Raw genomic sequence first — 288,358 nt, 5'->3', positions numbered from 1 at the left:
CTCAAGACATACCCCAATCTGTCTGATTTGCTCACGAAAGTGCGCCGCATCTGTGCGCATTTCAGGAAGTCCAGCACAGATGCTGCCACTCTCAGGGCAGCGCAGCGCCGCCTCCAACTGCCCGCTCACCGACTGTTGTGCGACGTGCCCACGAGGTGGAATTCAACACTGACCATGTTATCCAGAGTTTACCAGCAGCGCCGAGCGACTGTAGACTGCCAGATGTCAACTTCCACCAGAACTGGTAGTCAGGTCAGTCAGCTTCCTCAAGTCTACAATGAGGAGTGGACGTGGATGTCTGATATCTGTCAGGTGCTGAGTAACTTTGAGGAGTCAACACAGATGGTCAGTGGCGATGCCGCCATCATCAGCCTCACCATCCCGCTGCTTGGCCTGTTGAAAAACTCTCTGGTCAGCATGAAGTCGGAAGCTTTGCGCTCCTCACAAGAGACGGGGGAAGAAGATTCCCTTGTTGATAGCCAAAGCACCCTTAGGTCTGTTTCTCAGCGCATATCGGAGGAGGTGGAGGTGGAGGAGGATGAGGAGGAAGAGGAGGAGAATGCTGGCGAGACACAAGAGGGGACCATTGTTGAGTCCTTCACTGTTGAGCGTGTATGGGCAGAAGAAGAGGAGTTGGAGGAGTTGGAGGAGGAGGAAATGGACAGTCAGGCCAGTGAGGGGAGTGAATTCTTACGCGCTGGTACTCTGGCGCATATGGCAGATTTCATGCTAGGCTGCCTATCCCGTGACCCTCGCGTTCAAAGAATTTATTCCAGCACCGATTACTGGGTGTTCACTCTCCTGGACCCACGGTACAAGCAAAATCTTTCGACTCTCATCCCTGGAGAGGAAAGGAGTGTGAGAATGCATGAATACCAGCAGGCCCTGGTGCACAAGCTGAAACAGTATTTCCCTTCTGACAGCGCTAGCGGCAGAGTGCGTAGTTCTGCGGGACAAGTAGCGAGGGAGAGTAGGCGAGCAGGCAGCTTGTCCAGCACTGGCAAGGGTACGCTTTACAAGGCTTTTGCCAGCTTTATGTCACCCCAGCAAGACACTGTCACCTGTCCCCAGACTCGGCAGAGTAGGGCTGATCTTTACAGAAAGATGGTGAGGGAGTACGTAGCTGACCATACCATCGTCCTAAATGATCACACAGCTCCCTACAACTACTGGGTTTCAAAGCTGGACATGTGGCACGAACTGGCGCTGTACGCCTTGGAGGTTCTTGCCTGCCCTGCCGCTAGCGTCTTGTCCGAGCGGGTTTTCAGTGCAGCTGGTGGCATCATCACCGATAAGCGTACACGCCTGTCGACTGACAGCGCTGACAGGCTGACGCTTATCAAGATGAATAAAGCCTGGATTTCTCCTAATTTCCAATCTCCACCAGGTGAAGGAAGCTCAACCTGAATAATTTATCCACTCCTCCTCCTCCTCATTTTCCTCCTTCTCCTCCTCTTTGTACAGTAAAGCAGAGGAAACTGGCTATTTTTTGACAGGGCCCACTGGCTCTAGCTATAGTACTTTATGCATTTAATTTTTATGGAGGGCCACCGACCCGGTCCTCTGTTTTAAACAATTTTTGGGAGTGCCACATACAGGCACTCAATCTATTCCATTTTTCTGGAGGGCCACCTACCTGCTCCTCTGGTTTGAAAACTTTTTTGGACTGCCACATACAGGCACTCAATCTATTCAATTTTTCTGGAGGGCCACCTACCTGCTCCTCTGGTTTGAAAACTTTTTTGGACTGCCACATACAGGCACTCAATCTATTCCATTTTTCTGGAGGGCCACCTACCTGCTCCTCTGGTTTGAAAACTTTTTTGGACTGCCACATACAGGCACTCAATCTATTCCATTTTTCTGGAGGGCCACCTACCTGCTCCTCTGGTTTGAAAACTTTTTTGGACTGCCACATACAGGCACTCAATCTATTCAATTTTTCTGGAGGGCCACCTACCTGCTCCTCTGGTTTGAAAACTTTTTTGGACTGCCACATACAGGCACTCAATCTATTCCATTTTTCTGGAGGGCCACCTACCTGCTCCTCTGGTTTGAAAACTTTTTTGGACTGCCACATACAGGCACTCAATCTATTCCATTTTTCTGGAGGGCCACCTACCTGCTCCTCTGGTTTGAAAACTTTTTTGGACTGCCACATACAGGCACTCAATCTATTCAATTTTTCTGGAGGGCCACCTACCTGCTCCTCTGGTTTGAAAACTTTTTTGGACTGCCACATACAGGCACTATCCAAATTGAATTGTCTCCATAGCAGCCTCCACACGTTGTCTCCATTGCTACCTCCAAAAGTCGTCCATATAGCTGCCTCCATACATCGTCCCTTTATCAAACGAGGTGTGTCAGGCCGAAATTTGGGTTGTTTTCATGGATTCCACATCAAAGTTGTTAACTTTGTCGCCACCCTGCTGTGTTATCCACAAAATACACTGGCAAACTTTTACCATTTACGGATATTATTTCAGCGCTTCTTGCGCATCTGTTTACATTCCCATCTCCCGCCATATCCTAAACTTATAAGAACGCTACTACACTTGATCTTATACAAAAGGTTCTTAGAAGTGCTGTTTGGGGAGTAGCCTAGAGACAGGGGCTTGGTGGATTGGCGAAAGCTCGCCTGGCAGCGGAGCGCCAGCTCCATGCCAAGAACCAACTAACATAGTTTTAACTGCAGCACCTTTAATCTACTACTAGTTCACTGCCTCCATACATGGCCGCCTTATCAAACGTGCTGTGTCAGGCAGAATTTTGGGTTGTTTTCATGGCTTCCACAACAAACTTGTTAACTTTGTCGCCACCCTGCTGTGTAATCCTCAAAATATACTGGCAAACTTTTACCATTTACGGATATTATTTCAGCGCTTCTTGCGCATCTGTTTACATTCCCCTCACCCGCCATATTCCAAACTTATAAGAACGCTACTACACTTAACTTGGTGCAGGCTGGGACCGAGTCTGACCCTGGGGCTGGTCATATACTGCCGACGCAGAGGATTGCGGGGCCTACCTCGGTCCAGGTGTTTCAGGCCTACTATGCCTCCTCCTCCTCCCACCCCTCCTCCACCTCCTCCTCCTCCGAATTACCATCCGTGGGCATGGCGCCATCAGTCGGTAGCTCTAGGCACAGCAGCAGTGCCGTCGCTAAGCGAGAGCAGGCGGTGCTCAAACTGCTGAGCCTAGGTGATAAAAGGCACACCGCCCAAGAGCTATTACAGGGCATTCCACATCAAACTTGTTAACTTTGTCGCCACCGTGCTGTGTAAGCCACAAAATATACTGGAAAACTTTTTTCATTTACGGATATTATTTCAGCGCTTCTTGCGCAGATGTTTACATTCCCCTCACCCGCCATATCCCAAACTTATAAGAACGCTACTACACTTGATCTTATACAAAAGGTTATTAGAAGTGCTGTTTGGGGAGTAGCCTAGAGACAGGGGCTTGGATTGGCGAAAGCTCGCCTGGCAGCGGAGCGCCAGCTCCATGCCAAGATCCAACTAGCATAGTTTTAACTGCAGCACCTTTAATCTACTACTAGTTCACTGCCTCCATACAGTATGTTTTTGAGTGTGGGAGGAAACCGGAGGACCCGGAGGAAACCTGCGGGTCTACAGGTTCCATTGGTATTAATAGTGCCTGGAGGCCCTCTGGCTCATTTGCATCATTTGTAAAGACTGTTTTTTTTTTTAAAAAACAAGGGCATAAGAAGCTAAAAGAAGAGCAGATCCTGTCACACACCAGTATGTAAACCGCCGCATTTAAAAAAGGAAATTGTGTTGCGGAGCTTGCACTCACCTTCATCCAGGATAGGATCGTGAACTTCAGTGCATTTCAGGGAACTTCAGCGCAGCAGCGCCACCTGGTGGATGTCGGAGGAACTACCTTGATAAATCCCGGCCGGACCCGAATCCAGCGCAGAGAACGCGCCGCTGGATCGCGAACGGACCGGGTAAGTAAACCTGCCCCAATGAATCAGTATGTAACAAACAATAATGTAACAAGAATGTCCAAAAATTCGATTTGATTGGGATCTGATTTCCAGGTTAATTTTAGGTTAACATTATTGTAATTCAAAGAACCTAAGAATTCATCCAGTTCCAATTTAGTGAAGGGATTTTATGAGAACTTGCATTTTTAGCAAGTTTTTCGGGTATTGTTTTTACGGCGCTCACCCAACGGGTCCAATAATGTTTCTGAGTTATTGTACAGATTGTTACGGACGCGGTGATTTCAAATAGTTATTTTTGGTGATTTTGTGTTTTTTTTTTACTTTAGTAGATATGTATAGGGAATGTTTGTGTTTAGTGGACTTTAACTTTATTTAATTAATTCTTTTTATTAAAAGTGATTTTATTAAGTATTTCTAACTTTTTTCTTTACTTTTACTTTACTTTTACATGTTGGCTTGAACAAGCAATGCTCTGTTTGCTTGTTCAACCTCTTCTTCACCTAATACAGTGTAATACAGATGTATAACACTGTATTATGTAACACACTGAGTATACAGGACCCAGCTCCCAGAAGAAGCCGAAAGTGGAGGATCAGATGACCACGGCAAGGGGTTAATGCCAGCAATTGGAGGAAACTCCATTTGCGGGTGCAAGAGAAGGGTGCCAGCTGTAACATACAGCTGGCACCCGATGCTTCTGGTACCGACTCCGCCGGCTTCCTCCTGGTGATTGGCCATCTTGTAGACCCCTCCCCGCGCTGATCTCCGAGCGCAGCACCGCAGACACAGAGCGGAGAGCCATACCATTACCCAGCTCGCTGAGACATCTGGCTGCTGGGCGGTTTGCGGTGGGTAGCATGTGCTGCCATTTTGAAGCTTGCCATGAGGTCTGCGACGACAACGTGGAGGAGACCGGGTGAGCCGTGGAGAGGGAGACACCACTACCGGGTGAGCCAAAGCCCACATTCTTTTCCTTGCACAGGATTGTGTTATCACACTGTTATCAATCTTCATTCACAGCATTTAAAAATAAAAGCAGGTAAAGTAAAGAGATTGTGGAACGGCACCGTGTGAAAGGCGGGTGCAGATCTTCACATAGGGCACGACATGGCCCTAAACTGTAGACAAAGATGAAGAGGATGAAGCAGCACTCCAATTTAGATGAAAAAAGTGAAGATTTACTCCACCATAAGAGCGACGTTTCGCCTTATCTATAAAGGCATTCTCAAGCATCATAAAAAAAAAAAATAAAAGCATTTTTATTAAATAACAATACTTCACACTAGCATCCCATATCGTCCTAGTACTATTCTGCTATCTCCATTGTAACCCAGATCCTGGCATCACATACTGCCCTAGAAGCATTCTGGTATCTTCACTGTTGCTTGGATCCTAGCATCACATACTGCCTTAGAAGTACTCTGTTATTTTCACTGTTACTCGGATCCTTCCATCACATACTGCACTAGTATTATTCTGCCATCGTCACTGTTACTCGGATCACATATTGCCCTGGAATTATCCCGTTATGTAGGACGATCATTTTTTTTCTCTTCACCGGCTGTATTCTGTTACATCGGCTCCCAAGTCTAGCCCTCCCCTTTCTGTTACATCTTTGCCTAATACCGGGGTATGGAAAAATACCTACTTCCTCTATAGTCCAACATGCCCAACAAACCATTACAATCCACCTCTCAAAGAGGACTTAAAGTCACAGAGAAAGACCAAAAACAGATCCACAAAAGTACACAATCTAGAGGCACCACTAGTACACGCCTTCAGAATCAAGCACCGTGCTCTCCTCTCCGGACAACATCACCCCACCAAATCTGTCACCTGCATGAGAGGCACCCTCATCACCGGAATCCACAATGGACAGGGCAGCAGCGGTTGCTCAAAAAGTCTCTCGGGTCCTGATGCCTTTTATAGACAAGAGACTGGAAGTTCTCCACACTTCCATAAACAACGCCTTAACGCAAATCACCCACAACACACAGCGCATAGGAGAGCTAGAAACCAGAGTAGCGGCCACAGAAATGTTGGTCACTGTGTTGGAACAATCCGTGCAACAAAGAATCACAATGGAGGAGTCTCTACAAAACAAGCTGGAAGACCTGGAAAACAGGGGCCGTAGAAATAATGTGCGGTTTGTGGGTATTCCAGAATCAGTCACCGGAGATACCTTGAAGCACTCACTGAAGCCCTCCAAATGGACTGCCCTCAAGACCCTATGTCCATTGAACGGGTACATCGTATAGGACCCCCGAGAGATAATGGAGGAGGGCGTCCTAGACCAGTGAGTGCCAACTATCTTCATTGGGCTTTGAAGGAAAAAATTCTCAAGGCCTACAGAAGCAGGGCACAGCTCACAATCCAAGGGCAGCGCATCCTCTTACTTCAGGACTTCTCTGCTCTGGTAACACAGCGTAGAAAACAGTTCGTAGAAGTCTGCAGCTACCTACATGAACAGGGCACAAGATTCCAACTGTCCAACACAAAGGGCGCACCTTGATGTTTGAAGATCAAGAGGAAGCTAAACGTCATTTCAACATAGGCGCTGTAGACCATAGCGAAGATCTGTGGAGCCTGCTTTTGATTACTTATGTTTCTAGTTGTTTTTTATTTTTGTGTGACACTCGCTCATCATTCTTGTTGTTATTGCAGATCCCCGGGGGGAGGGGTCTACTGATCCGCCGCCTCGTTCGCCTGAGCCAGAATATACACTCACCGGCCAACTGCTCGCTACACTTCCTACACTTCCAAATCTAGAGGAGTGGCGAACCTGTTTAAAAAAGGACTTACTTATGATGTCTTGGATGTTACATCTGATGATCAGGGATGCTGATTGAAGGTACCCATCATCACATACTAAACATATATGCCCCAAATCAATCCAACACTGACTTTTTTCTCAAATTGATTGAAATGATGCTGGAGATGGATACACAAAATCTGGTAGTGGCAGAAGATTTCAACGCAGTGACTGACCCCTCACTTGACCGCTCCTCACCTGACAGTAAACCGACATCTTCCTCTAGATCAGTGGTGGCGAACCTATGGCACGGGTGCCAGAGGTGGCACTCAGAGCCCTTTCTGTGGGCACCCAGGACATCATCAGAGAGGACTCCAGGTATCTTCCTGCAGTCCCAGACAGCCCAGGGCTTGCTGTGCTCAGTGCTATTTTAAAGTGACAGTGCTATCTGGGACTACTGGAGGAGAGGGAAGCTGCGGACAGATCTGGATTATCATTGTAGCTCCTGCTTTGGCCCCCGACAATTCTTCCTGTTTATGGGACCCTGGAGGGAAGCTACAATGATCATCCAAATTTCTTCTATTTTCTGCTTTATTGGTGTCCTCAGTGTGCTGATATGAATGAGAGTTGTGACAGAGCAGGTAGTATAAACCACTAATTAAATTTCTGTGTTGGCACTTTGCGATAAAAAAGTGGGTCTTGGTTGTAGTTTGGGCACTTGGTCTCTAAAAGGTTCGCCATTGCTGCTCTAGATCGTTATCACACCTAATGGAACAAGTCTCACTATGTGATGTCTGGCACACGACACTGATAAGGAATATACATGTTTTTCAGCTGTACACAACACCTTTTCCCGTATAGATCTGTTCCTGTTACCCATCACTCTGATGGATTCCCGCCACTCGGTGGACATTCACCATTTCAGACCAAACTCTGATCACACTGACTCTAACACTGTTACCAGAACACACCGAGTCCTACAGTTGGAAGATTTCCGTACCTTCCTCAAACTCAATTGGGCAACTTACCTAGATGACCACTTGGAATGCTCTGATGACCCAGCTTTACTGTGGGCAGAATCAAAAACAGTCATGAGGGGCTTATGTAGCGCACAAATGCAAAGTAGCACTGGAGAAATTTGAAATTCTCCACAGCTCCTTGTTGCAGGCACAACAGACATATGCCACTATCACAACACCACAATATAAACAGGCCTACATGGACGCTAAGGGGCTGCTGGACACCTATGTCCAAGGACAGGCACACTGGAGTGTTGGGCGAACACAAAACAGATACTATAGGGGAAGTAATCGTATGGGCAGACTTCTGGGGTCTTTGACCAAACCCTGGAGAACTACCAAACCCATTTTTTGTCTGCGAGTCCCAATTTCAGGCCAGCAAGTCACAAGTCCTGATGCCTTTGCCACGCTTCCAGGAGATGTACCTCCAGCTGTGGCATCGCTCCTACATCACTTCAACTAGAGGGTTTCATATGGGTATATATGACACAACAGCATGCTGGAGATGTCATGAGGAAGGAGCCGGTCTTTATCACTGTATGTGGGCAAGCTCAGTCATCCAACCTTTCTGGCACACATTTATCACCTTCACAACTAAATATCTTACAAATTATGTCCCTAGAGACCGCTGTAGACGATCTTTGGGTATGTAGATACAGAAACACAACGTTGTACCAGAGGGTGTCAGAGATTACTGACAGCAGTTGCAGCAGCGGGTTGTAAAAGCATCCTCCAAACCTGGCTCAGCCCCACAGCTTCCCCTCTCAGGATGTTTCTAGACAAGCTCACGTATATAATGCGTATGGACTGGATAGAAGCCTCCCTGAGTAGGGAAAAGCGAGTACAGTCCCTTTTCACCATTTGGGAAAGTTTTATCAGTGTGCTGTCACCAGAGATGAGGCCAGATATTAGAAATTGCTGTATTCCAGGGTGGCCCATAAACTCTGGGACCTCAGGGGCATAATTATTTGGGGCAACCTTCTGCTGGGATCAGCAGAAGAACCAGGCACTTCTTCCGCAGAAGTCTTTCTCGTGGGGGAGTCTGCCAGGTCGCTGGAAGATGAGGGGGATCAGATGTAAAATGGGCCATCGTTCAATTTCAGAGGACAGCATGCTATACGCCTCCAACGGAGTGTAGGTTTTTTGCAAGGGTGTAACTAGGAGAGGCAGGGCACCCATACCAGACTTTTGAATGGGGAACATACCCCCCCTCAGAAAATATACATATAGGTACACTCAGGCATTTATACACTCTTACACACTTACACCCAATTATACACTCATGAACACTCATTTATGCACTGATAGATACATTTATACACTTATACACATCTGTCCCAGTAGCTGTTGAAAATTTTGCGGAAGTAGACGACAGGAAATAAGATGAGACATACTTCTTCTTCCTGCTGTCTCCTCCTTTGACACTTATCTCAGCTGCTAGCTCAGGTGTGTACTGTGGAAGATGTGCATGGTTATATACATATTGTGCTGTACAATGTGCATCATAATATGTATATTATGGTGCACATCCTAAATTTTTTTGAAAAACTTGGCTTATACTCGAGTATATGACGTGCATCTAACTATACTGTGCACCTAATAGATGGCGTACAGTTAAAAAAAAGGTTAGCAACTGCATGCCGCACCTAATAATAGAAATAATTTTTATTTATATAGCCATCAAATTCAGCAGCGTTTTACAAATCATAGGGGACATATACAAATAAAATACTACATTACAGAGTAATATGAAAAAAAAAGTGAGGGCCCTGCTCGCAAGAGATTACAGGCTCTTAAATGGCGCACCGGAAAGAATTATACCAGGTGCAAAAGAAATACACCTATGTGTACCGTGCAAAAAGGCTACAAATGCACCTAACTAGTGATCATGCTTCAAACAAAACATCTAGCCATGGAATAAACCACCAATTTTTCATTTTATTTCTGGAGTGCTGACGCTTCTTGGGTTTATGTTGTACTGATCTAGATTTTCTTTGTTGAGTAACTAGGGTACCTAACTACCACAACTAAAAGAACAGTGCAGTGCTACTCACAGAGTGTGCTGTGAAGAGCGCCCAGCGTAAATAGCGCTATCACAGCTCACTAAAAAATGCAAAAATCTAAGTGCACTGCCAGGGCCAGATTAAGGGTGGTGGGGATTCTGTCTCCACTCCAGCAATTATAGTCCTGTACCAGGTCTTCAAAGAGACCAACACATGAAAAACAGCTTCCAGTGGGATCTAATGCACATTCTGGTTATATATATATATATATATATATATATATATATATATATATATATATACAGGCAGTCCCCGGGTTACGCACAAGATAGGGACCGGAGGGTTGTACTTAAGTTGAATTTGTATGTAAGTCGGGTTGCTGGTAACTAAGGATGCATTAGCTGGTGCAATCTCATGCTTTCTTAGTTACCTGGCTGGTAACTAAGGAAGCGTGAGATCGCACCAGCGAACGCTTCCTTAGTTACCTGTGCCCCCCGATACTGCTGGCAATTACTTTATATAATAATAATACTTTATTATCCCAAACGGGAACTATCGGCAACTGATTGCGATCCCGGTCACCTCCATGGCCGCTCTAGCCATTCGCTCGCTCCGCCCAAGATCCCTGTCACCTCATGGCCCGCCCAATGAGGAGGCGCTGCACTCCAAGCAGAGCTATTGAAACTCGGAAGTGGACTGCACATGCGCGGGGTGCCGAGTGCATATGTACGGGTTGTCCGCAACTCGTAAATCGGGGACTGCCTGTATATATATATATATATATATATATATATATATATACACACTCTGTCACCAACACCCTCCCACCTACCCCCCAAAACATACATATATATACAGCAGCCCCTAGAAATACTAGATATATACAGCATGTATTCCCCCAGGAATACACTGCATCAACATGTATATATAAACACTGTCACCAACCCACCCCCGAATACGTAGCTTAATACATAGCCCCCCGCTTTTCCATATTTAAAAGTCTACCGGATACCGCCTGGAACGGGAAGTCGGTCTAGGACCAAAACACATAGTGAGTGATTCAGGCAACCAAGCGTCCGCCTAAATCGCCCACACTTAGTGGGCACCCATTTAATGGCAAAATAGTGGGGCCCCCTATAATGCGGCCCTGTGTGCTAAAAATGCACCTAGCTAATAATCAGGATACCTAACTACCAATACAGGGAATACTGTCCCTATGTCCCTAAAGCTTACACAGCACACTGAAAATTGTGTTTGGGTACAGAAGGGACAGGTGGATGATAGGAGTAAAGGATGACAGAGTGATCATGCAGGGAATGCAGAGGGATCAGATAGGAAGATGGGAGTAGTAGTGTCCCACAGTAGAAATGTGCTCCTCTCTCCAGTGACACCAAAGTAAAATAGTGACGGTGGAGAGTGGGAATACACTAAAATAATGTTTTAATGTAAATTTGCTGCAATTGTGCAGTCAAATTTGATTGACCACTCACAGTGATCACTGGGACAGGACCCCTCTGATTGCTCAGCTCATGTTGTCAGCAGTTTCTTCTGCTTCCGCCAATAAGTTTTATTGTAATATCACCACGTCAGCCAACATAGTGATATCTGATGTAAGTAGTGCGTCTTATTTTCAGGATGTCACATTACACAGATATATGAAGAAAGTGCGCTTAAAAGAGTAGGTTACACCACGCATGTGGATCGTACTGACCCAATGAATGAAGTAGACATGTCATTTGGGGCGCATAGTGAAAGCCGTAAAATCCAAGCCCAAAAGAAATGACGCAAATGTGTTTTTTCATCAGTTTTACTGCATTCAGAATTTTTTTCCCGCTTTCCAGTATACGCCATACAATATAAAATACCACCACTATGAAGTACAATTTTTTTACGCAGAAAACAAGCCCAGATTTTTGAAGGTGGGGAGTGAAAGATAAAGAAGCAAAAACGAAAAAGGGCTTGGTCCTTAAGCGGTTAATGATGTTGTTACAGGAAAGCAAAAGTGAATGATGTACAGTTGCATTGTGTGGACAAGATTTCAAAACATTATCCAGATCAGATATATCTAGGCCAGATTCGGAGTCATGTGCCAAACACGTTCTGCATGAACCTGAAGGGTCTCAGACCATTGCATTACGTGTTATAGGGCATATAAATGAAAAAAGCTCCTTCATCAGGGTGGCACAGTAGGATTTAAGTAGACTTGACATTCTAGATACATCCTGACACCACACCTAGACTGTAAAACAACACATTCAACTTTTTATACTTTCTCTTCTTGATGCCTCATCTATCTCTTTTAGCAAACAATAGGATTGCACAAGCATGGTCTTGGAATACTGCCAGGGGAGGAGCCAGGTGCTTATAAATGGAGGAGCAACCATAGTACAGCGTGACCAGAAACCAGCTCACTTCAGGGAACAAGGTATCCGACACCTTCTGCTTCTTGCATTATTTTTTACGATTGAAGATACATGTATTTTAATGATTTTCTATGATAAATATTAGTACCCTGTTAATGTGAGGCAATGGGAATAATGGAGTTTAGATCACTATGTAGTTAGGAAAACAATTATACAGATTGACTGAAAGATCCTTTTAACAAAAATAACAAATATAATCAGTGTCAGAATAGAGATCCTACGGTCTATTAGTTAATTTTTTTCATTTGTTACTGATTGTATCTGCTCTGCAGACTGGCTATTGACTTGGAGTAGATCTGGTAGCCAGGGATAAATCCTTGCAGTGGCAAATGCTGCAAGAAAAAAGTTTAGTCCAGCAAAGGAAAACATTGGCTGATGTTTGGACCCAGATATCATGTCAATTAGATTGGTGTATATAATCATAAACTAGTTAGCTTGTTGAAAAATTAATCTCGTTTATTACATCTTCTTAGGCTGGTTCAGATATTAAATGCTGCCTAAGTACAGGGAATGTACGGTGCTGGAGGTCATTTCAAGAGAGATCCAAGAAAAAAATAGCAAGCAGGTCTATACCCAACAGATATACAGACATTTACTAAAGTGCCTGTAGAGCAGGGGTATATATGAGGGCTAAAGAGCAAATGACAAAGAGCAATAAAAATAGACCTGCATGCTGTGCTTAATATACATATATATTTGCAATATGTCTGTATATTCCCACAAATACATGTTTCTTATACAGTATGTATTCAGGATAACAAATTAACACATTCTCTAATTCACTGTTATGAACCAAAAATGCAGCATTTTATCTGTCTATTCTATCAGTCCTGGTGTACACAATTTCAGTTGCTTCTAGGGGTCGGGCCCCCATCTTGGATTTTGCCGTGCTTGCTGAGTTTCTGTGTCTTTTTGCTCTGTGCCTGTAACCACGCCCCAAGCACGGAGCACAGAGACACACCTATTTACTTCCTGCCAGATCATTGTGAGCAGGGAGGAACTGTAAACTACATACAACAAGTTATCCAGGTGAAGGGGGAGGCAGGCACATATCTGTGAGAACAGAGGTGTAGCAGAGCTGATAGTGTGTAATAGGAATCTCATGGATCTCATGCATCTCTCATATGTTTCATCTCTGTCTTTCTATGTGTCAGTACAATGTCAGAAGCCAGATGAAAGTGTATATACACCTTGTACCCTGATAATCTAACCACATTGTCACCCCACAGAACTAGATGGATTATAAAATATATATAGATTTTACAATTGTCAAGTAAGGGGTTATAATGATCTATAATGAGAATTTTCTTTCATGGGAAAACCCCTTTAAGTGGGTAATGAGTAAAAAGTTTAGAAACAAATGCTTTTTACCCCATCAAGACACCATACAGCTGATCGTCAAGGATAATTTCTCCTATTGATGGAAGATCAATGAATAAATCCTTGAATGCTCCTCTAGGCGCTGTCCAGCATTTGAAAAATATGGCCTATTTCCAAAAACACCACCTCTTGGATCTGGCAGCAGTATAATTTACAGTCTGAAGGCAAATCTGCCATGGATTTTGTAAGACAGCAACAATGTTTTTCAAATAGGGAACAACTACTTTAACCCCTTAAAACAAAAAGACGTTCCTGAACGTCCTGTAGTGGAGGCGGAGTATGAAGCGGGCTCACAGGCTGAGCCCTCTTCATACTTCCCGGGTGTTTTCTGCACAATGGAGCAAACACCCGTCACTAACACCTATCTACCTAGCACCGATCGCGACTGTTAACCCTTATCTTGGCTCATCTAGCCATGGAATAAACCACCAATTTTTCATTTTATTTCTGGAGTGCTGCCTCATTGTGGACCAGGAATCATATGCAGCCTCTCTTGATTGGGTTTATGTTGTACTGCTCTAGATTTTTCGTTGTTTAGTAACTAGGGTACCTAACTACCACTACAAAAAGTACAGTGCAGTGCTATTCACACAGTACGCTGTAAAGTGTGCCCAGCGTAAATAGCGCTATCACAGCTCACTAAAAAATGCAAAAACCTTTGTGCACACAGTTTCATACACCAAAGTATGAAAAAATTATTAGCGCCAGAAGAGGGAAAAATTAAGAATTTGTTTTTTGGACAGGAGGTTGCAATATTTGTAAATGTACGAAAACATTATAAAACATATACAAATATGGCATCTCCCTGATCATACTGACCCAAAGAATAAAGTAGACATGTCATTTGGGGCGGTCAGTGAAAGCCGTTAAATACAAGCCCACAAGAAAACGTTGCAAATGTGTTTTTTCATCAATTTCACTGCATTCCCAATTTTTTTCCCGCTTCCCGGTACACAGCATGGAATATTAAATATTGTCTATGAATTGCAATTTGGTTATGCAGAAAACAACCCCATACACAGCTCTTTACATGGAAAAATAAAAAAGTTAGAGATTTTTGAAGGTGGGGAGTGAAAAATGAAAAGGCACAACTGAAAAAGGGCCTGGACATTAATGGGTTAATGACCTGTCCCTCTTCTCCTGTGTACATAACTATATGGGGGCTTGTTTTCTGCATAACAAATCATACTTTCTAGTGTCAGTATTTTATGCCTTGTACTGGAAAGCTGGGAAGAAAACACATTTGCTCCATTTTATTGTGTGCTCTGTATTTATGGCTTTTACAGTGCTTCAAATGACACTTCCTCTTCATTCTTTGGGTTGTATGATAATGGAGGTACCAAATTTATATAGGTTTTAATATGTTTTTTAAAAATCTTTTGTACAAAGAAATTCTTCATTTCATCATATTCTGTTTCAAATAACATTTTCATACCTTAGTGCATGAAGCTGGATAAGGCGAAACCTTTTGTTCACTTTTTATCAAAATTTTTATGAGCTTCAAAATGGCAAAAAAAGGACAATTGCCCATGTTTTTGGCTGGGTTTACCGATGGGAATAATTGTTTTTATACTTTGATAGACTAGGCAATTTGGCCCAGTTTGTTTTTTCCTATTTAAGTTTTATGTAAAGGGTCAATTTAAATTTTTATGTTTTTATTTATTTATTTTTTTAAACTTTAAAATTTAAAACTTAAAATTTAGTTTTACACTTTTTAGGCCCCATCAGCTACTTCTGCCTAGGAGGCCTGATCTCTTCTTTCATATACTGTATTGCAGTATATGGCAGCTTTACTACAGATCTCTATGTCTCGCTGAAAATACCAGACCTGACCATATTGAGTTGGGTTGAGTAGAGGCTTATTATTTTATCTTATCTCCTCGAACTTGCAGAACAATCCATTTTTGAACCATTTGTACTTTCTTTGCAGATGGACATATATACATCAAACAATCAATTCGCTGTAGATGTTTTAAGACAGATCTGTGGAACTGATGTGGGACAAAATGTTGTTTTTGCTCCTTTGAGCATAATGACTGCCCTTTCAATGGTATATCTCGGAGCAAGAGGTAATACTGCTGCAGAGATGGGAAAGGTGAGTTATAAAACTGTCCATGTGTCTCCGTTAAATTATTTAAATACAGAAAAATAAAGCATACAGCAGTGTTTAAAATTGCGTTTTATGTGTTACATACAGAACCATTGATTTCATTTGGATGTCTTGCATTCAAGGTCTGTTTAAACACTGCATAAATTTTGCTTTCTTGTGTATGAAGGAATGTTGAAGAAATTGTGTACCAATAACTCCAGACTAAGGACCAGCACATGTAATTCATTTTTCTTCAAATGATTATTAGTTTTTTCCAAACAGCAGTTTTACACCAAAATGTGGAAATGTATGCGGCTTAAAGGGGTATTCCCACGCAGACAGGTTTCTTAAAGGAGTATTCTCATCTGGGCATTCACATTCAGTTTGATTAATCTGCCATATATACACATTTCTTCAATTAGATGTTATTAAAAAAAATTATCCTGTGTGAAGATAATTTTCCATAGATGTAGTGATATGGTACCTTAGAAACTAGATAGCTTCCTCGGATACGGCCACCTCTGCGGAAGGGATTGCACAAATAAACAAAGTTTTTGTATATGAAATATCTGACAATTACTACATGTCCCACAGCCGTCCTGTAGTAATGATCACTGAAGCCAGGTGGTCAGGCAGGGCTCAATAGTACATGTCTGGCCACTGCTGCCTAAATGTGATGTGGTCGTAACCGAGGAATCCATCTCGTTTCCAAGGGACAACATGGCTATGTTTATGGGAAATTATCTTCACACAGAAACATTTTTTTTAATAACATCCAATTGAAGAAATGTTTATATATGGAAGATTAATGAAACTGAATGTGAATGCCGAGACGAGAATACCCCTTTAAATATTTCTTAAATATACTAAGGATAACAAAATAACACATTCTTTAATTCACTATTTTTAACAAAAATGCAGCATTTCACAGATATAATTCCAACCTGTCTCTATCAGTCCTGCTGTACACAATTTCAGTTGCCCCTAGACACGACCCTGTAACTTCTGACTTAGGGTCGGACAGCCACTTGGATTTTTATGTGACAGCATGCAGATGAGATTTCTGTCTCTCTCTGCTCTGACCCTGTCACAGTGCCTTCCTCTGCTACTCCCAAACCTTGGTCCACCTTTAGGTATTTCAGTGAAACTTGCCCTGTCTCTTTAAGATCATCAATGCCAACAGCTGATGTATATATAAACGGGTATAGTGATGCAGAATCGGACAGACTGAGCCACTGGTATAACCTAGGCCTGTCTCCTCTAAGATTATCATATAAATGAAAGCAGGTTCTCCCTCTGTCTGATCACATTTCATTCTGAATCTAAACTCTGTGATCCACAGATTTAGCATGTTTTCCTCTTGATTGTGTTAAAGACTAAACATAAAGTCTGAATACAATTGCTCCTGCCCCATTGATTCTAGGAATAAATAGATTGGGGGTATTTACTATGCATTGTCCTTATCTACCCGTTTTCTGTCAGACAAGGCATGTAAAAAGCTGCATTTCAGATATTGTTTTAAGGTTGTCTATCCCACACCCAACTTTTTCTGAAAGTGGGCGTGGTGGAAGTGGGATGGTAGCGGCGTGGACCCATTGTATTTGTCAGGAACATTCAGGAACATTTTTAGGTATTCTTGTCTGTGATGTAGTCTGATTCTTTAAAAATCTTAAGACCTTAAAAAAATAACCGTCATTTCATATGATTTTTGAGATTGTGTGTTGGGGAGTGTTCTGAACATTTTCTAATATACAGGCAGTCTCCGGGTTACGTACAAGATAGGTTCTGTAGGTTTGTTCTTAAGTTGAGTTTGTATGTAAGTCAGAACTGTATATTTTACAATTGTAGCCCCAGCAAAAAAATTTTTGGTCTCTTTGACAATTGGATTTTAAAAATGTTGGGTTGTCATAAGAACCAGGATTAACAATGAAGCTTAATTACAGACACCTCTAATAACTTATAGCTATTTATTGTAGCCTAAGGCAAAAGTAAAGTAAATTACCAAGATCCAGAGGTCCGTTTGTAACTAGGGGTCGTATGTAAGTGGGGTGTTCTTAAGTAGGGGAGCGCCTGTACTTCATTAAGAAATTCAGCTTAGTTTGTACAGTAACAGGCTGCAGGTCTCTCTCTCCTCTTCTGTTTGTTACACAGCTGTGAGTGTTAACCCTTTCTGCTCTCTTCGGTCTGCAGTATACTATGTGCATTATTTTAACAGTATGCTATGAGTATTATCAAGCTGAAAGTGAAGGTTAATCCTTCCTCTTCAGAGCGGTTTAACCAAATACAGAGATCAGCCTATGCTGTTCTCTTACAGTTGTGTGTTACACAGTGGTGCACATTTACTAAGGGTCCACGGAACAAATTTACGACAGGTTTCCCGAATGTTTTCGTTTTGCGCCGCATTTAACTGGGCTTTTTGGCGCACGCGATGGGATTTTGATGCATCGTGACGGCTTTCACACAACACAAATCGAGGGGCGGGACTTCGGACCATCCAACGGATTCGGACAACGCACGGGATTTAACATCTCAAATTGTGTCGAATTTACACCAGGAAGAAGAAGATGAACTCCGGCGGACCTGAGTGGGGAAGCTATACATGCAGGATCACGGGCGCACGATCTTGGTGAATCGCGGCGGACTTCATCTTCATCGGACAGTCCGGATTGGGGATCGCGACAGGAGCGGGTAAGTAAATGTGCCCCAGTGTGTAAACTGACATGTGGTTAAACCTCGCTATCTAAGGAAAAGATAAATAATTGCTTATCAAATTGAGAAAATAATACTGAGGTAGTCAAATATATCTGAAGCAGGGTGCTTCCATTAACCCCTTCCCGCACCCTGAACTAATTCTACGTCATAGAATGCAGGTAGTTCTCGTACCTTGACACAGTACACGGTAGCCGGGATCCCGCAATAACAGCCGGGATCGCGACTATCGCGATCCAGTCTGTTTAGCCCTACGGATGCCGGGTCATAGTGACAGCGGCGTCTATAGTGCATTGGCGCGACCATCAGCAATCTCTTTGCAGGGCACGAAGGTGCTGATCGTTGTCATGGCAACCCTGAGGTCCGATAAGGACCCAGGACTGCCTATAGTAGCAGCCTATTAGGATTGTGCTGACTATGTAATATGCTGCAATACATTAGCATTGTAGGATATTACAATGAACAAGTGATCAAATTATCACTTGTTCATGTCCCACACTGGAACAAAATAAAACAGTAAAAAAAAAAAATTTTGGAAAAAGAATAAAAATCCCCTGAAATCCAATCCCATGCAATAATCAAATAAAACATAAAAAATGTCTGTAACAACCCGTCCACATTGAGGGGTGTAGTTTCTAAAATGGCATATTTTATGGGGTTTTACTGCTATTTAGGCCTCTCAAAGTCACTTAAAGTTGAGCAGGTGCCTAAATAAGGGTTTAGGCAATTTTCATAAAAATGAGAAAAATTGCACCCACAATTCTGTATATCCTAACAACCTAAAAATGAGAAAGGATGCATAAAACCCTATGCTAGTTATGAAGTTACTTTGGTGCTTTGACTATTTGTCTGAAAAGTAAAAAAAAATTTGAAATTTGAAAATGAATAATTTTTAGAATTCTTTGCCAAATTTTTTTTCATAAAATTCAAAATTTTTCTATTACTTTGAAGTACAATGTGTAACAAGAAAAACAATCCCAAATTACCCTGTATATGTTATAGCATTACAAAGTTATAACCTCCTATAATGACATTGGGGAAATCAGGCCTGGTCCTTAGGTCCTAAAATGGCTTAGAAACAAAGGGGTTAATTAACCTTTACTTCTGGTTATTAAAATTTCGCATAGGCATCACATACAAACAAAAATGTGCATTAAAAAGTCTGTGTACACATACACCTGTGCACGGTTAAAAAGGATTGGTCTTACCGCAGCCTCGGAGAGCCACATGGTCAGGAGTCTCAGAGAGAGGGTGTTTGCCAGGGAACTCTGTCTCTGTCCCTTCTTATTTGTGCCCTTACAACCCCAATGACTCTTGCCCTTACAAGGACAGTACCCAGAATCTGTCACTGTAGGTGGCCAGAATCTGTCGCAAATATACCTACGCTCCCTATGTGTTTTGTCAATATGTTGACGATATGTTGGGATTTAGCGGTATAACTTCCTCAGCCCTTCAGCTTCACAGAGGGCTAAGATATTAGTGGTCCACACTAATGGCTGGTGACCAGCATTGTAGTTCCCCTGATCTATCAAACATGGGGGAACAAATTAATATCGGGCTTCATCTAGTTTAGCTAGACATCGGGGTGATTTACTGCTCACCACACTGATATTTAAACCCCTTAGGCTCCACCTCCAGATTTCCCATTGAGATCACATGGTGTTGCAACATTTCTACTTCCGGTCACGTGACTTGTCCCCCCTTCAGTATAGTCACCTGACTATACACATACATCCGGGGTGGGGGTGGGGGTGAAAGACAGCAAATAACAGACTCCTGACCAAGTGGCTCTACGAGGCTGTGGTAGGACCAATCCTTTTTTACCGTGCACAGGTGTTAAACCTCCCTGTCCTCTTAAGAAAAGACTGTGGAAAACTGTAAATTTTCTCTTTATTGATGGTGGACAGGAAAAGTTGAAACTATAGGATAAATAACATGACTTACAGACATAGAACCTACCGCTGTGCTTTACACCCACCCCCTTACCTTCTTCTTCACCAAAGAAGAATAAGGTTTGACAAAGCGTTATCAGCGTGAAACAGCCTATTACCTATTAGACCTTGGCGTCCTCACTTGTTTGGTCTTTGAACACTCAATAAAGAAATTCTTCCCCAAACAATAAGACTGCACAAGGATTGGGAGAAAGGCCACAGCGGCCTGTATTTATTAACAAACAATAGTTAACTCACATAACACATTTCCTCAAGCAATATTAAATTGCAATACAATACATATAAAATACAATTGTGAAGCAATTACAATAATTCCCTGAAGAGATTCTCGAAGGCAAACTCCTAATCTTGCAATTGACCTGCCAATCTCAAAATTCTTAGTCTCGCTTTGCTCTGTAGCCATACTTGCGCCAAACCGGGGGCACCCATTTGAGATGCTAATCCACCCTGGGCTCCTTGCCCACAAGGCTTTTCCATTTTCCACTTAAAAGAGGTGACTGGACAGCCCCATGCTGCCAAATCACCCCTTCCTGATCTCTTTTACCCCAGATAACCCCCCTCCCCCGCACACTCCCGCCGACAAGTAAAATTAAGCCTTGACTATCTAAAGGGCGGGCGGGAAAATTGCCTCCTGCTCTAACTGCTCCAGCTTACAGACTGCCACCATGGGGACTATTTATAAAATACACATTACTAGCCTACCCCCTGTAAGTGACTTTAATTCCCCCCCGTTCTGAACTTCATTTAACCCAAACTTGACCAGCAGTGCTCTTATGCTCTACTGCAATGTCTGTTGCATTGTATTACACTCCCATTCATTTCTGAATATATCATTTCAGAATATATCAAATTATATTGTACATGGGATACAAAATCTGTCATTCACAACATGAGGTAATATTTCAATCATGGTAAAGGCATACAATGTAGGTCAGCATATACATGGATAATGGTCCTCACCAACTATGCTGCTTATAATGAACTTGAGGTACAAAACAAGTAGTGGAAGTGGCTAAACCACCAGTAGATTGTGCTGTTACCAACCATACAATATAGCCTCCACACAGGATATGTACATGCTGGAATAGGAATCTGGAAGGGGAGGGAGTTGCTTGATTTAATAAGAAAAAACTGCAGAATATGTTAATGAAGTGTATTAGAAAAATGTTCACCACATCCCCCAACTCACAATGTTAAAAATTATCTCAAATAACGTTAACACTTGAAATTATGCTCTGTGTCAGGTGGCCTTCAAGGTGGCAAAGGAGGTGTGGAAAAGTTATTTGTATATTTTGTATATTTCCCAGAATCCCCTAGTGGAGCACAGTTCCCACATGTCTGTAATGTCATCTTAACCCTTTAAGCCACCATGATGTTGAGTAGCATCATTGCAAGCTTGTATTTCGGCAAGAATAGGGATTGCATAGACTCAGAAAAAGAGCCTGTGTGATCCGCCCAGGAGGCCAGCTGTATGTGCCCAGCACCCGGGATCACGATAGTCAGGACTCACTCACCTCTCCTCCCTGCGATCGACCCCAAAGCCCGGGTGCAGAGCATGGGGTTGACGATCGTCTCCACAGCAGCCCTGGGGTCAAATGAAGGAGCCCAGAGCTGCCTTACTTAGCTTACTCGGACCCAGCAGTGCAGATGTCTATGCATTTGTGTGTGTCTGTGTATCTGTAGTATCTCCATGTGTATCTGGTGTATGCGTATGTTCTGTATGTGTGTTTATACAAATTATTGTATATATGATGTCTATAATCCGTATGTATATGATATATGTATGTATATGGAGTATGAGTTTATATGGTGTATTTATACTGTATGTATGTGTATTTATGGTGTGTATATACTCTATGTGTAAGATTATTCTGTGTATATACTATATGTTTATAATGTATACATACTATACAAAATGTGTGTATATGATATGTATATACGGTATGTGTGTATTTGTGTGCACGTGTGTGTTTATGGGGGTCATTTATCATGCTCAAGCATATGATAGCCTTGCCACCCCTCTGGTGCAGCTAGAGGTGCGGTGTTTTATTTAGGACCTGGCCTAAACACACACACACACACACAATCCTCTGTGTGCTGGTGCTCTTTATATCTCCCATGCTTCACTTGTCATCGCCCTGCCCCGCCACAGGGACGGGAACGCCTTGCTCCAGACCACCCCCCTGCAGCTGTGCCCCTCTTAGCGCACCAATGCTGTGGAGGTGGGGGAAAGGGGAAAATAATTGCAAGTGCTTGAAATATGCTATCATTTGCAATTATTTCAGGGCTTTTTACGCCAGAACCCTTGATAAATAAGCCCCTATGAGTTTGTATATATGAGTTTGTGTGTGTGTGTGTAAATATATATATATCAGAAAAGAAAGTCCACAGCAGCACAATGTCAAAAAACAAGGGGGTTGCAAAGACTCAAGAGTCCTGGTTGGGAACTCACATGCATATATCTACCAAAAAATGAGGCAGCACCCCAGTTTTCAAAGGTGAAGATAGGAAAGGTTTAATCCAAAACCAGTGACGTTTCGGTGTCACGAAACGTTGCTGGTTTTGGATTAAACCCTTCCTATTTTCACTTTTGAAAATTGGAGTGCTGTCTCATTTTTTGGTAGATATATGTACATGAATATGTGAGTATGAGTTTATATGTGTGTGTGTAAGAGTGCATTAATGTTTGTGTAAGTGTATAAATGTGTTGATTTTACAAATATGTATATTTTTTGAAGGGGAAGGGGGGCCCCATGTAGAATTCTGCTATGGGGCCCAGCTTCTCCTAGTTATGGTCCTGTTTGAGCGGTTAGACTAACTGAATGATAAGCTTAACATTTAGAAATAAGAAAATTGCAAATATTTCAAAAATGGCACCACATTTAAATGTTTTTGATAAATAAGTGCAAAAAACTAGAATATAGCATTATTGTAAAATACAACATGTCATGAAAAAAACTGTCTGAAAATAAGCTTGGTAAGATAAGGCGTTCCAAAGTAATATCTGACATATGGCAGATTAGAAAAATTGTGCTGTGTCCTATGGGTGAAATTGAGCTGTGTCCTTAAGGGGTTAATTGACAAAGTGTTTGTAAGGAGAACTCTTAATCACTGACACCAGTACAACCTGCTCAGGTGTCCACTGTCCATCTCAGTTCAGCTGTCAAACTGTGAGATAACTCCCAGTATAGTGAAATCCAGATCCATGTATGGATGTGTAAGGGTAAAAATTATGTTTTTAGATTTGTCAAGTTCATCTCTTCCCATCAGTAATGCCTAATTTTTCCCAGTTATGCATCAAAACAATTATTCACATTTGTATAATGGCCAGATGTGGAATATAACACCCCTAAAACAACTAATAAATGTTTATAACAGCACAAGAAAGTTATTCAACAGTGTTATAAGATAAAATATCTTATCAGTTATGGCTGATAACGCAAAGCAGATAAACTTGAAAAGTAGAGGTATTCTAGTTACCTTATTCAACCCCTGTTGTAGGTGTAATTATTACAGTTCCTAATCAGGTATGTTATTATTTCAGGCACTTCATTTTAGTGATGTCAAGGAAGTCCATTCAAGTTGCAAAAATCTTTTGAATGACCTAGTAACAATTGAAGGCGATTATGTACTGATGAATGTCAACAAGTTATTTGGGGAGAAGACTTTTCGATTCCTACCAGTAAGAATGTCTATTAATATTTCATAATCATATCTATATTTATATTTCTATGTTGTCTACATATGGGCACCTGAATGAATAACTGTTGCTCTAATAGATTAATCAATATCATAACAATAGTCATATTGTTGCATAAATTTAATTATACATGTGTCATGTTACAGTAAAATAGAGTCAGCTAGAATTAACACTTTTCTGGGACTGGGAAAAAAACTGAAATGTTGATATAATTTCTAATTTATTAAACAAGAAAAACTGAAATTTCACAAGGTCATAAGTTGTCAGATGTTTTGTTCTGTCTTCAGTAGAAGCATCCTTTTGACCTAGCACAGCCATGAGCAATGCTATATCTTCATATGGGCGCCCATATGAAGATGTCCATTGGATCTGGAAAATGTCAGTGGGGCCGCCACTGCTGCAATCATTTTACACACATCCGTCCCCACTCACCTGATACCTGTACCTTGCTGCCAGAACTTTTATGGATGTGGGCACCTTTGGCGCAATGGAAGAGGAGGAGTCTGTGCCGCACACCATGGGAACGGGGGAAGATAAGTATAGTTTTATTATTGCCGCAATAAAACCCTACTGAATAAATAAGCCTGGGGGCTATAGATGCTATATACTAGGGGACTGGAGCTATATACTGGGGGTCTGGAGCTATATACTGGGGGACTGGAGCTATATACTGGAGGGTCTTGAGCTATATACAAGGGGTCTGGAGCTTTAAACTGGTTGGCTAGAGGAGATGCTATATATTTGGAGGGCTGGAGCTTTAAACTGGGGTGCTGGAGAAATATACTGGGAGACCTGGATATAGTATATACTTGGTGGGGGATATAGTATATACTGGGGGCACTGGAGATTTGTACTGAGGGCTGGATATAGTATATACTGGGGGCTGGATATTGCATATACTGGGGGGTGTCACAATCTCAGGGGAATAGTCAGTGGACTCCCTGGACCACCGCGGGAGATAACAACCAAGTCTAAGTGAACTCCTGGTCTTTGCCAGAGCCCGCCGCAAAGCGGGATGGTCTTGCTGTGGCGAGGAGTCACCAGGTCGCTCCACGGGTGCGACCAGGCCTGCGGCGGTGGCCAAGGTAGGGACACGGGGAGCATGGGAAGGCAGGACCACAAATGGCAGGCAGGACTTCGGATGGCAGGCAGGACCTCGGATGGCAGGCAGGACCTCGGATGGCTACTGGATTACTGGACCGCCACAGGACACAGGAACACGGGAACAGAACGGAACACAGGAACACCACGGAACACGGGAACACCACGGAACACGGGAGTCACAGAATCCACGGAGGTGTCTGGAAATGCTCGGGAACACGGAGGGCTTTCTCTTCAGTAACAGGACATGAAGATCCGGCAGGGGATTCTGGGAGTCGCCAGGCTATATAGCCAAGCCGGGAATGCCAGCGCCAATAAGGAGGACGCTGGCCCTTTAAATTCTGAAGAGTCGCGGGGGCGTGTGCGGCCTCGTCTGCAAGCGGGAGCGGGACCGGAGCCAGGGACTAGAGCCTTCAGGAGCTGGGACATGCAAGTATGGAGGAGCGGGGCAGCGGCAGGTGAGCACGGGTGCACCTGCGATCCACAACATGGATCGCGGGGTCACCCATGACAGGGGGGCTGCAGATATATAGTGGAAGCTGAATATATAATAGACTGGGGGACTGTAGTTATATACTGGGGGGGGCTGGCTAAGATAATTAGGGGTGTTGCATATAAATAACTGCATAAGAGAATATTGAATATCATACCAAATTGATTTATAGAAGGTGATTTATTGTAACTGAAAGCCCTCAGGTCTGCATTCATAATTTGCCCATTAGGCCACGCCAAATAATGCACACAAAAAAAAAACAATAGTTAAGGTATAAATAATATACAGGTGGTCCCCTACTTAAGAACACCAGACTTACAGACGACCCCTAGTTACAAGCGGACCTCTGGATGTTGGTAATTTACTGTACTGTAGTCTCAGGCTACAATAAACAGCTATAACAGTTATTAAATGTGTCTGTAATGAAACTTTATTATTAATCCTGGTTTTTATGACAATCAAACATTTTTAACCCCTTTCCGCACCTTGACGTGATTCTACGTCATAGGATGTGGGTCGTTCCTGCACCTTGACGAAGAATCACGTCATGGCGATCGCCCAGCCCAGAAGCTGAGCCCGGCCAATCGCCGCAGGATCCCGGCAGTAACAGCCGGGATCCCGACTATCGCGATCCCGACTGTTTAACCCTATAGACGCCGCGGTCATAGTGACCGCGGTGTCTATGGTGCATCGGTGCGAAGATGCAGGGGACGGAGGTGCCGACCGTTACCATGGCAACCCAGAGTTCCGATAAGGACCTCAGGGCTCCCTACAGTAGCTGCCTGCTAGGATCGTGCATTGTGCACGATCTAACAGTGCAGCTGTCAGCCTATGCAAAATGACAAGTCCAATCCTGGGTCAGCGGGAGGTCCAGGCAGAGTGAACAACGGGAACTCAGGAGCAGAAACACACGGGACCGGGAACGCAGGATACACGGGAACACACAGGAACGCAGGAATATTGCTGGGGAGCTTTTTCTAAGGCTCAGAGGCACAAAGATCCGGCAGGGGATACAGGAAGGGGCTGGAATTATAAAGTGGAGGTGTTCAGACAGCGCACCAATCAGCGGTGCACTGGCCTATCACGTACGGGCACGGCAGTCCGAGGAGAAGCCTACGCCAGGATGGGTAAGTCCAGCGCTGCAGAGGGAGCAGGGGCGCGCGGAAGAACACGACAGTAACTGACATAAGAAGATTTCCGTACATTAAAAACTATAATACTAATGGCTTTTGAAATGTAGAAAGTGAAAAACAGAAACATAAAAACAGAACAGGTTCAACATATCCCAAGACCAATTAGCATAACTATTGTGAGATAGGATGTTCAATAGAGAAAATCTTTCCATATATGGTGTAGTTGGACATATGAGAGTAATAAAATGGGGTTCCTTCTCTTAACCCATTGAAAAGGATTGTTTGAAAAGCTGCAATTCATTACTGGGGATTTCAGAAGCCTCATCTGGCTTCATATGAATGCACTTTAACTACAAACACAATGCAGTAAAACTTGACTAAAAGACCACCTTTTGAGAAAACCACTTTTCAATCTGCTTTTGGATGGTTTTAGAGGCATTTGTATTTATGCTGGTATGTTTTGTAAGTATCTATTTTAAGTCCAACAGATGTCTTCTCTCTAAAATGTCATCAATTTATTATTATTGAATGGTACCCATTGTGGGTTTCATCAACAATTCTCATATTTTTTTCACTCTGCAGTGATACTATATATGTAAAAGTAAATCTATTGGCTCCAGCTTTTTCCCCTCTCACATTCTAATAATTTATCCTTTGACGTCCTCCAACTCTTTTTTTGCAACTTTTTGTGGCAATTTTGAGCCTTTTATTAGACCTAAGACCTTCAAAATTTGCCATTATCTAGTTTTTTGCACTCTTCTCTGAGTTTTCACATGGTGCCAGATGTTTTGAAAAAAGTTGCAAATCAATACCTGCTTTTGCAAGGTTAAGAACAGTTGTTTGCAACTTTTTAGGCCTCATTTAGGCCTGTTTCTGGTGAGCCAATATGAAAAAGGAACCCAACCTGCAGAATATATAGTAATATTCACATACTTTTTATTCTCTGTTAGGTTCACTCCGGGTTTTAGCTTTTAAATATTGATGTAAAATATTGACATAATAATGCTGTATGAAATTGCTTACACTTAGATCACAGCTGCATTTGATGCAGGTGCTTTTAAAAAGCACAAACTAATAAAGTCCTATACACTGCACTGCACCCCTATACAGTCACTTTTCTCTTTGGGAACTGTTGGTCTCTATTACAAAATTATATATGCAAAGCCCTCTTGTTAGGTTAGTGTGGTTGATTTTAATTCCAAAACACAGACCCACCTGAGGATCCTCTAGTACTCTGATTTGCCAGTCCAACCCTGTCTTGAATCTCAGTCTATGAAAGTCTCCAGCTCACATTACAATATTATCAACTTTTTACCAGGTTGTCTGTTTATTTTTGCTGGACGTTGTTATGTACACTACTTCTTACTCTCATCATCTCTTTTGTCAGACATTTTTAAATGACACCAGGAATTTATATGATGCTAGTTTGGAACAACTGGATTTTTTGAATGACCCAGAAACATCAAGGAAATATATTAATGAGTGGATTACTCAACAGACTCGAGGTGTGTAACATTTAACTCATACCATTGAGATAGCTAATATTTATTTATTCTGCAAGGATGATTAACTCAAATCCTTGACATTGTACCTTCTGTAACATAAAAATAAAAATATTAAGTACAAACCGGTTTATTTTCAATTCTATAGATTCCAATTACATATTTTAAATGGGACTTTCAAGTTTAGGTACATAAATGGTTTTGCTATGAAAGAGTTTTGATTTTCTGAGATACAGTATATATCTAGAAAACTAGGAGTTTTACAATACTAAGCATTTATCTCCAATTCACAGTATAAGGAATTAGTGTCATTTGCATCTGAGCAGGGCATCTGCATAATGGGCTACCACAATCCCCCCTTATCTGCTATGAAGTGCAAAATGCTAGGCCTAAAGTCCCTTAGCATTGTATAGAGTGCAGGACAAGTGTTTCATTAACATTTCAGCCTTGCAGGACAGCTACGAGGAGGGTGCAGTTACCCATTTTTTCAGTTGAAGGAATTTTAGGATCAGACATTTAATTGCCTGCTCCCTTCCATTTGTACATGATAAAAAAATTGGCTGTTTGCATCTATCACTAGGGGGAGCTCACTGCATATTACTGTATACAGCTGCTATACAACGCAACTGGTGCGTCGACTATTTAAAACGTTACTTTTAATGGTATGCATGTTTAAAATGATGCAAAGAATGCTGTACTCTGATTTATGATAAGCACAAGTTATACCTACAAAGGTAAACCAAGAACAAAGAATCAGGACAAATATTGTATCCTCAAATTGCCCTTAAGAAAAATTCTGTATTGACTAATTTAACTAATAAAAGGTCTTGTCTGGCAGGATTGTGTGGCACTGTATTCCTTATGTGTCCATTCATGAGTAATATCTGGTTTCCCCCGTCTGAAAAAATTTTATCACCCAGATTTTAGTCAAAAAGGTATGTGATGAAAAATTATGCCAGTTAGAGGGAAATAGGGCATATTAGTCATAGGGTCGTGGAGGGACTTGAGTTACTGTCCCTAATGAACCCTATATGCAATGGACTACAGTGACCCTATTAGCATCAACTCAGGGCCACAGCCCTAAACAGCTGCCACCCAGTGTTATGTAAGCTCCCTGTGATACAAAAAGTCGCTTTAGGTCCCTACATGAGATGTTTTGCCTCCACAAAGGCTTATTGGGGAAAATAGCATGTGACCTGCAAAAAAAAACAAAATAACAAATACGTCTATCAGACTGAACACCCCATCTGAAATATCAAATGTGCAACAAGTGCTAATATAAAAGGAGCAACCCCCACTGACACCATACTAACATGGGAAACGTGCTTAACAACGGCAAATCACTGGCATCCACCAATCTAAAGAAAAGAAACGCACTTGTAGCGGACCTTGTCAAATACACTGCAATACAGAGTGCTCAATGGAGTAACAATCATAAAGTCCAATCTTACCATAAGAATGTAGCAGTGGCCACTTTGTGTTTGTCACTCTATTGAGCACTGTGTAGTGCAGTGTATTTGACTGCAATATACAATATGAGGTTGAGGGAAATTGAAGGTAAGAGTATTTGTCCTGATTATTACTTTTTAAATGATTGTTGCTGGTTTACCTTTGTAGGCACAACCTAGGCTGGTTATAAATCAGAGCACAGTACAGGCGGTCCCTTACTTAAGGACACACGACTTACAGACAACCCATAGTTACAGACAGACCCCTGTGACCTCTGGTGAAGCTCTCTGGATATTACTATAGTCCCAGATTGCTATAATCAGCTGTAAGGTGTCTGTAATGAAGCTTTATTGATAATCCATGGTCCCATTACAGCAAAAAATGTGTAAACTACAATTGTCACTGGGGCCAAAAATTTTTTTGTCTGGAACTACAATTATAAAACATACAGTTTCGACTTACATACAAATTCAACTTAAGAACAAACCTCCGGACCCTATCTTGTACGTAACCCGGGGACTTACTGTATTCTTTGCATAGTTTTAAACATTTATACCATGAAAACTTAAGTTTTACACACAGTTTGTAATCAATACACAAACAGATTGTATTGATTTGCTATAGAACTCAATAGGAACTGATGGAAAAAAAACATGTGCAATGAGCTTTTCCTAGTGACAGCTGCAGGGAAATTATTGTACTGTTCTGAAGCAGGTCAGTTCTAGGACCCCCTTCTCCATGTCAATTGAATTGGCTCCTTTGAAGGAAGGGAGGCCAAGAGCAGACTTTAATAATAATAACTTATTGGAGGGTGTGCCTAGCCGTAACAACTCCCTTTCCTTTCAATAATAATCTTAACTTTATACTTTATAAGTGTCTTTAGTAGGTAAATCTTTTAATCAAGGAATAAATGGAAGGCTACTTGATTTCAGAATGTTCAAAAGGTGCTAAAGTATTACTATCAAATCTATTTCTTTACAGCAAAAATTCAAGAATTGTTACCCGATCAATCAATTTCTGAAAACACTGTATTAGTACTTGCAAACACACTGTATTTTTCTGCCAACTGGACTAAACCATTCAATCAAAAGAAGACATCTAAGGCTCCCTTCACAAGAATGTCGGTATGTACTATTTGCTGCATCCAGTCTTTGTAAAGCAATGGTTGAAAACTAAATATCGAAGTACATCTGGACATGAAGGCTACGTGTCCATAAAGGTTATGTAAGGATATACTGTATTCTGAAATAACCGCTCACACTATTTTTTTTTATTTATACAAGACTTTAGGAGATTTATATCTGAAATAAAAGAAAATGATTCCCAACACCTGTTTGGAGTATCATAGCTCCATAAAACAATATATAGAACTATGCAGTGCTGATACAATGGGGCTCATTTACTAAGGGCCCGTGGAGCGCATTTTTCTCGGGTTTCCCGACGATTTCTGTTTTGCGCCACATTTAACTGGGGTTTTTGGCGCAGGCGGGGGGTGGGCCGTCGGACAACCTGACGGATTCGGACTACGCGCGGGATTTAACATTTCGAATTGTGTTGCAAGACACGAACATACAAGCACCGGGAAGAAGAAGGTGAACTTCGGCAGACCACTGCGGGGAAGCGACGGATGCAGGAACTCGGGTGCACAATCTACGTGAATCGCGCTGGACCATCCGAATTGGGGATCGCGACAGGACCAGGTAAGTAAATTTGCCCCAATATGTTATAGTATTTTTAACTCAATAGCTGAAGGAACATTGATTTCCTTCTTATAATGGATGCCAAAGTAATCAATTATATCTGTGATTTTAGGACACCAATGCAATTGAATTTTTTTCTTACATGCTACAAAATATGTGTTAAGAATACACATTTGAATTCATTACTGTATATATTATAATCCATCCTGAGCTATTGATGTCACTATTTTTTTATGAGGCAAGGCTGTTTGCTCGTTCCCAGGACAGCATAGATTAGTTTGCATGTCATGAACTGAAATCGGGCAGCACGGTGTTAGCATTACAGCCTTGCAGTGCTGGGGATCTGGGTTCATGTCCCAGGGTCAACATCTGCAAAGAGTTTGTGTGTGAGCACCATTGGGGACAGGAACTGATTTGGCGAGCTCTGTGGAACGCTGCGGATTCTGTGTGTGCTATATAGTATTAATTATTAATTATATTAATTACAACACTCTGCTTATTATACCCTCTACTGTCACTTAGGTGGAACAGACAGCTTGGGTCCAGTAGAGAGCCAAAAATAAAGATATTCATTGCTTGGGAATGGTGGGAATGTCCAAGCACACAAGAATAAAATAAAAAATTTGTATCACAGAAAACTTGATAAGTAATGAAATAAAGATTGGGGTAAATTGAAATTAGTTGTTAAAGCTGTTTGTTATGGAAAAAAATAATCAGGTTGTTTCCTTGTCCATAAATATTTTCCAGAATGATCAAGTAATGGTAAATATGATGCAAATCACAAGTTACTTCAATGTGAAATATATTGAGAACCCTGGCATAAAAGTATTGGTGCTTCCATATGGGGTGTCACAAGATTTCACCATGGTTATACTTCTTCCTGATGATAATTCTGTGATGAAACAAGTAAGTAACAAAATAGTCAAAATTCTTAATTTTTTTTTTCACAAAACATGGCAGCAACTGGCCAAAATCCCTCTCTGGGTGCATCACAGCAAGAGAGAAGGGGAGATTTGACTGATTGCATTGTTGTCAACATTGGAGCACATTTACTAAGGGCTTTGCGTCAGTTTTATGATGGACTTTGCACATTCTTTTTAACCCCTTAAGGACCAGGCCCTTTTTCGTTTTTGTGTTATAGTTCAATCTATAGTTCAATCTATAACTTTTTGATTTTTCCATGTAGAGAGCTGTGTGATGGCTTGTTTTCTGCGTAACAAATTGCACTTCATAGTGATGTTATTTATTTTTCTATGCCATATACTAGAAGTGGGAAAAAATTCTGAATGCAGCAAAAATGGTGAAAAAACGCATTTGCGCCGTATTCTTGTGGGCTTGGATTTCACGTCTTTCCCTGTGCGCCCTAAAAGACAGGTCTACTTTATTCTTTGGGTCATTACGATCACAGGGATACCAAATTTGTATAGGTTTTATAATGTTTTCATACATTTACAAAAATTAAAACCTCCTGTACAAAAAAAAATTCTTCATTTTGCCGTCTTCATGCGCTAATAACTTTTCATACTTTGGTGTATGGAGCTGTGGGTGGTGTCATTTCTTGCGACTTTTGATGACATTTTCAATTATATTATTTTTAGGATTGTACGACCCCTTGATCACTTTTTATAGAATTTTTTTGCCATTTGTGACTTTGGGTGCGTTTTTCTGTTACGGGGTTAAACGCATTATTATACCGTTATTATATTTTGATAGATGGGGCATTTTTGGACCCGGCAATACCTAATGTGTTTATGATTTTTACTGTTTATTTATATTTATATCATTTCTAGGGAAAGGGGGGCGATTTGAATTTTTATTTTTTTTTAATATAATTTTTAATTTTTAATTTTTTTTTTTTTTAATTTTTTACTATTTTTCAGACTCCCTAGGGTACTTTAACCCTAGGTTGTCTGATTGATCCAACCAGGGCCGGATTAAGGTTGGTGGGGGCCCCTGGGCGCAAAATCTGGTGGAGGCCCCCACTGAGTGCAGCGTGCATACACGTCCTCCTGCTCACTATTCACTATCCCCGCAGTAACACCGCTACATACAGCCGCCTCGCCCCCAGTAACACAGCTACATACAGCCGCCTCGCTCCCAGTAACACAGCTACATACAGCCGCCTCGCTCCCAGTAACACAGCTACATACAGCCGCCTCGCTCCCAGTAACACAGCTACATACAGCCGCCTCGCTCCCAGTAACACAGCTACATACAGCCGCCTCGCTCCCAGTAACACAGCTACATACAGCCGCCTCGCTCCCAGAAACACAGCTACATACAGCCGCATCGCTCCCAGTAACACAGCTACATACAGCCGCCTCGTCCCCAGTAACACAGATACATACAGCCGCCTCGTCCCCAGTAACACAGATACATACAGCCGCCTCGTCCCCAGTAACACAGCTACATACAGCCGCCTCGTCCCCAGTAACACAGCTACATACAGCCGCCTCGTCCCCAGTAACACAGCTACATACAGCCGCCTCGTCCCCAGTAACACAGCTACATATAGCCGCCTCACCCCCAGTAACACAGCTACATACAGCCATCTCATCCCCAGTAACACAGCTACATACAGCCATCTCATCCCCAGTAACACAGCTACATACAGCCGCCTCACCCCCAGTAACACAGCTACATACAGCCACCTCGCTCCTAGTAACACAGCTACATACAGCCACCTCATCCCCAGTAACACAGCCACATACAGCCGCCTCGCTCCCAGTAACACAGCTACGTACAGCTGCCTCGCTCCCAGTAACACAGCTACGTACAGCCGCCTCACTCCCAGTAACACATCTATAGACAGCCGCCTCACCCCCAGTAACACATCGTATCTACCTTCACCCCTACCAGATATGCAGTCCCATTTAACATACACCTCAGCCCATACCAGACATGCAGTCCGCAGTTTATACAATTACACACATTTATACACTGATATATACACACTAGAGATGAGCGAACATGCTCGTCCGAGCTTGATGCTCGGTCGAGCATTAGGGTACTCGAAACTGCTCGTTACTCGGACGAATACTTCGCCCGCTCGAGAAAATGGCAGCTCCCGCCGTTTTGCTTTTTGGCGGCCAGAAACAGAGCCAATCACAAGCCAGGAGACTCTGCACTCCACCCAGCATGACGTGGTACCCTTACACGTCGATAGCAGTGGTTGGCTGGCCAGATCAGGTGACCCTGGGATAGACTAGCCGCTGGCCGCGCTGCTCGGATCATTCTGTCTCTGGATGCCGCTAGGGAGAGAGCTGCTGCTGCTCAGGGAAAGCGTTAGGGTGTTCTATTAGCTTACTGTTAGGCAGGAGTGATTCTCAAAGAACCCAACAGCCCTTCTTAGGGCTACAATAACGTTCTACTTTTTTTATTTTAATTTGCATCTTTTACCATTTTGTGAGGAATTAGCAGGGGGACTTGCTACCGTTGTGTTTAGCTCTTAGTGGCACACATATCCATAGCAAAGACCGAAGTGGGAAAATTCAGTAGGGGTTGGATTTCTATTAGGCAATAACTCAGTGTCATCTCATCTGGCATAGTAGTGTGCTTCCTTTGATACTTGGCTAGAAAATAGCCATAGGAGAATACAAACAGCTTCTTGAAGCCTACAGTAGCGTTCTATATATTTGATTTCTGGTTGATCTGCTGGTGGCTGTAGTTTCTGCAGTGCATGTACTTGCCAATTCTGAGCAATTTGTAGTGAGACTTGCGACCGCTGTGTTCTGCGCTTAGTGGCGCACATATCCATAGCAAAGGCCGAAGTGGGAAAATTCAGTAGGGGTTGGATTTCTATTAGGCAATAACTCAGTGTCATCTCATCTGGCATAGTAGTGTGCTTCCTTTGATACTTGGCTAGAAAATAGCCATAGGAGAATACAAACAGCTTCTTGAAGCCTACAGTAGCGTTCTATATATTTGATTTCTGGTTGATCTGCTGGTGGCTGTAGTTTCTGCAGTGCATGTACTTGCCAATTCTGAGCAATTTGTAGTGAGACTTGCGACCGCTGTGTTCTGCGCTTAGTGGCGCACATATCCATAGCAAAGGCCGAAGTGGCAAAATTCAGTAGGGGTTGGATTTCTATTAGGCAATAACTCAGTGTCATCTCATCTGGCATAGTAGTGTGCTTCCTTTGATACTTGGCTAGAAAATAGCCATAGGAGAATACAAACAGCTTCTTGAAGCCTACAGTAGCGTTCTATATATTAGATTTCTGGTTGATCTGCTGGTGGCTGTAGTTTCTGCAGTGCATGTACTTGCCAATTCTGAGCAATTTGTAGTGAGACTTGCGACCGCTGTGTTCTGCGCTTAGTGGCGCACATATCCATAGCAAAGGCCGAAGTGGCAAAATTCAGTAGGGGTTGGATTTCTATTAGGCAATAACTCAGTGTCATCTCATCTGGCATAGTAGTGTGCTTCCTTTGATACTTGGCTAGAAAATAGCCATAGGAGAATACAAACAGCTTCTTGAAGCCTACAGTAGCGTTCTATATATTTGATTTCTGGTTGATCTGCTGGTGGCTGTAGTTTCTGCAGTGCATGTACTTGCCAATTCTGAGCAATTTGTAGTGAGACTTGCGACCGCTGTGTTCTGCGCTTAGTGGCGCACATATCCATAGCAAAGGCCGAAGTGGCAAAATTCAGTAGGGGTTGGATTTCTATTAGGCAATAACTCAGTGTCATCTCATCTGGCATAGTAGTGTGCTTCCTTTGATACTTGGCTAGAAAATAGCCATAGGAGAATACAAACAGCTTCTTGAAGCCTACAGTAGCGTTCTATATATTTGATTTCTGGTTGATCTGCTGGTGGCTGTAGTTTCTGCAGTGCATGTACTTGCCAATTCTGAGCAATTTGTAGTGAGACTTGCGACCGCTGTGTTCTGCGCTTAGTGGCGCACATATCCATAGCAAAGGCCGAAGTGGCAAAATTCAGTAGGGGTTGGATTTCTATTAGGCAATAACTCAGTGTCATCTCATCTGGCATAGTAGTGTGCTTCCTTTGATACTTGGCTAGAAAATAGCCATAGGAGAATACAAACAGCTTCTTGAAGCCTACAGTAGCGTTCTATATATTTGATTTCTGGTTGATCTGCTGGTGGCTGTAGTTTCTGCAGTGCATGTACTTGCCAATTCTGAGCAATTTGTAGTGAGACTTGCGACCGCTGTGTTCTGCGCTTAGTGGCGCACATATCCATAGCAAAGGCCGAAGTGGCAAAATTCAGTAGGGGTTGGATTTCTATTAGGCAATAACTCAGTGTCATCTCATCTGGCATAGTAGTGTGCTTCCTTTGATACTTGGCTAGAAAATAGCCATAGGAGAATACAAACAGCTTCTTGAAGCCTACAGTAGCGTTCTATATATTTGATTTCTGGTTGATCTGCTGGTGGCTGTAGTTTCTGCAGTGCATGTACTTGCCAATTCTGAGCAATTTGTAGTGAGACTTGCGACCGCTGTGTTCTGCGCTTAGTGGCGCACATATCCATAGCAAAGGCCGAAGTGGCAAAATTCAGTAGGGGTTGGATTTCTATTAGGCAATAACTCAGTGTCATCTCATCTGGCATAGTAGTGTGCTTCCTTTGATACTTGGCTAGAAAATAGCCATAGGAGAATACAAACAGCTTCTTGAAGCCTACAGTAGCGTTCTATATATTTGATTTCTGGTTGATCTGCTGGTGGCTGTAGTTTCTGCAGTGCATGTACTTGCCAATTCTGAGCAATTTGTAGTGAGACTTGCGACCGCTGTGTTCTGCGCTTAGTGGCGCACATATCCATAGCAAAGGCCGAAGTGGCAAAATTCAGTAGGGGTTGGATTTCTATTAGGCAATAACTCAGTGTCATCTCATCTGGCATAGTAGTGTGCTTCCTTTGATACTTGGCTAGAAAATAGCCATAGGAGAATACAAACAGCTTCTTGAAGCCTACAGTAGCGTTCTATATATTAGATTTCTGGTTGATCTGCTGGTGGCTGTAGTTTCTGCAGTGCATGTACTTGCCAATTCTGAGCAATTTGTAGTGAGACTTGCGACCGCTGTGTTCTGCGCTTAGTGGCGCACATATCCATAGCAAAGGCCGAAGTGGCAAAATTCAGTAGGGGTTGGATTTCTATTAGGCAATAACTCAGTGTCATCTCATCTGGCATAGTAGTGTGCTTCCTTTGATACTTGGCTAGAAAATAGCCATAGCAATAGGATAGGATTGTTTGGTTTTAAAAACTCAAAAAAAAACAAAAAACACACAAAAAAAAAAAAACACAAAAAAACACCAAAAAAAACAAAAAGAAGTAAAAAAAAAAAAAAAGTTATAACTCTCATTTTAAAAATGTTTAACCCGAGGGCTAGGGGTAGAGGACGAGGGCGGGGACGTGGGCGTCCAACTACTGCAGGGGTCAGAGGCCGTGGTCCTGGGCGGGGTGAGACACCACCTGCTGATGAGGGAGCAGGGGAACGCCGCAGAGCTACACTCCCTAGGTTCATGTCTGAAGTTACTGGGACTCGTGGTAGAGCACTGTTGAGGCCAGAACAGTGCGAACAGGTGATGTCGTGGATTGCTGACAATGCTTCGAGCAATTTGTCCACCACCAGTCAGTCTTCCACGCAGTCCACCCATGTCACCGAAATCCCCACTCCTCCAGCTCCTGCACCTCAGCCTCCTCCCCCCCAGTCTGCCCCCTCCCAGGAAAATTTGGCATTTGAACCGGCATACTCTGAGGAACTGTTTTCTGGACCCTTCCCACAGTCACAAACCACTTGTCCGGTTGCTGCTGAGCAATTTTCCGATGCCCAGGTTTTCCACCAGTCACAGTCTGTGGGTGATGATGACCTTCTTGACGTAGTGGAAGTGTGTAAAGAGGTGTCCGACGATGAGGAGACACGGTTGTCAGACAGTGGGGAAGTTGTTGTCAGGGCAGGAAGTCCGAGGGGGGAGCAGACTGAGGGATCGGAGGATGATGAGGTGACAGACCCAAGCTGGGTTGAGAGGCCGGGTGAACACAGTGCTTCTGAGACGGAGGAGAGTCCTCGACCTGAACAGGTTGGAAGAGGCAGTGGTGGGGCCAGACGGAGAGGCAGGGCCAGAGCTGGTGCATCAGCGCCACTGTCAACTAGTGAAGCTCCCGTGGTGAGGGCTCTTGCGGCGAGGGCTAGATCTTCAGAAGTGTGGAGGTTCTTTAAGGAAACACCGGATGACCGACGGACTGTGGTGTGCAACATTTGCCAAACCAGGCTCAGCAGGGGTTCCACCACTACTAGCTTAACTACCACCAGTATGCGCAGGCATATGAATGCTAAGCACCCCACTCAGTGGCAACAAGCCCGTTCACCTCCGGCCGTGCACACCACTGCTCCTTCCCCTGTGTCAGCTGCTAGTCAGCCCCCTGCCCAGGACCCTGGCACAAAAACCCCATCGTCGCCTCCACGATCCTCCACAGCATCCACCAGCGTTCAGCTCTCCATACCCCAGACGCTGGAGCGGAAACGCAAATATAGTGCAACCCACCCGCACGCCCAAGCCCTTAATGTGCACATCTCCAGATTGCTTAGCCTGGAGATGCTGCCCTATAGGCTAGTAGAGACCGAGGCCTTTCGCAACCTCATGGCGGCGGCCGCCCCTCGGTATTCGGTCCCCAGCCGCCACTACTTTTCCCGATGTGCCGTCCCAGCCCTGCACCAGCACGTGTCAGACAACATCATCCGTGCCCTGACCAACGCCGTTTCTGACAAGGTCCACCTGACCACGGACACGTGGACGAGTGCTGCCGGGCAGGGCCACTATATATCGCTGACGGCACATTGGGTTAACTTGGTGGAGGCTGGGACCGAGTCTGACCCTGGGGCTGCTCATATACTGCCGACGCCGAGGATTGCGGGGCCTACCTCGGTCCAGGTGTTTCAGGCCTACTATGCCTCCTCCTCCTCCCACCCCTCCTCCACCTCCTCCTCCGAACTACCATCCGTGGGCACGGCGCCATCAGTCGGTAGCTCTAGGCACAGCAGCAGTGCCGTCGCTAAGCGACAGCAGGCGGTGCTCAAACTGCTGAGCCTAGGCGACAAAAGGCACACCGCCCAAGAGCTATTACAGGGCATCACGGCGCAGACTGATCTGTGGCTGGCACCGCTGAACCTCAAGCCGGGAATGGTTGTGTGTGACAACGGCCGTAACCTGGTGGCGGCTCTGCAACTCGGCAGACTGACACATGTGCCATGCCTGGCCCATGTGTTAAATCTGATAGTGCAGCGTTTCCTCAAGACATACCCCAATCTGTCTGATTTGCTCACGAAGGTGCGCCGCATCTGTGCGCATTTCAGGAAGTCCAGCCCAGATGCTGCCACTCTCAGGGCAGCGCAGCGCCGCCTCCAACTGCCCGCTCACCGACTGTTGTGCGACGTGCCCACGAGGTGGAATTCAACACTGACCATGTTATCCAGAGTTTACCAGCAGCGCAGAGCGATTGTAGACTGCCAGATGTCAACTTCCACCAGAACTGGTAGTCAGGTCAGTCAGCTTCCTCAAGTCTACAATGAGGAGTGGACGTGGATGTCTGATATCTGTCAGGTGCTGAGTAACTTTGAGGAGTCAACACAGATGGTCAGTGGCGATGCCGCCATCATCAGCCTCACCATCCCGCTGCTTGGCCTGTTGAAAAACTCTCTGGTCAGCATGAAGTCGGAAGCTTTGCGCTCGTCACAAGAGACGGGGGAAGAATATTCCCTTGTTGATAGCCAAAGCACCCTGAGGTCTGTTTCTCAGCGCATATCGGAGGAGGTGGAGGTGGAGGAGGATGAGGAGGAAGAGGAGGAGAATGTTGGCGAGACACAAGAGGGGACCATTGTTGAGTCCTTCACTGTTCAGCGTGTATGGGCAGAAGAAGAGGAGTTGGAGGAGTTGGAGGAGGAGGAAATGGACAGTCAGGCCAGTGAGGGGAGTGAATTCTTACGCGTTGGTACTCTGGCGCATATGGCAGATTTCATGCTAGGCTGCCTATCCCGTGACCCTCGCGTTCAAAGAATTTATTCCAGCACCGATTACTGGGTGTTCACTCTCCTGGACCCACGGTACAAGCAAAATCTTCCCACTCTCATCCCTGGAGAGGAAAGGAGTGTGAGAATGCATGAATACCAGCAGGCCCTGGTGCACAAGCTGAAACAGTATTTCCCTTCTGACAGCGCTAGCGGCAGAGTGCGTAGTTCTGCGGGACAAGTAGCGAGGGAGAGTAGGCGAGCAGGCAGCTTGTCCAGCACTGGCAAGGGTACGCTTTACAAGGCTTTTGCCAGCTTTATGTCACCCCAGCAAGACACTGTCACCTGTCCCCAGTCTCGGCAGAGTAGGGCTGATCTTTACAGAAAGATGGTGAGGGAGTACGTAGCTGACCATACCATCGTCCTAAATGATCACACAGCTCCCTACAACTACTGGGTTTCAAAGCTGGACATGTGGCACGAACTGGCGCTGTACGCCTTGGAGGTTCTTGCCTGCCCTGCCGCTAGCGTCTTGTCCGAGCGGGTTTTCAGTGCAGCTGGTGGCATCATCACCGATAAGCGTACACGCCTGTCGACTGACAGCGCTGACAGGCTGACGCTTATTAAAATGAATAAAGGCTGGATTTCTCAGAATTTCCAATCTCCACCAGGTGAAGGAAGCTCAACCTGAATAATTGATCCACTCCTCCTCCTCCTCCTCATTTTCCTCCTTCTCCTCCTCTTTGTACAGTAAAGCAGAGGAAACTGGCTATTTTTTGACAGGGCCCACTGGCTCTTGCTATAGTACTTCATGCATTTAATTTTTCTGGAGGGCCACCTACCCGGTCCTCTGTTTGAAACAATTTTTGTGAGTGCCACATACAGGCACTCAATCTATTCCATTTTTCTGGAGGGCCACCTACCCGGTCCTCTGTTTTAAAAAATTTTTGGGACTGCCACATACAGGCACTCAATCTATTCCATTTTACTGCAGGGCCACCTACCTGCTCCTCTGGTTTGAACAATTTTTGGGACTGCCACATACAGGCACTCAATCTATTCCATTTTACTGGAGGGCCACCTACCTGCTCCTCTGGTTTGAAACATTTTTGGGACTGCCACATACAGGCACTCAATCTATTCCATTTTACTGCAGGGCCACCTACCTGCTCCTCTGGTTTGAACAATTTTTGGGACTGCCACATACAGGCACTCAATCTATTCCATTTTACTGCAGGGCCACCTACCTGCTCCTCTGGTTTGAAACATTTTTGGGACTGCCACATACAGGCACTCAATCTATTCCATTTTACTGCAGGGCCACCTACCTGCTCCTCTGGTTTGAACAATTTTTGGGACTGCCACATACAGGCACTCAATCTATTCCATTTTACTGCAGGGCCACCTACCTGCTCCTCTGGTTTGAACAATTTTTGGGACTGCCACATACAGGCACTCAATCTATTCCATTTTACTGGAGGGCCACCTACCTGCTCCTCTGGTTTGAAACATTTTTGGGACTGCCACATACAGGCACTCAATCTATCCCATTTTACTGGAGGGCCACCTACCTGCTCCTCTGGTTTGAAACATTTTTGGGACTGCCACATACAGGCACTCAATCTATTCCATTTTACTGCAGGGCCACCTACCTGCTCCTCTGGTTTGAACAATTTTTGGGACTGCCACATACAGGCACTCAATCTATTCCATTTTACTGCAGGGCCACCTACCTGCTCCTCTGGTTTGAACAATTTTTGGGACTGCCACATACAGGCACTCAATCTATTCCATTTTACTGGAGGGCCACCTACCTGCTCCTCTGGTTTGAAACATTTTTGGGACTGCCACATACAGGCACTCAATCTATCCCATTTTACTGGAGGGCCACCTACCTGCTCCTCTGGTTTGAAAAATGTTTGGGACTGCCACATACAGGCACTATCCAAATTAAATTGTCTCCATAGCAGCCTCCACACGTTGTCTCCATTGCTACCTCCAAAAGTCGTCCATATAGCTGCCTCCATACATCGTCCCTTTATCAAACGAGGTGTGTCAGGCAGAAATTTGGGTTGTTTTCATGGATTCCACATCAAAGTTGTTAACTTTGTCGCCACCCTGCTGTGTTATCCACAAAATATACTGGCAAACTTTTACCATTTAGGGATATTATTTCAGCGCTTCTTGCGCATCTGTTTACATTCCCCTCACCCGGCATATCCTAAACTTATAAGAACGCTACTACACTTGATCTTATACAAAAGGTTCTTAGAAGTGCTGTTTGGGGAGTAGCCTAGAGACAGGGGCTTGGATTGGCGAAAGCTCGCCTGGCAGCGGAACGCCAGCTCCATGCGCATCATGCGCTTCTTGCGCATCTGTTTACATTCCCCTCACCCGCCATATCCCAAACTTATGAGAACGCTACTACACTTAACTTGGTGCAGGCTGGGACCGAGTCTGACCCTGGGGCTGGTCATATACTGCCGACGCAGAGAATTGCGGGGCCTACCTCGGTCCAGGTCTCAAAGGCCTACTATACCTCCTCCCACCCCTCCTCCACCTCCTCCTCCTCCGAATTACCATCCGTGGGCATGGCGCCATCAGTCGGTAGCTCTAGGCACAGCAGCAGTGCCGTCGCTAAGCGACAGCAGGCGGTGCTGAAACTGCTGAGCCTAGGCGATAAAAGGCACACCGCCCAAGAGCTATTACAGGGCATTCCACATCAAAGTTGTTAACTTTGTCGCCACCCTGCTGTGTAATCCCCAAAATATACTTGCAAACTTTTACCATTTAGGGATATTATTTCAGCGCTTCTTGCGCATCTGTTTACATTCCCCTCACCCGGCATATCCTAAACTTATAAGAACGCTACTACACTTGATCTTATACAAAAGGTTCTTAGAAGTGCTGTTTGGGGAGTAGCCTAGAGACAGGGGCTTGGATTGGCGAAAGCTCGCCTGGCAGCGGAACGCCAGCTCCATGCGCATCATGCGCTTCTTGCGCATCTGTTTACATTCCCCTCACCCGCCATATCCCAAACTTATAAGAACGCTACTACACTTAACTTGGTGCAGGCTGGGACCGAGTCTGACCCTGGGGCTGGTCATATACTGCCGACGCAGAGAATTGCGGGGCCTACCTCGGTCCAGGTCTCAAAGGCCTACTATACCTCCTCCCACCCCTCCTCCACCTCCTCCTCCTCCGAATTACCATCCGTGGGCATGGCGCCATCAGTCGGTAGCTCTAGGCACAGCAGCAGTGCCGTCGCTAAGCGACAGCAGGCGGTGCTGAAACTGCTGAGCCTAGGCGATAAAAGGCACACCGCCCAAGAGCTATTACAGGGCATTCCACATCAAAGTTGTTAACTTTGTCGCCACCCTGCTGTGTAATCCCCAAAATATACTTGCAAACTTTTACCATTTAGGGATATTATTTCAGCGCTTCTTGCGCATCTGTTTACATTCCCCTCACCCGGCATATCCTAAACTTATAAGAACGCTACTACACTTGATCTTATACAAAAGGTTCTTAGAAGTGCTGTTTGGGGAGTAGCCTATAGACAGGGGCTTGGATTGGCGAAAGCTCGCCTGGCAGCGGAGCGCCAGCTCCATGCCAAGATCCAACTAACATAGTTTTAACTGCAGCACCTTTAATCTACTACTAGTTCACTGCCTCCATACATCGTCCCCTTATCAAACGAGCTGTGTCAGGCAGAATTTTGGGTTGTTTTCATGGCTTCCATGTTAACTTTGTCGCCACCCTGCTGTGTAATCCACAAAATATACTGGCAAACTTTTATCATGTACCGATATTATTTGAGCGCTTCTTGCTCACCTCCTTTGGTTCCTCTCTGCCACCCATTGGTTTGAAGCCTGAGTCCATTTAGGGTATGTCGCCATGACACTCTCTAGCCTGCTGCCGCTGCCTCTGCATGCCGTCCCCTATAGTGTCAGGGTCAATTATTGGATGTTTTAGATGCTATCTAGCTTCATTCTGTCACTCTGTCATGGCCATGCTGTTGCCCATAATTTTGGCATAATGGTGCGATTATGCAGCCTCAGAGGCATCCATGCATGCTGCCCCTGCTGTTTCCTGTCCATTTCCGTGGTGTTTCCATCCTTTTCTGAGGTTCCCAGGTGTTTGGCCAAGCTTCCCTGTGCAGAGCCTTGGTCCCCTTGAAAAATGCTCGAGTCTCCCATTGACTTCAATGGGGTTCGTTATTCGAGACGAGCACTCGAGCATCGGGAAAAGTTCGTCTCGAATAACGAGTACCCGAGCATTTTAGTGTTCGCTCATCTCTAATACACACCTTTATATACACACAAAGTTCTACACTCATATGCTTGCATATATATACAAGTATACACACACATTTATGTATACATATACATTTATACACTAATACAGAGTATACACAAACTCATACAGTATATATACACATCACACATATGGCATACACACACACACATCATATACACACATGCTGCATATACATACAGCAAATACAGACACATTCAGTATATACAGCATTTTCACACACATATGGGAAATACACACACACACATTCAGTATACAGAACATATACATACATACCATATACACAGCATATAAACATACATCATATATACTTATATGCATATATATATGCATATATTTAAATGTGCACATATATATGCATATATTTAAATGTGCACATATATATGCTTATACAAATATATGCGTGTATAAATACAGTAGATGCATATATACACAGTATTTACATATATAGACAGTAGATGCATATATACACAGTATATAAATATATAGACAGTAGATGCATATATACACAGTATATAAATATATAGACAGTAGATGCATATATACACAGTATATAAATATATACACTTTATATACACAGTATATAAATATATACACTTTATATACACAGTAGATGCATATATACACAGATACACAGTATATACATATATACACAGATACACAGTATATACATATATACACAGATACACAGTATATACATATATACACTAGAGATGAGCGAACATACTCGTCCGAGCTTGATGCTCGTTCGAGCATTAGCGTACTCGAAACTGCTCGTTGCTCGGACGAATACTTCGCCCGCTCGAGAAAATGGCATCTCCCGCCGTTTTGCTTTTTTGCGGCCAGAAACAGAGCCAATCACAAGCCAAGAGACTCTGCACTCCACCCAGCATGACGTGGTACCCTTACACGTCGATAGCAGTGGTTGGCTGGCCAGATCAGGTGACCCTGGAATAGACTAGCCCCTGCCTGCGCTGCTCGGATCATTCTGTGTCTGGATGCCGCTAGGGAGAGAGCTGCTGCTGGTCAGGGAAAGCGTTAGGGTGTTCTATTAGAATAGTGTTAGGCAGGAGTGATTCTACAAGAACCCAACAGCCCTTCTTAGGGCTACAATAACGTTATACTTTTTTTTTGTTGTTTGCTTGTGGCTGGGTTTGCTGGCATTAGTAGTGCAGCTAGTACCATACTGTGAGGAATTTGCTGGGAGACCTGCGACCGTTGTGTTTAGCTCTTAGTGACACGTATATCCACCTCCAACACCGAAGTGGGACAATTTATTAGGGGTTTGAGTAGAATTAGGCAGAGTCTGCTGATTTTTTTTTTTTTTTACCTTTATTTCATTTTATAGCTCAAACTCCTCTTGCAAAGCAGTGTGCTCTCATTGTAGGCTACAAAATAGCCATAGGAGAACCCCAACGGCTTACTTAGGCCTACAATAGCGTTGTATTTTCCTTTTTTTTGTTTGCTTGTGGCTGGGCTTGCTGGCACTAGTAGTGCAGCTAGTACCATACTGTGAGGAATTTGCTGGGAGACCTGCGACCGTTGTGTTTAGCTCTTAGTGACACGCATATCCACCTCAAACACCGAAGTGGGACAATTTATTAGGGGTTTGAGTAGAATTAGGCAGAGTCTGCTGATTTTTTTTTTTTTTTTACCTTTATTTCATTTTATAGCTCAAACTCCTCTTGCAAAGCACAAAATCCAGTTGTGTGCTGTCAGTGTAGGTTAGAAACTAGCCATAGCAATAGGATAGCATCGTTTTGTTAAAAAAAATAAAAAACTAAAAAAAAAATAAACACAAATTTTTTTTTTTTTCAAGTTTACACTTTAATTTGGAAAATGTTTAACCCGAGAGCTAGGGGTAGAGGACGAGGGCGTGGACGTGGGCGTCCAACTACTGCAGGGGTCAGAGGCCGTGTTCCTGGGCGGGGTGAGACACCACCTGCTGATGGGGGAGCAGGGGAACGCCGCAGAGGTACACTCCCTAGGTTCATCATGTCTCAAGTTATTGGGACTCGTGGTAGAGCACTGTTGAGGCCAGAACAGTGCGAAGAGGTGATGTCGTGGATTGCGGACAATGCTTCTAGCCATTTGTCCACCAGTCAGTCTTCCACGCAATCCACCCATGTCACCGAAATCGGCACTCCTCCAGCTCCTCCACCTCAGCCTCCTTCCCCCCAGTCTGCCCCCTCCCAGCAAAATTTGGCATTTGAACCGGCATACTCTGAGGAACTGTTTTCTGGACCCTTCCCACAGTCACAAACCACTTGTCCTGCTGCTGCTGAGCTATTTTCCGATGCCCAGGTTTTCCACCAGTCGCAGTCTGTGGGTGATGATGACATTATTGACGTAGTGGAAGAAGTGTGTAAAGAGGTGTCGGACGATGAGGAGACACGGTTGTCAGACAATGGTGAAGTTGTTGTCAGGGCAGGAAGTCCGAGGGGGGAGCAGACTGAGGGATCGGAGGATGATGAGGTGACAGACCCAAGCTGGGTTGATAGGCCGGGTGAACACAGTGCTTCTAAGACGGAGGCGAGTCCTATAGCAGAACAGGTTGGAAGAGGCAGTGGTGGGGCCAGACGGAGAGGCAGGGCCAGAGCTGGTGCATCAGCGCCAAATGTTGCCCGTAGTCAAGCTCCCGTGGCGAGGGCTAGATTTTCAGAAGTCTGGAGGTTCTTTAAAGAAACACCGGATGACCGACGGACTGTGGTGTGCAACCTTTGCCAAACCAGGATCATCAGGGGTTCCACCACTACTAGCTTAACTACCACCAGTATGCGCAGGCATCTGAATGCTAAACACCCCACTCAATGGCACCAAGCCCGTTCACCTCCGGCCGGGCACACCACTGCTCCTTCCCCTGTGTTATCTGCTAGTCAGCCCCCTGCCCAGGACCCCGGCCCAAACACCTCCCGTGCGAAAACCCCATCTTCGCCTCCACGATCCTCCACAGCATCCACCAGCCTTCAGCTCTCCATACCCAGACGCTGGAGCGCAAAAGGAGGTATAGCGCAACCCACCCACACGCCCAAGCCCTCAACGTCCACATCTCCAAGTTGCTTAGCCTGGAGATGCTGCCCTATAGGCTGGTAGAGACCGAGGCCTTTCGAAACCTCATGGCGGCGGCCGCCCCTCGGTATTCGGTCCCCAGCCGCCACTACTTTTCCTGATGTGCCGTCCCAGCCCTGCACAAGCACGTGTCAGAGAACATCCTCCGTGCCCTGACCAACGCCGTTTCTGACAAGGTCCACCTGACCACGGACACGTGGATGAGTGCTGCCGGGCAGGGCCACTATATATCGCTGACGGCACATTGGGTTAACTTGGTGGAGGCTGGGACCGAGTCTGACCCTGGGGCTGGTCATATACTGCCGACGCCGAGGATTGCGGGGCCTACCTCGGTCCAGGTCTCAAAGGCCTACTATGCCTCCTCCTCCTCCCACCCCTCCTCCACCTTCTCCTCTGAATTACCATCCGTGGGCATGGCTCCATCAGTCGGTAGCTCTAGGCACAGCAGCAGTGCCATCGCTAAGCGACAGCAGGCGGTGCTCAAACTGCTGAGCCTAGGCGATAAAAGGCACACCGCCCAAGAGTTATTACAGGGCATCACGGCGCAGACTGATCTGTGGCTGGCACCGCTGAACCTGAAGCCAGGCATGGTTGTGTGTGACAACGGCCGTAACCTGGTGGCAGCTCTGCAACTCGGCAGACGGACACATGTGCCATGCCTGGCCCATGTGTTAAATCTCATAGTTCAGCGTTTCCTCAAGACATACCCCAATCTGTCTGATTTGCTCACGAAGGTGCGCCGCATCTGTGCGCAGTTCAGGAAGTCCAGCACAGATGCTGCCACTCTCAGGGCAGCGCAGCGCCGCCTCCAACTGCCCGCTCACCGACTGTTGTGCGACGTGCCCACGAGGTGGAATTCAACACTGACCATGTTATCCAGAGTTTACCAGCAGCGCAGAGCGATTGTAGACTGCCAGATGTCAACTTCCACCAGAACTGGTAGTCAGGTCAGTCAGCTTCCTCAAGTCTACAATGAGGAGTGGACGTGGATGTCTGATATCTGTCAGGTGCTGAGTAACTTTGAGGAGTCAACACAGATGGTCAGTGGTGATGCCGCCATCATCAGCCTCACCATCCCGCTGCTTGGCCTGTTGAAAACTCTCTGGTCAGCATGAAATCGGAAGCTTTGCGCTTGTCACAAGAGACGGGGGAAGAAGATTCCCTTGTTGATAGCCAAAGCACCCTTAGGTCTGTTTCTCAGCGCATATTGGAGGAGGTGGAGGTGGAGGAGGAGGAAGAGGAGGAGAATGTTGGCGAGACAGAAGAGGGGACCATTGTTCAGTCCTTCACTGTTCAGCGTGTATGGGCAGAAGAAGAGGAGTTGGAGGAGGAGGAAATGGACAGTCAGGCCAGTGAGGGGAGTGAATTCTTGCGCGTTGGGACTCTGGCGCATATGGCAGATTTCATGCTAAGCTGCCTATCCCGTGACCCTCGCGTTCAAAGAATTTATTCCAGCACTGATTACTGGCTATTCACTCTCCTGGACCCACGGTACAAGCAAAATCTTTCCACTCTCATCCCTGGAGAGGAAAGGAGTGTGAGAATGCATGAATACCAGCAGGCCCTGGTGCACAAGCTGAAACAGTATTTCCCTTCTGACAGCGCTAGCGGCAGAGGGCGTACTTCTGCGGGACAAGTAGCGAGGGAGAGTAGGCGACCAGGCAGCTTGTCCAGCACTGGCAGGGGTACGCTTTACAAGGCCTTTGCCAGTTTTATGTCACCCCAGCAAGACACTGTCACCTGTCCCCAGTCTCGGCAGAGTAGGGCTGATCTTTACAGAAAGATGGTGAGGGAGTACGTAGCTGACCATACCATCGTCCTAAATGATCACACAGCTCCCTACAACTACTGGGTTTCAAAGCTGGACATGTGGCACATGTGGCTGTACGCCTTGGAGGTTCTTGCCTGCCCTGCCGCTAGCGTGTTGTCCGAGCGGGTTTTCAGTGCAGCTGGTGGCATCATCACCGATAAGCGTACACGCCTGTCGACTGACAGCGCTGACAGGCTGACGCTTATCAAGATGAATAAAGCCTGGATTTCTCCGCATTTCCATTCTCCACCAGGTGAAAGAAGCTGAACCTGAATAATGTATGCACTCCTCCTCCTCATTGTCCTCCTTCTCCTCCTCTTTGTACACTAAAGCAGAGGAAACTGGCAATTTTTTTGCCAGGGCCAACTGGCTCTGGCTATAGTACTCTATGTATTTAATTTTTCTGGAGGGCCAACTACCCTGTCCTCTGTTTTAAACAATTTTTGGGAGTGCCACATACAGGCACTCAATCTATGTAATTTTTCTGGAGGACCAGCTACCTGCTCCTCTGGTTTGAAAACTTTTTTGGACTGCCACATACAGGCACTCAATTTATTTAATCTTTTTGGAGGACCAGCTACCTGCTCCTCTGGTTTGAAAACTTTTTTGGACTGCCACATACAGGCACTCAATTTATTTAATTTTTCTGGAGGACCACCTACCTGCTCCTCTGGTTTGAAAACTTTTTTGGACTGCCACATACAGGCACTATCCAAATTACATTGTCTCCATAGCAGCCTCCACACGTCGTCTTTTTAGCTGCCTTCACACGTTGTCTCCATTGCTACCTCCACACGTCATCGCCATAGCTGCCTCCAAAAGTAGTCCATATAGCTGCCTCCATACATGGTCCCCTTATCAAACGAGCTGTGTCAGGTAGAATTTTGGGTTGTTTTCATGGCTTCCACATCAAACTTGTTAACTTTGTCGCCACCCTGCTGTGTAATCCACAAAATATACTGGCAAACTTTTATCATTTACCAATATTATTTCAGCGCTTCTTGCGCATCTGTTTACATTCCCCTCACCCGCCATATCCTAAACTTATAAGAACGCTACTACACTTGATCTTATACAAAAGGTTCTTAAAAGTGCTGTTTGGGGAGTAGCCTAGAGACAGGGGCTTTGATTGGCGAAAGCTCGCCTGGCAGCGGAGCGCCAGCTCCATCCCAAGATCCAACTAACATAGTTTTAACTGCAGCACCTTTAATCTACTACTAGTTCACTGCCTCCATACATGGTCCCCTTATCAAACGAGCTGTGTCAGGCAGAATTTTGGATTGTTTTCATGGCTTCCTCATCAAACTTGTTAACTTTGTCGCCACCCTGCTGTGTAATCCACAAAATATACTGGCAAACTTTTATCATTTACCGATATTATTTGAGTGCTTCTTGCTCACCTCCTTTGGTTCCTCTCTGCCACCCATTGGTTTTAAGCCTGAGTCCATTTGGGGTATGTTGCCAAGACACTCTCTAGCCTGCTGCTGCTGCCGCTGCCTCTGCATGCCGTCCCCTATAGTGTCAGGGTCAATTATTGGATGTTTTAGATGCTATCTAGCTTCATTCTGTCACTCTGTCATGGCCATGCTGTTGCCCATAGTTTTGGCATAATGGTGCGATTAAGCAGCCTCAGAGGCATCCATGCATGCTGCCCCTGCTGTTTCCTGTCCATTTCCGTGGTGTTTCCATCCTTTTCTGAGGTTCCCAGGTGCTTGGCCAAGCTTCCCTGTGCAGATCCTTGGTCCCCTTGAAAAATGCTCGAGTCTCCCATTGACTTCAATGGGGCTCGTTATTCGAGACGAGCACTCGAGCATCAGGAAAAGTTTGTCTCGAATAACGAGTACCCGAGCATTTTAGTGCTCGCTCATCTCTAATATACACAGATACACAGTATATACATATATACACAGATACACAGTATATACATATATACACAGATACACAGTATATACATATATACACAAATACACAGTATATACACATATACACAGATACACAGTATATTCATATATACACAGATACACAGTATATACATATATACACAGATACACAGTATATACACATATACACTTTAGATACACAGTATATACATATATACACTTTAGATACACAGTATATACATATATACACTTTAGATACACAGTATATACATATATACACACAATATACATCATATATACACACAGATAAATAAATATGTAATGTATACTTACCCTTTTAGGGTGTTCGGCTGTCCTGTCAGGAGGGTGTTCGGGTGGGGGGAGCTGAGGACGGCTGCTTGTTCCAGCTGGCATCGGGGGCCTTGCGAAGGATGACTGCTTGTTCGGGGGGGGGGGGGGAGGGAGGGGAGGGTGGAACGGAGGGCGGCTTCGTGACCCGGCGGGGGGGGGGGTCTTCAGGGCCCTGGACCATTGTCAACTGCATGTTCCACGCCGGGGGGATTGTTCCCGCGGGGGGTGGGGGTGTGTAGTTGGCGCGGGGAGCGGAGGACGGCTGAATGTTCTGGCAGGGAGGAGTGGGAGATGAGGAGGATGACTGCCTGTTCGGGCAGGAGGGGGGGGTGGCGGCGGGGGGATGCAAGGTAAGGCTGCGGGATGGGCGGCCAGGGGGTAGACGGCTTGGCCATGCAGCTGAAGGGCGGGGAGGCAGTAACTTGTGCCGGGGGCGGACAGGTGGGCGGGCAAGCCATGCAAGGGGATATCCGTGGAGGTGGTGACGTGTGCCGAGGGCGGACGACTAAGGGAGGCGGCGGCTGAGTAGTCAGGGACCGGGGCACGCGATCTGGTGGGGGCCCCCTAGGGGGGCAAGATGGTGGGGGCCCCGGGGCTTGAGCCCCGGGAGCCCCGCCTATAATCCGGCCCTGGATCCAACCATATACTGCCATACTACAGTATGGCAGTATATGGGGATTTTGCACACCATCTATAACAATGTGCAGATCGCACATTGTAATAGATAGCCTAAAACATGATAGCCTCGGATCTTTGTGTGATCCGATGCTGTCATGGCAACGGATCGCTGCTCCCGATGACACCACGGGGAGCGGCGTTCGGAGCCAAGATGGCGGACCCATGATCGGTGCAAGCACCCAGTGAGTATGAAGAGGGCTCAGCCCGTGAGCCCTCTGCATACTACCCCATGCGCAATAAAACATACAGGTACGTCTTATTGCGCTATGGGGTTAATAACTCTTTATATGTATAGCGCCTACATACAAGTATTTCAGAAGTGTCCGCGCCACTGTTGTGTTGCACGTGACCCTTTTGTGGCACAGCTGCGCTAACCTCCATGTGACACAAATTAGGGGGCATTCCTGTGCTGAGTCGGACAAAGCGCCGTATTTAACATGCAAAGTCTGTCACACACCCTATGTTAACCCTTAACGATTTTGATTGAACTTCAAACATACAAGCTTTGTATGTACCAGATATATACTATGATGAACTTTGACCAATGTTTTAAAGCCATGCATTTCCTGTCAGGTTGATTTGCGACCCTAAATCAACTACAGGTCCTTATGGGCCTATGGTTTGGGGCCCCAAATCAACCTTTTTGAAGTTTTTACATAGAAAAGAATTTTAAAAATAAACTTAAATACTTAACTAGATGGGAGTCCGATGAGGCACATCAGACTCACATCAGAAGATCCGCACCGGGATCTCGCGATGAGGAAAGTGAATCCCACCTTCACTGGTCATGTGCCGTACCTACTTTGCTTGTCCAGTGAATCCAGGCACCAAGGAATCGAGGGACCAGGGTTAGTATAAAGTTTTTTTTTTCACCTCCAAAAATCATACAGAGCAATTTGGGACACTACACCACTGGTCCATAAAAACCTGTGGGTGGTTTAGTTTCCCAAATCACCCTGACAGTTTCCCTTTAAGAATTACTTATAGATTGGTAAGGATACATTAAAATGGTATTCTGCAATAAGAGATGGGATACAAGGAGCCTGTATACTGTCCCTCGGCTCTCTGTGTCCATCACTAACTCAGTTTTAAGATGTATGACAAAAGATTGAGTCATTTAGATGATTTAACCACTTATTTTTCATGCAGGTAGAAAAAGAGATTTCATTAGAAAAATTGAACAAATGGATGAGCAATTCAGGAATGAAGATGATGAACATATTGGTGCGTCTGCCAAAGTTCAGAGTAGAGAAAAGCTTCTCCATGAAAAACATCCTTTCTTCCTTGGGAATTTTGGATGCGTTCAGTCAGACCAAGGCAAACTTTTCAGGAATGACCAAGCAGAGTGATGTGTTTTTGTCTGAGGTTCATCACAAGACTTTCCTGGAGATTAATGAAAAAGGAACTGAGGCTGCCAGTACTACAGCATCAGTTATGTCTGTGCGAAGCTTTCCTGCAGACGAATTCAAAGCAGATCGTCCCTTCTACTATTTTATAAAACACAAGTCCGGCTGTATAGTGCTATGTGGAGTAGTGTATAACCCCTAAGAAAGATGTAAGATGTTTATCATATTCATGGTATCTCTGTATTCTGTAATGTATATAATTTATTAATATATATTTTTACTCAAATAAAACACTGCCTTTACATTTTTGTTTTAATTTACCAGCAAGACTCATAGACCCAAGGGCAAAATTTTAGTTTGGGACACGAATGCAAAGCTTTTTTTATACTTTACAGTGGGTTCACATGACCCGTTGATGTAGGACTAGCAGTCAGGTTCATTGCTTGAGTCCTACAAATTGGGAGCAGATGCCATAAAATCTATATTAATTAAGAATATAGCATATTCAAAAAACCTGTTTTCTAACAAGGTGGCAACAGCCACTCTCTATACCTCTCAACCATCCCTGCTTCTGTGGGACAGTCCCGGTCTTTGGGCTATGTCCAGCCGTCATGGGCGGCTGGGAGATTGCCCCAGGTTCCCCTTGTCTACCCCGCATTGTCCCACCTCCTGGTCCCCTGCATTAGAGCTGCAGAGCATCGGAACCAGGAGGAGGCGGGATCAGGCCCTGCTACCTCCGTTGCATGAGTCATGTTAGGAGGTAGCTCTGGCCCTCAGCTGGCTCTGCGCCCTCCATGAGTCAGTTGGAGCCCTGGAGAAGAGAGAGCGATTGTGGGGGAATGACATAAGGTAAGAAACAGGGTTTTTTTGTTTAATAACAGGGGACCACCATAAGAGGAGGATGGAGGCCAGGAGGAGGATAGAGGACAGGAGGAGGCTTGAGGTGGAGGGACAGGAGAAGACTGGAGGACAGGGGGGCTGGAGGACAAGAGGAGGAGGCTGGAGAACAGGGGCCACAGGAGGAGGCTGGAGGCCAGAGGGTGTGGAGGCTGGAGGACAGGGGACCACAATAAGAGAAGGACGGAGGCGAGGATGAGGATAGAGGACAGGGGCCTGGAGGACAGGAGGAGGCAGTTGGACAGGAGCAGCAGGCTGGGGGACAGGAGGAGGATAGAGAACAGGGGGGTTGGAGGACAGGGACGGCTGAAGGACAGGAGGAGAATGCTGGAGGACAGGAGGAGGCTGGGGGACAGAAGGAGAATGCTGGTGGAGGAGGAGACTGGAGGACAGGAGGAGGATACAGAACAGGGGGTGGAGGATAAGTGGAGGCTGGGGGAATGGAGGAGGCTGGAAGACAGGAGGATGCTGGAGCAGGCTGGGGAACAGGAGGAGGTTGTTGGATGAGGCTGGGGGACAGGAGGATAGAGAACAGGGGGTGGAGGTCAGGGGGACTTCAGGACAAGAGGAGGTTGGGGGACAGGAGGAGGAGGTTGGAGGACTGGAGGATAGTGGAGGTGGCTGTAAGTTCAGGAGGAGGATGTTGGAGGGCAGAAGGAGGCTGAAGGACAGGAGGATGGAGCCGGCTGTGGGACAGGAGGAGGATGCTTGAGGAGAAGGATGCTGAAGGAGGCTGGGGGACAGGAGAAGGAGGCGGCTGGAGGACAGGAGACGGCTGGAGGACAGGAGCCACAGGAGGAGGCTGGAGGACTGGAGGCTACAGGATAAGGAGGCTGGAGGACATGAGGAGGCTGGAGGACAAAGGGGCTACAGGAGGGTCTTGAGGACAGGAGACCACAAAAGAATGTTGGAGGACAGCAGGCCACAGAAGAAGGTTGGAGGAAAGCAGACCACAGAAGAAGGTTGGAGGACAGGAGGACGCTAGGGGACAGGAGGATGGTTGACAGGAGGCCACAGTAGATGGATGGAGGAGAGGGGGCCACAGGAGGAGGCTGGAGGACATGAGACCACAGATGAAGGCTGGAGGACAGTAGGCCACAGAATGAGGCTGGAGGACAGGAGGACGCTGGAGGTCAGGAGAGCACAGAAGGAGGATGGAGGACAGGAGGCCACAGTAGATGATTGGAGGAGAGGAGCTACAGAATGGAGGCTGGAGGACAGAAGGACACAGTATGAGGAGGATAGAGAACAGGGACCACACCATGTGAGAAAGGGTAGGGGTATGAGTACAGATAGATACAGAATATAGATAGATAGTAATTTTGAAATACAGGCGGCTGAAAACAAAGGCTAGTACATCGGGGTTATCCCATTTCACTCCTAGAAAAAGCCCTTACTAGAGCACGGGACACCCCCACAGATAGGCATACATTGGGTCGAAAAAATAGATACAGCAGATACAATAGCCATCAACAGGACAGGAGTAAGGAGCACATGGCTTTTTCTTTTAGATTTAGCCCTCACGAGCAGGCCGGTCGTAACGCTATCCATAAGAATTGGAAGATCCTAGAACAAGATGAGCAACTGACTGACATTGCAAAACACAGACCATTGATCAACTTCAGACGTAGCCCATCCATCCGAACACACTTAGTGTCAAGTGGTTTTTCCACGGACAACTCCAACTGGCTCCAGAAGTGCATCCCTATAGAAAATTTTAAATGTGGGTCTTGTAATTTCTGTCGGTTTAATTTACAGAAGGATATGATTAAGTTAGGGGGAGTAAATCATAAAGTTAATTCATTTATTAACTGTCGGACCTCTTTTGTTGTGTACACCATCCTTTGTCCATGCAACTTTTTCTACATTGGCAAGACTATCAGAACCCTTTTTACCAGGTTTCTGGAGCACTACAATTCTATCAATACCGGCAAGGGTTGTCCCCGCCTCATTAACCATGTCAGAGAAAGCCATAATGGCGATCCCGAAGTGTTAAGGTTCGCTGGTCTTGCCAAGGTAGAAGTCGATCCCCATGGGGGAGACCGACCAAAAAATTTGTTACGCCTGGAAGCCAGATTAATAATGAGATACAATGCTTTGGGGAACATGGGACTTAATGACAGAAATTACCTCAGCGTCTTTCTTTGAGGAGATTTACCTCCACTATATCTGTGCTCTATTGACTGTATGTTTGTAACAGGAGTTTCACTATCCACTATCGCCCTGTTGATCTACATTGTCTTTCATGTATACTTACGCTGCAGTGTCAAATTGTACTGTTTATCATTGCCAAGACAACGTGTCCTCGGAGCAGATATATGACATCAGCTCTTGTTCTTGCGTTGTCTGAGGCTTGAGAAAGCGCTTAGCGCGCAAAACGGCCCGTCGCCTAGCCGTGGCGTGCATCCCCCCTGCCCTGGATTTGTCTTCATAATAAAGTTTTCGCTTTTATCCCGGTGAGTGCCACTCTACCTTTCTACTCTTCATGTGATGAGTACAGATAGTATTATGTGTAAATTTGGGGAGATAAATAAAAGTGGAAAACCAAATGTAAAGGGAGGATATAAAAAAGAGGCGTTTATATGTTTTAGATGTTGCAGAGTTGCATGAGGGGGTATTATACGGGTCATTGGGGGGGTGGGGGGGTGGAAAATGGGCGTGGTTTAGAAAAAGGTGGAGGAGCTTTTTATCCCTCTTTCCATTGGCCAAAATTCAGAGGTATATTTTTATATTCATAGCTTAGATACTGTAGCTCAGCTTTATTTAAAGGAAACCTACCATTTCAGATCGTCGGTGTAAGCTGTAAACACCGAGCACCAGCTCAGGGTGAGCTGGTGCCGGTGCTTAGTTTCGTTAGTGTTATAAACTGCGGTATCGTGGTTTTAACACTTTTTAAACTTTATAGCAGAAGCCGCTTCGGCGCTGCGCGCGACCGTGCGCGCGCAACGCCTGCGGCATTTCCTATGTAGGCGCGCGCACACAGCGCCGAAGCAGTTTCTGCTATAAAGTTTAAAAAGTGTTAAAACCGCGATACCGCGGTTTATAACACTAACGAAACTAAGCACCGGCACCAGCTCAGTTTCGGTGTTTACAGCTTACACTGACGATCTGAAATGGTAGGTTTCCTTTAAAGGAAATCTACCACCAAAATCAAGCATGATAACCAGATACAGGTACTGATAGATACAGGCATTGTGACTGTGGTAATTTTTCTATGTTTGGCATGCATGGCCTCCTTCCTTCTTAAATACAAATTAAACTTAAAGGGGTATTCTCGTCTAAGCATTCACATTCAGTTTCATTCATCTGCCATAAATAAACATTTCTTCAATTAGATGTTATTAAAAAAATGTTCCTGTGTGAAGATAATTTCTCATAAATGTAGTCATATGGTCCCTTAGAAACAAGACTGTGTCCCTGGATACGGCCACCTCTGCAGGAGTGATTGCACAAAGAAAGAAAAAGTCTTTGTATATGAAATGTCCTTGAGTTACTGTAGGTCCTGCAACTATCCTGTGGTACTGAACGCTGAAGCCAGGTGGTCAGGCAGGACTCAATAATGTATGTCTGGCCATTGCGGCCAGAGTGTGAGGTGGTCGTAACCGAGAAAGCCATCTAGTTTCTAAGGGACCATATGACTACATTTATGAGAAATTATCTTCACACAGGAACATTTTTTTAAATAACATCCAATTGAAGAAATGTTCATATATGGCAGATTAATGAAACTGAATGTGAATGCCCAGATGAGAATACCCCTTTAAGAACAAACCTACAGAACCTATCTTGTACGTACCTTCCTGTAAGTGGGAACTGTATGCTTTATAATTGTAACCCCAGTCAATTTTTTTGGGTCTGTCACAATTGGATTTTAAAAATGTTGGGTTGTCATAAGAACCAGGATTAACAATAAAGCTTCATTGTAGACACATTTGGTAATTGTTACAGCTGTTTATTGTAGCCTAGGGCTAAGGTACAGTAAATTAAAGGACACCTGTCATCAGGTCTCTGCCACTAGTCCTGTCACCTCTACCTGTTGGAGCAGCTCACAAGGATCCCATCCCAGCCTTTATCTAGTTATTTCATACATTATTCATTGTAAAATCATCTATTCTTTATCATGTAAATGAGGCTGCTCACATGGTCAGAGGCAGTGATGTCACCCCTGTTCCCCCTCCCCTCTCCTCCCCCTGCTCATGTCTGTGTGTAATGTATAGTAAAGCATGGCTAGTGTGTGTGTTGCACCTGCTGACATGCTGCATCCTCCTAATACACATGTGAGAGACACAGACATCAGCTACACATGAATCTGACATGTTCTGCTGTAACATGGCTGCCTGGAGCTGCTGTATCTCTCCTAAACACACACACATGCACACACAGGCTGCAGGGGGTGCGGCCACCAGCACCAGGAAGCACATCATTTGCATGACAGGTTCTCTTTAAGAAAATCTAGAAGTCCATTTGTAACTAGGGGTCGTCTGTAAGTCGGGTGTTCTTAAGTAGGGGACCGCCTGTATAATAAATATTAGCACAGTCACGGTGCCAAGTGCACTTTATCATGCTTGATTTTGATTACCATATATACTCGAGTATAAGCCTAGTTTTTCAGCACAAAAAAATGTGCTGAAACCCCAAACTTGGCTTATACTCAAGTAAAAAAATATAGGTTTTACCAGGTTTTTGTGGTAAAATTAGGGTCCTCGGCTCATACTTGGGTCGGCTTATACTTGAGTATATACGGTATATATTTTTAAAAAGTCTCAAAAACCTTTTCACTTTTTTACATAAGAAAGTCTTGCCACTTGAACTTAAAAGGCACAAACTATCAGATTTGTCACTTGTCAGCATGTACAAGACCATGCAATGCCAGATTTATGAATTGTGACTTTTTAAAAAGTTACATAATAGTCATATAGCTACTCTGGTCCCTTCTGATGTATAAGTGACATACATACATAATCATAATTTGACTGGCAATATGTCATCACGTTATATGATTCACATTTTCTACATAAACATGCATTATAAGGTCCAGTTTACATATATGCATATAGCTTCTGATGTAACAGGTCAGAGTATGATGCTGGCACCGCCCCCAATGCTCGCTGCGGGAGCTCTTCTGAACAGGTGCAGACTATAGGCAGAGCGCAAGCGTAGAGTGGGAAGAAGTCGCAATTCCACTGTGCCAGGAATAGCGCAAAAAAGAAGAGAAACAGGACTAGCACTACTTAAGTAAATATAGTAAGGGTCAAAGACATACAAGAACAACCAATAATGAACTTAAAAAGAAAAAAGTATGCTATAAGACCCAAAATTGAAATGTAAACCAATTTTATTTGTACCATAGTACACCACAACACAGAAAACATATAAAAACATTTAAAAGTGTGAACAACACACAAATACAATCCAGCAGGAAGACCTAGCATATGATTGCTTGTCATCCCGGCAACCAGAGCTCCCCCTACTGAATGAAGCCTCTCCTAACCGCATAAATGTCAAAAAAATGAAGTAAGAAATGATTGAAATAGGTACAACCAAAACACAGGGACCTAAACAAAGACCTATGTGAAATATTATAGTACTGAAACAACAATCATGCCATGATGCTATCTGTAAAATAAAGTAAAGACGTAATGATTAGAGATGAGCGAGCACTAAAATGCTCGGGTACTCGTTATTCGAGACGAACTTTTCCCGATGCTCGAGTGCTCGTCTTGAAGTCAATGGGAGACTCGAGCATTTTTCAAGGGGACCAAGGCTCTGCACAGGGAAGCTTGGCCAAACACCTGGAAACCTCAGAAAAGGATGGAAACACCACGGAAATGGACAGGAAACAGCAGGGGCAGCATGCATGGATGCCTCTGAGGCTGCTTAATCGCACCATTATGCCAAAATTATGGGCAACAGCATGGCCATGACAGAGTGACCGAATGAGGCTAGATAGCATCTAAAACATCCAATAATTGACCCTGACACTATAGGGGACGGCATGCAGAGGCAGCGGCAGCAGTGGCAGGCTAGAGAGTCTCATGGCGACATACCCTAAATGGACTCAGGTTTCACCAAAGGAGGTGAAATGATTTCCTATGTGAACAAAAGGTTGACGGTATATTTAGTCGATAACACAGCATGGTGGCGACATAGTGACCAAGTTCCATAACGTATCTGGTGAAACACCCGAAAAATGAGCCTGACACAGCTCTTTTGATAAGGGGACGACATGTGGAGGCAGCCATGGAGACGACTTCCATGATTAAGAGCGACAGTATGGGGCATTCATATTGCGCTGCTATGATTGCAACTTCAGGTCTCCAGCATGGCGGCGACAGATGGGCCGAGTTCCACTATGTATCTGGTGAAACACCTGAAAATTCTGCCTGACACAGCTCGTTTGATAAGGGGATGATGTGCTGCATATCCTCTCGTGCTCCAGGGGTATAGAGAGTTGAAATGAGACATTGGTGGACGCTGTGGAGGATCGTGGAGGCAAAATGGACAGGAAACAGCAGGGGCAGCATGCATGGATGCCTCTGAGGCTGCCTAATCTTGGGATGGAGCTGGCGGTCCACTGCCAGGCGAGCTTTCGCCTGTCCAAGCCCCTGTCTCTCGGCTCCTCCCCACCCAAAATGGGCCTGGGGGCCAGAAGCGTTTACTTTGAAAAAATTATAATTTTCAAATCAGGCTGGGTCGTTTGAATATTTCACCTAGGAATAATGGAATAGCATAGTGGTTCTATTTTTAATTGTTTTTACGGAAATGGTTCCATGATTAAGAGCGACAGTATGGGGCATCCATATTGCGCTGCTATGATTGCAACTTCAGGTCTCCAGCATGGCGGCGACAGATGGGCCGAGTTCCACTATGTATCTGGTGAAACACCTGAAAATTCTGCCTGACACAGCTCGTTTGATAAGGGGACCATGTATGGAGGCAGTGAACTAGTAGTAGATTAAAGGTGCTGCAGTTAAAACTATGTTAGTTGGATCTTGAGATGGAGCTGGCGCTCTGCTGCCAGGCGAGCTTTCGCCAATCCAAGCCCCTGTCTCTAGGCTACTCCCCAAACAGCACTTCTAAGAACCTTTTGTATAAGATCAAGTGTAGTAGTGTTCTTATAAGTTTGGGATATGGCGGGTGAGGGGAATGTAAACAGATGCGCAAGAAGCGCTGAAATAATATTGGTAAATGATAGCAGTTTGCCAGTATATTTTGTGGATTACACAGCAGGGTGGCGACAAAGTTAACAAGTTTGATGTGGAATCCATGAAAACAACCCAAAATTCTGCCTGACACAGTTCGTTTGATAAGGGACAATGTATGGAGGCAGCTATAAGGACGACTTTTGGAGGCAGCTATGGCGATGACGTGTGGAGGTAGCAATGGAGACAACGTGTGGAGCCAGCTAAAAAGACGACATGTGGAGGCTGCTATGGAGACAATTTAATTTGGATAGTGCCTGTATCTGGCAGTCCAAAAAAGTTTTCAAACCAGAGGAGCAGGTAGGTGGTCCTCCAGAAAAATTAAATAAATTGAGTGCCTGTATGTGGCAGTCCAAAAAAGTTTTCAAACCAGAGGAGCAGGTAGGTGGTCCTCCAGAAAAATTAAATAGATTGAGTGCCTGTATGTGGCACTCCCAAAAATTGCTTAAAACAGAGGACCGGGTAGGTGGCCCTCCAGAAAAATTAAATACATAGAGTACTATAGCTAGATCCAGTTGGCCCTGGCAAAAAATAGCCAGTTTCCTATGCTTTAGTGTACAAAGAGGAGGAGAAGGAGGACAATGAGGAGGAGGAGTGCATACATTATTCAGGTTCAGCTTCTTTCACCTGGTGGAGAATGAAAATCCGGAGAAATCCAGGCTTTATTCATCTTGATAAGCGTCAGCCTGTCAGCACTGTCAGTCGACAGGCGTGTACGCTTATCGGTGATGATGCCACCAGCTGCACTGAAAACCCGCTCGGACAACACGCTAGCAGCAGGGCAGGCAAGAACCTCCAAGGCGTACAGCGCCAGTTCGTGCCACATGTCCAGCTTTGAAACCCAGTAGTTGTAGGGAGCTGTGTGATCATTTAGGACGATGGTATGGTCAACTACGTACTCCCTCACCATCTTTCTGTAAAGATCAGCCCTACTCTGCCGAGACTGGGGACAGGTGACAGTGTCTTGCTGGGGTGACATAAAACTGGCAAAGGCCTTGTAAAGCGTACCCCTGCCAGTGCTGGAAAAGCTGCCTGCTCGCCTACTCTCCCTCGCTACTTGTCCCGCAGAAGTACGCCCTCTGCCGCTAGCGCTGTCAGAAGGGAAATACTGTTTCAGCTTGTGCATTCTCACACTCCTTTCCTCTCCAGGGATGAGAGTGGAAAGATTTTGCTTGTACCGTGGGTCCAGGAGAGTGAATACCCAGTAATCGGTGCTGGAATAAATTCTTTGAACGCGAGGGTCACAGGATAGGCAGCCTAACATGAAATCTGCCATATGAGTCCCAACGCGCAAGAATTCACTCCCCTCACTGGCCTGACTGCCCATTTCCTCCTCCTCCAACTCCTCTTCTTCTGCCCATACACGCTGAACAGTGAAGGACTGAACAATGGTCCCCTCTTCTGTCTCGCCAACATTCTCCTCCTCTTCCTCCTCATCCTCCTCCACCTCCTCCGATATGCGCTGAGAAACAGACCTAAGGGTGCTTTGGCTATCAACAAGGGAATCTTCTTCCCCCGTCTCTTGTGACGAGCGCAACGCTTCCGACTTCATGCTGACCAGAGAGTTTTTCAACAGGCCAAGCAGCGGGATGGTGAGGCTGATGATGGCGGCATCGCCACTGACCATCTGTGTTGACTCCTCAAAGTTACTCAGCACCTGACAGATATCAGACATCCACGTCCACTCCTCATTGTAGACTTGAGGAAGCTGACTGACCTGACTACCAGTTCTGGTGGAAGTTGACATCTGGCAGTCTACAATCGCTCTGCGCTGCTGGTAAACTCTGGATAACATGGTTAATGTTGAATTCCACCTCGTGGGCACGTCGCACAACAGTCGGTGAGCGGGCAGTTGGAGGCGGCGCTGCGCTACCCTGAGAGTGGCAGCATCTGTGCTGGACTTCCTGAAATGCGCACAGATGCGGCGCACCTTCGTGAGCAAATCAGACAGATTGGGGTATGTCTTGAGGAAACGCTGAACTATGAGATTTAACACATGGGCCAGGCATGGCACATGTGTCAGTCTGCCGAGTTGCAGAGCCGCCACCAGGTTACGGCCGTTGTCACACACAACCATGCCTGGCTTCAGGTTCAGCCACAGATCAGTCTGCGCCGTGATGCCCTGTAATAGCTCTTGGACGGTGTGCCTTTTATCGCCTAGGCTCAGCAGTTTGAGCACCGCCTGCTGTCGCTTAGCGATGGCACTGCTGCTGTGCCTAGAGCTACCGACTGATGGCGCCATGCCCACGGATGGTAATTCGGAGGAGGAGGTGGAGGAGGGGTGGGAGGAGGAGGAGGCATAGTAGGCCTTTGAGACCTGGACAGAGGTAGGCCCCGCAATCCTCGTCGTCGGCAGTATATGACCAGCCCCAGGGTCAGACTCGGTCCCAGCCTCCACTAAGTTAACCCAATGTGCCGTCAGCAATATATAGTGGCCCTGCCCAGCAGCACTCGTCCACGTGTCTGTGGTCAGGTGGACCTTGTCAGAAACGGCGTTGATCAGGGCACGGATGATGTTGTCTGACACGTGCTTGTGCAGGGCTGGGATGGCACATCGGGAAAAGTAGTGGCGGCTGGGGACCGAATACTGAGGGGCGGCCGCCGCCATGAGGTTTCGAAAGGCCTCAGTCTCTACCAGCCTATAGGGCAGCATCTCCAGGCTAAGCAACTTGGAGATGTGGACGTTGAGGGCTTGGGCGTGTGGGTGGGTTGCGCTATACTTCCTTTTGCGCTCCAGCGTCTGGGGTATGGAGAGCTGAACGCTGGTGGATGCTGTGGAGGATCGTGGAGGCGAAGATGGGGTTTTCGCACGGGAGGTGTTTGGGCCGTGGTCCTGGGCAGGGGGCTGACTAGCAGATGACACAGGGGAAGGAGCAGTGGTGTGCTCGGCCGGAGGTGAACGGGCTTGGTGCCATTGAGTGGGGTGTTTAGCATTCATATGCCTGCGCATACTGGTGGTAGTTAAGCTAGTAGTGGTGGAACCCCTGATGATCCTGGTTTAGCAAAGGTTGCACACCACAGTCCGTCGGTCATCCGGTGTTTCTTTAAAGAACCTCCAAACTTCTGAAAATCTAGCCCTCGCCACGGGAGCTTGACTACGGGCAACATTTGGCGCTGATGCACCAGCTCTGGCCCTGCCTCTCCGTTTGGCCCCACCACTGCCTCTTCCAACCTGTTCTGCTATAGGACTCGCCTCCGTCTCAGAAGCACTGTGTTCACCCGGCCTATCAACCCAGCTTGGGTCTGTCACCTCATCATCCTCCGATCCCTCAGTCTGCTCCCCCCTCGGACTTCCTGCCCTGACAACAACTTCACCACTGTCTGACAACCGTGTCTCCTCATCGTCCGACACCTCTTTACACACTTCTTCCACTACGTCAATAATGTCATCATCACCCACAGACTGCGACTGGTGGAAAACCTGGGCATCGGAAAATTGCTCAGCAGCAACCGGACAAGTGGTTTGTGACTGTGGGAAGGGTCCAGAAAACAGTTCCTCAGAGTATGCCGGTTCAAATGCCAAATTTTGCTGGGAGGGGGCAGACTGGGGGGAAGGAGGCTGAGGTGGAGGAGCTGGAGGAGTGCCGATTTCGGTGACATGGGTGGACTGCGTGGAAGACTGACTGGTGGACAAATGGCTAGAAGCATTGTCCGCAATCCACGACATCACCTCTTCGCACTGTTCTGGCCTCAACAGTGCTCTACCACGAGTCCCAGTAACTTGAGACATGATGAACCTAGGGAGTGTAGCTCTGCGGCGTTCCCCTGCTCCCTCATCAGCAGGTGGTGTCTCACCCCGCCCAGGACCACGGCCCTATGACCCCTGCAGTAGTTGGATGCCCACGTCCACGCCCTCGTCCTCTACCCCTAGCCCTCGGGTTAAACATTTTCCAAATTAAAGTGTAAACTTTTAATTTTTTTTTTTTTTGTGTTTATTTTTTTTTATTTTTATTTTTTTTTAACAAAACGATGCTATCCTATTGCTATGGCTAGTTTCTAACCTACACTGACAGCACACAACTGGATTTTGTGCTGTGCCTGATGACTTTGAGCTATAAAATGAAATAAAGGTAAAAATAAAATAAATCAGCAGACTCTTCCTAATTCTAATCAAACCCCTAATAAATTGTCCCACTTCGGTGTTTGAGGTGGATATGCGTGTCACTAAGAGCTAAACACAACGGTCGCAGGTCTCCCAGCAAATTCCTCACAATATGGTACTAGCTGCACTACTAATGCCAGCAAGCCCAGCCACAAGCAAACGAAAAAAAGGAAAATATAACGCTATTGTAGGCCTAAGTAAGCCGTTTGGGTTCTCCTATGGCTATTTTGTAGCCTACACTGAAAGCACACTGCTTTGCAAGATGAGTTTGAGCTATAAAATGAAATGAAGGTAAAAAAAAAATAAATCAGCAGACTCTGCCTAATTCTAATCAAACCCCTAATAAATTGTCCCACTTTGGTGTTTGAGGTGGATATGCGTGTCACTAAGAGCTAAACACAACGGTCGCAGGTCTCCCAGCAAATTCCTCACAATATGGTACTAGCTGCACTACTAGTACCAGCAAGCCCAGCCACAAGCAAACAAAAAAAAGGAAAATATAATGCTATTGTAGGCCTAAGTAAGCCGTTGGGGTTCTCCTATGGCTATTTTGTAGCCTACACTGAAAGCACACTGCTTTGCAAGATGAGTTTGAGCTATAAAATGAAATAAAGGTAAAAAAAAAAATAAATCAGCAGACTCTGCCTAATTCTAATCAAACCCCTAATAAATTGTCCCACTTTGGTGTTTGAGGTGGATATGTGTGTCACTAAGAGCTAAACACAACGGTAGCAAGTCCCCCTGCAAATTCCTCACAATATGGTACTAGCTGCACTACTAGTGCCAGCAAGCCCAGCCACAAGCAAATAAAAAAAAAAATGTATAACGTTATTGTAGCCCTAAGAAGGGCTGTTGGGTTCTTGTAGAATCACTCCTGCCTAACACTATTCTAATAGAACACCCTAACGCTTTCCCTGACCAGCAGCAGCTCTCTCCCTAGCGGCATCCAGACACAGAATGATCCGAGCAGCGCGGGCAGGGGCTAGTCTATTCCAGGGTCACCTGATCTGGCCAGCCAACCACTGCTATCGACGTGTAAGGGTACCACGTCATGCTGGGTGGAGTGCAGAGTCTCCTGGCTTGTGATTGGCTCTGTTTCTGGCCGCCAAAAAGCAAAACGGCGGGAGATGCCATTTTCTCGAGCGGGCGAAGCATTCGTCCGAGCAACGAGCAGTTTCGAGTACGCTAATGCTCCAACGAGCATCAAGCTCGGACGAGTATGTTCGCTCATCTCTAGTAATGATAGGTCAATGAGGGTATCTACCTGTAATGATGAAGATCCATTTTATTTCGATCCGTTTTATTTCTATGCAAGGTTCTGCCTGGTGTACAAATAAGCCCATCAGGTGACTTTTCACATGGGAAAAGTCACTGACTGCAGCTAGTCTGCCGGATGCGGACAGGAACGCTACGCGACAAACTGCTCCCCTGCTGGCCTCACCCCCCTTCATGCCTCTCCACGCTCCCTCCGGTATGGAGATGGCAGAAAGGGGAAAATAATCACAAGTGCTAGCGATACGTTGGCATATGTGATTATTTCAGGACTTCTATGCCAGTATTCTGGCCCAGAAGCCCTGATATATAAGCCCCTATGATGTTTATATATAATGTATGTATGAGTGTGTATATATGTAAGGGTGTATTAAAGGGATTGTCAGAGTTTTGAAAAAAAAAACTATAGGTGGCTGGGAGCGGGCTGCTTAAAACAATAAATATGTACTTACCTTCCGGTGCCCTCCGGTATCCAGCGCTGTTGTCGCTCCATTTCGGGCGCCATGTAAACAAACATGGCCGCCGGAGCAGCGCTGCATTCAGCTTCCGGCCGGACCTGACAACCTTCCGGCCCCCATACACAATGCTGTGTATAGGGACGGATAGGCGTACCCGGCCAAGGCCGGCCGGAAGCTGAATGCGGCACTGTTTGTTTACATGGCGCCCGGACCGGAGCGACAGCAGCACTGGATACCAGAGGGCACCGGAAGGTAAGTACATTTTTATTGTTTTAAGCAGCCCGCTCCCGGCCACCTATAGTTTTTTTTCGGAACTCTCGGACAACCCCTTTAATGTGTGTATGAATGTAGGACTTTGTGTGTGTATAATTGGGTGTATAAATGTGCGTGATTTTACAAATATGTACAGGCAGTCCCCAGGTTACATACAAGATAGGTTCTTTAGGATTGTTCTTAAGTTGAATTTGTAAGTCGGAACTGTATTTTATAATTGTAGCCCCAGCCAAATATGTTTTTGGTATCTGTGACAATTGGATGTTGGATTGTCATGCGAACTAGGATTAACAATAAATTTTAATTCCAGACACGTTTCGTTGGACAGTTCACCTTTTTCGGGGATTACACGGCTTGCTCAGGTATTTAACAAGTCTCTACGCTGGGATTTTGGCGCACACAATCCTTATTTTGGCGCAGCTGCGCTGGCTTCGATGTGGCACAATTTAGGGGGCATGTCGTCCGACTGATTTGGACCGAGGGCAGGATTTAACTTTCAAATTGTGTCGCAAGCCTTAGCACTTACATGCACCAGGAAGAAGAAAGTGAACTGAGCTGGGAAGCGACACATGCAGGGCCGCCGATAGGGCAGTACAACTGGTACTGCCCTATGGGGCCCGGACTCTAAGACACTAGGGGGGGGGGCCCGGCCGGTGGGCCGCAGACTGTGCGGTCTGTGCTGCACACAGCGTCGGACTGGCCCACCGGAGTACCGGAGAATCCTCCGGTGGGCCCTGACGCGTGCCGAGTCCCGGTGCTCCGATGCGGTCGAGTTCCCAACTCTCCCATGACGGCGCGGCCCCCGGAGCTCTCACCTCTGCGCGGCCCCGGCGCTCTCACCCCTGCGCGGCCCCGGCGCTCTCACCCCTGCGCGGCCCCGGCGCTCTCACCCCTGCGCTCTCACGGCCGCGTGGTCCCGTTGCCCGATGCCTGCTTCCTGCTCCTGTGCTCGCCTGCACCTGAGATGGCGCGTTCCCGCGGCTGCTGAACACGGTAAGGTCCTCTGTGTGTGTGTGTATGTCTGTCGGTCGGTACTGGGGTGGGGGTAGGCCCTATTTCTATCCTGGGGTGGGGGGTGAGGGAGGCCCTATTTCTATCCTGGGGTGGGGGGTGAGGGAGGCCCTATTTCTATCCTGGGGTGGGGGGTGAGGGAGGCCCTATTTCTATCCTGGGGTGGGGGAGGCCCTATTTCTATCCTGGGGTGGGGGGTGAGGGAGGCCCTATTTCTATCCTGGGGTGGGGGATGAGGCCCTATTTCTATCCTGGGGTGGGGGATGTGGCCCTATTTCTATCCTGGGGTGGGGGATGAGGCCCTATTTCTATCCTGGGGTGGGGGTAGGCCCTATTTCTATCCTGGGGTGGGGGATGAGGCCCTATTTCTATCCTGGGGTGGGGGATGAGGCCCTATTTCTATCCTGGGGTGGGGGATGAGGCCCTATTTCTATCCTGGGGTGGGGGATGAGGCCCTATTTCTATCCTGGGGTGGGGGATGAGGCCCTTTTTCTATCCTGGGGTGGGGGATGAGGCCCTTTTTCTATCGTGGGGGTGGGGGATGAGGCCCTTTTTCTATCCTGGGGTGGGGGATGAGGCCCTATTTCTATCCTGGGGTGGGGGATGAGGCCCTTTTTCTATCCTGGGGTGGGGGATGAGGCCCTTTTTCTATCGTGGGGGTGGGGGATGAGGCCCTTTTTCTATCCTGGGGTGGGGGATGAGGCCCTATTTCTATCCTGGGGTGGGGGGGGGAGGCCCTGTCTCTATAGTATATAGTCTTTATACAGCGGCAGTACACAGCCATACATGGAGCTACAGTGTGGTACATGAGTATTTTGTCTTTATATATATCCCTTGTTTAAAGGGAATCGAGCACCAGGTGCACAGCATAGTACCTGAAGGTATCATGCTATGCACCTGATGACCCTGACTTCAGCACTGTAAGTTCCATCAAAATGGCCTCTATGATTATCCTTTAATGCTTTTATAAAGAATTATGTTAATTACCAGCTTAGGAGCAGTGGGAGTGCTCCAGTGCACCTAAGGGCTCCTTATGTCACCCAGCGGCCAGTCCTGCGGTGATCCGAAATCCCGATACCTGTGCCTGCTCAGCAGCCTCTGTGAATCAGTGTGCAGGTGCTGGGACTTTAGGTTTCCTTGGGGCATGCAATGAACGCTCCTTCTTTTCCTTCCCATTGGTTCTGAGGAAATATGAAGTCCTGACCCTTATGCAGTGATTCACAGAGGTTGCTGAGCAGGCACAGGTACCAGGACTTCAGATTACCTCAGGACTGGTGGCAGGGTGACGTAAAGAGCCCTTAGGTGCACTGGAGCACCCCCACTGGTAATTAACACAATTCTTTATTAAAACATTAAAAGATAGTGGCGGCCCTAGCAATTGCACTTTATAATGTTATATTTGTTATATGTTGTCTGTTAAACACTTTTATATGTTTACTGTTCACCATGCTTTAGTTTTTGATGCCATATTTGCACTATAATAAATATACTTGACCAAAAGTATGACTCCTATTGGCAATCTACCAGAAGAGTGTGCCTTGTCGTAGCAACAGGCCTCAAACCCTGTTTGTGAAAGGTCACTGCGGGGGGCAGGAGGCTTGTTCGGTTTTGGGGTGTGTTGGGGCCCAGACACTTTTGCTGTATGGGGCCCCGAATTTCCTGATGGCTGCCCTGGACACATGCACAATATCGGGCGCACAATCTTAGTGAATTGCGGCACAGTGCATTATCGTTGGACAATGCACATTCCTTGAACTCTTGGGCTGGTTGGTAAATGTGCCCCATAGAGAACAAAATGACAAAAATAACTGCTTTGGCTAGATATTAAAACATAAAAAAACTTTATAAATTTGGTAACTGTGTGATCGTACTTACCCAATAAACACACCCATAAACTGCAAATTGAAAGAAGTAGATACAAAGCTTGTAAGAAAATAGCACAATTTTTTGTATTGCATTTGCAATTTCTTTCCAGCTTACCAGTACACTTGGTGGAATATTGAATCTTGATGCTAGGAAGTACATTTTCTTGCAGAAAAGAAGACCTCATACAGCGCTGCAAACAGAAAAATAAAAAGTGATGGCTTTTAGAAGAGGGGAGCAAAAAAATGGAAACACAAAACAGTTAAGGGGTTAACAACATTTAGGGATTGAAAACATCTCCATCTTTGCTACTCTATCAACTACATTACAGTATAGTATATTAGTGGGAGAGTGCAATATAGTCATTTGGCCTGGAGTGAACTCTACGTTATTGTTCCACAATCTTCTTCACAAACTTGACCACCATACAAATGATTACATGGTCAGATCAAATGAACAATATAACACATTTCCAAACTTATTGTTATAATAACTGTCATGGAAAATCCACTACACAGATTCCTGTATAAGAGATATCTCTGATTTAATGAGGAGAAAATCAAAAATTTTATGTGCAATAGATTCACAACAAAAAAATAAATGAAAGGTAATAAATTAGTACAAAAGTCCATACATTTTTAAAAAAATCTCACCAATTACAGTTTTTATTGTTCAAAAGTTATAAAAGAAAAAAAAATTCACAATATGGAGGAGTTTGTCCCAAGCTTATATGTGTTTCCATTAAAACTTACACTTTGTGCTTGTTACCAATTACATAGGCTCTTGGGACAAGCCCCTCCCCATTGTAAATTCAAGCGGAATGTGTGAACACTGCTATATAGTCCATGTATTAAAGGTGCTGTCTTGGAAAAAGTAATTGTTGGCACTGGCAGGGGATACAGTTAAAAGAAAAATTAAAGGAATACTTACCTCTCTACTCTCTTTTGTCTTGTTCTTGCAAACAGAATGTTTTGAGGTAAAGTCGTGTTGATGGCATGTGACTGCCACCTATCACTGGCCTCTACAGCATTAGGACTAAATAACACGAGTATTGTTGGTCATAGACCATGCAGTGCCAGTGCTTCATGGACTACACACAGTGCAGAGGATTGGGACATAGTTATATATGATAGAAGAAGTTACTGCTTCCACACAAAACAGCAGCAATGAACTGTAATCATGATGACAGTACAGCATAGTTGACCCATAGGGAAGAAGGGACTCCTTGTATCATATCGCTATGATGCCTCAGAGTCTGGTCCTCTGCACTGTGGTCAGTCTGTGATTCACGGACCGGACCGACCACTATTCTTTATCTCTGAGGCTGCAGTAGTCACATGCCACAGCATGATATCATCACACAGCCTGTGTTTTCAGAGACCTTAACCCCTTAACAACCTGGCCCTTTTTTGTTTTTTTCATTTCCATTTTTCACTACCCACCTTCAAAAATCTATAACTTTTTTTATTTTTACACATAAAGAGCTCTGTGATGGCTTGTTTTCTGCATAACAAATTGCACTCCATAGTGACGGTATTTAATATTCCATGCTGTGTACTGGGAAAAAAATTCCAAATGCAGGGAAAATGGTGAAAAAACGCATTTGCACCATTTTCTTGTGTGCTTGAATTTTACGGCTTTTATGGTGAATGGGGAGCGCTGATCATCACCAAGATCTTTGAAGCCCATCCTTTTGAAGCTAACACCCACGATTGGTGCTGGCCAAAATGCAGCAAAGACTTACTGGCTATGGAAAGGGCTCTGCCCGTGAGCCCTCTCCATGCACCCGCACCCGACACGTTTAACCCGGGAAGGAGTTAAAGGGAACACATCATTGGAAATTGATCTAATAAACCAGTACCAGTATGTCATTAAGAAGCCAAACACATTGCAGATCATGAAAAAGTTGTGTTGCAGTGTCCAGAAAAAGGGAGGCAAATACTGGAGTAGCTACTAACTTGGTACACTCCCAAATTAGTCAGAAAAAAACACACATAAAAGACAATGTTAGTGCTCTACCTCCACAATAAAACGTTAAGATTGAGAATTCCACAGAACGGTCTCACTCAGTTCCTTATAGATCGAAGAAATTCCTCAGTAATTCCTCCTGTCACAGTGTTCAGTGTTCTCCCAGTCTTCCTGGGAGAGACCACGCTACACTCTCGTGCACGGGATCACAGCACCGGCCCTGTATCAGGAAAAAAATTGCAGTTGCAATCATGTTTCTTTCATGACCCAGTGTGGTGTCATCATCCAGAAAAGCAACTTTGAAGTGAAATGTAAATTGGTTGTACAAAGTCAAATAAGCAGAGATTTTAATGCTGATTTTAGTTGATTTTCTGCATAATGCCAACACACTGGACCATGAAAGAAACAAAAACTAGAAGGTGTTACGCTGCTTGACGATATAGCAGTAGAGGTTTATTAGGAGCACTTTTTCTGGCTCCCCCATGTCCCCATAGAGAATAGTGTGTAGATTGCTAGAGAAAAACCCAGAGCCATAAGCAAAGGGGGACATGACTTTGGTATGGGGGGGGACATAGAATACCTGCATTTTTATGTAGTTGTATTGAATTAATAGATGTGGGTCAGCTTTAAGGGGACCAAATACATGCTGTAGGTCTATTAGGGGACATTAGAGTATCTGTGGTAATGTGAGTGGGGCAGTGTGCAGCAGTAGATGTCACTTCCTGTCCTGTATTTCTATTGCTCTCTCACCAGAAGACCATGAAGAAACATGTCCCTCCCTCCAGCCCTGTGCCATTACTACTTTACAATTCTTTAATTATTTTACATATAATTATGTATACTATATTGTACTTTATTTGTTGGATCCTGACATTGTGTATCTTGTACCATGTAATATTGTTTTTAATGCATTATAATGAGAGTAAGTTGGCGTTATCCTTCTAAGCCCAGAAGAAGGAACCCCTCAGCCATGGGTTCTCTAAAGGTGTCTGTAGGATGAATCCCTGGGTGATGGAATGGGAAGCCTGTGGTGGTAATCAGCCGTATCCAGGGATCAGACAGAGGCAACATTGTGCAAATCAACTTACAGTTCTTTATTGAACAGCGGCCAGTGGCCAGAAACGATTAACAGCAGAGAGTTTGCACGCAGCCTGATAGTAGATGTGAGTCCAAGTGATGGAAGCTGCAGTTCTGGGCTTAAGTCTCCGGACTTGCCCTGAGTGTCTGGCAGTAGACCTGAGGCACTAAAAGTTTCTGGGGTAGGTGGCTGTGGCAGCACTGAAAGTGTGCTGCTCACTCTCCTTGGGATAAGTGTCACGGGTGCTCCCGCGATCTCTGTCTCCGATCACGGGTGCACCCGTGCCCCTCAGCGTCCCTCCGATCCACTCACCTCCCCTGATGTCCTCTTGTGCTCCTGCGGCCGGTAATTGGCGCTGGCCTGTTATAAATTTCTGCCTCTTCCTGTGACTCTTGCCGGATCTTCAAGTCTTCCCCATGAAGAGAAAGCTTTCCTGTTATTCCTGCGTTCCTGTTATTCCTGCGTTCCTGTTATTCCTGTGTGCCAGTCCTTTCCTGTTGCCCTGCGTTCCTGTGTGCCAGTCCGTTCCTGTGGTCCTGCGTTCCTGTGTGCCAGTCCGTTCCTGTGGTCCTGCGTGCCAGTCCGTCTCTGTGGTCCTGCGTTCCTGTGTGCCAGCTCCTGCGCTTCCTGACGTGAGTCCTGGTGTCTCCTGTATTACTACCTTGGCAGCCACCGCTGGCTAGTCGCACCTGTGGAACGACCTGGTGGTTACCCGCCGTAGCAAGTCCATCCCGCTTTGCGGCGGGCTCTGGTGAGCACTGGATTCCACTTGGACTCTGGTCCCAGGTCGGCTTGTACCACCTCCCGCGGTGGTCCAGAGGGTCCACAGACTCCCAGTCGTTACAATAAGATCCCAGACTAAGACCATGTGCTCAAACCCAGCAGGGGTTTTTTTTGTACTCCCCCTGGTCAGGTGGTAGCACCTCTCCAATCACACTTCAGCTTTCATAACAGACATATCATTGGATAATTACTTACACCAGTTAACTGTTGCCATGCCAGGCAGTATCTACAGCTGCAACTACATAATATCTCAGTTCTAGAAACTTCCTAGAGGGTTCATGACTCCCCCATATCAGCTTCTGACCTGAAAGGGCGCTATTTGCAACTACCAGCCTGCCTATGCATTGGCATGGGTGTTCCAAAATGCTTTAGAATTGTTAGCTCATTTGTAATACACACAGATGATATCTTTGATTGGAGAAGTTCTCTTTTATTTCCCTCTACAATCATGTAGCCTTGGTAAAACCAGCAGCATTCCTCACCCAGTCTCCCCAACCTAAAAACAGTGTCCAGACTTTATAAACTATCAGTATCAATATACACAAATGGGTGAGATAAAAGGCTCAGTGATAAGTATATGACTATTGCTATGGGCATTGCTATTATAATCAATAAAATTGTGTGTGAGCCTCATTGCATAAGTATCAAATTTACCATGCAACCACTCCCTTACACAGACACCCCTCCACACATGCAATTGTTTGTGCCAAATCAAAAATATGCATCATACTTTATGCAGCTACAGAAAACATGAGAGAAATCCATAATTATTACATCAAGTGACTGCAGGTGATGTTTCCTGGGATAGATTTTTTCTCTCTTAGGTTTAGACCACAATACCGCTTCTTCCAGCATCTTGTCATTTCTGTGGAGTACAACACACCAACATCTAATGTTCTTTACACACATAGTATAATAACTCTCATGTAGCCCTACATTCACACAGCGGTATGCCTGCTCTATCTTTTCCCGGTGTACAGCACGGGCCGCCATTGCCGTCTATGGGGACGTAATACAACAATAACACTTAACTAGACATATATCCAGCTGCCAGGCACACGCTCTTGGCCAGCAGAATATCAGGAGGCACTCCAGCCTTCAGCTCTCCAGGTAGTGCCTCACCTACTGCTTCTGGCCTGCAGTCTAAATCAGGCTCTAACGAGGTCTGTGACCCGCACCTGTGGGCTATACAGAAACCCAGGACCGAAGCCCAGATGGGGTAGGAGTCCCACTACCAGCCTACCCCTACTCCATAATAAGCAGGTCCAGTACGGACATTACAAAGGTGTCTATGCTAGCTAGGCCAACATAGACCAAACAGACTTCTTCTGCTTACCATGTCTGCATTAACCCTTGGGTTACTGCAGACAAATCTAGGGCTTTCACCATGTACTTTTTATCTGCCTGTAGGGCAGATAACGGTTCTCCCACACGACACTTCTCACTTTCTCTTAGTAGATAATTTCTTCCATAGTTCAGGCATGTCTTTTATGTTGCTCATTAATTGTCATGCTGAAAATGCATTTTTTTTAGATTTTAAAATGACAAAATCAATGCACCCCCTGATCACTTGCTCCAGACTACCTGCTGATTTCTACTGGACATTCCTTTGCTTCATCGCCCATCCCTCGCAGTCCATCTGTTTCCCTGGTCATGCATTGTATTAAGTGATGGACAACACAATCATGGGATTTGTAAACAGGCAAAGGAATGTGGGGTAGAAATGACCAGGCAGTCTGGAGGAAGTGATGGGCGTATCTGAAGTGCAGTGTCGGGTGTTGATAATACCCTGGAGCTGGAGCTAGGAGGCGCTATGTTAATGCCCCCAATTCATTTGTATATTTTTAAAAACTGGGGACAACGATATAAAAGACATGGGAAATAGTGCTTTCTACAGTTGGGAATCCTTCATTATTACATTTACATGTCATTAGGATTCATGGATGTCATGTGTGATGTAAAAGGGAATGCTTTACAAGGCAGCTAAGAGGCAATGTTTTCTTTATCCCATACTGCAAATTTTTCCACAATCCCCTAGTGGAGCATCAATGGCTGTAAGTCTCCACATGCTTGAAAAGCAGCCCTAAGTGGAAAAGTCTCCTTGAAGACACCTCTTTAAGAGTCCATGGTAGTTTACATTTGATAAGGGGTATACACACATACCATCATTTTATACATAATGTTTGAGATGGAAATGCTTCTTTACTGACATATTAAAAAATAATAAATGTAAAATATGTATGTGTTGAGAAATGTCATGCTCAGAACATTGTGTATGCTATAAACTTGGCTGAGAATGCACACAAAGTATAATAAGACAAGCAATATAAATAATATGCTTCCAGCTATTCCAGTTGTAAGTAAATCATGTGTTAAGATAATGGGCATTGAACTACTTGCTGTGATAGAGCCAGTTTACACCAGATCTAAAAGTGAAATACATGTTTCTCTAGCTTGTCTAGTTGCAAAATGTTTCAAAATAAAACATGGAAACACCCTTATTGGTTATAATTTTAATAATTCTTGTCCTCCTGCACATTCATAAAAAATAAATTGACCTATTGTTTTAATCATGTATATTTTTCAATTCTTTTTAATGCTCATGTACATATGTGCAATTATTACACTTTGACTTTGCCATGACCACCCACAAGTCCTTACTGTTTAGTGTCCCAAACACCTCTGTATCTGTGCCCATGTGCCATTGGTACAGTGCAAGGGTAATAAAGCCAAGGTGTACGGCACCAGCTTCATTGAAGCACCACATAGGCCCAAGAGCACTAGAGATCTGTTTGATCTACCTAATTAGACTCATCTCTAGGAAAATTGTTTGTTTTCCCTACGAGCCACAGACATAGATGTTGAGACACTAAGGACCAGTGAGTGGTTCAGTGTCCCCTATCTCCCTGACTGGTTCCCTTTAACTTAGGTTCTGATGGCCGAGAATGACCTGTGAGCTTTATTGGCAGAAGTAAGTTGTTTTCTAATTGTGGCAAGAGACTGGCTCTTCCAAAACAATGGGCTTAAACTCCTTATAGAGATTTATAGAATTGTTGAAGAGATTTCTTATATTGTTACAGTGTAACAATTGTACATTGTTACAATATATTGTATCTCTAACTGTGACATTGAAGGTGTCAATCCGCCACAAAGGTCCTAATTTATTGTGTGATTCTTGTGATTTGCAGATGAGCCAGAGACCCAAGGAGGCACTTTCATGAGAGGCACAATTGGATATCAGCTAGGGTGCCTTTAGAATTTTGAAACAAAAGACTGTGCCTACAACATGCTAAATAGCAATGGCTGGTAACTGCCACAAATTCACCCTAATTCTTTTTTCTGTCTGCACTATGAAAGACACACACTGTACCACTACTTAAATCATACAGTCTTTTTGGACTTGACTATTGGCTTCAGATAGCCATCGTAGAAGATTTTACTATCCAGGATTCCGTCAACTAATGAATAAACAAAATGTAAAAGAATAAAGTCCATCCACAATTTTAAATAAAGTAATTTTAGAAAAAAACTTAATCATTTTGGAACAGTAGAACATATTCTTTAACTGTCCTCATTGAAAAACTGTGTTAAGCCCATGTAATATATGTTACATAATTAAGGACACAATGTGCCAGAGAAAGACAGTAGATGATTTGCACACTTTTATGTAAACATACCCATGTATTGCCAATCCCTTTAGAGAACAAGGGTCAGTAGGAGTGGCTAAAGAATTACATTTGTGAATCTAATATTCCCGGGATACATGTTAAGAGACAACATGTAAGTCTAAGATTTTAAATATAATATTTATCATACTTCTTTTTCTATGGTTTTCATGTCTGTTTCAGAACAGAGACTGATTTAAGGGCTTCTTTTCAACGTTAGTTAAATAGTCGATTTCATATCTATTGTTCATTTTCCTTTCTATTTTCTTTAATTTAATCTTATTTTTTTTAAATTGACCTTTGCTATGATTTGATCATTCCTTCTAAAGTAAATCCTGCTATAATGTGATATGAATATAATACACTTTTCATTACAGTCCTCATTCAGTATCACCATAACAGAGTAATATAACATGAGTACAATGTGTTAGCATTGTTAGCATTATCATCGATAATGGGTGATTTAGTATCTTAAGACTTTAGAAAAACAGTTTTGTTGGAGACTGTTGATTTACAGTTATCAATTATGTGGTAAATTTGGCTCATATTTAAATCTCTTATCCTTGAGGAAGTCACAGTAATTGATGAAACAGATTGGATGCCTTCTCCTCTCTGCTTGCCTGTCCACATCCATTAGGGATTGGTATTGTACCTTTTTGTATGACCATATGCCTTGGATTGTTTGATTCTATCTGGTCTTATAGGACTTGGTTTTTAAGGGCAGTAGGGTTTCAGTATTTGGACAAATATCCTCCCAAAACATGAGTTTGATTTTCTTGGTATTGTTGCACTATTTGAAATTATTTTAACTGCTTGTTTTATATTATTAATGAACTTTTTTGTGACACATTCTCTTTGCTTGTTGGATACCTGCAATTGTAGTTTGGATGTGTTGGTTCCTTGATTGTGTTTACTTTGTATATACTTTTTTTGCAACATTTGATTGTTTAATTGTTTATTAACACTAAATATAATGTTTAATCATCACCAATGCAGAAGCATGTTAAAATGTCACATAAATACAAACTTAATATGAAAGTGTAATAAAGATAACATGTAATCAGGATCAAAAAGGCTATATGTGGCACAAACTAATACCAATTAAAGTTTAAACGCAACATGCAAACAATAAATACAGTTCTTTTTATCATAAAATGTAAAACTTACTTTTTGTGCAAAAGTTAAACATAAAAAACTTATATGTATTTGGTATCACTGAATAATTTGAGCATAATACTTACTGTATCGTGAGGGGTAATTATTTTAATGAAATAATTGCTTTGTTATTGAATTTCCTCAAAACAATTAATAAATACTACTAACTAATAGTAGTTTTAGAAATATAGTTCATTCCTCAAAAAGAAGTCCTCATAGGCCTATTATACCAGAAAAATAAGTTATGTCTCTTGGAAGAAGAAGATGCTAGGTCTTTTGGGTCCAAGCAGGTCAGATTGTTTAGGGCTTAAACGTTGTTGTTCGATTAGTTCATTGGTTCAAACACTTAAGAATTTGCAAAACAAACCTATGGTAATTTGTAAAGATGGTTAAATAATTAGAATTTTAAGCAGGCTATTCGTTCTTAGTTTTTCACATACTGTACCATAAAAGGTATTAAGAACCCTTATTTTTTAAGTGAAATGGAAAACAATACAGTTCTGACATTGTATATAATGTTTGGAGTTTATACCCTTCACTTAAGAAAAAACTGAATGTTAATGTTATTCTTGTTATTATTTAATAGGTGGCACTTGACTCAGACCTAGGCCCAGCCACCTAACAGTAGAGAGCACAAGTTTAGACATGTAACTACCCTAAAACTATGACAATTAAAGTGGTCAGTCACTGTAATGTGTGTGTAACTATGGGGGGTAGGATATTAGGTAATTTACAAATATACAACTATTAAAAGTTGTGCACTGCTTTCTTGATATGTGAAGTGAAGCCTCATGTCTTTTACCACAGGAGCCAGACATTCCTGACCACAAAATGGCCACAGTTGGGGGGTCATGAGATCTAAATCTGCCCATGAACAATCGCACTGCCAGTACCTTATGAATCATAAGGTACTGAAAGGGCGATTGTCAATGGGAAGATTTAGATCATGTGAGCCTATCTAGCATATATCTAGAAAGCAGTACAGAACTTTTATAATATGCATATTGGTAACTTGTCTAATATCCTTCCCCCCCACTCTTACACACACAACAAAAAACATGAAGTAAAGAGGCCAACCCCTTCAAGGTCTCTAATGTTAGATGAGTGGTCCTGGAGTAGAGGGAGGTGGCCATTGATTTCTCAGGAATAGTAAGGCCTAGAGTAAGAATTACTGCTGAAAAAGAATCAGAGGCACAAAGCTTATTAAAAGGTGCAAAAAATTAGAGTTAGTGTACTGTAGTGAAAAGTCTACTTTATTTATTCCAAATCTAAATCTTTTCCAGACATTTCTTCACTGCAATTATCCATAATATTTGAGTACCCAATCATCAACTTCATGTTTCATTATTTTAGATTAGACCATGTCTACCCTTGAGGCAGTAGTTTCTGCAAATAACAATTTTACTGTGGCACTAGCAAACAAGATGAGCAGTAATGAGAACATCGTGCTGTGCCCTCTTAGCATGCTTACTGCTCTTGCACTGGTTTGTCTTGGAGCTGTGCGTAAAACGGAGTCCCAAATGAAGAAGGTAAGAACCACAGAAATGTATTATATAAATCTACAAGGAAAATCCCGGCACTTCGAGGTAGGTGAAAATCAAATATTCTTCTTTTATTTAACAAGACATCATAAATCAAGTATAACACGCAAGGAAAACGCGTTTTTTCGGCTCCACCTGAGCCTTCATCAGTTCAGAGAAAAGCTTATAATGTTGCTAACGTCACATGCACTGCATTAAATAAACCCACAGAAGCAGAACTTATGAGTTTTTTATGTAACAGAAGCAAAATGAAATAGACATATTTGTCTAGGGGAGAAAGAAGCAAAAGTAGCTATTTAAATGGCAACATTCTTCTCTACGGACACAAAATAGTTAGAGATGAGCGAACACTAAAATGCTCGGGTACTCGTTATTCGAGACGAACTTTTCCCGATGCTCGAGTGCTCGTCTCGAATAACGAACCCCATTGAAGTCAATGGGAGACTCGAGCATTTTTCAAGGGGACCAAGGCTCTGCACAGGGAAGCTTGGCCAAACACCTGGGAACCTCAGAAAAGGATGGAAACACCACGGAAATGGACAGGAAACAGCAGGGGCAGCATGCATGGATGCCTCTGAGGCTGCTTAATCGCACCATTATGCCGAAATTATGGGCAACAGCATGGCCATGACAGAGTGACAGAATGAAGCTAGATAGCATGTAAAACATCCAATAATTGACCCTGACACTATAGGGGACGGCATGCAGAGGCAGAGGCAGCGGCAGCAGGCTAGAGAGTGGCATGGCGACATACCCTAATTGGACTCAGGCTTCAAACCAATGGGTGTCAGAGAGGAACCAAAGGAGGTGAGCAAGAAGCGCTCAAATAATATCGGTACATGATAAAAGTTTGCCAGTATATTTTGTGGATTACACAGCAGGGTGGCGACAAAGTTAACATGGAAGCCATGAAAACAACCCAAAATTCTGCCTGACACAGCTCGTTTGATAAGGGGACCATGTATGCTTACAGTTCATGCCAGTCGCTGCACTGGCTGCCAGTCTCCTTTCGAATACAGTTTAAAATAATAATAACCCTCATCCATAAAGCTCTGTATAATGCTGCACCCCCCTACCTCTCCTCTCTTATCTCAGTCTATCGCCCAACCCGTGCTCTTAGATCCGCCAGTGATCTTAGATTAACCTCTACCCTAGTGCGGACCTCCCACTCGCGTCTCCAAGACTTCTCTAGAGCTGCACCAATTCTATGGAATGCTCTGCCCTGGACTATCAGACTAATACCTAACCTCCAAAGTTTCAAACGTGCTCTTAAAACCCATTTCTTTAGGCAAGCCTATAACACTCATTAACTGCATGAAGTTTTAACTCTTCTACTAACCCGTCCTGTGTCGTCCTCCCATCTGTTATCCAGCAACCAACAGGCACCAGACTTCTCTGCAGTCCCATTCACCCTGGACCTGGTATATAAGATGACGGCTGAGTGGTTCAAGCGACAGCAATTCCATTTATTATATTTTGTTCTATTCCCTAAGAAGAATGGCTTGACCATTAAATATTCTTTTACCTCGTGTTACCCCATCATCTTCATAAACCGTAAGCTCTGGCGAGCAGGGACCTCACTCCTGTTGTTCCATACAAATGTTGTGCTCTGTTACAATACATTTGTATTTGTTTCCTATGATTTGTAAAGCGCTACGGAATATGATGGCGCTATATAAATAAAGATTATTATTATTATTATTATGGAGGCAGTGAACTAGTAGTAGATTAAAGGTGCTGCAACTATGTTAGTTGGATCTTGGGATGGAGCTGGCGCTCTGCAGCCAGGCGAGCTTTTGCCAATCCAAGCCCCTGTCTCTAGGCTACTCCCCAAACAGCACTTCTAAGAACCTTTTGTATAAGATCAAGTGTAGTAGCGTTCTTATAAGTTTAGGATATGGCGGGTGAGGGGAATGTAAACAGATGCGCAAGAAGCGCTGAAATAATATCCCTAAATGGTAAAAGTTTGCAAGTATATTTTGTGGATTACACAGCAGGGTGGCGACAAAGTTAACAACTTTGATGTGGAATGCCCTGTAATAGCTCTTGGGCGGTGTGCCTTTTATCGCCTAGGCTCAGCAGTTTCAGCACCGCCTGCTGTCGCTTAGCGACGGCACTGCTGCTGTGCCTAGAGCTACCGACTGATGGCGCCATGCCCACGGATGGTAATTCGGAGGAGGAGGAGGTGGAGGAGGGGTGGGAGGAGGTATAGTAGGCCTTTGAGACCTGGACCGAGGTAGGCCCCGCAATTCTCTGCGTCGGCAGTATATGACCAGCCCCAGGGTCAGACTCGGTCCCAGCCTGCACCAAGTTAAGTGTAGTAGCGTTCTTATAAGTTTGGGATATGGCGGGTGAGGGGAATGTAAACAGATGCGCAAGAAGCGCATGATGCGCATGGAGCTGGCGCTCCGCTGCCAGGCGAGCTTTCGCCAATTCAAGCCCCTGTCTCTAGGCTACTCCCCAAACAGCACTTCTAAGAACCTTTTGTATAAGATCAAGTGTAGTAGCGTTCTTATAAGTTTAGGATATGCCGGGTGAGGGGAATGTAAACAGATGCGCAAGAAGCGCTGAAATAATATCCCTAAATGGTAAAAGTTTGCCAGTATATTTTGTGGATAACACAGCAGGGTGGCGACAAAGTTAACAACTTTGATGTGGAATCCATGAAAACAACCCAAATTTCTGCCTGACACACCTCGTTTGATAAAGGGACGATGTATGGAGGCAGCTATATGGACGACTTTTGGAGGTAGCAATGGAGACAACGTGTGGAGGCTGCTATGGAGACAATTTAATTTGGATAGTGCCTGTATGTGGCAGTCCCAAACATTTTTCAAACCAGAGGAGCAGGTAGGTGGCCCTCCAGTAAAATGGAATAGATTGAGTGCCTGTATGTGGCAGTCCCAAAAATGTTTCAAACCAGAGGAGCAGGTAGGTGGCCCTGCAGTAAAATGGAATAGATTGAGTGCCTGTATGTGGCAGTCCCAAAAATTTTTCAAACCAGAGGAGCAGGTAGGTGGCCCTCCAGTAAAATGGAATAGATTGAGTGCCTGTATGTGGCAGTCCCAAAAATGTTTCAAACCAGAGGAGCAGGTAGGTGGCCCTGCAGTAAAATGGAATAGATTGAGTGCCTGTATGTGGCAGTCCCAAAAATTTTTCAAACCAGAGGAGCAGGTAGGTGGCCCTCCAGTAAAATGGAATAGATTGAGTGCCTGTATGTGGCAGTCCCAAAAATGTTTCAAACCAGAGGAGCAGGTAGGTGGCCCTGCAGTAAAATGGAATAGATTGAGTGCCTGTATGTGGCAGTCCCAAAAATTTTTCAAACCAGAGGAGCAGGTAGGTGGCCCTCCAGTAAAATGGAATAGATTGAGTGCCTGTATGTGGCAGTCCCAAAAATGTTTCAAACCAGAGGAGCAGGTAGGTGGCCCTGCAGTAAAATGGAATAGATTGAGTGCCTGTATGTGGCAGTCCCAAAAATTTTTCAAACCAGAGGAGCAGGTAGGTGGCCCTCCAGTAAAATGGAATAGATTGAGTGCCTGTATGTGGCAGTCCCAAAAATGTTTCAAACCAGAGGAGCAGGTAGGTGGCCCTGCAGTAAAATGGAATAGATTGAGTGCCTGTATGTGGCAGTCCCAAAAATTTTTCAAACCAGAGGAGCAGGTAGGTGGCCCTCCAGTAAAATGGAATAGATTGAGTGCCTGCATGTGGCAGTCCCAAAAATGTTTCAAACCAGAGGAGCAGGTAGGTGGCCCTGCAGTAAAATGGAATAGATTGAGTGCCTGTATGTGGCAGTCCCAAAAATTTTTCAAACCAGAGGAGCAGGTAGGTGGCCCTCCAGTAAAATGGAATAGATTGAGTGCCTGTATGTGGCAGTCCCAAAAATGTTTCAAACCAGAGGAGCAGGTAGGTGGCCCTGCAGTAAAATGGAATAGATTGAGTGCCTGTATGTGGCACTCACAAAAATTGTTTCAAACAGAGGACCGGGTAGGTGGCCCTCCAGAAAAATTAAATGCATGAAGTACTATAGCAAGAGCCAGTGGGCCCTGTCAAAAAATAGCCATTTTCCTCTGCTTTACTGTACAAAGAGGAGGAGAAGGAGGAAAATGAGGAGGAGGAGGAGTGGATCAATTATTCAGGTTGAGCTTCCTTCACCTGGTGGAGATTGGAAATTCTGAGAAATCCAGCCTTTATTCATTTTAATAAGCGTCAGCCTGTCAGCGCTGTCAGTCGACAGGCGTGTACGCTTATCGGTGATGATGCCACCAGCTGCACTGAAAACCCGCTCGGACAAGACGCTAGCGGCAGGGCAGGCAAGAACCTCCAAGGCGTACAGCGCCAGTTCGTGCCACATGTCCAGCTTTGAAACCCAGTAGTTGTAGGGAGCTGTGTGATCATTTAGGACGATGGTATGGTCAGCTACGTACTCCCTCACCATCTTTCTGTAAAGATCAGCCCTACTCTGCCGAGACTGGGGACAGGTGACAGTGTCTTGCTGGGGTGACATAAAGCTGGCAAAAGCCTTGTAAAGCGTACCCTTGCCAGTGCTGGACAAGCTGCCTGCTCGCCTACTCTCCCTCGCTACTTGTCCCGCAGAACTACGCACTCTGCCGCTAGCGCTGTCAGAAGGGAAATACTGTTTCAGCTTGTGCACCAGGGCCTGCTGGTATTCATGCATTCTCACACTCCTTTCCTCTGCAGGGATGAGAGTGGAAAGATTTTGCTTGTACCGTGGGTCCAGGAGAGTGAACACCCAGTAATCGGTGCTGGAATAAATTCTTTGAACGCGAGGGTCACGGGATAGGCAGCCTAGCATGAAATCTGCCATATGCGCCAGAGTACCAACGCGTAAGAATTCACTCCCCTCACTGGCCTGACTGTCCATTTCCTCCTCCTCCAACTCCTCCAACTCCTCCTCTTCTGCCCATACACGCTGAACAGTAAAGGACTCAACAATGGTCCCCTCTTGTGTCTCACCAACATTCTCCTCCTCTTCCTCCTCATCCTCCTCCACCTCCACCTCCTCCGATATGCGCTGAGAAACAGACCTGAGGGTGCTTTGGCTATCAACAAGGGAATATTCTTCCCCTGTCTCTTGTGACGAGCGCAAAGCTTCCGACTTCATGCTGACCAGAGAGTTTTTCAACAGGCCAAGCAGCGGGATGGTGAGGCTGATGATGGCGGCATCGCCACTGACCATCTGTGTTGACTCCTCAAAGTTACTCAGCACCTGACAGATATCAGACATCCACGTCCACTCCTCATTGTAGACTTGAGGAAGCTGACTGACCTGACTACCAGTTCTGGTGGAAGTTGACATCTGGCAGTCTACAATCGCTCTGCGCTGCTGGTAAACTCTGGATAACATGGTCAGTGTTGAATTCCACCTCGTGGGCACGTCGCACAACAGTCGGTGAGCGGGCAGTTGGAGGCGGCGCTGCGCTGCCCTGAGAGTGGCAGCATCTGGGCTGGACTTCCTGAAATGCGCACAGATGCGGCGCACCTTCGTGAGCAAATCAGACAGATTGGGGTATGTCTTGAGGAAACGCTGAACTATCAGATTTAACACATGGGCCAGGCATGGCACATGTGTCAGTCTGAGGAGTTGCAGAGCCGCCACCAGGTTACGGCCGTTGTCACACACAACCATTCCCGGCTTGAGGTTCAGCGGTGCCAGCCACAGATCAGTCTGCGCCGTGATGCCCTGTAATAGCTCTTGGGCGGTGTGCCTTTTGTCGCCTAGGCTCAGCAGTTTGAGCACCGCCTGCTGTCGCTTAGCGACGGCACTGCTGCTGTGCCTAGAGCTACCGACTGATGGCGCCGTGCCCACGGATGGTAGTTCGGAGGAGGAGGTGGAGGAGGGGTGGGAGGAGGAGGAGGCATAGTAGGCCTGAAACACCTGGACCGAGGTAGGCCCCGCAATCCTCGGCGTCGGCAGTATATGAGCAGCCCCAGTGTCAGACTCGGTCCCAGCCTCCACCAAGTTAACCCAATGTGCCGTCAGCGATATATAGTGGCCCTGCCCGGCAGCACTCGTCCACGTGTCCGTGGTCAGGTGGACCTTGTCAGAAACGGCGTTGGTCAGGGCACGGATGATGTTGTCTGACACGTGCTGGTGCAGGGTTGGGACGGCACATCGGGAAAAGTAGTGGCGGCTGGGGACCGAATACCGAGGGGCGGCCGCCGCCATGAGGTTGCGAAAGGCCTCGGTCTCTACTAGCCTATAGGGCAGCATCTCCAGGCTAAGCAATCTGGAGATGTGCACATTAAGGGCTTGGGCGTGCGGGTGGGTTGCACTATATTTGCGTTTCCGCTCCAGCGTCTGGGGTATGGAGAGCTGAACGCTGGTGGATGCTGTGGAGGATCGTGGAGGCGACGATGGGGTTTTTGTGGCAGGGTCCTGGGCAGGGGGCTGACTAGCAGCTGACACAGGGGAAGGAGCAGTGGTGTGCACGGCCGGAGGTGAACGGGCTTGTTGCCACTGAGTGGGGTGTTTAGCATTCATATGCCTGCGCATACTGGTGGTAGTTAAGCTAGTAGTGGTGGAACCCCTGCTGAGCCTGGTTTGGCAAATGTTGCACACCACAGTCCGTCGGTCATCCGGTGTTTCCTTAAAGAACCTCCAGACTTCTGAAGATCTAGCCCTCGCCGCAGGAGCCCTCGCCACGGGAGCTTCACTAGTTGACACATTTGGCGCTGATGCACCAGCTCTGGCCCTGCCTCTCCGTCTGGCCCCACCACTGCCTCTTCCAACCTGTTCTGGTCGAGGACTCTCCTCCGTCTCAGAAGCACTGTGTTCACCCGGCCTCTCAACCCAGCTTGGGTCTGTCACCTCATCATCCTCCGATCCCTCAGTCTGCTCCCCCCTCGGACTTCCTGCCCTGACAACAACTTCCCCACTGTCTGACAACCGTGTCTCCTCATCGTCGGACACCTCTTTACACACTTCCACTACGTCAAGAAGGTCATCATCACCCACAGACTGTGACTGTTGGAAAACCTGGGCATCGGAAAATTGCTCAGCAGCAACCGGACAAGTGGTTTGTGACTGTGGGAAGGGTCCAGAAAACAGTTCCTCAGAGTATGCCGGTTCAAATGCCAAATTTTCCTGGGAGGGGGCAGACTGGGGGGGAGGAGGCTGAGGTGCAGGAGCTGGAGGAGTGGCGATTTCGGTGACATGGGTGGACTGCGTGGAAGACTGACTGGTGGTGGACAAATTGCTCGAAGCATTGTCAGCAATCCACGACATCACCTGTTCGCACTGTTCTGGCCTCAACAGTGCTCTACCACGAGTCCCAGTAACTTCAGACATGAACCTAGGGAGTGTAGCTCTGCGGCGTTCCCCTGCTCCCTCATCAGCAGGTGGTGTCTCACCCCGCCCAGGACCACGGCCTCTGACCCCTGCAGTAGTTGGACGCCCACGTCCCCGCCCTCGTCCTCTACCCCTAGCCCTCGGGTTAAACATTTTTAAAATGAGAGTTATAACTTTATTTTTTTTTTTACTTTTTTTTGTTTTTTTTTGTGTTTTTTTTTTTTTTTGTGTTTTTTGTTTTTTTTTGAGTTTTTAAAACCAAACAATGCTATCCTATTGCTATGGCTATTTTCTAGCCAAGTATCAAAGCACACTACTATGCCAGATGAGATGACACTGAGTTAGTGCCTAATTGAAATCCAACCCCTACTAAATTTTCCCACTTCGGTCTTTGCTATGGATATGTGCGTCACTAAGCGCAGAACACAGCGGTCGCAAGTCTCACTACAAATTGCTCAGAATTGGCTAGTACATGCACTGCAGAAAGTACAGCCACCAGCAGATCAACCAGAAATCAAATATATAGAACGCTACTGTATGCGTAAGTAAGCTCTTTGTATTCTCCTATGGCTATTTTCTAGCCAAGTATCAAAGCACACTACTATGCCAGATGAGATGACACTGAGTTAGTGCCTAATTGAAATCCAACCCCTACTAAATTTTCCCACTTCGGTCTTTGCTATGGATATGTGCGTCACTAAGCGCAGAACACAGCGGTCGCAAGTCTCACTACAAATTGCTCAGAATTGGCTAGTACATGCACTGCAGAAAGTACAGCCACCAGCAGATCAACCAGAAATCAAATATATAGAACGCTACTGTATGCGTAAGTAAGCTCTTTGTATTCTCCTATGGCTATTTTCTAGCCAAGTATCAAAGCACACTACTATGCCAGATGAGATGACACTGAGTTAGTGCCTAATTGAAATCCAACCCCTACTAAATTTTCCCACTTCGGTCTTTGCTATGGATATGTGCGTCACTAAGCGCAGAACACAGCGGTCGCAAGTCTCACTACAAATTGCTCAGAATTGGCTAGTACATGCACTGCAGAAAGTACAGCCACCAGCAGATCAACCAGAAATCAAATATATAGAACGCTACTGTATGCGTAAGTAAGCTCTTTGTATTCTCCTATGGCTATTTTCTAGCCAAGTATCAAAGCACACTACTATGCCAGATGAGATGACACTGAGTTAGTGCCTAATTGAAATCCAACCCCTACTAAATTTTCCCACTTCGGTCTTTGCTATGGATATGTGCGTCACTAAGCGCAGAACACAGCGGTCGCAAGTCTCACTACAAATTGCTCAGAATTGGCTAGTACATGCACTGCAGAAAGTACAGCCACCAGCAGATCAACCAGAAATCAAATATATAGAACGCTACTGTATGCGTAAGTAAGCTCTTTGTATTCTCCTATGGCTATTTTCTAGCCAAGTATCAAAGCACACTACTATGCCAGATGAGATGACACTGAGTTAGTGCCTAATTGAAATCCAACCCCTACTAAATTTTCCCACTTCGGTCTTTGCTATGGATATGTGTGCCACTAAGAGCTAAACACAACGGTAGCAAGTCCCCCTGCTAATTCCTCACAAAATGGTACTAGATGCAAATTAAAATAAAAAAAGTAGAACGTTATTGTAGCCCTAAGAAGGGCTGTTGGGTTCTTTGAGAATCACTCCTGCCTAACAGTAAGCTAATAGAACACCCTAACGCTTTCCCTGACCAGCAGCAGCTCTCTCCCTAGCGGCATCCAGACACAGAATGATCCGAGCAGCGCGGGCAGCGGCTAGTCTATCCCAGGGTCACCTGATCTGGCCAGCCAACCACTGCTATCGACGTGTAAGGGTACCACGTCATGCTGGGTGGAGTGCAGAGTCTCCTGGCTTGTGATTGGCTCTGTTTCTGGCCGCCAAAAAGCAAAACGGCGGGAGCTGCCATTTTCTCGAGCGGGCGAAGTATTCGTCCGAGCAACGAGCAGTTTCGAGTACCCTAATGCTCGACCGAGCATCAAGCTCGGACGAGCATGTTCGCTCATCTCTAAAAATAGTGTTATAAGAAGATAAAATTATGTGCTATTGTGACAAATGAGGGGACAATTTCCCCCTGTTGCTTACCACCAATAAGAATAATTGTCTTTTGATCTACATTTTATTTTCATGTGCTGTGTAACATGTCACCTTATAGTCTTCTACATTTAAAGGCAAGCATTGTTGTTGCTTACAGTGTAAGGGATCTTTGTTTAGGTAGACAAGGCTAGCGCTAGATAGCGGCATTTATTTATATCACATAATATTGCAATGCTGTAGGACTACTTTAGGCCAAAATTTTGAAAATAAGGACCAGTTAAGATATACACAGGGTCACAACTGCCACCTGTTAGTAAAAATCCAATTTTTAAAGCCTTGATTTTTTGAGCCTGCCCAATGAATGGAGTACCTGAGCAAATCTCTCTCTATGCAAAGTATACAGGAGAGAACCAGTCTGAGCTTAATTATACATTTCCTATCAGCAAGAGAATAGGTTGGGCGACACTGACAAGCTCAAACATGGCTTTGACTGCTGCTGATGGAAACCAGTAACACAAAGGATGAAGGATCATTTGCACTTTTTCAATAAATGAATTAATATAACCCTGTAGACATTTTTGTATTTCAGTTTTTTTTTGCATTCCTGATTTTTATTAAAGCTCATTTCCTCCAGACTGATGCCCCTATTTAAAAAGATGGGTTGTTGAGGGATCTCTGTGAATGTAGTGTATCTAGACTTTTCAAGCCATTTCATACTCTGCTGCTTATAAGGTTGGAACATAAAGGGAGATTCCTGGGACTAGGGGACAAATCTGTTTATTTAGGTAAGCAATGGGCTTAGTGACAGAAAACACTAAGCCAGGGTCATATATGGGACATCGTCATATTGGGTTAAAGTTACCAGTGGGACTCCCTTCATTTAATATTTTTTATTATGACCTCATAAATGGTTTACAAAGAAGAGTTTCAGTATTTGCACATGTAAATAAGCTCTTTATAGTAATTAATACAGGATATAGTATAATATTAATATTAATATAGTATATTATTACAAAGGGATTAGTGGAAGCTGGAGGAATGGGCGGAGTAATTGTTAACAAAGTTTATGTAGATGATAGTAGTAAAACAACAGCAGAAAAAGACAAGAGTATTGATGGTAAACGTATAGAAAACCTGTCACCAGCACTCCCTCCCCCCCACACACACAAGCCACATACAGTCCCTTAAGATGTCTTTATGCATGTTTCACTGATGCCTCTTTCAAAGGGGTTACAGCTATCATTCTTCTAAAACAGACTTTTCCAGTCACAGAGATGAAGTATGTAATATATAAGCCTCGAAAAAGACACAAGTCCATCAAGTCCAACCTTTAAGAATTAAACAAATGGTTTTTTTTCCCCATAACCCGTGATATTTCTGCTCTCCAGGCCTCTCTTGAACATGTACATAGAGTCGCCATAACAACCTCCTGCGGCAGAGAGTTCCATAGTCTCACTGCTCTTAGAGTAAAGAACCTATGTCTACGGCGATGGTAGAATCGCCTCTCCTCTTGGCATAAAGGATTCCCCCTTGTCCTGGTCACAGGCCTAGGTATAAAAAGATCTTTGGACAGATCCTTGTAATTCCTGTTCAGATATTTGTACATTGTAATGAGGTCTCCCCTCAACTGTCTTTTTTATAGACTGAAAAATCCCAAATTTTGCAATCTGTCATTGTATTCTAGTCCCCCCATTCCTTAATAATCTTTGTTGCACTCCTCTGCACCCGTTATAGTTCTACTATGTCCTTTTTATACAAAACTGTACACAATGTTCAGTGTGTGGTCTTACCATTGATTTGTATAAGGGCAAAACTATGTCCTTATTATGGGAATCTGTTCCTCTCTTATTTGCTTTAGCAGCAGCTGCCTGGCTCTGCTCACTAAAATTTTATCACCCACCAATACCCCCAAGTCTTTTTCAGCTCCAGTTATACCAAGTAATTGACTGTTTAGAACATATTTTTACTTTTTGTTTCAATGGCCCAATTGCATAACCTTGCATTTATCTACATTAAACCTCATCAGCCATTTTTCCGCCCACTCCTTAAGCTTCCACAAACCCCTCTGTAATGCTATACTATTGGCCTCAGTATTAATTACTTTACACAGCTTAGTAGCATCTGAAAATATTGAAACTTGACTCTGTAAACCCACTACAAGGTCATTAATAAAAATATAAAAAATAAGTGGCCCCAATACTGACCCCTGTGGCGCTCCACTGGTAACGTCAACCCAATCTGAGAATGTGCTATTAATGAAGATCCTCTGTTTTCTATCACTAAGCCAATTACTTACCCAAATACTCAGATATTCCCCTAGTCCCAGCAGTCTCATTTTATGTACCAACCTTGTCACTGTGTCAAATGCCTTGGAAAAGTCCAGATATACAACATCCAGAGCCTTCCACAGATCCAGTATGGTACTTACCTCCTTATAGCCAATCAGATGCAGGTTATGTACAGCGAGATATTTTGGGATAGCATTTCTTACAAACCCCTCAAATATTTTCCCCACAACAGAAGTTAGACTCACAGGTCTGTAGTTTCCAGGATCGCTTTTTGATCCTTTTTTGTATATTGGTACCATATTTGCTATGCGACTATTCCTGTGGAACAGAACCAGTCCTCCAGGAATCTTCAAATGTTAAAAATGACGGTCTATCTATCACAGCCCTCTTCCTGGGTTAAACTGTTGACATTCCAAAGAGAATTTTCATCACTCCTCATCATGTCTTCCACCAGGAGATTTTCAAGGGTAAAGACAGACGAGAAGGCGACATTCAGTAGATTGGCCCTTTCCTCATCTCCTTCTACCATGACCCACAGGTTATTCCTCAGAGGGCCCTCATACTCAGTTTTTAGTTTGATTATTTGTATACTTGAAAAATCATTTGGGATTATTTTTGCTCTCCTTGGCAATATTTCTCTCAGTTTCTATTTTTGCAACTTTTATCTGCTTTTTACAAGATTCATTTTTCTCTATAATCCTGTAACACCTCATAGCTACCTTAGGGTTTTAGCACCTTAAACGCCTTATCTTTCTCGCTTATTGCTCATATTACAGTAATTTTTACCCACATTGGATTTTTCTCTTATGCTTTTTCCCATTTTTTTTTTGTGCTTTTGTCTTTGAGAAAATTTATACAGTCTGTGTTTGTGTAGGGGTGAGGAGCATGGAAGATTTATCTTCAAAGAGTGCTTAATAATGTAGCATAGTCAAGTAACACAAAGCTACTACTGCTTTCTTTTACCTTCTCCTCTTTAGGAATTCTCTTCAGCCTAACAGAGGAGAGCATTGGACAAGTAAACAGAGTTGTTAACATTTGTAGTTGAATATTGGCAGATGGATCCTAACTGGCAGCATGGTGGTAGCAGCGAGACCTGTCAATCAGGAACAGGGAGGCAAGACTGTGCAGGGAATAATGAATATGCAGACCTTGCTGTGATTGGACATTTAATTCACATTAGGTGAATTGCATATAAGTTTAAAAACTTATTTTTAATACTGTAGCGAGTGGTCAGACACACATACTGTTTTGGGCACCAATGTACAATGGGAATAGAAAATGGGAAGTCTAGAATATAATGACAGATCACAAAACTTGAGGTTAATCAGCTTAGAAAAAAGACTGCTAAGGTGTGCCCTTACAAATACCTAAATGGACAGGCCATGGATCTTTACAATAGATCTACTTAGACCACCTAGACCAGTGATGGCTAACCTATGGCACTGGTGCCAGAGGTGGCACTCAGAGCCCTTTCTGTGGGCACTCAGGCCATCACCAGAGATGACTCCAGGTATCTTCCTGCAGTCCCAGACAGCCCAGGACTTGTTGTGCACTGAGCTATTTTAAAGTGACAGCTCTAACTGGGACTATTTTCTGCTTTATTGGTGTCCTCAGAGTGCTGGTATCAATGAAAACTGTGACAGAGAAGGGAGTATAAATCACAAATTAAATTTCTATGTTGGCACTTTGCGATAAATAAGCGGGTCTTTGTTGTCGTTTGGGCACTCGGTCTCTAAAAGGTTTGCCATCACTGACCTAGACCAAGGCCAAGAAAAGGGGCATCCTCTAGGCCAGTGGTTCTCAACCTGTGGGTCGCGACCCTGGGCGGGTCGAACGACCAAAACACAGGGGTCGCCTAAAGCCATCGGAGCCACGATTTTATAGCATTTTTAGGCACAAATACAATATTTTTGTACATGATTTGGTGTCACCGCAACATGAGGAACTGTATTGTGGGGTCACAGCATTAGAAAGGTTGAGAACCACTGCTCTAGGCTGTAAGAGCAGTGAGACCAAGGAACTTTGTGTTGCAGGCGGTTATGATGACTGATACTTGTACATGTTCAAGGGGGTCCTGGGCTCACCCGTCCCCCTTGTTCCGCGCCAGCACAGTACCCATGCCACTCACCTGTCCTGGCTACGCAGCTGTGTGCGTGTATCTCCTACTCCTCGACCACACGTGCCGGCTCGCAAAGATTTAAAGGGCCAGCGCAACGCTTATTGGTGCTGCCCATTTCCAAGAAATTGTTAAAAGCTTGCCTCTTCCAGCATTCCATGCTGGATATTCATGCTTATGCCGTTGATAAACCTTGTGTCCCTGCCTCGTGCCTGTGTTCGGATTTCCCGTTGTGTCCCCAGTTCTGTACTAGACTTTGATCCTTTTCTGCCTGCACTGACCTGTTGCTTCGTTTCCAACTCCGATCCCGAGCTGCCTGTCCTGGCCTCCTGCCCGTCCCCGACTCAATCCTGCTTTATGTCTGTGTACCTTGCCTTGGCTGCCACCGCGGACAAAGTCGCACCTGTGAAACGACCTAGCAAGCCCAACCCACTTTGCGGCGGGCTATGGTGAAAACCGGGTGCCACTTAAATTCCGGCTCCAGGTCTCGGCTTACATCGTAGTCTGTGGTGGTCCAGTGGGTCCACTGCCCCTGGAGTCTGACAATGCCCTTCTTAAGAACAAAAATATCACATGTTATGGGAACAAAATAATCTGTTATTGTTGATCCAGGGAGCTATATTGGATCAACACTCTGTGATATACACATTGGACCTGATGGACCTGCGCCTTTTTTTCAAACTGAAAAGTAAGGCACATTGCTCACTGCTGTGCAATTTCTATGCTCGCTTATTTAATAAAATATGTCACCTGCACAAGCCATTTCAAACTGGTATAAGAAGACAAAGAATGGAAATCAGTACATAGGCTATTATACATATTTGGGGAGATAATGTACAATTATGGAGATTGATTGGTACAGTCTGTACAGCTGTAAAAGGGTCCAATCTAGAGATGAGCGAACATACTCGTCCGAGCTTGATGCTCGTTCGAGCATTAGCGTACTCGAAACTGCTCGTTGCTCGGACAAATACTTCGCCCGCTCGAGAAAATGGCATCTCCCGCCGTTTTGCTTTTTGGCGGCCAGAAACAGAGCCAATCACATGCAGGAGACTCTGCACTCCACCCAGCATGTCGTGGTACCCTTACACGTCGATAGCAGTGGTTGGCTGGCCAGATCAGGTGACCCTGGAATAGACTAGCCCCTGCCTGCGCTGCTCGGATCATTCTGTGTCTGGATGCCGCTAGGGAGAGAGCTGCTGCTGGTCAGGGAAAGCGTTAGGCTGTTCGATTAGAATAGTGTTAGGCAGGAGTGATTCTACAAGAACCCAACAGCCCTTCTTAGGGCTACAATAACGTTATACATTTTTTTTTTTATTTGCAGCTAGTACCATATTGTGAGGAATTTGCAGGGGGACTTGCTACCATTGTGTTTAGCTCTTAGTGACACACATATCCACCTCAAACACCAAAGTGGGACAATTTATTAGGGGTTTGATTTCAATTAGGCACAGTCTGCCAGTTTCTTTTTATTTTACGTTTATTTTTTCATAACTCAGCGTCATCTCATCTGGCATAGCAGTGTGCTTTCATACTTGGCTAGAAAATAGCCATAGGAGAATCCAAACGGCTTACTTAGGCCTACAATAGCGTTATATATTTTATTTCTGGTTGATCTGCTGGTGGCTGTCCTTGCTGTAGTGCATCTACTACCATATTGTGAGGAATTTGTAGTGAGACTTGCGACCGTTGTGTTTAGCGCTTAGTGACGCACATATCCATCGCAAAGACCGAAGTGGGACAATTTATTAGGGGTTTGATTTCAATTAGGCACAGTCTGCCAGTTTCTTTTTATTTTACGTTTATTTTTTTAATAACTCAGCGTCATCTCATCTGGCATAGCAGTGTGCTTTCATACTTGGCTAGAAAATAGCCATAGGAGAATCCAAACGGCTTACTTAGGCCTACAATAGCGTTATATATTTTATTTCTGGTTGATCTGCTGGTGGCTGTCCTTGCTGTAGTGCATCTACTACCATATTGTGAGGAATTTGTAGTGAGACTTGCGACCGTTGTGTTTAGCGCTTAGTGACGCACATATCCATCGCAAAGACCGAAGTGGGACAATTTATTAGGGGTTTGATTTCAATTAGGCACAGTCTGCCAGTTTCTTTTTATTTTACGTTTATTTTTTTAATAACTCAGCGTCATCTCATCTGGCATAGCAGTGTGCTTTCATACTTGGCTAGAAAATAGCCATAGGAGAATCCAAACGGCTTACTTAGGCCTACAATAGCGTTATATATTTTATTTCTGGTTGATCTGCTGGTGGCTGTCCTTGCTGTAGTGCATCTACTACCATATTGTGAGGAATTTGTAGTGAGACTTGCGACCGTTGTGTTTAGCGCTTAGTGACACACATATCCATCGCAAAGACCGAAGTGGGACAATTTATTAGGGGTTGGATTTCAATTAGGCACAGTCTGCCATTTACTTTTTATTTTACATTTATTTTTTCATAACTCAGCGTCATCTCATCTGGCATAGCAGTGTGCTTTCATACTTGGCTAGAAAATAGCCATAGGAGAATCCACAGAGATGAAGTATGTAATATATAAGCCTCGAAAAAGACACAAGTCCATCAAGTCCAACCTTTAAGAATTAAACAAATGGTTTTTTTTCCCCATAACCCGTGATATTTCTGCTCTCCAGGCCTCTCTTGAACATGTACATAGAGTCGCCATAACAACCTCCTGCGGCAGAGAGTTCCATAGTCTCACTGCTCTTAGAGTAAAGAACCTATGTCTACGGCGATGGTAGAATCGCCTCTCCTCTTGGCATAAAGGATTCCCCCTTGTCCTGGTCACAGGCCTAGGTATAAAAAGATCTTTGGACAGATCCTTGTAATTCCTGTTCAGATATTTGTACATTGTAATGAGGTCTCCCCTCAACTGTCTTTTTTTATAGACTGAAAAATCCCAAATTTTGCAATCTGTCATTGTATTCTAGTCCCCCCATTCCTTAATAATCTTTGTTGCACTCCTCTGCACCCGTTATAGTTCTACTATGTCCTTTTTATACAAAACTGTACACAATGTTCAGTGTGTGGTCTTACCATTGATTTGTATAAGGGCAAAACTATGTCCTTATTATGGGAATCTGTTCCTCTCTTATTTGCTTTAGCAGCAGCTGCCTGGCTCTGCTCACTAAAATTTTATCACCCACCAATACCCCCAAGTCTTTTTCAGCTCCAGTTATACCAAGTAATTGACTGTTTAGAACATATTTTTACTTTTTGTTTCAATGGCCCAATTGCATAACCTTGCATTTATCTACATTAAACCTCATCAGCCATTTTTCCGCCCACTCCTTAAGCTTCCACAAACCCCTCTGTAATGCTATACTATTGGCCTCAGTATTAATTACTTTACACAGCTTAGTAGCATCTGAAAATATTGAAACTTGACTCTGTAAACCCACTACAAGGTCATTAATAAAAATATAAAAAATAAGTGGCCCCAATACTGACCCCTGTGGCGCTCCACTGGTAACGTCAACCCAATCTGAGAATGTGCTATTAATGAAGATCCTCTGTTTTCTATCACTAAGCCAATTACTTACCCAAATACTCAGATATTCCCCTAGTCCCAGCAGTCTCATTTTATGTACCAACCTTGGCACTGTGTCAAATGCCTTGGAAAAGTCCAGATATACAACATCCAGAGCCTTCCACAGATCCAGTATGGTACTTACCTCCTTATAGCCAATCAGATGCAGGTTATGTACAGCGAGATATTTTGGGATAGCATTTCTTACAAACCCCTCAAATATTTTCCCCACAACAGAAGTTAGACTCACAGGTCTGTAGTTTCCAGGATCGCTTTTTGATCCTTTTTTGTATATTGGTACCATATTTGCTATGCGACTATTCCTGTGGAACAGAACCAGTCCTCCAGGAATCTTCAAATGTTAAAAATGACGGTCTATCTATCACAGCCCTCTTCCTGGGTTAAACTGTTGACATTCCAAAGAGAATTTTCATCACTCCTCATCATGTCTTCCACCAGGAGATTTTCAAGGGTAAAGACAGACGAGAAGGCGACATTCAGTAGATTGGCCCTTTCCTCATCTCCTTCTACCATGACCCACAGGTTATTCCTCAGAGGGCCCTCATACTCAGTTTTTAGTTTGATTATTTGTATACTTGAAAAATCATTTGGGATTATTTTTGCTCTCCTTGGCAATATTTCTCTCAGTTTCTATTTTTGCAACTTTTATCTGCTTTTTACAAGATTCATTTTTCTCTATAATCCTGTAACACCTCATAGCTACCTTAGGGTTTTAGCACCTTAAACGCCTTATCTTTCTCGCTTATTGCTCATATTACAGTAATTTTTACCCACATTGGATTTTTCTCTTATGCTTTTTCCCATTTTTTTTTGTGCTTTTGTCTTTGAGAAAATTTATACAGTCTGTGTTTGTGTAGGGGTGAGGAGCATGGAAGATTTATCTTCAAAGAGTGCTTAATAATGTAGCATAGTCAAGTAACACAAAGCTACTACTGCTTTCTTTTACCTTCTCCTCTTTAGGAATTCTCTTCAGCCTAACAGAGGAGAGCATTGGACAAGTAAACAGAGTTGTTAACATTTGTAGTTGAATATTGGCAGATGGATCCTAACTGGCAGCATGGTGGTAGCAGCGAGACCTGTCAATCAGGAACAGGGAGGCAAGACTGTGCAGGGAATAATGAATATGCAGACCTTGCTGTGATTGGACATTTAATTCACATTAGGTGAATTGCATATAAGTTTAAAAACTTATTTTTAATACTGTAGCGAGTGGTCAGACACACATACTGTTTTGGGCACCAATGTACAATGGGAATAGAAAATGGGAAGTCTAGAATATAATGACAGATCACAAAACTTGAGGTTAATCAGCTTAGAAAAAAGACTGCTAAGGTGTGCCCTTACAAATACCTAAATGGACAGGCCATGGATCTTTACAATAGATCTACTTAGACCACCTAGACCAGTGATGGCTAACCTATGGCACTGGTGCCAGAGGTGGCACTCAGAGCCCTTTCTGTGGGCACTCAGGCCATCACCAGAGATGACTCCAGGTATCTTCCTGCAGTCCCAGACAGCCCAGGACTTGTTGTGCACTGAGCTATTTTAAAGTGACAGCTCTAACTGGGACTATTTTCTGCTTTATTGGTGTCCTCAGAGTGCTGGTATCAATGAAAACTGTGACAGAGAAGGGAGTATAAATCACAAATTAAATTTCTATGTTGGCACTTTGCGATAAATAAGCGGGTCTCTGTTGTCGTTTGGGCACTCGGTCTCTAAAAGGTTTGCCATCACTGACCTAGACCAAGGCCAAGAAAAGGGGCATCCTCTAGGCCAGTGGTTCTCAACCTGTGGGTCGCGACCCTGGGCGGGTCGAACGACCAAAACACAGGGGTCGCCTAAAGCCATCGGAGCCACGATTTTATAGCATTTTTAGGCACAAATACAATATTTTTGTACATGATTTGGTGTCACCGCAACATGAGGAACTGTATTGTGGGGTCACAGCATTAGAAAGGTTGAGAACCACTGCTCTAGGCTGTAAGAGCAGTGAGACCAAGGAACTTTGTGTTGCAGGCGGTTATGATGACTGATACTTGTACATGTTCAAGGGGGTCCTGGGCTCACCCGTCCCCCTTGTTCCGCGCCAGCACAGTACCCATGCCACTCACCTGTCCTGGCTACGCAGCTGTGTGCGTGTATCTCCTACTCCTCGACCACACGTGCCGGCTCGCAAAGATTTAAAGGGCCAGCGCAACGCTTATTGGTGCTGCCCATTTCCAAGAAATTGTTAAAAGCTTGCCTCTTCCAGCATTCCATGCTGGATATTCATGCTTATGCCGTTGATAAACCTTGTGTCCCTGCCTCGTGCCTGTGTTCGGATTTCCCGTTGTGTCCCCAGTTCTGTACTAGACTTTGATCCTTTTCTGCCTGCACTGACCTGTTGCTTCGTTTCCAACTCCGATCCCGAGCTGCCTGTCCTGGCCTCCTGCCCGTCCCCGACTCAATCCTGCTTTATGTCTGTGTACCTTGCCTTGGCTGCCACCGCGGACAAAGTCGCACCTGTGAAACGACCTAGCAAGCCCAACCCACTTTGCGGCGGGCTATGGTGAAAACCGGGTGCCACTTAAATTCCGGCTCCAGGTCTCGGCTTACATCGTAGTCTGTGGTGGTCCAGTGGGTCCACTGCCCCTGGAGTCTGACAATGCCCTTCTTAAGAACAAAAATATCACATGTTATGGGAACAAAATAATCTGTTATTGTTGATCCAGGGAGCTATATTGGATCAACACTCTGTGATATACACATTGGACCTGATGGACCTGCGCCTTTTTTTCAAACTGAAAAGTAAGGCACATTGCTCACTGCTGTGCAATTTCTATGCTCGCTTATTTAATAAAATATGTCACCTGCACAAGCCATTTCAAACTGGTATAAGAAGACAAAGAATGGAAATCAGTACATAGGCTATTATACATATTTGGGGAGATAATGTACAATTATGGAGATTGATTGGTACAGTCTGTACAGCTGTAAAAGGGTCCAATCTAGAGATGAGCGAACATACTCGTCCGAGCTTGATGCTCGTTCGAGCATTAGCGTACTCGAAACTGCTCGTTGCTCGGACAAATACTTCGCCCGCTCGAGAAAATGGCATCTCCCGCCGTTTTGCTTTTTGGCGGCCAGAAACAGAGCCAATCACATGCAGGAGACTCTGCACTCCACCCAGCATGTCGTGGTACCCTTACACGTCGATAGCAGTGGTTGGCTGGCCAGATCAGGTGACCCTGGAATAGACTAGCCCCTGCCTGCGCTGCTCGGATCATTCTGTGTCTGGATGCCGCTAGGGAGAGAGCTGCTGCTGGTCAGGGAAAGCGTTAGGCTGTTCGATTAGAATAGTGTTAGGCAGGAGTGATTCTACAAGAACCCAACAGCCCTTCTTAGGGCTACAATAACGTTATACATTTTTTTTTTTATTTGCAGCTAGTACCATATTGTGAGGAATTTGCAGGGGGACTTGCTACCATTGTGTTTAGCTCTTAGTGACACACATATCCACCTCAAACACCAAAGTGGGACAATTTATTAGGGGTTTGATTTCAATTAGGCACAGTCTGCCAGTTTCTTTTTATTTTACGTTTATTTTTTCATAACTCAGCGTCATCTCATCTGGCATAGCAGTGTGCTTTCATACTTGGCTAGAAAATAGCCATAGGAGAATCCAAACGGCTTACTTAGGCCTACAATAGCGTTATATATTTTATTTCTGGTTGATCTGCTGGTGGCTGTCCTTGCTGTAGTGCATCTACTACCATATTGTGAGGAATTTGTAGTGAGACTTGCGACCGTTGTGTTTAGCGCTTAGTGACGCACATATCCATCGCAAAGACCGAAGTGGGACAATTTATTAGGGGTTTGATTTCAATTAGGCACAGTCTGCCAGTTTCTTTTTATTTTACGTTTATTTTTTTAATAACTCAGCGTCATCTCATCTGGCATAGCAGTGTGCTTTCATACTTGGCTAGAAAATAGCCATAGGAGAATCCAAACGGCTTACTTAGGCCTACAATAGCGTTATATATTTTATTTCTGGTTGATCTGCTGGTGGCTGTCCTTGCTGTAGTGCATCTACTACCATATTGTGAGGAATTTGTAGTGAGACTTGCGACCGTTGTGTTTAGCGCTTAGTGACGCACATATCCATCGCAAAGACCGAAGTGGGACAATTTATTAGGGGTTTGATTTCAATTAGGCACAGTCTGCCAGTTTCTTTTTATTTTACGTTTATTTTTTTAATAACTCAGCGTCATCTCATCTGGCATAGCAGTGTGCTTTCATACTTGGCTAGAAAATAGCCATAGGAGAATCCAAACGGCTTACTTAGGCCTACAATAGCGTTATATATTTTATTTCTGGTTGATCTGCTGGTGGCTGTCCTTGCTGTAGTGCATCTACTACCATATTGTGAGGAATTTGTAGTGAGACTTGCGACCGTTGTGTTTAGCGCTTAGTGACACACATATCCATCGCAAAGACCGAAGTGGGACAATTTATTAGGGGTTGGATTTCAATTAGGCACAGTCTGCCATTTACTTTTTATTTTACATTTATTTTTTCATAACTCAGCGTCATCTCATCTGGCATAGCAGTGTGCTTTCATACTTGGCTAGAAAATAGCCATAGGAGAATCCACAGAGATGAAGTATGTAATATATAAGCCTCGAAAAAGACACAAGTCCATCAAGTCCAACCTTTAAGAATTAAACAAATGGTTTTTTTTCCCCATAACCCGTGATATTTCTGCTCTCCAGGCCTCTCTTGAACATGTACATAGAGTCGCCATAACAACCTCCTGCGGCAGAGAGTTCCATAGTCTCACTGCTCTTAGAGTAAAGAACCTATGTCTACGGCGATGGTAGAATCGCCTCTCCTCTTGGCATAAAGGATTCCCCCTTGTCCTGGTCACAGGCCTAGGTATAAAAAGATCTTTGGACAGATCCTTGTAATTCCTGTTCAGATATTTGTACATTGTAATGAGGTCTCCCCTCAACTGTCTTTTTTTATAGACTGAAAAATCCCAAATTTTGCAATCTGTCATTGTATTCTAGTCCCCCCATTCCTTAATAATCTTTGTTGCACTCCTCTGCACCCGTTATAGTTCTACTATGTCCTTTTTATACAAAACTGTACACAATGTTCAGTGTGTGGTCTTACCATTGATTTGTATAAGGGCAAAACTATGTCCTTATTATGGGAATCTGTTCCTCTCTTATTTGCTTTAGCAGCAGCTGCCTGGCTCTGCTCACTAAAATTTTATCACCCACCAATACCCCCAAGTCTTTTTCAGCTCCAGTTATACCAAGTAATTGACTGTTTAGAACATATTTTTACTTTTTGTTTCAATGGCCCAATTGCATAACCTTGCATTTATCTACATTAAACCTCATCAGCCATTTTTCCGCCCACTCCTTAAGCTTCCACAAACCCCTCTGTAATGCTATACTATTGGCCTCAGTATTAATTACTTTACACAGCTTAGTAGCATCTGAAAATATTGAAACTTGACTCTGTAAACCCACTACAAGGTCATTAATAAAAATATAAAAAATAAGTGCCAGCACAGTACCCATGCCACTCACCTGTCCTGGCTACGCAGCTGTGTGCGTGTATCTCCTACTCCTCGACCACACGTGCCGGCTCGCAAAGATTTAAAGGGCCAGCGCAACGCTTATTGGTGCTGCCCATTTCCAAGAAATTGTTAAAAGCTTGCCTCTTCCAGCATTCCATGCTGGATATTCATGCTTATGCCGTTGATAAACCTTGTGTCCCTGCCTCGTGCCTGTGTTCGGATTTCCCGTTGTGTCCCCAGTTCTGTACTAGACTTTGATCCTTTTCTGCCTGCACTGACCTGTTGCTTCGTTTCCAACTCCGATCCCGAGCTGCCTGTCCTGGCCTCCTGCCCGTCCCCGACTCAATCCTGCTTTACGTCTGTGTACCTTGCCTTGGCTGCCACCGCGGACAAAGTCGCACCTGTGAAACGACCTAGAATAGGTGGGACAATTTATTAGGGGTTGGATTTCAATTAGGCACAGTCTGCCATTTACTTTTTATTTTACATTTATTTTTTCATAACTCAGCGTCATCTCATCTGGCATAGCAGTGTGCTTTCATACTTGGCTAGAAAATAGCCATAGGAGAATCCACAGAGATGAAGTATGTAATATATAAGCCTCGAAAAAGACACAAGTCCATCAAGTCCAACCTTTAAGAATTAAACAAATGGTTTTTTTTCCCCATAACCCGTGATATTTCTGCTCTCCAGGCCTCTCTTGAACATGTACATAGAGTCGCCATAACAACCTCCTGCGGCAGAGAGTTCCATAGTCTCACTGCTCTTAGAGTAAAGAACCTATGTCTACGGCGATGGTAGAATCGCCTCTCCTCTTGGCATAAAGGATTCCCCCTTGTCCTGGTCACAGGCCTAGGTATAAAAAGATCTTTGGACAGATCCTTGTAATTCCTGTTCAGATATTTGTACATTGTAATGAGGTCTCCCCTCAACTGTCTTTTTTTATAGACTGAAAAATCCCAAATTTTGCAATCTGTCATTGTATTCTAGTCCCCCCATTCCTTAATAATCTTTGTTGCACTCCTCTGCACCCGTTATAGTTCTACTATGTCCTTTTTATACAAAACTGTACACAATGTTCAGTGTGTGGTCTTACCATTGATTTGTATAAGGGCAAAACTATGTCCTTATTATGGGAATCTGTTCCTCTCTTATTTGCTTTAGCAGCAGCTGCCTGGCTCTGCTCACTAAAATTTTATCACCCACCAATACCCCCAAGTCTTTTTCAGCTCCAGTTATACCAAGTAATTGACTGTTTAGAACATATTTTTACTTTTTGTTTCAATGGCCCAATTGCATAACCTTGCATTTATCTACATTAAACCTCATCAGCCATTTTTCCGCCCACTCCTTAAGCTTCCACAAACCCCTCTGTAATGCTATACTATTGGCCTCAGTATTAATTACTTTACACAGCTTAGTAGCATCTGAAAATATTGAAACTTGACTCTGTAAACCCACTACAAGGTCATTAATAAAAATATAAAAAATAAGTGGCCCCAATACTGACCCCTGTGGCGCTCCACTGGTAACGTCAACCCAATCTGAGAATGTGCTATTAATGAAGATCCTCTGTTTTCTATCACTAAGCCAATTACTTACCCAAATACTCAGATATTCCCCTAGTCCCAGCAGTCTCATTTTATGTACCAACCTTGGCACTGTGTCAAATGCCTTGGAAAAGTCCAGATATACAACATCCAGAGCCTTCCACAGATCCAGTATGGTACTTACCTCCTTATAGCCAATCAGATGCAGGTTATGTACAGCGAGATATTTTGGGATAGCATTTCTTACAAACCCCTCAAATATTTTCCCCACAACAGAAGTTAGACTCACAGGTCTGTAGTTTCCAGGATCGCTTTTTGATCCTTTTTTGTATATTGGTACCATATTTGCTATGCGACTATTCCTGTGGAACAGAACCAGTCCTCCAGGAATCTTCAAATGTTAAAAATGACGGTCTATCTATCACAGCCCTCTTCCTGGGTTAAACTGTTGACATTCCAAAGAGAATTTTCATCACTCCTCATCATGTCTTCCACCAGGAGATTTTCAAGGGTAAAGACAGACGAGAAGGCGACATTCAGTAGATTGGCCCTTTCCTCATCTCCTTCTACCATGACCCACAGGTTATTCCTCAGAGGGCCCTCATACTCAGTTTTTAGTTTGATTATTTGTATACTTGAAAAATCATTTGGGATTATTTTTGCTCTCCTTGGCAATATTTCTCTCAGTTTCTATTTTTGCAACTTTTATCTGCTTTTTACAAGATTCATTTTTCTCTATAATCCTGTAACACCTCATAGCTACCTTAGGGTTTTAGCACCTTAAACGCCTTATCTTTCTCGCTTATTGCTCATATTACAGTAATTTTTACCCACATTGGATTTTTCTCTTATGCTTTTTCCCATTTTTTTTTGTGCTTTTGTCTTTGAGAAAATTTATACAGTCTGTGTTTGTGTAGGGGTGAGGAGCATGGAAGATTTATCTTCAAAGAGTGCTTAATAATGTAGCATAGTCAAGTAACACAAAGCTACTACTGCTTTCTTTTACCTTCTCCTCTTTAGGAATTCTCTTCAGCCTAACAGAGGAGAGCATTGGACAAGTAAACAGAGTTGTTAACATTTGTAGTTGAATATTGGCAGATGGATCCTAACTGGCAGCATGGTGGTAGCAGCGAGACCTGTCAATCAGGAACAGGGAGGCAAGACTGTGCAGGGAATAATGAATATGCAGACCTTGCTGTGATTGGACATTTAATTCACATTAGGTGAATTGCATATAAGTTTAAAAACTTATTTTTAATACTGTAGCGAGTGGTCAGACACACATACTGTTTTGGGCACCAATGTACAATGGGAATAGAAAATGGGAAGTCTAGAATATAATGACAGATCACAAAACTTGAGGTTAATCAGCTTAGAAAAAAGACTGCTAAGGTGTGCCCTTACAAATACCTAAATGGACAGGCCATGGATCTTTACAATAGATCTACTTAGACCACCTAGACCAAGGCCAAGAAAAGGGGCATCCTCTAGGCCAGTGGTTCTCAACCTGTGGGTCGCGACCCTGGGCGGGTCGAACGACCAAAACACAGGGGTCGCCTAAAGCCATCGGAGCCACGATTTTATAGCATTTTTAGGCACAAATACAATATTTTTGTACATGATTTGGTGTCACCGCAACATGAGGAACTGTATTGTGGGGTCACAGCATTAGAAAGGTTGAGAACCACTGCTCTAGGCTGTAAGAGCAGTGAGACCAAGGAACTTTGTGTTGCAGGCGGTTATGATGACTGATACTTGTACATGTTCAAGGGGGTCCTGGGCTCACCCGTCCCCCTTGTTCCGCGCCAGCACAGTACCCATGCCACTCACCTGTCCTGGCTACGCAGCTGTGTGCGTGTATCTCCTACTCCTCGACCACACGTGCCGGCTCGCAAAGATTTAAAGGGCCAGCGCAACGCTTATTGGTGCTGCCCATTTCCAAGAAATTGTTAAAAGCTTGCCTCTTCCAGCATTCCATGCTGGATATTCATGCTTATGCCGTTGATAAACCTTGTGTCCCTGCCTCGTGCCTGTGTTCGGATTTCCCGTTGTGTCCCCAGTTCTGTACTAGACTTTGATCCTTTTCTGCCTGCACTGACCTGTTGCTTCGTTTCCAACTCCGATCCCGAGCTGCCTGTCCTGGCCTCCTGCCCGTCCCCGACTCAATCCTGCTTTACGTCTGTGTACCTTGCCTTGGCTGCCACCGCGGACAAAGTCGCACCTGTGAAACGACCTAGCAAGCCCAACCCACTTTGCGGCGGGCTATGGTGAAAACCGGGTGCCACTTAAATTCCGGCTCCAGGTCTCGGCTTACATCGTAGTCTGTGGTGGTCCAGTGGGTCCACTGCCCCTGGAGTCTGACAATGCCCTTCTTAAGAACAAAAATATCACATGTTATGGGAACAAAATAATCTGTTATTGTTGATCCAGGGAGCTATATTGGATCAACACTCTGTGATATACACATTGGACCTGATGGACCTGCGCCTTTTTTTCAAACTGAAAAGTAAGGCACATTGCTCACTGCTGTGCAATTTCTATGCTCGCTTATTTAATAAAATATGTCACCTGCACAAGCCATTTCAAACTGGTATAAAAAGACAAAGAATGGAAATCAGTACATAGGCTATTATACATATTTGGGGAGATAATGTACAATTATGGAGATTGATTGGTACAGTCTGTACAGCTGTAAAAGGGTCCAATCTAGAGATGAGCGAACATACTCGTCCGAGCTTGATGCTCGTTCGAGCATTAGCGTACTCGAAACTGCTCGTTGCTCGGACAAATACTTCGCCCGCTCGAGAAAATGGCATCTCCCGCCGTTTTGCTTTTTGGCGGCCAGAAACAGAGCCAATCACATGCAGGAGACTCTGCACTCCACCCAGCATGTCGTGGTACCCTTACACGTCGATAGCAGTGGTTGGCTGGCCAGATCAGGTGACCCTGGAATAGACTAGCCCCTGCCTGCGCTGCTCGGATCATTCTGTGTCTGGATGCCGCTAGGGAGAGAGCTGCTGCTGGTCAGGGAAAGCGTTAGGCTGTTCGATTAGAATAGTGTTAGGCAGGAGTGATTCTACAAGAACCCAACAGCCCTTCTTAGGGCTACAATAACGTTATACATTTTTTTTTTATTTGCAGCTAGTACCATATTGTGAGGAATTTGCAGGGGGACTTGCTACCATTGTGTTTAGCTCTTAGTGACACACATATCCACCTCAAACACCAAAGTGGGACAATTTATTAGGGGTTTGATTTCAATTAGGCACAGTCTGCCAGTTTCTTTTTATTTTACGTTTATTTTTTCATAACTCAGCGTCATCTCATCTGGCATAGCAGTGTGCTTTCATACTTGGCTAGAAAATAGCCATAGGAGAATCCAAACGGCTTACTTAGGCCTACGATAGCGTTATATATTTTATTTCTGGTTGATCTGCTCGTGGCTGTCCTTGCTGTAGTGCATCTACTACCATATTGTGAGGAATTTGTAGTGAGACTTGCGACCGTTGTGTTTAGCGCTTAGTGACGCACATATCCATCGCAAAGACCGAAGTGGGACAATTTATTAGGGGTTTGATTTCAATTAGGCACAGTCTGCCAGTTTCTTTTTATTTTACGTTTATTTTTTTAATAACTCAGCGTCATCTCATCTGGCATAGCAGTGTGCTTTCATACTTGGCTAGAAAATAGCCATAGGAGAATCCAAACGGCTTACTTAGGCCTACAATAGCGTTATATATTTTATTTCTGGTTGATCTGCTGGTGGCTGTCCTTGCTGTAGTGCATCTACTACCATATTGTGAGGAATTTGTAGTGAGACTTGCGACCGTTGTGTTTAGCGCTTAGTGACGCACATATCCATCGCAAAGACCGAAGTGGGACAATTTATTAGGGGTTTGATTTCAATTAGGCACAGTCTGCCAGTTTCTTTTTATTTTACGTTTATTTTTTTAATAACTCAGCGTCATCTCATCTGGCATAGCAGTGTGCTTTCATACTTGGCTAGAAAATAGCCATAGGAGAATCCAAACGGCTTACTTAGGCCTACAATAGCGTTATATATTTTATTTCTGGTTGATCTGCTGGTGGCTGTCCTTGCTGTAGTGCATCTACTACCATATTGTGAGGAATTTGTAGTGAGACTTGCGACCGTTGTGTTTAGCGCTTAGTGACGCACATATCCATCGCAAAGACCGAAGTGGGACAATTTATTAGGGGTTTGATTTCAATTAGGCACAGTCTGCCAGTTTCTTTTTATTTTACGTTTATTTTTTTAATAACTCAGCGTCATCTCATCTGGCATAGCAGTGTGCTTTCATACTTGGCTAGAAAATAGCCATAGGAGAATCCAAACGGCTTACTTAGGCCTACAATAGCGTTATATATTTTATTTCTGGTTGATCTGCTGGTGGCTGTCCTTGCTGTAGTGCATCTACTACCATATTGTGAGGAATTTGTAGTGAGACTTGCGACCGTTGTGTTTAGCGCTTAGTGACGCACATATCCATCGCAAAGACCGAAGTGGGACAATTTATTAGGGGTTTGATTTCAATTAGGCACAGTCTGCCAGTTTCTTTTTATTTTACGTCTATTTTTTTAATAACTCAGCGTCATCTCATCTGGCATAGCAGTGTGCTTTCATACTTGGCTAGAAAATAGCCATAGGAGAATCCAAACGGCTTACTTAGGCCTACAATAGCGTTATATATTTTATTTCTGGTTGATCTGCTGGTGGCTGTCCTTGCTGTAGTGCATCTACTACCATATTGTGAGGAATTTGTAGTGAGACTTGCGACCGTTGTGTTTAGCGCTTAGTGACGCACATATCCATCGCAAAGACCGAAGTGGGACAATTTATTAGGGGTTTGATTTCAATTAGGCACAGTCTGCCAGTTTCTTTTTATTTTACGTTTATTTTTTTAATAACTCAGTGTCATCTCATCTGGCATAGCAGTGTGCTTTCATACTTGGCTAGAAAATAGCCATAGGAGAATCCAAACGGCTTACTTAGGCCTACAATAGCGTTATATATTTTATTTCTGGTTGATCTGCTGGTGGCTGTCCTTGCTGTAGTGCATCTACTACCATATTGTGAGGAATTTGTAGTGAGACTTGCGACCGTTGTGTTTAGCGCTTAGTGACACACATATCCATCGCAAAGACCGAAGTGGGACAATTTATTAGGGGTTGGATTTCAATTAGGCACAGTCTGCCATTTACTTTTTATTTTACATTTATTTTTTCATAACTCAGCGTCATCTCATCTGGCATAGCAGTGTGCTTTCATACTTGGCTAGAAAATAGCCATAGGAGAATCCAAACGGCTTACTTAGGCCTACAATAGCGTTATATATTTTATTTCTGGTCGATCTGCTGGTGGCTGTCCTTGCTGTAGTGCATCTACTACCATATTGTGAGGAATTTGTAGTGAGACTTGCGACCGTTGTGTTTAGCGCTTAGTGACACACATATCCATCGCAAAGACCGAAGTGGGACAATTTATTAGGGGTTTGATTTCAATTAGGCACAGTCTGCCAGTTTCTTTTTATTTTACGTTTATTTTTTTAATAACTCAGCGTCATCTCATCTGGCATAGCAGTGTGCTTTCATACTTGGCTAGAAAATAGCCATAGGAGAATCCAAACGGCTTACTTAGGCCTACGATAGCGTTATATATTTTATTTCTGGTTGATCTGCTGGTGGCTGTCCTTGCTGTAGTGCATCTACTACCATATTGTGAGGAATTTGTAGTGAGACTTGCGACCGTTGTGTATAGCGCTTAGTGACACACATATCCATCGCAAAGACTGAAGTGGGACAATTTATTAGGGGTTTGATTTCAATTAGGCACAGTCTGCCAGTTTCTTTTTATTTTACGTTTATTTTTTTAATAACTCAGCGTCATCTCATCTGGCATAGCAGTGTGCTTTCATACTTGGCTAGAAAATAGCCATAGGAGAATCCAAACGGCTTACTTAGGCCTACAATAGCGTTATATATTTTATTTCTGGTTGATCTGCTGGTGGCTGTCCTTGCTGTAGTGCATCTACTACCATATTGTGAGGAATTTGTAGTGAGACTTGCGACCGTTGTGTTTAGCGCTTAGTGACGCACATATCCATCGCAAAGACCGAAGTGGGACAATTTATTAGGGGTTGGATTTCAATTAGGCACAGTCTGCCATTTACTTTTTATTTTAAGTTTATTTTTTCATAACTCAGCGTCATCTCATCTGGCATAGCAGTGTGCTTTCATACTTGGCTAGAAAATAGCCATAGCAATAGGATAGCATCGTTTGGTTTTAAAAACTAAAAAACACAAAAAAAAAAAAACACAAAAAAAACAAAAAAAAGTAAAAAAAAAAATTTAAGTTATAACTTTCATTTTCAAAATGTTTAACCCGAGGGCTAGGGGTAGAGGACGAGGGCGGGGACGTGGGCGTCCAACTACTGCAGGGGTCAGAGGCCGTGGTCCTGGGCGGGGTGAGACACCACCTGCTGATGAGGGGGTCCGAAGTGGGACAATTTATTAGGGGTTGGATTTCAATTAGGCACAGTCTGCCATTTACTTTTTATTTTACGTTTATTTTTTAATAACTCAGCGTCATCTCATCTGGCATAGCAGTGTGCTTTCATACTTGGCTAGAAAATAGCCATAGGAGAATCCAAACGGCTTACTTAGGCCTACGATAGCGTTATATATTTTATTTCTGGTTGATCTGCTGGTGGCTGTCCTTGCTGTAGTGCATCTACTACCATATTGTGAGGAATTTGTAGTGAGACTTGCGACCGTTGTGTTTAGCGCTTAGTGACGCACATATCCATCGCAAAGACCGAAGTGGGACAATTTATTAGGGGTTTGATTTCAATTAGGCACAGTCTGCCAGTTTCTTTTTATTTTACGTTTATTTTTTTAATAACTCAGCGTCATCTCATCTGGCATAGCAGTGTGCTTTCATACTTGGCTAGAAAATAGCCATAGGAGAATCCAAACGGCTTACTTAGGCCTACAATAGCGTTACAGTATATGCCGGCGTATAAGACGACCTGGTGTATAAGACGACCCCCCTACTTTCCTGTTTAAAATATAGAGTTTAAGATATATTCGCCGTATAAGACTACCCCTTTTTCAACGCATACAAAACCCGGTAAAAATAAAAAAAAACAGATTTGAATTTAACAAATGTCCTTTTTTTAATTTAAATTCTTATGACATGCAGGTATATAGCAGGAAAACTGTCGCTCATAGACATAAGGCATACAACAACAACATTACCATTACAGCACAGCCCCCAGTAGTATACAGCACTGCCCCCAGTAGTATACAGCACAGCCCCCAGTAGTATACAGCACTGCCCCCAGTAGTATACAGCACTGCCCCCAGTAGTATACAGCACTGCCCCCAGTAGAATACAGCACTGCCCCAAGTAGTATACAGCACAGCCCCCAGTAGTATACAGCACTGCCCCCAGTAGTATACAGCACTGCCCCCAGTAGTATACAGCACAGCCCCCAGTAGTATACAGCACAGCCCCCAGTAGTATACAGCACAGCCCCCAGTAGTATATAGCACAGCCCCCAGTAGTATACAGCCCAGCATTAAAAAAAAAAAAATAAACATATACTCACCCCGATGCTCCCTCGATGTCCGCGCCGTCTTCTTTCTTCTGCCGGGCGCCGCCATTGATCTTCCCCAGCAGGCGCGTAGTATGACGCGCCGCTGCTGACGTCATACTAGGCGCCGACCCGGGGAAAGACATGGCGGCGCCCAGCAGAAGAAAGAAGACGGCGCGGAAGACTGAAGACAGCACAGCGCGGACATCGGGGCCAACGGAGGGTGAGTATTTTCCCCCCGATGTCATTTTGAGGCTGCCGGCAGCTTTTTGAGGCTGCCGGCAGCCATCGCTGTGCAAACACCCGCGATCGGTGCTAGCACCGATCGCGGGTGTTACCGGTAAGCCTTTGCTGCAATATGCAGCAAAGACTTACCGGCTATGGAGAGGGCTCAGCCCGTGAGCCCTCTCCATGCAGCGCGATCCGACCGCGATCGTCTTATACGCCGTCATTACCGGCGTATAAGACGATTACCGGCGTATAAGACGACCCCAGAGAAGACAGAAGATTTTTCTGTCTTCAAAAGTCGTCTTATACGCCGGTATATACGGTATATATTTTATTTCTGGTTGATATGCTGGTGGCTGTCCTTGCTGTAGTGCATCTACTACCATATTGTGAGGAATTTGTAGTGAGACTTGCGACCGTTGTGTTTAGCGCTTAGTGACGCACATATCCATCGCAAAGACCGAAGTGGGACAATTTATTAGGGGTTGGATTTCAATTAGGCGAAGTCTGACATTTACTTTTTATTTTAAAATTTATTTTTTCATAACTCAGCGTCATCTCATCTGGCATAGCAGTGTGCTTTCATACTTGGCTAGAAAATAGCCATAGCAATAGGATAGCATCGTTTGGTTTTAAAAACTAAAAAACACAAAAAAAAAAAAAACACAAAAAAAAGTAAAAAAAAAAAATTATAACTTTCATTTTCAAAATGTTTAACCCGAGGGCTAGGGGTAGAGGACGAGGGCGGGGACGTCGGCGTCCAACTACTGCAGGGGTCAGAGGCCGTGGTCCTGGGCGGGGTGAGACACCACCTGCTGATGAGGGAGCAGGGGAACGCCGCAGAGCTACACTCCCTAGGTTCATGTCTGAAGTTACTGGGACTCGTGGTAGAGCACTGTTGAGGCCAGAACAGTGCGAACAGGTGATGTCGTGGATTGCCGACAATGATTCGAGCAATTTGTCCACCAGTCAGTCTTCCACGCAGTCCACCCATGTCACCGAAATCGGCACTCCTCCAGCTCCTGCACCTCAGCCTCCTCCCCCCCAGTCTGCCCCCTCCCAGGAAAATTTGGCATTTGAACCGGCATACTCTGAGGAACTGTTTTCTGGACCCTTCCCTCAGTCACAAACCACTTGTCCGGTTGCTGCTGAGCAATTTTCCGATGCCCAGGTTTTCCACCAGTCGCAGTCTGTGGGTGATGATGACCTTCTTGACATAGTGGAAGAAGTGTGTAAAGAGGTGTCCGACGATGAGGAGACACGGTTGTCAGACAGTGGTGAAGTTGTTGTCAGGGCAGGAAGTCCGAGGGGGGAGCAGACTGAGGGATCGGAGGATGATGAGGTGACAGACCCAAGCTGGGTTGAGAGGCCGGGTGAACACAGTGCTTCTGAGACGGAGGAGAGTCCTCGACCAGAAAAGGTTGGAAGAGGCAGTGGTGGGGCCAGACGGAGAGGCAGGGCCAGAGCAGGTGCATCAGTGCCAAATGTGTCACTTAGTGAAGCTCCCGTGGCAAGGGCTCCCGCGGCGAGGGCTAGATTTTCAGAAGTCTGGAGGTTCTTTAAGGAAACACCGGATGACCGACGGACTGTGGTGTTCAACCTTTGCCAAACCAGGATCAGCAGGGGTTCCACCACTACTAGCTTAACTACCACCAGTATGCGCAGGCATATGAATGCTAAACACCCCACTCAGTGGCACCAAGCCCGTTCACCTCCGGCCGTGCACACCACTGCTCCTTCCCCTGTGTCAGCTGATAGTCAGCCCCCTGCCCAGGACCCTGGCACAAAAACCCCATCGTCGCCTCCACGATCCTCCACAGCATCCACCAGCGTTCAGCTCTCCATACCCCAGACGCTGGAGCGGGAAAGGAAATATAGTGCAACCCACCCGCACGCCCAAGCCCTTAATGTCCACATCTCCAGATTGCTTAGCCTGGAGATGCTGCCCTATAGGCTAGTAGAGACCGAGGCCTTTCGCAACATCATGGCGGCGGCCACCCCTCGGTATTCGGTCCCCAGCCGCCACTACTTTTCCCGATGTGCCGTCCCAGCCCTGCACCAGCACGTGTCAGACAACATCATCCGTGCCCTAACCAACGCCATTTCTGACAAGGTCCACCTGACCACGGACACGTGGACGAGTGCTGCCGGGCAGGGCCACTATATATCGCTGACGGCACATTGGGTTAACTTGGTGGAGGCTGGGACCGAGTCTGACCCTGCGGCTGGTCATATACTGCCGACGCCGAGGATTGCGGGGCCTACCTCGGTCCAGGTCTTTCAGGCCTACTATGCCTCCTCCTCCCACCCCTCCTCCACCTCCTCCTCCGAACTACCATCCGTGGGCATGGCGCCATCAGTCGCTAGCTCTAGGCACAGCAGCAGTGCCGTCGCTAAGCGACAGCAGGCGGTGCTCAAACTGCTGAGCCTAGGCGATAAAAGGCACACCGCCCAAGAACTAATACAGGGCATCACGCCGCAGACTGATCTGTGGCTGGCACCGCTGAACCTGAAGCCAGGCATGGTTGTGTGTGACAACGGCCGTAACCTGGTGGCGGCTCTGCAACTCGGCAGACTGACATGTCCGGTTGCTGCCAAGCTGACAAACTGACCATGCCTGGCCCATGTGTTAAATCTAATAGTTCAGCGTTCCCTCAAGACATAACCCAATCTGTCTGATTTGCTCACGAAGGTGCGCCGCATCTGTGCGCATTTCAGGAAGTCCAGCACAGATGCTGCCACTCTCAGGGCAGCGCAGCGCCGCCTCCAACTGCCCGCTCACCGACTGTTGTGCGACGTGCCCACGAGGTGGAATTCAACACTAACCATGTTATCCAGAGTTTACCAGCAGCGCAGAGCGATTGTAGACTGCCAGATGTCAACTTCCACCAGAACTGGTAGTCAGGTCAGTCAGCTTCCTCAAGTCTACAATGAGGAGTGGACGTGGATGTCTGATATCTGTCAGGTGCTGAGTAACTTCGAGGAGTCAACACAAATGGTCAGTGGCGATGCCGCCATCATCAGCCTCACCATCCCGCTGCTTGGCCTGTTGAAAAACTCTCTGATCAGCATGAAGTCGGAAGCATTGCGCTCGTCACAAGAGACGGGGGAAGAAGATTCCCTTGTTGATAGCCAAAGCACCCTCAGGTCTGTTTCTCAGCGCATATCGGAGGAGGTGGAGGAGGATGAGGAGGAAGAGGAGGAGAATGTTGGCGAGACACAAGAGGGGACCATTGTTCAGTCCTTCACTGTTCAGCGTGTATGGGCAGAAGAAGAGGAGTTGGAGGAGTTGGAGGAGGAGGAAATGGACAGTCAGGCCAGTGAGGGGAGTGAATTCTTGCGCGTTGGTACTCTGGCGCATATGGCAGATTTCATGCTAGGCTGCCTATCCCGTGACCCTCACGTTCAAAGAATTTATTCCAGCACCGATTACTGGGTATTCACTCTCCTGGACCCACGGTACAAGCAAAATCTTTCCACTCTCATCCCTGGAGAGGAAAGGAGTGTGAGAATGCATGAATACCAGCAGGCCCTGGTGCACAAGCTGAAACAGTATTTCCCTTCTGACAGCGCTAGCGGCAGAGGGCGTACTTCTGCGGGACAAGTAGCGAGGGAGAGTAGGCGTGCAGTCAGCTTGTCCAGCACTGGCAGGGGTACGCTTTACAAGGCTTTTGCCAGCTTTATGTCACCCCAGCAAGACACTGTCACCTGTCCCCAGTCTCGGCAGAGTAGGGCTGATTTTTACAGAAAGATGGTGAGGGAGTACGTAGCTGACCATACCATCGTCCGAAATGATCACACAGCTCCCTACAACTACTGGGTTTCAAAGCTGGACATGTGGCACGAACTGGCGCTGTACGCCTTGGAGGGTCTTGCCTGCCCTGCCGCTAGCGTGTTGTCCGAGCGGGTTTTCAGTGCAGCTGGTGGCATCATCACCGATAAGCATACACGCCTGTCGACTGACAGCGCTGACAGGCTGACGCTTATTAAGATGAATAAAGCCTGGATTTCTCATAATTTCCAATCTCCACCAGGTGAAGGAAGCTCAACCTGAATAATTTATGCACTCCTCCTCCTCATTTTCCTCCTTCTCCTCCTCTTTGTACACTAAAGCAGAGGAAACTGGCTATTTTTTGACAGGGCCCACTGGCTCTAGCTATAGTACTTTATGCATTTAATTTTTATGGAGGGCCACCTACCCGGTCCTCTGTTTTAAACAATTTTTGGGAGTGCCACATACAGGCACTCAATCTATTCAATTTTTCTGGAGGGCCACCTACCTGCTCCTCTGGTTTGAAAACTTTTTTGGACTGCCACATACAGGCACTCAATCTATTTCATTTTTCTGGAGGGCCACCTACCTGCTCCTCTGGTTTGAAAACTTTTTTGGACTGCCACATACAGGCACTCAATCTATTTCATTTTTCTGGAGGGCCACCTACCTGCTCCTCTGGTTTGAAAACTTTTTTGGACTGCCACATACAGGCACTCAATCTATTCAATTTTTCTGGAGGGCCACCTACCTGCTCCTCTGGTTTGAAAACTTTTTTGGACTGCCACATACAGGCACTCAATCTATTTCATTTTTCTGGAGGGCCACCTACCTGCTCCTCTGGTTTGAAAACTTTTTTGGACTGCCACATACAGGCACTATCCAAATTAAATTGTCTCCATAGCAGCCTCCACACGTTGTCTCCATTGCTACCTCCAAAAGTCGTCCATATAGCTGCCTCCATACATCGTCCCCTTATCAAACGAGGTGTGTCAGGCAGAAATTTGGGTTGTTTTCATGGATTCCACCCTGCTGTGTTATCCACAAAATATACTGGCAAACTTTAATGATTAACCGATATTATTTCAGCGCTTCTTACGCATCTGTTGATTACACTGCTGTGTAATCCACAAAATATACTGCCAAACTTTTACCATTTACGGATATTATTTCAGCGCTTCTTGCGCATCTGCTTACATTCCCCTCACCCGCCATATCCAAAACTTATAAGAACGCTACTACACTTAACTTGGTGGAGGCTGGGACCGAGTCTGACCCTGGGGCTGGTCATATACTGCCGACGCCGAGGATTGCGGGGCCTACCTCGGTCCAGGTCTCAAAGGCCTACTATACCTCCTCCTCCTCCCACCCTTCCTCCACCTCCTCCGAATTACCATCCGTGGGCATGGCGCCATCAGTCGGTAGCTCTAGGCACAGCAGCAGTGCTGTCGCTAAGCGACAGCAGGCGGTGCTCAAACTGCTGAGCCTAGGCAATAAAAGGCACACCGCCCAAGAGCTATTACAGGGCATTCCACATCAAACTTGTTAACTTTGTCGCCATCCTGCTGTGTAATCCACAAAATATACTGGCAAACTTTTATCATTTACCGATATTATTTCAGCGCTTCTTGCGCATCTGTTTACATTCCCCTCACCCGCCATACCCCAAACTTATAAGAACGCTACTACACTTGATCTTATACAAAAGGTTCTTAGAAGTGCTGTTTGGGGAGTAGCCTAGAAACAGGGGCTTGGATTGGCGAAAGCTCGCCTGGAAGCGGAGCGCCAGCTCCATCCCAAGATCCAACTAACATAGTTTTAACTGCAGCACCTTTAATCTACTACTAGTTCACTGCCTCCATAATAATAATAATAATAATAATCTTTATTTATATAGCGCCATCATATTCCGTAGCGCTTTACAAATCATAGGAAACAAATACAAATGTAATGTAACAGAGCACAACATTTGTATGGAACAACAGGAGTGAGGTCCCTGCTCGCCAGAGCTTACGGTTTATGAAGATGATGGGGTAACACGAGGTAAAAGAATATTTAATGGTCAAGCCATTCTTCTTAGGGAATAGAACAAAATATAATAAATGGAATTGCTGTCGCTTGAACCACTCAGCCGTCATCTTATATACCAGGTCCAGGGTGAATGGGACTGCAGAGAAGTCTGGTGCCTGTTGGTTGCTGGATAACAGATGGGAGGACGACACAGGACGGGTTAGTAGAAGAGTTAAAACTTCATGTAGTTAATGAGTGTTATAGGCTTGCCTAAAGAAATGGGTTTTAAGAGCACGTTTGAAACTTTGGAGGTTAGGTATTAGTCTGATAGTCCGGGGCAGAGCATTCCATAGAATTGGTGCAGCTCTAGAGAAGTCTTGGAGACGTGAGTGGGAGGTCCGCACTAGGGTAGAGGTTAATCTAAGATCACTGGCGGATCTAAGAGCACGGGTTGGGCGATAGACTGAGATAAGAGATGAGAGGTAGGGGGGTGCAGCATTATACAGAGCTTTATGGATGAGGGTTATTATTTTAAACTGTATTCGAAAGGAGACTGGCAGCCAGTGCAGCGACTGGCATGAACTGTAGGCATACATGGTCCCCTTATCAAACGAGCTGTGTCAGGCAGAATTTTGGGTTGTTTTCATGGCTTCCACAACAAACTTGTTAACTTTGTCGCCACCCTGCTGTGTAATCCACAAAATATACTGGCAAACTTTTATCATTTACCAATATTATTTCAGCGCTTCTTGCGCATCTGTTTACATTCCCCTCACCCGCCATATCCTAAACTTATAAGAACGCTACTACACTTGATCTTATACAAAAGGTTCTTAGAAGTGCTGTTTGGGGAGTAGCCTAGAGACAGGGGCTTGGATTGGCGAAAGCTTGCCTGGCAGCGGAGCGCCAGCTCCATCCCAAGAAACAACTAACATAGTTTTAACTGCAGCACCTTTAATCTACTACTAGTTCACTGCCTCCATACATGGTCCCCTTATCAAACGAGCTGTGTCAGGCAGAATTTTGGGTTGTTTTCATGGCTTCCACATCAAACTTGTTAACTTTGTCGCCACCCTGCTGTGTAATCCACAAAATATACTGGCAAACTTTTATCATTTACCGATGTTATTTGAGCGCTTCTTGCTCACCTCCTTTGGTTCCTCTCTGCCACCCATTGGTTTTAAGCCTGAGTCCATTTGGGGTATGTTGCCAAGACACTCTCTAGCCTGCCGCTGCTGCCGCTGCCTCTGCATGCCGTCCCCTATAGTGTCAGGGTCAATTATTGGATGTTTTAGATGCTATCTAGCTTCATTCTGTCACTCTGTCATGGCCATGCTGTTGCCCATAATTTTGGCATAATGGTGCGTTCAAGCAGCCTCAGAGGCATCCATGCATGCTGCCCCTGCTGTTTCCTGTCCATTTCCGTGGTGTTTCCATCCTTTTCTGAGGTTTCCAGGTGTTTGGCCAAGCTTCCCTGTGCAGAGCCTTGGTCTTCCATTGACTTCAATGGGGCTCGTTATTCGAGACGAGCACTCGAGCATCGGGAAAAGTTCATCTCGAATAACGAGTACCCGAGCATTTTAGTGCTCGCTCATCTCTAGTCCAATCTAAAGTGAGCTCACAGTCACCCTAATTCAGCTACAGTCATACTATTGGATTGTCAGATAATGCCCTATGATAAGACCTGAGCTGAGATACATTTCATGGCTTCCTTTAAAATGATGTGCTTTGTGAGGCATTTTACAAAATATGTATGAATCCAACAGAACAAAATGTTATCATTTTCTATTGTGGAAGATATCTATGGGCATTTTCTATAGGGCTTACTATGTCTAGCATACAGCATTGCATGTTATGGAATTAGTATTATTAACAGTTTTACTGGGTGAATCACACAGTGTGTGCTCTATCTTCTATAGCAGGGTATTTTTACACCATCTACTTGTCAAAAAGTTAAATAGTTCATAACTAATAAAGATTTGCTTACTTGAGTAAGGCTGGCAGAGAAATTCCATCTTCCAAATACAGATCTTCTATAAAGGTTGGACAATGCTCCTTGAGAAACTGTTTTGAATCCAAACACTGAAAACAGAGGATGTAGACAACCAGATACCCCAACCACAGGGCCGTGGCGCGGGAACAGGCTGTGGAACACTGAATCCTGGGCCACGGCCAAATAGCTTTAACTTGAAAAAACTCTATACTTACCTCCGGCTTCTTCTTCCCGCGGCTTCGTCTTCTTCTCTTCCTGCCCAAGAGCATACACTATGACGCGGTGGTGACGTCATAGTCATGTGTGCAAGGGCAGGAAGAGAGGAAGATGGAGCTATGGAGAGAAGAAGTCTGAGGTAAGTATAAAGGGTTTTTTTTTCCCAACGGGAAGCTCTGCTGTGGACACAAAAAGGTTGGGGACCTGATCATCCCTTCTAGGCATTACTACTCTTATCCTTCAGTCTTGCAGCCCTGTCACTACCAGTTACTGTCCACATACAATACCCATTGAAATTTACCAAAAAAAAAACCCTTATACATGCACACATAAATTCTCTTTGTTGTAATCATAATTATACTTTGTTCATTTTTCAGGTTCTTCACATTGAGAGCTGTACAGATATACATTCTGGATTTAAACAATTGTTGTCTAATCTAACTGAATCTAAGGAATATGTACTCAATATCGACAATACGCTCTTTGTTGAAGAAACATTTAACATATCTGATGTAAGGTAGCTCTAAATACAATATATATTAGAGATTTATTATTTAAAATGTGTATGTACCGTAATGTTAATTTCTGTATCGAATTTTAGCCTACCGTATATACTCATGTATAAGCCGAGTTTTTCAGCACAAAAAATTTGCTGAAAAACCTCACCACGGCTTGTACACAAGTCAATTAAAAAAAAATAAACTTACATATTCACCCTGGGTTGCCCCGATACTCACCCACCACAGCTCCCGATCCTGAGCATGGCTCCTGGCAGCTCCTCTTCTGTCTTCCTTCAGCTGTATTAGCCGGCAGAGACGCTTCCATGCCATCTGCCGGCTGCCGCACACTATGATGCCGCTGATGACGTCATAGTGTGCGCCGGCCGGCAGATCACAAGGACGCATCTCTGCCAGCTAATACAGCAGAAGGAAGACCGAAGAGGAGCCACAACCAGGATCGGGAGCCGCGCCGAGCATCGGGACGCCGGAGGGTGAGTATGTAAGTTTGTTTTTTTGTATGTGCTTGGCATGGGGTTGTCTGTCTGTATACTACTTGGGGTGGCGGGCTGTATACTATTTGGGGCTGGCTGGCTGTATACTACTTGGGGCTGGCTGTATACTATATTGGGCTGGCTGTACACTACTGGGGGCTGGCTGTATACTACAGGGAGCTGGCTGTATACCACTTTGGGCAGGATGGCTGTATACTACTTGGGGCTGGCTGGCTGTACACTACTTGGGGCTGGCTGTATACTACTTGGGGCTGGCTGTATACTATATTGGGCTGGCTGTATACTACAGGGGGCTGGCTGTATACTACAGGGAGCTGGCTGTATACCACTTTGGGCAGGCTGGTTGTATAGTACTTGGGGCTGGCTGGCTGTACACTACTTGGGGCTGGCTGTATACTACTTGGGGCTGGCTTTATACTATATTGGGCTGGCTGTATACTACTGGGGGCTGGCTGTATACTACAGGGAGCTGGCTGTATACCACTTTGGGCAGGCTGGCTGTATACTACTTGAGGCTGGCTGGCTGTACACTACTTGGGGCTGGCTGTATACTACTTGGGGCTGGCTGTATACTATATTGAGCTGGCTGTATACTACAGGGAGCTGGCTGAATACCACTTTGGGGCTGGCTGGCTGTATACTACTTGGGACTGGCTTTATACTACTGGGGGCTGGCTGACTGTATACTACTGGGGGCTGGCTGGCTGTATACTACTGGGGGCTGGTTGGCTGTATACTACAGGGGGATGGCTGGCTGTATACTACTGGTAGCTGGCTGACTGTATGCTACAGGGGGCTAGCTGGCTGTATACTACAGGGGCTGGCTGGCTGTATACTACTGGTGGCTGGCTGGCTATATACTACTGGAGACTGAGACCAATGCATTTCCCGACCTCGACTTATACTCGAGTCAATAGGTTTTCCCAGGTTTTGGTGGTAAAATTTGGGGTCTTGGCTTATACTGGGGTCAGCTTAGACTCGAGTATTTAATAGCATGAATAGAGCTATTTTCCATTACACAAAGGTACACTTAAGCCCTTGCCCCTGAACTCACTTTTCACCTTCCTGACATGGCCCATTTTTTCACACCTGACACGTGTCACTATACCTTTAAGAAGGTGATCTGCTTTGTGTTTGTTTATGAAAAACAGTGATATTTGAAATTCAAGGTTTTCTACTTTTTCGTCACATAGTAATAACAGAAAAATAACTTGATAGCTAACATTTACCGGATGTCTGCTTTATTTTTTTTTTATGTACCCTCTCAATTTTGTAGAATGTTATGAAGCTTAGAATTTTAGGTGTAATTTCTCACATTTTCATAAAAAAAATGTGAAATCATACTTTTTAGGGACCTATTCAGCTTTTAAGTCACTTTGAGAGGCCTAAATTATAGTAAAACCCCATAAAGTACCCCAATATAGAAGCTACACCCTGTAAGTATGCAAAACAAGTTTGTTAATCCTTTAATTGTTTTACAGGGGATAAAATAAAATTGGGTGCAATTTTGAAATTTTTATTTTTTTGGCTAAATGAATGTATTTTTCAAAATATTTATACATTGTCAGTGGATAAAATGCCAAGATGCTCCACAAAGTTTGATACCCAATCTCTCCCGAGTATAAGAATACCCCATATGTGGTGGTAGCATGGACATGGACACATGCCAGGGTGTTGCAAAGAAGGTGCACCACTTGGAGCAAATTTGCTTTGTCAACTTTTTGGGGGGCAATTTTGTCAGAAGGGTTTATTTTCTGATTTTCTGAAGTGGGTCTTTAGCTTATTGGTGAGATTTTTTTAACGCTTGAATGTATAGAGGAGAAGAAAATCATCAATTCTAGTTTCCTATTTTCTGCGGGACCATTCATTGTAACATAACAATAATATGTTATCTTTATTCTTTAGATGACTATGTTTATGCTGAGACCTCATTTACATATTTTTATATATTTTTACAATTGAGAAAATCTCATTTGTGTTTGCCATCTTTTCAGAGAAATAACTTTAATTTTTTTTTGGTTGACAGTGCTGGTTTAGGGCTTACTTTTTATGTGTTGAGTTGTTCAATTTTTTGTAAAGGTATTTTATAAAAAATGTACATTTTTTTTCAAGTTTTCTGTTTACTTTTCTACAGTGTTCATCACCGGCTCCAATAAATATTATAAATAAATATAATAAAACATTTGATTTATAGTACAGATTGTTACGGACGCAGCAATACCAAATATGTAGGGGGGGTTGTGATAGGGGGGGGGTGTTCTTTACTAGATGAGGGAGTTGTGTGTTTAGGGGACATTTACTTTATTGAATTAATCGTTTGTTAACCCCTTAACGCTGAAGCCACTTTTCACCTTCCTGACACGGCCCATTTTTTCAAATCTGCCCTGTGTGACTATAAATGGTTATAACTTCGGAACGCTTTAACATATACAAGTGATTTTAAAATTGTTTTCTCGTGACGCTTTGTACTTCATGTTAGTTGAAAAATTTTGGTGGTATGTTTTGCATTTATTTATGAGAAAATCAGATGTTTGGTGAAAATTTGGAAAAATTCTTGATTTTCGAACTTCAAAATGTTCTACTTTTTCCATACATAGTCATAACCGCAAAAAAATGTAATAACTAACATTCACTAAATGTCTAATTTATGTGGACATGGTTTTTTAGGCATCCTCTTATTTTTGTAGGATGTTATGTGCCTTTGAACGTTAGGTGCGATTTTTCACATTTTCATAAAAAACGCAAAATCTGCTATTGAGGGACCTGCTCTGGTTTCAAGTCACTTTGAGAGGCCTAAATAAAAGTAAAACCCCATAAATTACCCCATTATAGAAACTACACCCCTCAACGTACGTAAAAGAACTTTTATGAAGTTTATTAACCCTTTAATTGTTTTACAGGGGTTAAAACAAAATCGGATACAATTTTGAAAGTAAACTTTTTTGGCTAAATGAATGTTTTTCAAAAAATTTACAAATTCTCAGTGGATAAAATACCAAAACGCTCCACAAAATTTGATACCCAATCCCCCCCGCATATAACAATACCCCATATGTGGTGGTAACCTGCTGTATGGGCACACGCCAGGGCATCGAAGGGAAGCTGCGCCATTCAGAGCAGATTATGCATTGTCACATTTTATTGGCTATACAATCTTTATTTTTTGGGCAATTTGGACATATAAGGGCTTATTTTTTGCGACATGAGATGCACTTTACAAATAATTCATTTTCGTGGGTCATTAGCTTATTGATGAGATTTTATTAACTCTTGAATGTATGGGTGAAAAGAAAATTGTCAATTTTGGTTTACTTTTTTTTCGTATTTTTTGGGGGTAGTACACCGTACACTAAAAATACTATATTATCTTAATTCTATAGGTCACTACGATTACGGTGATACCTCATTTATACAGTTTTTCATTTATTTTTACAATTTTACTGGATAAAAACTAATATAGAGGAAATCTCATTTGTTTTTGCATCGCCATCTTTTCGGAGACGTAACTTTAATATTATTTGGTTAACAGAGCTAGTTTTGGGCTTATTATTTACGAGTTGAGTTGTTCTTTTCAGTGGTACCATTTTGGCGCACATAACTTTTTTGATCACTTTTTAGAACATTTTTGTGTAGAGAATTTATGAAAAATGTACATTTTTGGCGTGTTTTACGGGTTTTGTTTTTACGGTGTTCACCGAGCGGGTCCAATAATGTTTCTGAGTTATTTCACGGATTGTTACGGACGCGGCGATACCAAATATGTGGGGTTTTTTGGCGATTTTGTGTTTTTTTCACTTTATTGCATGTGTATAGGGGAATATTTGTGTTTAGGGGACTTTAACTTTATTTAATTAATTATTTTTATTAAAAAATTATTTTATGTAGTGTTTTTAACATTTTTTATTTACTTTGACAGGTTAGCTTGAACAAGTGATCCACTGATCACTTGTTCAAGCTATTCTTCACATTACACAGTGTAATACAGATGCATTACACTGTGTAATGTAACACACTGAGCATGCTGCGGACCCGGCTCACAGAAGTGGATCGCGCAGCCCCGGGCACCGGGGGTCCGATTCTTCTCAAATGCCCCTAGCACGGCGCGGTCAGCGCGACCGCGGCGTGTCAGGGGTTAACACCCGCGATCGGAGATAATATGTAGCCGACACCCACAGCTTCTGGCACGGGCTCCGTTCTGGAGCCAGCGCCAGAAGCATGACGTACTATTACCGCATTTTGCGGGAACGCACCTCCCGCCATGCAGTAATAGTACGTCAAATGTCGGGAAGGGGTTAAGTGTTTTAAACTTTTTTTTTTTCTGACAAGTTGGCTTGAACAAGCGATCCTCTGAGGAGCTGATGCCAGAAGATTGACGTAGTAGTACATTTTATTTGTTATCCATATCAACTTTTACAATTACTGCGCCAGTTCCCAGAGCCCCTCTATGCTGCAAATTCACAGGTTACAGTGTGCAAGGAGCACTTTCCCCTCCTATCGTGTGCTTAAACATCCTGTGCTGCAGTGAAATTACAGTATTTTTCAGACTATAAGGTGCACCGAAGTATAAGGCGCATCATCAATAAATGCCTGCTAAAATGTCTAGGTTCATATATAAGGTGCACAAGATTATAAGGATGAATCACCAGCAGGTGGCAGACCTGTGCACAGTTCAAGGCAGCTGTTCTCTGTAAGTACGGTTCATATATAAGGCGCACTGGACTATAAGGCGCACCTTTGATTTCCGAGAAAATCAAAGGATTTTTTGTTCGGCTTATAGTCCGAAAAATACAGTACGTCAAGCTGAGGGACAGGGGATGTGCCACGCAGGAGCAGGGGGTGAGAGAGACAGTCTAACAGCCTGTGAATCTGCAGCAGAGGGCCTCTGGGAACCACCGCAGTAGCCTTTCTTTAGCATACTTTGAAAAGTTCACTTTAGAAGGAAGGAGGCTAACGCATATAAGATAATATTACCAGTCACGGTGCCTGGATCTATGAGTAAATGTCCCTGGCTTTTCCATTCTTGATTTTGATGGTAGAATTCCATTAAGGCAACAAACAAAGTACATGCAAGTTCTAAAGTCAAAAAAGTAATATATAGTGTAAGGGTTTTTTTAAGGGAATAGCTGAAATATATCATAGTATTTATAAACAGATGCTGACCCTTATTAATAGAAAACAATATAAAAATAATTTATTTTTTTGTCTGCAGAAACAGTTATGTTTTATTTTTTTAGACGTTCATCAATATTTCTAAACTATGGTATAACTCAAATTCTGAAATAGTTGGCTTTAAAAATCACCCGAGAAGTGCATGGGAGTATATGGTTAATTGGCTCACAGAAAAGACTGCAGGTAAGAAATACTATACTTTATGATTCTACAAGCATGGTTGCAGAGAAACACAGTTACAAGAAATAGCAAATTTACCCTATTTGCATTCTATTGTTTCATCTGTCATGACATAATAATAAAAAAGACACATGCTTGTGTGACATAGCATTATGTTTGTAGGTGAAAAAGAAACTAATATTTTTCATATGTTTAGTGATTGCCACATACTGATGAATAAACTAATAAACACAAACATTTCAAAACTACTATCTTTTTAGGTAATTTTCAAAACATGTCTTTGGAGACTGTCAATAATGATACAAAGCTTGTAGTTGTCAACACAGCATTTTTATTGGCCAACTGGACACAGAACTTTCCCCAAAGCAAATCAGAAAAGGAAATATTCACTCTAAGCACAGTAAGTAGTATTTGATCATTTGTCATACAGACACACAATTTTAGTGTCCAGTATGTCATGCCCAGTCCATGCCACTGTGAAAGCTTTTTAACTTATTATGATGCATTTCATAACCTTAGAATACCCTTTATGAATATTGTGAATATTTTGTCACATATAAGGTGTTCTAGGGTTAGGAAACAATATTCGTGTTTGAGGCCTAATTTGGTAATGTAAATTGAATTTATTAAATTGCATTATGATAAAAACTTTTCCAAGGTTTATCAAGGGTTATTGGGATCATTTTGCATTAGAAGTGCTTACTAAAAGCTAATGTGCAAGATAAGATACTAATAATAAATCTTTATAAATCGCCATCATATTCCTTGGCACTTGCAATATGTTCATTCATTTTGGATCATAACAACTTTCCGGAAATGAGCGTAATGGTACTGAGATGTGAGATGTGACTTTCGGTGTCTGGAGCTGCGGGTGTCAGCTGTATATTACATCTGACACACTGGAGCTCATTTACTAAGGGTCCGAATTGCGCATTTTCATCGGGTTTACCGATTATTTCGGATTTGCGCCGAATTATCCCTGGGACTTTGCAGCACGCAATCGGATTGTGCCGCATCGGCGCTAGCTTTCACGCGCCAGAAATGGGGGGGGGTGTGGCCGTCGGTAAACCTGACGGATTCATTTTGGTTAATTGGCTCACAGAAAAGACTGCAGGTAAGAAATACTATACTTTATGATTCTACAAGCATGGTTGCTTTTTTGAAAAAAAATTTGTGTCGCAAAAATAGCACTCACATACACCGGGAAGAAGAAGGTGAACTCCGGCGGACCTCGGCACAGCAGTGACACCTGGTGGATATCGGGCGCACGATCTTGGTGAATCCTAGCAAGCTCCAAATCAACGTCGGACAATGCGCCGCAGGATCGCGAATGGACCGGGTAAGTAAATGAGCCCCACAGTTTTAATACCCACGATTAGATTTATCAAGGGTTATTGGGATCATTTTGCATTAGAGGTGCTTACTAAAAGCTAATGTGCAGGATAAGATATTAATAATAAATCTTTATAAATCGCCATCAAATTCCATGGCACTTGCAATATGTTCATTCATTTTGGATCATATCAACTTTCCACAAATGAACGTAATGGTACTGAGTTGTGAGAAGTGACTTTCGGTGTCTAGAGCTGTGGGTGTCAGCTGTATATTACAGTTGACACACTGTTCTAACACCCACAATTAGAGATAACTCTGATTGCGGGTGTTAACCCCTTACATGCTACGCTCACGCATGACTGTGGTTTGTGGTGGGCCGCCCCAGAGTATGATGAGTACCAGGGGCTGCCCATGTGTCTGCATGCTCTGACAGATTACACTGCACTGTAATACATTTGTATTGCAGTGCAGTGGCTTGTACTTGAGCTAAAAGATTAGAGCATTGCTTATTCAAGTCCAAGTGTTTCATCTCTTTCAGTCCATACCCTTTTTTGATTTTGTGTCTCCTATTTTTGCCCCCCTTCTTTAAAAATCCATAACTTTGTTTTAGTTATTCATGTACAGAACTTTATAAGGGCTTGTTTTCTGTGTAACCAACTGTACTTCCTAATTATTTAATTTTCCATTTTGTGTACCGGAAAGCAGGAAAAAAATTCCAAATGTAGTGAATTTGATGAAAAATGCAAATTTACTTTTACAACTTTCACTATGCTGTCCAAATAAAACCTCCTCTTTATTCTTTGGGTCGGTGCAATTAAAGAGATACCAAATTTATAGAGGTTTATAGAGGTACTAAACAAATTGGGGCACACTTACTTACCCGTCCGGAGGAGTTCACGAAGTATGGAGTGTCTGACGATAATGAACTCTGCCGCAATTCACTAAGATTGTGTGCCTGATATCCTGCATGTGCTGCTTGCCCACTCAGGTCCGTCGGAGTTCACCCTCTTCTTCTTGGTACATGTAAATCCTGCGCTCAGTCCGATTCTGTCGGATCGTCCGACGGGCTGCATCCCGATTTCTGTGGCATGAAAGTAAATAGTAAATAAGCCCCATTGTCTTCATTATGTCATATTCTGACGCCAATAATACAGCTTTCACCCACAGGTTTAGGGGCCACAATAAAGCTACTAATTTTCAGCATTTTTCTACTTTTTTTTTACACTTTTGAGCACCACTGGGATGGTGATAAGTTGACATAGTGAAGAGATATGTGCGCCCTGTCAGAAAAATAGAGTTCCAGATAGAAATTAATCTTTACTATAAGTGATTCTTTACAATGTAAGATTGTCATTTTTAACCTCTTATCAACTTAGATCTTTTTTGTTTTTGTGCTTCAATTTTTTGTTCCCCATCTTCAAAAATCTATGAATTCTTTATTTTTCCATGTACAGAGCTGAACCTATCCTGTACATAATCTGAGGACTGCTTGTATATGCAATTAGCACAACATCCCATGATAAAACTCTTACCTGTATTAGATTCCTATATTATATTTACAGTCTAAAATAAATACAGAAAGCACATAGCTGTTAATAAAACTACTAATTTAAAACACCTTTTTAACTATTTTTCCATTCATGAAACACACATGAAAATGTCACACATTGTGGAGTAGTCCCTGCGTTGCCTGGGTGGTCCCTGGGATGCTCACTAACAACACTGGGCAGTAGGGTTGAGGCGGGATATCAATAAATAGTGCTTCAGTAGGCCATACTCAATCTTGTTCAGATCCTTCTATCTCTATATATTTCAAACAGTTTTAATCACTGTCTGGCCTTCACCCTTCATAATGCTCTCAGCAGTAAAATCTAGGAAAGTAGAAAAGAAAATAATTATTGCTTGACAGCATATACGGGCCTGTACCACAGGTTGACCCTTTCACATTGAAAGAGTGTCCATGAGCTCTATCTCATTACTTCTCATCTTCCTATAACTACATAGGAGTTCATGCAATATGGAGCACAGGAGTCCAGAAATTTGACCCAGATAGTTTGTTTCAATATAATGGTTGACAAGGGAGTGTCTGCTTGTTTTTTTTTTAACTCAAAACTTACCTTAGCAATAGTGATGCCTAATAGGCATCTCACATTACTAAGGCAGGGGGCCTAGTGTTAGCCAGTAGAAAAGGCTAACCCCCTTATCATTATCCTGGTACCCACTGCCACCAGGTATGCCAGGAAGTGCGTGGTGCAATCCAGTACCTGACCATTTATAGATGTTCAGGTACCGGTGCAGGCTTGTATTATTGGACTGTGATAGGCCAAAAATATTGGGCGCTCCAATTCCAGTAATGTCTGGTGCTGTTGTTGTATTGTTTTTGGCTGGTTATAGAAAATGGGGGTCCTACACCCTTTTTTAAAAATAATAATGATGTGGGGTCCCCCCTAATGTACACAACCAGCCAGATACAATACAGCAGCAGCACCCTGGCATTACTGGGCTGCCCCAGTACCTAATCTATAGATGGTCAGGTAGTGGATTTTTTCCCAGCTCTTCTGGGCACCCCTGCTGTTTGTGCGTACCTTCGTAATGATAAGGGGGGCTAGCACTAGGCCCCGGTCCCAGTAATGGGTGCCATCCTTTAGACAGTGCTGTTACTATGGCAAGTTTTGAATTAAAAAAAAAAAACACAATTTTTTTAAAGAAATATATTTTATTAAAGTAAAAACTACCCAACACAGCCTTCTTAAACATTTTATTAAAAAGACAATTCAGGTCGTCAATGTAGCCCACCGAATCAGGCAAGTATGACTCAGCATACCCAGATTTGCAAAACATAAATAAAAGAAAAGGCGTCAGATAATATACATACACATATAATGTGTTAGGATCAGTGGATCCTCTGGACCACCGCGGGAGATGTAACTAGCCAACACCCGGAACCGGAGCCTAGCGGCACCTGGTTTTCACCAGAGCCCGCCGCAAAGCGGGTTGGACTTGCTGCGGCAGGATACCACTAGGTCGTTCCCAGGTGTGACTAGCCCACGGTGGCAGCCGAGGTCGAGGTACCTTAGCGGATGACAAACTCGTAGTCGGGTCCAGGCACAGGGTCAGGGCAGGCGGCAGAGATGCAACGTCAGGTTCAAGTCCGGGGTCAGCAACAGGAGGTCCAGGCAGGAGGGAACGGGAACACAGGCACACAGCAACAGGGAGGAACACAGGTAACACGGCAACACAGGACTCAGGAACGGGAACACACAGGAATACACTGGAACGCAGGAATACAGAAATACGCAGGAACACAGCAATACTCGCTAGGAAGCTTTCTCTAAGGCTAAGAGGCACAAAGATCCGGCAGGGAATGATGGGAAACAAATGGTTATATACAAAACAGGAAATGACCAATACTAATCACCTGTGCGCTGGCCCTTTAAATCTTGAAACAGTGCCGTGCGCGTGCCCTAGGGAGCGGGGCCGCGCGCGAGACCTAGACCGGACGGGAGCGGGAGCCAGGAGAGGTGAGTGCAGCAGAACGGGACTGGGGCAGCGGAGGGAGGCACGGGTGCACCCGCGATCCGCGATATGGATCGCGGGGGTGCCTGCAACGGAGGCACGGGTGCACCCGCGATCCGTGGTATGGATCGCGGGGGTGCCCGTGACATAATGTATGTGTGTGTGTCTATATATATATATATATATATATATATATATATATATATTTATAGAGAGAGATACACAAACAAATATATGTATACATATGTATCTACATGCATATACATATACCATATATACTTGAGTATAAAACTGACCCAAGTATAAGTACCTAATTTTACCACAAATAGCTGCAAATTTTTTTGACTCAAGTATAAGCCTAAGGTGGAAAATGCAGCCACTACTTTTAAATAAAATGCCTCCCTTTACAAATAAAATATCCAGCAGTGGCCTCCATACACCATATACATGTGAATTATACTCATCTCCAACTGGTTCCAGCGCTTGTCACTTAAAGATAGCAGGCATCAGAGTTTGACACGGAATGCCTGCTATCTGTATAGGTATAAACTTACCTGTAGAAGTAGATATCATGTCTTCACTGTCTCTCCTCTCCAAAATGGCAGCTTCTCCATGTTTCACCCGTTGTCACAGTTGTTGTGACATCAGGTCGTACCGCGCCAGTCGTGTGATCAGGGCTGCCAGATCCGACAGTGGGCGGACCGCTGATGCAAACAAGGCAACCAGGTGGGCCTGGGAAGCCCTCAACAGAGGGGGCAGGAACAGAGCAGTAGATGGGCCGCCTCCTCTGTGCCATGGGCGGTGTGAGGGAAGGGTAAGTTAGAAGTGCCACAAGCATAGCAGCACACAAGTCCCCCTCTCTGCTTTTGGGGGCCAGGAGTCCCGTAATACATTATGATTTGGCTGTGCAAACAGCATAGGCGATTGGAACCTGTTTTCAGCTAAAACTTTTCGTGACAAGTTTCTTTTTAAACATTTCCACTGCATAACATTAAGCACAATTGAAAACCAAGAGCAATTGATATAGAAAGTATATTAGAATTAATGAATCCTTTTACATTTTGCAATAAATAACATTTATTTAAAGATTAAATAAAGTTACTGATACTATGAGTTAACATTCTGTATCCTCAGCGGTTTCTATTTCTATTCCTTTTAGAATGAAAAAGTGTATACACTGATGATGGGTGTAGAGGGTACTTTTAATATCCGAATAATAAAGGATGAAATGTTGAGTATTATCGAACTTCCATATGGAAAAAAGCAAAATCTGCGGATGTATGTCATACTACCAGATAAATATGATGGTATAAAAAAGGTAAGTGTCTGTAGCAATATAGATAAGACATTATATGCAACTGAAACTTGAAAGAATGTTGTTTTTTTATTTTAAGGGCCACAATTGCTGGCATCAGGAGTTAACTCATTGTGAACCATGTACCTATACATCACGGTGCAGCTACTCTAAAAGAATTATGATTTATGGGTAGATAACTTGAACCCAATGAATTGAAGTGATGAGCTGGTTCCTCCAAATTTGTGCTCATCAAGTTTGGTTTTTGTACAAACTTGGCTGTAAACCCCTGAAATCAATGTAGACTAAGTTTTAACATGAAATATGTCTTCAAAATGGGGGAAATAACAGAGCAGTTGCCCTGCCAAAAATGCTTTGGGTGTCCACAACTATACACACTATCCCACTTATGCATTAAGGCTGTCCTACACTATCTCTTTCACAGCCACCAATACTCTTCCTGGCTAGGCTGTGGAGAAAATAAGGTTGGTACTTCCTATGTGATGTACCAACCAGTGGAATTCCACTTTACATATGCTGGAGAGGATGTGTAAGCAGCAGCAGGTAATAGTTGAGTTCCCGAGGGATTGAAAGTACTGACCATTATCACCAATGTGGTCAGAACTGATCAGCACTACCATCCCCATCCTGTTCCTGAAAAACCACTTTGGGCCTGGATGAAGAATGCAATGCTGACATAGGAAGAATCAGAAGAACATGGAAAAAAGTGAGAAAATTGGGAGCAGCAGTTGTATAGGTCAATAATGGGTGCAAGTCTTCAAAAGCGGCTGATCCAGACGCATCAAAAGTTCACCAGAAAAATATAGTAACGAAGCAGCACTCCTTAAAAAGTATTTATTTATCCCACCAGAATAAAAAAAAGCAACGTTTTGCCCTCTCTATGAAGGCATTATGAAGTAATGGAAGTGCAAAGCAGGTATTTGACATCTAGTGACATCAAAGCATTCTTTGTCACATTTCCTAACTGACATTGAAGGGCTCAAAGGCAGCACAAAGCCAAGGAGGTCGAAGTCACCAATAAAGCAGGCACCAGGGGAACCATGAAGGACAATCAATCATTTAAGGAAGATGTACCAACCAAGGCTGCATTTTTAGCTGGCTTTGCAGTTAAAATGACTTAAAGGGGTATTCTCATCTGGGCACTTACATTCAGTTTCATTAATCTGCCATATATAAACATTTCTTCAATTGGATGTTATTAAAAAAAATGTTCCTGTGTGAAGATAATTTCTCATAAATGTAACCATGTTATCCCTTAGAAACGAGATAGCTTCCTCGGATACGGCCACGTCTGATAGATTGAGTGCACACAGAAACAAAAGGTTATTGTATATAAAATGTCTGGGAGTTACTACATGTCCTACAGCCGCCCTGTGGTAATGATCGCTGAATCCTGGTGGTTTGGCAGGACTCTATAGCGCAAGTCTGGCCACCGCTGCCAGAGTATGATGTGGTCATATCCGAGGAAGCAATCTCGTTTCTAAGGGACAGAATAACTACATTTATGAGAAATTATCTTCACACAGGAACATTTTTTTTAATAACATCCAATTGAAGAAATGTTTACCTATGGCAAATGAATTTAATTAAATGTAAATGCCCAGATGGGAATACCCCTTTAAAGAAACTCAAAACTTGAGGCTTTGTACATTTTGATTTTGATGTAATTAAAGAATATTTCAGTAAAAAAAGAAATGCAGCTGCTGTCGCTGATGTTTTATATGCTGTATATGTGTGTATATATGCTGTATGTATATGCAGTATTGGTGATATTTATCAGGGCCTCTGCGCCATGTCAGACAATTTTTTTAAATTGTGGATATACAAAATGTGCAAAGTTTCGACTGTTACACTCTCTGTTTTTGTCAAACACATATTCCGCTGGTGTGCAGAGAAGGTAGAATGGCTATGTCGGGTAGCAATGAAGCACTGGGGACCAGCATGTCTGTGCTGATGGAAGGCATTCCATCAACACAAGTGCTTTATCCTCAGTGCTCCAGAGCTACTAAGACCGACCCTGTGCTTTAGCAGCATAAGAGTAGCAACTTACAATTCTTCAGAGTGCACTAAAAAGGGCAATTATTTCAGATTTCAACTTGTGCCTTGTTCAAGCAGCCTCATCTCCCTACCTACCAGTCCTGAAAAGGGCAATCGTTAATTTTTACTAAGTATCTGAGCTGTCTGGCCGCCATCTCAGTAATCAGCCTTACTCAAGCTCTGTTTCTTCTCTTTAATGGCATTTCTGTGGAGGGCCACACAGCCCTCCATGTGCTGGCCAGAGGTAGCCTGACTGCTATTAGTTACCGAGATGAGATCCTCAGACCCCTTGTGAGACCACATGCTGTTGCGGTTTGCCCTTGGTTCCTCCTAATGCAAGACAATGCTAGGCCTCAGGTGGCTGGAATGTGTCATCAGTTCCTGCAGGATGAAGGCATTGAAGATATGTACTGGCCTGCTCGTTCCCCAAACCTAAATCTGATTGAGCATTTCTGTACATAATGTCTCGATCCATCCACCAACACAGACTACAGGCTGTCTAGTAGTTGTCAGATGCTTTAGTCCAGATCTGGGAGGAGATCCCTTTAGGTGACCATCTGCAACCTCATCAGGAGAAGGCTGAGGTTGTAGGTAGTTAATACAGGTATATGGAGGCCACACACAATACGGAGCCTTATTTTGACTTGTTTTAAGGATTTTTCATGAAAGTTGGATCAGCCTGTTGTGAGTTTTCCACTTTTATTTTCTTATGATTTTTTTGTGATTTTGTTGGCAACACATTTGACTTTATAAAGAATAACGTATTCAATGAGAATATCTCATTCATTCAGATCTAGCATGTGTTCTTTGAGTGTGCCCTTTATTTTTTTGAGCAGTGTAGATATCCTATTGACAGCAAAGAGGTCATAGAGTTGGCAGCTGTCATATAAACCTTGTGGTGTCATGGTCTGGTTTGATTGAGGCACCTAACAGGTTACACAAGAAGAAAAAAGGTAGAAATTCAGCTCACCCTTCTGTGGCCATGCATCAGGTGCCGGTGCACGGACAAACTGAGCCGGGTCAGTGCATCGTGGAACAAAGGGAACAATAATCCAGCAGCCAGGATTCAGCGTAAGGTGCAATAAAAATTCTATTTATTTCATTTCTTAAAAAGGCATTAAAAAAGGTACCATAATACATAAATCTGACGCGTTTCGAACTACTGAGAGTTCTTAGTTATAGATTAAAGTCTAACAAGTGCAAGCATTCATTATAAAGACATGTTTAACAGAAGTAAGTGGCAAGCAGATCATTAGTCACGTCATCAGACAGAAAAAAGGGGAGGGGGGAGGAGAAGACCAGCCAATGCAGTAAAACATGAAAAAGCAAATGTGGAAGACATAATACTAATAGATTAATATATATACATTAAGTCATTCCTTAAATTTAAATCGTAGGGAGATCTGGTTTTCATAGTGAGTATCCAATAAGCTTCTCTGTTGCGTAGGGCTTTAACCCAATCTCCACCTCTTTTTGGGTGTGTAACCCTTTTGATGGGTACAACTGTCAATTGTGAAGTTTCTCCATTGTACAGGCAGTCCCTGGGTTACGTAAAAGATAGGGACCGGAGGGTTGTACTTAAGTTGAATTTGTATGTAAGTCGGAACTGGTATATTTTGTAGATGTACAGTAACTCCTGACAATTTTTTTTGTTTTGTATGGCATAGGATACTGTGAAAAACCCTGTCAAGTTGGTTTTGATGCCCTTGTTCAGATTTTATTTCACTTTCTGTCACTGTAACAATAGAATTTTACAAATTTTGATAACCTTTGACAACTTTCTCTTACCCTAGAGGTATGGAGACTGTGACTTTTTGTTGTCAGAAAGTGAGATGAAACCTCAGTGGCTATAAGCTTGCAAAATACAAACCAAAACTAAGAAAAATTTGCACGGTAGAAATTAAATGCAACTTGGACAAGTTTGTCTTAACAATGTATTTTTTTTTTTTAACACTGGGTATGCAAACGCTTAAACATTTTCAAATTCATATGAACCATAAAGTACAACCTTAAACAACCATGGTAGAAGATGTTGGGCTTGGAGAGGATGGGATTGGTATCTTGGAGTCAGAATCCGATTCTGTTGCTGGAGTCGGTTTCTTGAAGTAGGCATCAAGGGAAGTTTGCACTGAGCTTTTCTTTTTCTCATCATAAATAGCCTTGTAACATTTCAGGCCTTCGGTAACTGTACGGTAAACTTTATTGAACCTCTCTGTATCAGGATCTTGTTCCTCTAACTTTGCCATGCCTGCTTCAATGAGACTAAAAGCATTGGCTAGTTCTTTTTTAGAAAACTTTTTGTGGTTTGGAGTTTCCATTTCCTGGTTTTCCTCAGTAAATGCCAAGCTCTGTTGCTCTAGTTCCATAAGATCTTCGTTTGAATTTTACAGTTCTTTGCCATGGGAGTCAAGTAACTCTACAACATCATTTTCACTGATGTTCAACTGGAAATTATTTCCAATAGCAACCACAGCTTTCATAGTTTCAGCGATTTCATCATCTGTGAAACCCAGAAATTCCTATGTGAATTGGGGGCACAACTTGTTCCAAACTCCTCTCATATTTGTCTCTCTCACTTCATCCCAAGAATCCGCAATATTTTTAATTGCATCTGAAATGTTATAATTCTTCCAGAACTCCTTTAAGTTTATCTCGTTGTTTTGGGTAACCCTGACAGCTTGAGAGAATGTCCTTCTCAAATAGTAGGCCTTGAAGGAGGCTATGACTCCTTGGTCCATTGGTTGAATTAATGATGTGGTGTTGGGGGGTAGAAATACCACCTTAACATTTGGGTGCATGTCATCTAAAGTATTTGGATGTCCAGGGGCATTGTCAAGGAGAAGGAGAATCTTGAATGGAATGTTTTTACCCAAGCAATAGTGTTTAACAGCAGGAACAAAATGGTTCAAAAACCAATCTTCAAAAATTGCTGCTGTAACCCAGGCCTTTGAATTTGCTCTCCAAATAACAGGAAGAGATGCCTTTGTGACATGAGGCAGTGCTCTTGGACTTAGGGAGTGATACACTAGCAAAGGCTTGAGCTTTAAATCCCCAGATGCATTACCCCCAAATAATAAAGTCAGCCTGTCCTTTGATGCCTTATGTCCTGGAGCACTTTTTTCCTCTTTAGAAATGTAGGTTCTGTCTGGCATTTTTTTCCAAAACAATCCAGTTTCATCTACATTAAAAACTTGGTCTGGCAAATAACCTCCTTCATCAATAATATCTTCCAATATCTTGGGAAAATCACTTGCAGCACTTATATTGGCACTTGCTGCTTCACCTTCAACTTTAATATTATGCAAATGAGCTCTTTCTTTAAAGCGATTGAACCAGCCCTTACTTGCAACAAAATCTTCACTACAATCTTCGCCTTCCGTACGAGTCGCTTTTAAATCATTGTACAGGCTTCATGCTTTTTCTTGCACTAAGGAAAGACTAATAGGCATATTACGCTGATTTTGGTCTTCTATCCAAATTATCAACAGCCGTTCCATTTCTATAATTATGCCACTTCGTTGCTTGGTAATGATCGTAGCATTCATTGGAGAATGGCCTTTCACATGCTCCATTATTATGACTTTATCTTTTAAAATAGTTCCAATTGTAGACCGACTGTAACCAAGCTGTCTGTCAATGCATGATGGAGTTTCACCTCTCTGATCTCTTTATTATTTCTACTTTATTTTCCATTGCGATGGCTTTTCTTTTTTTCAATGTATCACCATCATTTCCATCAGATTTTTGTTTAGGAGGCATTGTTGCAGGGTAAAAATATGCAGTACTGTACTGTAACCCTTAATGTGGAAGAAGCTGTCACCTCCAGGCTCCCTGGGTAATTGTTCTGTAACCACTTAGCAAAGCTTTATTCTACCCAGGAAGAAACACTAGCCACTGAGGTAGTATTCAGTGAAGTACTGTATGCCTGGGCACTGTAGAAGGACTGTAGAATACTGTGCTGTAAGCCTGGGCACTCTAGGAAGAGATGGCAGGCTACTTGATGCACAGGCTAGTTAAGAATGATGCAGCTGTAACTGTTATTCAAAACCAAGGAAAGTGATTTTGAGATCTCACTAGTACATGTGTCCTTAATTACCTGTCATCATGAACAGCAGGGGCTAAAACAGTCACCAAATAAATGTCCTCTGCAAGTGTGCATATGAAGAAGTACAATCTGCTGGTATTGGAGGTTGTGAGTAAAAGGAGGGGTTAAATGGTGAGTTCACATCCATAACCACACCTCTGATACCAACGGATTGTAGTTCTTCATGCACTTCTGTACAGAATAGCTGTAGCTGCCCAAATATGTAAATTGCTGCATTTAGTACAGCCCACGGGTGGCTGGTAACTAAGGAAGCATTAGCTGGTGCGATCTCACGCTTCCTTAGTTACCTGCAATCTCTGGCTTGCAGTTCTTTTAGTGCACTGGCTGGTAACTAAGGAAGCTTGAGATCGCACCAGCAACGCATCCTTAGTTACCTGAACCCCCCGATACTGCTGGCAATTACTTACTGTATACATCGGCAGCGGATCCCCGTCACCTCCATTGTGCTCCCAGTCACCTCCGCCAGCCTTTAGCTCCGCCCAACGAACCCCGTCACCGCCCGCCCAATGAGGAGGCGCAGCACGTCAAGCAGCGCTACGAAACTAATTTCTATTTGTTCTGTTTTTAAGTATCCATCTCGGATGTTTAAAAGATTTCCAGGTGTATACTTTATTTTGGTTGTAATTTCTTAAATCTCTGTCAAATTAGTTTTTTTGGTTGTAGTGATGGAATCCTCAAGCTTTTCCAACGTGAGATTCAATTTGGTTTGTAAGTAGAGATGAGCGAACATACTCGTCCGAGCTTGATGCTCGATCGAGCATTAGCGTACTCGTAACTGCTCGTTGCTCGGACGAGTATTTCGCCCGCTCGAGAAAATGGCAGCTCCCGCCGTTTTGCTTTTTGGCGGCCAGAAACAGAGCCAATCACAAGCCAGGAGACTCTGCACTCCACCCAGCATGACGTGGTACCCTTACACGTAGATAGCAGTGGTTGGCTGGCCAGATCAGGTGACCCTGGGATAGACTAGCCGCTGCCCGCGCTGCTCGGATCATTCTCTGTCTGGATGCCGCTAGGGAGAGAGCTGCTGCTGGTCAGGGAAAGCGTTAGGGTGTTCTATTAGCTTACTGTTAGGCAGGAGTGATTCTAAAAGAACCCAACAGCCCTTCTTAGGGCTACAATAACGTTATAATTTTTTTTTTTTTTTATTTGCAGCTAGTACCATATTGTGAGGAATTTGCAGGGGGACTTGCTACCGTTGTGTTTAGCTCTTAGTGACACACATATCCACCTCAAACACCAAAGTGGGAAAATTTATGTAACCCCAGCTAAGAGCACAACACGTGAACAGGACAATGTAATTGCTGGGCAGCAGGGGTTAAGACCAGCAGCTAGCAGCACCTACTCCTCAGGAGCAGACTGGACTACATCTCCCAGCAATCACTGCTGCTCTGTGCCACTGACACTGATAGGAGGAGTTGCTGGAGAAAGGGCTGATGGAAAAAACAAGGGATTGTGGGAAGGAGAAGGAAGAGAGACCTCATGTGCAGCAGAGAGGACTGACAGCACATGGCAGAGTGTAGAGAGTCCTGCACTGAGAGTGACACAGCAGGGGACTAGAGACAGCCCAGCAGCTCAGCCCCAGAGGAGAAGAGGACCTGCTGGAGGAGCTCCATCTCTGCACCACAGCCTGATCCCCAGGAGGTCTCCACATCCACCACACAGGAGGTTCCTGCCTGCCCCTCCATTACCATCCAGGTGCCTGGTCCCAGCTACAAGCAGAAGCCTGGGTGCAGTTACTCAGAGTTGTGAGTAGACTTTATTGTTAGTAAGGAGTTTGCAGGAGTACTGAAAGTATTAAGTGCACCAACGTTACAGAAAGCGCGCCAACGTCCGCGGCAACAGGGCCCCAACGATTGGACTGTGTAATATGCATAGCTGCAGCATAATAGTGTAATCTGTGCAGGTATTGTGAGTGTGTGTTAAGCTTAGGCAGGGGTTTCCCGAGTCAACCCCTGGCAGAAGAGGAAAGCCCTCCTGCTTACCTACAGAGCTTCAAGCAAGATTCGGGTGGAGGCACTGCGCCATATTGAGTTTGAAGTCACCGTACACCCTTCCTGCAGAGGTAGGCCTGAAGGGGTGTTACAGTGGAGGCACTGCTGAGATTGAACAAACAAAACAGTTGCCATGGAGACTTTAACAGAGAGAGAAGTGTCCACATGGTGTGAGGAGATGTGCATTGGTGATGAAAAAAGTTTTGCCTTGTGTGGTAAATTCTTTCATGCATCTGATGATGAGATACTGCAGATAGTGAATGAACTTCCTGGTGTCACCCATGCAAAGGTGGTTGATCGCAGGGGTGATGAAGATACACCATTCCCAGCAGCATTAATAGCAACTGATAAGATTTTGGAAAGAGAATACTTTGCATCAGTTATAGCTGTGCCGCCAGGACATGGTAGGCAATGGAAAATCATATGGCCTATGAGGCCTGCAGTGATTGGGCAACAGGATCCAAACACACAGCATAGGAGGCCTAGTAGATGTTTACCTCCAACCCCACTATCAGCCAGATCTGAAGAAACACCAGCTTCTGCTGACATGCTGGTAGCAGCTATGGAAAGGTTAGTGAGTCAGTTTGCAAAGATTCAGCCAGAGTCAAGCTATCGCCGTTTGAGGACTTTCTCAGGTATCACTCCAACCCCAGCCGGTGAAGAGGGGTATGACACATGGAGAGATGTGTCCCTGCAGTACCTGCAAGAGTGGCAGTGCACGGATGCAGTAAAGAAGCAGAGAATAGTGGAGAGTTTGAAGGGTCCAGCTATGGAGGTAGTGCAGGCTGCTTGGCGAAGTGATCCTAATGCAACTTTTCAAGACTATATGGCTGCACTTGAGGATGCTTTTGGGACTCCAGAAGATGCAACAGACCTTCTTTATAAGCTCCGCACCACTTACCAGGAACCGGGTGAGAAATTATCTGACTATCTTTACCGACTGGACAAACTAGTGCACAGAATTGTGTCCAAAGGCGGGCTCAGTTCTCAAGATGTGGACCGGTACCGTTTGGATCAAGTACTGCGAGGTGCTCTCACCAATGATCCCACTGCTCAAAGACTAAGGTGCTGCGACAAAGAGAAGGTTCCTCCTTCCTTCCATCTGTTGCTGAAAGAAGTCAGACAGGAAGAAGCTATTATGGCAGCCCGAGAGCAAACATCCAAAAGAGTCACTGCTGCTACTCTAAAGGCTGAGCCAAGCCGAGAGGAGGAGCTTCTCAAAATCATTGAGAAGCAAGCAGAACAAATTTCTCAACTCATAAAAAGCCATACAAAAGAAGTTGAGAGGTTGAAACAGGTTCCCACATCCAATGAGAGACAACCACGATCCACTAGAAGCACCAGTCAGGATCGACAAAGAGATGGAGACCGAAAGACAGAGGGATGTTATGTTTGTGGGGATCCCAGCCATGTTGCTCGGCGATGTCCAAACAGGTGGAGTCTTAAGAAGTCTCTTTCCCATTACGAAAACAAGCTGTCGGGAAACGGGGAAGGGGGTCAGTAGAGTCCCATACTGACCCCCATTCAAGGTCAAATGCTTGCCCCACCACTCCATCCACTGCCGCTCAACCGGGACAATTTCCGAAAGACTTGGTTGGACCAGCCCCACATGTTCCAGCTAGTATTAATGGCCAACCCTGCACTGTGCTGCTGGACAGCGGGTCTCAAGTGTCTATCATCTTTGAAAAATGGTACAAGAAATACCTCTCAGGGGTGCCCCTTCAGCCTTTGTCTGGACTTGTTGTTTGGGGTTTGAGTGAACATAGCTACCCTTACAGAGGATATGTGTCTGTTATGCTACGCTTTCCAAAGACAGTTGCTGGAGTGGAGAAAGAAATACCCATCATAGCACTGGTCTGTCCAGAGGCGGAAGGAGACCAGAGATCCATACCGGTCATAGTAGGAACAAATGCCAACATTTTCCGTACATTAGCACAGTGGTGCCGAGAAATTGGTGGTGATAACTATTCACAGACCCTCACTATTCACCCAGCTTGTCTGGCTGCTTATATTAGAAAGGAGGAAGAAAGGAGGGAGCTACATCAGGAATGTTTTGATCCCTGTTTTGAAGGTAGTGACCTGAAGAAATATGAAAAGGAGTCACTAATAAAAGGCATGATGGAACGTAGAGAAGCATTCTCCCTAGGTGACTGGGATCTGGGCCTGGCGCAGGGAGTGGAGCATCGCATTAGGCTGACGGATGAGAAGCCTTTCCGAGAGAGGTCTCGGAGGCTAGCTCCTGCAGATATTGAAGACGTCAGGCAGCACTTACGAGGCCTACTAGATGCAGGAGTCATCATACAGTCCAATAGCCCATATGCTTCTCCCATTGTTATTGCCCGCAAGAAAAATGGGGATATTCGGATGTGTGTGGACTACCGTACTCTGAATCGGCGCACAGTCCCTGATCAGTATACAGTCCCCAGGATTGATGAAGCTCTAGATTGCTTACAGGGCAGCCAGTGGTTTTCTGTGCTGGATCTCCGAAGTGGCTATTACCAGATACCCATGAATAAGGAGGATCAAGAGAAGACGGCTTTCATTTGTCCCATTGGATTCTTCCAGTTCCAAAGAATGCCTCAAGGAGTTACTGGCGCACCTGCAACGTTCCAAAGGTGCATGGATCAGGTGATGGGAGACATGAATTTTCGGGAGGTATTGGTCTACCTGGATGATCTGATCGTGTTTGGACAAACCCTAGAAGAACACAACCAGAGGCTATTCAAGGTGTTGGACAGATTGAAGAAAGCTGGGCTGAAATTGTCCCTTGAAAAATGTCGGTTCTGCCAAAAGGCCGTGAAGTATGTGGGACACATTGTCAGCCGGGAGGGGATCTCTACTGATCCAGCTAAAGTAGAAGCTGTTGTTAACTGGCCCAAACCCACCAAGTTGGGGGAGCTTAGGTCCTTTCTAGGATTTTGTGGGTACTACAGAAGATTTGTACCACAGTACTCTAAGATTGCCAAGCCTCTAACTGCTCTCACCCAGGGATATCCACCTCCCAGAAAGAACTTGCATACCATGAAGGTGAAAGGGAAGACCTTTTTCAAGGTTAATGAACCATTTGGAGAGAGATGGACACCTGCGTGTGATGATGCTTTTGAGAAGCTGAAGTCCTGCCTAACCCAGGCTCCGGTGTTAGCCTATGCAGACCCTAACAAGAAGTATGTGCTGCATGTGGATGCATCCTTTGAAGGCCTTGGGGCAGTTCTGTACCAGGAGCATGGTGGAATTCTGCGGCCCGTCTACTATATCAGTCGAGGATTAACCCCCAGTGAGCGCAATTACCCGTCTCACAAACTAGAGTTCCTGGCATTGAAATGGGCAGTGGTGGACAAGCTCCATGATTATCTGTATGGGGTACAGTTTGAAGTTCACACCGACAACAACCCCCTGACTTACGTGAGGACCACAGCTAAGCTTGATGCGACTGGGCACAGATGGCTTGCAGCATTAGCTGTATATGAATTCAGCTTAAAGTATAGGCGAGGAACCACAAACATTGATGCTGACGCCCTTTCCCGCCTGCCCAGGCAGTCGCTGAATGAAGAGGAAGAAGCTTGGTTAGAATTACCTGCTCCAGAAGTGAAAGCTCTATGTCACAAGCATCAAGCTGCCACTATTCCTCTCAAGGGATGTGCAAAATTCCTAGGAGTGTCTGAGAAAGCTCTGCCACCTTTGTTTTGCAAGTTGACTAGGGTGAAGACAGACTCCTTGCCTCAACTGACCCGAAACCAAATGGAAAAGGCCCAACAAGAAGATCCTTCTGTGGGAGTGGTTCGATGGTGTGTGAAAAGAGCAAGGAGGCCTGAAAGAAATGCACTGAAGACCGAGGAGTCCATTTTACTAGCTCGTCAGTTGGAATATCTAGTTGTGAGAGCTGGCCTGCTCTACCGGGAGGTTAAACGTCAAAATGGAGAGGTCCGAAGACAGCTGGTTCTACCCACTCAGTTTCGGAATATGGTCATGAAAGCTTTACATGATGAACATGGACACCTTGGAATTGAGAAGACAACTGGTCTTGTTGCGGACAGATTTTACTGGCCGAGAATGGAAGCGGACATCGAGGGTTATTGCAAGTCATGTGCTCGGTGTGTCCTGAGGAAAACTTTGCCAACTCGATCAGCACCTTTGGTGAACATCAACAGCGATGGTCCGATGGATTTAGTGTGTATTGATTTCCTCTCCATTGAGCCAGATGAGGGCAACATCTGCAACGTCCTAGTAGTCACTGATCATTTCACCCGCTATGCACAGGCCTACTGCACTAAAGACCAGCGGGCAGTCACTGTCGCAAAAACATTGTGGGAAAAATTCTTTGTACACTACGGATTGCCAGCTCGCATCCATACTGACCAAGGAAGAGATTTTGAGAGTCGACTGATCAAAGAGCTGTGTGAGATATGTGGGATCAAGAAGTCTAGAACCACCCCTTTCCACCCACAAGGGGATCCTCAACCGGAGAGGTTCAACCGCACCCTTCTCAATATGTTGGGTACTTTGGACACCAAGCAAAAGGGACGCTGGAGCCGTCATATAAGTCAGTTGGTCCATGCTTACAATTGTACAAAGAATGAGTCGACGGGGTACTCCCCTTACTTCCTCATGTTTGGGAGAGAAGCTAGGCTACCAGTGGATATCAGCTTTGGAGTGTCACCCGACCATTCATCTGGGAAGACTTATATGAAATATGTGTCCCAGTTAAAGGAAGAATTGAAAAGGGCTTACGGATTGGCTGATCAAGCTTCTGGTCGAGCAGGGACACGAAACAAGATCCGCTATGACCGCAGGGTACGAGAACACATTCTGCAACCTGGAGATAGAGTTCTAATTCAACAGCTGGGTCTTCCGGGAAAACACAAGCTTGCTGATCGTTGGAAACCAGAGCCCTATGTGGTAGTTGAGAAGCTGCCTGGTGTTCCATCTTACAGAGTTAAACCTGAGAATGGAAGTGGAATAATAAAGACCTATCATCGTCAACATCTGTTGCCTGTGGGACAGAACATCAGATTGCAACAGTCACAAGAAGATGGGGCCTCAGTCACCCGGCGTCCTAGAAGGAGTCCTCGTCATAGAAGAATAGTCGATCCGGTAGTCACCCCTGAAAGCAGTGATAGTGACTCCAGTGATGAGTGGGGGTTAGACTATAGATGTGAAGGAGATCCATATCCTATCATTCATGACAGTCCAGAGCAGTGTCTTCCTGTGGACAACCAAGATGAACCCAGTCCAGAGGCTATCCTCCTTTGTCCACAGTCGGGGGAGAATTCAGAAGGAATAAAGTCACCAGGCGAAGAAGTATCCATTACAGAACCTGAGTCAATATGTCAAGAGCTGGGGGTTGAGGAGGGAACTCCTGCAGTACACACTCGTCCCACAAGGAACACTAGACCACCCATGATGCTGACCTATGATAGAATGGGTCAAGCTACTGAGGTCCCTAGAGTTGTACGACCCCAATTCACTAGTCAGTGGCCATACTTTCCCTCTGTGTCCCTGTGGCCAAATGATTTGTGTGTTTTTGGTAGTGGTGTTAGTCAGGATGCTTTCACACCAATTGGTTTTTTAGGTGGCGAGTCATCTTATCATGCTGGGCCTTCCAATGTGACTCCCCAGGGGGAGAGTGTAACCCCAGCTAAGAGCACAACACGTGAACAGGACAATGTAATTGCTGGGCAGCAGGGGTTAAGACCAGCAGCTAGCAGCACCTACTCCTCAGGAGCAGACTGGACTACATCTCCCAGCAATCACTGCTGCTCTGTGCCACTGACACTGATAGGAGGAGTTGCTGGAGAAAGGGCTGATGGAAAAAACAAGGGATTGTGGGAAGGAGAAGGAAGAGAGACCTCATGTGCAGCAGAGAGGACTGACAGCACATGGCAGAGTGTAGAGAGTCCTGCACTGAGAGTGACACAGCAGGGGACTAGAGACAGCCCAGCAGCTCAGCCCCAGAGGAGAAGAGGACCTGCTGGAGGAGCTCCATCTCTGCACCACAGCCTGATCCCCAGGAGGTCTCCACATCCACCACACAGGAGGTTCCTGCCTGCCCCTCCATTACCATCCAGGTGCCTGGTCCCAGCTACAAGCAGAAGCCTGGGTGCAGTTACTCAGAGTTGTGAGTAGACTTTATTGTTAGTAAGGAGTTTGCAGGAGTACTGAAAGTATTAAGTGCACCAACGTTACAGAAAGCGCGCCAACGTCCGCGGCAACAGGGCCCCAACGATTGGACTGTGTAATATGCATAGCTGCAGCATAATAGTGTAATCTGTGCAGGTATTGTGAGTGTGTGTTAAGCTTAGGCAGGGGTTTCCCGAGTCAACCCCTGGCAGAAGAGGAAAGCCCTCCTGCTTACCTACAGAGCTTCAAGCAAGATTCGGGTGGAGGCACTGCGCCATATTGAGTTTGAAGTCACCGTACACCCTTCCTGCAGAGGTAGGCCTGAAGGGGTGTTACATTTATTAGGGGTTTGAGTAGAATTAGGCACAGTCTGCCAGTTTTTTTTTACGTTTATTGTTTTAATAACTCAGTGTCATCTCATCTTGCATAGTAGTGTGCTGTAATACTTGGATAGAAAATAGCCATAGGAGAATACAAACGGCTTAATTACGCCTACAGTAGCGTTATATATATTTGATTTCTGGTTGATCTGCTGGTGGCTGTAGTTGTTGCAGTGCATCTACTAGTAAATTGTGAGCAATTTGGAGTCAGACTTGCGACCACTGTGTTTTACTGACGCACATATCCATCGCAAAGACCGAAGTGGGAAAATTTATTAGGGCCCGGGGTTGTATTTCAATTAGGCACAGTCTGCCATTTCCTTTTTTATTTTACGTTTATTTTTTTCATAACTCAGCGTCATCTCATCTGGCATAGTAGTGTGCTGTAATACTTGGCTAGAAAATAGCCATAGGAGAATACAAACGGCTTAATTACGCCTACAGTAGCGTTATATATATTTGATTTCTGGTTGATCTGCTGGTGGCTGTAGTTGTTGCAGTGCATCTACTAGTAAATTGTGAGCAATTTGGAGTCAGACTTGCGACCACTGTGTTTTAGTGACGCACATATCCATCGCAAAGACCGAAGTGGGAAAATTTATTAGGGCCCGGGGTTGTATTTCAATTAGGCACAGTCTGCCATTTCCTTTTTTATTTTACGTTTATTTTTTTCATAACTCAGCGTCATCTAATCTGGCATAGTAGTGTGCTGTAATACTTGGCTAGAAAATAGCCATAGGAGAATACAAACGGCTTAATTACGCCTACAGTAGCGTTATATATATTTGATTTCTGGTTGATCTGCTGGTGGCTGTAGTTGTTGCAGTGCATCTACTAGTAAATTGTGAGCAATTTGGAGTCAGACTTGCGACCACTGTGTTTTAGTGACGCACATATCCATCGCAAAGACCGAAGTGGGAAAATTTATTAGGGCCCGGGGTTGTATTTCAATTAGGCACAGTCTGCCATTTCCTTTTTTATTTTACGTTTATTTTTTTCATAACTCAGCGTCATCTCATCTGGCATAGTAGTGTGCTGTAATACTTGGCTAGAAAATAGCCATAGGAGAATACAAACGGCTTAATTACGCCTACAGTAGCGTTATATATATTTGATTTCTGGTTGATCTGCTGGTGGCTGTAGTTGTTGCAGTGCATCTACTAGCAAATTGTGAGCAATTTGGAGTCAGACTTGCGACCACTGTGTTTTAGTGACGCACATATCCATCGCAAAGACCGAAGTGGGAAAATTTATTAGGGCCCGGGGTTGTATTTCAATTAGGCACAGTCTGCCATTTCCTTTTTTATTTTACGTTTATTTTTTTCATAACTCAGCGTCATCTCATCTGGCATAGTAGTGTGCTGTAATACTTGGCTAGAAAATAGCCATAGGAGAATACAAACGGCTTAATTACGCCTACAGTAGCGTTATATATATTTGATTTCTGGTTGATCTGCTGGTGGCTGTAGTTGTTGCAGTGCATCTACTAGTAAATTGTGAGCAATTTGGAGTCAGACTTGCGACCACTGTGTTTTAGTGACGCACATATCCATCGCAAAGACCGAAGTGGGAAAATTTATTAGGGCCCGGGGTTGTATTTCAATTAGGCACAGTCTGCCATTTCCTTTTTTATTTTACGTTTATTTTTTTCATAACTCAGCGTCATCTAATCTGGCATAGTAGTGTGCTGTAATACTTGGCTAGAAAATAGCCATAGGAGAATACAAACGGCTTAATTACGCCTACAGTAGCGTTATATATATTTGATTTCTGGTTGATCTGCTGGTGGCTGTAGTTGTTGCAGTGCATCTACTAGTAAATTGTGAGCAATGTGGAGTCAGACTTGCGACCACTGTGTTTTAGTGACGCACATATCCATCGCAAAGACCGAAGTGGGAAAATTTATTAGGGCCCGGGGTTGTATTTCAATTAGGCACAGTCTGCCATTTCCTTTTTTATTTTACGTTTATTTTTTTCATAACTCAGCGTCATCTCATCTGGCATAGTAGTGTGCTGTAATACTTGGCTAGAAAATAGCCATAGGAGAATACAAACGGCTTAATTACGGCTACAGTAGCGTTATATATATTTGATTTCTGGTTGATCTGCTGGTGGCTGTAGTTGTTGCAGTGCATCTACTAGCAAATTGTGAACAATTTGGAGTCAGACTTGCGACCACTGTGTTTTGCGCTTAGTGACGCACATATCCATTGCAAAGACCGAAGTGGGAAAATTTATTAGGGCCCGGGGTTGTATTTCAATTAGGCACAGTCTGCCATTTCCTTTTTTATTTTACGTTTATTTTTTTCATAACTCAGCGTCATCTCATCTGGCATAGTAGTGTGCTGTAATACTTGGCTAGAAAATAGCCATAGGAGAATACAAACGGCTTAATTACGCCTACAGTAGCGTTATATATATTTGATTTCTGGTTGATCTGCTGGTGGCTGTAGTTGTTGCAGTGCATCTACTAGTAAATTGTGAGCAATTTGGAGTCAGACTTGCGACCACTGTGTTTTAGTGACGCACATATCCATCGCAAAGACCGAAGTGGGAAAATTTATTAGGGCCCGGGGTTGTATTTCAATTAGGCACAGTCTGCCATTTCCTTTTTTATTTTACGTTTATTTTTTTCATAACTCAGCGTCATCTCATCTGGCATAGTAGTGTGCTGTAATACTTGGCTAGAAAATAGCCATAGGAGAATACAAACGGCTTAATTACGCCTACAGTAGAGTTATATATATTTGATTTCTGGTTGATCTGCTGGTGGCTGTAGTTGTTGCAGTGCATCTACTAGTAAATTGTGAGCAATTTGGAGTCAGACTTGCGACCACTGTGTTTTAGTGACGCACATATCCATCGCAAAGACCGAAGTGGGAAAATTTATTAGGGCCCGGGGTTGTATTTCAATTAGGCACAGTCTGCCATTTCCTTTTTTATTTTACGTTTATTTTTTTCATAACTCAGCGTCATCTAATCTGGCATAGTAGTGTGCTGTAATACTTGGATAGAAAATAGCCATAGGAGAATACAAACGGCTTAATTACGCCTACAGTAGCGTTATATATATTTGATTTCTGGTTGATCTGCTGGTGGCTGTAGTTGTTGCAGTGCATCTACTAGTAAATTGTGAGCAATGTGGAGTCAGACTTGCGACCACTGTGTTTTAGTGACGCACATATCCATCGCAAAGACCGAAGTGGGAAAATTTATTAGGGCCCGGGGTTGTATTTCAATTAGGCACAGTCTGCCATTTCCTTTTTTATTTTACGTTTATTTTTTTCATAACTCAGCGTCATCTCATCTGGCATAGTAGTGTGCTGTAATACTTGGCTAGAAAATAGCCATAGGAGAATACAAACGGCTTAATTACGGCTACAGTAGCGTTATATATATTTGATTTCTGGTTGATCTGCTGGTGGCTGTAGTTGTTGCAGTGCATCTACTAGCAAATTGTGAACAATTTGGAGTCAGACTTGCGACCACTGTGTTTTGCGCTTAGTGACGCACATATCCATTGCAAAGACCGAAGTGGGAAAATTTATTAGGGCCCGGGGTTGTATTTCAATTAGGCACAGTCTGCCATTTCCTTTTTTATTTTACGTTTATTTTTTTCATAACTCAGCGTCATCTCATCTGGCATAGTAGTGTGCTGTAATACTTGGCTAGAAAATAGCCATAGGAGAATACAAACGGCTTAATTACGCCTACAGTAGCGTTATATATATTTGATTTCTGGTTGATCTGCTGGTGGCTGTAGTTGTTGCAGTGCATCTACTAGTAAATTGTGAGCAATTTGGAGTCAGACTTGCGACCACTGTGTTTTAGTGACGCACATATCCATCGCAAAGACCGAAGTGGGAAAATTTATTAGGGCCCGGGGTTGTATTTCAATTAGGCACAGTCTGCCATTTCCTTTTTTATTTTACGTTTATTTTTTTCATAACTCAGCGTCATCTCATCTGGCATAGTAGTGTGCTGTAATACTTGGCTAGAAAATAGCCATAGGAGAATACAAACGGCTTAATTACGCCTACAGTAGCGTTATATATATTTGATTTCTGGTTGATCTGCTGGTGGCTGTAGTTATTGCAGTGCATCTACTAGCAAATTGTGAGCAATTTGGAGTCAGACTTGCGACCACTGTGTTTTGCGCTTAGTGACGCACATATCCATTGCAAAGACCGAAGTGGGAAAATTTATTAGGGCCCGGGGTTGTATTTCAATTAGGCACAGTCTGCCATTTCCTTTTTTATTTTACGTTTATTTTTTTCATAACTCAGCGTCATCTCATCTGGCATAGTAGTGTGCTGTAATACTTGGCTAGAAAATAGCCATAGGAGAATACAAACGGCTTAATTACGCCTACAGTAGCGTTATATATATTTGATTTCTGGTTGATCTGCTGGTGGCTGTAGTTGTTGCAGTGCATCTACTAGCAAATTGTGAGCAATTTGGAGTCAGACCTGCGACCACTGTGTTTTGCGCTTAGTGACGCACATATCCATCGCAAAGACCGAAGTGGGAAAATTTATTAGGGCCCGGGGTTGTATTTCAATTAGGCACAGTCTGCCATTTCCTTTTTTATTTTACGTTTATTTTTTTCATAACTCAGCGTCATCTCATCTGGCATAGCAGTGTGCTTTCATACTTGGCTATAAAATAGCCATAGCAATAGGATAGCATCGTTTGGTTTTAAAAACTAAAAAACACAAAAAAAAAAAAAAAAAGTTAAAAAAAAAATTCAAGTTATAACTCTCATTTTCAAAATGTTTAACCCGAGGGCTAGGGGTAGAGGACGAGGGCGGGGACGTGGGCGTCCAACTACTGCAGGGGTCAGAGGCCGTGGTCCTGGGCGGGGTGAGACACCACCTGCTTATGAGGGAGCAGGGGAACGCCGCAGAGCTACACTCCCTAGGTTCATGTCTGAAGTTACTGGGACTCGTGGTAGAGCACTGTTGAGGCCAGAACAGTGCGAACAGGTGATGTCGTGGATTGCCGACAATGCTTCGAGCAATTTGTCCACCAGTCAGTCTTCCACGCAGTCCACCCATGTCACCGAAATCGGCACTCCTCCAGCTCCTGCACCTCAGCCTCCTCCCCCCCAGTCTGCCCCCTCCCAGCAAAATTTGCCATTTGAACCGGCATACTCTGAGGAACTGTTTTCTGGACCCTTCCCACAGTCACAAACCACTTGTCCGGTTGCTGATGAGCAATTTTCCGATGCCCAGGTTTTCCACCAGTCGCAGTCTGTGGGTGATGATGACCTTGTTGACGTACTGGAAGAAGTGTGTAAAGAGGTGTCCGACGATGAGGAGACACGGTTGTCAGACAGTGGGGAAGTTGTTGTCAGGGCAGGAAGTCCGAGGGGGGAGCAGACTGAGGGATCGGAGGATGATGAGGTGACAGACCCAAGCTGGGTTGAGAGGCCGGGTGAACACAGTGCTTCTGAGACGGAGGAGAGTCCTCGACCAGAACAGGTTGGAAGAGGCAGTGGTGGGGCCAGACGGAGAGGCAGGGCCAGAGCTGGTGCATCAGCGCCAAATGTGTCAACTAGTGAAGCTCCCGTGGCGAGGGCTCCTGCGGCGAGGGCTAGATTTTCAGAAGTCTGGAGGTTCTTTAAGGAAACACCGGATGACCGACGGACTGTGGTGTGCCACATTTGCCAAACCAGGATCAGCAGGGGTTCCACCACTAATAGCTTAACTACCACCAGTATGCGCAGGCATATGAATGCTAAACACCCCACTCAGTGGCAACAAGCGCGTTCACCTCCGGCCGTGCACACCACTGCTCCTTCCCCTGTGTCAGCTGATAGTCAGCCCCCTGCCCAGGACCCTGCCACAAAAACCCCATCGTCGCCTCCACGATCCTCCACAGCATCCACCAGCGTTCAGCTCTCCATACCCCAGACGCTGGAGCGGAAACGCAAATATAGTGCAACCCACCCGCACGCCCAAGCCCTTAATGTGCACATCTCCAGATTACTAAGCCTGGAGATGCTGCACTATAGGCTAGTAGAGACCGAGGCCTTTCGCAGCCTCATGGCGGCGGCCGCCCCTCGGTATTCGGTCCCCAGCCGCCACTACTTTTCCCGATGTGCCGTCCCAGCCCTGCACCAGCACGTGTCAGACAACATAATCCGTGCTCTGACCAACGCCGTTTCTGACAAGGTCCACCTGACCACGGACACGTGGACGAGTGCTGCCGGGCAGGGCCACTATATATCTCTGACGGCACATTGGGTTAACTTGGTGGAGGCTGGGACCGAGTGTGACCCTGCGGCTGGTCATATACTGCCGACGCCGAGGATTGCGGGGCCTACCTCGGTCCAGGTGTTTCAGGCCTACTATGCCTCCTCCTCCTCCCACCCCTCCTCCACCTCCTCCTCCGAACGACCATCCGTGGGCATGGCGCCATCAGTCGTAGCTCTAGGCACAGCAGCAGTGCCGTCGCTAAGCGACAGCAGGCGGTGCTCAAACTGCTGAGCCTAGGCGATAAAAGGCACACCGCCCAAGAACTATTACAGGGCATCACGGCGCAGACTGATCTGTGGCTGGCACCGCTGAACCTGAAGCCAGGCATGGTTGTGTGTGACAACGGCCGTAACCTGGTGGCGGCTCTGCAACTCGGCAGACTGACACATGTGCCATGCCTGGCCCATGTGTTAAATCTGATAGTTCAGCGTTTCCTCAAGACATACCCCAATCTGTCTGATTTGCTCACGAAGGTGCGCCGCATCTGTGCGCATTTCAGGAAGTCCAGCACAGATGCTGCCACTCTCAGGGCAGCGCAGCGCTGCCTCCAACTGCCCGCTCACCGACTGTTGTGCGACGTGCCCACGAGGTGGAATTCAACACTGACCATGTTATCCAGAGTTTACCAGCAGCGCCGAGCGATTGTAGACTGACAGATGTCAACTTCCACCAGAACTGGTAGTCAGGTCAGTCAGCTTCCTCAAGTCTACAATGAGGAGTGGACGTGGATGTCTGATATCTGTCAGGTGCTGAGTAACTTTGAGGAGTCAACACAGATGGTCAGTGGCGATGCCGCCATCATCAGCCTCACCATCCCGCTGCTTGGCCTGTTGAAAAACTCTCTGGTCAGCATGAAGTCGGAAGCTTTGCGCTCCTCACAAGAGACGGGGGAAGAAGATTCCCTTGTTGATAGCCAAAGCACCCTTAGGTCTGTTTCTCAGCGCATATCGGAGGAGGTGGAGGTGGAGGAGGATGAGGAGGAAGAGGAGGAGAATGTTGGCGAGACACAAGAGGGGACCATTGTTGAGTCCTTCACTGTTGAGCGTGTATGGGCAGAAGAAGAGGAATTGGAGGAGTTGGAGGAGGAGGAAATGGACAGTCAGGCCAGTGAGGGGAGCGAATTCTTACGCGTTGGTACTCTGGCGCATATGGCAGATTTCATGCTAGGCTGCCTATCCCGTGACCCTCGCGTTCAAAGAATTTATTCCAGCACCGATTACTGGGTGTTCACTCTCCTGGACCCACGGTACAAGCAAAATCTTTCCACTCTCATCCCTGGAGAGGAAAGGAGTGTGAGAATGCATGAATACCAGCAGGCCCTGGTGCATAAGCTGAAACAGTATTTCCCTTCTGACAGCGCTAGCGGCAGAGTGCGTAGTTCTGCGGGACAAGTAGCGAGGGAGAGTAGGCGAGCAGGCAGCTTGTCCAGCACTGGCAAGGGTACGCTTTACAAGGCTTTTGCCAGCTTTATGTCACCCCAGCAAGACACTGTCACCTGTCCCCAGTCTCGGCAGAGTAGGGCTGATCTTTACAGAAAGATGGTGAGGGAGTACGTAGCTGACCATACCATCGTCCTAAATGATCACACAGCTCGCCACAACTACTGGGTTTCAAAGCTGGACATGTGGCACGAACTGGCGCTGTACGCCTTGGAGGTTCTTGCCTGCCCTGCCGCTAGCGTCTTGTCCGAGCGGGTTTTCAGTGCAGCTGGTGGCATCATCACCGATAAGCGTACACGCCTGTCGACTGACAGCGCTGACAGGCTGACGCTTATCAAGATGAATAAAGCATGGATTTCTCCTAATTTCCAATCTCCAGCAGGTGAAGGAAGCTCAACCTGAATAATTTATCCACTCCTCCTCCTCCTCCTCATTTTCCTCCTTCTCCTGCTCTTTGTACAGTAAAGCAGAGGAAACTGGCTATTTTTTGACAGGGCCCACTGGCTCTACCTATAGTACTTTATGCATTTAATTTTTCTGGAGGGCCACCGACCCGGTCCTCTGTTTTAAACAATTTTTGGGAGTGCCACATACAGGCACTCAATCTATTCAATTTTTCTGGAGCTCCACCTACCTGCTCCTCTGGTTTGAAAAATTTTTTGGACTGCCACATACAGGCACTCAATCTATTCCATTTTTCTGGAGGGCCACCTACCTGCTCCTCTGGTTTAAAAACTTTTTTGGACTGCCACATACAGGCACTCAATCTATTCCATTTTTCTGGAGGGCCACCTACCTGCTCCTCTGGTTTAAAAACTTTTTTGGACTGCCACATACAGGCACTCAATCTATTCCATTTTTCTGGAGGGCCACCTACCTGCTCCTCTGGTTTAAAAACTTTTTTGGACTGCCACCTACAGGCACTCAATCTATTCCATTTTTCTGGAGGGCCACCTACCTGCTCCTCTGGTTCGAAAAATTTTTTGGACTGCCACATACAGGCACTATCCAAATTGAATTGTCTCCATAGCAGCCTCCACACGTTGTCTCCATTGCTACCTCCAAAAGTCGTCCATATAGCTGCCTCCATACATCGTCCCTTTATCAAACGAGGTTTGTCAGGCCGAAATTTGGGTTGTTTTCATGGATTCCACATCAAAGTTGTTAACTTTGTCGCCACCCTGCTGTGTTATCCACAAAATACACTGGCAAACTTTTACCATTTACGGATATTATTTCAGCGCTTCTTGCGCATCTGTTTACATTCCCCTCACCCGCCATATCCTAAACTTATAAGAACGCTACTACACTTGATCTTATACAAAAGGTTCTTAGAAGTGCTGTTTGGGGAGTAGCCTAGAGACAGGGGCTTGGATTGGCGAAAGCTCGCCTGGCAGCGGAGCGCCAGCTCCATGCCAAGAACCAACTAACATAGTTTTAACTGCAGCACCTTTAATCTACTACTAGTTCACTGCCTCCATACATGGCCGCCTTATCAAACGTGCTGTGTCAGGCAGAATTTTGGGTTGTTTTCATGGCTTCCACAACAAACTTGTTAACTTTGTCGCCACCCTGCTGTGTAATCCACAAAATATACTGGCAAACTTTTACCATTTACGGATATTATTTCAGCGCTTCTTGCGCATCTGTTTACATTCCCCTCACCCGCCATATCCTAAACTTATAAGAACGCTACTACACTTGATCTTATACAAAAGGTTCTTAGAAGTGCTGTTTGGGGAGTAGCCTAGAGACAGGGGCTTGGATTGGCGAAAGCTCGCCTGGCAGCGGAGCGCCAGCTCCATGCCAAGAAACAACTAACATAGTTTTAACTGCAGCACCTTTAATCTACTACTAGTTCACTGCCTCCATACATGGTCCCCTTATCAAACGAGCTGTGTCAGGCAGAATTTTGGATTGTTTTCATGGCTTCCATGTTAACTTTGTCGCCACCCTGCTGTGTAATCCACAAAATATACTGGCAAACTTTTATCATGTACCGATATTATTTGAGCGCTTCTTGCTCACCTCCTTTGGTTCCTCTCTGCTACCCATTGGTTTGAAGCCTGAGTCCATTTAGGGTATGTCGCCATGCCACTCTCTAGCCTTCCGCTGCTGCCGCTGCCTCTGCATGCCGTCCCCTATAGTGTCAGGGTCAATTATTGGATGTTTTAGATGCTATCTAGCTTCATTCTGTCACTCTGTCATGGCCATGCTGTTGCCCATAATTTTGGCATAATGGTGCATTTAAGCAGCCTCAGAGGCATCCATGCATGCTGCCCCTGCTGTTTCCTGTCCATTTCCGTGGTGTTTCCATCCTTTTCTGAGGTTCCCAGGTGTTTGGCCAAGCTTCCCTGTGCAGAGCCTTGGTCCCCTTGAAAAATGCTCGAGTCTCCCATTGACTTCAATGGGGCTCGTTACTCGAAACGAGCACTCGAGCATCGGGAAAAGTTTGTCTCGAATAACGAGTACCCGAGCATTTTAGTGCTCGCTCATCTCTATTTGTAAGTCATTAAAATCAGGTGCGGTTTGATGTTGTGTGAGTTCCTGCTGAAGTGCTTGAATTTTAGTGTTCAAATCGATAAACTTCATTTCCTCTTGTTTGATTATGAGTGCAATCAGTTTTAGTGAGCAGTCCGATAGAATTTTTTGCCATTCCGTAGTGAAACTGTCATTGTTTTGGTTGGTAGGGAGTTTTAATATTCTTAGCCCTCTCGGTATCATATTGTTTTCCAGGTATTTAGTTAAAGTGATGGAGTTCCACCAAACTTTTAAATGAGAAGTCATGGTTTTATCCAAATCATACATAATATTTTTAAGGGTACTTCAGGAGGGTCTGAGTTTATATTTGTATAGAATAATTCTTTAGCTTTGTTCAGATGATCTTGATTTGTTGCACAAAAGAGATTGGTGGTGGTGCATTAAGATCTGGCATATTTGACGTGGCTGTTTGTGACATGTGCTTGTTGTAAAATGTAAAAAAGTATATATATTTTCAATACTTATATTTGAAAATGACAACTAGTAGCAATGCAAGCTATATAGAATTGAGCTCTACTTGAGCGTTTTTGACACTAAGTATATTAGAAGGGGAACACAAAATACATTCCTTTATAAACTGCAATACTACATACATAGTGTATTCAATTACCTGCACATCTTGTTCACTACAATATATAGGTAGCACAAAACGCAGTCTCAAAATCAGAATAGCAGAACATACAGCAGCTGCCCGCGTTAATGCATCTCAGTGTAATGATTATACACATCGTATAGCTACTGTCTCAAGACATTGCAGAGACATACACACTGGAGAAACTTCACAATTGACAGTTGTACCCATTGAAAGGGTTACACGCCCAAAAAGAGGTGGAAATTGGGTTAAAGCCCTACGTAACAGAGAAGCATACTGGATACTCACTATGAAAACCAGATCTCCCTACGGCTTAAATTTAAGGAATGACTGAATGTACATATATTAATCTATTAGTATTATGTCTTCCACATTTGCTTTTTCATGTTTTACTGCATTGGCTGGTCTTCTCCTCCCCCCTCCCCTTTTTTCTGCCTGATGACGTGACTAATGATCTGCTCGCAACTTACTTCCGTTAAACATGTCTTTATAATGAATGCTTGCACTTGTTAGAATTTAATCTATGACTAAGAACTCTCAATAGTTCAAAACGTGTCAGATTTTTGTATTATGGTACTTTTTTTAATGCCTTTTTAAGAAAATGAAATAAAAGAATTTTTATTGCACCTTACGCTCAAGCCTGGCTGCTGGATTATCGTTCCCTTTCACCAAACAGGTTGACAGGTTAAGAAGAAGATAATCTGACCACTGATTCTAGATTCCTACCCATACAACAATTGACCACAGCTGAGGTCCTGGCAAATTCTGAATAAGACTGCATGCACACAACCGGACACTGTTTACTTCTATGTTAGTGTTGGCCATCCCATCCCCATTATTGCAAGTCTTCAAAAGCGGCTGATCCAGACACATCAAAAGTTCACCAGAAAAATATAGTAGCGAAGCAGCACTCCTTAAAAATTATTTCTTTATTCCACCATACTAAAAAAGTGACATTTTGCCTTTTCTATGAAGGCATCGCAACTACTCCTCTGCCTTGCATTGGCAGGGATGTTGCACATGATAATGTCTTCATAGAGAGGGTGAAGCGCCACCTTTTCATTATGATGGAATAAAGAAATACTTTTTTAAGGAGTGCTGCTTTGCTACTATATTTTTCTATGTGTGTGTAATGTGTTGGACAGGGGTGGCAGTGCAATTTTCGGTATGACTAATACACACATTTTTTTCTAGCTAATGGTTTTATATGGATACAGATATATGGATATATTTAATTGGATATATGGATGGGTGTATATGTATGTATGTCCACTAAAGGAATCTGCACTGTAGCATTTACAAACACTAAATTTTGCAGATACGCACAGGGAACGTCATAGACTAAATTTTGAGTTGAAATTTTAACCCCACACTTTCCAAAATACAATTATTAACCACAATAAGCAATTGTCTGCTGACTGCTTTGGCAGTTATCAACCAAGCACAGCTAAGCTTCTAGCAACCAATCACAGCTAAGGTTCTAGCAGCCAATCACAGCTCAGTTTCTTTTTTCCACAGGTTATGAATATGAGCTTTGATTGGTTAATATAGTCAATGAGTATAAGACAGCTTATGTGTGAGGTAATGTGTAAAGTAATATGTGAGGTAATATGTGGGGGTACATAATAGATAGATAGATAGATAGATAGATAGATAGATAGATAGATGACATTAGTTCATCTATAATACTACAGTCACATCCAGAGCAGCAACCATCTATCTAGCATGAGGCTGGAGTATATCAATCTGCCATTATATCACATCAGATACTCCTGTCACATCCAGTGCTGCAATCATCTTTTTCCTGATCGTCCTTAAGGCAGCACAAGAACAATGAGATTATGGTCCCTAGGCATAATCACATAGAGACAGGTTAGCACAGCAATGACTAATCACCATGGGGTGGAGCTAACCCCACCCATATAAGCTCCCATAGGTGCATGGGCACTTTGTATTTTATTTTCTCTAGGTCTCCCAAGAGACAAGACGTAAGACGCAGTAAGGGTTCCGAGCCCTAACACCCGGATTGTATACGCTGTGTAGTAGCGTCCCTCGCTCCGAAGGTGTGCTCCTCCTGGGCAACGGAGGGGCACACGGGTTAATACCCCCCTTTTCCTCCCTTATCCGGCTGCGGTGGTCGCATGCCGTGGGAGTCCTGATACCAATCCGGGTGTGGGCTGGCCTCTGGGGACCTCGGCATCTCTCAGGCGCCAGGCTGGATGGTATCCCGGGCAGACCGGAAGTGACGTCACGCGGCCTCGCGCGACTTCCGGTTTGGCAAGTATGTGCATCTCCCTTTGTGTTCCCCTGCAGACAATGCAGAAAGGTTCCGGATCGGCGTCCCACACGCTCAGCATGACCGGAAGTAAGGGGAGGAGCGGTAAGTTTAAAAACTCACCTGAGCCTAGTCTCAGCTTGCACTCTGCCATCAAGCCCGGACCCCTCTGCTACTGTGGTTAGTACATGGTGAGGGGCTATGCACCTTTCTAGTGGTGAATATGTGCATATTGATCTCTGCTTGTATTATCTGTTTTTTCTGTTAGATGTCAGCCTCTAACTCAGGAACAAGCCGCAAGAGATCCCGCAAGTCTCATCATAGACTCTGCTCCAACTGCCAGCAACCCCTGTCAGATGACACGGATGGCGATCTGTGTAACGGCTGTATTCCTCCACCTCCTCCTACCAATAACCCATTGGCAGATTTCTTTGCATGGTTTAAACATCAACTTGCGAACGCATTCAATGATGCAAAAAGGGAGAAGGTAACGGGGAGATCCCCCTCTGGTTCAGTTGTTTTATATGATTCATCTGATAATGATTCTGATATGAATGTATCTTCCTCTGATGCGGAAGATCCAGAGGACTTTTACTTATTAAATAAGGAGAAGTTCCCAGCTTTGCTTAAAGCCGTTAAGGATACAATTGAATCTGACAGAAATGTAGATCATAAATCCAAAAAGGAACAACTGTTTTATTTTCCTGTGTCGAAAAACAAGGTTCTCCCTAGTCACCCCGTTCTATCAGACTGGATGAAAAGGGACTGGGCTAAGCCAGATAAGAGGATGGACTTAGGTCCTAGGTTTAAGAGCCTCTACAAGCTGGAAGAGTCTGCATATAAAGATTGGGAGAATATCCCCAAAGTGGATTTAGCAGTTGCTCAATTATCCAAGAAAGCTATCTTCCCTACAGAAGATTCTTCTCTCTTGTCGGATCCAATGGACCGCCAGATTCTAGTTTGAAAAAGTCATATACATCTACAGTGGGCGCTTGTAAAGCTTCCCTGGCTTCCATTCCAGTAGCCAGAGCCCTCAGGGTCTGGCTAAGTGATCTTACCACTAGTATTGATGAAGGAACCCCCAGAGAGGTGTTATTAGACACTATGCCAATACTGAAATCCGCAGTAGAATTTCTTGCTGATGCTCATCTTGAGGTCCTCAAGTGCTCATCCAGATCCCTGGCAAACTCAAACTCAGCTAGAAGAGCCCTGTGGCTCAAAATGTGGAATGGTGATGTGGTATCTAAGATTAATTTCTGCAATTTACCCTTTCAGCCGGCTTCGATGTTTGGTCCTCAGCTATCCACAATATTGGAATCGCTAGAAGGAAACAAAGGAGCGAAATTCCCTGAAAAGAAGAAACAAACGACTAGATTCTTCCGTTCGCAAAGGAGAAAATCTCCAAAAGCCAAATTAGGGAAACTTCCTCCTAAGCAACCCTCCTTCAGAAGGGGAAAGGAACCCTTCTTGGGTAAGAAAGCCGGTTTTGCCTCAAAGTCGGGCCTTTGACGCCGGGAGTCCCTTACCGAAGGTGGGGGCAAGGTTGGGACGCCTGGGTTTCCTCAGTAATACGCAGAGGATATCAACTGGAGTTCAAACAGTTCCCTCCGAACAGGTTTGTGTACAACAAACGATCCAATCAGGTCCTTGGGCAGCTGATCCAAGAGTTCATCCACAAGGCAGCCCTGGAGCCAGTCCCCGCCGATCAAAGGGGACAAGGCTTTTATTCTCGTGTGTTTCCAGTTCCAAAGCCAGAAGGCAAATGGAGACTAGTGATCAACCTGTCATTCCTCAACAGCTTCCTGGTCCAGAAGACCTTTCGCATGGAAACCATTCGTTCAGTGATGACGACTTTACAGAAAGGGGATTTCATGGCCAAAATCGACCTCCGAGATGCATATCTACACATTCCTATCTTTCCTCCTCACAGGAAGTACCTGAGATTTGCCATCAAAGATGGACTGGGGATTCATCATTTTCAATTCACGTGCCTCCCCTTCGGAATCTCGTCGGCTCCGAGAGTATTCACCAAGGTGGTAATAGTGCTAACTTCAGTATTAAGACTACAGAATATATGCATCATCCCATACCTGGACGACTGGCTGGTCAAGGCCTCATCCCAAGCTCTTTTGGAGTCTCAACTCCAGAGAACCTTACAGACACTGCTAGATCACGGTTTTCTCATAAACCATCGGAAGTCTCACCTCATACCCTCTCGCAACATAATGTTTCTAGGGTTCATCGTAGATTCTGTCAACTGGAGAATCACGTTATCTCCAGAAAGAATACAGTCTATCCAACAAATAGTGTCCAATCTCAAAAGTCAGCGGACAGTGACTATCAGATTCGCTATGAAAGTCCTGGGGAAGATGATCTGGACAATCGACGCAGTGCCTTGGGCCAGAGCAAGAATGAGGTCCCTCCAAAGAGATCTTTTGAGGGCTTGGCGACGGGGCAAAAAGGATCTACAATCATATCTAACAGTCTCTCCACAGACGATCACAGATCTCTCCTGGTGGCAGACGCCGTCCTTTCTCCTCAAAGGGGTGTCCTTGGTTCCCCGGCCACAGAAGGTCCTCACTACGGATGCATCCTCCTGGGGTTGGGGTGCCCATGTAGATCATCTCCAGTTCCGGGCCAAATGGAAGAAGAAAGATTCTTACCTATCCTCGAATCTCAAAGAGCTGAAGGCGGTCAGATTGGCCCTCTTACATTTCCAGCCAATATTACGCGGTTTCAAGATTCTGGTGCAGTCAGACAACCTAGCCCCGGTTTATTATATAAACAAACAAGGCGGCACCAGAAGTCGCTCCATGATGAAGGAGTGCAACCAGCTCATGAGCTGGGCACAACTCAATGTCCCGTCCATCACAGCAGTCCACATCAAAGGTCGTCTGAATCATTTGGCGGACAGCCTCAGCAGGAATCGTCTTCCCCAAGCGGAATGGTCACTAAATCATCAGATTTTTTCCCTATTGACAAGCAGATGGGGTACACCACTGATAGATGTGATGGCGACGGAGGAGAACTCAAAATGCATTCACTTTTGCACGATATTTCGCTCCCCGAAAGCCCTGGCTCTGGACGGTCTATCAATCAGTTGGTCACATCACCTGATATATGTATTTCCCCCGGTGGTTCTCATCCCGAGGGTCCTGACGAAAATCAGAGAAGACAAGGCGGAAACCATAGCCATCCTTCCTTTTCGCCCACGCAGAGCCTGGTTCTCAATCGCGTGGTCGCTTTCGAAAGAATATCCTATCAAACCTCCGGTTTCCCACAACTTACTCTCGCAGAGAGGTCAGGTTCACCCGAACCCAGGAATGCTTCAACTAGCGGCTTGGAGACTGACAGGGAAAACTTGAAAAATTTAGGATTTTCAAAGGAAGTCATAAACACTCTACTATTATCAAGAAGACCCTCTACAGTGAAAGTCTACAATAGAGTCTGGTCTCTGTTTAAGTCATGGTGTGCTCAAAACACCACTACTCCGGATTCCTTGAATTCAGTACTTCAGTTCCTGCAAGAAGGATATCAAAAAGGCCTCAAGATCAATACTCTTAAGGTCCAATTTAATGCGATAAACTCACAATTGCAGAATATCTTCTCAGGTAACCCCTTGATAAGAAATTTTTTCAAGGCTCTCTCAAGAATGGATCCAAATCCTCATCCTCCAGCCCCTTCCTGGGACTTACCCACGGTTCTGGAACAACTGGTAGGTGCACCATTTGAACCTTTGCAAAAGGCTCCAATCAAGTGGTTGTCAGTGAAAACTCTCTTCCTAGTGGCTATCTCTTCAGCAAGGCGCGTTAGCGAGCTACAAGCCTTGTCCCATAGGGATCCATACCTAAGGGACTTAGGAGAGTGCCTTATCCTAAGAACCATGCCAGGATTTCTTCCCAAAGTTCCATCTTTCAAGAACATTACACAAGAAATCTGTCTACCAGTTTTGTTTCCAAATCCACAAGATGAGGAGCAGAAAAAAGGTCATCTGCTGGATGTCAGAAGAGCAATTCTGATATATATCCAAAGAACGAACTTCTTCCGTAAGTCCGAAGCACTCTTTTTACAGCTAAGAGGCCCCAACAAGGGGCAAAAAGCCAGCAAAGCTACGCTAGCAAGGTGGATTAGATCTGCCATTGAAAAATGTTATCTTCTAGCGAAACTTCCATCTCCCTTGAAGATTAGAGCCCATTCCACAAGGTCAACAGCGACCTCCTGGGCCGAGATGGGCCATATTCCTCTGGATGACATTTGCAAGGCTGCAACCTGGTCAAACACCTCTACATTTATTCGTCACTACAGGCTTGACTCATTAGTGGCAGAGGGGTCTAAGTTTGGCAAAAGAGTGTTGCAGTTGGCGTGCTTGACCCACCCTTCACAGTAGGTATTGCTGGTAAGTCTCATTGTTCTTGTGCTGCCTTAAGGACGATCAGGAATGATAGAATTTACTCACGAAATTCTCTTTTCCTGGAGTCCAAAGGCAGCACAAGGCTCCCTCCCTTCTTAATATGTTTGAAATTATTGCTGCTTAATATTACAAAGTGCCCATGCACCTATGGGAGCTTATATGGGTGGGGTTAGCTCCACCCCATGGTGATTAGTCATTGCTGTGCTAACCTGTCTCTATGTGATTATGCCTAGGGACCATAATCTCATTGTTCTTGTGCTGCCTTTGGACTCCAGGAAAAGAGAATTTCGTGAGTAAATTCTATCAATATTGTTCTATAATTTTTATGTCCACTAAAGGAATCCACAGTGTCCCATCACAAATGGCACAAATGCCTCCTGTGACTCAGGTATTGAGGGGAATTTTTTATCGTGCACATTCCAATTATTTGCCAAAAAATATTTTTAGTAACCTAACTGCCAAACTATAAGAGCCATTCGAGGACATTAGCAATGATTTCTCAGACAGTTTTTTCTCCTTTGCCGTCACTTTGGGCAAATAGGATAAGATAATCCTTTATTAGCCCCACATTTGGGAAATTCATAGCATTACATCAGCAGAGAGAATACAGTGTGCAGTACAAACAATGACAGAACAATAATATTAGGGTTAAATGAACAAAAAGAAAAAAGGGGTAAAAACACAAGAAAATGATTGGCAGTTTGATATTGAGTCTGTGGATGGGACCTGCAGGGACTGGTTAGGTGGGGGCACAGCTTACTTCTGTTTGTTTAACAGCCTAACCGCAGGAGGAGGAATGACTTACGATAACGGTCCCTCTCACAGTGGGTTTCTGAAGGTGCTCCCAATGCCACCACAGACTCATGCATGGGATGGGAGCTATTCTCCAAAATTGAGTTCAATGTACACAGTGTCCTCTTCTCAGCTACCACCTGGCAGGGTCAAGAGAACTCTCCAGGACAGAGCTGGATTCCTAATCAGTGTGTCCAGTCTCCTCCTCTACCTAGCTTAGATGCTGCTTCCCCAACAGACTACTCCAAAGAAGATGGCCGATGTCACTACAGAGTTGAATAAGGTCTTAAGAAGTACCCCCTGCACTCCGAATGCCCACTGCAGTTTATTGTTGAGAAGGACACCCAAATACTTATAGGACTTCACTGCCTCAACGTCCGTACCCTGGATAATCACTGGTTGAGACGGAGGACTCTGCTTACAGAAGTCCACCACCATTTCCTTGGACTTCCCAGCTTTAATCCGAAGGTGGTTTTGCGGGCACCAGTCCACAAATTTCCGGATCAGTTCTTTTTACTACCTGTCGTTCTAACCTGTATTAAGGCCTACTGTTGCAGAGTCATCAGAGAACTTCTGGAGGCAGCAGCTTGTTGAATTGTACCTGAAGTCTGCTGTGTACAATGTGAAGAGGAAGGGAGCCAGAACTGTGCCTTGAGGTGCACCTGTTCTACTCATCACAGTGTCCGACACACAGTCCCGGGCTCTCACATACTGAGGTTGGTTATTGAGGTAGTCTAGGATGAGGTAGTAGGAAGTGGATGATGGCATCATCTATACCAATGCCAGGCCTTAAGCAAACTGTAGGGTGTTCATAGATGAGCTCACTAAAGGGCAGAGATGTGTAAGAACCAACCTCTCGAAGGCCTTTATCAAATGGGATGTTAATGCCACTGGCCTGTAGCTGTTGATGTCTGATGGGTGAAGTGTTTTTGAAACTGGTACCACACAAGATGTTTTCCACAGTTGTTGACAGTTGTTCAGACTCATGTTGACATGTGCAATGATACCACAAAGCTGATCACCACAGGTCTTGATTAATCTTGCACTGATACCATCTGGTCCTGTAGCCTTGCCCACTTTGAGTCTTTTCAGCTCTCTTCGCACATGGGCACTTGTATGGATCACATTGTAGCCAGATGACCGACAGCTGGTTTGACTGATCTGAAGATGAGGGCTAAAAGCAGGGGATCTAGTGGGGGAGGTCACAGTGAGTGTGGAGGAGACAATAGAATGGTTTTTCATTAATCACGTGGACTCATGTTGTCTCAGTGGGGACCCTGTAAGGTGGGAGGGGCAGGTGTTTGATCAAACCTATTGAAGAATAGATTAAGTTCATTAACCCACTCCCTATCTGCTATGAGCTGAGATATGGGCTGTCTGTGACCAGATATTGATTTGAGACTTTTCCAGACCCCACTGATGTTTTCCCGTTTTATCTGCTTCTCTATCTTCCTTTTGTATCTGGATTTCCCCTCCCTTATTTGTCGCCTCAGCTCCTTTTGAACAATCCTCAAGTCCGTTATGCAGTGTGTTAGGCCATCAATGTCATCCCCATAAGAATCCTGCAGTTATCCATACAGTTATGTTTAAACCATCCCCCAAATCAAAAAAATTGGTGTTTTATTTTCCCTTGTGTGGCAAGATACATATTGTGTAAAATTTGACAATGCAGTTGGACAAACGTGGTTGAAATCTCCAGACACCAGAAAGAGGGCCTGGGGGTGCAGTGTCTGCAGCCGGCTCCGCGCAGATTGCACATAAGCAGCAATGACAAGCGATATTTCCCTTGACAGATAAAATGGTCTCATACTCTTAGCTAACAGTTCAATGTCTTTACAGCAAGTTTTCTCCTTAATTGTAATGTGCCTAGAGCAGTGATTTTCAACCTTTTTTGAGCCGCGGCACACTTTTTATACTTAGAAAATCCTGGGGCACACCACCAACCAAAATAGCACAAAATGACACTAAAACAGCCATATTATACGTATAGTTAATAATATAGATTCTAAATTTATTTTACTCACTCATTGTGAAACCTGGGCCTGTTTCGATAAACACAAAAGGAATATCCTGGCAGGAATGGTGGAAAGACACACACGAAGCTCTTCCTCAACAGTTCTCAGTTTCTCCCTGTTTTTAGTATATGGTGCTGATTATTATGTGGCTCATATACTGCAAAATAAAGGGGTACAATGAGAAGTACTATGGCCATGAGGCCAGAGTACAAGTGCCAGCTCGTATACTCAGCATATGAGCTGGTACTTTTAGTACTCCAGCCTCATGACTATAGTATTTCTCATTTTAACCCCTTAACGCTGAAGTGGTTATAACTTTGGAACGCTTTAACATATGCAAGTGATTTTAAAATTGTTTTCTCGTGACACATTGTACTTCATGTAAGTTACAAAATTTTGGTTGTATGTTTTGCATTTATTTATGAGAAAATCAGATATTTGGTGAAAATTTGGAAAAATTCTCAATTTTCAAAATTCAAAAGTTCTACTTTTTCCACACATGAGTCATAACACCAGAAAACTTAATAACTAACATTCACCAAATGTCTACTTTATACCTCCGTAGTTTTTTATACATACGATCATTTTTGTAGGATGTTATGGGGCTTTGAATGTCAGGTGCGATTTTTCACATTTTCATAAAAAAGCAAAATCCTGCTACTGAGGGACCTGCTCAGGTTTGAAGTCACTTTGAGAGGCCTAAATAAAAGTAAAACCCCATAAATTACCCCATTATAGAAACTACACCCCTCAACGTACGTAAAACAACTTTTATGAAGTTTGTTAGCCCTTTAATTGGTTTACAGGGGTTAAAACAAAATCGGATGCAATTTTGAATTTTTTTTTTTTTTTTACTAAATTAATAAAATGTACAGTGTTTATAAAGTGTTTTTCATAAAATGTACAAATTCTCAGTGGATAAAATACCAAAACGCTCCACAAAATTTGATACCCAATCTCTCCCGTGTATAGCAATACCCCATATGTGGTGGTAACCTGCTGTATGGGCACACGCCAGGGCATCAAAGGGAAGCTGCGCCATTCAGAGCAGATTATACATTGTCACTTTTTAATGGCTATACAATCTTGTAAGGGCTTATTTTTTGTGAAATAAGATGCACTTTACAAATACTTCATTTTAGTTTGTCTGTAGCTTTTTGATGAGATTTTATTAACTCTTTAATGTATGGAGGAAAAGAAAATTGTCAATTTTGGGGTCTTTTTTTTGTATATTTTGGGGGTCGTACACCGTACACTAAAAATACTATAATATTTTTATTCTCTAGATCACTACGATTACGGTGATACCTCATTTACATAGTTTTTTTATATATTTTACAGGAAAAAAAACGAATATAAAGAAAATCTCATTTGTTTTTGCATCGCCATCTTTTCGGAGATATAACTTTAATATTTTTGGTTGACAGAGCTAGTTTAGGGCTTATTTTTTACGTGTTGAGTTGTCCTTTTCAGTGGTACCATTTTGGTGCACATAACTTTTTTTTGATCACTTTTAGGAACAATTTTGTGAAGGGATTTTATGAAAATGTACATTTTTGGCGAGTTTTTACGCGTTTTGTTTTTACGGTGTTCACCGTACGGGTCCAATAATGTTTCTGACTTATTGTACAGATTGTTACGGACGCGGCGATACCAAATATGTGGGGTATTTTGGTGATTTTCAGTTTTTTTCACTTTATTAGATGTGTATAGGGAATAATTGTGTTTAGGGGACTTTAACTTTATTTAATTAATTCTTTTTATTCAAAAGTGTGTTATTAGTGTTTTTTACTTTTTTCTGATCACTTGTTCAAGCTATTCTTCACCTAATAGAGTGCAATACAGATGTATTACACTGCGCATGCTCAGTGTGTCACAGCCGGTCCTGCCGGGTCGGGCACTGGCAGTGCCGGGGCTGCGACCGGAGCAGCGGACCCCCCCGGTAAGCGCCTCGGGGGGGGGGGGGGGGTGTCTGGTTCCAGCTAAATGCCCCTGACACACCGCGGTCAGAGCGACCGCGGCGTGATAGGGGTTAACATCCGCGATCGGAGAAATCTCCGATCGCGGGTGTTAGAGGCAGGTGTCGGCTATAATATATAGCCAACACCCGCAGCTTCTGGCGCCGGCTCTGTTCAGTAGCCGGCGCCAGAAGCTTGATGTACTATTACTGCATTTTGTGGGAACGCACCTCCCGCCATGCAGTAATAGTACGTCAAATGTCGGGAAGGGGTTAAATTTCTCATATAGTCAGCTCATATAGTCAGTATTATTGGTGGTCATTACCTTGGCGGCGGGCAAATGCGAGAGTCTCTCCGCTCTCAGGATGATGCGCCGGCCTCGGTGACGTCATTTTGTTGCGCGAGGTTCAAAGCTCGCGCATGTGTTATTGTACACATCTCCCACATTGTAAGAAGCCGTGACTGTGCATCGCTGCGCATTGCCAGGAAACAAAACACAGGGGGCACCGCGGGGAACTTTCCCCGCGGCACACCCGACCACGGCACACTGCACACTTGTTGAAAATCACTGCAGTATATGGATATGCAGTATGTGCCGTTAAATGTACTCTGTATGTGTGTGGCTACATTCACACTGACGTATGAGACATGAGGGATTGGGGGATAATGATTCAAATAGAAATGGAGTCACAAGAAATTAAGCATTAAATTCCGAGTTTGGAGAGTTAGAATAGGGTTAGAGAAGTTTTTGACATGATGGTCTTTAAATAAAAAATGCTTTTTGTGCATAAATACCAGCATTGAAAATGCACTAGAGATTGTTGTACATGGACAGAGTTACAAGACTTTCTTGATGAAATTCAGAATTATATGCTGATGTAACGTCTATAGTTTCATAGTTTCATAGTTTCATAGTTTATACGGTTGAAAAAAGACACTTGTCCATCAAGTTCAACCAAGGAAGGGTAGGGATTGGATGAGGAAGGGATTTAGGGGAAACAATCCTATATAGCATAACAATCAATGTTATTTAGGTGTAAAAAGGCATCTAGACCCTTCTTGAAGCTCTCCGCTGTCCCTGCTGTGACCAGCGCCTGAGGCAGGCTATTCCACAGATTGACAGTTCTCATAGTAAAAAAGCCCTTGGTTTCTCCAAACGGAGACAGTGCCCCCTCGTCTTTTGATTTGATTTAATCTGGAACAACTTATCACCATATTTTTTGTATGGACCATTCATATATTTATATAAATTAATCATGTCCCCTCGTAGTCGTCTCTTTTCCAGACTAAATAAATCCAGTTGTTTTAATCTTTCCTCATAACTAAGACCCTCCATACCCCTTATTAGTTTTGTGGCTCTACGTTGAACCCTCTCCAGCTCCAGGGCATCCTTTTTATGGACCGGTGCCCAGAACTGGACAGCATATTCCAGGTGAGGCCGAACCAATGCCTTGTATAGTGGTAATATTACATCCCTATCACAAGAGTCCATTCCACTTTTGATACATGACATGATCCTACTAGCTTTAGAGGCAGCTGATTGACATTGCATGCTGTTATTCAATTTATGATCTACTAGTACCCCCAGGTCCTTCCCAGGTCCTTCCCAGATTTACTCCCCCAAGGACATATTTTGCCTTTGGATTATTGGCCCCCAGGTGCATAACATTACATTTATCCACATTAAACCTCATTTGCCAAGTGGATGACCAAACATTCAGTTTGTCCAAGTCACCCTGCAGCCTATGAACATCCTCCATAGACTGTATTACACTACACAGTTTGGTGTCATCTGCAAAAATAGACACAGTGCTATTAATTCCTACCTCTATATCATTAATAAATATATTAAATAGTAGTGGGCCAAGCACAGAACCCTGGGGTACACCACTCATAACTGGTGACTAGAGATGAGCGAGCACTAAAATGCTCGGGTACTCGTTATTCGAGACGAACTTTTCCCGATGCTCGAGTGCTCGTTTCAAGTAACGAGCCCCATTGAAGTCAATGGGAGACTCGAGCATTTTTCAAGGGGACCAAGGCTCTGCACAGGGAAGCTTGGCCAAACACCTGGGAACCTCAGAAAAGGATGGAAACACCACGGAAATGGACAGGAAACAGCAGGGGCAGCATGCATGGATGCCTCTGAGGCTGCTTAATCGCACCATTATGCCAAAATTATGGGCAACAGCATGGCCATGACAGAGTGACCGAATGAGGCTAGATAGCATCTAAAACATGCAATAATTGACCCTGACACTATAGGGGACGGCATGCAGAGGCAGCGGCAGCAGCGGCAGGCTAGAGAGTGTCATGGCAACATACCCTAAATGGACTCAGGCTTCAAACCAATGGGTGGCAGAGAGGAACCAAAGGAGGTGAGCAAGAAGCGCTCAAATAATATCGGTACATGATAAAAGTTTGCCAGTATATTTTGTGGATTACACAGCAGGGTGGCGACAAAGTTAACATGGAAGCCATGAAAACAATCCAAAATTCTGCCTGACACAGCTCGTTTGATAAGGGGACCATGTATGGAGGCAGTGAACTAGTAGTAGATTAAAGGTGCTGCAGTTAAAACTATGTTAGTTGGATCTTGGCATGGAGCTGGCGCTCCGCTGCCAGGCGAGCTTTCGCCAATCCAAGCCCCTGTCTCTCGGCTACTCCCCAAACAGCACTTCTAAGAACCTTTTGTATAAGATCAAGTGTAGTAGCGTTCTTATAAGTTTGGGATATGGCGGGTGAGGGGAATGTAAACAGATGCGCAAGAAGCGCTGAAATAATATCCGTAAATGAAAAAAGTTTTCCAGTATATTTTGTGGCTTACACAGCACGGTGGCGACAAAGTTAACAAGTTTGATGTGGAATGCCCTGTAATAGCTCTTGGGCGGTGTGCCTTTTATCACCTAGGCTCAGCAGTTTGAGCACCGCCTGCTGTCGCTTAGCGACGGCACTGCTGCTGTGCCTAGAGCTACCGACTGATGGCGCCATGCCCACGGATGGTAATTCGGAGGAGGAGGAGGTGGAGGAGGGGTGGGAGGAGGAGGAGGCATAGTAGGCCTGAAACACCTGGACCGAGGTAGGCCCCGCAATCCTCTGCATCCGCAGTATATGACCAGCCCCAGGGTCAGACTCGGTCCCAGCCTGCACCAAGTTAAGTGTAGTAGCGTTCTTATAAGTTTAGGATATGGCGGGTGAGGGGAATGTAAACAGATGCGCAAGAAGCGCTGAAATAATATCCGTAAATGGTAAAAGTTTGCCAGTATATTTTGAGGATTACACAGCAGGGTGGCGACAAAGTTAACAAGTTTGTTGTGGAAGCCATGAAAACAACCCAAAATTCTGCCTGACACAGCACGTTTGATAAGGCGGCCATGTATGGAGGCAGTGAACTAGTAGTAGATTAAAGGTGCTGCAGTTAAAACTATGTTAGTTGGTTCTTGGCATGGAGCTGGCGCTCCGCTGCCAGGCGAGCTTTCGCCAATCCAAGCCCCTGTCTCTAGGCTACTCCCCAAACAGCACTTCTAAGAACCTTTTGTATAAGATCAAGTGTAGTAGCGTTCTTATAAGTTTAGGATATGGCGGGTGAGGGGAATGTAAACAGATGCGCAAGAAGCGCTGAAATAATATCCGTAAATGGTAAAAGTTTGCCAGTGTATTTTGTGGATAACACAGCAGGGTGGCGACAAAGTTAACAACTTTGATGTGGAATCCATGAAAACAACCCAAATTTCGGCCTGACACACCTCGTTTGATAAAGGGACGATGTATGGAGGCAGCTATATGGACGACTTTTGGAGGTAGCAATGGAGACAACGTGTGGAGGCTGCTATGGAGACAATTCAATTTGGATAGTGCCTGTATGTGGCAGTCCAAAAAAGTTTTCAAACCAGAGGAGCAGGTAGGTGGCCCTCCAGAAAAATGGAATAGATTGAGTGCCTGTATGTGGCAGTCCAAAAAACTTTTTAAACCAGAGGAGCAGGTAGGTGGCCCTCCAGAAAAATGGAATAGATTGAGTGCCTGTATGTGGCAGTCCAAAAAACTTTTTAAACCAGAGGAGCAGGTAGGTGGCCCTCCAGAAAAATGGAATAGATTGAGTGCCTGTATGTGGCAGTCCAAAAAAGTTTTCAAACCAGAGGAGCAGGTAGGTGGCCCTCCAGAAAAATGGAATAGATTGAGTGCCTGTATGTGGCAGTCCAAAAAACTTTTTAAACCAGAGGAGCAGGCAGATGGCCCTCCAGAAAAATGGAATAGATTGAGTGCCTGTATGTGGCAGTCCAAAAAAGTTTTCAAACCAGAGGAGCAGGTAGGTGGCCCTCCAGAAAAATGGAATAGATTGAGTGCCTGTATGTGGCAGTCCAAAAAACTTTTTAAACCAGAGGAGCAGGTAGGTGGCCCTCCAGAAAAATGGAATAGATTGAGTGCCTGTATGTGGCAGTCCAAAAAACTTTTTAAACCAGAGGAGCAGGTAGGTGGCCCTCCAGAAAAATGGAATAGATTGAGTGCTTGTATGTGGCAGTCCAAAAAAGTTTTCAAACCAGAGGAGCAGGTAGGTGGCCCTCCAGAAAAATGGAATAGATTGAGTGCCTGTATGTGGCAGTCCAAAAAAGTTTTCAAACCAGAGGAGCAGGTAGGTGGCCCTCCAGAAAAATTGAATAGATTGAGTGCCTGTATGTGGCAGTCCAAAAAAGTTTTCAAACCAGAGGAGCAGGTAGGTGGCCCTCCAGAAAAATTGAATAGATTGAGTGCCTGTATGTGGCACTCCCAAAAATTGTTTAAAACAGAGGACCGGGTCGGTGGCCCTCCATAAAAATTAAATGCATAAAGTACTATAGCTAGAGCCAGTGGGCCCTGTCAAAAAATAGCCAGTTTCCTCTGCTTTACTGTACAAAGAGGAGGAGAAGGAGGAAAATGAGGAGGAGGAGGAGTGGATAAATTATTCAGGTTGAGCTTCCTTCACCTGGTGGAGATTGGAAATTAGGAGAAATCCAGGCTTTATTCATCTTGATAAGCGTCAGCCTGTCAGCGCTGTCAGTCGACAGGCGTGTACGCTTATCGGTGATGATGCCACCAGCTGCACTGAAAACCCGCTCGGACAAGACGCTAGCGGCAGGGCAGGAAAGAACCTCCAAGGCGTACAGCGCCAGTTCGTGCCACATGTCCAGCTTTGAAACCCAGTAGTTGTAGGGAGCTGTGTGATCATTTAGGACGATGGTATGGTCAGCTACGTACTCCCTCACCATCTTTCTGTAAAGATCAGCCCTACTCTGCCGAGACTGGGGACAGGTGACAGTGTCTTGCTGGGGTGACATAAAGCTGGCAAAAGCCTTGTAAAGCGTACCCTTGCCAGTGCTGGACAAGCTGCCTGCTCGCCTACTCTCCCTCGCTACTTGTCCCGCAGAACTACGCACTCTGCCGCTAGCGCTGTCAGAAGGGAAATACTGTTTCAGCTTATGCACCAGGGCCTGCTGGTATTCATGCATTCTCACACTCCTTTCCTCTCCAGGGATGAGAGTGGAAAGATTTTGCTTGTACCGTGGGTCCAGGAGAGTGAACACCCAGTAATCGGTGCTGGAATAAATTCTTTGAACGCGAGGGTCACGGGATAGGCAGCCTAGCATGAAATCTGCCATATGCGCCAGAGTACCAACGCGTAAGAATTCACTCCCCTCACTGGCCTGACAGTCCATTTCCTCCTCCTCCAACTCCTCCAACTCCTCTTCTTCTGCCCATACACGCTCAACAGTGAAGGACTCAACAATGGTCCCCTCTTGTGTCTCGCCAACATTCTCCTCCTCTTCCTCCTCATCCTCCTCCACCTCCACCTCCTCCGATATGCGCTGAGAAACAGACCTAAGGGTGCTTTGGCTATCAACAAGGGAATCTTCTTCCCCCATCTCTTGTGAGGAGCGCAAAGCTTCCGACTTCATGCTGACCAGAGAGTGTTTCAACAGGCCAAGCAGCGGGATGGTGAGGCTGATGATGGCGGCATCGCCACTGACCATCTGTGTTGACTCCTCGAAGTTACTCAGCACCTGACAGATATCAGACATCCACGTCCACTCCTCATTGTAGACTTGAGGAAGCTGACTGACCTGACTACCAGTTCTGGTGGAAGTTGACATCTGGCAGTCTACAATCGCTCAGCGCTGCTGGTAAACTCTGGATAACATGGTCAGTGTTGAATTCCACCTCGTGGGCACGTCGCACAACAGTCGGTGAGCGGGCAGTTGGAGGCGGCGCTGCGCTGCCCTGAGAGTGGCAGCATCTGTGCTGGACTTCCTGAAATGCGCACAGATGCGGCGCACCTTCGTGAGCAAATCAGACAGATTGGGGTATGTCTTGAGGAAACGCTGAACTATCAGATTTAACACATGGGCCAGGCATGGCACATGTGTCAGTCTGCCGAGTTGCAGAGCCGCCACCAGGTTATGGCCGTTGTCACACACAACCATGCCTGGCTTCAGGTTCAGCGGCGCCAGCCACAGATCAGTCTGCGCCGTGATGCCCTGTAATAGTTCTTGGGCGGTGTGCCTTTTATCGCCTAGGCTCAGCAGTTTGAGCACCGCCTGCTGTCGCTTAGCGACGGCACTGCTGCTGTGCCTAGAGCTACCGACTGATGGCGCCATGCCCACGGATGGTCGTTCGGAGGAGGAGGTGGAGGAGGGGTGGGAGGAGGAGGAGGCATAGTAGGCCTGAAAGACCTGGACCGAGGTAGGCCCCGCAATCCTCGGCGTCGGCAGTATATGACCAGCCGCAGGGTCAGACTCGGTCCCAGCCTCCACCAAGTTAACCCAATGTGCCGTCAGCGATATATAGTGGCCCTGCCCGGCAGCACTCGTCCACGTGTCCGTGGTCAGGTGGACCTTGTCAGAAACGGCGTTGGTCAGGGCACGGATTATGTTGTCTGACATGTGCTGGTGCAGGGCTGGGACGGCACATCGGGAAAAGTAGTGGCGGCTGGGGACCAAATACCGAGGGGCGGCCGCCGCCATGAGGCTGCGAAAGGCCTCGGTCTCTACTAGCCTATAGGGCAGCATCTCCAGGCTTAGCAATCTGGAGATGTGCACATTAAGGGCTTGGGCGTGTGGGTGGGTTGCACTATATTTGCGTTTCCGCTCCAGCGTCTGGGGTATGGAGAGCTGAACGCTGGTGGATGCTGTGGAGGATCGTGGAGGCGACGATGGGGTTTTTGTGGCAGGGTCCTGGGCAGGGGGCTGACTATCAGCTGACACAGGGGAAGGAGCAGTGGTGTGCACGGCCGGAGGTGAACGCGCTTGTTGCCACTGAGTGGGGTGTTTAGCATTCATATGCCTGCGCATACTGGTGGTAGTTAAGCTATTAGTGGTGGAACCCCTGCTGATCCTGGTTTGGCAAATGTGGCACACCACAGTCCGTCGGTCATCCGGTGTTTCCTTAAAGAACCTCCAGACTTCTGAAAATCTAGCCCTCGCCGCAGGAGCCCTCGCCACGGGAGCTTCACTAGTTGACACATTTGGCGCTGATGCACCAGCTCTGGCCCTGCCTCTCCGTCTGGCCCCACCACTGCCTCTTCCAACCTGTTCTGGTCGAGGACTCTCCTCCGTCTCAGAAGCACTGTGTTCACCCGGCCTCTCAACCCAGCTTGGGTCTGTCACCTCATCATCCTCCGATCCCTCAGTCTGCTCCCCCTCGGACTTCCTGCCCTGACAACAACTTCCCCACTGTCTGACAACCGTGTCTCCTCATCGTCGGACACCTCTTTACACACTTCTTCCAGTACGTCAACAAGGTCATCATCACCCACAGACTGCGACTGGTGGAAAACCTGGGCATCGGAAAATTGCTCATCAGCAACCGGACAAGTGGTTTGTGACTGTGGGAAGGGTCCAGAAAACAGTTCCTCAGAGTATGCCGGTTCAAATGGCAAATTTTGCTGGGAGGGGGCAGACTGGGGGGGAGGAGGCTGAGGTGCAGGAGCTGGAGGAGTGCCGATTTCGGTGACATGGGTGGACTGCGTGGAAGACTGACTGGTGGACAAATTGCTCGAAGCATTGTCGGCAATCCACGACATCACCTGTTCGCACTGTTCTGGCCTCAACAGTGCTCTACCACGAGTCCCAGTAACTTCAGACATGAACCTAGGGAGTGTAGCTCTGCGGCGTTCCCCTGCTCCCTCATAAGCAGGTGGTGTCTCACCCCGCCCAGGACCACGGCCTCTGACCCCTGCAGTAGTTGGACGCCCACGTCCCCGCCCTCGTCCTCTACCCCTAGCCCTCGGGTTAAACATTTTGAAAATGAGAGTTATAACTTTAATTTTTTTTTTAACTTTTTTTTGTGTTTTTTTTTTTTTGTGTGTTTTTTAGTTTTTAAAACCAAACGATGCTATCCTATTGCTATGGCTATTTTCTAGCCAAGTATTAAAGCACACTACTATGCCAGATGAGATGACGCTGAGTTATGAAAAAAATAAACGTAAAATAAAAAAGGAAATGGCAGACTGTGCCTAATTGAAATCCAACCCCGGGCCCTAATAAATTTTCCCACTTCGGTCTTTGCGATGGATATGTGCGTCACTAAGCGCAAAACACAGTGGTCGCAAGTCTCACTCCAAATTGCTCACAATTTGCTAGTAGATGCACTGCAGCAACTACAGCCACCAGCAGATCAACCAGAAATCAAATATATATAACGCTACTGTAGGCGTAAGTAAGCCGTTTGGATTCTCCTATGGCTATTTTCTAGCCAAGTATTAAAGCACACTACTATGCCAGATGAGATGACGCTGAGTTATGAAAAAAATAAACGTAAAATAAAAAAGGAAATGGCAGACTGTGCCTAATTGAAATACAACCCCGGGCCCTAATATATTTTCCCACTTCGGTCTTTGCGATGGATATGTGCGTCACTAAGCGCAAAACACAGTGGTCGCAAGTCTCACTCCAAATTGCTCACAATTTGCTAGTAGATGCACTGCAGCAACTACAGCCACCAGCAGATCAACCAGAAATCAAATATATATAACGCTACTGTAGGCGTAAGTAAGCCGTTTGGATTCTCCTATGGCTATTTTCTAGCCAAGTATTAAAGCACACTACTATGCCAGATGAGATGACGCTGAGTTATGAAAAAAATAAACGTAAAATAAAAAAGGAAATGGCAGACTGTGCCTAATTGAAATACAACCCCGGGCCCTAATAAATTTTCCCACTTCGGTCTTTGCGATGGATATGTGCGTCACTAAGCGCAAAACACAGTGGTCGCAAGTCTCACTCCAAATTGCTCACAATTTGCTAGTAGATGCACTGCAGCAACTACAGCCACCAGCAGATCAACCAGAAATCAAATATATATAACGCTACTGTAGGCGTAAGTAAGCCGTTTGGATTCTCCTATGGCTATTTTCTAGCCAAGTATTAAAGCACACTACTATGCCAGATGAGATGACGCTGAGTTATGAAAAAAATAAACGTAAAATAAAAAAGGAAATGGCAGACTGTGCCTAATTGAAATACAACCCCGGGCCCTAATAAATTTTCCCACTTCGGTCTTTGCGATGGATATGTGCGTCACTAAGCGCAAAACACAGTGGTCGCAAGTCTCACTCCAAATTGCTCACAATTTGCTAGTAGATGCACTGCAGCAACTACAGCCACCAGCAGATCAACCAGAAATCAAATATATATAACGCTACTGTAGGCGTAAGTAAGCCGTTTGGATTCTCCTATGGCTATTTTCTAGCCAAGTATTAAAGCACACTACTATGCCAGATGAGATGACGCTGAGTTATGAAAAAAATAAACGTAAAATAAAAAAGGAAATGGCAGACTGTGCCTAATTGAAATACAACCCCGGGCCCTAATAAATTTTCCCACTTCGGTCTTTGCGATGGATATGTGCGTCACTAAGCGCAAAACACAGTGGTCGCAAGTCTCACTCCAAATTGCTCACAATTTGCTAGTAGATGCACTGCAGCAACTACAGCCACCAGCAGATCAACCAGAAATCAAATATATATAGGGGCGTGGCCTGGCTGCTGAGCTGATCAGCCACATGTGAGAACAGCTCCTCCAGATAATTAGCTGAAACAGCGACTAACCTGCAAAAGCCACATCATAAAGCCATCAAAAAGTGACAGGAGCAGGATGAGTGTCACCTCCAGGAAAAGAAACTCCAGGGAGGACATAGGAGGGAAGATAAGAGAGGTACAGGCAGCCGGCAGCAGCACTGGGAGAAACAAAGATGGTGCTGATAAGCACGCTGCTCTGTCTCTCCCGCAGAGATCAGGCAGCAGGAGAGCCGGACAGTTAAAAATTAACCCACAAGGCACCAACCCAGACACACCACAAGCCAGCAGAGGATCTCCCAACCAAGGTACAATAAAAGGGAGCCAAAAATCCCACAACAAAGTTCACACCATCACCCTCTCCCCTCCACACCTAGAGAGGGAAAATACAAGGGAACCCTCCCCCACCATCACCAGAGAGGAACTGCAGGTGTCATGCTCCTCTTACTCCTCATCCTCCAATAAATCACTATCTCCCACTGTAAGCCCAGCTAAACAAAAGCAAAAGCTAGATGAGGACTTGCAGGACAGTGAACCAGACATGAATACATCAGATGCGTTTGCTGACTTCCAAGCATCAGATAAGACAGTATCAGAAACACTACTAAAAAACATGCTGGAAGCCTTCCGCTGTTCTTTACAAGCCGATATATCCAAACTCATATCCCCCTTACAATCATCAGTAAATCAACTGGGGACAAGGGTCTCTGAAACAGAAGACAGAATGACCTCCATCACTGATGCCCACAATAACCTGGTAGACTCACACAATGAGCTAGAGGACAAAATGTGCAAGATGCAAGCGAAACTTACCGACTACGAGGACAGAAGCAGGAGAAACAATATAAAATATCGAGGCATCCCTGAATCCGTGATGGGTCACCAACTAAAACAATACGTCCAGGACATGACTAAAGCCCTGCTACCGGATCTAGCAGATTATGAACTATGCATGGACCGAGTACATAGAGTCCCAAAACCAACCAACCTCCCAGAAACAGTCCCTAGGGACACACTAGCAAGATTCACCTTCTTCCATGTGAAGGAATCCCTACTCAACAAAACAAGGAAACTACAATGCCTACCAGCGCCTTATACAGATATTAAACTCTTCACAGATCTCTCAGCTGCCACTTTACAAGCTAGAAGAGAATTCAATCCCTTCACAGCTATTCTAAGGAACCACAACATCCCATACAGATGGGGATTCCCTACCAAAATCCTGATCAAGCGACAAAACACAATAATTCCAGTAACCTCAGCAGACTACGGATTCAAACTTCTAGAAAAATGGAACATCATATCACCGCAAACATCCCCAAGTCCAAACTCATGCCCACCTGGGAGAATGGATACTGAATGGAAAAAAGTGCCATGAAAACCTGGAGCCGAAAGCAATAATAATGTCAGCTAAGTAGACAGAACTTTATTTGTATATGTATGTTCTTTTTGGTTTCAAGAGGTTAAGTGATTTACTCCTGCTGAAACCCCACCCCCAAATTCGCGGAGGTTATATACCCACTGCGAAGCTTAAGTGCACTATGTTAGATATGTATATTGTAAAACAACAGATTTGCTTTAATATGTTTTCCCCACGTTTTGCCTGCTCACCCTCCCCTGGTAACAGATGGGATCTCACCCAAATAACCAAGCAAGAAAAATGTACTAAAGATGGGTATTAAGATAATGTCTCTAAATGTCCAAGGTCTGAACAGCCCTTATAAAAGATCCCTACTATGGCAAGAAACAAAACGCAACAAAATAGACATCTGCTGCTTACAGGAAACACACATTAGTACAACCAACCCTCCAAAGATCTCAAACCCAAACTTCCCCAATATCATTCACTCTACATACAAGAGGAAAAAGAGAGGAGTGTTGATAGCTTTCAGCGCAAATTTACAGGTCAAACTTATCGACACAATCATTGATCCCAACAGCAGATTCATTATTACTATATGTGAAGTAAACAATAGGCTAATGACAATAGCTAACATATACGCTCCAAATAAAAGACAACATAGATTTATAAATAGAATCCTTAAAAAAATCCAATCAGTACAAAAAGGCGCTCTTATTTTATGTGGCGACTTTAACGCCATAGTACAACCAGAAATAGATTCCACATCCCAACCCAAAAGAAAACCCTTCTCATTATACACAACCCTATGGGACAATGCTCTCTTTGACATATGGAGAGTACAGCACACCTCAGAGAGAGATTACACCTTTTTCTCTCACAGACATAACATATACACTAGAATAGACATGTTCTGGTTAGATCACTCTCTACTAGATAACATAGAAGGTACCTCTATTGGTGACATAACGTGGTCTGACCACGCACCAATATTTCTTACAATCTCTGATGCCCAACCAAGATACAATGATTTTATTTGGAAAGCAGATATCAAATTGCTCTCAAATGACCGTAATGCAATATTGCTTGAAGCAGCAATAGCTGAATTCTTCAAACTAAACGACAGTGAAGAGGTTAACTTCTCCTCAGTGTGGATTACACATAAGGGATTAGTAAGAGAAGAAATAAGTAAATTAGCAGCAAAAGCAAAAAAAAAATAGAAATAAAGAAATAACAGAAACAACCCAAAAAATTCACCAACTAGAAAACCTAAACAAAACAAAATACTCATACGCCACAACGGTAGAATTAACCAAAACAAAAGATCATCTACGAAACATACTACTAGACAAATACGAAAAGGCGCTACGCTTTACAAAAGCGAAATTTTACTCCCAAGACCAAGGTGCAGTACTAGCCAATAAACTAAAAAAAAGAGCATTAAAATCTAGAATCCCCTATATAAAACACCCCACTAATGGTCCAAACATTCTATCCCCAAGGGGCATTGCTAATGCCTTCAAAGAATACTACCAAAAACTATACAACTTATCTTCAGACCACCAAACACCACCCCCAGACAAGGTAACAACTGAAAATTTCCTCCCAAAATTAAACCTCCCACATTTAACTCCAGACCAACAACAGCAGATAAACCTCCCTTTCACACAAACAGAAATCCAAAACACAATCAAAACCCTCCCCAGCCACAAAGCACCAGGCCCGGACGGGCTACCAGGAGAATACTACAAGAAATTTGCCTACATCCTTCTTCCACACCTCCACAAACTATTCTCTGTAGCAGCTAAAAAAGGAGAATTCCCAAAAGATATGTTAAATGCTCTAATAATCGCAATACCAAAACCAGGAAAATCCCCAGAAACTCCAACCAATTATAGACCTATATCACTCCTCAATAGCGACATAAAAATCTATGCTAAACTTATAGCCAACCGACTACAAACCATCCTCCCCCAGCTAATAAAAAACGACCAAGTAGGGTTCATCCCCAACAGACAAGCACCAGATAACACCAGAAGACTAATCTCTACCATCCAACACTGCGAACTAAATAATATCTCAGCTACAATATTAGCAATAGATGCCGAAAAGGCATTCGATAGACTAAATTGGAACTTTGCCTTCAGGACACTAACTCACTTTGGATTAACAGGCCCCATATACTCAGCCATAAAAGCCCTATACTCCTACCCAGCAGCCAATGTATATGTAAACGGTACTTTGTCCCAACAATTCAACATAACAAACGGCACACGCCAGGGATGCCCTCTCTCCCCAATATTCTTTATACTTTCTATAGAACCACTAGCAGAAGCCATCAGACAAAACACCCAAATATCAGGAATTAGAATAGGACCAAAAGAATTTAAAATCGCTCTCTTTGCAGATGATATCATATTAACATTAAGCAATCCTGCTGACTCCCTACCCGCATTATATGAAACAATATCAGAGTACAGCCATATATCCTACTATAAAATGAACACATCCAAATCCCAAATATTACCCATACACATAACCAAACCTGACCTAAACGCACTCAAAAGGAAATTCAAATTAGAATGGCAAAAACAAAAAATAACTTATCTGGGTATAAACCTAACACATCCCATCAGCCAACTATACAAAGCCAACTTCCCGCCACTACTACAGTCTATTAAAAATCAACTAATAGATTATTCCAAACACCAACTTACGTGGTTTGGCCGAATAGCCACCTTCAAAATGATGATACTGCCAAAATTTCTTTATCTATTTAGAACATTACCCATACAAATTAACAAAACCTTCTTCCATAAAGCCAAGTCCCACCTACAGAGTTTTATCTGGCAAAATAAAAAACCTAGAATTGCCTGCTCCGTAATGACCAAAAGAAGAGAAGCCGGAGGACTAGGCCTCCCAGACCTAAGAGACTATTACATAGCAGCCAACTTAGACCAGCTGAAGCACTGGTGGTCAGATAACAAGGATAAAGTCTGGGTACACATAGAAAAACTTCACAATAATAACACCCCACTACAAAACCGCATGCTAGCCACCTGCTGGAGAACAAATCCCCCAAAAACAAACCTCATTTCCATGCGTACAGCAGACTGGACCTGGAAACTTCTCTGGGCTTCCACCCAAAACACTGAGAAAATACCTATGGAAAAAATCCCCTTAACCTTTATAGAAAATCAAGACATCACCCTCAATCTACAGACTTGGAAAGAGAAAGGCATAACAAATATCAAACAACTATTAAACAACAACAACGAACTAGACTTTGTCTACCTACACAGAAACCGAGGTGTCCCACTCTCAGAACTCAGCACACACAATAAAATCAGGACAATGCTAAACAAGCTTCTATATGCGACACCATTCATCAACAAGGACGTCCTCACATTCTTAAACAAAAAAGATAAGAAGAAAAAAGGCATCTCCTTCTTTTACAACACATTAGGCCAAAGATCAACACCAGCACCATCAAACAGAACGGAAAAATGGGAAAAAGACCTCGCAACCACAATATCCCAAAAAGAATGGAACAACGCCTACCTATTCATCAAAAGAAACTTCCGCTGCATCTCTCACCAGGAAGCAATACTAAAAACACATCTACGCTGGTACTATACTCCCTCATTACTACACAAAATATATCCCAACACCCCTTCCACATGCTGGCGCAACTGCAAAAAAGAGGGAGACCTTCTCCACACGCTCTGGAGCTGTGACCGGATACAACCTCTATGGGCGGCCTCATATAACATCATCAGCAGACTAACCAAAAAAGATGTCTCTAAATCTCCGGCCCATGCCCTACTTATGATCAACATGAACTCCTTTGCTCCAGCGCACAGGACTATAATAGGACACATTTTTATGGCAACAAAACTGGTGATCACGAGACACTGGAAATCAACAGAAGCCCCACATATTAATGAGGTTATAGCGCAAATTAACACCACCTGTGCCTACGAGAAAATCCTGGCCTACCAGCTCTCAACTACATCAAAATTTACCAAAAACTGGGACACCTGGATGACTAGTACTTTCTACCACCAATAGCTTTATCATCAGCCATAGCCAACTATGAGTCCAATTATAACACCCTACAAAATCAGATCCAACGAGATAACTCTGTTGCCAGAACACCCCCCCCCCCCCTTTTGTGCAGGCTCCATTCCCAAAGTTGTTAGTTTTCTCTCTTATTATTATTACTGTATCTATGTTCTGTTTTATTAAAGTTAATGGAACTTAGCAGACTAAAAGGAAAAAAAAAAAGTGGATCCATTTCTAACTATGCATTAGAGACTGTGACAAAGTAGGATAAATGGATGGACCCATTCCAGATAACCCAAATTTAGCTGAACATTAATAAAGATCTACCTAATGTACGACTAAGTGATCAACTCAGTTGTAATGTTCAAAATATATGTCCATTGTTCACTAAGCAATCAAGTATGTTGTTAGGTTGGAACACAAATTACTGTATGTAACCTTATTGTTTTGTTAAAATAAATAAAAAAATACTTAAAAAAAAAAAAGAAATCAAATATATATAACGCTACTGTAGGCGTAAGTAAGCCGTTTGGATTCTCCTATGGCTATTTTCTAGCCAAGTATTAAAGCACACTACTATGCAAGATGAGATGACGCTGAGTTATTAAAAAAATAAACGTAAAATAAAAAGAAACTGGCAGACTGTGCCTAATTGAAATCAAACCCCTAATAAATTTTCCCACTTTGGTGTTTGAGGTGGATATGTGTGTCACTAAGAGCTAAACACAAAGGTAGCAAGTCCCCCTGCTAATTCCTCACAATATGGTACTAGCTGCACTACTAGTGCCAGCAAGCCCAGCCACAAGCAAATAAAAAAAAAAGTATAACGTTATTGTAGCCCTAAGAAGGGCTGTTGGGTTGTTGTAGAATCACTCCTGCCTAACAGTAAGCTAATAGAACACCCTAACGCTTTCCCTGACCAGCAGCAGCTCTCTCCCTAGCGGCATCCAGACAGAGAATGATCCGAGCAGCGCGGGCAGCGGCTAGTCTATCCCAGGGTCACCTGATCTGGCCAGCCAACCACTGCTATCAACGTGTAAGGGTACCACGTCATGCTGGGTGGAGTGCAGAGTCTCCTGGCTTGTGATTGGCTCTGTTTCTGGCCGCCAAAAAGCAAAACGGCGGGAGCTGCCATTTTCTCGAGCGGGCGAAATACTCGTCCGAGCAACGAGCAGTTACGAGTACGCTAATGCTCGATCGAGCATCAAGCTCGGACGAGTATGTTCGCTCATCTCTACTGGTGACCATTCCGAGTAGGAATTATTGACCACAACTCTCTGGATACGATCCTTCAGCCAGTTCTCAATCCAATTGCAAATGATTTCTGCCAAACCAATAGCCCTAATTTTACCCATCAGGCGTCTATGAGGGACAGTGTCAAATGCCTTTGCAAAGTCCAAGAACACAATATCCACAGCTGCTCCTCCATCCAGGCACCTGCTCACCTCTTCATAGAAGCAGATAAGGTTAGTTTGACAACTTCTATTCTTAGTAAACCCATGCTGGCTATCACTTATTATTCTATTTGATGTCACATACTCCAGTATATAGTCTTTTACTAACCCTTCCAACACTTTCCCCACAATGGAAGTTAAGCTTACAGGCCTGTAATTGCCTGGCGAAGTTCTAGAGCCCTTTTTATATATTGGCACCACATTTGCCTTGCGCCAGTCACTTGGCACCACACCAGACATTACGGAATCCCTGAAGATTATAGACAGTGGTACAGCAATAACAGAACTGAGTTCTTTAAGAATTCTGGGGTGTAACCCATCTGGTCCAGGAGCTTTGTAGACATTGATTTTATTGAGCTTAAATTGGATAATGCCTACATTCAGCCAGTCTACTATATTACAGGGTGCATGACCCGAACTGGCACCACCCAAGTCAGAAGTTCTCTCTTCTATTGTATAAACGGAGCTAAAAAAACCTATTAAGTATCTCCGCCTTCTCTTGGTCTCCAATCACCGATGCCCCATTTTCAGAATAAAGAGGTCCAACCTGTTGTGACCTATTTTTTTTTGCATTGATATACCTAAAAAAATTTCTTGGGATTTGTTTTGCTATCTTTAGCCACCTGTCTTTCATTTTGTATTTTGGCTGATTTGATTTCCTTTTTACAGATTTTGGTAAGTTTTTTGTAAGTATTGAAAGCCTCAGGTGACCCGTCAGATTTATGTTTTTTAAATGCCCTCTTTTTCTCATTAATTGCCCTTTTAACTGTAGCTGTAAGCCATGAGGGGTGTAATCTAGCCCGTTTATACTTGTTACCTATTGGAATAAATTTAGAAGTATAAAAACCCAGAATAGATTTGAATTTCTCCTATTTAACATTAGTATCACCATGTGACAGTATCTGATCCCAGTCTATATCCTGTATTGCAGCCCTGAATTTTTGGAAATTAGCCCTCTTAAAATTCAAAGTTTTCGATTTTCCCACCTGTTTCTGTTTTGTAAAGTTTAAGAGGAACATAATTATATTATGATCGCTGTTCCCAAGGGGTTCCCGGATACTGACATTTTGGACAATCTCCGCATTGTTAGAAATCACAAGGTCCAACAATGCGTCACCTCTTGTGGGATCTTCTACAAGCTGTACCATAAAATTATCCTGAAGAATGTTCATAAAATGTCTCCCCTTCACAGATGAAGATGAGCCCTGACCCCAATTTATATTTGGAAAGTTAAAGTCTCCCATTATCACTACGGTCCCCTCCTGTGCAGCCCGCTCCATCTGTTTATATAGGTGACCCTCTATTTCCTCAGAGATGTTAGGGGGTCTATATATTACACCAAAAATAATTTTCTCAAAGCTCTCTTGGCTTTGAATTTCAACCCACAAAGTTTCAGCCTCCTCACACTCTGAGACCACTGACTCATTCACAATCGCTTTTAAGTCTCTTCTGACATACAGACTTACACCACCTCCCCTCCTATTTGCCCTGTCTTTCCTAAAGAGTGTAAAACCTTGAATATTAACACCCCAATCATGCGATGCATCAAGCCATGTCTCTGCTACACCAACAACATCTAACTGTTCCTTTAATATCAGAGCCTCCAGCTCGCCCATTTTGCCTGTGATACTTCTGGCATTTGTGAACATACAATTTAATTTTCCACAGTTATTTATCTGATTTAAAGTAATTTTACTGGTACATATATCCTCACCACTGTTCTGCAACTTGTGGATCTCCTTATCCACTGCCTATCACACAGGCCCCCATACACCGCCCACCTCACCACCCACCAACATAACCTGCCCCCTCTCTGACCTGTCTACCCCTTCAGTGTCTTCCTTTTCCTCCTCCCCCGATCCTAGTTTAAATACTCCGCCACCCTTGCTAAGATCTTCTCCCCCAGCACAGCAGCCCCCCTTCCACTTAGGTGCAAGTTATCTGCGGAAAACAGCTTGCACCCCAGTGAAAAGTCAGCCCAATGCTCTAGGAACCCAAATCCCTCTGCTCTACACCAGGATCTGAGCCATGCATTTAACTCCCTGAGCTCCCGCTGTCTGCTCTGTGTAGCGCATGGCACAGGTAGAATTCCGGAGAATACTACCTTGGAGGTCCTTTCCTTAAGCTTTGAACCTAATTCTTTAAAATTATTCTTCAGGCTCCTCCACCTACCATCTATTCTGTCATTGGTACCAACATGGACCACGACAGCTGGGTCATCCCCAGCCCCTCCCAGTAATTTATCCACCCTTTCCACCACATGCCGAACCCTGGCACCAGGGAGACAGCAAACCATTCGGTTGAGGCGGTCTTGGCGACAAATTATTCTATCCGTCTTCCTGATTATAGAGTCTCCTACAACTACAAGCTGCCTTGGCTTACCTGCACTCCCATCCACCCTACTACTAGCTGGTCTGCTCCCCCGGCTGTAAGGGAGAACAGGATCCGCTAGGGCTGCCATTTCTGACACTGACGTCCTTACATCATTGCACAATTTTGCAATTTTGCTTGGATGTTCAGAGTCAGAGTTGGCCTTCCTTTTCTTTGACCCCTTCCTACCCCCTCTATTTACAGTAACCCAGCTACCCACCTGGCCCTGCTGGCTTTCCTCTCCACCCTCCACTTCTACCCCGCTTATTGCTTGCTCAGTGAGCAGCATACTTCTCTCAAGATTGTCAATTGCTCGCAGCCGTGCAATATCTTCCTCCAGATCTCTAACACGAGCTTCTAGTAGAAAAATATGGGCACATCTGTCACAGCGGTATTCACCCTCGAACTCTTGCTCCAGCAGTGTATACATGCGGCAGAGTGTGCACTGGAGCATACCACCATATAAATCAAGAGATATGTAGATTACTTACAGTTCTGTGGACTTCTCTTTTTCAAACTCCGCTTTTTTCAACTAAACTTAAGTTCACTAGCCACTTGAAATCACAAGCCAAAACTGAGCGAGTGAAAACTCGCTTATAAGCCGAGTTTTCACCCCCACCTCGGCTTATACATGAGCTGTCACGCCTCTGCAGACTGTTACAGCAGAGAGAAGAAAGATGAGGAGACGCGGGGAGCATCAGGGACACAGGAAGGTGAGTGTGTAAGTTTATTTTTTTTATGTACAAGCAAACTGGGGGCTGGCTGGCTATATACTACACTGGGCTGGCAGTATACTAAAAGGAGTTGGTTATATATAACAGGGGGCTGGCAGGCTATATACTACTGGGGGCTTGCTGGCTATATATTGGGAGGCTGTGACCAATGCATTTGCTACCCTTGGCTTATATTCAAGTCAATAGGCTTTCCCAGTTTTGGTGGTAAAATTAGAGGTCTATTATAGGGGTGGCTTAAACTCGAGTCGGATTATCCTTCAGTATATAGGGTATGTGATAAAGGTTAATTTTTTTGTTCACCAATAATAGTGAATTCTTGTTCATGGAAAAATAAGACATCCCATGAAAATAAGACCAAGTGCCTCTTCAGGAAAAAAATTAATATAAGACACTGCCGTATGCTTCCATGTTTATAGTGGGAAAAACAGCTCGGAATGTTTGGCATGAAGCAGCATCAGAAAGCAGGGAATAGCTCTGTTGCCTGCAAAGTACAGAATTTAATTCACATGCTTCATTGGGCATATACACATAGGGGGCATTATACTATATAGCAGTGATGGTAAACCTTTTCGAGACCGAGTGCCCAAATTACAACAAAAATCCATGTATTTATTGTAAAGTGCCAACACAGCAATTCAAGCAGTAACTCTCTGTTCTACCACAAATTCAATAGAAGACGATCTCCATCAATAAACTGCCCATGCCCATACCTTCTCACTCTTTCTCCAGTCCGAAGAAGCCGAGGATGTGTTGCTTTGAAATAACGCTTTAAGAGTTGCCATACATTGCCTGTGCCTGCAGGTGAATTCTTTAAGTCATGTCTGAACTCAGTGCTGGGGAAATGTGGCCTGGGTGCCCACAAAGAGGGCCCTGAGTGCTACTCTGGCACCCGTGCCATAGGTTCGCCAACACTGCTATATAGGAATACAAGGTGGTGGGGCAAGGGGAGGGGCAAAAGGCGGGCCTTAGGGCACTTTCTCTGCCACAAAATTTGTTAGGTACAACAAAAGGGCCCAATGAGGCTCTGTTGCCTAGGGGTGTACTTATACTTTGAACCGACGTGTTTGGGGGCACGACATAAGGGGAAACCGAGGGCCAAAATAAGAGATCTAGGGGCCACAATTTGAGGGTAAAGAAAAAAGTTGGGTAAAAGGTGAGGCTTAGGGCAAAGAGAAATGTCTGTGACGCACAATGCTGCATCTTTTGCCCCTCACACACCTTTACAAAAGTTGGGATGTCTTCAAGGTTATACTACACGCTTCCCAATGCATCACATATGCTCCATATACAAAAATGACAAATTTATAGTAATAAAACCTGACAAAGTTTGTTTTTTTGGAAAAAATAATTTAAGTTAAAAAACAAGGTAAAAGATTTTAGCTTTTTGTATGTGGAAACAAAAAAAAGACAAAAAACGGGAAAATATGCGTTGGTCAACATAAGATTGAAGAAGCAAGTTCACCATAGTTTGGGGAACTTTCCCCACGGCACAACTGACCACTGACCACGGCACACTGGTTGAAAATCACTGGCCTAGAGTCACACCATCTCTCATTCACAAATATCGCTAGCCTTCCTACTTTCCTCTTACCTCTATCCCTTGTCCTGTCTTCCCAAAAGAGTTTAAAACCATCCAAGGAGACAAGTGTTTCCGGAATAAGTTCAGTAAGCCATGTCTCTGTAAACAGCATTATGCTGTACTCCCGAAATGCTTGTAGATATCGGGTCAGTTTTTCCATCTTGAGAGAGATCTCACATTGCCCATAATGATGGAGGGTAGAACAGGTCTATGACATCTCCTCCTGGCTCTCAGAAGAGCTCTAGCCCTACATCCTCGTCTCCTTCTTTTCCTCAGTTCTTGTGGGATGTCAGTTCTGATAGCATGCTGCCTTGATGTGTGACTGAGCTATAGAAACTGTTCCCAAGTGTAGACAATAGACCGCCAGTTCCATACAGGCTCTCCAGACACCAGTATAGTTCTAAGTGAAAAAACTATAAAAAGTATTGCAAGAGTCCAAATCCAAGTCCTTAGTCCGATGTCAATAATTCAATATCTCTAAAGTAAAGTAATAGAATTAAAAAATAACGAATAAAGAAAGAATAAGCTCATAGGTGAGCAGGAGCTTCTGTAACAGACTGCCACTCTATGCGGCGGCTTGCAACTTTGCTCATATTCACTATAGCAGAAAAGTCCACCAGGACAGACTGATCTTTATGTGCCCAACATTTTTTGTTAACCCATTCTATTTTGTCATAGATAAAAACAGTTATTCACTATCCCAGGCAACGCCAGGGGCTACAGTTAGTTATATATAATGTTATGATGTAAAACGGTGTTCAGTTAGTGAATTGCGTCTAGCACATAGTCCTGGACTCTCGGACAAAACACTGTGATGTGTCTGTATCCTAGGGATAAGACCTTATATAACATTAAAAAAAATCTTTAATCTATAAAATGGAGTATGCATGTGCATAATTGGCAAAAATGTGCATATTTATCTTACATGCACATGCAAAGTACCATATATACTTGAGTATAAGCCAACATGAGTATAGGCCAAGGCCCCTAATTTTTCCACCAAAAAATGGAAAAACCTATCGACTCGAGTATAAGCCGAGGGTGGGAAATTTATCGCCCACAGCCTCCCAGTATATAGCCCACAAGCCACCTGTAGTATACAGCCAGCCACCAGTAGTATACAGCCAGCCCCCTTTAACTCCTTTAATGTAGACATGCATCAGAAATCTTGCCTGAAATGTAAGAATATAAATGCAAACATTACCCATTGTCTATGGACCTGGCCTTCAATAAAAAGTTACTGGATAAAATGATACACTACATAAATTTACAAGATAATATAAAAGGATTTAAAATAGACCCTTGGTTGTGTTTGTTTCATTAAGATCAGGAAATAAATATTAATGAAAAGACTCATATGAAATAACCAGCAGCCAAAAAAGCCATTTTAATTCAATGGCTTGAAAAAGAAGCCCCTAAGATTTATAAACAGCTGGAAGAAATTGAATTTATGTAAGTCAAAAACACATACTGTATTTATCACCGAGGCACACTGGGTTGGTGCCATAGTGGTTAAAGAAGGGAGGGGATGGGAAACAGGGATGGTGAAAGGGGGATTTGAATGAGTAATATATATATATATATATATATATATATATATATATATATATATATATATATATATATATCATATGTTGTGCTCATTCTGTTGTATACTTACTATGAGAGATGGGAGAATCCATTCTAACGAAGTGAAACTAGTTTAAAATTTCAGGAAAACTTTGGTTCTGCACGTATCCGAAGTTAACGATGATTCGTGGGAACAAATTTTTTTTTTTCCTTTATTTTTGCTCAAAGTCCAGGGTGGCAGTTTTTGTGGTTTTGCTATTCCGCAAATTTCAATTCTTTTGTGTTGCTAAAGTTGATATCAAGAAATCCGTGTCAAATCAACATAGTTGGTAGAGTGATTTTTGCTCAAGGTCCAGTGTGTCAGTTTTTGGGGTTCTGTATTCCCCAAATTTCAATTCTTTTTTGTTGCTAAAGTAGATATCAAGTAATCCATAGCAAATCCACATAGTTGCTGGAGTGATTTTTTCTCAAAAGTCCGGGCTGTCAGTTTTTGGGGTTCAATTCTTTTTTGTTGCTAAAGTTAATATCAAGAAATCTGTGTCAAATCAACATAGTTGATTAACTAATATGTTAGACAGAGAGGTGGCAGGTGGAGCAGGCACGGGTCGCAGCACAGTAAGGGGACGTCGCAGCAGATGTGACTCTGTGAGGCCAGAACTGCCGGTGTCATCTAGCGGCAGTGTGTTGATGAACAACCCAAAGGTTCTCGATTGGTTGACTAAGTCATCCACTTCCTCCCAAATGACATATGACAACCCCAGCCAAGAGTCCGTGGGTTCGTCAGATACAAGCAGGTCAGCAGCTCTCACCTGTCCGCAACCAGCCTCTGTCCTGTTCATTTCCCTCAGCCAAAGATCTGCTAGGTGGTCTTGGCTCAACGCCACTAAACAGCAAGGTAGAACTCTTTGAGGACAGTCAGGAGCTGCTTGGCAGTGAAGAGGTGGGGCAGGCAGGGAAAGTAGAGATGTGGAGAGTAGCACGGATGGTTATGTTGCACTTGCAAGTAGTCTGTCTGTGCATACTGAGACCATTGAGGAGATTAGCAGTGACAAGGAAACACAAATCGATGATTATGTAGCCGATCGCACTTGGGAGCCAGGTGAAGCAAGGGCTTCATTATCATCATCGGATACAGAACACAGAGGACATGCAAATATCCCATTTAATGAATAAATAAATACAATCTCTGCAATACCCGGACATTGATTGTTAGAGAAGACAAATCAAAAGGATAACTCAACAGTGGAAGTGCTATTGGTGTGATATAGGTGTCTCTCTGTATCAAACAAAAACTGGAAAGAGAATAAGAAGTACACCAAGCACCAATTCACACTGGTTCCGTAAGACAATTATTATGGAAATTTTAATTGAGTTATGGTCTCTATACATAAAAAAGGTACACATCCTTATTCTCACATATTATACTTCAATAGTATACATAAAAAATAATAAATAAAATACATAACATTACTGAATACCCAACGGTTATAAAAATAGGATCCTTTATAAGTCAGCAGCAATGTTGAGCTGAAAAAAATAATAAACGTAATGTTTATACAAAGTTATGACGTTAAAAGCATCAATGTGTGATCTCAGGCAGGGCAAAAAAGTAAGGTGGCACTCAAAGGGGCCCACGTGCTCACCTATACCTCAAACATATGTAAAAAGAGTCTTTTTTGTGGTTCCGTATAAGTATATTATAGTCCATATATGTTAAATTGAATTGTATGACCAGTCACATGCTCATATGGTTCAGCTGTTTCCACAATTTAATCTTTTAGCTGCAGTCCACACAAGGTGATTTTGCACTGGGTGTGGGCTTCAAATTAGATGGCCAGCCACTTGTTGGATAAGTAGCTAGATGCAATAGATATCTCTTTCATCAGATATAATGGCAAGGTTAACCTTTCTTTGGGTGTTGTCCTTACCCTCCGTTGCCTATAAGTGAAAGTATATGTCCACAGTACAGTACAGTCCTCAGACAGTTAGTCAGCTTTACCTCCACAGACAGGGCAGTCAGATCTGTGTCGATCGGCGTCCTTCAGATTCTTATGCGCATGCGTATCACTCCATTCAGCGCAGTCAGAGAGGAAATCACACAGGTGTGCAGGTGTGCAGCTCACACGGGTGTACGGGGGAGCCGCTGCCGTCGGACCGTTAGTAGGTGTCCGTCTGATAGCTCGTAGTTAAATTGGGTGCAACATTAAAAATGATGAATGATGGCAATCCAGACCCACAAAATGAGCGGAAATAAACGGAACAAATGAGAGAGCTGCTAGACACGTTTCCGAGCCATTCATCGGCTCCTTCCTCAGTAGCTAAATGGATTATTGACCGATTGCCCTGACAGATGAAAAGAAGGCCAAAATGATCAGACGCGTTCATTTAGCTACACCCGTGTGAGCTAAATCCCTGTGGGATTTCCTCTCTGACCGCGCTGAATGAAGTGATACGCATGCGCATAAGAATCGGAAGGAAGCCGATCGACACAGATCTGACTGCCCTGTCTGTGGAGGTAAAGCTGACTAACTGTCCGAGGACTGTACTGTACTGTGGACATATACTTTCACTTATAGGCAACTGAGGGTAAGCACAACACCCGAAGGAAGGTTAATAGAAATGAGCGAACATACTCGTCCGAGCTTGATGCTCGTTCGAGCATTAGCCTACTCGAAACAGCACGTTGCTCGGACGAATACTTCGCCCGCTCGAGAAAATGGCATCTCCCGCCGTTTCGCTTTTTGGCGGCCAGAAACAGAGCCAATCACAAGCCAAGAGACTCTGCACTCCACCCAGCATGACGTGGTACCCTTACATGTCGATAGCAGTGGTTGGCTGGCCAGATCAGGTGACCCTGGAATAGACTAGACCCTGCCTGCGCTGCTCGGATCATTCTGTGTCTGGATGCCGCTAGGGAGAGAGCTGCTGCTGGTCAGGGAAAGCGTTAGGGTGTTCTATTAGAATAGTGTTAGGCAGGAGTGATTCTACAAGAACCCAACAGCCCTTCTTAGGGCTACAATAATGTTATACTTTTTTTTTTTTTATTTACTTGTGGCTGGGCTTGCTGGCACTAGTAGTGCAGCTAGTACCATACTGTGAGGAATTTGCTGGGAGACCTGCGACCGTTGTGTTTAGCTCTTAGTGACACACATATCCACCTCAAACACCAAAGTGGGACAATTTATTAGGGCTTTGATTAGAATTAGGCAGAGTCTGCTGATTTATTTTTTTTTTTACCTTTATTTCATTTTATAGCTCAAACTCATCTTTCAAAGCAGTGTGCTCTCATTGTAGGCTACAAAATAGCCATAGAAGAACCCCAACGGCTTACTTAGGCCTACAATAGCGTTATATTTTCCTTTTTTTTGTTTGCTTGTGGCTGGGCTTGCTGGCACTAGTAGTGCAGCTAGTACCATACTGTGAGGAATTTGCTGGGAGACCTGCGACCGTTGTGTTTAGCTCTTAGTGACACGCATATCCACCTCAAACACCGAAGTGGGACAATTTATTAGGGGTTTGATTAGAATTAGGCAGAGTCTGCTGATTTTTATTTTTTTAGCTGTATTTCATTTTATAGCTCAAACTCATCTTGCAAAGCAGTGTGTTCTCATTGTGGGCTACAAAATAGCCATAGGAGAACCCCAACGGATTACTTAGGCCTACAATAGCGTTATATTTTCCTTTTTTTTGTTTGCTTGTGGCTGGGCTTGCTGGCACTAGTAGTGCAGCTAGTACCATACTGTGAGGAATTTGCTGGGAGACCTGCGACCGTTGTGTTTAGCTCTTAGTGACACGCATATCCACCTCAAACACCAAAGTGGGACAATTTATTAGGGGTTTGAGTAGAATTAGGCAGAGTCTGCTGATTTTTTTTTTTTTTTTACCTTTATTTCATTTTATAGCTCAAACTCATCTTGCAAAGCACAAAATCCAGTTGTGTGCTGTCAGTGTAGGTTAGAAACTAGCCATAGCAATAGGATAGCATCGTTTTGTTAAAAAAAATAAAAAACTAAAAAAAAATAAACACAAAATTTTTTTTTTTTCAAGTTTACACTTTAATTTGGAAAATGTTTAACCCGAGGGCTAGGGGTAGAGGACGAGGGCGTGGACGTGGGCGTCCAACTACTGCAGGGGTCAGAGGCCGTGGTCCTGGGCGGGGTGAGACACCACCTGCTGATGGGGGAGCAGGGGAACGCCACAGAGGTACACTCCCTAGGTTCATCATGTCTCAAGTTACTGGGACTCGTGGTAGAGCACTGTTGAGGCCAGAACAGTGCGAAGAGGTGATGTCGTGGATTGCGGACAATGCTTCTAGCCATTTGTCCACCAGTCAGTCTTCCACGCAGTCCACCCATGTCACCGAAATCGGCACTCCTCCAGCTCCTCCACCTCAGCCTCCTTCCCCCCAGTCTGCCCCCTCCCACCAAAATTTGGCATTTGAACCGGCATACTCTGAGGAACTGTTTTCTGGACCCTTCCCACAGTCACAAACCACTTGTCCTGCTGCTGCTGAGCTATTTTCCGATGCCCAGGTTTTCCACCAGTCACAGTCTGTGGGGGATGATGACATTATTCACGTAGTGGAAGAAGTGTGTAAAGAGGTGTCGGACGATGAGGAGACACAGTTGTCAGACAGTGGTGAAGTTGTTGTCAGGGCAGGAAGTCCGAGGGGGGAGCAGACTGAGGGATCGGAGGATGATGAGGTGACAGACCCAAGCTGGGTTGATAGGCCGGGTGAACACAGTGCTTCTGAGACGGAGGCGAGTCCTATAGCAGAACAGGTTGGAAGAGGCAGTGGTGGGGCCAGACGGAGAGGCAGGGCCAGAGCTGGTGCATCAGCGCCAAATGTTGCCCGTAGTCAAGCTCCCGTGGCGAGGGCTAGATTTTCAGAAGTCTGGAGGTTCTTTAAAGAAACACCGGATGACCGAAGGACTGTGGTGTGCAACCTTTGCCAAACCAGGATCAGCAGGGGTTCCACCACTACTAGCTTAACTACCACCAGTATGCGCAGGCATATGAATGCTAAACACCCCACTCAATGGCACCAAGCCCGTTCACCTCCGGCCGGGCACACCACTGCTCCTTCCCCTGTGTCATCTGTTAGTCAGCCCCCTGCCCAGGACCCCGGCCCAAACACCTCCCATGCGAAAACCCCATCTTCGCCTCCACGATCCTCCACAGCATCCACCAGCGTTCAGCTCTCCATACCCCAGACGCTGGAGCGCAAAAGGAGGTATAGCGCAACCCACCCACACGCCCAAGCCCTCAACGTCCACATCTCCAAGTTGCTTAGCCTGGAGATGCTGCCCTATAGGCTGGTAGAGACCGAGGCCTTTCGAAACCTCATGGCGGCGGCTGCCAATCAGTATTCGGTCCCCAGCCGCCACTACTTTTCCCGATGTGCCGTCCCAGCCCTGCACAAGCACGTGTCAGAGAACATCCTCCGTGCCCTGACCAACGCCATTTCTGACAAGGTCCACCTGACCACGGACACGTGGACGAGTGCTGCCGGACAGGGCCACTATATATCGCTGACGGCACATTGGGTTAACTTTGTGGAGGCTGGGACCGAGTCTGACCCTGGGGCTGGTCATATACTGCCGACGCCGAGGATTGCGGGGCCTACCTCGGTCCAGGTCTCAAAGGCCTACTATGCCTCCTCCTCCTCCCACCCCTCCTACACCTCCTCCTCCGAATTACCATCCGTGGGCATGGCGCCATCAGTCGGTAGCTCTAGGCACAGCAGCAGTGCCATCGCTAAGCGACAGCAGGCGGTGCTCAAACTGCTGAGCCTAGGCGATAAAAGGCACACCGCCCAAGAGTTATCACAGGGCATCACGGCGCAGACTGATCTGTGGCTGGCACCGCTGAACCTGAAGCCAGGCATGGTTGTGTGTGACAACGGCCGTAACCTGGTGGCAGCTCTGCAACTCGGCAGACTGACACATGTGCCATGCCTGGCCCATGTGTCAAATCTCATAGTTCAGCGTTTCCTCAAGACATACCCCAATCTGTCTGATTTGCTCACGAAGGTGCGCCGCATCTGTGCGCATTTCAGGAAGTCCAGCACAGATGCTGCCACTCTCAGGGCAGCGCAGCGCCGCCTCCAACTGCCCGCTCACCGACTGTTGTGCGACGTGCCCACGAGGTGGAATTCAACACTAACCATGTTATCCAGAGTTTACCAGCAGCGCAGAGCGATTGTAGACTGCCAGATGTCAACTTCCACCAGAACTGGTAGTCAGGTCAGTCAGCTTCCTCAAGTCTACAATGAGGAGTGGACGTGGATGTCTGATATCTGTCAGGTGCTGAGTAACTTTGAGGAGTCAACACAGATGGTCAGTGGTGATGCCGCCATCATCAGCCTCACCATCCCGCTGCTTGGCCTGTTGAAAAACTCTCTGGTCAGCATGAAGTCGGAAGCTTTGCGCTCGTCACAAGAGATGGGGGAAGAAGATTCCCTTGTTGATAGCCAAAGCACCCTTAGGTCTGTTTCTCAGCGCATATCGGAGGAGGTGGAGGAGGATGAGGAGGAAGAGGAGGAGAATGTTGGCGAGACAGAAGAGGGGACCATTGTTCAGTCCTTCACTGTTCAGCGTGTATGGGCAGAAGAAGAGGAGTTGGAGGAGTTGGAGGAGGAGGAAATGGACAGTCAGGCCAGTGAGGGGAGTGAATTCTTGCGCGTTGGGACTCATATGGCAGATTTCATGCTAAGCTGCCTATCCCGTGACCCTCGCGTTCAAAGAATTTATTCCAGCACCGATTACTGGGTATTCACTCTCCTGGACCCACGGTACAAGCAAAATCTTTCCACTCTCATCCCTGGAGAGGAAAGGAGTGTGAGAATGCATGAATACCAGCAGGCCCTGGTGCACAAGCTGAAACAGTATTTCCCTTCAGCGCTAGCGGCAGAGGGCGTACTTCTACGGGACAAGTAGCGAGGGAGAGTAGGCGACCAGGCAGCTTGTCCAGCACTGGCAAGGGTACGCTTTACAAGGCCTTTGCCAGTTTTATGTCACCCCAGCAAGACACTGTCACCTGTCCCCAGTCTCGGCAGAGTAGGGCTGATCTTTACAGAAAGATGGTGAGGGAGTACGTAGCTGACCATACCATCGTCCTAAATGATCACACAGCTCCCTACAACTACTGGGTTTCAAAGCTGGACATGTGGCACGAACTGGCGCTGTACGCCTTGGAGGTTCTTGCCTGCCCTGCCGCTAGCGTGTTGTCCGAGCGGGTTTTCAGTGCAGCTGGTGGCATCATCACCGATAAGCGTACACGCCTGTCGACTGACAGCGCTGACAGGCTGACGCTTATCAAGATGAATAAAGCCTGGATTTCTCCGCATTTCCATTCTCCACCAGGTGAAAGAAGCTGAACCTGAATAATGTATGCACTCCTCCTCCTCATTGTCCTCCTTCTCCTCCTCTTTGTACACTAAAGCAGAGGAAACTGGCTATTTTTTTGCCAGGGCCAACTGGCTCTGGCTATAGTACTCTATGTATTTAATTTTTCTGGAGGGCCAACTACCCTGTCCTCTGTTTGAAACAATTTTTGGGAGTGCCACATACAGGCACTCAATCTATGTAATTTTTCTGGAGGACCAGCTACCTGCTCCTCTGGTTTGAAAACTTTTTTGGACTGCCACATACAGACACTCAATCTATGTAATTTTTCTGGAGGACCAGCTACCTGCTCCTCTGGTTTGAAAACTTTTTTGGACTGCCACATACAGGCACTATCCAAATTAAATTGTCTCCATAGCAGCCTCCACACGTCGTCTTTTTAGCTGCCTTCACACGTTGTCTCCATTGCTACCTCCACACGTCATCGCCATAGCTGCCTCCAAAAGTAGTCCATATAGCTGCCTCCATACATGGTCCCCTTATCAAACGAGCTGTGTCAGGCAGAATTTTGGATTGTTTTCATGGCTTCCATGTTAACTTTGTCGCCACCCTGCTGTGTAATCCACAAAATATACTGGCAAACATTTATCATTTACCAATATTATTTCAGCGCTTCTTGCGCATCTGTTTACATTCCCCTCACCCGCCAGAACCCAAACTTATAAGAACGCTACTACACTTGATCTTATACAAAAGGTTCTTAGAAGTGCTGTTTGGGGAGTAGCCTAGAGACAGGGGCTTGGATTGGCGAAAGCTCGCCTGGCAGCGGAGCGCCAGCTCCATCCCAAGATCCAACTAACATAGTTTTAACTGCAGCACCTTTAATCTACTACTAGTTCACTGCCTCCATACATGGTCCCCTTATCAAACGAGCTGTGTCAGGCAGAATTTTGGGTTGTTTTCATGGCTTCCACATCAAACTTGTTAACTTTGTCGCCACCCTGCTGTGTAATCCACAAAATATACTGGCAAACTTTTATCATTTACCAATATTATTTCAGCGCTTCTTGCACATCTGTTTACATTCCCCTCACCCGCCATATCCTAAACTTATAAGAACGCTACTACACTTGATCTTATACAAAAGGTTCTTAGAAGTGCTGTTTGGGGAGTAGCCTAGAGACAGGGGCTTGGATTGGCAAAAGCTCGCCTGGCAGCGGAGCGCCAGCTCCATCCCAAGATCCAACTAACATATTTTTAACTGCAGCACCTTTAATCTACTACTAGTTCACTGCCTCCATACATGGTCCCCTTATCAAACGAGCTGTGTCAGGCAGAATTTTGGGTTGTTTTCATGGCTTCCTCATCAAACTTGTTAACTTTGTCGCCACCCTGCTGTGTAATCCACAAAATATACTGGCAAACTTTTATCATTTACCGATATTATTTGAGCGCTTCTTGCTCACCTCCTTTGGTTCCTCTCTGCCACCCATTGGTTTTAAGCCTGAGTCCATTTGGGGTATGTTGCCAAGACACTCTCTAGCCTGCCGCTGCTGCCGCTGCCTCTGCATAGTCCCCTATAGTGTCAGGGTCAATTATTGGATGTTTTAGATGCTATCTAGCCTCATTCGGTCACTCTGTCATTGCCATGCTGTTGCCCATACTTTTGGCATAATGGTGCGATTAAGCAGCCTCAGAGGCATCCAAGCATGCTGCCCCTGCTGTTTCCTGTCCATTTCCGTGGTGTTTCCATCCTTTTCTGAGGTTCCCAGGTGCTTGGCCAAGCTTCCCTGTGCAGATCCTTGGTCCCCTTGAAAAATGCTCGAGTCTTCCATTGACTTCAATGGGGCTCGTTATTCGAGACGAGCACTCGAGCATCGGGAAAAGTTTGTCTCGAATAACGAGTACCCGAGCATTTTAGTGCTCGCTCATCTCTAAAGTTTAACCTTGCCATTATATCTGATGAAAGACATATCTATTGCATCCAGCTACTTATCCAACAAGTGGCTGGCCATCTAATTTGAAGCCCACACCCAGTGCAAAATCACCTTGTGTGGACTGCAGCTAAAAGATTAAATTGTGTAAACAGCTGAACCATATGAGCATGTGACTGGTCATACAATTCAATTTAACATATATGGACTATGATATACTTATACTGAACATCAAATTAGACTCTTTTTACATATTTTTGAGGTATAGGTGAGCACGTGGGCCCTTTTGAGTGCCACCTTAATTTTTTGCCCTGCCTGAGATCACACATTGATGCTTTTAACGTCATAACTTTGTATAAACATTACGTTTATTATTTTTTTCAGCTCAACATTGCTGCTGACTTATAACCGTTGGGTATTCAGTAATGTTATGTATTTTATTTATTATTTTTTATGTATAATATTGAAGTATAATATGTGAGAATAAGGATGCGTACCTTTTTTATGTATAGAGACCATAACTCGATTAAAATTTCCATAATAATTGTCTTACGGAACCAGTGTGAATTGGTGCTTGGTGTACTTCTTATTCTAAATATCCCATTTACTTGTCGTCTCTGTTTTGGACCAACTCCTGTTTGTTTTTGGCTTTAGCAATATTGATGGATTATTGACCGATTGAAAGAGGACACTGACAGATGAAAAGAAGGGCAAAATGATCAGTGATGTCAATGCAAAATTACTGCCGACACCCTCTTCAATCTTTTGGGGGGGTTTCTACATGTATCAGCTTTTAAAAGAACAGGTTCTGTCGTAATCTATGGAATCATCTGATGTCAGTGTAAAAAGAGTGCACTCTTTGATGTTATAGTGGGATTTTGGCCCTCAGCTCAGTCCTTTCAAGCTGGCACAGACGTTACCTTGTCAGGCTGCGTTCCCGCTTCACTTATTTGATCAAGTTGACCCCTGTAATTACCCATGGAATTGAAGAGTGAAGCAATTCTAAGAGCTGCGGCTGTCATGTGTGTGTCATACTAAAACACATCATTGTTTGAAGACCAAACCACGCTCCCTATGCATATTTGAGCATGGCACAACGTTCTACAATACCACAGGCTCTCTGGAGCCAGTAAATACCTGTTTTTTAACGTGATTTGCCATGATTCGATTCAAGTCAAAAAAATTTTGTCCGAAAATTCGACGAACGTTTCGAATCAAATTTTTGAAAAATTTGCACATCTTTACTTACTATGATAATGTATGTAACTTAAAGAATGTAATAAATGATAAAGATGGCGTGCAGTGTATGCATTTTCCCTCCTACAAAATTTAAACAAAAAGTGATTAAATGGTCATACAATTTGTGAGCAAAAGTATACAAAAATTGGCAGTGTTAGAATTTAGCAATTTTTTTAACCCCTTATCTCTGCCCCTGTTTTCCATGTTAATGCCCAGGCTATTTTGCAGTTTTTTCCATCAATGCCTTCTAGAAGCTGATTGGATTATACTGTGTAAGTTGAAATCTATTCTGGAGAATAGCTCCCACCCCATGCATGAGACTGTGGTGGCATTGCGGAGCACCTTCACTAACCGCCTGCTTCACCCCAAGTAGGGGTGATTATTATATTATTAGATAAGAGGATTATCTTGCCTAACCTTTCTGATTTTCTGTCACTATAGCTGTATGGGGTCTAGCTTTATTTTCCAGATAAAAGCTTTTGGAGCAGTGCAGGGGGTGCCAGATTCATGAAGAACATGCTTCACAAATCATGAATCTAGTGCACCCTGCACACTCTACAGGCAAACTGCCCTTAGTGCAGATTTCATTATTTTTGATGAATTAAGGCCAATATGTAGTTTGGACTGCATATTGAAAACCATGAAAACAAATCCCATAAATGATAAAATATAATTATGTAGGCCAATTCTAACACATTTAGAATATTTTCCCGTTTCCTAGTACATTTCAGAGTATATTAAAGAAAACTTTGAACCCCATTTAAAAAGCCATCATATGCCTCTGTTTAATAGAAAAAAAAAAGTTATTAGAGCATAGTAAATGAAAAAAACTAAGCAGAAAAGGGATGTATCCTAAAGAGCTAATACCAGACATACAGAGGTTTTTCTACTGTTTTCTGTCCTCTATGCACTGTCCTGTAAACTCTTCCACTGTGCATGGGTATTTAAGGAGCGTTTTTTGATTATGCTTAGCTGTCTTATTTTGTCAATTAATTTATTTCTCATTATTCATTACTCAAACCATTTATATTTCAGATACAGCAAAACATATCATATGAACAAATGAACGACTGGACCAATCCAGAGAGTATGAAGAAAACATTCATTGAAATTTTTCTACCTTACTTCAAGATAGACAGCAGCTATTCAATGAAAAATGTCCTACGTCGTATGGGAATGACTGATGTTTTTAGTGAAACCAAATCAAACCTATCTGAAATTTCCCTAGAAAGTTTGTACCTGTCAGATGTAATTAATTTGGTAACTATGGAGGCCGATGAAGATGGTACTGAAGAAGTAACGAGTGACGATGATCATCTTGGATTTTTGAGTTTAAGGCTACCACAAATGACGTTTAGAGCAGATCACCCATTTATCTTCATAATACAAGATATGCCCACCAGGTGTTTTCTCTTTTATGGACTATTTCAGAAGCCATGATTAACCACTTTCCCTCCCTGCACTGCCTCTTCTCACCATACTGTGTGGTGTAATAATGCAAAGGGCATGAAAAGGTAGTGCTGGATTCACCCTTGAAGCAACACAGTAAAATATAAAAAAAAAAGTGACATAAAGAATTAAATAAATACGGATACCGAGCACTAACTCTCTAATGTCTAAAAAATATTAATGACACAAATCACAATGTTCAAATACACATAAAAAGCACATTAAAAATCACATAAATTGATAATGTCTATATTGTGTATGTTGGTAAATATGACGTCATAGACATATACATTGTAATTATTACAGTTTAGGATCACAGGCTGGACAAAGTGGTACTGTGGCACTGAAGGGCCCTGGTGCCTTCTCCTGCCAAAAATAGAGATAATAAAAATTTAAAAAATAAAACAGTTATAAAAATATATGACGTGGAATATTTAGAGAATGAACTAATTTTTATCCTTTAACACTTCACACCATTAACACCATAAGCTGTTTATCAAAGAGACAGAATATTTCTAGTGGCCCATGGAAACCAATCACAGCTCCCCTTTAAAATATTCATGAGCACTGTTAAAATGAAAGCTGAGCTGTGATTGGTTGCCATGGGCATCTAGAAATATTCTGACTTTCAGACAGCTTGATAAATCTGCCCCAATGTCTCACAAAGTCCAATACTAATAAACGTCCTGTTGTTCTGAAGTATAGATGTCTTAATCTCAGTTGTATCAATGGTTGTAGATATTGAAATAACTATTATAAAAGGTCATTGGAGACATAAATATAGTGTTTTGTCATATATACAGTCCAGATAGAAATTATGCACACATGTGATTGACTGCCGAGGACAATGAATAGTTGACTATAGCGGAAATGTCACATATAACAATAAACAGAGGACACTATTTAGATTGTGTCAATATATTAGCATGTGCATGGAGACTCACGTTTTCAGCAGTCCTTAGGTCGGCTTCTCCTATGGTAATATGCCTAAATCCTGGAGCATGAAGCTAAAGGCTCTCATTTCGGCGTTCTCTGGATTTGCATGCGCATGCGTTTTTCTCCGATGTACTTCAGCCGAATTGCAATCTCCATAACAGGAGTTGTGTATAACGGATGTCACCGGTCTATATGGTCTCTAGATTCCAAGTGAGTTTTCCAAACACGATCTCCCCACTAGTGGTTCTTGTATTTTAAAAAAGTGTAGTGTTGTTTGTTATTTAGCTCTCTGCACGAAAAAATAGTTATTCTAGACGCGTTTCTGAGCCTCTTCTTAGCTCCTTCCTCAGTAGCTAGTTCAAAAACCCTGCCTGGATCTCAGACTTTTGTTTATGTCAAACAACATACTTAAACAAATATACATCTTTCTTTACCTTTTAATAGGACTTACCGTATTGATAATTGTTAATAATTAATCTCTATGTGTTGGGCAAATGCAGGATATGTTATGCGTTTTATCTGATTACACTTTATAAAAATAATGAAAATATAAAATATGAAGGGATATGAATTGTGCCAAAGTGGGAGTTGCAAGCACAGCATGCATCTGTGTGCTGGAAATGACAACCTGACATAGAATCAATGGTGGGGGCACAACTCCAACTGGGCACCACTGTTTCATTACAAATATATAGAGATTTTATTGAAAACCTCTCTATATAGAGAGAAATATCTCTCTATATATCTCTACTGAAACAGCGATGCCCAGTTGGAGTTGTGCCCCATATGTGTGTATGTATACATGGCTATATGTTTCTATAGCGGTATATATATACACTCACCGGCCACTTTATTAGGTACATCATGCTAGTAACGGGTTGGACCCCCTTTTGCCTTCAGAACTGCCTCAATTCTTCGTGGCATAGATTCAACAAGGTGCTAGAAGCATTCCTCAGAGATTTTGGTCCATATTGACATGATGGCATCACACAGTTGCCGCAGATTTGTCGGCTGCACATCCATGATGCGAAGCTCCTGTTCCACCACATCCCAAAGATGCTCTATTGGATTGAGATCTGATGACTGTGGAGGCCATTTGAGTACAGTGAACTCATTGTCATGTTCAAGAAACCAGTCTGAGATGATTCCAGCTTTATGACATGGCGCATTATCCTGCTGAAAGTAGCCATCAGATGTTGGGTACATTGTGGTCATAAAGGGATGGACATGGTCAGCAACAATACTCAGGTAGGCTGTGGGGTTTCAACAATGCTCAATTGGTAGAAAATATTCTCCACACCATGACACCACCACCACCAGCCTGAACCGTTGATACAAGGCAGGATGGATCCATGCTTTCATGTTGTTGACGCCAAATTCTGACCCTACCATCCGAATGTCGCAGCAGAAATCGAGACTCATGAGACCAGGCAACGTTTTTTCAATCTTCTACTGTCCAATTTCGATGAGCTTGTGCAAATTGTAGCCTCAGTTTCCTGTTCTTAGCTGAAAGGAGTGGCACCCGGTGTGGTCTTCTGCTGCTGTAGCCCATCTGCCTCAAAGTTCGACGTACTGTGCGTTCAGAGATGCTCGTCTGCCTACCTTGGTTGTAACGGGTGGCGATTTGAGTCACTGTTGCCTTTCTATCAGCTCGAACCAGTCTGCCCATTCTCCTCTGACCTCTGGCATCAACAAGGCATTTCCGCCCACAGAACTGCCGCTCACTGGATGTTTTTTCTTTTTCGGACCATTCTCTGTAAACCCTAGAGATGGTTGTGCATGAAAATCCCAGTAGATCAGCAGTTTCTGAAATACTCAGACCAGCCCTTCTGCCACCAACCACCATGCCACGTTCAAACATCGGGTTTGTTAGTGCATCTAAATATGTTGGATTTGCGCATGCACCATAATGGGGGTTATTTACTAAGGGCCCGATTCGCTTTTTCCTGACGTGTTACCCGAATATTTCCGATTTGCGCTGATTTTCCCTGAATTGCCCCGGGATTTTGGCGCAAGCGATCGGATTGTGGCGCATCGGCGCCGGCATGCACGCGACGGAAATCAGGGGGCGTGGCCGAACGAAAACCCGACGGATTCGGAAAAACCGCCACATTTTTAAAAAAAAATGTGTCGCGAAAATTGCACTTACCTTCACTCAGCCCAGCTCGGTGTATTCCAGTGCATTCCGATGCTCTTCAGTGCAGCAACGCCACCTGGTGGACGTCGGAGGAACTATCTTAATAAATCCCGGCCGGACCCGAATCCAGCGCAGAGAACGCGCCGCTGGATCGCGAATGGGCCGGGTAAGTAAATCTGCCCCAATGTGTCCGTGACATCTCACAGAAGCAGTAAATACGCACATGGGGAGGCGATGACGCGAAGCGTGCCTCTCCAGACTGGTGCATGCGCAAGAAAATCTTGGAGACTCCATAAACAAACTTGGAGCGCACCAGGCAAGGAAAGGGGACCTACATGCTATTATCGCCCGGGCGTCCTGATGGGCTCCACATATCTAAGCTAAGTATCCCTGTGAGTAATATCCATATCGGTTTTCTGTACACATTAATTGTTATCTCATATTAACTATTTATATATGGTTCTATAGGACAAGGGATGTGTGCAATAGAGCATATTTTGCTATGACCCTATATCATGTAGCAATGTGATTATTTAACTACATGGACAAGTGCGATATATCTTTTTATTGTGGATTACTCAATTATAAGATATCTCAGGATACTCCAGTGTATGAATTGAAGCGACACTTTTTTATCTACTTGTATCCCTATGAAGTATATTCACATTGTTTTTGTTGCACACATCAATTATCTACATATGGGGCTATAGGTCAAGGGATGTGTGCAATAGAATATATTTTGCTATGACCCTACACCCTGCAGCAACGTGGTTGTTGAATTACATGGGCAAGTGCAAGATCTATTTAGTTTGTGGATTACTGAAATATAGGATATTTAATACATGTAGGGGATATCTTAGTATATGATTTGAAGGGACGCTTGTACATCTACCTGGAGCAGACCTGTTTGTAGGTATATAATGTCACCGCATAGGCATATGTACTTGATCTATTTGTAGTCTGACTATCTAACCTAAGGGATGCGCGTACTATCTTGTGATTATGGACATATAGGGGGTCATTTACTAAGGGCCCGATTCACGGTTTCCCGACGTGTTACCCGAATATTTCCGATTTGCACCGATTTCCCCTGAATTGCCACGGGATTTTGGCGCATGCGATCCGATTGTGGCGCATCGGCGCTGGCATGCACGCGACGGAAATCGGGGGAGTGGGCGAACGAAAACCCGACGGATTCGGAAAAACCGCCGCATTTAAAAAAAAAAAAAATCTGTTGCCGATCTTGCATTTATCTTCACTCAGCTCGGCTCGGTGAACTCCGATGCTTTTCAGCGCAGCAGCGCCACCTGGTGGACGGCAGAGGAACTACCTTAATAAATCCTGCCGGACCCAAATCCAGCACAGAGAACGCGCCGCTGGATCGCGAATGGACCGGGTAAGTAAATCTGCCCCATAAAGTTACATCACAATTACTCATATCTTTTTTGCATTTATTCTGACTATATGGGCATGTGCAATATGAGACAAATTTGGATAGATACATCAATTGGACGGTGTTATAAATTTCTAATACACTATGAATATCTTTTGTGAATATTTTGTTATTTATGTGAGGACACTGGTTGGTTCTATTTTCCCACAGTGAGGCCCCTGAGGAACCGTCATACCCTAACGGTGAAATGCGTAGGCTTAGTGGGTCTATGTGTTATTTTTTGTTGACTAACGTCACAATATCTATGTGAATAGTGTATTTGTCTGTGTTTGTGAAGCGAGTAGTGCCCTGGTTGAAAGGCCTTGAAATATATACCAAGACACTGCCAATACAACTGGTTAATTCTAATATGAGACAGTGGGGGTCATTTACTAAGGGCCCGATTCGCGTTTTCCCGACGTGTTACCCGAATATTTCCGATTTGCGCCGATTGTACCTGAATTGCCCAGGGATTGTGGCGCACGCGATCGGATTGTGGCGCATCGGCGCCGGCATGCGCGCGACGGAAATCAGGGGGCGTGGCCGAACGGAAACCCGACGTATTCGGAAAAACCGCCGCATTTAAAAACCGAAAAAGTGTCGCTTGGGGAGCGCTTACCTTCACCTGGTCCGAGGTGGTGCATTCCGGCGCGATGAGATGACTTTCAGCGCAGCAGCGCCACCTGGTGGACGGCGGAAGAACTACATTCATAAATCCCGGCCGGACCCGAATCCAGAGTAGAGAACGCGCCGCTGGATCGCGACTGGACCGGGTAAGTAAATGTGCCCCAGTGTGTCTTTTTTATAAATGGAATCAATAAAAGTTATCTTTTAGATGTTTCTACCTCCTCTGGTATTTTTGAAATTTCTTATGGAAACATTTTCATTGTGCCTTGGTGACAGGCTGAATGTCAGGCTCTGTGATTTCATGCAGAACAAAGGCAGGGCAGATTGGAAAGATGGGATTGTTTGTAACAGGAGCCAGTGGGACTACCTGGTCAATTAGAAAGTAAATCTCCTGAGGATTATTGGTGGTTAAGGCCATACAGTACAGGTTGCATCAGGCTCAGGTTTATGGCAGTGTTGATAAAGGGAACCTGTCACCAGGAGACCCATTTTTAGCACTCCCCCAGTCCCAGAAAAAAAGATATGTTATATTGTACCTTTCATTAGCATCTGCTGTGTGACTAGGCACTTGTCCACTGGGAGTGGCTGGAAAGGAGCAGTTTTCCTCCCACCCTTGGGAAACAGCTTCTCCATGTGTCCTTTTCAAATGTATGAATAACTCCCCACACTCGGGATTGGCTGTAGAGGAGCAGGGGGCGTTGCTAAGCCAAGTGATGGGTGTTTTCATAAATTTGAAAAGGACATATGGAGAAGCTGTTGGGGGGGAAACTGCTCCTTTCCAGCCACTCCCAGTGGACAGGTGCCTAGTCACACAGAAAATGCTGATGAAAGGTTCTTGTATTGCAGCCTCATTTATTCTGCCTAATCTTTCTGTGCAGACTAACCTTTTCCTATTTAGGCTTCCTTAGTTTTCCATCATGCCTTTCTCCAGCCTGGCCCCAAGCCTCTGCAGCAGCCATCTTGCTCCATAGAAGCTAGACACACTACAGTCAGGCCCCTTCTACACTCGCGAGTGTGATGAGATGAACTTGCGTTAAACTCGCAACGCATGCTGCCCGGATCTCCCGGCCGAATGCTGCAAACCGGAACTGAACTCGGCATGCTTCTATAGATTATAGAGTATTATCGGTCTGTGTCAGTAACTTGGCCACAAAAATTCCTTTTCCCTTTGGAAACCTCATTAAAACTTGGATGCTCTAGGACTAGGTAAAGGCCCTCAAGTGCTTTTTGACAAATGCAGTCCTTTAGCTGGCAGAACAAGATTATGAGAACGTTAAAGCGCAACTACAAATCAATAGGTCTTGGGATAAAGAACAACTTTGCCTATTATCATGATTACCTATGCCCAGCAGTTTTTTTGCTAACCTCCTCATTTTACCCTACCTATGCCCCAGCTTTGTCTCCTGGGTTTGCTGATTTCTCTTAAGATCTGTAGATTTAGGACATAAGCTCAGGGCAAGGACCTTAAATGTAGTTTTCTCTGAAATGCTACCTGTTCCACGTGTCACACCAGAAAGGCAGCGGGAAATTAGGGAGGTAAATAGGTGGCTCAAAAGTTAGTGTAAGAAAGAGTGCTTTGGGTTCATGGAAAACTGGGCGGACATTGCTGTCAGTTACAAGCTCCACAGTTGGAATGGGCTGCATCTCAATGGGGAGGGTGCCGCTGTTTCGGGAAAAAAAATGGCTTGAAGCTTGGGGAAGTGTTTAAACTTGTGGGGGGAGGGCAACTAAACTTGTGCAGGGCAAGACAGTGTAGATAGGGAACTGGGAAGAGTCATGGTACATGGGGGAGGAAGGAGGGCTGGGATAAGAATGGGGAATAAGAACCAAAGGAATAGGGATCGGGAAAACCACAAAAAGTGTATGTACACAAATGTCAGAAGCCTCACAAACAAAATGGAGAAACTGGAACTGTTAATTTTAGAGCGCAAATATGATGGTATTAGTGAGAGACATTAGTGAACAATAGCTATGACTCGGCTGTTACTATAGATGCTTTTATTCTTTTTAGAAATGATTGTATAAGTAAAAAAGGGGGAGGGTTTGTTTCATTCTGAAATCTTGCCACAAACCTGTCTTGCAAGATGACATCGGTGACGCAAACGAAAATGTAGATGTAAGGGGAGGAAAAAAGAATAATAAAATTTTGCTACAAGCTTGTAATAAGGCTTCAAATATAATGGAGGCAGCAGAGGACCGACTGATCAAATGGATGCAACTTCAAAGCATGGTGAACTACTTATCATGGGGAACTTCAATTATCCCAATTTTGACTGTGGGGCAGAAACCTGCAGGTCCTTCACAAGTAGCAGGTTTTTGTAAACAACAAAAGAAAATTACCCGTCGCAAATAGTCCTGGAGCCAAAAACAGGGGGGGGGGGCACTGCTGGACTTTACCCTAACCAACAGATCTGAATCAAAATTACAGGTTGGGGGGAACCTGGGTAATAGTGACCACAATATCATTGATTTTGTATTATGCTTTACTAAGATTGTTAGTGGAGGGGCAACAAACACTCTAAATTTCAGGAGGCCAAATTTTCCAATTTTTTTTTTATAGAGAGAGAAATAAATCCTCTTAAAAGCAGATAAAGGCTGCAAAAATAGAGACTGAGAGAAATATTTCCAAGGAGAGCAAAAATAATCCCAAAGTATATAAATGATAAGAAAATAAAAACGGAGAGTGTGGGCCCTCTGAGGAATAACTTGGGGGTCATGGTGGAAGGAGATGAGGAAAAGGCCAATCTACTGACTGTTTTTACCCGAGAAAATCCCCTGGTGGAAGCCATGATGAGGAATGATATAAATTCTTGGAATGTCAAGAGTTTAACCCAGGAAGAGGTACAGCACCACCTCACAACCACCAAGATAGACAAATCACCGGGCCCAGATGGCATACACTCCCGTCTTCTGCATGTACTAAGCTGTGTAAAGTAATAAATACTGAGGCCGATAGTATAACATTAAAGAAGGATCTGTGGAAGCTTGAGGAGTGGGCAGAGAAATGGTTGATGAGATTTAATGTAGATAAATGTAAAGTTATGCACTTGTGCCATGGAAACCAAAGGTTCAATTATGTTCTAAACAGTCAATTACTGAAAAACTAAAAAGACTGCAGCTGAAAAGATCTTTTTATACCTAGGCCTGAGACCATGACAAGGGGGCATCCTCTACGCCTAGAGGAGAGGCGATTTTACCATCAATATAGACAAAGGTTCTTTAATGTAAGAGCAGTGAGACTATGGAACTCTCTGCCACAGGAGGTTGTTATGGCGGACTCTGTGTACATGTTTAATAAAGGCCTGGATGACTTTATGGAGAGAAAAAATATTTATTTCATTCTTAAAGGTTGAACTTGATGTGTCTTTTTCTAGCCTTATATATTATGATACTATGATAAAAAAAAAGAAAAGAATAATATAAAATAAAGACAAGAGGCAAGATTTGGAAAGAATTAATGTCAGCGTAAGTACTTTGCATTTATTTAGCTTGCAAACACAGGCAATGGGTGTGGTATAAATGACTAAACATTGTGAAATTGTATTTCCTTATTCATTTGGATTCATCTGCATTCAGCATTTCGAGAGAAAAGGTAAATATCATTTTTCTCTCTTTTTCTCTGAGAATTGATCTAAATATAATATAAATAATATAAAATGTTAAAGGAAACCTACCACGTGAAATAGTAGGTGTAAGCTGCAAATACCGAGGGTGAGCTCAGGGTGAGCTGGTGCCGGAGCTTAATTTTGTTATTTTCATAAACTGCTGTATTGCGGTTTAACCACTTTTAATCTTTATATGTGAAGCAGCTTCGGCGCACCAAGCGCACGCCCGCATGGTGCGCCAAAGCTGCTTCACATTTAAACATTAAAAAGTGTTTAAAACGCAATACAGCGGTTTATCAAAATAATGAAAATAATCTCCGGCACCAGCTCACCCTGAGCTGGTGCTCGGTATTTGCAGCTTACACCTACTATTTCACGTGGTAGGTTTCCTTTAAGACACTCCATATCTTAGGGCACATGCTCAGCCTGCAGCTCCACCAGTAAGAGAAAATTGAATCTCTGTTCTCTGGATCTAGAGTGTCTTGTTTTAGTGATTGGTGGGGGTCTACTATCCTGTGAACAGGGGATATGTTTTAAAATGGGAACTAACCCTTTCAGCTCTAGCCCCCAATTTCTGCTTTTAGGGTCAGAATTACTACATTACAGTACATTGAAAACATTCAGAACAGCAAAGCTGTGTCTTTTCCATTGTTTTACTGTCCTCTATCCTATACCATCATAAGATGAGTGCTTTGGAGAAACAATCCTGACATTACTCATGACATTAATATTTTTACTAGTTGCGGTCAACGGAGGGCAGCAACACTTTTAACAATCCAGATAAGTTCAGAAGCAATACTGGAATGGGAAGAGTAAAATGGTGTGGACCATAATAAATTTGTCTAAATCAAACTTGACTGTGAATAGTTTGCCAATCAAGTGATCAATAATATGGCTTTTTTTAAAATATTGTTTTCCCTTCTTGATTCTGAAGACAAAGATATGTGTAATTGCATAAGTTGTCACGTAGCATTTAAAGAGGACCTGTCAGCCTAAATTATGCCCCCATTCAAACATAGTTGCCTAATCCACTCCCCAGCCCCTTTCTATTTATCCCCCTGTCTTCAGGAAAAGATTAGGAAAATGTACCTTGATTTTCTGACCTCTTACCAAATAAGAGTCCATTGGATCTATGGACTTTGTGCCTGCGGTTGCGTATATTCATAAGGGGGCATGCCGGCACTCCTCTATGTAATTGCAGCCACCACTGCCCGGGTTCCAATTCTGGCACTTTTGTACTGGATGCTGGCGACGATGGCATCCAGTGCACAAGCGCTATGTTCAGGGCCATGTCAGTCACTCAGACTGGCAGCATCGCTTGTATCGCGCAAGCGCAACCGGTTCTGTGAATGACCTGCGAGGTCAGAAAATAAAGGTACATTTTCCTAATCTTTTCCTGAAGACAGGAGGATAAATTTAACTTGGGTTAGGTGACTATGTTTGAATTGGGGCATAATTTAGGCTGACAGGTCCTCTTTAAAGAAAATCTACCATCAAAATAAAGCATGATGAACCTGGGACACTTACTCATAGATCAAGGCACAGTGACAGTAGTTATCTTCTTATATTTGTTAGCCATTGCCTCCTTCCTTCTGAAATAAACTTTTTAAATTGTGCTAATGGGCCAGAAGGGCTGTGGGGGGGCTTTACCAAAACCCCTCCGTGCTGCAGCTTCAAAGGCTATTACACTGTTTTTAGCGTGCTCCCTCCCACCCACTGTGTGCTGAAGCTTCCTCTGTTACTATTAGATTACAGTAGGCATAGGAAGGGATAAGAGCTGAGAGAGCAAGGGGAGGGAGAGACAATGTAACTAACATACTGTGAAATTAGACCAAGAATCCCCACAAACAAAAGTGGGAATCTCAGCATCTGCTGAGTGTACACTGCACTTTCCAGCTGGAAGCAGGTTTTCATATATAGTTTCTTATATAGTTTCCTGTTGTATGCAACATATACTGAGCAGACAGAGGCAAAAGATGAGGCTTTTGCCAGTATAAGTCTATGGACAAGTTTAGCATCCAAAAGATGCAATGCAGACCAAGCATTTCTAGTGACTCAGGACTACTGCATAACTCTGATGGTGCAAAATATAACACAATGTTTACAAAGATCATTACTAATATAAAATGTCAATGTACTGGTTGTACAGAAGTGGACTTGTGTCAGTAACATTATGGTCTGTGGTACAGCAGTGTAGTTACTTTATAACCACAGGGTGGCTAGTTATCAGTCTGTCATTCCATTAAAACAGTGGTTCTCAACCTGTGGGTCGGGACCCCAGCGGGGGTCATACGACCAAAACCGGGGGTCGCCTAAAGCCATCAGAGCCGCAATTATATTGTGTTTTTACTGCGAGTAGCATGGTTTGGGGTCACCACAACATGAGGAACTGTATTGTGGGGTCCCAGCATTAGAAAGGTTGAGAACCACTGCATTAAAAAATGCTGTTAATGTGTATATGTAATGTGAAACACCACTGCCAACGTAAGTGCAAGGGGATAGTTGTGAATAAGGCCCTCTACCTGTCAGGATCCATCTAGCCTACACAATTCACCCAAGGGATAATGCAGGGTGATCTGCAGCTGTAGCCTCTGCCTGGAAAGTTAAATGGGTGTAAGATGTTATCCAATTATGTAGCTGCATTGTAAACTGGAGTGTGATTGGAGAGGTGCTACCACCTGAGGGAGGGGGGGTATAAAACCCCTGTGCAGTGGGAGCATGTGGTCTTAGTCCAGTCTTAGCTGGTCCAGTCCAGACCTGAGTGAACAGGGAGCCAGTCAACAGCACACCTTCAGTGCTGCCACAGATACCAATCCAGTAAATTGAGTCAGGAGGCTCTAATCCAGAGCTGCAGCTTCCACAGTTTGGACACAGCTCCATCTCACTTACCTTAGCCCGCATCTACTACCAGGCTGGTGCTTTATTCCTGAGGACCACTCTCCATGACCACTGCAGTACCTGAATCTGCTGTTGACCGTTTAGGCCTGTTACCTGCTTCCTGTTCAATAAAGAACTGTGAGTTGATTTGCACAATGTTGCCTCCGTCTGATCCCTGGATATGGCTGTCTACCACCACGGGCTTCCCCATCCATTACCCAGGGACCTATCTTACCGACACTCAGTGATTGCCCCAGGGAGAACCAGTACATCAGCCTCTCCCTCCATATTTCTTGCACACACCCCCTGCTGAAGACCTGCCAGGCTCTAGGACAGCCCTCCGGTCCCCATACCAAGCACTGTGACATCAGCGCGCCTAGGCCGCAAGCGCCAGCCACTCCGGTATTCTGGACCCTCCTATCCTATGTGAGATGAATCCCATCACATCCAGCAATGTCAAATGTAAATGTTCAGATATCCAGACTGGTCATAGATGCTTAAATGAATGAGTGCAGGATCTCAAAAATGAGATGTAAAAAAAACATCACACTACATCATCCTACAAACATAGATAGACATATACAAACACACACTTATATATGTATATTGTAGATTTAAGACTGGCAAATAATGCACACTGCACCCGCTGGAACCTCTTAGTAACGCTGGTCATGCTGTGAAATCTTAGTAATTCCAAAGCAGCACTCACAGATATTGGAATCTAGACCAGGTCAATCTGTGCAAGCATTCTGGTGCAGGTTACAGTAAATGAAGAAGCCTCTAAAGCAGTGATGGCGAACCTATGGCACGGGTGCCAGAGCTGGCACTCAGAGCCCTTTCTGTGGGCACCCAGGCCTTCAGCCCAACACAGAGTTTGCCAGCTAGGACTCAAGGCTTTCTCCTGTTATCCAATACAGCCCAGGACGTGCCATGCTCAGCACTATTTTAAAGCGACATCCTTGGCTGGCAGGGCCACAGGAGGAGCGAGATGGTCTGGATAGAGATGGGTTTTCATTGGAGTTCCTGTTCTGGGTCCCCTGATTCTGTCTCTTCAGGGGGCCCTGGAGGGAAGCTACAAAACAAATTTCTCCATCATCTTTCTATTGTATTGGTGAATTCAGGAGGCCAATACAATTAAAACATGTGCTACAGCAATAAGCAATAAGTTACGGCTTAAATTGTCATGTTGGCACTTTGCAAAAAATATACGTGGGTTTTGGTTGTAGCTTGGGCACTCTGTCTCCAAAAGGTTCGCCATCACTGCTCTAAAGGTTCCTATATCTGTGGCAGGTGTGACTATTCCTTGCCTTGCATGCCAGCAAGCTGGAATAGAAGGCATAATAAATCTCCCCCATAGACAGATATATACTAACTGAAACACAATATAAGCTCATGTAAAACCATCAGGAAGGAATACACATGTACATGGATTTTCATTTTACCAATTATTACACGTTACAGACAGAAAAACTAAAATTCAGTGAAGGACCTCTATGATGAGCCATTTTAGAACAGCTTCAACAGGTCAGTGCAAATATCCTGCATCCCCCTCCCTTCAGACACACACACAGGTAGCAGGGAAGGCCTGGGTATCATGTGACTTCCGGAGTAGCTGCAGCACTGCACACTGCTAGATACTACAGACTGACACTGATGTTTCCTATCCATTGTCATAAGCAACTGTCATAGATCCTTCTGAAAGCTTGGGGACCTGGGCAATTGCCAAGTTTGCCCTCCAGTCTCCTCTAACGCTGGCCCTGTTCAATAGCTTCAGAGCTGTCTTGCTTCTGGAAGGGAGAGGAGAGACTGTGACCCCAGGTCCCCATATCTGGTCTGACCCGTGACCGAAGTCACAGTATCCCCCTGATGATGGCTCTGTTTGAACATCTAGACCCAAAACAGTCTGGTTGCTAAGTGTTTAAAAATAAAATCAATGAAGAAATAAGAACAAAATGTTTCTCACTGAGAATTTTTGTGTTGTACTTTTACTGAATTGGTTGCAACCTGACTCTGGACTTAAAAGTTCTCCTATACTTTTGTGGGAGAGTCTAGGTGTGTCAACCTATATAAAGCACTGGCATTGTCACTGCCAAATAAACTGTAATAATTGACATTAATATATATTGATTAATCATTCTTGGGTGTGCACATTTTTATACATGTTAGACGTTTAAACAAGTTCACACCAGCCATAAAAACTACCTTATTCATATGCAATCCTAGTTGTCTGGTTAGGACAGGTTTTCTGACACACCTATTCTGGCCCAACATGTTTTCAGCTATACAATGAGAAATGCAGCCACCTACGTGTTTCCAGCTACTAGCAAGTGATTAAGAAAATACAATAAAATACTATTGTAATAATTACATTTCTCCTTTTTGTATTTAACTTTGAAAAAGAATTTGACTCAAAATATAAATATATATTGGGGCATATATATTGCTAGCACTTGCGATTATTTGCCCAAATCTGGGGGTGGGCTAGTGCGGGGTGTTACTGTCCCTGCGACTGCGCACTTGCTGCCGCCGGTGACTTTTCATACGTGAATAGTTGCCGGCTGCGTTTTTTTTCTCAGTTTCTCTAAGGCTGCTACAAGAGCAGCCATGTGCTGTTTCATGATTAATCACATGTGTTACATGCATGCCATTTTTTTCCACTGTTTTTGCTGCTATTTTGTGAAGAAGGTAGTTTAAAGGACACCTGAATTAGCTTCACATACTAATGAAAAACTATCCCTAGCCCTCTTCCATTTACCCCACTGTCAATATAATTGATATAGCAGAACACACTCATAAGCTCCGCCACAATGTGGCGGTCCGATTGCCGTCCAGGCACTCCCCTCTCTTCTGTCTCTCCAACCTTCCCATACTAGGTGCTGGCAGTCACTGCAGCGTGCACTAGGCTTGATGCTGCAGTCACCACCCCCTGGAAGGCCCCCTCATGAATACGCCAGACCGTTGCAGGATATGGCCGGCGATCTGATCGCTAAGTGCCACAGTGTGGCGGAGCTCGTCGGTATGTTCGGCTACATTATTGATTTTGACAGTGGGACAAATGGGCTAGGGACGGGTTTTCATTAATATGTGCAGATAGTTCTGTTTTTCTAGCTGACAGGTGTCCTTTAAAAAGAACAAAAAAGGTACAAACAAAACAAGGGTGCGTTCTCATTTTATTTTTTCACACGCAGTTTTTGATGTCCAAACCAGGGGTGGACTGAAAAGAGAGAAGGAACAGCTTATTTCAATGATATGTTCTCACCCATTATGATCCACAGATGCCTTTGCCTTTGGCTTCAAAAACTGAACATGTTAATGCACCCTAAGACTACCTGCACACTAAAGCAGGCAAAATCAGCTGCAAAAAAACTAATTATAACATTTGATTTTCATAGCTAATCTGCTTCAGTCTGGCTTATGTTTTTCACAGATCCTCTTAAACTGGTGGCACCCGAAGGATTTTCACTGTACAGTAAACAAAATGTAATGTGTATAAAATTATAGGACTTAATATGATTAATAGCATACCAATATTACTTCTGTTTTACTTGTTAAGGCACCATGGATTCCATCAGCAGAAGTCTCAATCGATTTTCATTTGACCTCTCCAATAAGATAAGTAGCTCTGAAATTGATAAAAACAATGCAATATCGCCACTAAGTATCTCTGCAACCCTGGGATTAGTGCTTCTTGGAGCAAGGGAAGAAACTTCAACTCAAATTAAAAAGGTAAGATCCATCTTGTATATTAGAGCATATATGTTTGTCGGTAAAGTTAAAGCACAAGCATATATGTTTGTCAGTGAACCTCAAGCACAACCTTCAAAATTAATTTATATTTGCAAAAAATTGATAAAGTGTAAAGGTGCTTAAAAAGGGCAAGTCATTCTAATACCCTTTAGGGCTAATGTTAAAGAATATATCATTCTTGGCATCTGTTTTTCACACTAATACTTGTATTCCTACTGTTTTATCTCTATAATGTTCCCATAAAATTTTAACAATGACAAAAACACTCACGATTTCACATTGCTTTCATTTCAGGTTCTTCATTTGCTTGACTCTGAAACAACACCTAAAGATGAGAGGAGAGGGATTGAAAAATCATGTGGAAAAAAAATCAAGAGAGATGAGGTAATTTCCCTTTTTACTCAAATGGCAAGGATAAATCTATTGTCGCTGCTAACTTAGGACTGATATTGAAATAAATGTAATTTGTTGTGGTATAACATATTTTTTATAACAAAACAATGATATATAAAATATATGAATGGTACTTCGCTATTGGATCTAAGATAACTGTACATTATTTTTTTCTACATTTTATATTTGTATAGTTGTATTATAAATTTTACTATCTACAGAACTACACAATCTGTTCATAGTATATTTAGTAATGAAAATAACATTTATACTAACCAGGTATGCTTTACCTTTTATTACAAAAATTTTATCAAATAGGTTTCTGATGTGCATAATCAATTCCATGAACTGTTAACTCAGCTAAAATCCCCAACGAGTGACTCAGTGCTTGCCATTGCCAATGCAGCATTCACTCAACTGAACTTCCCTTTGTTAGAGGTAAGTTTTACATAACTGTCACAGAAAAGAGTCTAAATACTTATGACCATGTGATATTTCAGTTTTTCTTGTTCAATAAATTTGCAAAAATATCGGCATTTCTGTTTTTATTCATTGTTTATTCAGTGTATTAATGAGCAAAAAAAGAACTTTTTTGATCTTACCACTGGGCTGCAATAAAACAAAGAGTAAAAAATGTAAAAGGCGTCTTAATATTTTTCATACCCATTGTATACTAAGAGGCTCAGCTTAGAATTGTGCTATTACCAGCTCCATGGACTCCTGCTATCTTAGCCCCATCCCTCCTAATTGGTGTGAGGGTGGTGTAGTTCGGTTAATAAATTGCAATTACTGACTGGGTTCCAGTCAGTAATTGTAGGCCAGAAGACTGGAATACAAGCTATGATAAATTTCCCCTTAAAGTTTCATTCAATTTTAACAATTGCTTTGTATCATGTTTTGTTAATGAGTGTATATACACCAATATTACTTTTAATAAGATAATAATAATAATAATAATAATAATAATAATAATAGCAGAACCATTCTATTCCCAATTAAACGCTTTCCAATAAGTAATAATCAGGGGCGGATTAAGACCGCCATGGGCCCTGAGCTATATGAATATTATGGAATTCACTTCCTAAATTTGGTACTAGAATCAAGCTTCTTGGGGAACGGAGGATGTGTCCATTCTGTCTGTTTTTAATTTGTGGATTTAGGAACTATGGCGAACCTTCAAAGGTTTTGTAATAGCTCTCGTGTACATTTGTATGGAGAGCATGAAAATAGGTGAAGGCCCTTCAGTATAAAATTTGGCGGGTTATTAGGGTGGCCTTGGGCCCCTTAGAAGGTTTGGGCCCCCACTACTGCCCAAACCGGTTATATTATAATCCACTACTTTTAATAATGACTGCCATATTTCTGTGGCATTTTTCATTACAGCTCAGTAGACCTGGATTTATTTTAAACTTCCATAAATAAAGCAATAGATTTAAATGAAAAATCCACTTGGGTTTGTATTCAATATACAAATTGATGGTACAGTGGAAATAAATTCTATAGTTTACTGTACAATTCAATGTCCATAGAAAATAAAGTTTTAGATATTGATCTATTCTTCAGGAATATTTGACATCTGCCAAGGAACTTTACGACGCAAAGGTCGAAACAGTTGATTTTCAAGATGATAAAACAAGGCTAAAAATAAACTCATGGGTAGAAGAGAAGACAAAAGGTACAGACTTCTTATAAATTCCTTATGCATCAGGCTCTAGTTTCTACAACAATTGTCACTTTACAATTTTCTAATACGTTACATGGGCTAATATTATGACACATTTTTAACAAGGGTTAATTGGGAGCTTTCTGAAGCTGGATGCCCTCCATACATAGCAACTGTTTGCTGTATTTGAAGGGAACCTGTCACCAGGTATTACCCCACTAAACAACTAGTCCTCTCAGGTAGGGTATGAAATGTCCTTTCTAGAAAAATTCCCCAAAGTTGGTTAAATATGACTCTTCTCTTCCCATTTTCACATAAGATGGGTCAAATTTAGTGGTTCCAATGGTAGTGTCATTTCAGGTGCCCATATCTTCACTTCTGTGATACCTAGAAACATGCTTTTTATACAATCTCTTCTTTCAGATCCCATCAAGATCATAAAACTATAAACAGAAGTGTGGCACTCACCAATTTAATGTGCATAGAACTTTATTATAGGATGCAGTACAGGATTGACTTCTACCTTCTCAATACCAGAAAACCTTAGTAATTCAGGGTTCTCATCAAGATATTCCCTGATTTGTTGAATAAGATGAGAACACCCATTACCCATAATTACTGATCTCTGATGTTCTCTAAAACATATATCATAGCATGACCTGTTACTCTCCTATTTATTTTCTACATAACCTCTTTTCTTATACCTCGGTTGTAATCATTTTTGTTTTGACAAAGCAGCTAATTTTAGTAATGCCTTATCCAACTGACCTTGTAGGTATCCTCTAGCCATTAATCTACTTTTTAGTTCTTTTTCTTGTAATGCAAATGGCTCGTTATCACCATTAAGTCTTCTTCCACAAACTGGCAGCTATTCTTGCTGTGAGCTGGGTAAAACTTTTATAAAGACCAATGAGGGATCAAGGTTATGGTTCTGTTATAGCTACAGAGCTGGATACACATGTAGTAAAAAAAATTATATTCAGCTTGCATTTTAACCCCTTACCGACATGAGACGTAATAGTACGTCACATGCCAGGTGCGGGTGCATGGAGAGGGCTCACGGTCTGAGCCTTCTCCATAGCCGGTAAGTCGTTCATGCATATTGCAGCAAAGGCTTACCGGTAACACCAGTGGTTGGTGCTAGCTTCAAAAAATGGCATGACGTCATCTGGGAATGGCGATCCATTGCCATGACAGCCCCGGGTTTTGCGATCAGCACATGGGGAGGAAAATCCCCATAGTATGGCAGTATATGATAGGATCAATCGGACAATCTAGGGTTAAAGTACCCTAGGGAGTCTCAATAATAGTAAAAATAAAAATAAAAACAAGTTAAAAAATTATAATAAAAAACCTAAAAATTCAAATCACCCCCCTTTCCCTAGAACTGATATAAATATAAATAAACAGTATTTTATACAGGAGGTTTAAATTTTTTGTAAATGTATGAAAACATTATAAAAGCTATAAAAATTTCATATCCCAATAATCGTACCAACCCAAAGAATAAAGTAGACATGTCATTTGCCCACAAGAAAACGGCGCAAATGCGTTTTTTCACCAATTTCACTGCATTTGGAATTTTTCCCACTTCCCAGTACACGGTATGGAATATTAAATACCATTATTTTGAAGTGCAATTTGTTACGCAGAAAACAAGCCATCAGGCAGCTCTGTGCATGGAAAAATAAAAAAGGTATAGATTTTTGAAGGTGGGGAGTGAAAAATGAAAAGGAAAAAGGGCTGCGGCGGAAAGGGGTCTTTAGCTTTTTGTATCTCTGGTGGGAAATAGGTGTTAGATGCTACGGGAAGAAAAAATGTATAATACTTAATATATGACAATAACCTACAATCCGTCAACAAAAACAAGCAATACAGCAATGTTGTTGAAGAAAAAAGTACTGGGTCCCATAATAAAAAAACACTTTTTTCTACAAAATATATTTTTATTCATCAAAAGTACTAAAATAGAAAAAAATACTAATTGGTCATGAATTAAATGGTTGTCAGTGCAGCCCCAAATAATCCGAAAATAATCACATATCCATGGAAGATCATTACATGTTATTTGTAGGTAGGTGAAAAATATGTTGTGAAAATTACCAATATACATTCTACCTGTAAGCAAACTGTACTATATGAATAATGCATTTATTTTTTTTTTTTATTGCAGGCAAAATCAAGGATTTATTTTCTGATTCACTGGACAAATCTACTTCAATAATCTTAGTGAATGCTGTATATTTTAAGGGTCAGTGGAAGAAAAAGTTTAATGTGGCAAATACAACAAATGCTCCATTTTATATAAAAAAGGTAGTCACCTTTAAATATTCTTATATAAAAAATAAACTACTATGTCATGGGTAAACTAAATTATTCGCTATATAAGCTATAAAAGACAGTATTTTTTTAAGGGTTACAGTAGGTGATTTAATATAGCCACTCACTGTATAATTGTTTAAATTGAACCTGGAATCAGCTTTTACAGAGATAAACCAACAGCCCCTCTTTAGGTAAATAACCCTTTCTAGTACGTGAAATGTTGTCCAAATACCTAAAACCACTTTTTAAGCCATTTGCAAAAGAGACACTTTTCTGCTACGGATGAGTCAATTGTGTTTGGACTTCCTGCATCTCTGGTTCTGTAACTCACAGAACCACAACCCTGAAACAATTTGAAAGAGAAGATTCTTATCTGTAATTTGATTCCATACGTTTACCATGGTAATTTATATCCCAAAATAGGGGTATCTGAAGTGTTGCACCCCCCCCCCCCCCTCCTGACTCATCTCAGGTCAAAAGGTGGATCTTTTCCCCTTATTTTCATTTGACTTTAAAGGTATCTTTGTATATTTAAGCCTAGAAAGGATATTATATAAGGGTGATGTAAGTTCCTAGTGGAGTAAAAGCTGGTGACAGGTTCCCTTTAACACCTTAACGACAAAGGACTAGTATGCTTGTCCTAATTAGCAGGTCCTTACTGCATTCGAATGAGCATACTCATCCTGATGATCGGGCTGCCACTGTGTGAGTTTCAGTCCAATCATCAGCAAAGCCTGGTCCCTGCTGCATCTGTCCTGCAGGAACAACAAGCTTGATTTCGGCAGCTAACGGGATAGACAGAAGGAAGAGGGTTCCATCTGTCACCCCCTACCACCAAATAATAATAGAACACAAATCTCTAATTTCCCCATAAGTAAATATACAAAAATAAAAAATTTTTTTAGAAAACAGCTCACCTGAAGAAATAATCAGTCTCTTTCCACTGCTCAGACATAACCTGATGGGGGTCCGTCCAAAATATACAAAAAAGGAAACAATTATTCAGCAGTGTATGGCTCCATGGAAGGATGAATAAAAACAGGGTAAAAAAGGATGTTTTTATTCATCCTTCCACGGATTATTTTTTCACTTTTTTCATAAGTTAATATACAGAATATTAAAAATAAAATAAATTATATGGGTATTGCCACATCTATAGCAACTTTGGCTAAGCAGACATTGTTAAAATGAAAACAAAAAACAGCCTCAAATTTTTTTTTTTTTAAAGGGATTCAAAAGTGCAGTTGCATAATAGTTTCAGAATAAGGCGACACAAACATAAATATCCCCCCAAAAAGGTGTATTTATTTGCTAAAGCAGTAAAACATAAGAAAACCTATACATGTTTAGTATTTCCGTAATTGCCCTAAACTACGAAATACTTTGTTCTAATTTTTTGTTTACTGTAGGGTTAACCAGGTAAATGTTTAAAGGGGTATTCCAGGAATCAGCATAATTCATATACAAGTGGGCACTCAAAATATAAGCTAATGTATAATTAGTTGTTATTTAAAATTTTGCTCCCCTTAGCAGAAAATGCTGATGACATAGACAGTAATGAAGAATTAAAATGCTACTGGCCCTTTAATCAGTCCGTTAATTTCCTCCGTGCGGTCCGTCGCAGGACAGAAGATGGCTGCTGGTCACATGTCCACATCACATGTCCTGCACCTGCCTGGGCAGGGTCATGTGATCACCACTATGTTTGGCTGTTGTCGGTTGGTTGCAGTGCATCCAGTATGGTCAGTGTTGTGGTGATGGCAGTTACACATCATTAATATGGTAACAGAGCAAGAAAGCCTGTTAGATCATCACTGTTAGCAGAGCATAAGTGGTAGGAGGAGTTACTGAGAACTAAAGGATCATGGAACTTGTAGTTTCCAGTGACGGCCATCTTAGAGATAACTCCACCTACTCTAGAGGGGCCATACATTTTGTAAATCATAAAATCAAATTATTTAAGCTCAGTTTTGTGACTAATGACATTAAGTATTGTTGTATTCATTTATTTATATCATCATGGGTTTTTGTGTCAGACGTTCATATTCCCGGAATACCCCTTTAATAAAAAAATAAACATAGCTGTTATATTATGTTTTCCTGAAGGAAACGGTTAATAAATAACAACTATGTCAAAAAAAGAAAAAATAAAGTTTTGTCTTCTGGAATTCAAGTATGAAAAAACAAAAAAAAGTGCTCTGTCCTTAAGGCCAAAATAGACCGCATTCTTAAGGTGTTAAAGGATTTGTCCATTTTCCACAAATAAATTCATTTTTATATAATAAAAAGTACATATATAACTCATATAACATACAAGTTATATAGAAAAATGTCAAGTGTCATTACCTTAGACTTTAATTTTTGCACTGGTTTTGAACAACTTAAAAGCCAGATGAAAAACTTGCACACTCCACGGCTCACTAATGTCATACGATTTTCACTGTTCTTGCCACTGCAAATGGCCCATAGCACCCAAAATCCAGTCCAGCAATAACAGTGCTCCTTACCATTTCTGCTCTACTGGGTGCCCAAACAGCAGTTTATGTCCATGTATTATGACATTTCATGTACCTGGGGTAACCCACTTAATGTTATATCTATGGTCACAAAATTTTATTTGGGAACACAGCAGGGAGTAGACCCGTAGATGGTAAAGGGGAGACCCATGATGTTAGCGGTAGCCAGGGATCACAGGTGGAACTGACAGTCTTCAAGACTTCAATGCAGCAGACAAAACAGGCTGAGGTAGTGGTCCTATCTGCAAACGTCCGGGGTAGCTGGTTGGATGCAGTTTGGTAAAGGAAGCTCACAGCCCAGATTCAGGAACTTGGGGCTTGAAAAGATAGAAGTGGTTGCTTGGGCAGCAAGGTTAAGACATACTCTGACAGTTAGAATCCTGCAGGCCTGTTGGAGGGAGATTGCCCTGAGATGAGACAGCAGCAGCAGGCTGCTGTAGTGGTGTGTGCTGTAACTCAGCACTCACAGAAAAATCTGGAATTTCATCCAAAGGGACTATAAGTTAACTTCCACTCTGGGCAAAGATTCAGGCATTCGCCAATAAGAAACTTTGGGGCATGACAGGACTGACAATGATAAAACACAACTTATAATTGGTTAACAAGTAAACCCTCCTTTCATTACCAGTTATGGACAGAAGATGGTGGCAACTACTAAGGAATTCAACCTGGAAATGAAGGACAGTAAGGGAGATAGTATAGTTCGTAATGTCCAACTGAGCATACTAGACACTAATTTGTCATGTCATCTAAAAATTATAATTTTCACTTTTCACTTTGTACTTTGTACTTTGTTTCTTGCCATAGCAGAAAACTTTCAAAATCCACACTTTACACCATGATAAATTCACGCTAGGTTTTAGTTATAGATTTTTGAAGGTGGGGAATGAAAAATGGAAATGAAGAAACAAGAAAGGGCCTGGTCCTTAACCGGTTAAACCATTCCACCAAAATGTTCCCTCCAACAGCTCAATTGCCCTTCTTCCCTGCTATGTCATGTTGTGGGCCCATACAGTGCTTTACATCCACATGTGGGGTATTGCCATACTCAGGAGAAACCAAAACAACAAACAAATGAGAGCAATTTCTTTATTAAATGTAGACATTATTATACAGGAATGTCTACATTTTAGGACTAAATAGACATTTTGTGAAAATGTGAACATACCTAATAGAGCCTCCATTTTATTTGAATATATTTGAGATGTCTAAAAGGTAAACAAGCTTATCAAAAACCGAGGGGTACAGTGGAATAGTTTTAATAATGGAGGATTTATGGGTGGGCTTTCAAAACCCTATAAACATTTTGTTTGTTAAGTCTCCTAATGTACTAATAAAATAAAATGACATGGATGTAGCAGAGCTCCCCTACAAACACGAGTTAGATTTAGATGGTCAACATCCTCTCTCTTCATGCAAATTTCTTAGCTACTCATTGCAGTAACCCTGAAGCTGAGCTCTACCCCCTCACCTCCAATCAACAGCAGGCAGAACTGATATATTCTTCTATTTGATATACTATATCTATTAGATACACCTCTGTAACCAAAGTCATCAATATGTTTTCCAAAACTAAGGTTGTGAATGTATTGAGACGGGTTTTACCGATCATGAGATATTTCTTGTTTGGCACTTTAGTAATGAGACATTTTATAGGTCGTTGATTCAGCTCATATTTAAACCACTGCATTTGTTTTTAGGATTCAGAAATTTCAGTTCCAATGATGAGCCAAACTGAAAAGTTTAACTTTGGTGAAATAGATGAGATTGATGCCCAAATTATTGAACTACCTTATGCAACTGGAGAACTATCTATGTTCATTATTCTACCCAATGACATTGCTGGCCTACAAAAGGTAATACTTTTATTAATTTAAAAAAATATATAAATACAGTATTTATATATATATATATATATATATATATATATATATATATATATATATATATATATATACCGGTATATATATATATACACACACATACTTTATATCTACATTTACTTAACACTTTGGGGGAGATTTATTGAGAACTCTGTCATAATTTCTAAAAAAAACTGCCTGTGCCACATTTATAAAGTGTTTTAGACAGTTTTCAAGCACTGCTAGGACTAGTATGACAAAAGGGGCATGGCTTATTAAAAGGGAGTGTGGTTTCACACCAAAAAGTCTATGTTTCAAAAATAATGCTTACCTAACAGAATTTTGTCCCGGTTTTCTGGCATACAATAAGGTAAGAAATATGAAGTGCAAAGTACGACTAATTTTAAAGTATTGAGGTCTACCTATGATGTTACATACAGGACTCTCATCTTTAAGGTGGGAGAATTTGCACAATTGGTGGCTGACTAAATACTTTTTTCCCCAATTATTGCAGCAGCTCAGGATATGGCAAGTAAATTGTAGAGTGTTCATTGACTAATTTTATTTGAGCTGGCCTGTTTAATACTCTTGGGAATGTTAAAATCTGAGAAGGGGCGATGGGGAACTACAGAGTATTAAATTAACTGTTCAGGTCAACCTAATCTAAACCTTTATATATTGGCATGTTCTACATCTCGTTACTGGAATTTAGTGTTTTACTTTACACCAAAGATGTAATTTTCAGATATCTAGATTAGGGCCAGCTCACATCTGCTTTATATCCCAAGTTATTTCAGGCCAAAACTAGTTGAGGCAGAACACACAAAACAAGTCTTTCCAGTGACTATACATAGGTAAAATATAAGGGAAAGACTCGCACCTCTTCTGCTGTTCCCCTTTTGGCTCAAAAAAACTGAAGAATGTAACTGTAGTCCTTAAAGACATGTGAACTGGCCCTTACTTGTAGAATACATGTTTTCATGAGTTAAGGTTGTGCTCAATTGTATATGATGAAATGAACATTATTTATTGAAGATGAAATCACTTCATTGTTGGTATATGATTTTTTGTAGGTGTAGCAATTAGTGTTGAGCGGAGCAGAACCGTTTAGTTCATTAGAAGTTTTGGCCTATGTTCGCCTCAACTTCATCCCCAACTCCCAGCGACTCTGTTCAACACTAGTAGCAATATCAACTAAACTGCTATATGTAAACGTACAATTGATCTGACATATGTTTCAATCATCAAAAAACTAAAATACAGAACATACTCTCCCTGATGTAATCAACTTACATTAATATGCACTCTATTTTTATATATGTTTTACCTTAGATAGACAACCAAATCACAGCTGAATCTTTAATGAAATGGACAAACTCAGAAAATTTGACATCCACGAAAGTAGAGATCCAACTACCACGCTTCAAGATAGAGACAAGCTACAATTTAGTTCAGTACTTAGAAAACATGGGAATGATAGATGCTTTCAGTCAACAGAAGGCAAATTTATCTGGCATATCTGACAAAGGCCTCTATGTTTCCCAAATGATTCATAAATGCTATATTGAAGTGAATGAAGAAGGAACAGAGGCTGCTGCTGCAACTGGTGCAGTCATTGTCCCAAAGTCTCTTATTCTGCCTAAGAAATTTATAGTTAAACACCCATTTTTGTCTTTCATAAAACACATTACTTTTGATACAATTCTTTTTCATTCCAAAGTTTATTTTCCTTAAAATGGATAAAACTAGCTCTAAATTAATTGTATAACTATGCAGGATTGTACATTAGAAAAACATCTTCTATAGTTCTGAAATCAACAGCGCAGATTGTAATAGTAAACTGTGCAATATACTTTATTAAAGAAAATGTTTCTGTGTCTTTTTATTCTTCCTGCTACTATGAATATGCTTTCTATTCTGTTTTCACATTGCTCATACATTAAGAACCTGAAAGAAAGTCCTTGTCTTATCTCCTTAGAGAGCTAAATCAACAACTAAAATACTCTCCAAATACTGAATGGAAAGAATTATTCATGAGCAGCTTTTTCTTCAGCTGCTTTTACACAAGCATTGTAGAAAGGATCAGCGAAAAACTGATAACTTTCCATCATATCTACGTTCACGTGATTTTGGTTAGTTTTTGTGTTCTTTTATACAAGTGTAAAAAAATTGGATCAGTGAATAAATTGCATTGCAATCTGACACACTGGCCCAGATTTATCAAAAGTGCAGTTTGCAACACAAATGTATAGATTGCATCAGATTATTGAATACTGGCGCACATTCTTCAATTATCTGGCGCACTCTGCATTGCTCGGGAGGTGTGCGCCATCTGTTTTTGGTCCACATTTTATGTACAACGTGTGACACAATTCTGTAGTATTGGTGTATTAAATGTGACACAAACTCCAACAAAATACTACCACGCCGCTTTAGCTGCACATTCTAAAGTGTGGGATACAATGCAGCCCCACATAAAACTAGAGCAAACACTTCTTAAAGGGGTTTGCCCATGAAAGAAAATTCTCAAATTTCAAACCTTTGGAATGCGTCAAAAAACGCATTAAAAACATGACGTGAAAGTGCCCTTAGTGTAAGTAGCTGTGAAAATGTTCACACAGCTACTTATACTTCTAGCAATGAAGAAAGACGGTTTCAGGTGCACACATTCTTCTGTCGCTGCATTTACAAATGCAATGCTAGCGCCCTTTAGCGGGCCTCGTCATAAACAAATACGCATATGTGTTTCCATGGAAATACATGTGGTCGATAAACACCCACAGGGCATGTTCACATGTTGTGTTTTGAAGTGCTTTACAACAGCTTAGGAGAGGTGATTTGCCTAATTACACATACGCATACGTTAACAACGCTTTTACAATGTGTTTTGTAAATGCAACTGTTATCAATAACCCCTTGACACTCTGCGCTGTACGGTGCAGAGGTGCGGGGGTGTATGAAGAGGGCTCATGGGCAAAGCGCTCTTCATACATAGGTGGGGTTTGTTGCATAGTGCAGCAACCCCCTACCACTTATAACCGCGGTTGGAGCTTCCACTGATCGTGGCTATTAACTCCTCTGGTGTTTTAAAGACGGGAGCGCATGGGCGCCGCCTTCTTGGATCCGATCGTCGCTCCTCCCGAATGTCATCGGGGCGGCGATTGGTTGCCATGACAGCAGACCCGAGGCTGCATTGTTTCTGCAGTTTTCTTACGAGCCAGTATACAGTATAATGTATACTGTGCAGAAATGCCATATACTGCAATACAGTAGTATTGCAGTATATGGTAGGAACGATCAGACTATCTAGGGTTAATTTACCCTAGAGGGTCTAAAAAATAGTAAAAAAAGAAAAATTAAAAATAAGTAAAAAAACCCTAAAACTTCAAATCACCCCCCTTTACCTAAAACTGATATAATACATAATATACAGTAAAAGCCACAGAAACAATAGGTATTGCAGCGCCCCAAAATGCCCAATCTATCAAAATATATAAACAGTTATTGCCGGTGCTGAACCACGTAACGGAAAATATCACCCAAATGTTTGAAATGCGACTTTTACACCATTTTCCATCACATAAAAAATGGAATAAAAAGTGACCAAAACATTTTAGACCTCAAAATGGTAGCAATGAAAACATCGTCTCATTTCGTAAAAAAATTACACCTAACACAGCTTCATACAGCAAAGTATGAAAAAGTTATTTGCGTCAGAAGATGGCGAAATTTTTTTTCTTTCTAGTACACAATCGTTTAACTTTGAAAATGTGTTAAAACACAATAAAACTGTCAGACCTCACAAATTGTACTGATGGATCAGAGGGTAGATAACATCATGTCACTTCTGCGTGGTAGCCCTCAGGAATGGGCATTTTCTTTAGCCCCTGATGCCCCAGAGGTGTCCTCAGTAGACCTTTTCTTTTCAGCCTTGGGGTCTTTATATGAGGAGCCAGATAAAACCAGTTTTGCTGAGGCTCAGTTGACTGCCTTACGTCAGGGTAAACGTGCTGCGGAGGATTATTAGAGTTCAGGAGGTGGTCCATTCAAAGCGGTTGGAATGATAGAGCCTTAAGATACCAGTTTAGATTGGGCTTGTCTGACCAATCCTCTGCTCATCATTCTGTTCAGTGTAAACCATGGACACATGTTTCTATGAATTTTGTCAAAAATTTGCCTTCATCTCAGGGTATGACAGTAATTTGGGTGGTTATTGACCATGTATCTAAAATGTGTCATTTCTTTCCGCTAGAGAAATTGCCTAATGCCAAGGAATTTGCCAATCTGTTCATTGACAATGTTCTTAAACTGCATGGGGTACCTGAGTCTGTTATTTTTGATCAGGGGGAACCATTTGTATCTGTGGGTTTCTGGAGTGAGTTCTGTAAAAAGTTGGGGATACAACTGTCTGGAACACCGTCCTGTCATCCTGAGACTGCTGGGCAATCTGATCAAGACAGTTTGTGGGTTGAGCAGTACCTCAGGAGTTTTGTATCTGACTGCCAGGAAGATTGGGGTACACAGCTAGCTATTGCTAAGTTTGTGTACAATCACCAAGACTCCCCATCTACCGCTAAGTCCCCATTTCTCTGCAGTTATGGTTATCCAATTGCAGATGCCGTTGTGTCCACCCTTTGTTCTGTTTGGGCACAAGCCTGCAAAAATCTGCTGAAGGCCCACGATCTTATTTGCTTGGGAACAGATAGAACATCTTTAGTTGAGGGTCCAGTGGCCCCTCATAAAAGGGGGGTACGGTCAGAACTCGCAAATTGTTCTGATGAGATCAGGTTTCAGGCTTCTTGCTGGAAAACCACACCCAGAGCTGCCTGTGATTGACAGCTCCATTACTGATCTTGGGAAAGCTGAGTGTGTCTTTGAACTCATTTTGCCTGCAGCTGCGGTTTGAGTGATGATTGCTGAGCCAGTCAGTACTGGAGGTAGTGTCCATTACTGCTTTATATTCTACCCAGCCCTTCATCTGGTGCTGGTTATTGTAATCTATCTGTGTATCTAGTGCTGTTGCGTTTCTTGCTATTCTGTGTATTGACTTCTGCTTTATCTCCTGACCATTCTACTTGCTATACGAATCTGTACCTTTGCCGCCATCTTGGTTTTGACCCGGTTTGTTTGACTTCGCTTGTCTGTCTGTATCTGTTGTTTGTCCCTCAGTATCGTTTATCTCCTAGTGTGACCCCACCTTCCTGTCTGTCTCGGTTTCTGTTACCAGTGTGAACACTGACCTATATCTGTATTCCAGTTACCTGTCCGCTCCACCATCCAGCAGCTGCCAGACGAAGTAGGTTTTCCTGTCATCTTGTAGGGTCGCTCAGGGACCATCATATAGGTTCCTGATAGTGGGTTCTCCCTTATCAGGGCGGTTTATCTGCTTTAGGCAGGGCCTTAGCCCGCAGGGACATCACAGGGTGAGTTTGCCACCACCTACCTAGTCTGAAAGCTAGCGCCAAGCCTGGTTGTGGTTGTGCGGTTGCTGGACAGGTACTGACAAAAACTTCTATAAATTTAGTATCACCGTGATCGTACTGCACCAAAGAATAAAATAGAGGTGAAAGTCGTAAAAACGAAGTTCACAAGAATGTGACATAAACGTGATTTTTTTCCAATTTTTCCACATTTGGAATTTTCTAGATTCCCAGTACACAGCATGGAATAATAAATAATGTGACAGAGAAGTAAAATTTGTTATGCACAAAATAAGCCCTCACACAGCGCTGTACACGGAAAAATTAAAAGTTATGGATTTTTGAAGGTGGAGAGCGAAATGAGCAAAAAAACCTGTGTCTTTAAGGGGTTAATGTAATAAAGCAAATCTCCTCTCCTCAGCTGCTGTTATGCACTTCAAAATGCAATGTGTGAACGTGGCCTCAAACTGCATCATAGTCAGCATTGAGGTGGTTTTAGGAGCAGTTTTGTTTGTTTAACAGGTGAATTATATTACATGAACAGGTGAATTTGGTTTTGGTATGAAAACTGATAACGACGCAGTTTTAACTGCAATTTGTGAACGGAACCCATATGCTTGCGAGTGGGAATAAGCACAAGGTGTTTTGCATTGCCAAAACTCATGTTGCTTGAGCTGAACGTCATAAAAAAACACCTGAGCTGCTGCAGAAATTCATTAGACACATTGGTACTGATGCAGTCCTCATTAGCAGCGTCAGACTAGGGGCCGCGACGGCATGGGAGTGCCGGGACCTGCCGGCATCGGAGCACCGGGACCCGGCAGGCGTCAGGGCCCATTGGAGGATTCTCCGGTACTCCGGTGGGCCCTGATGCCTGCCGGGTCCCGGTGCTCCGATGCCGTTAGGTCCCGGCGCTCCCATGCCGTCGTGGCCCCGGCGCTCCCATGCCTGCTTCCTGCTCCTGTGCTCGCCGGCACCTGAGATGGTGCATTCCTGCGGCTGCTGCACGCGGTAAGGCCCTCTGTGTGTGTATGTCTGTCGGTACTGGGGTGGGGTGAGGCCCTTTTTCTATGCTGGGGTGGGGGATGAGGCCCTTTTTCTATGCTGGGTTGGGGGGGGTGAGGCCCTTTTTCTATGCTGGGGTGGGGGGGTGAGGCCCTTTTTCTGTGCTGGAGTGGGGGGTGAGACCTTATTTCTATCCTGGGGTGAGGGGTGAGGCCCTATTTCTATCCTAGGGTGGGGGGTGAGGCCCTATTTCTATCCTGGGGTGGGGGGTAAGGCCCTATTTCTATCCTGGGGTGGGGGATGAGGCCCCTTTTCTATCCTGGGGTGGGGGATGAGGCCCTATTTCTTTGCTGGGGTGGGGGATGAGGCCCTATTTCTATGCTGGGGTGGGGGATGAGGCCCTATTTCTGTCCTGGGGTGGGGGGTGAGGCCCTTTTTTTTATGCTGGGGTGGGGGGTGAGGCCCTTTTTCTATGCTGGGGTGGGGGTGAGGCCCTTTTTTTATGCTGGGGTGGGGGTGAGGCCCTTTTTCTATCCTGGGGTGGGGGGGGTGAGGCCCTATTTCTATCCTGGGGTGGGGGGGTGAGGCCCTATTTCTATCCTGGGGTGGGGGGTGAGGCCCTATTTCTATCCTGGGGTGGGGATTGTGGCCCTATTTCTATCCTGGGGTGGGGAGTGAGACCCTTTTTCTATGCTGGGATGGGGGATGAGGCCCTTTTTCTATGCTGGGGTGGGGGGTGAGACCCTTTTTCTATGCTGGGATGGGGGATAAGGCCCTTTTTCTATGCTGGGGTGGGGGTGAGGCCCTTTTTTATGCTGGGGTGGGGGGTGAGGCCCTTTTTCTATCCTGGGGTGGGGGGTGAGGCCCTATTTCTATCCTGGGGTGGGGGGTGAGGCCCTATTTCTATCCTGGGGTGGGGGGTGAGGCCCTATTTCTATCCTGGGGTGGGGGGTGAGGCCCTATTTCTATCCTGGGGTGGGGATTATGGCCCTATTTCTATCCTGGGGTGGGGGGTGAGACCCTTTTTCTATGCTGGGATGGGGGATGAGGCCCTTTTTCTATGCTGGGGTGGGGGTGAGGCCCTTTTTTTATGCTGGGGTGGGGGGTGAGGCCCTTTTTCTATCCTGGGGTGGGGGGTGAGGCCCTATTTCTATCCTACGGTGTGGGGTGAGGCCCTATTTCTATCCTGGGGTGGGGGGTGAGGCCCTATTTCTATCCTGGGGTGGGGGGTGAGGCCCTATTTCTATCCTGGGGTGGGGGGTGAGGCCCTATTTCTATCCTGGGGTGGGGATTGGGGCCCTATTTCTATGCTGGGGTGGGGGGTGAGACCCTTTTTCTATGCTGGGATGGGGGATGAGGCCCTTTTTCTATGCTGGGGTGGGGGGTGAGGCCCTTTTTCTATGCTGGGATGGGGGATGAGGCCCTTTTTCTATGCTGGGTGGGGGTGAGGCCCTTTTTTATGCTGGGGTGGGGGGTGAGGCCTTTTTCTATCCTGGGGTGGGGGGTGAGGCCCTATTTCTTACCTGGGGTGGGGGGTGAGGCCATATTTCTATCCTGGGGTGGGGGGTGAGGCCCTATTTCTATCCTGGGGTGGGGGGTGAGGCCCTATTTCTATCCTGGGGTGGGGGTGAGGCCCTATTTCTATCCTGGGGTGGGGATTGTGGCCCTATTTCTACCCTGGGGTGGGGGGTGAGACCCTTTTTCTATGCTGGGATGGGGGATGAGGCCCTTTTTCTATGCTGGGGTGCGGGGGAGGCCCTTTTTTATGCTGGGGTGGGGGGTGAGGCCTTTTTCTATCCTGGGGTGGGGGGGTGAGGCCCTATTTCTATCCTGGGGTGGGGGGTGAGGCCCTATTTCTATCCTGGGGTGGGGGTGAGGCCCTATTTCTATCCTGGGGTGGGGGGTGAGGCCCTATTTCTATCCTGGGGTGGGAGGGGAGGCCCTATTTCTATACAGCCGCAGTACACAGCCATACATGGAGCTACAGCCGCAGTACACAGCCATACATGGAGCTACAGCCGCAGTACACAGCCATACTCATAGCTACAGTCGCAGTACACAGCCATACAAGGTGCTACAACCGCAGTACACCGCCATACATGGAGCTACAGCCGCAGTACACAGCCATACATGGAGCTACAGCCTCCATGTTATGGATTTTTGAAGGTGGAGAGCGAAATGAGCGAAAAAAACCCTGTGTCCTTAAGGGGTTAATGTAATAAAGCAAATCTCCTCTCCTCAGCTGCTGTTATGCACTTCAAAATGCAATGTGTGAACGTGGCCTCAAACTGCATCATAGTCAGCATTGAGGTGGTTTTAGGAGCAGTTTTGTTTGTTTAACAGGTGAATTATATTACATGAACAGGTGAATTTGGTTTTGGTATGAAAACTGATAACGACGCAGTTTTAACTGCAATTTGTGAACGGAACCCAGATGCTTGCGAGTGGGAACAAGCACAAGGTGTTTTGCATTGCCAAAACTCATGTTGCTTGAGCTGAACGTCATAAAAAACACCTGAGCTGCTGCAGAAATTCATTAGACACATTGGTACTGATGCAGTCCTCATTAGCAGCGTCAGACTAGGGGCCGCGACGGCATGGGAGTGCCGGGACCTGCCGGCATCGGTGCACCGGGACCCGGCAGGCGTCAGGGCCCACCGGAGGATTCTCCGGTACTCCGCTGGGCCCTGATGCCTGCCGGGTCCCGGTGCTCCGATGCCGTTAGGTCCCGGCGCTCCCATGCCGTCGCGGCCCCGGCGCTCCCATGCCTGCTTCCTGCTCCTGTGCTCTCTGGCACCTGAGATGGCGCATTCCTGCGGCTGCTGCACGCGGTAAGGCCCTCTGTGTGTGTATGTCTGTCGGTACTGGGGTGGGGTGAGGCCCTTTTTCTATGCTGGGGTGGGGGGGTGAGGCCCTTTTTCTGTGCTGGGGTGGGGGGTGAGACCTTATTTCTATCCTGGGGTGGGGGGTGAGGCCCTATTTCCATCCTGGGGTGGGGGATGAGGCCCTATTTCTATCCTGGGGTGGGGGGGTGAGGCCCTATTTCTATCCTGGGGTGGGGGAGGAGGCCCCTTTTCTATCCTGGGGTGGGGGATGAGGCCCTATTTCTATGCTGGGGTGGGGGGTGAGGCCCTATTTCTATGCTGGGGTGGGGGGTGAGGCCCTATTTCTATCCTGGGGTGGGGGGTGAGGCCCTATTTCTATCCTGGGATGGGGGGTGAGGCCCTATTTCTAACCTGGGGTGGGGATTGTGGCCCTATTTCTATCCTGGGGCGGGGGGTGAGGCCCTTTTTCTATGCTGGGATGGGGGTTGAGGCCCTTTTTCTATGCTGGGGTGGGGGTGAGGCCCTTTTTCTATCCTGGGGTGGGGGGTGAGGCCCTTTTTCTATCCTGGGGTGGGGGGTGAGGCCCTATTTCTATCCTGGGGTGGGGGGTGAGGCCCTATTTCTATCCTGGGGTGGGAGGGGAGGCCCTATTTCTATACAGCCGCAGTACACAGCCATACATGGAGCTACAGCCGCAGTACACAGCCATACATGGAGCTACAGCCGCAGTACACAGCCATACTCATAGCTACAGTCGCAGTACACAGCCATACAAGATGCTACAACCGCAGTACACCGCCATACATGGAGCTACAGCCGCAGTACACAGCCATACATGGAGCTACAGCCGCAGTACACAGTCATACATGGAGCTACAGCCTCAGTACACAGCTATACTTGGAGCTACAGCCTCAGTACACAGCCATACATGGAGCTGCAGCCACAGTACACAGCCATACATGGAGCTACAGCCACAGTACACAGCCATACATGGAGCTACAGCCACAGTACACAGCCATACATGGAGCTACAGCCGCAGTTCACAGCCAGACATGAAGCTACAGCCACAGTACACAGCAATACATGGAGCTACAGCCGCAGTACACAGCCATACATTGAGCTACACCCGCAGTACACAGCCATACACTGAGCTACAGCCGCAGTACACAACTACACATGGAACTACAGCTGCAGTACACAGCCATACATGGAGCTACAGCCGCAGTACACAGCCATACATGGAGCTACAGCCGCAGTACATAGCCATACATGGAGCTACAGCCGCAGTACACAGCCATACATTGAGCTACAGTCGCAGTACACAGCCATACATGGAGCTACAAGAGCAGTACACAGCCATACATGGAGCTACAGCCTCAGTACACAGCCATACATGGAGCTATAGCCACAGTACAAGTCATACATGGAGCTACCGGCACAGTACACTGTAATAAAATAAGATGTTTTCCCTGCGATGATTGGACACAGTAAGTGTGCATTCACACTGCCATTGTGGGGACGCATATATGGTTGCAACCTTGGCTGAATGCTACAGTTATGTATGGGCCTTTATTCTGGCTCTGTATCTAATGTTTGATAGAACGTGATTTACACTTCAATTAGGAGTAGTCTTTCTTATTACATGAAGGGTGGGTCCCCCCCAAATTTTCTCTGGTGGGCCCAAGGTACACCAGTCCGACACTGCTCATTAGACACACCTTAGCTGCTGCAGAACCTCATTAGACACATCAGAACTGCAGTAGAATCCCTTTTAATCGCACCAGAGCAGCAGTACACATGAGCTACTGCATTAACCTCATAAGACACACCTAAGCTGTCGTATAACCTCATTAGACACACCAGAACTGCTGCAGAATCTCATTAGACACCCCCTAGCTGCTGCAGAATCTCATTAGACACCCCTGAACTGCTGCAGAATCTCATTAGACACACCTGCGCTGCTGCAGAACTTCCTGCAGAACTTCCTAAGACATACCCGTATATACTCGAGTATAAGCCGACCCGAGTATAAGCCGAGACCCCTAATTTTACCACCAAAAACTGGGAAAACATATTGACTCAAGTATAAGCCGAGGGTGGGAAATGCATTGGTCACAGACCCCCCACCCCAGTATATAGCCAACCAGCCCCCTATAGTATACAGCCAGTCCAGCCTGCCCCCAGTAGTATACAGCCAGTCCAGCCTGCCCCCAGTAGTATACAGCCAGTCCAGCCTGCCCCCAGTAGTATACAGCCAGTCCAGCCTGCCCGCAGTAGTATACAGCACTGCCCCCAGTAGTATACAGCACTGCCCCCAGTAGTATACAGCACTGCCCCCAGTAGTATACAGCCTGCCCCCAGTAGTATACAGCCTGCCCCAGTAGAATACAGCACTGCCCCCAATAGTATACAGCACTGCCCCAGTAATATACAGCCTGTCCCCGTAGAATACAGCACTGCCCCCAATAGTATACAGCCTGCCCCAGTAGTATACAGCACTGCCCCCAGTAGTATACAGCACTGCCCCCAGTAGTATACAGCACTGCCCCCAGTAGTTTACAGCACTGCCCCCAGTAGTATGCAGCCTGCCCCCAGTAGTATACAGCACTGCCCCCAGTAGTATATAGCACTGCCCCCAGTAGTATACAGCCGCCCGGGAGAAGAACAATGGCGGCGCCCTGCAGAAGAAAGAAGATGGGCGCGGAAGCCTGAAGACAAGCCGCGCGGACATCGGGGGAGCAGCGCTGCACATCGGGGCCACCAGAGGGTGAGTATATACGTTTATTATTTTTTGAGTATTTTTAACTTCCTATATGACATTTTTTGTGCTGAAAAACTCAGCTTATACACGAGTATATACGGTACCTGAGCTGCTGCAGAATCTCAGCAGACACACCTGAGCTTCTGCAGAACACCCTAAGGGTGGTCTCACATGTGGCGTTTTGAACCCGTTTATAGTCTGTTTTTAGTTTTTCTCCGCTTTTCTCCGTTTTTAAACTACATGCATTTTTTAATGGACTGAAAACGCATGTGCAACACCCCTGCCAATACATGGACAGAGGAGTAGTTGCAAACAGCGCCCTCTCCAGGTTAAGAGCTGTCTGAAAGAGTCATGAATCTTCTAGTATGGCTACATGCACACTGCCGTTGAGGTGAGGAGGAGGTGCTGTGAGCCCATAGAAGTGTATTGGGGAAGTGTATCGGCCGCATATACGTCAGCCATATATATACGTCCCCCATACATGTGTGTGAATGCAGCCTAAGTTCTAACACTGGGTTATTAGGTAATAAGCAGCAGTAGATTCCGCTCAGGGTGGAGTTATGGGGGTGGGCAAGGGCTGCCCACAGGGATATATAGGCTGATAAAACCAGAAATCTTCCTCTTTGATTCCTTTATAAGTTTATAAGAGTATTTATAGAATAGTAGACTTTATTATAGAATAGTAGACTTTATACATGTGCCTTTAGATATTCCAGGTGTTATGTGTTTTACCACATATGCATAACGGAGTATCTGCAGTATGTGTGTGTATATATTAGTGTAACTACATTTACAAACTGTAGCCATATCCCATTCGCACGTGGAACTGTGCCCTGTACGTGTATTGGAGAAGTAGATATATAGATGCTATTGTGCATGAGTATCGATGGGGGAGATTTATCAGAAGCGTCTGAGAGCAAAACTGTTCTAGTTGCCCATGGTAACCAATCAGGGCTCAGCTTTTATTTTCCCACAGCTGTTTATAAAATTAAAGCCGAACTCTGATTGGTCTCCATAGGCAACTAGAACAGTTTTACCTCAAACACTTCTTAATATACTCCCTGTAAATGTACAGGTATATGGTCATGTACTGGATGTGACTCCTGCTTCAGGATATATCCAGGAGCTGCTGTAGTGTCGTATATACATACACATTACAGGGGATCCAGGAGGGGGCAGGAAAGAAGGCCTCTCTCTGTAGTTGCTCTCTATGTATTTTGTATTGTATTTTATGTAGTTACGTTGTTACATGTATTAGTATTAGTAAAGTCTTTTTAGATATAAGTACTCGTGAGGGTTGCATGTTACTCCTGTGATGAAGGACTGGAGTGGGTGCTTATGTTAAATAGCACAGACTAATGGGATGGATAAAACTAAGGGAACCTCTGGGAAATTAGGAAAAAGAACCCAACCCCCCAAATCAGGGGGGTTAGTGGGTACTAGTCGGTCCCCCCTTTTGATTGGGGGCCCTTGAACAGAGTCCCACTAGATTCCCTATGATGACGGCCGTGGAAATGGCCCAAACTTCCTCTTTCCCTAAATTATATGAGGGATTGAAAGTGGTTTTGATAGGTTTGGTGATTAGTGATTTCCCATCCTCCCTTTCCATAGAGACAGGTTATACCTGTACAATAGAGAAAAGTTATACAATTTTCCAATATACTTTCTGTATCAATTCCTCACTGTTTATGAGATCTTTGCTTGCTTTCCTGCTATGGAAACGGCCTGTCACTTGCCACGGTCGCATACCTATCCCTACTGACACTCTGCTGAATAAAGGTTGAAAACGTATCTGGCGCTTCACTTTTTGACTACATTGTTGTTTGCTGTATTTGAACTTGGACACAGAGCTGAGCACCCACGACGTTAGCCCGTGGTCTGTGTGGGAAGAGTACTCTGGACGGGGAGACCCACAGTGGTAGTGCTGGTATTACCCTTACTTTTCTGACCACATGAACTTTAGTTAAGGTGGAGCTGTGTCCAAATTGTGGAAGTTGCAGCTCTATGAGTTCCTAGGATTAGTATCTGTGACAGCACTGAAGGTGTACTGCACATACTGTCACTCTCTCTCTCCTTGGGATAAGACCAAGACCTGAGACCATGTGCTCTCACCCAGCAGAGGTTTTTATACTTTTCCTGTTCAGATGGTAGCACCTCTTCAATCACGCTCCAACTAACAATACAGCCACATCATTGAATAATTACTTCCACCAAGTTAACTGTCTTTCTCTCTCGACTTGAGACCACGTGCTCAAATCCATGTCCTCCGATTACAGAACCTTCTTAGAGAGGTGATTAATCTCCCTAACAGCTCCTAACCTGAGGAGGGCGCTATTCCCAACTACTAGCCTGCCTATTCATTGGCAGGGGTGTTGCAGTTATCAAGATAGAAAAGACAAGTACCTATCTTTGTGACATATTTTGTAGGTTGTTATATTTAACTTATGTGCAGTTTGTGCCAGATAGTCCAGTAGTGGCGCATGCTCTTTCAGGATGTGCACACACAGTTCCACAGTCGTAAACTCAGACTAAGCACTATCACGCCCCTTTATGAGCACAGTTTTCTGAAGTGTCAAAGTGCAACCGTGACACGAAATTGGTGCAAACACTTTATATATACATTTGCAAGCTGAAAAGGCCTGGCCTGGCTGAAAAACTGGCTCAGACACAATAGGGCACATTTACATTTAAAGTGCAACCTGCAACACAAGATGTGAACTATATAATTACATTCCTCTCACAACTTCTTCTATACTGTCTGTTCATTTAAAATTCCTCAAAAAAATATTGCAAACAGCGAATTGCATCAATGTGATAGAACCACTAAACCTCAAGTTGTGAAAATCTTGTTGCATAATAAAAACTGTTGTTAAGATACAATCATACCGTCCAGAGAAGTTAGGGGCACAGTATTAAGATTGTGCTAAATCCCGTAGTAGAAGAAGGTGATGACGGACCGGCGCTCAATCAGTGAAGAAATGAGTATAGCCTTTGATTTTCTTCATTTGATCCTCCCCGGTTTCCGTAGACCCATTATTGACCGGCGTCTCATCCCCTGACAACCTTGTGTTTTGATTGCGAGCGCACCCAATTCTTTATGGCCCCACAAAAAAACAATGAAAACGGGATACACATATATATATTTATATATTTTTTATTCATCCTCACATAATTTTAAATACATTTAGCTATTCTTTTATACTCACCAGCTATATATATATATATATATATATATATATATATATATATATATACACTCACCGGCCACTTTATTAGGTACACCATGCTAGTAACGGGTTGAACCCCCTTTTGCCTTCAGAACTGCCTCAATTCTTCGTGGCATAGATTCAACAAGGTAATGGAAGCATTCCTCAGAGATTTTGGTCCATATTGACATGATGGCATCACACAGTTGCCGCAGATTTGTTGGCTGCACATCCATGATGCGAATCTCCAGTTCCACCATATCCCAAAGATGCTCTATTGGATTGAGATCTGGTGACTGTGGAGGCCATTTGAGTACAGTGAACTCATTGTCATGTTCAAGAAACGAGTCTGAGATGATTCGAGATTTATGACATGGCGCATTATCCTGCTGAAAGTAGCCATCAGATGTTGGGTACATTGTGGTCATAAAGGGATGGACATGGTCAGCAACAATACTCAGGTAGGCTGTGGCGTTGCAACGATGCTCAATTGGTACCAAGGGGCCCAAAGAGTGCCAAAAAAATATTCCCCACACCATGACACCACCACCACCAGCCTGAACCGTTGATACAAGGCAGGATAGATCCATGCTTTCATGTTGTTGACGCCAAATTCTGACCCTACCATCCGAATGTCGTAGCAGAAATCGAGCCTCATCAGACCAGGCAACGTTTTTCCAATCTTCTACTGTCCAATTTTGATGAGCTTGTGCAAATTGTAGCCTCAGTTTCCTGTTCTTAGCTGAAAAGAGTGGCATCCGGTGTGATCTTCTGCTGCTGTAGCCCATCTGCCTCAAAGTCCGACGTACTGTGCGTTCAGAGATGCTCTTCTGTCTACCTTGGTTGTAACGGGTGGCGATTTGAGTCACTGTTGCCTTTCTATCAGCTCGAACCAGTCTGCCCATTCTCCTCTGACCTCTGGCATCAACAAGGCATTTCCGCCCACAGAACTGCCGCTCACTGGATGTTTTTTCTTTTTCGGACCATTCTATGTAAACCCTAGAGATGGTTGTGTGTGAAAATCCCAGTAGATCAGCAGTTTCTGAAATACTCAAACCAGCCCTTCTAGCACCAACAACCATGCCACATTCAAAGGCACTCAAATCACCTTTCTTCCCCATACTGATGCTCAGTTTGAACTGCAGGAGATTGTCTTGACCATGTCTACATGCCTAAATGCACTGAGTTGCCACCATGTGATTGGCTGATTAGAAATAAAGTGTTAACGAGCAGTTGGACAGGTGTAACTAATAAAGTGGCCGGTGAGTGATATATATATATATATATATATATATATATATATATATATATATAGAACAGCAAAAAAAGGCAGCACTCCGAGATTTGTGGAAATCAGAAAAACATACTCATTTATTCACACATGTGTCAAGGCTACGTTTCGGCTCCTTGCATCTGGAGCCTTTCTCAAGCAAAGGTGCATGTAACACAGTGAAAAATTTATACAAAATACACAGGAAGTGACATCATCTTACAGGTCATGTGATCACAGCAATACCAAGTTTAAATCACATATTTGAATACAAAAAGGACTTTACAATTACATATATTCAAATATGTGATTTAAACTTGGTATTGCTGTGATCACATGACCTGTAAGATGATGTCACTTCCTGTGTATTTTGTATAAATTTTTCACTGTGTTACATGCACCTTTGCTTGAGAAAGGCTCCAGATGCAAGGAGCCGAAATGTAGCCTTGACACATGTGTGAATAAATGAGTATGTTTTTCTGATTTCCACAAATCTCGGAGTGCTGCCTTTTTTTTGCTGTTCTATGGTTTGATGGACCTTGGTTCAGGTCCTGGGAATTGCAACCGAGTTCATAACTTTTCCCGAGTGCTGCCTCACCTCTTTGTATCATATATATATATATATATATATATATATATATATATATATATATATTCTCAGAATTTATGTAATGTGTATCTACTTATATACTTTTATTTTATCCGCGATTTTAATATTGTATGTGCTGATGAAATTATTTTATATACATTCTTATTTATATACTGTTCTTAACCATTACTGTTTACTGGAGAGATGAACTTTGACCTCCCCGGTCACCTGGTCGTGATGTCACCATAGCATCCGGTCCCGGTACCCTTTGTATGTATATATACTTGGAATGTTCACCATATACTTTTATGCCTGATGAAGGCCCCGGTACGGGGCTGAAACGCGTCGCAACAGTGTAATATTAAAGACTTTATTCTGACATATAAGGCTATACGCATTTCCTCACTGATTGAGCGCCGGTCCGTCACCACCTTCTTCTACTACGGGATTTAGGACATTCTTCACCTTGACGAAGTGGTTCCCTGGATCCACCCGTGACGAGGCTACAGGCTGGACAGGCTGCCATCATCATTTTCAACGCTCTGGCTCATCTGAAACCAGGTGAGTCTCCACTACACGTGTATTCTAATTTGCATACCACCTATACAGTATCACGCTAGGGTTGCGGCCTTTGTCTTGTGCTTGCTCCCCCAGGGCTATTAACACACGGAGAAGCCCGTGTGTCCCCATTCTCCAGGTTCACATCATTTCCACAGTATTAAGGTTGAAATACTGTTTACTTGTGAAATTTCTGAATAATTTTACCGAGTTTCCCTGCCCCATATTCACCAACACTGCTCATGCATACGATTAGATGTTTTCCAAAAATCCTAAACCAAAACTCTGAAAATCTCCATTTACAAGGGCTTCTCAATAAATGAAAATATCAGCAAAAAGTATTTTATTTTCAGTAATTCAATTCAAAAAGTGAAAGTATATTACATAGAGTCATTACAGAGTGAACTTTTTCATGGATTTATTTATGTCAATGTTGATAATTAGGAACATTACTTTTAGGAAAACCCAAAAGTCATTACCTGAGACAAATAGAATTATAAGATAAACTGTAAAAAGAATTGTTTGAACACAGAAATGTTGGCCAAATGAAAAATATGTACAGTAAATACATGCATTCAGTGCCTCTCCACTATTCTCCACACAATCAAAGCTACTTGAGGTCTAGTTTGAAATGGTTTAGTGGACCACAGAAGTAAACCAGGAAATTTTAGATCACTCCAAGCATCCCTCTGCCGACAAGCTTTTTGGAGTTGAAATTTTTATTTTCCAGCAGGACTTGGCACCTGTTCACACTGCCAAAATTAACCCCTTAAGGACGCAGGGTTTTTCGGCTCATTTCTCACTCTCCACCTTCAAAAATCCATAACTTTTTCATTTTTATGTGTACAGATCTGTGTGAGGGCTTATTTTGTGCGTAACAAATTTTACTTTCCCGTAATGTTATTTATTTTAACATGCCGTGTACTGCGAAGCTGAAAAAAATTCCAAATGTGGAAAAATTAAAAAAAAACCTCAAGTTCTTGTGGCCTCAGTTTTTACGACTTTCACTCTTCGCTCCAAATAATACGCCTACTTTATTCTTTGGTTTGGTGCAATCGCGGTGATACCAAATTTATATAGGTTTTATTGTGTTTTAATACATTTTCAAAAATTAAACGAATGTGTACAAAAAAGAAAAAAAAAATTTTGCCATTTTTTGAAGCTAATAACTTTTTCATACTTTGACGCACGGAGCTGTGTGAGGTGTCATTTTTTGCGAAATGAGCCGACATTTGCATTGCTACCAATTTGAGGTCTGTGCGACATTTTGATAATTTTTTATTCCATTTTTTATGTGATGTAAAAAGGTGTAAAAGTCGCATTTCGGACATTTGGGCACCATTTCCCGTCTCGGAGGTCACCACCGGCCGTAACCGTTTTTATATTTTGATATATCGGGCATTTTGGGACGCGGCAATACCTAATGTGTCTGTGATTTTTACAGTTTATTATGTTTTATATCAGTTCTAGCGAAAGGGGGGTGATTTGAATTTTTACTATTTTAGTAATTTTTTTTATTTTTTAAACTTTTTTTTTCTTTTTTTTTTCACTAATTCTTAGACCATCTAGGGTACATTAACCCTAGGTAGTCAGATCGCTCCTACCATATACTGCAATACGTCTGTATTGCAATATATGGCATTTTTGCAGCTCATTCATTACAATGAGCCACTGGCTCATTGTAACGAATCTGCAGAAGCCATTAAGCCTCGGGTCAAACGAAGACCCGAGGCTACCATGGCAACCGATCGCCGCCCCCCGATGACGTTTGGGGGCGCGACGATCATAATAAAGATGGCGGCGACCCGTGAGCCCTCTCTATAGCCGGTAAGTCTTTGCTGCATATTGCTAGCACCGATCGCGGGTGTTTTCACAGCGATGGCTGCCGGCAAAGCTGACGGCTGCCTCAAAAAGATCCGTCTCCATGGTAGCCTCGGGTCTTCTGAAGACCCGAGGCCATTTCGTTTTAACCCCTTTATTACAATGTGCTGATAGCACATTGTAATGAATGAGGAAAATCCCCATATACTGCCATACTGTAGTATGGCAGTATATGATAGGATCGATCAGACAACCTACGGTTAAAGTACCCTCGGGAGTCTGAAAAATAGTATAAATAAAAATAAAAAAAAGTTTAAAAAAAAAAAATTATAATAAAAAAACCTAAAATTTCAAATCACCCCCTTTTCCCTAGAACTGACATAAATATAAATAAACAGTAAAAATCATAAACACATCAGGTATCGACGCGTCCGAAAATGCCCGATCTATCAAAATATGATAACAGTTTTTCAATGCATTTAACCCCGTAACGGAAAATAGCGCCCAAAGTCGAAAATGGCACTATTTTGACATTTTGAAAAATTAAAAAAAAACTATAAAAAGTGATCAAAAGGTCGTACAGTCCTAAAAATGATATAATTGAAAATATTATCAAATTTTGCAAAAAATGACACCATCCACAGCTCCGTACACCAAAGTTTAAAAAAGTTATTAGCGCCAGAAGTTGGCAAAATCAAAAAAATAATTTTTGTACAGGAGGTTTTCATTTTTGTAAATGTATGAAAACATTATAAAACCTTTATAAATTTGGTATCCACGTAATCGTACCAACCCAAAGAATAAAGTAGACATGTCATTTGGGGCGCTCAGTGAAATCCGTAATATCCAAGCCCACAAGAAAATGGCGCAAATGCGTTTTTTCACCATTTTCATTTCATTGCACATGGAATATTTAATAAAATAAAAATTTAAGGTACAGTATGGTAACATTTACAGTAAAATGGACGATGGTAATGTTGTTGTTGTATGCCTTATGTTTATGAGCGACAGTTTTCCTGCTATATACCTGCATGTCATAAGAATTTAAATTAAAAAAAGGACCATAAATTCAAATCTGTTTTTTTTACATTTTTACCGGTGTTTTGTACGCGTTGGAAAAGGGGTAGTCTTATACGGCGAATATATCTTAAACTCTATATTTTAAACAGGAAAGTAGGGGGGTCGTCTTACACCAGGTTGTCTTATACGCCGGAATATACGGTAATAATCTAATTTTCTGAGATAATGGCCCAAATGAAAACAAGTGCAAACTGCCTCACTAAAGTGGAGTTTGCATGACCAAGCAGGCGAAAAGCGTCAAGGGTCCACTTGTGTCTGGTGTGTTTCCTGCCACCATGTCTAAAGGTATGCCTACATAGGCTTTGATATGCCTTGGGTCTTGATATAAATATAGATACTATAGGTAGTTGGTCTGTGGTATCTTTAGATCTCATATAGTTTCAATTGGATCTACTGGTGGCACTTGCTTCATACAGTGGTAATACATCCACTGTCATAAATGAGACATAGTTATTATAATGTGAGTATATAGATGCCTGTTTGGGTAGACAAACATAAACTCTTGTTAATATCAACATAAAAAGACCAGTACCTAACATGCAATGCCATCTTTTTGCAGGGTGGACATGGTTCGGAAATGGTTCTCTCTTTTCTTGTAGGTTGTGCAAGAGCCTAATCAAGACCGCCTCCATATGAAGTGACATCTTTGTGATTTATTTTGTAGGTCGTCATATGTAACTTATGTGCAGTTTGTGCCAGATAGTCCAGTAGTGGCGCATGCTCTTTCAGGATGTGCACACACAGTGTCACAGACTTAGCACTCAGACTAAGCACTATCACGCCCCTTTAGGTGTACAGTTTTCTAAAGTGTCAAAGTGGAACTGTGACACAAAATTGACCAAACACTTTATATATACATTTGCAAGCTCAAAAGACCTTCTTTTTAGTGCAAACAGACAAAAAATTGGCACACACACACAGTGGGACACATTTACTAAAAAGGTGCAGTTTACCTTTGTAGTGTGTAGAGGGCACCAGATTCAGGAATTGTGGTGCACGTTCTTCATGAATTTGACTCTCCCTGCACTGCCCCGACAGAGTGCACCAACTTGTTTTGGTGCATCTTTAACATGGGGCATGCAACACATTTCTGTTGGGGTTTGCATGTTAAATGTGGTGCACGGTCCGATTGTGCACCAGGAGGCCCATTTCAATGATGGCATTTGTGTCGCATGAAGAATAGTGCAATAATAGGGTAACAGGGTTGTGTGCGACACATACAGTAAGTGAGGCGAACACTTCTTGAATACCTGTTTGCACATAAAAAATGTGTAAGGCCCAACAGAAAACTGGCGCACGGCCCTTAGTAATTGTGCCCCAATGATTCTTGGGTTTTGCTTGGCTGTAAGCCATAATCATTAACATTAACCCATTACCGCATTTGGACATTCCTGAACACTCAGCCGTGAGCCCTCTTCATACTCACCAGGTGTTTGCTGCATTGTGCCCACAATTGGTGTTAACTGATCATACAGCCAAATGGTAACATTGAAACGTCATCAAAAGTTGCAAAAAATGACACCACCCACAGCTCCGTACACTAAAGTATGAAAAAGTTGTTAAAGCCAGAATATGGCAAAATTAAGAATTTTTTTTTCTGTACAGGTTTTAATTTTTGTAAATGCTTGAAAACATTATAAAACCTATAGAAATATGGTATCTCCATTATCGTACCGACCAAAAGAATAAAGTAGACACGTGATTTATGGTGCCGTAAAATCCAAGCACACAACAAAAAGGTGCAAATGCTTTTTTTAATCATTTTCACTGCATTTAGAATTTTTTTCCTTGTTTCCCAGTACGTGGCATAAAAATATTAAATACCGTCACTATGAATTGCAATTTGTTACGCAGAAAATAAGCCCTCATACAACTCTTTACATGGAAAAATTAAAAAGTTATAGATTTTTGAAGGTGGGGAGTGAAAAATTCAAATGCAAAAATGAAAAAGGGCCTCGGCGTTTGGGGTTAACATAAACAAACATTTGAAAAAGTTTGATTATAATGGCTCTATATAATTTATGATATTAACTTTTAGAATTGAATTACAGACAACCCCCAGTTACAATCGGACCTCTAGATGTTGGTAATTTACTGTACTTTAGCCTTAGGCTACAAACAGATGTAACAGTTATCAAAGGTGTCTGCAACAAAGATTTATTGTTTTTTTTTGTTTTGTTTTTTTTTTGTCATCTTTATTAGGTTTTCAAAATTTTTTAAAAACAATTCTGCACATCCATGGCCCTTCACAGGGCATCATGTTCATAGCTTTGCATGTACTTAGAACTCTTACAAAAGATACACTTTTTAAAATTATCAAATTTACTTACATACATTTCCCTATCCCCCCGTCCTCCCTCCCTGAGATACAACTAAGATTTATTGTTAATCCTGGTTTTGTTGACAATCCAACATTTTTAAAATCCAATTGTCACACAGACCAAAAAAAATTTGGCTGGAGTTATACTTAAAATATAAAATTTCAACTTAAAGAGAACCCGTCATGCAAAATAAGCCCCCTAATCTAAATATATTTTCATAAACTGCCATTAGAGAGCATTGCCTCTATCCCTTCATTGTCCCTCTGCATGCCTGTAAACCTAAGCAATGAGGTCCTAAAGCTGTATGCAAATGACCTGTGAAATGTCCAATGAAGCATTAGCATATTCAAGCTGTCCACCTTATTCATTCACAGCCACACCCCCAGTGCTTGACTGACAGCCTGTATAATGGTGTAATGGCTGCTCCATGTGCTTGCTGGTGCTGCGCCCCCTGCAGCCTGTGTGTGTATATAGGAGAGATACAACAGCTCCAGGCAGCCATGATATAGCAGAACCTGTAAGATTCATGTGTAGCTGATGTCTGTGTATTAGGAGAGAGAGCATGTCAGAATACACCAGCAATGCTTTACTATACATTACACACAGACATGAGCAGGGGGAGGAGAGGGGAGGGGTAACAGGAGTGACATCACTGCCTCTGACCATGTGACCAGCCTCATTTACATAATAAAGAAATGATGATTTTACAATAATTAATGTATGAATTGACTAGATAAAGGCTGGGATGGGATCCTTGTGAGCTGCTCCAACAGGTAGTAGTGACAGGACAAGTCACACAGACCTGATGACAGGTGTCCTTTAAGAGCAAACCTACGGAACCTGTCTTGTACGTAACCTGGGGACTGCCTGTACTGAAAAAAAATAACTTTTGCTGATATTCTAATTTATTGAGAAACACTTGTACTTAAAATGTAGTACACCGTTTGTAGTTTTTTTATGTTTTATTCAGTAACTAGACTCAAAATTTCTAACAGGGCCCCCCACCCCTAACCGTGAACAACAATATGGCTGTGTTCACAAGGTGCATTTCAAGACGCAATCCAATGGCTCCAACTGTGACCACATGCTGATGTAAAATTAAAGGGGTCGTCCCCTTTCAGCAAATAATTTATATTGTTTGTTTATGAAAAACAAAGAGATGGCCTAAGTTAAAAATACCAATAGTAAATGGGGACGTGTGCTAGTTATAGGAAAAAAAAAACATGTTCTAAGACAACATTCATGTGCAGGGGGCCTAAGGCATGTGCCACACGCACCACTTTGTCTGCGTTTGAAAACGCAAATGCAGACAAAGCCGCACCCACCAGGGCGGGCCGTTGCGGCCGATCGCATCAGCATTTCTATGGAAACACCTGCGATTGGGAACGAGCCACCTGTGTTTTGCATTAAATTAATGCAAAACACCGGCGGCTCATTCCTGATCGCAGGCGTTTCCAGTCGTGCATTTCCAGATAGTTAAAAAACACACACATTTTTGGAAAATTATCTTAATTAAAAATGGACAAAAATGGATGCGTTTTTAACGAACTGAAAACACATGACTAAAAACACGTTCAAAATGCCACGTGTGCCACCACCCTAAGGCCGGCGGCACACGTGGCGTTTTGAACAAGCTGTTGGGCCATTTTTAAGCAGTCCCTAAAAAAAAAAACATGCATAAAAAACACATGCGTTGTTGACCGGTTTTACCTAGTATCTCAGTTAAAACGGGTCAAAAACGGATGATTTTTCAAAAAATGGACTACTTAAAAATGGCCCGAAAACGGATTCAAAACACCACATGTGCCGCAGGCCTTAGGGTGCATTCAATTCATTTTTGTGCATGCATTTCAAAACACAATTCAACAGCTAAAGAGAATTTTGCCTAACTGCTGTAAACATTAGCAAACGCAACCATTAATGCATGTGTTAACAATCACATACATTAACATATTGTTAAATCATTAGCTAACATTGTATTAACATGAGCGTTTTGTAAATGTTGACATCAATTTAATTAGGCAAATCTCTCTTCAGCTGTTGCGCTGTGGTTTGAAATGCACATGTTAAATGCCCCATTTGAATTTACCGGAAGTCAACATGGATGGGCTAAGCTAATATGAGTTTTCACTGGATCAAGCGCCACATGTTTTGCACATGTTTGTTCATGGTAGCATGGGCCAAACCTTTTTTAAGGTGCGGTCGCATGCTGCGCTTGCATTGACATATGTGCTGCTAGCGCTGCATTTACAAACACAGGACAAGTGCACAGGGTGAGCCTTGGCCCCATCATATATGTGTTTACAGTCAAACACACGCAAACGGTAACCAATCGCATGCACTTCACTGGAAATGCACGTGCAATCAGGCCGAGTCTCGCCCCTGTGGCACATGTGTTTGCACCCTAAACAATGCAAGTTACAGGGTGCTGCTTACTGTATATGTACCTACATATACACTCACCGGCCACCTTATTAGGTACACCATGCTAGTAACGGGTTGGACCCCCTTTTGCCTTCAGAACTGCCTCAATTCTTCGTGGCATAGATTCAACAAGGTGCTGGAAGCACTCCTCAGAGATTTTGGTCCATATTGACATGATGGCATCACACAGTTGCCGCAGATTTGTCGGCTGCACATCCATGATGCGAATCTCCCGTTCCACCACATCCCAAAGATGCTCTATTGGATTGAGATCTGGTGACTGTGGAGGCCATTTGAGTACAGTGAACTCATTGTCATGTTCAAGAAACCAGTCTGAGATGATTCCGGCTTTATGACATGGCGCATTATCCTGCTGAAAGTAGCCATCAGATGTTGGGTACATTGTGGTCATAAAGGGATGGACATGGTCAGCAACAATACTCAGGTAGGCTGTGGCGTTGCAACGATGCTCAATTGGTACCAAGGGGCCAAAAGAGTGCCAAGAAAATATTCCCCATACCATGACACCACCACCACCAGCCTGAACCGTGGCACCCGGTGTGGTCTTCTGCTGTGTAGCCCATCTGCCTCAAAGCTCGACGTACTGTGCGTTCAGAGATGCTCTTCTACCTACCTTGGTTGTAACGGGTGGCATTTGAGTCACTGTTGCCTTTCTATCAGCTCGAACCAGTCTGCCCATACTCCTCTGACCTCTGGCATCAACAAGGCATTTCCGCCCACAGAACTGCCGCTCACTGGATGTTATTTCTTTTTCGGACCATTCTCTGTAAACCCTAGAGATGGTTGTGTGTGAAAATCCCAGTAGATCAGCAGTTTCTGAGATACTCAGACCAGCCCTTCTGGCACCAACAACCATGCCACTTTCAAAGGCACTCAAATCACCTTTCTTCCCCATACTGATGCTCGGTTTGAACTGCAGGAGATTGTCTTGACCATGTCTACATGCCTAAATGCACTGAGTTGCCGCCATGTAATTGGCTGATTAGAAATTAAGTGTTAACGAGCAGTTGGACAGGTGTACCTAATAAAGTGGCCGGTGAGTGTACATACAAAATACAATATAAATCAAGGATATTAACACACAGTACACACAATTTCCACATGTACAGATACAGTAGACACATTATACACATACAGCAGACACAATATACACATGAACATATAACACATGAATATACACATGAATATATGCAGTACACACAATTTAGATATAAACATGTGCAGTACAAATACAATATACACATACAATACAATATACAAATACAATATATAGACCATACATTAATCATTCACATACTTACATGTCAGACAGGACTTCAGTAGGGGACTGGGGACAGCATCAGAGGAGCAGGAGCTGAAGAGCACAGGGAAGCTGAGTGTTCCTGCACCCTCCTCTCCGTCCCGTCCCGTACATCTGCCATTTCCTGTATAGCAGGAGGGGAGGGGCAGGAGCCCGGGACGAAGCAGCAGCAGCAGCAGCAGCAGGTGAAGCAAGTCTCTCGTCCAGAGAGGCTGCACAATCCGGGCACATAGCGGGTTACTATGTAACGCTTAAAAATCCTCCCTCCCTGCCTTCCTGGAAGAAACAAGCTGCTGCAGAACCCATGCTCTGCATCAGGGGCCTCTCTCCTCTTAAGGGCCCGGTCGCCCTTGTGTGTTTAGATACCTCTTAAAAGAGGTAGTCTGTTTTCTAACTTGATAGCTAATATAGTTTTTTTTATATGCGCTTTGAGTTTTGGGGATTTGTTTTAGAGCTACTCCATAGGTCATTGAATACATGACCCTTGGATTCACTTTTTAACCCATACAGAGATGCAGCTTTGGGGAACATTTATCAGTGTCCGAGACCAAAACAGTTCTAGTTGCCCATGGAAACCAATCAAAGCTCAGCTTTTATTTTCCCACAATTGTTTCTAAAATGAAAGCCAATTGGTTGCCATGAGCAACTAAAACAGTTTTGCTCTCAGACACTTCTAATTTCCCCAGTGGACTTTGCTTTAGTCTCTGTTCAGTGATAGCTCAATTGACAAGGGGAATAAATATATCCTGTCAAAAATGCTGTCAAGTCTTTTATTTTTACATTGTTATTTTTTCAGCATGCGCCCTTAGTTCTAGAATCACTGTATATACTCGAGTATAAGCCGAGTTTTTCAGTTCAAACAATGTGCTGAAAAACCTCTCCTCAGCTTATACTCCAGTCAAGAAAAAAAAAAAAAAAGTGAAGTCACTCTCCAAAATCAGCTCTATTATGTGCGTCGGCATTCTACTATGTGCGTCAGCATTGGCACACACTATGATGACAGCGAGCGGCTGACATCATGGTGCCTGCGACGAACCGCGCGGGGACATGGAGCCGATACCGGAGCATCGCTGTATAGAAGAAGACCTGCCGGAGGGGCATCGGAAGGTGAGTACACTGTTTGTTTTTTCCCACAGGCATTATATTGGGGGTAGGGGCTGCAGGCTATATACTGTGGGGGGGGGCAGAGGCTGCAAGCTATGTTCTAGGGAGCTGGCAGGCTATATACTACAGGGGGTGACAGGCTATATACTACAGGCGGCTGGCAAGCTATATACTACAGGGGGCTGTCAAGCTATATACTACAGGGGACTGGCAGGCTATAAACTATAGGGGGAGGCAGGCTATATACTACAGGGAGTGGAAGGCTATATACCACAGGGGATGGCTATATACTACAGAAACTGGCTATATACTACAGGGAGTGGCAGGCTTTATACTACAGGGGGTGGCAGGTTATATACTACAGGGGGCTGGCAGGCTATATACTACAGGGGGCTTGCTGGCTATATACTGGGGGTCATTTCCCACCCTCGGCTTATACTCGAGTCAATAGGTTTTTCAAGTTTTTGTGTTAAAATTCGGGGTCTCGGCTTATACTCGGTTCAGCTTATGCTCGAGTATATACGGTAATCTTCTTAAAAGTGGTCTTTGTTTATACTCAAACACCAAGTGCTAGAATAAAGTATGTCCCCAGAATACGTCACACTTTGCTATCAATTTAGTCTTTCATATCTAGGACAATACTGTGCAGTAAGATAATATAAAAGGCTACACCATTGTTGTTTTATAGGAAATGTATGCATTTACCAAAATAGATATCTCAGAAATGCTGTCAGGTCCTTTTTTAAAATTTAATTTAAAGGAATGATATTTCTGTCCTACCCCATATTTTCCTATGTTTTTACAACAGTAACTGTTTTTGGAAACCTTGGCACCCTATTATCTTCTACTTAAATGATTCATGTCTATGGGCACATTTATTTCCTGTGTGTCAGAATGTAACAGCACATGTTGAGGCAAGGATTAAGGTATTCAGGAAGCATGTGTTGCTTTATTTGATGAAGAAATAGTACCTCATACATGGGTGCAACAACAAAGCTTAACAGTCTTGACTAAGGAAACTGCGCTCTTACATTCAGGTAGTGATAAATGATAAAGTCTGACCTACATGTAAATATATGTGATTTCCTATTGCCGTTCAGTATTGCACTGCAAGATGATAGACTGTTTTTCTATGTTTAATATTCTTATTATTATTACATATTATCAACATACTAACATATTTCTTTGCAGGAAAAATAGCCCTAAACGTTGAACATTTTTTTTGAAGGTGTACAAAGAAGTGAACCATGGCAGCCTTGGTTACAGCATATAATACATTTGCTATCAGCATGTACAAGAAGCTGATTGAACATAATGATGCAAACATCCTTTTTTCTCCTATGAGCATTGGAACAGTCCTTACCATGCTCTTTCCTGGTACCAATGGCAACACTGAATTCCAGATGGCAAATGTAAGTTAGAATTTATTATTCCTACTATGGCGGGTTGAAAGATCTCATATTTCTGTGAATTTATTTTATTAGATTCATGTAGACATAAAATACTACCATTTTTAAAGGCAACTCATCACCATGAAAACACAGGCTAATCTTTAGAAAGCAGGTTATATAGCTGGGCACGCACAGTATATGGATATCGGCTGTTCAGCCCTAGTCTATGGAATTTATTACCCACACTAATAGGAAAGTAATAATTCCTTGACATTAAAAATATGTATTTTAAGTCTTGATTTAAAGTCTTTTAAAGTCATTTAAGAGTATATTACACTCCCACTTTATATGGGATATTACAACTTAATGCTTAGTTTACTCCTGGACTGTTCCATAGAAACTTGTTCTTTATAATTTTGAGAAGTCATACTGTGGTCCTGTCAGACATATCCTCTATATGCATGATCGTTGAGGAGAAGCTATTTAGTCATGGGATGGCTATCTTTGTTGTGATAGTCACTTCCCCAAACGCCATTGGTTGGTCAGCGATCAGTTGCCATGACAGCCTCAGCTCTTCATCAGTGTTTTGCAGTTTTGTTACAATGAGCCAATATACAAAAATGTGATATATTGCAATACAACTGCATTGCAGTAGGAACAATCAGACCATCTAGGGTTAAAGTACCCTAGAAGGTCCAAAAAAATAGTAAAATAAAAAAAAGTTTTAAAAAGTTTAAAAAAATAATTAAAAAATTTGTAAAATAACAAAAAATACAAAACCACCCCCCCTTCCCTAGAGTTGATATATAGTTCCAAAATGTCTGAAACACTACTTTTACACCATCTTACATAACATAAAATGTGATCAAAAGTGATCAAAAGGTTGCGCAGTCCTCAAAATGGTAATGAAAACTTCAGCTCATTTTGCAAAAATGACACCTCACACAGCTCCGTACACCATAGTATAATGAAAAAGATACTGTATTAGCGTCAGAAGAAGATGGCTAATTTTTTTTCCCGTAAACATTTGTTTAATTTTTGAAAATGTATTAAAATGCAATAAAACTTATATAATTTGGTATCAACGTGATCGTATCAAACCAAAGAATAAAGAGGTGTTATTTGGAGCGCACAGTGAAAGTTGTAAACACTGAGCCCACGAGAAAGTGACGCAATTGTATTTTTTTCACCAATTTTTCCACATTTGGAATTTTTTCCCAGCCTCCCTGTACACGGCATGGAATAATGTCACGGGTGACCCTGCTATCCATGTCTTGCATCGTGGGTGCACCCATGTTCCTCTGTGCCGCGCGGCTCCCCTGGCCTGGACCTTAATCAGGGGTGCCCCCCGCGATCCATGTCGCGGATCCCGAGTACACCCTTGCCCCTCTATGTAGCAGCTCGGCTATCCCGTTCCTGGATTCACCTGTCCACGAGCCTGCTTCCTGGTGCTTCTGGCCAGGCACATCCCCGGACCCTAGGGCGCGCGCATGCGCCGACACTTCTGGACTTAAAGGGCCAACGTCCTTCTGATAGGCGCTGGCATTTCCGGCTCTGCTATATAATCCGGCGGCTCCCAGAATCCCCTGCTGGATCTTCAAGTCATTATCCCTGAAGTGAAAGCCCTCCTGTGTTTCCAAGTGTTTCTTCGGTTCGTCCCTACGAACGGTGACAAATTATAAATAATGTTACTGAGAAGTAAAATTATTACACAGAAAATAAGGCCCCTTTCACACTTGTGTTCTTTTGATGCACATTTATAATCAATGGGTTTTTTTCAGATTTGCTTTATTTTTCATGAGCACACGCACATTTTTTTAACATGCTAAAATGCATGTTAAAAAAAAAATGTGCGTGTGCGCGTGAAAAATAAAGCAAATCTGAAAAAAACTATTGATTATAAATGTGCATCAAAAGAACACAAGTGTGAAAGGGGCCTTATTTTCTGTGTAATCATTTTACTTCTCAGTAACATTATTTATAATTGCACATTGCACTTGCATGTGTCTCAGAGTGCAATACATTTTTGAAGCATCTCCATAGACTTGTATGGTGCGTTTTTCACACGTGTGACTTGCAAAAGTAGAGCATGCTGAGATAAAAATATCTCCACATGCTCTACTTTTGCAAGTCACATGTGTGAAAAACGCACCATACAAGTCTATGGAGATGCATCAAAAATGTATTGCACTCTGAGACACATGCAAGTGCAATGCAAGTCCAATGCGTTTTTCACTGATCAATTGCCATAGAAAAGATAGACCACAGTCCTTACTTTGAAAATGCATTGAAAACACCAAAAAAACTTGTTTGAAAAACGGAGACACTGAACAAACTCTGACTGAAAACTGATTGAACTCTGATAAAAAATGTCAGTTTTTCACCGATTGCACCCTGATCAGACCCTGACGTGATCTGCAACGCAAAAGTATGAAAGAGGCCTAAGCCTTCACACAGTTCTGTGCACAGAAAAAGGGAAAAGTTATGGATTTTTAAAAGTGGAGAGCAAAAATTGAGCGGAAAAACTCTGCGTCCTTAACCCCTTAATGACCGCCGTATCGGCTTTTTACGGCGGTCATTAAGGGTACTTCTTCTGACGCATACGCCTTTCTACGGCGGCGCGTCAGAAGAAGATTTCGGGACACCGGGTCTCGCTGGTGCCGGTGTCGGGCTGTGATATCACAGCCCAGACCCGGCACTAACACCCGGGATCGGAAAAACTCCGATCCCGGGTGTTTAACCCCTTACACGCCGCGGTCAAGCATGACCGCGGCGTGCAAGTGTGTCCCCTGTGGATCGGACCCCCCCGGTGTGCTTACCGGGGGATCCGATCCCTCCTGCCTCAGCCCCGGGTTCCGACGAGTGACCCGGGGCTGTCGGCTCCAAGTGTATTGCAGTGTAAAGGCTTGAATAAGCGATCGGAAGTAGAAAATGTAAAAAAAGTTTAAAAAAAAAAATTTAATCTTTTTATAATATAATTAAATAAATAAATAAAATAAAAGTCCCATAATCTCCCCAGTAATACATAAAATGCAAATAAAGTATATAAAACACAAAAACACGTACATATTTGGTATCATTGCGTCCGTATTAATCTGTACAATAAATCTAAATCAATATTGAACCCGCTCGGTGAACTACGTAAAAAAAAACTCGAAAAACTTCCCATAATATACAATTTTCCATCAAACACCATCACAAAAAATGTTCTAAAAAGTAATCAAAAAAAGTTACGTCCCCTAATATGATATGACTGAAAAGAAGAACTGTTTTTGCAAAAAATAAGCCCTCACCCAGATCTGACAACAGAAAAATACAGAAGTTATGGCCCTGAAAAGTTGTCAATAGTAAAAACAATGCGATTTTCTCCAATATTGGTTTTGCTCAGGAAATTGAGCAAAAATAAGAAAAACTATATAAATGAGGTATCACCGCAATCGTAGTGAACCAGAGAATAAAGATAAAATATTATTTTTACATTACGGTGAGCGGGGGAAAAAAATGCTAACAATCCAAAATAAAAATTGATGATTTTGTTTGTGTCCCCCTTGAAATAGTTAATAAAATCTCATGAATAAGCTTTAGACTCCCAAAATAAATTTTCTATACATTGTATCTCATCCTGTACATAATAAGCCCTCATATGTTCGCATTACCAAAAAAATAAAAATTTATAGGTTGGAGGAATTGGGCATCAAGCGTTGTAGTGCGTTTCATCATTTAATTTATTCTGAAAATGTCAGTTTTGGCCTAAATGAATGTATTTTCCCCCAAAATTCTATAGTTTCTAAATCGCAGGTCCATATTTTTTAACCCATGTGAAACACTTAAAGGGTTAATAGACTTAATAGAAGTTGTTTTACATATTTTGAGGGGTGACATTTCTATAGTGGGGTAATTTATGGGGTTTTACTATTATTTAGGCCTCTCAAAGTCACTTGAAAGCTGAGTTGTCCCTCAAAATGTGAGTTTTGAAAATAAGAAAAATGGCACCTAAAGTTCTGCACCTCATAACATCCTAGAAAAATGACCGGAAGCATAAAATATCATCCCAACATAAAGCAGATATTCTGTAAATGTTAATTATTAAAATTTTTGGGTAGTTTTACATCTTGTCTGGAAACCAGAACATTTCAAACTTGGAAAATGAAGAATTTTTACAAACTTTTGCCAAATTTTCACTTTTTTTCAGAACGAAACGCAAAACATATCACTTAAATTTTATAACTAACATGAAGTACAGTGTGTCACGAGTAAACTTTCTCAAAATCACCAGGATATGTTAAAGCGTTCCGAAGTTATAACCAATTATCGTGAGACATGTCAGATTTGAAAAATCGAGTCTGGTCATTGAGCTGAAAACTAGTGTCGGTGAAAAGGGGTTAAAGGGGTATGCCCACGAAGACAAGTTTCTTATATGTACTCAGCACAACAAAATAACATATCCTTTAATTTACCGTTATTAACCAAAAAGGCAGCATTTCAAAGATATAAGTCCAACCTGTCTCTATCAGTCCTGCTAGACACAATTTCAGTTGCCCCTCGATCGACCCTGTAACTCAGACTCAGGGCGCTGTTCCAAACGCAGACAAAGGCGCGCCCACCATGGCAGGCTGCGGCCCGATTGCATCGGTGTTTCTATCTCAAACTGGTGTTTTGCATTAAATTAACGCAATCTATCTCAAAACTGGTGTTTTGCATTAAATTAACGCAAAATATCGGCTTTGTCTGCGTTTGCAAGCGCAACGTGGGACAGTGCCCTTAGGGTCGGGTAACTGCCATCTTGAATGAGATCGTGCTGCTGAGATGACTGTGTCTTGTGCCTGTAGCCACGTCCCCTGCAGTCCTAGCATAGGAGCTCACAGACACCGATTCACTTCCTGGCAGAAGATTGTGAGAAGAGACAAGCTGCAAACTACAAGCTACAAGTAGATAAGTGATCCGGGGAAAGGGGAATGCAGGCACATACCTGTGATACTGAGAACAGAGATGTAGCAGTGCTGTGTGTGTAACAGGCATCTCATGGATCTCATGCATCTCTGACCTGTCTCATGTTTCTCTTTCTATGTGTCAGTTACATATGCATATGCACTTGTACCCTGATAATCTAACCACATTGTCACCCCACAAACTAGATGGGTCATAATGTGTCTGCTATAGAGGCCGTGCACTGACCAGTATAGAGAGTGATGGGAGCTAAAACAGCAATAACGCTGAGTAAAATTGTAAAGTAAAGGGTTAAAATGATCTTTATTGAGTTAAAATTACTAGGGAATTGAGACATGAGAATTTTTATAAGGGAAAAACAGAGTGAAATATTGTCATATCATCATCAGCCCACAAGGGGGCAGTAATGCATATTAATTACTAACAACAAGCTTCCTGTTGACTATTTCCCCTAAATCAGTGGTGGCGAACCTATGGCACGGGTGCCAGAGGTGGCACTCAGAGCCATCTCTATGGGCACCCTTGCCATCACCAAAGGGCATTGTTCGTCAGACAGGACTTAAAACCTCTTGCAGCCCAGGACCCTAGAAAAAAGCTGCAATGATAATCCAAACTTTTTCTCCTTCTTTCTACTGTATTGGCATCCTCAGCTGCATACACAATTCAAACCTGTGAAAGAGCATGGAGTAATAAATTACTGCTTAAATTGTCGCATTGGAACTTTGCGAAAAATACATGGGTTTTGGTTGTAGTTTGGGCACTCAGTGTCTAAAAGGTTTGCCATCACTACCCTAAATGAAGGGATCTGATAAGCATTTTGTGATAATGTCAATGAGGGTTTTATAATTAACGTAGCGCTCATCTATTTCTGGCACTAGAGAAAGAATAAGTGGCAGGGGAATCTTGAGGAACAGGGCACCTGTTCTCATAATTGTGTATGGGTCTCAGAGGAGGAGGAGATTATTAAATTTTGTGTGGATTATTTTACAGTAAACACATGCTATTATATGTTTGTACTGTAAAAACAAATAGTGATGCCATGTTACATTTTATTAATGTATTTATTATTTTGCCTCCTTTGAATTAGGTTTTAAACTTTAGAAAACCATCAAGAAAATCATCAAAGGTAAATATATACTGTTTGAAACTGTGAATGCTGAGTAACAAACCTATAACCAGATTTATCCCATTAGTCTACTAACCCCCTCAGTTAGGGTATGAAATGTACTTTTTGCAATATCCTTTTTTATGTGAAAGCTCACTTGTTTACCTATTTTTTAAAAAAAGTCCTCCATAGTCATGTGAAAACAATCAGAGAAAAGCATGAGTCAAGTTACATTAGAGGCTGCAGAGGGAGGGTCAGTTCAGAAGCTCATATTTTCGGCTCTATAGTACCTAGAAACATGTGGTTATACGTACTATGTGAACCGCAGAACCAAAGAGGCAACCAGTTAAAGAAGTGGGCAGGAACTGCATCTTTAACTGCAGCTATGGCAGAGATTTATCAGTGCTTCTACACCTGTTTTCTGGTGAGGAAGCACTGAAAAAAAAGCTATTTCATGCGCCCGGCAAGAAACTTCAATCATTCTAACAATTACACCACCTCCACATCATGTGGTAATTGAAGGAGGCTGAAGGGGCACAGCAGCAGGCAGAGTGGTCTGGCATTGGGCCAGTGGCGTAACTACCGCCATAGTAGCTGTAGCGGCTGCTACGGGGCCCATGAGGTTCAGGGGACGGACCGTGAATGCATGGACCCTGTGTCCCTGCATTGCTATGCCACGGCCCCGTGGTAAGTGGTCTGGGGACGCACTGCCAGGTGGCTGCCAGATCGTGCTCTCGGCGCCTCCCTCTGTGTCCCGGCTACAGCCCACCTCTCTCCTGCTACGCCCACCTCTCCCGGATCTTCCAGTACCTGACCCGACCACCCGCCACCTCCCTGACCCGCCTGCCCGCCAGCTACCTCCCTGACCTGCTCGCCATCCACCTCCCTTACCCGTCCGCCCACCAGCCACTTCCCTGACCCGCCTGCCAGCACAGGTGACCACCGCCCGCCTACCCCCTGCAAAGAGGCACAGCTGGCCGCTGACACAGTCTACCAACCCTACGGCACAGTGACAACGGCCCGACCACTCACTGCCCTGTCGAAAGTACACCCCACCACCCCCACTGCCCGAACGAGCATCTGCAAACCCGCCCCTGCCCGATCACCCACTGGAACACCTGCCTGACGCCACGTCCAGGTGATCACCCAAACAGCCCCCAAACATCACTTTATCTGTGTGTATATATGTATATACTGTGTGTATGTGTATATACTGGGAATATATGTACAGACTGTGTATATATTGCATATATATGCATATACTGCATGTATACATGCATATGTATGTGTGTTTTGTATATATTGTGTATATAGTACGTATGTACATGCTCTATATACTGAATGTGTGTGTGTGTATTCCCTGTATGTGTGTTTATATGCTGTATATACTGAATGTGTGTGTATTTGCTGTATGTGTGTATATTCTGTATGTATATGCAGTATGTGTGTATATGGTCTTTTTTTACTGCATGTATGTGTATATATGGTCAGTGTATACTGTATGTGTGTATATACTGTGTGAGTTTGTATACACTTTGCATTACTATTTTAATGTATATGAGTGCATAAATGTGTGTATAAGTGTATACTTGTGTGTATATGGGTGCAAGTATACGAGTGTAGAACTTTATGTGTGTGTATATAAGTATATATAGGTGTGTATATATCAGTGTATAAATGTGTGTAACATGTCTATAAAAGGGTACATTCACAGGAACTTATGGGGGACATATTTGCTGACAGATATACTTCCCTCATAGGCGTCTATAGCACCTGGGCTCGGTACGCACAACGAGTACTCACTGTTTCGAGCCGTGGCTGCAAAAGAGATAGAGCGTGCTCTATCTTTGGCCGTAAGAATGACCATGTGGCTCTATTCTTTATGGAGAGGGATGGGTGAGCCGCGATCACCTCTCCTCCTCTCCAGCGCGGCAGACTTGTGCCTGCCAGGCTATAGCCGAGCCGCCACACGTTTATGTGGATGCAGCCTAAATGTGTATATATTTTTTAAGGGGAAGGGGGCCCCATGCAGAAATCTGCTATGGGGCCCAGCCTCTCCTAGTTACGCCTGTACATGGGGCGTACCTGCCCAGTGTCCAGGCACTTTCCAAAAACCTGCAAACATTCACAGCTGCATGGTTTTTATGTAAAACTACACCAGTTCGGACCTGGCATAGTTTTGTCCACCAGCGAGGCTCATGATGTATGAGCCGTGGCGGCACGGGTCAGGCTTTATCATACGTCAGTGCATGGAGCGCCAGCATATGATAAATCTCCCCCTATGTCTTAAACTGTCAGTATCTCTGGTTCCGATGCACAGAGAATCACTTATACTGAAAAGGTGACCATACCGGAAAAGAGGGAAATATTGTCATATTATCATTCGCCCACAAGGGGGCAGTAATGCATAGTCATTTGAAATGACAAGCTCACTGTTGTCTATTTCCCCTATATAAAGATTTTTTTTAAAAGGTACACTTGGAAAGTGTATGTATAATGGTGGTCATTTATCTTAGGCTTTTCTAACAACTACAGGCGGTCCCCTACTTACTCACTTACTTACGACCCCTAGTTACAAATGGGCCTCTGGGTGTTGGTAATTTATTGTACTTTAGCCCTAGGCTACAATGATCAGCTATAAAAGTTATTAAAGGTGTCTGTAATGAAGCTTTATTGTTAATCCTGATTCTTATGACAACCCAACATTTTTCAAATCCAATTGTCAGAGAGACCAAAAAAGTTTTGACTGCGGTTACAATTATAAAATATACAGTTCCAACTTACATACAAATTCAACTTCAGAACAAACCTTCAGAACTTATTTTGTACGTTACCCGGGGACTGCATGTAATTAGAAGATATAAATAAATTCATACTCAGAGAACTACAAGCCTGATGCAACCTGAAAGATGAGATCTTTATCTTTAATACCAAAATAATTTGTTAAGCAAGGAGTGTCTGAATTGACACACCCCTGCTGCCTCTAAATGTGACTTATTGCAGACAAAATATGACTCTTCTCATTTTCACATGACTTTGGAGGAAATTTTATATAGGTAAACAAACAACATTTTATATAAAGTAGACAGTAGCACTCCAGGGTGCTACTAATGGTGGGTACAAGTAGGTGGCAGGTTCCTTTTAACGGCATTGTCCAGCAATCAATATTTACATTGCCACATACATTTCCTTATATTCTTCCACTGTGATTACAATTGCTATAGGGGCACCAGGGACATAAATTTATTTGGAGGTTTAGATGTAATATTTGAAGCCTTTTTGTGTACAAACAGAACAATGCCTAATTTGTGCTGCTCGTCCTTTTCTTTCCAAAGTTATGGCATTTTCTGTTTTTTCTTACCAGAGGTGAAGTGGACGGAGACTAATGTCTGTCAGATCCCATGATGCCTTGTGTTATTTCTCAAAGTAATTTAGCATTACATTTAGTTTCTCACAAGTAAATCCACTGAACACTGCACAGTGCACATACAGGATGTATATGGTGACCAACCTGGCAGCATCCATAACATGCAGGAGCAGGGAATATGTAATAAGTGGGAGAAATCATTAGAACATGAAGTCTATAGCTTGTGCTGTGTGAGCACTAAGGGTTAATAGCTTATCTGCACAGAACTGATACTGCCAATAACAAAGTCAGGGAAGGAAGAAGCATAAGGTGCAGAGAGAGACAGGTGCAGTTCTGTAGAAACACAGACTGGGATGAAGGAACAGGGAGATCTTGTACCTCACTATTCTGTGCAGGAGACATCTGCATTTATTGTCTTGGACACATGGAGCTCTGCTACATACACTGTCACCTGACCTCCTCACCTATGAGCAGGGAGCAGCAGCTCCTCCCCTCCCATGAACCGACAGAGAAACAAAGTATAAACAAAGTACGGATTCATAGGGCTTGTCAGCACATGGAGAGGAAGCAGCTATTGCAGCAATGAGGTAATCTGAGAGGGATAGCAAAAAAAAACTACTTCATAGAGGAACAAAGATAATAAGCAAATTTGTTTTACATCCCAAGAGGTATTGATTTGTGGGAAAAAAAACCCCAAAAGGATTGTTGTTGAAATAAGCTACAAGATCCAAAATAGAATTGCTATTGGATGACCAAACAATCAATATGTCGCCAATATAACGACCATATCATGCTATATTGGTTTCAAAAGGGTTTTTAGAACAGAAGATATAACTTTCCTCCCACCATGCAACATAGAGGTTACTTAGCGATGGGAAAACTTAGCCCCCATCGCTGCTCCTCTACATTGCACATAAAATTTGTCAGATACAGGGGCCGATCTCTCCGCAATTGTGGGCACTAGAAAGAAAATTCCCCTAAATCTGTGTATAGTAGTCCCTACAGAATGGTATGTCCATCTCCACATGTGCGAGGCTTTGAAAGGTCCTCTTTAAGGGATTTTTAACCTGTTTGCCTTATGAGTGCTTTATTAAACAATAAATACTCACTTCTTTAACCCTAACTGTTGTAGTTCATTTGTGGTTTTGTGGTATCATTTGTGGTTTCTGCTTACTTCCTTTAGTGATGACATACCACGTGAATATCACTGAGATGGAAGCAAGCAGAGACAAATGATTAGGTGTATATAAAAATGTAATGTTTTATATATTTTATCCCAATTCAAGTTTTTGGGTAAATGTCTGTACATCACAGGGAATGTCTTAAATTACCACCTGTTAGTACCTGAAACTAATGTTGTAGCAGAAACTTGGCTGTGATTGAGACAACGCCTACAGCCTCTCTATAAAGAGGCCAGCAGAAATGGGTAGCCCCACAGATTAACGGAAGCGGGAAGAGATGTCAGTATAAACTATTATTTTACAGCTCTCCCCCAGCCATTTATATGAAAAATGTGTATTCCTGGACAACCCCTTTAACAATTGTGCTATTTATAGTATTTCTCCAAGACTATTTAAGCAATATACAAACAGTGTGGGTAACTTTATATTCTGTAAATATTTTTTTTCTAGGTTTAGAGTACATTATATGTATAATAATAAGACTATATGGTTTTGTGGTTTGGAAATCCACAGTTTATGGAATGCTAATAAGTATTAAAGGAAATCTGCCATCAAAATCAAGCATGGTAAACCAGGGACACTTACTGATAGATTTAAGCACTCATCTTCTTATATTTGCTATCCATGGCTTCTTCTTTCTAAAATCAACTTTAAAATTATGCTAAGAAGCCACAAGGGCTCTGAGGGTGTTACCAGAGCCCTTCCGTGCTGTAGATTCACAGACTAACACTGTCTCAGCCTCCTGTCTGCTCCCCCAGAACTTGTGCTCTCTACAGCTGCTGTGAGAACACAGTAGGAAGAGGATGGGGTAAGTGCTCACAGCATAAGTGCTGAGGGAGCTGGGGGATGGATGGTAAGACAGTGTAACAGCCTCTAAAGCCAACATAATTTATTTATTAGAAGGAAGGAGGCCATGGATAACATATACAAGGAGATTACCACAGTCACAGTGCCTGTATCTATGATTAAGTATCCATGCTTGAAAATCTACCATCAGTGTTTTATTTTTATATGCAAATCTTTGTATATATAGGAGTTAATTACAGTGTGCAATTATGAATAATATAATTTTTTCAACAGACTTCAGATGCTATTCAAATAGAAAATGTACCCCAAGTTTTTGAGGAGTTTATTTCAAACATCAAGCAAACCTCCAATAGTTACTCTATGAAAATCGCTAACAGGCTATTTAGTGAAGAGAGCTTTCATATCATTCAGGTAAGTCATTTGTAATGTTTGTCACATATGAATTTAGTATGGAAAAATAGTGCAGGGGCTCTAGGCATATATTTACGAATTTATGATAAAAAATTATAAAAGTCATTCATTATAAATCTTTAATGACACAAATTAAATAAATAAAGGGAATAGGAAAGAGTAGCAGGGGAGGCAGGTTCACTATCTAGTGGTGTGAAAGGATTGAAGGACAAGCAGGGGTGTTAGCCTAAAGGCTATGTACAGAAAGAGGGAGAGTTACTGTGCCTTCTCTGACAGTTATTTGATATAGAAGGCATGTAATAAGCCCTTTCCCTGCCAGTTCTTCTGCTTTCCACCCTGTATGCTACAGTGGGTGACAGGGTGGAGAGCAGGGAAGATAGGAAGGACGAGAGCATGAATGCCCTGGCCACTGTATGTGCTTCACGCTTCTTAGTAGATTCCTGGCTCTTTTGCGCCAGCAGGGGGAAAGATTAACACTGGCATGCAAAATGCCAGTCTTCATATATTCCCCCCACAGTTTTTACAGCAGTGGAGCCAGACACCTGCACAAACACTATATGAGAAGTGCCGCAGGTTATAGTTAATGTGTCCCGGCCCAGTCCACTCCGTGCCCACTTGGGGTTGAGGTAATTCAGAGGCAAAAAATGTTCTGTCTGTGGGCAAGGATTTGTGATGTTTTCAGGGTTTGTATGGTAGAAAAATGTTTATGTATGCTGCTGAGGTATTCAAATAAAAATAAACAGAGTCGTCTAACTTGCAGCAATATTCACAATTAATTGAGAAACATTTTCAAGCCAAAATTCAAGCCATGAATTTTAGTCAAGAGGCGGAAAGGAGCAGAAAGACAATTAATACCTGGGTGGAAGGAGAAACAGATGGTGAGTACAAATTGGTTACATTTAACACTGTAGTCTTAAAACTGCACCATTTCCACAGTGCAACAAATTTTATCATATTTAATTGTTTTTCACCTTTTGCAAAGATTGACAGATCTACAGCAGCTGAATCTTGTGCAGACTTTCACTGTTTTGACAAGGATTTGTATACCCAAGATGCTATATTAATAATCTATTCCCAGTGCTTAACCCCATAGCGCAATAAGACGTAACCTTACATCTGCAGGCTGCCTCCATCTTTGTGCTCCTGTACTGCTCTGTCCCTCCCACTGATGTCAGCTCCCCAGGCTGTGACCTCTAAGAAGAAGCAGGGGGCAGAGCTGTACAGGAGCACAAAGGTGGGGTCCAAGCTCTGAGGAGGGAGAAACACAGACAAGTCACATGTTGTTTTTTGAAATGCATCCAAACCAAACTCCAGCCCCTGTGACTACCCCAGGATTTTGTCAGTGTGCAACGTAAGTTATAACGCACAATTATACTGTAATGCAAATGCTTAGAAAAGGCAGAGAGGCATTTTTGCACTGCAGGTGTCATGGGCTTTTACAATCTGTCATTAGTAAAAATGAGGTCCCTGGTGACAGGTTCCCTTTAAAGGGGTATTCTTATGTGGGTGTTGACATTTAATTGAATTCATCTGTTTTTCCTTTGAAATGGACAGCTATTTTTGGATATGACCACTGCTGCTGGAGTGATGGCACGAATTGTTTTTTCATATAAAAATATCCTGCATGTCCCACAGTTGTTGTGTAGTAATGAACGCTGAATCCAAGTGGTTGGGCAGGGCTCAATAGCGCAATATCCACACCGATACAATTTTTTAATAAAATCCAATTGAAGAAATGTATATATATATATATATATATATATATATATATATATATAATCTCATAGATTAAGGTGAATGGCAAGATTGGAATACCATATTAACTCCTGAAATGCCAGTTGTAGCAAAGACTGAGGGTGCGGTCACATGTGTTTAAAAATGCCATGCTAGCGTATGGGGTGGGCTTCGGCCCTATTGCATATGTGTTTCTAAGGAATTGCATGCAATCGGTAACCAGAACTCATGTGAGATACATAAGAGCAGGAAAAAAAGCAGATGACCAAGACAAACTTTGAAGAGAGGATGACTTAGATACAAAAAAGGCACAAAATTCACCATTGTGCCTAAAATACCTGCTAAAAAAACAAGGAAAAAAGAACCAAGAATATTATACACATGCTCTTCTGACACTTAAACAGGGTCTTAGGATGTGTTCGGTCAACAGTCAAAAATGTCCAAAATTTGGCATATACAGGCGGTCCCCTACTTAAGAACACTCGACTTACATACGACCCCTAGTTACAAACGGACCACTGGATATTGTCAATTTATTGTACTTTAGTCCTAGGCCACAATAAACAGCTATAACAGTTATCAAAGGTGTCTGTAATGAAGCTTTATTGTTAATCTTGATTCTTATGACAACCCAACATTTTTAAAATCTAATCATCACAGAGAACAAAAAAGTTCTGGCTGGGATTACAATGATAAAATATACAGTTCTGACTTACCGTATATACTCGTGTATAAGCCGAGTTTTTCAGCACAAAAAATTCTGGCTTCCCGGCTCCTCTTCTTGCTTCCGCGCTGTCTTCTGTCCTCTTTAACATCGCGTTGGGCGCCGCCATTGTTCTTCTCCTGTGCGGCGCCTAGTATGACGTCAGCAGCGGCACGTCATACTAGGCACCGCACGGGAGAGAACAGTTGCGGCGCCCAACGCGATGTTAAAGAAGACAGAAGACGGCGCAGAAGCAAGAAGAGGAGCCGGGTAGCCAGAAGAGGAGCCGCGATGACATCGGGGGAGCAGCGCTGCGCATCGGGGCCACCGGAGGGTGAGTAAATAAGTTTTGTTTTTTTTTTTCTGGGCTGACTGTATACTACTGGGGGCAGGCTGTATACTACTGGGGGGCAGGCTGTATACTACTGGGGGGCAGGCTGGGGTGGCTGTATACTGCTGGGGGGCAGGCTGGGGTGGCTGTATACTGCTGGGGGCAGGCTGGGGTGGCTGTATACTGCTGGGGGCAAGCTGGGGTGGCTATATACTACTGGGGGTAGGCTGGGGTGGCTGTATACTACTGGGGGCTGCCTGGGGTAGTTGTATACTACTGGGGGCTGGCTGGGGTGGCTGTATACTACTGGGGCAGACTGGGGTGGCTGTATACTACTGGGTGCAGGCTGGGGTGGCTGTATACTACTGGGGGCAGGCTGTATACTACTGGGGGCAGGCTGGGGCAGGCTGTATACTACTGGGGGAAGGCTGTATACTACTGGGGGCAAGCTGTATATTATAGGGGGCTGGCTGTCTATATACTTGGCTGAGTCTGTGACCAATGCATTTCCCACCCTCGGCTTATACTCAAGTCAATAGGTTTTCACCGATTTTGGTGGTAAAATTAGGGGTCTCGGCTTATACTCGGGTCGGCTTATACTCGAGTATATACGGTACATACAAATTCAACTTAAGAACAAACCTACAGACCCTATCTTGTATGTAACCCAGGGACTGCCTGTAAAGAGCAAATTTAGTGTTTTTCAGGGACCAATTTTCAGGACTCACTAATATCATGATTAATGATAATAACAACTGTATAAGAATGTAAATGATATGTGAAAACTACATTTACTTCTGTTTTCTCCTCTAGGTATAATAAAAGAAATCTTGCCACCAGACTCCATTAGCTCACTTACAAAGCTGGTCCTGGTAAATGCAATTTACTTTAAAGGAAATTGGGAAAGTAAATTTCCAGAAAAAAACACTGAACAAAAACCATTTAGAATGAGCAAGGTAAGAATATCTGTGGCCCAAATATATTATTGTGTCTGCGCCAGGTTTTGTCCAAGTCTTTTGTGCTTGCACATCTATTTATTAAAAGTTTGCGCCACTTTTGTTTTGTGGTTGCATTTTGTCTGACACTATAGAAAACTGCACCTAAAGGGGTGGGGAAGTGCTTAGTCATAGTTTGCGACACATTTATAATTAGACTGCAACAGAATTGTGTCACATACAGCAAATTGAAAGTTCAAAAATAAATAAAAGGCCCTTCTGTGTGTACATTTTCCCAAAATATCACCATCTGTGTTGCATAATTGAACAGCGTGCGCCACAATTATCTGGCGCAAACTGCACATTAGTACATTCTTTATTCTGTTGGTCATATGACTTATTTTTGTTGACTAAATTAGGATCCTCCGCAGTTTACTCCTGCGATCAGCAGGATCACTCACATTTCCTATAAAAAAAACCACTGTAGACTTTGATCCACCTTCATGTCGAAAGAAGGCCGTAGGTCCTATACAAAGGAATGGTGCAGATCACCAAGATGTAGAGATAACAAGCTTTTATTATTATACTCAGAAACAATGGTTAAAACTGCTCATATAATCATAAAATACACCATACACCCCGACGGACCCAGTTTTCGCCTCTTCTGGCTTCTTCTGACATGGTATTGACGTAGTCTCCGGCATTTAATTACACATTTACTTACATCCTGAACAATGCATTAAACATACTGTTAAAACAACCAACGAACAGATCCCCAATAAGTCATATATGTTATTGCACTAGCAATATTTCCAAATATAAAATCATGATGCAAGTACTGGGCAGTATGGGAATACAACCCCACTACTCCCATCTCCTCTGTCCAACAGAAAGACACAACAAATGCATCGGGTAGCTTAAAAGTTCTCATTCAGGTCCAGCATTTTTTTAACACCGTTAAAAAGATGAGACAACCCGCATTTCTCTATTTTCAGTTTCTATTCTGGTCCCCATGTCTACCACAGTTAATCATGATCCATAGTTGTTTCTTTTTTAACAAAGAGATCACTCTTCTCATGTTTCTTCATCTCTTGAGTGTCCATGATCAGTATTTAAATGAATTCAAAAATATTTTTACTTCAAAATCTATATTTAAAGGGGTTGTCCACTTCAGAAAATATTTTATATTGTTTATGTTATGAAAATTTACACAATTTTCCAATATACTGTCTGTATCAATTCTTCATGGTTTTCTAGATCTCTGCTTGCTGTCCTTCTATAGGAAGCTTCTATATTTTCTCCAGTGAATATAAACCTGTCCATGGGGATGTGATGGACATGAAGGTGCATGCGCTGTTAGCATCACACAACTTTTAGTACTCTCTGTGATTTTTATTCACTGGAGTAAACATAAAAGCTTCCTATAGAAGAACAGAAAGCAGAGATCTAGAAAACCATGAGAAATTGATACAGAATGTATATTGGAAAATTGTATAACTTTTCCTTAAACAAACAATATCAATTATTTGCTGAAAGTGGACAACCTTTAAACCATGCTGTTGTAGCGTCCTTAGCTGGCAAATTCAAAAGCCTTCTTTATAATTATATGTTCACCACTCCAATTGGGTTTAACCACATCAAGACCAAACAATGGCAACCCCTTAGGGTTTTGGTTTAGCCTTGAAGTGTCTAGACCAGGCTATGTGTTAAACACCTTTCTTGATAGGCAGTTAATCATATAGATGACAGAATGAAGCACATTTACTTCCAAGCGCACTGGAGTTCAATGAAAGTGCTATTTCCGTGTACAATGCTGCGTGCGGCGGTTCACTAAGATTGTGCGCCAGAAATCATAAATGTGTCGATTCCTCGCATAGGTCCGATAGAGTTCACCATCTTTTTTTGTGGTGCATCTTTAACACAGGGAGTGCGACACAATTTAAAAGTTAAATACGGCGCTCAGCCCGACAACCCCCCTAATTTGTGTCGCATGGATCCAGCACATCTGCGCCACAAAAGAGTCTCTTGTGTCTGCGACACAATCTCAGCGCAGACACTTCTTAAATACCTGTGTAAGCTGTTTTAGCCGTGAATAGTCCGACTAAAGTGCACAGCGTGACCCTTAGTAAAAGAGCCCCCATATGTTTCGCAATTAATATAGTTCTTGATTTTATAAGTATAGCTATCCCTATTTCCCACAAATTCCTTCACTATTCCTTTGTCATCCCTTTCCTATTCAGAGAACTTTTGCATTTTTTACTACAATAAAATCCCTGTATTTTACCTGTATTTCAAAATCATCTTTCTTCGTTCAGGTCCTATATACAGGCAGTCCCCAAGTTACATACAAGATAGGTTCTGTAGGTGTGTTCTTGAGTTAAATTTGTATGTAAGTCAGAACTGTATATTTTATAATTGTAGCTCCAGACAAATTTTTTTGGTCTCTGTGACAATTGGATTTAAAAAATGTTGGATTGTCATAAGAACCAGGATTAACAATAAAGCTTCATTGCAGACACCTGTGATAACTGTTATAGCTGTTTATTGTAGCCTAGGGCTAAAGTACAGTAAATTACTAACATCCAGAGGGCCGTTTGTAACTAGGGGTCGTCTGTAAGTTAGGTGTTCTTAAGTAGAGGGCCGTCTGTATATCCTCTTCAATTGGCCCTTCGGTGTATTTTCTATCCACCGCCGATCATGACTTTCCATTCACCTTCCATTCTTATTTTCTATTACACTCTCCTAATTGAAAGTGTCTAATGGAATTCCCTGACACTGGTGTAAAATTAGCCTAATACTACTTTTTTTAAAAAAAAAATATTTCTCCTTTATTGGAGAATGAAATGTGTGAAGATATGGATGGAAATTTTTCCAAACTAGGAAGAGGAATAAAATATGAATTGCTAAGTATGTGATAAGCAAAGGTATTAAATATACAATGTTGTAATGTTAAGCAATAAAATGTACTTTTTTCACAGTCAAAAAGTAAACAAGTTCAAATGATGTTCCAGAGAAATAAATTCAACCTATTTTACATTGAAGAGCTTGAGACAAAGGTATTGGAACTCCCATATGTGAATACTCAACTAAGCATGATAATATTACTACCAGATGACATAAAGGACAATACTACAGGACTAGAAAAGGTCAGTAACCGATCAATGAATGCACAAATTCAAAGATTTTTAAGAGATTGGAAATTTAAAGGGGTGTTCCTTGTTTTCTTTATTGGTGCCCTATTATCAGGTTAATGCTAGGAATAGTATAAGACCAACCAATCTCTTTTTTTTCAGTTTGGTGTTTTTATTCTGTCTGTCTTTGCAAAAACCTTTATACAGAGCAGGTCCAATCGCCAAATTCACAATAATCTTCATCCACAGAGCAGAGGTATAAAACATTTCATAAGAGCTGCTACCAGACCATTATGTACAGTGGGTTGCAAAAGTATTCATACCCTTTAAACATTTCCATATTATTGAATGTTACAGCCACAAACTTAAAGGGAACCTGTCACCAGGGACCTCATTTTCTCTAGGGACAGGTTGAAATTCTACAGCTGCATTCCAAATATGCCTTTCTGCCTGTTCTAAGCATTTGCACTACTGTCACGGGTGCTCCCGCGATCCCTGTCTCAGATCGCAGGCACACCCGTCTCCCTCCATGTGCCCCCGCTCCGGACGCTGCTTCGGACTCAGCTATCCTGGCTCCTGCTCCCCGGGGGTATGCTGAGCATGCGTTCCCCCGCCTCTTAGGGCGCGCGCTTGACGCCTGAAGGAAATTTAAAGGGCCAACGCACCACTGCTTGGTGCGCTGGCCTAACACCTTCTCCTTATAATCCGGCACCTCCCTTCCTGCCTCACTGGATCTTTGTGTGCCTACGCCATTGTGCCAGCTCCCCTGCGATATTCCTGTGTTCCTGCGTATTCCTGCAGTCCAGTGTGTTCCTGCTCCCATGTTCCTTTGTTGCTGTGCTACCAGAGCCCCTCCGTGTTCCTGTGCTACCAGAGTCCCTCCGTGTTCCTTTGCTACCAGAGTCCCTCTGTGTTCCTGTGTTACCAGAATTCCTCCTTGTTGCTGTGTTTTTGCGTTGCTGTGTTCCTGTGTTCCTGTGTCCCATGTGCCTGTGCTCCAGTTCACATCTGCCTGGACCTCCCGTTGCTGTGTTGCTGTGTTACCAGAGCCCCTCCGTGTTCCTGTGTTACCAGAGTCCCTCTGTGTTCCTGTGTTACCAGAGTCCCTCTGTGTTCCTGTGTTGCCAGAGTCCCTCTGTGATCCTGTGTTACCAGAGTCCCTCGGTGTTTCTGTGTTACCAGAGTCCCTCGGTGTTTCTGTGTTACCAGAGTCCCTCCGTGTTCCTGTGTTACCAAAGTCCCTCCGTGTTCCTGTGTTACCAGAGTCCCTCCATGTTCCTGTGTTACCAGAATTCCTCCGTGGTGCTGTGTTTTTGCGTTGCTGTGTTCCTGTGTCCCATGTGCCTGTGCTCCAGTTCACATCTGCCTGAACCTCCCGTTGCTGACACCTGATTTGGACTTGACCTTCTGCCTGGAGCTAACCACGAGACTGTCTCCTGCTAAGGTACCTCGACCGCGGGATAGTTGCACCTGTGGTACAACATGTTGGTACCCTGCCGCAGCAAGTCCAAACATTTGCTTGTTGGAGATCAGGAAGTGGGGAGTGCCACGCGTATTGTACCAGGGCAGCACTTTCCAGGAGAAGTTCCCCAAACTGCAAGCAAGGGAAGTAAAAGGTGTGTTATAAAAAGGGCTTTAGGAAGGACACATGCCCTGATAAGCATGGACTTGAAGAAGGAATGTTTTAGATTATATACAACACATCCCTGGATATTTACTTTTTAGTTGTACTATTTCCCTTCTTTTTAATTTACGCTGATGTACTCTGCACAGCTTATACATAATGCAGCATGACACACCTTCCCTTCTGAGCCCTGCCATGTACCCAGCTGTACCCGGTAGAACCTATATAATTATTTTTGGGATGTTTGTCTCCAGTGGCAGCAGCTAGGCACAAGATGCCATAATGGATATTTCTTACTATGCACTAACCATTATGTGCTATCTTTGGAGTCCACCTGTGGCCTAAAATGCTTAATTATTAATGCTTAATTCCCGGGCCGGCTCCAGGTTTTAGTAGGCCCCTGGGTGACAGAGCCTTACTGGGCCCCTTTGTGGGCCTCCCTCCAGTAGTCACACTGTCCTACCCCACGTAGCCACACTATAGCACCCCTTCCCCTGTAGCCACCTCGGATTCCCCTCCCCCTATAGCCACATTGGATCCCCCCTCCCCCTGTAGCCACCCGGGATCCCCTCTCCCCCCTAGCCATACTGGATCCCCCCCTCCCCCTGTAGCCATACTGGATCCCCCCTGTAGCCATATTGGATCTCTCGCCCCTCTGCCTTATAGCCATACTGGATCCCCCCCGCTATACTGGATTTCCTCCCCCTCCCCCTGTATCCATACTGAATCCCCCCCTCCCCCTGTAGCCATACTGGATCCCCCCTTCCCCTGTAGCCATACTGGATTTCAACCCCCTTCCCCTGTAGCCATATTGGATCCACCCATCCCCCTGTAGCCATGCTTAATCTCCCCCTCCCCCTGTAGCCACTCTATAGAACTGCCCCTGCATACTGATTATTGGTGTATCTGTCTCCAATGACATGAGTTGGGCAAAATCTATTTGCCACTAAATGACATATTTGAGAAAAAAATTCAATTTTCACTCAATACCATTCACTTTGTGTTACACTGGGCCAGCATCTTGAGGGTTAAAATGTTCATTACAATCCTAGATAAATTCTTTGAGCAATGTAGTTTCCAAAATTATGTCAGATCTCTGGGTTTCCATTGTACAGGAACCTCAGGGGCTCTTCTTACATAACATGGCACCCCAAAACCAATTTAGTGAAAATGGAACTCCAAAAGCTTCTGAGCCCTGTGTCCAGCCTCAAGATTATGTAGTATTGCTGTATGCAGGAAAACCTGCATACTGATTTTTGGTGTCTCCAATGGCATGAGGTGAGAAAATATATTTGGCACTAAAATGGCAAATATTAAAGAAAAGTGCAAATGCAATTTCTGCTCTGTACCATGAATTTTTTTATCAAATTTGGGCCAGCACCTTGGAAGTTAAAATGCCTACTACAACCCTAGATACATTATTTGAGGGTGTATTTTCCAAAATGGAGTCATCGTTGGGGGTTTTCTATTGTTCTGGTACGTTAGGGGCTCGGTGGGTACTTTGTGGCACCTGAAAAGATGTGTAGCCAAATCGTCCCTCCAAAAACCCAAGAGCACTAATTCCCTTCTACACATAGTTGTGCACTTAACAGACTTCCAAAATGTTCATTTGAATAGTGTAAGATGTTCATTTATATAAAATGGTGGTGCTTGTGGGGAATTATAGTATATAAGCCTCTTAAAGGCACTTGAAAATCTGAGAACTTACTACTCAAACTATAACCCCTCTAACATCTGTAAGAAATAACCAAAACATTAAAAAAAATTATGGAAAGAAAAAGAAGACAAATGGCAAAAATTTTCTACAAAACTCCTCAGGGAGCCTCGTATTTTAACTTATGTACTCCCCCATTGTGCGGTGCATAAATTAAAATCTAAGGCTCCCTGAGGTGCTCCGGTGACGTAGCTTGAGCACCCCAGAATAATTAGCATAACTTTTATAACTCCGAAATCATGGCATATAGAGAAATAATAAAAGAAGTCCTAAGGAACACTTCTTATTAGGACACATCTACTATCATGACATGATGGTAGATATATTTTAAAGTGTTGAAAACGTATTACCACAGGAATAGATACAGGTCAGATTTTAAAAAGAATGGGCTGAGGCTAAGTGTACAAACTAAAGAGGTTAAATAAAACTAAATAAAAACATTACCTAATTATATTGTTGATAAGTTATCTAGATGATTTTACAACTTATAATATAAACTCATAGCTCATATCCTAAACAACAATTGTCATGATGCTTTACATACTACATTTTATTGAGCTTAAATTCTAACTGTCACTTGACCATTTTTTTTTGCCAGAAATTTGCCGTAATATTACGACAAGGCGAGTGAGCCGGCACCATATTACAGCTGACACCCTGCTGTAACACCCGCCTTTGGGGTAGCTTCCAATGTGAATCGGACCCCTTGCCGCTTACCGCGGGTCCGTTCCTCCCATGGCAGCCCTGGGGTCTAACGAGTGTCCCCAAGCTGCATTTCTTCATTACAGTCAGGCACTAGACACCTAGACACCACCATTTCCTATACACATCTAATAAAGTACAAAAAACACTAAAATCACAAACACATATTTGTTATCGCCACATACATAACAATAAACCAAAAACATTATTAGACCTTCTCAGTGAACAAAAATCATGAAAAAAAAAAAACTTGCTAAAAATGTACATTTTTCATCAAATCCCTTTTTAAAAAGGTGGCCAGCTCCGTCAACCAAAAATAAAACAAAAGTTATGCCTCTGAAAAAAGGACAATGCGTTTTTCTCTATTTTAGTTTTTCTTCAGTTATTTTTATGGTACAGTGAATATCCCCCCCCCCCCAAAAACAAAATGCTAAAAATCTGAAACACAAATTTTCTCCACAAGTATAAAATAGTTAATGAAATTTCATAAATTAGCTAAAGTGTCCTAAAATGAAGTATTTGTAAAGTACATCTCATGCTGCAAATAATAAGCCCTCATATGGCAAAAATCTCTGAATCTCTGAATGGTGCAGCTTTCATTCATTGCCATGGCCTGTGCCCATACAGCAGGTTACCACCACATATGGGGTATTGCCATGATCAGGAGAAATTGGGTACCAAACTTTATGGAGCATTTTGGTATTTTATCCATTTGGACTGTGTACATTTTTTTTTGTAAAATTTAGCCAAAAAAATGACGATTTCAAAAGTGAACAAAATTTCTAGCTATGTCTCTGCAGGAGGTCCAGGGACATTCTGGAGGAGCTAGAGAGATGCATAATTGAAGCAGGAAAAAGTGTCCGCTGCACAACCATAAGGTGGCAGTCAGGTGGCAGTCACACACTGAGGAAGATGTAACAATGTGGTGCAGGCTTCAGTGCAAATACAGACAAAACTAGTTTTTTGTCCCATCACATTTATTACTGTGAAGTTAAATTCTGGTGCAGTTTAACTCCTTCCCGACTTTTGACGTAATAGTACTGCAGAGCGGGAGCTGTTTGTGGTTTTTCTTTCATACAGCAGTCGCAGCATCCTAATCCCTGTTCCAGACCCTTCCCTCCTCTCCCTTTGACATTTTGCTGATGAGGTTTGTGCTCAGACACCGATTCAGAAGGGGAGGATGCCTTGTTCCTCTATTTCTCATCCTCCCCTTCCTCCTCATACGGTGATGAGGGGCCCTCCAGACGCCACCCCAGGACAATGGTTGAGGATGTTTCCCTGCCCCCAAGTGGCCCTTCATGGATCCCATCTCCTGATAATTATGAACCTCAAATTCCTAAAATTGCGGGAAGTTCAGGAATTCATTTTGAGACAAAAGGCCTCACAGAAGTCGACTTTTTATAGTCTTTCTTTATAGTTTCTGAGGATCTTGTAAATTTAATGGTGACACAAACAAATTTGTATGCCCAGCAGTTTTTGGCACAAAACCCAACATCATCATTTTCTCGGTGGCCCCTGTAGATGCGGTAGAAATTATGAAGTTTTGGGGTCTTGTGCTACATATGGGCAAGTCCCTCATTTCCAGGGGTACTGTAACGCATGACACTGTACACAAAAAACAGAGAGCCCTGATAAGTCAACCACTAAGAAAGGAGATATCAAGCCTCTCTGCTTGAGAACAGGGATCTCCTTATTTTGACCACACTTCGTAAAGACACCAGCACCTCCACCCCTGTACAAGGTACCACAACCTCTGCCCCCAAGCCAGAATGCATCCTTGCTTACAATAAGTACATGGGTGGGCTAGATCTTTCTGATCAGGTGCTGAAGATGTACAGCACCCTATGGAAAACAAACATATGCTAGCCGTGCACATTGTACAGACGGCTCTGAAAGATTGCTTTAGAATCTATCATTCACCAGCATTTCAGTTATAATTTCTTTACCCTGGTTACCACCTACTTATACCCATTGGCCCTGGTACATACAAAACTTCTTCCCTTCCAAGTCTGGCTGTGACAGAACACCTGTGGGGTCCATATAGTCATTTTACACCTTGATAAAATCTGAGAAGGGTGTAGTTTCCAAAATGGGGTCCTTATATGGGAGGTTTCACTGTTATGGTACTTCAGGGGTTCTCCAAATGCATCATGGCCACTGAAACTATTTTGGTCTAAATTAGCTACAAAAAGCCATATGGTGCTTCTTCCCTTCCAAGTCCTGCTATGTGTCCCTACAGATGTTAATATTCACATGTGAGGAATTTCTGTGTTCAGGAGAAATTGTTGAACACTTTTGTGGTGCAATTTATACTTTTGTCCTTTGTGGACACCAGAAAAATGGGGGAAAAGTGAATTTTTGAGGAATAAAATATTAATTTTTCCAGGTTTCAGCCCAAATTTTTGAACACCTGTGGGGTCCAAATACTCATTTGACACCTTGATAAAATCTGAGAAGGGTGTAGTTTCCAAAATGGGGTCCTTCAATAGGGGTTTTCACCGTTCATCTATCACAGGAGCTCTTGAAATGTATTATCGTAACAGAAAGGTATTTCAGCTAAATCTGCTCAGCAAAAACCTGGTGCTGCGCCTTCCTTTCTATACCCTGCTGTGTCTGTACAGCAGTTTGGTAATACATATGGGGTATTGGAATACTCAGGAGAAATTGAGTATCAAATTTAATGGAACATTTTGCTATTTTCAAAATTGTACCTGATTTTGTTTTAACTCCTGTGAAACAATTACATGATTTCATAAAAGTTGTTTTACATTCTTTAGGGGTACAGTTTCTAAAATGGGGTCATTAAATAGATTTTCTTTCATTTATGCCTCTCCAAAATCACATCAAACTTATCTAGTCCCTCAAAACAGATTTTGGTGATTTTCACAAAAATCTGAAAAATCACTTGTATAGTTATAAGCCTCCTATCTTCCTAAAAGAAGTAGCAGATGCTTAAAAAATCATGCTAACATTAAGAAGACTTTCGGTAAATGTTAGTTAGTAAGTTCTGCAAAGCAGAAATTTTTGAAGTTTTTTAACCAAATTTCCATTTTTTTCATAACTAAATGCAAAAGATATCACCCAAATTTTTCAACTAATATAAAGTACAATGTGTCATGAAATGTGCCATCTTAAAATCAGCAGGGTATATTAAAAGTCAGATTTGAAAAATAGGGGTGTGTCAGGAAAGTGAAAAGTGGCTTTAGGAGCAAGCGGTTAACTGTACAATGTATAAAAAAAATCTTTTTCAGTTTTTTTAGTCAGATGTTTTTTCTTATGGCTTCATATAACTAATGTATTTACAAATGTTTGTTTCATTCCTAATTAGCTAGAAAATGAACTGAGCTACGAGAAGCTGAAGGATTGGACCAATGAGGAGGTGATGGAAAATACTGAAGTGGAAATCGATCTTCCGCGCATTCATCTTGAGGAGAAATATGACCTGAAATCTTATCTTACAGAGATGGGACTGGGTGACCTTTTCAGTGAAGATAAAGCAGATCTCACAGGCATATCAGATAAAGGCAACCTGTGTGTGTCCGAGATATTTCACAAAGCCTTTGTGAAAGTTAATGAGGAAGGAACAGAGGCCACTGCAGCTACTGCTGGTGTGGTGACAGTCAGAATGCTCCCTATCACAGTGAAATTTCAGGCTGACCACCCATTTCTGTTCATGATAAGAGATAACCAGACGAAAGCCATACTTTTTCTTGGAAAATTTAGTTCCCCATAGAAAACCGCTAAATGGAAAAAAAAGGCTTACAAAATATAGCTTGCAAATTCAATAAAGCAATAAAATCATGAGTTTAAAGGGACACTGTTGCTAGCTTCTAGAGCTTTTAGAACCTTGGTTTTGGTATCTTATTAAAGTTAGGAATCTCAACTTTTACATTAAATATCAGATTTTCAGGGGCTTGTGGCTATTTTAGGTACATAACCTGTACCTCCAGTTCTGTATCTCACAGAAGCACAAGCCTGATTTTGATTTTGGGTGCTATTTTCCATTACGGGGTTAAAATCCTGGAATAACTGTTACTGTATTTTGATAGATCAAACATTTTGGGACGTGGCGATACTAAACATGTTTATGATTTTTACTGTTTATTTATATTTTAGTTCTAGGGAGAGTGATTTGAATTTTTTTTTTATTTCATTTTTTTAAACTTTTTTTATTACTATTTTTCAGCCCCACCTAGGGAACTTTAACCCTAGGTTGTCTGATTGACCCTACCATTAACTGCCATACTACAGTATGGTAGTATATCGGGATTTTCCACATCATCTACAGACGGTCCCCTACTTAGGAACATCCAACTGACAGATGACCCCTAGTTACCCCTGCGGCAGTGGGCGGCGACAAGCCGTGTAGTGTGTGTGTGCGTGTAGGCAAAGAGCTTTGACCTGCCTCCGCCTGCTCTTTAAAAACTTGTCTTATACTCGAGTATATACATATTGTATGACTGATCAGACCTTGGGTTCATGTGGGTCTGATCGGGCCTTGAAGTAATAGTAAAAGTATTCCATCATATATACTCGAGTATAAGCCTAGTTTTTCAGCACAAAAAAATGTGCTGAAAACCCAAACTCGGCTTATACTAGAGTAAAAAAATGTATAGGTTTTACGGTATATAAATATAAAATATTTAGAAAAAAATTAAAATGCCAACATGAACATGTTAGTATCCCTGCATCACAAAATGCTTTATATACAGTATTAAAATATAAAAACAATTATCCCATAAGGTAAACGATGGAGTGGAAAAAATGTCTGAATTGGCCTTTTTTTTACAATTTTGCAACCCATAATTTAAAAAAGATGTTACACTGAAAATGTTTTTTTACATATTTACATTAGGATATTGCAAACTTTATACATTTCTCTATAAAATAAATTTCTCTATATAATTTTCTCTATAATATCTCATGATGAGCCAAATATGCGCAAAAATGGTGCATTTACGCTTTTATATTTTAATTTCAAAATTTACAGTTTTCCAGTACATTGTATGGATTTTTAAATGGCGTAACTAAAAGTACAATTTGTCATGGAGTTAACAAGCCCTTATATAATTATATACTACACTCACTGGCCACTTTATTAAGTACACCTGTCCAACTGCACGTTAACACTTAATTTCTAATCAGCCAATCAGATGGCGGCATGTAGAAATGGTCAAGACAATCTCCTGCAGTTCAAACCGAGCATCAGTATGGGGAAGAAAGGTGATTTGAGTGCCTTTGAACGTGGCATGGTTATTGGTGCCAGAAGGGCTGGTCTGAGTATTTCAGAAACTGCTGATCTACTGGGATTTTTACGCACAACCATCTCTAGGGTTTACAGAGAATGGTCCGAAGAAGAAAAAACATCCAGTGAGCGGCAGTTCTGTGGGCGGAAATGCCTTGTTGATGCCAGAGGTCAGAGGAGAATGGGCAGACTGGTTCGAGCTGATAGAAAGGCAACAGTGACTCAAATCGCCACCTGTTACAACCAAGGTAGGCAGAAGAGCATCTCTGAACGCACAGTACGTCGAACTTTGAGGCAGATGGGCTACAGCAGCAGAAGACCACACCGGGTGCCACTCCTTTCAACTAAGAACAGGAAACTGAGGCTACAATTTGCACAAGCTCATCGAAATTGGACAGTAGAAGATTGGAAAAACGTTGCCTGGTCTGACGAGTCTCGATTTCTGCTGCGACATTCGGATGGTAGGGTCAGAATTTGGCGTCAACAACATGAAAGCATGGATCCATCCTGCCTTGTATCAACGGTTCAGGCTGGTGGTGGTGGTGTCATGGTGTGGGGAATATTTTCTTGGCACTCTTTGGGCCCCTTGGTACCAATTGAGCATCGTTGCAACGCCACAGCCTACCTGAGTATTGTTGCTGACCATGTCCATCCCTTTATGACCCCAATGTACCCAACATCTGATGGCTACTTTCAGCAGGATAATGTGCCATGTCCTTCCAGCACCTTGTTGAATCTATGCCACGAAGAATTGAGGCAGTTCTGAAGGCAAAAGGGGGTCCAACCCGTTACTAGCATGGTGTACCTAATAAAGTGGCCGGTGAGTGTATATTTTTTTATTAACATAGTTCCCAGCTATTTGCTTGCAGTAGTCCTTCCTGATTTATGTCTTAAATTCTATATAAATATATCTACACCTGTAGAAGAAATAGAGCAGTGTTTTCAACAGTTGGGAATATGGACTTATAGTTTCTAGTCAATGGCTTAACAAAAATCATGTTTTTTCATATAATACTGCTTTTTCAATAAAATGTTGCAGTGCACGTATTCTCTGTTTTCTGGTATTAAATTTAATTGGTTTATTTTATCAATGTAAAATACTGTAAGAGTCAATCAACTCTATGTGCACATGTAGAAAAAGGGCTCCAACTTCCAAAATTTTCAGTTAAAACCCAATATTTATTTGTAGTATTAAAAACATTTCATCCACCGAGAGGGCAGGAATTCCCATACATGCAACTGCGGTCATTCTGCCAAACT

General features: G+C 43.6%; 4 protein-coding genes across 8 annotated transcripts; all 4 read left to right on the top strand.

Moving 5' to 3' along the window:
• Window positions 1–12,040: 12,040 nt before the first annotated feature.
• On the top strand, window positions 12,041–54,090 carry LOC140133078 (leukocyte elastase inhibitor-like). 2 transcript variants are annotated; one of them, XM_072152682.1, is made up of 7 exons: window positions 12,041–12,169; window positions 15,478–15,642; window positions 23,842–23,979; window positions 28,112–28,229; window positions 30,657–30,799; window positions 32,123–32,281; window positions 53,592–54,090. In XM_072152682.1, exons 2-7 carry the CDS (start codon window positions 15,478–15,480, stop codon window positions 53,988–53,990), a joined length of 1,122 nt encoding a protein of 373 aa, XP_072008783.1. In that variant the 5' UTR covers window positions 12,041–12,169; the 3' UTR covers window positions 53,991–54,090. The 2 variants fall into 2 exon arrangements, with proteins under 2 accessions (XP_072008783.1, XP_072008784.1); XM_072152683.1 differs by lacking the exon at window positions 32,123–32,281.
• Window positions 54,091–77,887: 23,797 nt separating this feature from the next.
• Window positions 77,888–206,748, top strand: LOC140133077 (ovalbumin-related protein Y-like). 2 transcript variants are annotated; one of them, XM_072152680.1, is made up of 7 exons: window positions 77,888–78,001; window positions 80,869–81,044; window positions 121,742–121,876; window positions 127,611–127,728; window positions 127,986–128,125; window positions 133,736–133,894; window positions 205,535–206,748. In XM_072152680.1, the coding sequence occupies exons 2-7, from the start codon at window positions 80,877–80,879 to the stop codon at window positions 205,937–205,939; spliced, it is 1,125 nt and encodes a 374-aa protein (XP_072008781.1). In that variant the 5' UTR covers window positions 77,888–78,001; window positions 80,869–80,876; the 3' UTR covers window positions 205,940–206,748. The 2 variants fall into 2 exon arrangements, with proteins under 2 accessions (XP_072008781.1, XP_072008782.1); XM_072152681.1 differs by lacking the exon at window positions 77,888–78,001 and adding an exon at window positions 78,343–78,475.
• A 7,828-nt stretch (window positions 206,749–214,576) lies between these two features.
• Window positions 214,577–231,932, top strand: LOC140133075 (serpin B4-like). 2 transcript variants are annotated; one of them, XM_072152675.1, is made up of 8 exons: window positions 214,577–214,672; window positions 221,116–221,288; window positions 221,604–221,693; window positions 222,021–222,140; window positions 223,266–223,377; window positions 225,539–225,678; window positions 229,904–230,059; window positions 231,398–231,932. In XM_072152675.1, the coding sequence occupies exons 1-8, from the start codon at window positions 214,600–214,602 to the stop codon at window positions 231,797–231,799; spliced, it is 1,266 nt and encodes a 421-aa protein (XP_072008776.1). In that variant the 5' UTR covers window positions 214,577–214,599; the 3' UTR covers window positions 231,800–231,932. The 2 variants fall into 2 exon arrangements, with proteins under 2 accessions (XP_072008776.1, XP_072008777.1); XM_072152676.1 differs by lacking the exon at window positions 214,577–214,672 and adding an exon at window positions 219,044–219,086.
• A 26,738-nt stretch (window positions 231,933–258,670) lies between these two features.
• Window positions 258,671–288,146, top strand: LOC140133076 (leukocyte elastase inhibitor-like). 2 transcript variants are annotated; one of them, XM_072152678.1, is made up of 8 exons: window positions 258,671–258,807; window positions 258,999–259,182; window positions 265,196–265,234; window positions 270,842–270,979; window positions 271,740–271,857; window positions 274,561–274,703; window positions 277,661–277,828; window positions 285,182–288,146. In XM_072152678.1, exons 2-8 carry the CDS (start codon window positions 259,018–259,020, stop codon window positions 285,584–285,586), a joined length of 1,176 nt encoding a protein of 391 aa, XP_072008779.1. In that variant the 5' UTR covers window positions 258,671–258,807; window positions 258,999–259,017; the 3' UTR covers window positions 285,587–288,146. The 2 variants fall into 2 exon arrangements, with proteins under 2 accessions (XP_072008779.1, XP_072008778.1); XM_072152677.1 differs by having other exon boundaries at window positions 258,962–259,182.
• Window positions 288,147–288,358: the final 212 nt, after the last annotated feature.

This window comes from Engystomops pustulosus, chromosome 5 (assembly GCF_040894005.1).
Source record: "Engystomops pustulosus chromosome 5, aEngPut4.maternal, whole genome shotgun sequence".
NCBI classification, from domain to species: Eukaryota; Metazoa; Chordata; class Amphibia; order Anura; family Leptodactylidae; genus Engystomops; species Engystomops pustulosus.
The sequence above is the reverse complement of the archived record's forward strand: the minus strand, read 5'-3'. Positions and strand labels throughout refer to the sequence as shown.

Bases quoted from the DNA above. Each gene is read 5' to 3' on its own strand.
- LOC140133078 (XM_072152682.1), top strand. From the start codon at position 15,478: ATGGACATATATACATCAAACAATCAATTCGCTGTAGATGTTTTAAGA. The intron at 15,643-23,841 runs GTGAGTTATAAA...TTATTATTTCAG, and splicing joins CTGCTGCAGAGATGGGAAAG to GCACTTCATTTTAGTGATGT. The intron at 28,230-30,656 runs GTGTGTAACATT...ATTTCTTTACAG, and splicing joins GATTACTCAACAGACTCGAG to CAAAAATTCAAGAATTGTTA.
- LOC140133077 (XM_072152680.1), top strand. From the start codon at position 80,877: ATGTCTACCCTTGAGGCAGTAGTTTCTGCAAATAACAATTTTACTGTG. The intron at 121,877-127,610 runs GTAAGGTAGCTC...TTATTTTTTTAG, and splicing joins AAACATTTAACATATCTGAT to ACGTTCATCAATATTTCTAA. The intron at 133,895-205,534 runs GTAAGTGTCTGT...TTTATATTTCAG, and splicing joins AATATGATGGTATAAAAAAG to ATACAGCAAAACATATCATA.
- LOC140133075 (XM_072152675.1), top strand. From the start codon at position 214,600: ATGACTAAACATTGTGAAATTGTATTTCCTTATTCATTTGGATTCATC. The intron at 223,378-225,538 runs GTACAGACTTCT...TTTTTATTGCAG, and splicing joins GGTAGAAGAGAAGACAAAAG to GCAAAATCAAGGATTTATTT. The intron at 230,060-231,397 runs GTAATACTTTTA...GTTTTACCTTAG, and splicing joins ACATTGCTGGCCTACAAAAG to ATAGACAACCAAATCACAGC.
- LOC140133076 (XM_072152678.1), top strand. From the start codon at position 259,018: ATGGCAGCCTTGGTTACAGCATATAATACATTTGCTATCAGCATGTAC. The intron at 270,980-271,739 runs GTAAGTCATTTG...TCTAACTTGCAG, and splicing joins AGAGCTTTCATATCATTCAG to CAATATTCACAATTAATTGA. The intron at 271,858-274,560 runs GTGAGTACAAAT...TTTCTCCTCTAG, and splicing joins GGTGGAAGGAGAAACAGATG to GTATAATAAAAGAAATCTTG.